The sequence below is a fragment of the Hordeum vulgare genome, chromosome 4H (assembly GCF_904849725.1).
Source record: "Hordeum vulgare subsp. vulgare chromosome 4H, MorexV3_pseudomolecules_assembly, whole genome shotgun sequence".
NCBI classification, from domain to species: Eukaryota; Viridiplantae; Streptophyta; class Magnoliopsida; order Poales; family Poaceae; genus Hordeum; species Hordeum vulgare.
In genome coordinates this window covers 64,712,244-65,000,601 of record NC_058521.1, presented here as the reverse complement: position 1 = coordinate 65,000,601, position 288,358 = coordinate 64,712,244, and the positions used below count along the sequence as shown (strand labels likewise).

The window sequence follows — 288,358 nt, the reverse complement described above, 5'->3', positions numbered from 1 at the left end:
AGGAAGTCCTCCACGCAATCTCAAGCACATGGAAAGTTTCAGAATGGTGCTAGTTGATTATGGCTTGAGAGATTTGGGTTTCAAGGGGGACAAACTCACATGGTGTAATAACATCCACGATGCAAAATAATATATACAAGAGAGACCAGACCAAGTTGTGGCGTCGAGAGAATGGTGCAATCGCTTCCCTTCCTATACTGTCTTAAATGGAGATCCAAGACACTAAGACCATAGGCTAGTCACCATTCAACTTGAAGCAACAATGAAAATTCCTAGAGCAATGAAAGGAAGAAACTTCTTCAGATTTGAAGCTAGATGGGTTGATGAGGAAGAATGTGAAGTATTGTGAATAATGCTTGGAATGACGCAAACGTGCAACATGGAGGTAACATTGCACAAGGGCTACAAAGGGTGGATGCAGATTTGAAGAAATGGGATGAAAATGTGCTCGAAGATTTACATAAGAGGATCAAGCAACTAAAGCAATAGTTAGAGGAGATAACAAGAGGTGGTATAGATCAACAAAGGGTAGACAAAGAACATGTTGAATCGGGAGAGGGGAGTACCTTCAGACCATGGCCTTCCCCGTCTTTCTTCTCTTGTGAGTTGTTTTGTGTGTGTGGTGGATCTCCTAGGAGCTGGATGGCTGGGTGCCTCCCTTCTAGGCTAGTCCCTCTACATGGGCTTGGGCCCTAAGGGAGAGGAGGATGGGCTGGGCCCATACCGGTTCAACACCCCCCCGCAAGATGGATGATAGATATCTATCATTCCCATCTTGTCACAATCCAAGTTACACTCCTTTGTTCCCAGTCCCTTTGTCAAGCAATCTGCAAACTGTTGCCCAGAGCTGACATGAGTAAGGCTAATGATCCCGACATCAAGTTTATCCTTAATGAAGAAGCGATCAATTTTCACATGCTTTTTCCTATCATGTTGAACTGGGTTATTAGCGATAGCTATAGCTGACTGATTGTCACACCACACCTTTAAGGGTCCCTTCCTTAGAAGTTTCAACTCGCTCAGCAGGTACTTCACCCAGAGCATCTCACACAACCCTTGAGATAATGCTCTATACTTAGCTTCTATTGTTGATCTAGACACAACCGGCTGTTTCTTGCTTCTCCATGACACCAAATTTCCTCCCACAAATACGCAGTAGCCAAAAGTTGATCTTCTATCATCTTGACAATTGTCCCAGTCAGAGTCACTATAGCCATCCACCTCAAGATGTCCACTCTTTCCAAACTACAACCCTTTACCCGCAGTCCCCTTTAAGTATCTAAGGATTCTGTGCACAATATCAAGATGCCCACTCCTTGGTTCATGCATGTATCTGCTCACCACTCCCATAGCATACGTAATGTCAGGCCTGGTATGACACAAGTACAACAACCTCCCAACCAATTTCTAATAATGTTCCTTATTCACTAGCTCTCCTGATTATGCTGCCACTTGGTGATTTTGTTCAATCGGAGTAGGGGCAGTACGACATCCCATCATTCCCACGTCGCTCAAGAGATCCAAGGTGTATTTTTGTTGGCACAAAGAGATTCCCTTCTTTGTCTGAGCCACTTCAATTCCAAGAAAGTATTTTAGGTTACCCAAATCCTTTACCTCAAACTCCTTGCTCAAACAAACCTTCAGTCTCTCTATTTCGTCCTTATCATCTCCAGTGATGACAATGTCATCCCAATAAATATTAATAATGGTGATCTTCCAATCAAAGTGCTTGTAGAACATCGTGTGGTCGTTGTTACACTAACCATGCCCCATACGACGGACAACACGTCTGAACCTACCAAACCATGCCCTTGGTGATTGCTTCACCCTGTACAAGGATTTCTTCAACCTACATACCTTTCCCGTAGTCTCTAAAGTACCAAAACCTAGTGGTATCTCCATGTACACTTCTTCCTGCAACTCACCATGCAACAAGGCATTCTTGACATCTAATTGATGCAACTTCCACCCAAAGTTTGCACACAGGAGACCAATATCCTTACTGTGTTCATCTTTTCCACGGGAGCAAACGTTTCATCATAGTCAATTCCATAAGTTTGACTATATCCTCTAGCGACCAATCTGGCCTAATACCGTTCCACCTTCCCTTCAAGATTCTGCTTCACTGTCTAGATCCACTTACAACTCACTGCTTTCTTTTCTGCCGACAATGTGGTTAGCACCCATGTCTTGTTTTTTCTTAGTGCTTCCAACTCTTCTATCATCGCTTCACGCCACTTCGGATCTTTCTTTGCAACCTTCCAATCCTTTGGAATTGACACAGTTTGAAGGGAGTCAACAAACATCTTATATGAGGGTGACAAAGCCTTATAAGACACAAAATTGCCAATATCAAGACCATCACAAGCATCGTCCTTCAGTAGAGCCTTCCTTGCTATTTCACGCTTTCTTGCTGCTTCACGTGTAGCCTTTCGCAATGCAATGGGAAGCTCCATTGTGTCAGATGAGCTTGTCTCACTGTCTTACTGCTCCCCCTGCACTCTTGCCTCACTACCTTTCTGTTCCCCTTGCGCGTGTGGTTGTCGTCGAGAGTACACCAGGGTGTTCGTCTTCCATCGACCCCGAACAGGAAGCTGGAGATTACCAATCTGAATGGAACCCACTGTTGGATGAACCTGGACATGCACATCACCATCAGTGAGAGTACCAACCGAAACTGTACCAACAGTTGGCTGGACTTGAACATGTACATGCTCATCAGTGTTAGTGCCCACGAATCATCCTCAGATGCAACCTTATCCCCCTCTTGACCATCCTACATAGAGTGTAAGTGGTCAAGCTCTGCAAACAACAGACTTAGGTCTGTCAGCCCACTGTAGAATGGCTCAGACTCCCTGAAAGTGACATCCATACTAATAAATAGGTGTTTTTCAGAGGGACACCTACATTTGTACACATGCTGACTCGAAGCATAGCCCAAAAAAAATTTCATGCCCGCGGATCTAGCTTCCCAACCGAAGGCCGGTGGTCACGAACAAAGCAAGTACTGCCAAATAACTTTGGGGGAACAACAAACTTATTTTCTCCAAACAGCAATTCACACGGCGATTTCATGTCGAGTATCCTTGAAGGTGTCCGGTTGATCAGGTATGTGGATGTCGACAAAAACATGGGCACATTCATGGTTAACATCAAGGATCGAGCAACCTCAAGAATACGTCGATTCTTCCTTTCTGCCACTCCATTCCGAGGTGGGGGGGGGCAAACAAGAAGTTTGATGAAGAATCCCTTGGTTAGACAAGAAGGCACCGAAGGTGTTGTTCACATACTTTGTGCCATTGACAGTCCTGATCACCTGCACCTGCACCTTAAACTAGTTCTTTACCAAGGCATGGAAATCCTGAAAACAGGCGAACACCTCATCCTTATGACACATCAAATAAATGCAAGTCATACGAGTATAGCAGCCAATAAAGGAAACAAAGTACTTCATTCCATTCACTCACACAACTGGGCTCTTCCATACAACCGAATGAATGAGCATAAAAGGATATATGCTCCTAAGCCCATTACTCACATATGTAGCTCTTGTGAGTTTTGCATATTCGCTGCATCACATGTCAGTTTGACCTTGCCTATACCACACATAACATCCGGAAATATTCTACTCATTTTATCAAACGAGACATGTCCCATCCAACAGTGATGGATTATTGCCTCCTTCTCCTTGTCCTCCATGGTCGCATCACAAATTAGGTCTGGCTGCACCCCTGGTCCATATACCAGAGCCCCCTACGCTGGTGCCAGCCCCAACCGTCTGCCTCGTCTGTCGATCCTTAATCTCGCAACCGAATTTGTCAAAGATCACATGACAACATATTTGATCAATGAGAGCACTGAAAGAGACCAAATTGACAGGAAAAGCTGACACATGTAAAACTGAGGATAGGGAGATGATCGGAGTGCACTTTACTGTGCCAACTCCAATGACATGCTGTTTTGTGCCATCAATAGTTTGTATAGTGCCCGTGTGAGAAGGATGATGCTTATTGTAAGATTCGAATATGCAGGATTTGCCCACAACATGCCTAAATGCTCCAGAGTCTAGAACCCATTCTAGACCATTCTCATTAGCAGCAAGAGATGCCTTTTTCAGACTATCTTCATCAGTGGAGGTCCACTAAGCACAATCTCTATAGTGATTCAAGCCCGTAGTTTGGAGTCGTGATATGAAAGCATGAAGTTCCTCCAACTCAGCCCTCAACTTAACGGTCTAAGGATCCTTCTCACGTGTCACCCCCTCTGATGTTTCCTTGCCAGCCTGGATTTCCTCCACCTTCCTCTTGAGGCTTTCCAATTCCTCCCCGAGCCTCTCAATCTCTGCTACAGTCATGTTTTATTCCTTCTCTGACCCTGCACTAGCCTTCTCTACACTGTCCTCACCACTCTTCTCTGGCTCCACATCACCCCTTTTCATGTCATCATTCCCAAGAGACTCCTTGACTGCATGGTGAGCACTAGCCCCAGCTATGGTATCACCCATCTCCTCCAGAACAACAACATTATTGGCACTGCCAGCTGCGCCATTGGCCCCTGCAAAACACGCCTCGATGGTCACAAGAGGGCATCCCCTGCCGACCTCCTGCTCCATTAGGAAGAACCTCTCCGTGAGCATGAGGCTCCCCCTCAAGCTCTTCTCCTCTACAATCAGCAGCAGCCGCTCCAACACACAACACCTCGTCCACTTTCAACAACAGCAAAAAAAACCAGCATCTTAGATGCCTAGCAGCAGCTCTAGCGGCAACAACAGCCTTCTCCTCCTTTCTCTCCAAACAGCAGCAGTGAGCAAAACACATCAGTACCAGTCACCACCACACCCTTCTCTAGTAGGACAATAGCAGTCCATCACCTCTCCTCCCTTTACCAATCTGTAGTAATCAGCAACCGAGAGGAGAAGTAGCAGAGTCAGCAGCAGCAACCCTCAGCAACTGCAGCCAACAGCACCTCCTTTGTTTCCTCCCGCGCGGCAATAGTAGCTCGCGCAGCCGCACTGGTCTTCCCGCACCAGCCGAGAATCCTCCTAGCCCTGTCGTCGCCAGCCACCGCACAGCCACGAGAGGGAGAGAGAAGGGGGTAAGGGGAAGAGGGGGAGGAGCCCTCGCCGAGGTGAGCCCCCTCCGGCTCCTAGGTCTGTCGGCGCCGCCGCACTCCCTTCAAGCCCTGTCGTCCTCGCCTAGCTCTGACACCATGTTGAATCAGGAGAGGGGAGTACGTTCAGACCATGGCCTTCCCTGTCTTGCTTCTCTCGTGAGTTATTTTGTGTGTGTGGCGGCTCTGCTGGGAGCTGGATGCCTGGGTGCCTCCTTTCTAGGTTAGTCCCTCTACATAGGCTTGGGCCCTAAGGTAGAGGAGGCTGGGCTGGGCCCATACCGGTTCAACAGAACATTTGCTGAAGTATGAATTGGACAAACTAGAACATCAAATAGATACAAACTGGAAACAAAGAGCTCATGTAAGATGGTTGCTACCCGGTGACAAAAATACGCCCTTTTTCCATGCTTTTTCTTTGGCTACTAGAAAAAATTATGAGGAAATTCTTCAGGAAGTTCAGCCTAGAGTTTCAGCACAAATGAATAACATCCTTTGTTTAGAGTAGACTGAAGAAGAAGTTAAAAATGCTTTAGCAAGCATTGGCGACCTGAAAGCACCAGGACCTGATGGCATGCTGACTGTGTTTTTTATAAGATTCTGGAACATCGTTGATAATCAGGTTACAAATGAAGTACTCAAAGTACTCAATGGAGGAGAAATGCTAGATGGCTGGAACTACACAATGATAGTACTCATCCCGAAAACTACAACACCGACAGAGCTGAAGGATCTGCGACCAATAAGCCTATGCAATGTAGTCTTCAAACTGATTTCCAAGGTAATTACAAATATGCTCAAATTAATCCTTCTTGATATTATCTCGGCAAATCAAAGCGCCTTCGTCCCAGGAAGAATGATATGTGACAATATTCTTCTAGCCTATAAGTTGATACATTTCTTGGAGAGGATAAGAAGTGGAAGGAAAGGATATGCAACAATTAAGTTAGACAGGAGTAAGGCATATGACCGGGTGGAGTGGAAATTCTTGCAAGAAATGATGTTGAGACTGGGTTTCTAAAGAAGATGGATGGAGCTCATAATGAAATTTGTCACTACTATCATATATCAAGTAAAGGTGAATGGAGACACAATAGAGACCATCATTCTAGAGCGCGGGCTTCGCCAAGGTGATCCCTTGTCCCCATACCTTTTCCTAATATGTGCCGAGGGTTTCTCGACCATGTTACATGAAGCTGAATAAAATGGAAGATAAAAAGGAATAAAAATTTGTAATAATGCCCCAAGTGTAAGCCATTTATTATTTGCAGATGACTCACTCCTCCTCATCAAAGCAGATAGAAATAGTGTCAAGGAAGTGAACAAAATATTAAACAATTATGAAGCATGCTCATGTCAAGTTGTAAACAAAGAAAAATCAGCTATCCTGTTTAGCAAAAATACAAAAGTTGAAGATAAAAGTGACCTGATGGAGCAGCTGAACATTGCAAAGGAAGGCTTCTCATGAAAATATTTGGAACTTCCGATCTACATTGTTAAATATAAAGCAAAGGCAGTTGAATACTTGAAGAAGAAAGTGTGGAAGATACTGGAGGGATGGAAAGAGAAATTGCTCTCTAAAGCTGGAAAGGAGATCTTAATCAAGGTGGTTGCGCATGCCATAACCTTTTATGCCATGGCATGTTTTGATCTCACTAAATCATTGTGTGATGAGATCAACTCGATGATAGGAAAATACTGGTGGAGTAATATGGGAAAAGAGAACAAGATACATTTGGTGAGTTGGGAAAATATGACAAGGCTAAATAAAGATGGTGGGGTGGGATTCAAAGATCTGCATTATTTCAACCTCGCCATGCTAGCAAGGCAAGCCTGGAGAATCTTAAAGAGTCCCACATCCCTATGTGCCGAAATTCTGGTAGCTAAATGCTTTCCAGACCAAAATCTCTTAAATGCCAAAGCAAAGAGTGGAATTTTCTATTACTGGAGAAGCATACTGAAAGGTGTTCAAGTGTTGAAAATGGTACTATTTGGAGAGTAGGGGATGGGAAGAACGTCAACATATGGACGGGCCCTTGGATCCCAAGAGATAGATCAAGAATGGTCAAGTCTACGAGACAAAATCATTTACTCACAAGAGTCACCGAATTGATTGACCCAATTTCTCACTCATGGGATGCACAACTTATCGAGCAGACCTTCAGTGAAGAAGATGCAGATACTATAATCACAATCCTAATACAGGAGGGAGCAAAGGATATAATAGCATGGCATTATCATAAAAAGGGGAACTTCTTTGTAAAATCAACATACCAAGTGATTCTTGATAGTCAGGGAAGGGAAGCAGATGAGGCATCAACATCTACAACACACACTCCTGAAGGGAATATTAAGCTACCATGGAAGAAGTTATGGGCTTTACCATTACCAGGTAAATCAAGCATTTATTATGGCGGTTCGCAAATAATTGCCTTCCGCTTAGAATGAAACTGATGAGAAGGGGAATTGAGCTTGACACGAGGTGCCGAGTGTGTTACAGGCTAGATGAAGACACCGGGAACTTTTGTTGAAATGCCAATTAGTGAAGGCTCTTTGGAGGGCTATGGGGTTGGAAGATACATGGCTACTTTTGGTGAACTTTCCCAATGCTAAATGGGTAATGATACAGATCCGCCAACGGAATGAAGAAGCATGTACAAAGGTATGTGGGTTACTATGGACATGGTGGCTAGAAAGGAATAAAGCCAACCAAGAACAGAAAACCAGGAGCCTAAATGAAACTTTATTTTCTTATCAACTCCTTGGTACAGAGTACTAGGAGCAGTTGAAAAGGAGAAAAGAGAAGAGGCAAAATAATATACATGTATGGTCCCCTCGTCCCAAGGATTTCATGAAAATAAACTCAGATGGGGCATACAGAGAATGAACTCATTCCGATGGATGGGGTATTACCATCAAAATGAATTAGGGAGATGTCTGGTGGCAGGAGCAGGAAATCCATCAGTTGTTGCTAGCCCCTTCCACGCAGAAGCAGCAACGATGTTTCATGCAATCCAGGAAGCAACAAGAATGGGATGGCAAAACATCATAATGGAGACTGGCGTCATTGTTCTGAAGCTAGCAATGACTAGCGAGACATATGACAATTCAATACTAGGTGTCATGTTTAAAGACATGAAGTCTGTTATAAGGTACTCATATTAGTGTTGTAAAATAGAGGTTTGTCCTAGAGTCTGTGATATATTAGTGCAGAGTCTTTCCGCATTTGGTGTGGGTCTCGAACTATCAAGTATGGTTTGAACCATCTCCATACTATGTAAAAGACCTTGTGATACGTCCGAAACGTTTCTATAATTTATGTTTGTTCCATGATCTTTTGGGTGACATTGTTATATGTTTTGCTGCAATTTTATACCTTTTCACACATATTTGGACTAACCTACTAACTCAGTGCACCCAGTGCCAGTTTCTGTCTGCTGATGTCTTTTTTGTAGGGACTTTTACCCCAATTTACAAAGTCCCAAAAATCCCGAGAAAAATATATAAAAATCAGGGTGACAGAAGCTTCGAGAGGCATCAAGGTGGGCTGGAGGGGAGCCAGGGCTCGTCCAAGCGGCCTCCTTGCGCGGGTCACCCCGTGGCTGCGCCCACAAGCCGCCTGGGTGGGTCCCATGCCCTCTGGCGCCCTCCTTTGGCCTATATTTACCCCCGTGGAGGAAACCCTGATTCTGGAACCCTTTTCTCCAGAAGCAATTCCGATCTCCGCCGCCATCGCCAACAAGTTTCAGGGGACCAGAATTCCTGTGCTGCACCCTGCCGGAACGGGGAAGTGCCCCCGGATTCATCTCCATCGACGTTGCTTCCTCCCTCCATGAAGCGGGAGTAGTTCCTCCTCGGGGCTGAGGTCTTCTACAGTAGCTATGTGGTTAATTATATCTCCCATGATGTGATCTTGATTGTGATCATAGGCTATGTTAATCTAGGGTGATCCCATGATGTTTCCCCTTCTTCTATGTATTGGATTGATGTACTTACTTGATCTTATCTAGTATAATCCCCGAGACCATGGTGATAGAGGTCTAATGGACATTTATTAGAAGAACTAGCGGGGTTACCCGCGCATTTGTGCGGCTAGAATATATATTGCTATGTTATGTTATGAATTTGTTCCCTTTACGGCGCAAATGTTAAAATCTTTTGTCCCTTGCGCATCATAACTTTCTATTTTTTTGTTCCCATAGTATTTCTTTATCTACCAGTGTCTTCCCTAGCAGCCAATAGTTATGCGATTTGATTGTTACATCAAAGTAGCAATGTTATATATATATAAAACAAATTTTAGAGGAAAACTATATAAATATTTATATTAAGTGCGTTATTGTTGGCAAACTGATATTCTAAGCTGTTTTTATTTAATACTCTGACCTTATATATAAAAGTATGCCATGTTATTTATTGGGAATTCCTATATTATATGAGGAATATATGAAAAAACTCTATAGTAAGTTGGTAACTAATAAGTTAGCTTTGACTAATCCGTGTAATGCGTCGTAGATTTATTTTTCGAGTCATGCTAAAGTCGATCGAGTATGTGTACACGTGCATGATCAGAGGATCATTTTTATGACCACATATCATATGTGGTGAGCTATAAAATTGTTTTTGATATGCATTTGCTTTGATTCCCGATCATTAAAATACACAATTGGCGGATCATATGTTTTGACCTATTTGAAATCTTGTGGAGGTTAGATAGATAGATCCATGTTGATTTTTTTGGTAAATTATCTGTCTTCATATTTATATTTGTGCATCTGTTCTAGCATTTTTGTTTACATACATTTCACTATTTGTATCTTATATTTATTGTGTATTGAACATATATGTCTTCCTGCAAAAGAAAAAAAGCTTATGTATATGCTTTACAATGATATCAATATGTCAAATTTCTCTATGTATTATTTTGTTTTATTATTTCTTCAAAAATATGTCTATTAGTTTTTTGCACAACTATATTATTCATATCTCTTCCTCCACAATATGCTCATCATGGCATAATTGTGTGCCAAGTAAACCCCGACGCAAGTAGCTTTTTTTGGCCAATGAGGAAAAAAAGTTGATGCTTGTTGCCTTTTCTGATGCCAGCAACAAAAGCAATTAGAGTGTTTTGGCTGATGCGTATAAATAAAGAAGCGCTAGATTAAAAAGTGTTGGCATCTACTTTCTTGCTGATGTCGGAATGACAACATCACTTGTGATTGGCTTACAAATTGTGTCCTAAGATAAAAAAACATATAGTATATTATTTTTCCAAAAAAAACTTTGTGCTTGGCCTTCAAATATGGTCTGGCCAGGTAGATAAAAGCAAGTAAAATACTGCAGGAGGCAATACCTTTGGTTAATTGTTATGATGAGTTTACATGAAAAGCATTTATGATGAGTTGTATAATGAAAGACATGTATGTATATATTCTTCAGCTCTGCCACTTGCAAATGAATCCTTCCAATCGTGTAAGCATAGGGAATTGTTTTTTAAAACACATAGGATTAGGAAACATACATGGGTACGTTCTCTTGAACTCGTGCTTTGCTTCTCTGTTGGATTTCAATATTGTATAAGCCTAGCGAATTTTTTTCTTGAAACGCATGGGAATAGAAAACATGCATGCGTACGTTCTTTTTACCTTGTGTTTTGCTTCTCTTACATATTCCTATATTGCAAGGATAGAAAATTGTTTTTTTCTTGAAACGTATATGATTAAAAAACATGCATGCGTACTTGTTTCTTTGCTACAATTCACAACCATTCCTTCAAATTCTTTTTCTATTGTTTTATCTGAGCCGTCCGTTTTCTATCGTTTTAATAATATAATAGATATTTTGATGAGTGATTTCCTCTTTTGTGAATTGATTGAAGATTGACAGTCTCTTGGTGCTTGTCTTTGACTATCATTGAGATACGTTGTGGTGATTGTGGTACTCTCTTTGGATGGCCGCGGTGACATTGGAAAATCCATAGATGAGAACTACGAACTCTGAGGTGTGCTTTTGTAGCCCTACATAATTCTCGTCCTCTCTTGATCACAAAGGAATGACCTCCGAGTACGTCTCCATTGCATGTTTTAGTGGAAATATCATGTGATTAGACTATGTTAATGTTGTTGGGAGTTGCCACTACTGAAAGTATGAAGCCTCAGCCTTCTTTCTCACCATTGTTACACTGTTCATGCTCACTTTGTCACTTGCTACCTTGCTGCCATTTTTATTTCAGATTTACAATACCTTGTTTTACCATCCATATCACTTGCCTTTTAACATCTCTTCGCCGAACTAGTGCACCTATACAACCGACAATTGTATTAGGTGTGTTGGGAACACAAGAGACTTCTTGTATCTTAATTGCAGGGTTGCTTGAGAGAGACCATCTTCAACCTCTACTTCCTTGAGTACAATAACCTTAGGTCATCCACTTGAGGGAAATTACTGTTGTCCTACAAACCTCTGCGCTTGGAGGCCCAACATAGTCTACAAGAATAGAAGCGTGCGTAGACATCACCTTGTTGCTGGCGTATGTCCAGTTCGTGTAAGTTAATGGAACGCACTGGATGTTCCATTCAAAAAAAGCTTCCTTTCTTACCATCTTCCATCTCACGCTTGTATCCCTCGCACCTTGATCCTAGTCATGTGGGCTCCCACATGCTCGCTTATGTCGTCCTCTTTATCGGTCTACTCGCGGCTTGTAGCAGAGGATGTTGGAGTTTTGTATCAGTGGTCGGCATGGTGAAAGGACGTGGATGTATCCTAGAGGGGGGTTGAATAGGCGCTTTAAAATAATTATGGTTTAGGCTTGAACAAATGCAGAATAAAACTAACGTTTAATTTGACAAGCACAAAACCTAAAACAACTAGCCTCACCTATGTGCACAAACAACTTATGCTAAGAAAGATGAACAACTAAGTGATAGCAAGATATATGACAAGAAACAATATGGCTATCACAAAGTAAGGTGCATAAGTAAAGGGTTCGGGTAAGAGATAACCGAGGCACCCAGAGACGACGATGTATCCCCAAGTTCACACCCTTGTGGATGCTAATCTTCGCTTGGAGCGGTGTGGATGCACAATGCTCCCCGAGATGCCACAAAGGCCACCGTAATCTCCTCACTCCCTCGCACAATGCAAGATGCCGTGATTCCACTAAGGGCTTGTTCCGTTAGGCAAGGTTTGAAGAGGTTTGATAGGGATTGAAAGGGATTAAATCCCTTACAAGTCAAAATCCCCATCAAACCTCCCCAATCCCCTTCAATCCCTGTGTTGAGGCGATTAACCGAACATGGCCTAAGGGACCCTTGAGGGCGGTTACCGAACCCATACAAACAAGGTTGGGGCAATCTCACAACTTAATTGGAGGCTCCCAACAACACCACGAACCTTCACCACAATGGCATATGGATTCGAGGTGACCAGAAATGCTCCACGCAATCTGGACAAATTAATTGGAGACCCCGACGCTTGCCCGGAGCTTTACACCACAATGATTGAGCTTTGAGGCACCACCAAGATTCTAGGGGTACCAAGTACCCAAGGGTAATAAGCTTCTCAACTTCTCACTTCCACGTATCACCGTGGAGAACTCAAACTGATGCAGCTAATGCAATTGCAAGAACACACGAAGTGGTCAAGTCCCTCACACTCAAATCCCTCCACAACAACAAAAGCTCTGGAGAAATATGAGAGGAAGAACAAGGATCTCACAAAGAACTCCAAGATCAAGTTCCAAGGGGTTCCCCTCACATAGAGGAGAAAGTGATTGGTGGAGATGTGGATCTAGATCTCCTCTCTCTTTTCCCTCAAGAACTAGCAAGAATCATTGGAGGGATTGAGAGTGAGCAAGCTCTAAGAAGGTCAAGAATGGGGGAAGTACACGAGGTCAACGGATTGATAAAGTCCAATGGGGAAGAAGACCTCCTTTATATAGTGGGGGAAAGAATCCAACCATTACCAATGATATAGAGATGTGAGACTGCTATGAACGATAAAGTCCAATGTTGAGTTCACGACGACAAGAGCTATCCAACAAAGAATGGGAATCTTAAGAACATGCTGTTATGAGAATGCCAATGATATAGTGATGTGAGACCTCTATGAATGAAGAACCGACAAAAATTTCCAACATCGAAAACATCATATAAGATGCATATGGACTCCGTTTTCGAGAACTCGAGCTTGTCATCAAGATGACCATAAGCTCTAAAACTCACAAGGAGAAACACCAAACAAGAACAAAGATATGATGCTAGGATGCAAATGGTTTGAGCTCTCAACGAACGATACGATCAAGCTACTCACTTGAGAACCCCCCTTGACAGTACGACAAACTATCCTACAATAGAAAAACCTATCAAGGGCAAACCTATACCTTGCACCTAGTCCTCTTGAACTAGATGATGATGATCTTGGCTTCCTCAAGATGGACCACCTTTCTTGATTGCTCCCCCATACTCACTATGGGTGATCCACTCTTCAACACATTCTTCACAAGTTCATTGCCACCACAGTGGATGACAAGCTTGAAGGATGATATCTTCGTGATGCTCCACTTGAACTTGCACACCGCAATCTTGATGACGATCACCACTTGATGTCATCCTTCATAGGTTGAATGAGATCTTACTCTTGACTCAAACCCATGGAAACACACCTAACCCCACATAGAACTCTCACGAAGACATGTGTTAGTACACAAAAGCGTTATGGACAATGCTTACCATACCATGGGATCACTTGATCCTTCTCGGTACATCTTGTACGCTATGTGTGTTGGTCATATTGATTTACTCTCTTCTTAGTCTTGATCAACCTTGTGTCTTTATGACCAATCTTTGGATAATACTTTGAATACCACCTTGGTCATCATATAAAATCCTTGAAACCTACAGATGGACTTCAAGAAGTGCCTATGGACAAATGCTTCGAATATAACTTAAGGCAACCATTAGTCCATAGGGATTGTCATCAATTACCAAAACCACATATGGAGAAATATGCTCTAACAATCTCCCCCATTTTTGTAATTGATGATAATCAGTACCAGAGAGTTTATATAAGGAAATAAGCATAACCAAGTGCACACATACAAAGCAATAATGCATGCGTACAAGATGTAAATGCTTAAGCAATAAAAGCAAAATCCTCTAAGCATCACCAATCTAAACTCTCTAAACTTATCCCCCATTGGCATCGATTGCCAAAATGGAAAAAAGTTTAGAAAGCCAATATAGTAGGTGATACTCCAAAGAGTGTGTACTTCTCAACAATAGCACAAATAAATACACAAATACAATGAAAAACGTTGGAGGAAAACAAACTATATCGAGGACCCAAAGATTGCAAGAAGGATTGTATGTCACAAAGACATACAAAAGAGAGAAGCAAGCAATCAAAAGATACCAATAGTAACAAGCAATCATATGGTCCTACGAACCACATGAAAAAAAGATATTATAATAAGGGCAAATGAGTGTTTTATGTAAACTCGAGAAGCTCCCCATGATTTGTGCACTAATTTTTTTTTTAATTTGATACAAGTCCACAAAATAGGATCGTTGCTCCCCCAAAATTAATAAAAACACACAACAAGTGCAAGGAAATAGATGAGACAATAAGCATATCACTTTCACAAACCATATGGTTGAGCAACATGTAAGAGAGGCAATATAATAATAGGCTCAACCAAATTGATGTGTGTGAGTCATGGCAAGGCACTTGAGAAGACTAAGATAAGGATGAGAATTACTCATCAACATAGTCTTTAAGTAATGAGAAATAAAGTGCAAGACATATCCTTCACCCACACACACTACTAGCAAATGGGTTTACAAGCTTACTAGTAAACAAATTGAGAACCACACTTGTGACAACCCATGGTGAAGAAAGGAAATAATAACCTTGTCAAGAGAAGGGATACCAACCAAAATGTCAAAACCCTCGTCAAGACAAGCATGAGGAAAAATAATCTTCACCACCAAAGTGTACATCAAGATGCAAGGATAAAAGATCCGCACTCAAGACAAATCCTTTCACGAAGCCACTAAAAACTAAAAAAGGAAATGCAACGATGGGCGTGAAAGAAAACAGGATATCAACTAGAGATGTAACTTCTCTCATGTGTAAAATATTATAGGTAGAAAACAATCATGATGATATATATCCACAAAGAAGGATGTACACACGAAATGGTTACAAGAAGGAACAAACAAGATATCCAAAATGAAGTCATAAATATGCCAATAAGATCTTTGCTTGAAAGCATAGCACATGGCCTAATACTTTCTTATTGTACAATATGAACTTCCAACTTATGAACATCAAAGACATCCCAAATAGCAATAAGATATCATCGTTCGGATTGAGGAAGGAAACAAGTACCACAAGAACGAATCAAGAAATTGATGCCATGATGCAACCTACGGAAGGTTGAATGCAAGAAATGTACGCATAAAGTAGATACTTGTTACTAAGATAGCATTGGATTGATTTAGTAGATAATGGTTCATCGATCGTCCTAGCTTGGCTCCAATAAGTCCATGTTGTCAACACCTTGTAGGTGAGCCGAGCATCCAATGCATCTCCAATTGATTCTAGAACAACAATACAAACAAATTGGTGCCCAAACTCATTGGGACCAAAGAGTTAGAAAACCAACAATACATAGGACGAACTCCACATAAATAAGTGCACATTGATATGAAATTTAATTTCATGCAAACTTTGGCCAATTTATGACAAGGTGGAATTCCCCTATATATCGGGTCAAGGAAAGAAAGCATGCAAAAAGAAATTATATATATATATATATATATATATATATATATATATATAGTAAATATGCATGCTCGAGGCATTCAAAAATAAAATCAACACATAGTTGATAAGACATCAAAAGACAAGGTATCAAGTGAAAATAAAATACCAAATGAAAAATTATCGCTTGAAGGATACCAATGAAAAGATACATCAAGGAATGAAATCGAGTGACACATGCCAGACAAAAGCAAAAAGATACCAATTGAAGGAAAACAAACACGAGGTATGTAGTTTCCAAAAGAGCGCTAGGTTCCAAACAAACCAAACCCTCGACAAATTTTCATGATGGCACAAAGCATCATAAATAGCAAGACTTACCTCCCATCAACACACACTTGATGGGGATCAAAAGATTTTATGATAGACGTATAAAGAGCATGTTCCAAAGAAAATATGATAGCTTCCCCAAGGGATGTGCATTATATAGAATTTCCATTTGAATACAAAATGCACAAGATGGTATCATCACTTTCTCTATATCTGTAGAAACACAAGACATGTTCAAACCAATTCAGAAGAGGCAAGGAAGACAAACGATACATAAAATCCAATGTAAAGATGATTAGCAATTTCTACCACATGATGGGAATACCAATTGTCATAAGACACGAAGTATTTGGAAACAATTCCCATTGGTAGATTGGAAAAATATCCAACATCATTTTTACTACTAAAACGCAATCAAATGACACTTGTAGAGCCTACATGCCTCCTAGGAACAAGATAATTTACAATATCAACACTAAGTGGCAATACCTCAAATATACACATTTTCTAGGCTTGTAATATGCACATAGCATATTACTCGCCCATAATGTGATAACCCAACATTTATTAGCAAGTGGAAAATGAAAACCAACAAGAGATAATTAATGGACCATTTAGAATTTGAATTTCTCATGAGTAGGACATACCACATACACACTAGATAAACTTATAATATCTATACTAAGTGGTATTACTCATGTATACACATTTATAGGATTGTGAGGTGTGTAGAGCACATCACTCCCCCACAATGGGATAATCCATTAATCCCTCAAAAGAGTCAACATAGATACAAACAGGATGCACAAAGGCTCAACACAAGACCCACATATACATGATGTGCAAACCAATATACACATACTTGTTTACTCAAGATAAGCAAGTTGGAAGCACAACATATACACACACATTCACGATACAAAACCACAACATGCAAATGGGCAAGTAACTAACAATGTAAAAATAGTTTAAGTACAAGTTACCGTAAGGAGACACATTGGATATAAGATAGAAACTCGATAATATAAATGACTTGCTTGAGATAATATGAATGATGGAGACCCCTTAATTCTACATTATGTATCCAAGTCTCCAATGTCCTCCAATATCACCTATTGATCAAGTTTGAGCTTCTTGGTCCCCAACCATGTTGGGTCCTAAGAGGTTAGTCACAATAGTTTTGCTTACCGAAATGCCTCTTTTCTAGACACCACTTTGAGTACCAACAAACTTGGCAAACACATTGCCAACCTTATCCTTCCCAAGAGAATAAATATCATCAATAATGATTGGGTTGGATAAATTACCTCTCGTGCAAGAAGAAGCGAAGTGACCCTTCTCATGACATAAGTAGCAACATCTATCCTTTACTTTCTTCCCAATTGATTTCTCAACTTGAGGAGTGTTCGCTTGAGTATTCTTGGGGAGAGGCCTGTCTTCCACTTGTGGTTGAGTATTTGTTTGAACTTGTGGCTGCTTTTCTTGTTGCTTGTGACTTTGGGGATTCTTCTTTAACGGGCAAGATCTAACATGGAGCCCTTCAATTTTGCACTTGAAGAAAACAATCTTGGCCGAATTCTTTACTTGTTCTTGGCCCTTCTTCTTTAAGCTTTTGGACTTCTTCTTCTTTTTGGAGTTGAATCCAAGTCCATCTTTATCATTTGGGGATTTTTGCCCACACAAGACATTGTTGAGTGTGTACATTCCTTCATAACTCTTTTCCAAGTCTTTCTTCAAAGAAGTGACTTGGGTCTACATTAATTCTCTACATTGTTAGTATCAACACAAGTACTAGAGGAAGTATAAGCTTCACTATTAGAGCAACAAGGCATGGAATGTAATTCATCACAAGATGTAGCAACATTATGAGTAGATGAATTATGAGGACTAACACATGGCAATATAGCATTTTGACTAGAAGTAGTGCTAATGTCCACATTAGGCTCACTTGATGTTACTGATACGTCTCAAACATATCTATAATTTTTGATGGTTTCATGTTGTTATCTTGTCAACTTTGGATGTTTTATATACCTTTTATATCTTTTTTGGGACTAACTTATTAATTCAGTGCCAAGTGCTAGTTCCTGTTTTTTCTGTGTTTTTGACTCTTTTCAGATCTGATTTTGGAAAGGAGTCCAAACGGAATAAAATCCCCGAAATGAATTTTTCCAGAATAGAAGAAGATCGAGGGACTTGAGGGCCAAGGCAGGAGGCCCACAGGGGGCCCACAAGCCCTGTAGCCGCGACCCGGGGGGCGGCTACCAGGCTTGTGCCCCCTCTGGAGCTCCCCTGCCCTAGCTCTTTGGCCTATATATTCCATAAAATCCCAGAAAAAATAAGGGCGTCCACGAAACCACTTTTCCGCCGCCGCAAGCTTCTGTTTCCGCGAGATCTCATCTGGAGACCCTTCCCGGTGCCCATCCGAAGGGGACTTTGGAGCCGGAGGGCTTCTACATCAACATCATTGCCTCTCCAATGACTCGTGAGTAGTCTACTTCAGACCTACGGGTTCGTAGTTAGTAGCTAGATGGCTTCTTCTCTCTCTTGGATCTTCAATACAAAGTTCTCCATGATCTTCATGGAGATCTATCCGATGTAATCCTCTTTGTCGGTGTGTTTGTCGAGATCCGATGAATTGTGGATTTGTGATCAGATTATCTATGAATTGTATTTGAGTCTTCGCTGATTTCTTATATGCATGATTTGATATGCTTGTAAGTCTCTCCGAGTCTTGGGTTTTGTTTGGCCAACTAGATCTATGATTCTTGCAATGGGAGAAGTGCTTGGTTTTGGGTTCATACCGTGCAGTGACCTTTTCGAGTCACAGAAGGGGCAGCAAGGCACGCATCATGTTGTTTCCATCAAGGGTAACAAGATGGGATTTCATCATAGATTTGAGATTGTCCATCTACATCATGTCATCTTGCTTAAGGCGTTACTCTGTTCTTATGAACTCAATACACTAGATGCATGCTGGATAGCGGTCGACGTGTGAAGTAATAGTAGTAGATGCAAAAAGTATCGGTCTACTTGTTTTGACGTGATGCCTATATGTATGATCATTGCCATAGATAACATCATGAGTTTGCGTGGTTCTATCAATTGCTCGATAGTAATTCGTTCATCCACCGTCTACTTGCTTTCATGAGAGAAACCACTAGTGAACACTACAGCCCCCGGATCTACTCACAATTATCATCTCCGCTTTTACTTTTACATTGCTTTGTTTACGTTTTGCTTTCAGTTCTCACTTTGCAAACAATCTATAAGGGATTGACAACCCCTTCATAGCGTTGGGTGCAAGCTCTTTGTGTTTGTGCAGGTACTTGTGACTTGACGCGATCCTCCTACTGGATTGATAGCTTGGTTCTCAAACTGAGGGAAATACTTACCGCCGCTGTGCTACATCACCCGTTCCTCTCCAAGGGAACACTAACGCAAGGCTCCAAGGCCGCGGGCGAATCCTTTGCATACTTTCCAAGGAAATCCCTATAGGCGTAGCCAGCAGCAGAAGGATTTCTGGTGCCGTTGCCGGGGAGACATCAAGTCAAGATCTATCCAAGTAAGTGTCACAAACTCATCTCTTGCATTTACCTTTTTTGCCAGTTGCCTCTCGTTTTCCTCTCCCCCACTTACATTTGCCATTTTCATTTGCCTTTCTTCTTAGCCGTTTTCATTTGCCTTTTGCCGTTTTCCTTTGCCAGTTTTCTTGCTTGCTTGTGTTCTTGTTTGTTTGTTGAAGTCATCATGGCTGAAAACACCAAACTTTGCGACTTCTCGAATACTAATAATAATGATTTTGTTATTACTCCGATTGCTCCCGCCATTAGTGCGGAATCATATGAAATCAACGCTGCCTTGCTGAATCTTGTTACGAAAGAGCAATTTTCTAGCCTTCCTAGTGAAGATGTCGCATCCCATCTTAATACCTTGATTGAACTTTGCGATATGCAAAATAAGGAAGATGTGCATAATGATGTTGTTAAATTGAAGCTTTTTCCGTTCTCTTTCCGAGATCGTGCAAAAACTTGATTTTCTTGTTTGCTTGAAAATAGTATCGATTCTTGGAATAAGTGCAAAGATGCTTACATATCCAAGTATTTTCCGCCGGCTAAGATTATCTCTCTCCGTAACGATATCATGAATTTCAAGCAACTTGATCATGAACACGTTGCACAATCTTGGGAGAGGATGAAATTAATGATTAGAAATTGTCCCGCTCATTGCTTGAGTTTGTGGATGATTATACAAATCTTTTACGCTGGTTTGAATTTTTCTTCTCGAAATATCTTGGACTCTGCCTCAGGTGGAATGTTCATGGAAATCACGTTAGGAGAAGCTACAAAACTCCTAGACAATATCATGACCAACTACTCTCAATGGCACACTGAAAGGTCACCTGCTAGAAAAAAGGTACACGCTATAGAAGAAATTAACTCGCTTAGTGCTAAGATGGACAAGTTGATGAATTTGGTTGCTAGTAGAAATGCTCCTTTAGATCCTAATGACATGCCACTATCTTCGTTGATTGAGAGTAGCAACGCTAGTTTGGATGTTAATTTTGTTGGTAGGAACAATTTTGGCAACAACAATGCTTTTAGAGGAAACTATGTTCCTAGGCCTTTTCCTAGTAACTCCTCTAACAATTATGGCAATTCCTACAACAACACTTATGGAAATCATAACAAATTACCCTCTGATTTAGAGAGTAATATCAAAGAGTTCATCAACTCTCAAAAGATTTTCAATGCGTCCATAGAGGAAAAACTACTAAAAATAGACGATTTGGCTAAGAGCGTTGATAGGATGTCTTGTGATATTGATGCTTTGAAAGTTAGATGTGCTCCTCCCAAGGTTAACTTGGATGAAACATTAAAAGCTATGCGTGTCTCCATGAATGAGAGCAAAGAATGAACCGCCCAAGTTCGCGCTAAGCATGAATGGTTTAAAAGGGTGTGTTCTAGTGATGCAAATCACGAAGATCTTAAAGTGCTTGGTGTGACTCCTCTTGAGTCTTTGTTTTCGCATGTCAAACCTATTGATGAAGGGTCTGGATATGAATCCACTTTGGTTGAAAAATGCCCCAATGATTCGGAGTCCACCTATCTTGATGATAAAGGTGTGGAGAGTGGAGTAGAAGAAACAAAATATTGGGTAGTAATGAAACTCCCACTTTGCATTTCAAGGGATTCAATTATGATAGTTGCTCCTTGTTTGAATGCATTTCCTTGATTCAATCCATTGCAAACTCTCCACATGTTTATAGCCAAAGCAAAGCCTTTACCGCACATATCGTAGATGCTATGATGAAATCTCTTGAAGAGAAACTCGAATTAGAAGTCTCTATAGCTAAAAAACTTCATGATGAGTGGGAACCTACTATCAAACTCAAAATCAAAAACTATGAATGCAATGCTTTGTGTGATTTGGGTGCTAGTGTTTCAGCGATTCCAAAGTCTTTATGTGATATTCTTGGTTTTCATGAGATTGAAGAGTGTTCTCTTAATTTGCATCTTGCGGATTCTACTATCAAGAAACCCATGGGAAGGATCAATGATGTTCTTATTGTTGCAAATAAGAACTATGTACCCGTGGATTTCATTGTACTTGACATAGATTGCAATCCTTCATGTTCCATTATTCTTGGTAGACCTTTCCTAAGGACTATTGGTGCTATCATCGATATGAAGGAAGGGAATATTAGATTTCAATTTCCTCTAAAGAAGGGCATGGAGCATTTTCCTAGAAAGAAAATAAGATTGCCTTATGAATCTATGATGAGGGCTACTTATGGTTTGAGCACCAAATATGACTATACGTGATTCCATCACCTTATGCCTAGCTAAGGGCGTTAAACAATAGCGCTTGTTGGGAGGCAACCCAATGAATCTATCCTTTTTATTTCTGTTTTTTGTTTTCCACACTTTCATAATTCTGTTATGAGTGTGTTTTTTGTGTTTCTTTTGCGTTTGTGGCAAGTAAAACCGTTGTGATTAGTCTTGGGGATGATCGTTTGATCATGCTGGAAAAGACGGAAACTTTCTGCTCATGAAAAGAATTTTCATTTTTTTTCTGTGAGAGCTTTTGAGTTGATTGTTTTTGCTGCTGATTTCTGCGCAAGTTCTTCAAACTGTCGTAATTTTTCAGAATTTTGGAAGTACGAAAAGTATACGAAGTATACAGATTGCTACAGACTTGTCTGCTGTTAACAAATTCTGTTTTTGTTGAGTTGGTTGCTTATTTTGATGAAACTATGGATAGTATCGGGGGGTATTAGCCATGGAAGATTGAAAATACAGTAACCCAACATCAACATAAGTAGAATTTAAGTTTGCTACAGTACCTAAGGAAGTGGTGATTTGCTTTCTTATACAAATGATATCACGAGTTTCTGTTTAAGTTTCGTGTTGTGAAGTTTTCAAGTTTTGGGTGAAGTTCTTATGGACAAAAAGATAAAGAGTGGCAAGATCTCAAGCTTGGGGATGCCCAAGGCACCCCAAGTTGATTCAAGGATGCCGAAAAAGCCTAAGCTTGGTGATACCCCGGGAAGGCATCCCCTCTTTCGTCTTCAATCTATCGGTAACGTTACTTGGGGCTATATTTTTATTCACCACATGTTATGTGTTTTGCTTGGAGCGTCTTGTATCGTAGGAGTCTTTTTTTTTTGTGTCACAATCTTCCTTCCTGCATACCTAGAGAGAGAGAGACATGCACTCACCGTGATTTTGTCGAGCTTCACTTATATCCTTTGGTTAGGCAATTCAGCTCACATGTGTTTCACTTATATCTTTTGAGCTAGTTGATTTTGCTCTATGTGCTTCACTTCTATCTTTAGGAGCACGGCAGTGCGTGGCGTGGTAGTTGTTCTATGCTATGAAAGTAGTCTCAAAATGGGTAGTTATCCAAAGGGATATGAAAACTTCCTCCTTCATGTGCATTGAGTAGTTAGAGAAGTTTGATTCATCTCAATTAGTTTTGAGTTGTGGTTGTGGTAATATTGAAGTTATACTAGTAAGGTGTTGTGGATCTAGAAATACTTGTGTTGAAGTTAGTGATCCCCGTAGCATGCACGTATGGTGAACCGCTATGTGATGAAGTCTTAGCATGATTAGTTTATTGATTGTCATCCTTTGTGTAGCGGTCGGGATCGCGCGATGGTTTATACCTACCAACCCTTCCCCTAGGAGTTTGCGTTGAATGCTTTGTTTCGATTACTACTAAAACTTTTGCAACAAGTATATGAGTTCTTAATGACTAATGTTGAGTCCATGGTTTAGATGCACTTTCACCTTCCACCATCATTATCTTCTTTAGTGTCGTGCAACTTTCGCCGGTGCATAAAACCACCATTAGCCTCCCTCAAAACAGCCACCATACCTACCTACTATGGCTTTTTCAAAGCCATTTAGAGATATATTACCATGCAACTACCACCATGGCATGTGCCACAGCTTCTACATTGCCATTGCATGATCATAAGATAGCTAGCATGATGTTTCCATTGATGTCTATGCCATGCTAGATCATTGTCACGGGACACTACCGAAGGCATTCCATATAGAGTCATCATTGCTCTAAGTTTTGAGTTGTAAGTGTGATGATCATCATTGATGGAGCATTGTCCCATGTGAGGAAATAAAAGAGGCCAGCGAAGCCCATTTACAAAAAGAGGCCAAAGATGCCCACAAAAAAAGAGAGGCCAAAGAGCCTACCAAAAGAATGAGAGAAAAAGAGAGAAGGGACAATGCTACTATCTTTCCACACTTGTGCTTATTAAGCACCATGATCTTCATGATTGAGAGTCTCTCGTTTTTTCACCACCATATAGCTAGTGGGAAATCTTGATTATATAACATGGCTTGTATATTCCAATGATGGGCTTCCTCAAAATTGCCTTAGGTCTTCGTGAGCAAGCAAGTTGGATGCACACCCACTAGTTTTCTTTAAGAGCTTTCACATACTCTTAGCTCTAGTGCATCATTTGTATGGCAATCCCTACTCATTCACATTGATATCTATTTATGAGCATCTCCATAGCTCATTGATATGCCTAGTCAATGTGACCATCTTCTCCTTGTTTGCCTTGCAACCTCCACCACACTCCATTCCACTTATAGTGCTAAAACCATGGCTCACACTCATGTATTGCGTGAGAGTTGAAAAAGTTTGAGAAAATAAAGGTGTGAAAACAATTACTTGGCCAATACCGAGGTTGTGCATGATTTAAATTCATTGTGCAAGGATGATAGAGCATAGCCAGACTATATGATTTTGTAGGGATAACTTTCTTTTGGCCTTGTTATTTTGAAAGTTCATGATTACCTTGCTAGTTTGCTTGAAGTATTATTGTCTCCACGTCAATAGCAAACTATTATTTTGAATCTAATGGATCTGAACATTCATGTCACATAAGAGGAGTTACAAAGGACATCTATGCTAGGTAGCATGAAAGCATCGAAAATTCATTCTTTATCACTTCCCTACTCGAGGACGAGCAGGAGTTAAGCTTGGGGATGCTTGATATGTCTCAAACGTATCTATAATTTTTGATGGTTTCATGCTGTTATCTTGTCAACTTTGGATGTTTTATATACCTTTTATATCTTTTTTGGAACTAACTTATTAATTCACTGCCAAGTGCCAGTTCCTGTTTTTTCTGTGTTTTTGACTCTTTTCAGATCTGATTTTGGAACAGAGTCCAAACGGAATAAAATCCCCGAAATGAATTTTTCCATAACAGAAGAAGATCGGGGGACTTGAGGGCCAAGGCAGGAGGCCCACAGGGGACCCACAAGCCCTATAGCCGCGGCCAGGGGGCCCGCGGCTACCAAGCTTGTGGCCCCCCTGGAGCTCCCCTTCCCTAGCTCTTTGGCATATATATTCCCTAAAATCCCAGAAAAAATAAGGGCGTCCACGAAACCACTTTTCCGCCGCCGCAAGCTTCCGTCTCCGCGAGATCTCATCTGGAGACCCTTCCCGGTGCCCTGCCGGAGGGGACTTTGGAGCTGGAGGGCTTCTACATCAACATCATTGCCTCTCCAATGACTCGTGAGTAGTCTACTTCAGACCTACGGGTCCGTAGTTAGTAGCTAGATGGCTTCTTCTCTCTCTTGGATCTTCAATACAAAGTTCTCCATGATCTTCATGGAGATCTATCCGATGTAATCCTCTTTGGCAGTGTGTTTGTCGAGATCCGATGAATTATGGATTTGTGATCAAATTATCTATGAATTATATTTGAGTCTTTACTGATTTCTTATATGCATGATTTGATATCCTTGTAAGTCTCTCCGAGTCTTGGCTTTTGTTTGGCCAACTAGATCTATGATTCTTGCAATGGGAGAAGTGCTTGGTTTTGGGTTCATACCGTGCGGTGACCTTTCCCAATGACAAAATGGGCAGCAAGGCACGCGTCGTGTTGTTGCCATCAAGGGTAACAAGATGGGCTTTCATCATAGATTTGAGATTGTCCATCTACATCATGTCATCTTGCTTAAGGCGTTACTCTGTTCTTACGAACTCAATACACTAGATGCATGCTGGATAGCGGTCGACATGTGGAGTAATAGTAGTAGATGCAGAAAGTATCGGTCTACTTCTTTTGGACGTGATGCCTATATGTATGATCATTGCCATAGATAACGTCATGACTTTGCGCGGTTCTATCAATTGCTTGACAGTAATTCGTTCACCCACGGTCTACTTGCTTTCATGACAGAAGCCGCTAGTGAACACTACGGCCCCCGGGCCTACTCACAATTATCATCTCCGCTTTTACTTTTACTTTGCTTTGTTTACTTTTTTACTTTTAGTTCTCACTTTGCAAACAATCTATAAGGGATTGACAACCCCTTCATAGCGTTGGGTGCAAGCTCTTTGTGTTTGTGCAGGTACTTGTGACTTGACGCGATCCTCCCACTGGATTGATACCTTGGTTCTCAAACTGAGGGAAATACTTACTGCCGCTGTGCTACATCACCCTTTCCTCTTCAAGGGAACACCAACACAAGGCTCCAAGGCCGCGGGGGAATCCTTTGCATACTTGCCAAGGAAATCCCTATAGGCGTAGCCAGCTGCAGTTACCTTGGTAGTAATAGCCTCATGAGCTAATTTTAGCATATTATGGGATACTAGAAGATCATCATGAGAGCTTGTGAGCATTACATGACTTTCTTCCAATTTCCCATAATTGCTAGATAGCAACTCAAGTTGATCCCTTAGCTCAACATTCTCCTTTAAAATGGATGCTTCACAAGAAATAGAGTTAGTAGCAGAAGCATAATCATTAACAACAAGAGGAGAAGGCAACTTGGCAAGCTATTTAGCATAAGAAGCTTAAAGTTGGGCATGAGACTAGATAAGTTCGATGAGCGAGCTCTTAATAGCCCTTGAGCCCTTTTCGAGGTGCTCATAGTCCTCAAGGAGTTTAGCATGTGCAACTTCAAGCTTATCATTTTTAGTTCTAAAATTATTAGCCACCTCGAGAGCTATATCATGTGATTCCTTTAATCTAGATAATTCTAGAGCAAAGGTCTCCTCAAGAGATTCCTTGGTGGTTTGTTCATTTTTGAGGGCTTGAGATAGCTCAACGATCTCATCGGCGTAATAACTCTCATGACCTTCCATCATCTCAATGGTGGCCTCATGCTCCTCGAGATGAGCTTCCAAATCCTCAGTGCATTTCTTGCCCTCGGTGGCAATGGACATGATTTCCATGAAGTTGGAACAAGCAAGTTTATTCTTATAAAGAGATTAAAAATCATTTCACCCTTAAATTTAAGGATGCAATATATCACTCTCTTCATCATTATCATCATCCTCATCATCATCATCATCATCATCTTCAAGAGATACATTGGGATTCAAGGTCGGAGATACCTTTGAAACCTTAGCCAAAAAGCAAAAGTGAGAAACAATAGATGATGATTTAGGATCCCTTGAAGCATAATTCAAGGCCACATCTTGTTCCATGGAGTGATGGATTTCCTCTACATTGTTAGCAGCATAACTCAAGGAAATAGACACATTTTTATCATGGCAACAAGATATAGAAAGCATATCATCATGAGATGTTGTCAAGCAGTTTTTACATGATATGCAAGGACTATCAACACAAGCATGTAAAACATTTAGAGTGTCGAAGTGTTAACACCCAAAGATGAAGCATTGCAATAATATAGTGATGAAGGATCATCAACAATAAGCCCACTATTATCATTACAATGATCACCACTGCTCACCATCTCATTACCTTGTGGTAATCCACATGTAGGTGAAGTAGATGAAGTTGAGAAGACCACACGACTAGAGGTGGAGGGAGAACAATCATTCCCACAAATATTGGACACACCATATTTATCTTGAAGCTTTTCCCACATCTCATGATCATCCCGGAATGGCATGAGTTGAAATATAACTACATTGCTCAAAGCATCAAAAAGCACATTAGAAGCTTGAGCATTGAGATAATTGTTTTTCTCATCCTCTAAAGATGTATTTTGAGAATCCTTTGGAGGAGAAAAACCCATATCTAAAATTCCTGTAAATTTGGGTCCATGACCCTAAAGAGATTAAGCATGCTAATTACCCAAACATCAAAATTTGTGCCATCAAAACTAAGAGTGTCAGATAATCCTAAAACCCTAGTCGACATCCTTACTCTCTAGGTGGTTAAACCTAATAATGAGAGACCTAGCTCTGATACCAATTGAAAGGACGTGGATGTCGCCTAGAGGGGGGTGAATAGGATCTTTAAAATAATTATGGTTTAGGCTTGAACAAATGCGGAATAAAACTAACGTTTAATTTGAAAAGCACAAAACCTAAAACAACTAGGCTCACCTATGTGCACCAACAACTTATGCTAAGAAAGATGAACAACTAAGTGATAGCAAGATATATGACAAGAAACAATATGGTTATCACAAAGTATGGTGCATAAGTAAAGTGTTCGGGTAGGAGATAACCGAGGCACACGGAGAAGACAATGTATCACGAAGTTCACACCCTTGCGGATGCTAATCTCCGTTTGGAGCAGTGTGGAGGCACAATGCTCCCCAAGATGCCAGTAAGGCCACCGTAATCTCCTCACGCCCTCGCACAATGCAAGATGCCGTGATTCCACTAAGGGACCCTTAAAGGCGGTCACCGAACCCGTACAAACAAGGTTGGGGCAATCTCCACAACTAAATTCGAGGATCCAAACAACACCTCGAAGCTTAACCACATTGGCATATGGCTTCGAGGTGACCACAAATGCTCGGGGCAACCTGCACATCTTAATTGGAGACCCCGACGCTTGACCGGAGCTTTACACCACAATCATTGAGCTTCGGGGCACCACCAAGATTCTAGGGGTACCAAGTACCCAAGGGTAATAAGCTTCTCAACTTCTCACTTCCACATATCACCATGGAGAACTCAAACCGATGCAACTAATGCAATGGCAAGAACACACAAAGTGGTCAAGTCCCTCACACTCAAATCCCTCCACAACAGCTAAAGCTATGGAGAAATATGAGAGGAAGAACAAGGAGCTCACAAAGAACTCCAAGACCAATATCCAAGGGGTTACCCTCACATAGAGGAGAAAATGATTGTTGGAGATGTGGATTTAGATCTCCTCTCTATTTTCCCTCAAGAACTAGCAAGAATCATTGGAGGGATTGAGAGTTAGCAAGCTCTAAGAAGGTCAACAATGGGGGAAGAACACGAGGTCAACGGATAGATAAACTCCAATGGCGAAGAAGACCTCCTTTATATAGTGGGGGAAAGAATCCAACCGTTACCCCACTCACAGCACGACTGGAGTAGTACTACCGCTGCCACGAGGCCCGAGGGAGCGGTACAGCCACCCGGGAGTGGTATTAAAAACTACTACCGCACCAGGAGTGGTACTACCTCTGGCACCAGGAGCGGTACTATCGTCGGATACTGAAACTGCTCTAACTTTCGCATACAAACTCCGAATCGAGCAAACTCAAAGCTTGTTGAATTCACGACGATAAGACCTATCCAACAAAGATATAGAGATGTGAGACCTCTATGAATGAAGAACCGAAAAAAACTTCCAACAACGAAAACATCATAGAAGATGCATATGGACTCCGTTTTTTATGAACTCGAGCTTGTAATAAAGATGACCATAATCTATAAAACTCACAAGGAAAACACCAAACAACAACCGAGATATGATGCAAAGATGCAAATGGTTTGAGCTCTCAACGAACGATACGATCAAGTACTCACTTGAGATCCCCCCTTGACAGTACGACAAACTATCCTACAATAGAAAAACCTATCAAGGGCAAACCTATACCTTGCACCTAGTCCTCTTGAACTAGATGATGATGATATTGGCTTCCTCAAGATGGACCACCTTTCTTGATTGCTCCCCCATACTCACTATGGGTGATCCACTCTTCAACACATTCTTCACAAGTCCATTGCCACCACAATGGACGGGAAGCTTCAAGCATGATATCTTCGTGATGCTCCACTTGAACTTGCACACCGCAATCCTGATGACGATCACCACTTGATGTCATCCTTCATAGGTTGAATGAGATCTTCCTGTTGACGCAAACCCATGGAAACACACCTAACCCAACATAGAACTCTCATGAAGACATGGGTTAGTACACAAAAGCGTTATGGACAATGCTTACCATACCATGGGATCACTTGATCCTTCTCAGTACATCTTGTACGCTTTGTGTGTTGATCATCTTGATTTACTCTGTGCTTAGTCTTGATCAACCTTGTGTCTTTATGACCAATATTTGCATAATACTTTGAATACCACCTTGGTCATCATATAAACTCCTTGAAACCAACAGATGGACTTCAAGAAGTGCCTATGGACAAATCCTTCGAATATAACTTGAGGCAACCATTAGTCCATAGGGATTGTCATCAATTACCAAAACCACATATGGAGAAATATGCTCTAACACATGTTCCCCTGCTTCCATCACCTCACGGTCGTAGATTGTAGATTTTTGGTTCGCTGGTTACAGCTCTACTTCGCCGATTCCAGTAATCAAGGCCACCGGTTTCAGAACCATCGTCGCTCATCGCGCCTAGCCGTCATTGGTTGACGACAGCACCTCCTCTTACGGTCGTAATGTATCAGCCCTACGGTTATTATCTAATGGTCGCAATAACTTCTCTTAGTGGTCCTAGCATCTATGTCCGGTGGTTGCAAAATCTGGCCATGCAGTTCCATCATCTCCGGCGAAGGTTGCAACAAATTATCTTAGTGGTTCCATCATTCCAGGCCTACGATCGCAACATCAGTGACGATGCACGCATCAAGTAGCTAGCCCCACTTTTACACCGTCTCACATCATTTGGCCCAACACCACACTACACTGGTTGCAGCTCCCACTTGAGGCTAGCATACTCATTGGCGACAACACCGCAACTTGTAGCCTCGTCGCTAGCTTTTATGTCATTGGTCCAAGCCACATGCTGCCTTGGTTGTAGCATCAACATTGGTGGTTGCAACTCCCTCCCGGGACTCACAACTTCGTTGATGAAGTTGTCACAACTGACAACCTCGTTGTCGCAATTTTGCACGTAGACAAGTCCCGACAACACATTGCACTGGTTGTAGCATCGCACAGGCCTGTTGCAGCTCCCTCTCAAGCTTGAAAAGAAAATCACTCATAACGGAACCGTGATTCACTTTAATAGCCGTCATGCGAGACAACGTCATGGTTGCTCGCAACTTGTCGCACGTGGGCAACACAGATGATGCGGTGTGCGGTGGTAACCGGCGCCCGTGCAACTATGAGGGGGTGAAGAGAGCTGAGAGGGGCCAGCTATGAGTGGTGGCCCCATTAGGAAATAAGCGAAGTCGAAGAAAGAGAGATGCGGCAGCTGATGGGGTTATAGTCCCAGGGTAGGGTCATAGGCCTGCCCTATAGGTCCTACCCAAGGACTACCCTTCATAAGGGACAAGGCCCTTAGTCAGTTCCGACTGAATTAAGGACTTCCCATCATCCAGTCGGTGACGATTCCTCCATCATCCAGTCGGAGATGAGCATTCGGAACGTATCAAACTTACCGAATGGATTCCACTCTGTACATCGTAACCCCCCTGGAGGGCAATAGTCATACGTTTTCATGTACCATTATTAGCATTTAAGGCATACGTTACCTGTAACGTAGGCATTTATTCGCCACTACACCACCCCTGTGCACCGAACCGTTGTGAAGGGAAGCGCACTCTATATAAGCCGCCCTTTCCCACTGGTGCAGGGGTTAGCATTTCACTGTAATCCATATTCCACTCGACATCAAGCTCCCAAGAGCACTGAGACGTAGGGCTTTTACCTCCACCGTAGAGGGTCCTGAACTCATACAACCTCGCCGTAGCTAAGGCTCTGCCCATCCTTTCGTACCATACACATCTACTGTCAGACTTATACCCACAACAGTTGGCGCCCACCGTGGGGCAGGCATCTAAGCGACTTCCGGCGAGTTTGCGACTACATCTTTTTATCATGTCATCCGGTGGAGATTTGTGCATGGGTCATGAGATCCTCTTCGGCGCTCTCTCCTTCATCGTCGATGATTCGACATGGCTTCGGGATGCCCCTCTCGACGTCGAGGCGCTCCCTAGTCGCGGGGCTACGCACTTCCGTGCGGCGCCTGCGGCATCCTTCTTCTCCAGCAGTCGGCTCCGGTGTCGATCTACGCCCCAGTCACGCGCCGCAACAAGCGGTCTCGCCGTCCGCGGCTCCAGCGTTGGGTGCAACACGCCCAGGCGCGCCAGAACGCGTCTTCACAAGTGGCGGTCCTCGAATCGGTTGTAGTTGCGCCGCCGTCCCAGCGCTCGGACTCAGTTCCGACTGAGTTGCCTTCCGAGTACTTGGGTCGCGGACCTGCAGCCGAAGTGCACATGGCCAATTCCCATGAAAGTCCCCGCCAAACCGGTCGAAACGAGCATGAGGTCGGCGAAACATCCGGCGCTCGCCGTCAGCCCCGCCGTTCTGCCAGTCTGCGCACTCGTTAGAGCAACATGGAGGTGTTCCGCACACCCGTCCTCAACCTCGGTGCCGCCGCCAACATAGCCGATTCCCTCCAGCCGACTGATTCAGAGGCTGGCAGAGGGATCGAGCAGATCCGTGCCCTGTTGCATACGGCGCAGCAGCAGAATTCGGCGGTCTCCCAGTCGCACAACAGGATCCACAACAGTTATGTTCACGCGAACACGCATCGGTCAGTTTTCAGCCCCGATTCTCATCAGCGACACAGAGGAGGCAGCCGTTTCATGAATCCCGAAGATCGTCGCCGTTCACGCACCCCTCCGCGGGGTGGGCCCTACGGGCCCCGACATCATGATGATCGGTGTTCGGTCAGTGACACTTCTGATCCAAGGCCCGACGCAAGAGGATACATCGCCCAGAGGAAGGTCGACAGGAGCCGAGCCCACCGTGATGGTCACGATAGAGACCGTCCGAGTGGAAGCAGGACCATCGTCTCTGGCCCCGAGTGTTTCAGTCGAGCCATCCGTTCGGCTAACATCCCTCCCAACTTCCGATTGGCGACGGGGATTAGCAAGTTTACACGAGAATCCAAGCCAGAAACGTGGCTGGACGATTACCGAGTGGCAGTCCAGATTGGTGGTGGGGACAACCAGGTCGCCATGAAACATCTTCCCCTGATGCTCGACGGCTCGGCACGAGCGTGGCTGAACCAGTTGGCTCCTTCAAGCATCTACAGCTATGCAGATCTGGCCCGAGTCTTCGTCAGGACCTTCGAGGGGACGTGCAAATGCCCGGCTGGTCTCGTGGAGCTCCAGCACTGTATCCAGAAGCAGAATGAGCCCCTGCGCGATTTCATCCAGCGTTGAACAACCCTCTACCACACGGTGGAGAACATCACAGAGCACCAAGCAGTCTGCGCCTTCAAGGCAGGCGTGCAGTACAGAGATCTCTACCTGAAGTTCGGTCGGACAGGCGACATCTCCATGAGCAAGATGATGGAGATAGCGGCATGCTATGCAAATGGCGAAGAAGAGGACCGCATTCGTAGCGGCAAGCATACAGCAGTTGCCGATGGAGATGGGAACAACACTCGAAAGCAGAAGCAGAAAGCACCGTCCACTCCGTAGGCAGAGGCCGCAGCCGTTACCAATGGCAAGTTCAAGGGCAAGGGGAAGTCTCAGTTCACCCCCAAGAAGAAGCAGTTCGGAAACCACATCCTGGACCAGCCATGTCCAATTCACACGAAGATGGATGAAGAAGGCAACGCCATATTTCCGAAGCATACCACTCGGCAATGTCGCCTCCTGATCCAAGGGTTCGGCGAAGGGCAGCCGAGTGAAAAGGACAATGAACAGGATGAGGAGGACAAGGATGATCCGTTCCCCCAAGTCCATGCAACACTGATGATTTTTGTTGACGTGGAAAGCAAGAGTCGACAGAAGCTGGTGAACAGGGAGGTGAACATGGCCACCCCAACCAACCCCACGTTTCTCAAATGGTCTCAGACTGCAATCACCTTTGACCAGTCGGATCATCCAGCACACGTACCCACCCCAGGGAGGCAGGCTCATTATTTCCAAGACCACTCGGTGTCTGTCATTTTTGATGCTCCGTTGTCGGAAATCCTCCACAATCGGGACGCATCGGGCCGAGTGGCGAAGTGGGCAATGGAGATGTTATACTGCGGCATCAAGTTCGAGGCCAAGAAAGCTATAAAGTCTCAAGCTCTGGCTGACTTCATAGCAGAATGGGTAGAACAACAGCAACCGACTCACATCTACTCGGCTCATTGGACAATGTTCTTCGATGGGTCCAAGATGTTGAATGGCTCCGGCGCTGGCGTTGTGATCATATCGCCAAAATGTGACAAACTCAAGTATGTGTTGCAGATACATTTCGATTCCTCCAACAACAAGGCAGAGTATGAAGCTCTCCTTTATGGATTGCGCATGGCCATCGCACTCAGCGTCCATCGCCTGATGGTCTATGGTGATTCAGATTTGGTGGTTAATCAAGTGATGAAGGAGTGGGACGTAAGGAACCCCACCATGACCACATACTGCAATGCGGTGAGGAAGCTCGAGAAAAAGTTTGAAGGTCTCGAACTCCACCATGTTCCGCGACTGAAAAACCAAGGTGCTGATGAATAGGCGAAACTTGGATCCACTCGGAGACCAGTCCCGAGTGACGTCTGCCTCGAGCACCTTCACCTTCCCTCAGTTAAAGAAGATCCTTTCACAGAGGAACCAGTACAACCAAAGAGCTCGACAGATCCGACTGAAGTCGAAGTCCCTGCTGTGGTTGATTTGATCATGGAGATTCTTGCTATCATCCCCGATTGGACTGTGCCGTTCATTGCGTACATCCTGAGGCAAGAATTACCATAAGACGAAGTCCAAGCCAGACAGATCGTCCGCAGGTCGAAGTCGTTCACCGTCATTGATGGCCAGTTGTACAAAGAAAGTGTTTCAGGCGTCCTTCAACGATGCATCTCCCCTGAGGAGGGACAGTTAATCCTGGAAGAAATTCACTCGGGAGCCTGCGGTCATCATGCCTCCTCAAGGGCAATCATCGCCAAAGCATTCAGAGCTGGCTTCTTCTGGTTGCAGGCGAATGAAATGGCGAAGGATATGGTCGACCGATGTGAAGGCTATCAGTTCTACTCGAACAAGTCCCACAAGCCAACATCTGCGTTGAAGACAATCCCTCTTGTTTGGCCGTTTGCAGTGTGGGGATTAGATACAGTCAGTCCATTCAGGACAGGCCAAGGAGGATTCACTCATGTGTTGGTGGCAGTCAACAAGTTCACCAAGTGGATTGAAGCCAAACCCATCAAGAAGCTCGACGCCCTTACGGCCATCAAGTTTGTCAGGGACGTCATCTCCAGATTCGGGGTACCGTACTGCATAATCACTGACAACGGCACAAACTTTGACTCGGACAGATTCAAAGGTTTCTGTACAGGCCAAGGTATCCGAGTGGATTTTGCATCTGTGGCGCATCCCCAAACAAACGGGCAAGCAGAGCGGGCGAATGGACTTATTCTTCAAGGGTTGAAGCCTCGACTCCTGCGAGAAGTGGGACATGCTGCCGGCACATGGGTCACCGAGCTGCCTTCGGTGCTGTGGTATCTCCACACAACCCCAAATAGATCTACAGGGCGATCCCCGTTCTTCCTCGTTTACGGAGCAGAGGCAGTCCTTCCGAGTGACTTGCTTCACAACGCTCCACGAGTCGAACTCTTCTCCGAAGCCAAAGCAGAGCAAGCCAGGCAAGACGGAGTGGATCTTCTAGAAGAAGAGCGCGAGATGGCACTGACTCGCTCAACCATTTATCAACAAGATCTGCGGCGATTTCACGCGCGGCACGTCAGGAGTCGTACATTCCAAGCAGGCGACCTAGTGCTCCGAGTGGATCAGCAACGACCTCACAAGTTGGCTCCCGCCTGGGAAGGACCCTTCATCATCTCCAAGGTGCTGAACAACGGTGCATATCGACTATACAACCTCGACAGGGAAACGGACGAGCCACGAGCATGGAACGGAGATCTCCTGAAGCGCTTCTACATGTGACCGTCGACTGAAGCAATGTAAAGAACAAGTATCGTTGAAGTAATACAAAGCAGATTGAGTTTTTGCAGATTCAAAATTCTTCCGCGTCGGCAGACTCCGGTCTCAAAAAAAAACTTTCTTCGAGTGTGCACTAAACGTCGCACTCGGGGACTTAGCTGCGATCCAGAATCGCCTAAGTACAAACTTTCTCCGAGTGTGTACTAAACGTCGCACTCGGGGACTTAGCTACGATCCAGAATCGCCTAAGTACAAACTTTCTCCGAGTGTGCACTAAACGTCGCACTCGGGGACTTAGCTGTGATCCAGAATCGCCTAAGTACAAACTTTCTCCCAGTGTGCACTAAACGTCGCACTCGAGGACTTAGCTGCGATCCAGAATCGCCTAAGTACAAACTTTCTCCGAGTGTGCACTAAACGTCGCACTCGAGGACTTAGGTGCGATCCAGAATCGCCTAAGTACAAATTTTCTCCGAGTGTGCACTAAACGTCGCACTCGGGGACTTAGCTACGATCCAGAATATCCTACGTACAAACTTACTCCGATTGTGCACTAAACGTCACACTCGGGGACTTAGCTGCGATCTAGAATCGCCTAAGTACAAACTTCTCCGAGTGTGCACTAAACGTCGCACACGGGGAGTTAGCTGCGATCCAGAAACTCCTAAGTACTAACTTTCTCCGAGTGCGGACTAAACGTCGCACTCGGGGATTAGTTGCGATCCAGAATCGCCTAAGTACAAACTTTCTCCGAGTGTGCACTAAACGGCACACTCGGGGACTTAGCTGCGATCCAGAATCGCCTAAGTACAAACTTTCTCCGAGTGTGGACTAAACGTCGAACTCGAGGACTTAGCTGCGATCCAGAATCGCCTAAGTACAAACTTTCTCTGAGTGTGCAGTAAACGTCGCACTCGGGGACTTAGCTGCGATCCAGAATCGCCTAAGTACAAACTTACTCCGAGTGTGCACTAAACGTCGCACTCGGGGACTTTGCTGCGATCCAGAATCACCTAAGTACAAACTTTCTCCGAGTGTGCACTAAACATCGCACTCGGGGACTTAGCCGCAATCCAGAATCGCCGAAGTACTAACTTTGTCCGAGTATGCACTAAAGGTCGCACTCGGGGACTTAGCTGCGATCCAGAATCGCCTAAGTACAAACTTTCTCCAAGTGTGCACTAAAAGTCGCACTCGGGGACTTAGCTGCGATCCAGAGTCGCCTAAGTACAAACTTTCTCCGAGTGTGCACTAAACGTCGCACTCGAGGACTCAGCTGCGATCCAGAATCGCCTAAGTACAAACTTTCTCCGTGTGTGCACTAAACGTCGCACTCGGGGACTTAGCTGCGATCCAGAATCGCCTAAGTACAAACTTTCTCCGAGTGTGCACTAAACGTCGCACTCGAGGACTTAGCTGCGATCCAGAATCGCCTAAGTACAAACTTTCTCCGAGTGTGCACTAAACATTGCACTCGAGGACTTAGCTGCGATCCAGAATCGCCTATGTACAAACTTACTCCGAGTGTGCACTAAACATCGCACTCGGGGACTTAGCTGCGATCCAGAATCGCCTAAGTACAAACTTTCTCCGAGTGTGCACTAAACGTCGCACTCGGGGATTTAGCTGCGATCCAGAATCGCCTAAGTACAAACTTTCTCTGACTATACACTAAACGTCGCACTCGGGGACTTAGCTGCGATCCAGAATCGCCTAAGTACTAATTTTCTCCGAGTGTGCACTAAACGTCGCGCTCGGAGACTTAGCTGCGATCACCAATCGCCTAAGTAAAAAGCTACCTTCGAGTGTATCCTACAGATCCACTCGGAGGCTTAGCAGACCCTCATTGAGGCTCATGTAAATGTGAAGACAACTGACAATTAAATGAGTAGCAACTCGCTCCGAGTGCGACCTTACTGTCGCGCTCGAAGACTTAGCTGCGATCATGAATCGCCTAAGTAAAAAGCTTCCTTGTATCCTAAAGATCCGCTCGGAGGCGTAGCAGACCCTCATTGAGGCTCATGCAGATGTGAAGACAACTGACAACTACATGCTCCGCATGTTTGCCATTGGCTTCACCAAGAAACCAAGAGCCAAAATCGTGGCAAAATGTTTTCGCGAAGGAAGAGTAAAGTATTCGATTCGAATTCAAAGTTGGTTCAACGATGGTCGGCTCGGTGTAGATCAAGCATACCACACCAAACCACGAATGTGACGGCCAACAGCAGTGGCCAAAGTTTGATACAAATACCACTCGGCATACGGACGTAAAGTTTTTTAAGCGTCGTCAGGACTGGCACTGGGACTGGCAGGCTCCACAAACGTGTCAAGGTCGATCACGTCGGCGATGCGAGTGGCGGTCTCAAGGAAGGTCTCCATGAAATCTTCGAATCGAAGCTTCTTGGTGTTGGTGACCTGCAACGCCTTCAGCTTCTCTTCGCGAGCTTCCTTGCAGTGCACTCGGACCAGCGACAGCGCCACGTCCGTACCACAGCGAGCAGTAGACTTCTTCCAGGCCTGCACTCGGTTCGGGACATCCTCCAGCCGAGTCATCAGCCCTTCTATCTCCCGCCGGGACTCGTCTTCGGGCCACAACTCCTTGTCGATTCGGCCTACAACTTCCCTCAGGCGGCTGATGAAAGGTCCCACTCTGCCAAGGCGAATGTGCGCTCGGAGCATGTCTCGATTGGCGTCGTCGCCGAGTGGATCGTTCGGAATAACCGACCGCTCAATGTCAGCTGCTTCAGACTCAGCGTCCATACAAAAATCTGCAAAGACAAGACGAGCAGAAAGTAAGCGTAGAAATACAAAGTCAAGAAGCACTCGAAATTTTTTTACCACCGAGAAGCGCAATCATCTTCCTTGCCCAGTCACTGACGTACTTCTCCTGTGATTTGCACCGACTGTTCATCACCTTCATCTGACCCATCAGCTCGTTCTTTGTTTGCCTATTTTCTCAATTTCGGCCACCAATGCCTTGTTTGCCTCACAGGACTCCTCCAAGGACTTCTATCGTTCAGCAAGAGCACCCTTCACGCCAGCTAAGTCATGCACAGCTGCCCCTAGTTCCGCAACAAGCTGAATCTTTTCAACCTTCAGAGTGTTGTACGCTGCTCCCATCTCGCAAGTCTTCTGCAAATCAGCGCGAAGAGAAGATCAGACAAATTCAACAAGGAAAACAATAAAACCTCAAAGTTCTTCAGACCCCTGCCGACGCAAGCAGTCGACAGCGGTCTCGGGGACTACACCCAGTGGGTTCACTAAGAGAGACTCCACTGGCATGAAGCTCAAACAGGTCCGCCCTATTGAGCTACATAACAAAAAACAAGCCTATGAGGCTACTACTACTACCCGACCTGAGTAAAATTACTCTCGGGGAGTACTTCCAGTAGGTGCACTCGGAGTGCCCCCACTGGCACCATTTGGACAGATTAGTTTTCATCAGATCAAGTTAAAGACAATGTATATAAAGACAACTGCCGGTGCAAGCACTCGACAGAAGTCTCGGGGACTACACCCACTGGGTTCACTCAGAGTGAACCCACTGCAAAATAATCCTACTGTATCCAAGTATATCGCTTAAACCCCCAGTGGGTTACAAGAGAAAAGCAAATACTTACTAGCGCACTTACTCGGATATCGTCCCGGAGCTCCAAGCTTCTCTTGTACAAAGATGCGATGGAGTCGTACGCCCCCTTCGCATCACCCGCCATCAACTCCACCTGCACCATAGCCTCCTTGGTGGCTCCCACTTGATCTTCCGGGAGGTGTCGGGCGTCGTACTGGACAGTCGACGGGCCCGGCACCACAGGAGACTCCTTGGGCATCCCAAGTCCTGCTCCAGTCGGTTCAGCCGCGATGAGCACCATTTCAGTCGATGGCATCGTTTCGGTTGGCGGCGCGTCCATGGCGGGAGCGGTAGCAGATGGAACAACCTCAAGGACAGGCACCGAAGCTTGCCCGGACCTCTTCTGGTCGTCCTCCTCCAGATGAATCACCTCTGAAGGAAGACCGACTGAACGACGTGAGACCACAGAAAAAAGGGCAAGATCAAAGACAGAATTCGCAAAACAATAATGTAAGCTCTCGGAGTCGTCACGACGTACCTTGCTGGGATGTGGCAACGTTGTCTGTATCCATGGGATCGTCTTCCTGGCGGGGCGGAGAAGTGGCGGAGGTAGCAGCTCTGTCGAGTAAAAGCCACTCGACCAATAAGCATGAGTTCAATGAAATACCGAAAGAAGATAGGAGAAAAAGACACTTACGCTGAGGCAACGGGAACGGCGATCTTCATCCGAGGCAAAGCCTTCCGAGGCTTGGATCCACTCGGTTTGGCCATGTTGGAAGGTTGGCCGGCGGACTCAGCAGCAGCGTCCCTGGTCCTCTTTGTGCTCCGAGCACTCGGAACCACGGGAGTTGCTCGCAAGGCGCTCGGAACCACGGGAGGAGCTAGCAGGGCACTCGGGGCCGCTGGAGGAGCCGACGGAGTCACGGGTTCGTGACGGCGCTTAGTTCGAGGCTCTGGTGGTGGAGGTGGCGAGCTCTGCTCCCCATCTTCCCCCTCCTCCTCTTGGGACTCCTCCTCCATCTCCCCATTTTCGAAGACGTACTCGACGCTCTTCACGCTGCCCTCCTGGCTGCCTTCCTCTTCCTCAGCCGGATTCCCGTTCGAGACGGGAGAAAACCAGTTAGTCCACGCCTGCACGAGATACAGTCGACAACATCAGACGTCAGACAGTGATGCAAGAAAAAGCGATAAATCTAAGAGAATTGTAAGCACTCGACAAGATATACACACCTCATTCGGAGGAGGGTTATCAGCGCGGAAGGGCTTCACTCGCCGGGCTCCCCTGGGGTTATCACAGGCGCCTGTGATGTTGTGGACCCACGCTGTCACAACCTCCCCGGTAACGCATTCGGGGTGAGTCAGAGTGGAGTCCTCATGCCCCGTGTAGTGACACATGGCGTGGTGTCGAGCTTGCAAAGTCTGGATGCGCCGACCCAGAAAAATCTCCAGCAGATCCGTGCCGGTGACTCCCTTGCGGACGACATCTATCAGCGCTTCGACCAGAGGCTGAATCTGGATCTTCTCCATCTTCGTGAGCGCAAGCTGCCTGGGCGGAGCCGGTCGGTCTAGGCTAAAAGGTGGCAGTCCAGTCGCGGCATTTGGGCAAGCAACTTCCTGGCAATAGAACCAAGTCGACTGCCAGTTCCTAACGGACTCGGACAACTGGAGAGCGGGATAGCTACTTTCGTTTTTCTTCTGGAAGCCTAAGCCTCCGCAGAGCTGGAGGATATGAGTTTTGTCGTCCGATAGGCTAAGTCTTTTGACGGTTTGGGATCTAGCGGAGAAGATGTACTTAAAGAGCCCCCAATGGGGAGGACAACCGATAAAACACTCGCAAAGCATGACGAAGGAAGAAAGATGAGCTATTGCGTTGGGAGGAAAATGGTGGAGCTGCGCCCCGAAGTGGTTCATGATACCTCTGAAGAAGGGATGAGGAGGCAGAGAGAAGCCTCGGTACACGTGACTGAGCAGCAAGACGCGCTCCCCCTCCTGAGGCGCCGGCTCCATCTCGCCCTCCGCCGGCAGCCTCCACGACTTGTTCTCGATCATACCTTGCTCCACCAGCTCCAGCATGTCGTTCTTCATCACTGTGGAGTGGAGGAAATCCCCCTGGATCCAACCCGCCGGCAGTGCCCTCTGTCGCCGCTGAGCAGGAGCCGCCGCCTTCTTCTTCTTCTGCGCCTCAAGCTTGCTCGTCTGCCCCTTCGTCATGGTGGAGGCTGCAGATCCGCGGGGGAGGAGAGGAAGGAAGAACCTTGGGGTGTGCAGGAAGCCACGGGAGAAGTAGGGCGAGTGCGAGTTATCAGGTGAGCGCAACGAGAAACCCTCACTAGGGAGGTTTAAATAAGATTCCGACTGGGTCACTAGCAGGTGGCCCCGAAATCTTATCCCCGGCCGGCTGCTGCGATATTAGTGCAGGAGATGAAGGCGCGGTAATCGAGGCGGCAGAAACTACTCGATGACGATGTCGTCACCCCCGCTGAGCGCGCGGCAACCGAAATTTGAGGATCCCAGAAAATCCGCCGCTGTCAGTTGACCGGTCACGTCAAAAGATTCCGCGGAAGCACTAGGTCTCTGACGGTTCGTTTCACAGACAAATCCACTCGGATCACTGGTCAAGAGGATAAAATGGATCGAGGCAAGCAACGCCAAAGTTGCATCCATACCAGTCGGATCCGTACTCCAAGCATCGCCTCGTCGTTCCAACCCAGATCCATTCGGGGACTAATGATGGGGTTATAGTCCCAGGGTAGGGTCATAGGCCTGCCCTATAGGTCCCACCCAAGGACTACCCTTCATAAGGGACAAGGCCCTTAGTCAGTTCTGACTGAATTAAGGACTTCCCATCATCCAGTCGGTGACGATTCCTCCATCATCCAATCGGAGATGAGCATTCGGAACGTATCAAACTTACCGACTGGATTCCACTCTGTACATCGTAACCCCCTGGAGGGCAACGGTCATGCGTTTTCATGTACCATTATTAGCATTTAAGGCATACGTTACCTGTAACGTAGGCATTTATTCGCCACTACACCACCCATGTGCACCGAACCATTGTGAAGGGCAGCGCACTCTATATAAGCCGCCCTTTCCCACTGGTGCAGGGGTTAGCATTTCACTGTAATCCATATTCCACTCGACATCAAGCTCCCAAGAGCACTGAGATGTAGGGCTTTTACCTCCACCGTAGAGGGGCCTGAACTCATACAACCTCGCCGTAGCTAAGGCTCTGCCCATCCTTTCGTACCGTACACATCTACTGTCAGACTTATACCCACGGCAGCAGCGAAACAAACAAGAAACATGTGGCCAGCGAGTCACCCAGACCCATAAGAGACAAATGGCATGCATGAGAAAGGGAACACAAGTGTGAAATGTGATGATCCTACGACACTTGTGAGGTCGGCTTGAGCCGTAGCCAATCGTTGAACCAGGAACATTTACCGGATTAAATTGGTGACCAATTTTATGGACAATATATGTTATTTCCCTAGATGAATTGTGTACATATTTTTTAAGAAAATGAAACAAAGAATCTACTTTGGGGAGGCAACACTTTAACAAGCTCGAGCCCACCGTCGAGCGATTCAAATGGCCCAAACCAGCTAACGAGCGGCAACCCATCAAGCCCCCACACCCAAGATCCAGCCAATAGAAACAAGGACTATGTCTCGTACGTACCGATTTCTATTAGGAATCTCCTATGGGTGGACACCCCTCGTGTTGTGTTGGCCGACCCATTCATGTACGTACACTCACAAAAATTTAAAAGTCTAGCATATGCGAGGGAAGGAGAAGAGTCGAACTCTCGTCTCCAGTGGGATCGCGCGCTACGCTAGCCACCCGGTCCGAGTTCATTTTGAGCAAAATATGAGAGGCTCGTCGTACTTAAAGGTACTCGAGGATTTTCTTTGAGATTTTTTCCCTTTTTATTTTATTTTGTTTCTTTTCTTTCTTATTCTCCGTTTTTCTTTCATTATTTTTCATCCATTTTTGCATTTTTCTTCTTCATTTTTTTCTGTTTTATTCTCCATTTTATGTTTAGTTTTCATTTCTTCTACATTATTTGTTTTTTATTGGTTTCATTATTTTTGTTTTTCGTTGTACATTTATATATACATGATCAATATTTTCTTAAATACTTCTTCAACATTTTTATGTACAAGATCGATATTTTGTTTCTTTTTTGTGTTCATTTTTTATTTGCTTATTTTTTCTTTGTTTCATTTTTTTTATTTTGTTTATTTTTTGGTGTTCCATTTTTCCTTTGTTCCTTTTTTCATTCTACATTTTATATACATGATCATCATTTTTTCGAATACTTATTCAACATTTTCTAAATACATGTTTATCATTTCCAAATGCTTGTTTCAATTTTTTTCGAATACTTGTTGAAATTTTTCTAGTACTTATTCAACATTTTATATATACATTATCAACAATTTTTCAAATAGTTGTTCAACATTATTCAAATACTTGTTCCACATTTTTCTATACATGATCATCATTTTTTCAAATACTTGTACAACATTATGCAAATACTTGGTCGACGTTTTTCAAATATATTTCAGCATTTTTAACTATATTTCAAAATTTTCCCAATACACGTTTGACATTTTTATATACATGATCAACAATTTCTCAAATACTTGTTCAACATTTTTCAAATACTTGTTCAACGCTTTTGAATTACATTTTCAACATTTTTAAAAAAATGTTCAATATTTGTTTTCAAATTCTTGATCAAGATTGTTATATACATGATCACTATTTTTTAAATTGTTTCTTCAACATTTTTGAAATAATTGATAAATATTTTTCAAATGTTTCAATAGAGTGTTAGTTTTATAACATATACATTCAGATATTTATAGTATAAACAAAATAAAAAAAGGAAACAGAAAAAATGCAAAAAAAAGAAAAAAGAGGCGGTGACCTCCCGTGCTGGTGGACTCGGCCATCTAGATCCCCCCTTCAATGAGGGTTTCCTCCCTTCTCGCCGAAGACGAGACATAGGAGTGTCTGTCTACGTCGTGTCGCTGCGTTTGGTGGGTTTCTCTATTTTTCGGTAGTTTCCTTAGGTTTTTTTTGCAGTTTTATTTATTTTTCAATGTTGTTGTTTTGTTTTTCTTTTTTCTAGTCATACTTTGGTTTACTTTGAAAAATCGTGCATCTAGTGCCCCTTAGTGATTTTGATGGTTTGAAGACTTATAGGTTAAGTATCTAATGTGTTTATGAGTGTACACATGATCTATAAGTCATTGAGGAGTTTGAGATATTTGAAGAATATCGACACCTAAAAATATATATCTTTGGTTGAAGAAATTGGTCTGAAGCTGAAGAAATGAATCGCGAGGAATCTGCGATGAAATTGATATTCCTCATGAAGATACTGAAATTGAGGAATTCGGTGTGTCCTGAAGAAAATCACTTTGAAGAATTTGAAGCATGAAGACTTACTCTTTCTGTTTTATTTTCTTCGCATTTGAGTAATAGGAACACCGTACTGTTAAAGGGGGTCGAAGTTACACTTTGGAATGAATTTCCTCATGATGCTCAACCCAAACCTAATCCTATCAAAAGCCTCAAGTGAGGAATACGAGTGACATGAGGACTCTCATAGTTGAGGGTTCCGACCGTTTCGATAGGCACGCCAAGTCATTGGTCTTATCCACTCCAACGGTCATATTATTTAAGGGCATTAGTGTCAAATCATGTCGGGATGCTCCCAGGCTATAAATAGCCACCCCCCACAACCATTAGCTGCTTGGCTGCTCCGTTAGAAACTCACACTTGTCATAAGAGCAACCAATTCCTCAGAGTCTTCGAGAGTAATTCATCAGTGAGGAAATACCCCATACACCAAAACCACAAACCAAAACTAGTGATTGAGCATCACTGAAGAAGTTGTTCCTGTGTGGGACTGAAGCCTTTTACCTTTGAGAACTGTGCATCCTCGAGACGGTTAGGCGTCATGGTCTAGAGCTTTCCAACAGTCAATTGTGGATCGCCAGGTGACCAAGTTTGTGAGGGTTTGGAAGTCTGCCCTAAAGACTTACCACGGGTGTTGTGCGAGGAATGTGTGTTCTTAGCCCAAGGAGAACACGGTAGGGACTGTGTGTCCTTCGGTTTCAATACCAAGCCGCTCCAAACCAGATGTACGACTGTCACAATAGTTGGAACTGGGTCATCAACGACTGTCTTCACTGAGAAACGGGTTCTAATTCCTCAACTCCTTACTTTCCTCATATTATGTGTTGATGAATTTCACTGCTACTGTTTGAAGAATTTGCTGAAGACTTTCTCTGAATTTCCTCAACCCCAAATTCTTCACGTCAGTTAATCCTCATCTGTATTCTGCGTGCCCGCTCACTATGCAATCTGTTTTCACATTCCTCACTCTAAAATAAACTGTTGTTGTGAAACTTTGCACTTCTGATCCTTTACTGTTTCCGCTGTGAGTTAGTCATCAGTGATGAATATCCTCAAAAGGAATTTTCTCAGTGATGAAATTCTAAAAATGTCCTATTCACCCCCCTCTAGTCGATTAAACGCACTTTCAATTGGTATCAGAGCCAGGTTCTCCCTTGTTGTGTGTGATTTTGGTTTAACCACCTGGAGTTTTAGTTATGTCGACTCCGGGCATGTTTAAGGTGACTGCAGCATGTCCTACCTTCGAAGGAAAGAACTTTCCCTTCTGGAAGAACAAAATGCAAATGCATCTACAAGCTATTGATAATGATCTCTGGTATATTGTGGAACATGGCGTCCCCATCTTCTCTGCTAGTGTCTCTGCTGCTGATGTGAATAAATTCAAGCAACTCGATTCTCAAGCGAAGAATATCATCTTTGGCCATCTGAGCCCAGGCCAGTTTGGAAGAGTAAGTGCTTTGGGCTCTGCAACACTGATCCGGGAGAGACTGTGCAAAGTAAATGAAGGAGTATCAACCCAGCGTGACTCTCGTGTTGATATTCTTCACAATATCTTCAATCGCTTCAAGAGACATGACAATGAAAGCTGCGAAGATACCTTTGATCCCCTCACTGACATATCAAATGAACTACAAGCACTGGGAGCTCGAGACATCACTGATCACGAAATTGTGAAGAAACTGCTGAGATCTTTGGATTCTTCATTTGATACTTTAGTTCTGATGATTCAAGAAAGACCAGACTACAAGATGCTTGATCCAGCTGATATACTCGACAGGCTAAATACTCATGAATTCCAGCTAGAAGAAAAGAAAGATCTATATGGACCAAGCTATTCCAGACCACGTGCACTGAAGGCTAGAGCAATTTCCTCATCTGAAGAAGAAGACATAGATGACAGCTTTGGTGACCCTGAAGAATTTGGACAGGAGCTTGCAATGCTCGTGAGGAAATTCCAGAGGTTTACACGACATGGAGAGTTTGGTAAATCTTCAAGAAGAGACATGAGGAAATCAGAATCTTCATCTGAGGACTACAAGAAACGAACCTACCACAAGTGCAAGAAATCAGGTCATTACATTGCTGATTGTCCCCGTTGGGGAAAGGAATCAAAAAAGAAGAAATACAAGGATGATAGTTCTGATGACTCGAAGAAGAAGAAGAAATCTTCAAATCCTCATCTTCAAAGCCCTTATCGCACAAGAAGACTAGTTTCAGAAAGGCTCGGGCACTCATTGGCAAGGAAATGGACTCAGAGACAGAATCAGAGGAAGGTGATGAAGAAGAGGGTTCTGATGAAGATTCAGAATCCGGACAGGCTAGTCTTGCACTGGCAACCACTTTCGTCAGCAAGTCAATCTTCAATCTTGGAGAAAATGATTGCACCATCCACACTAATGACTATGCTGATGACTTCACTCCAACCTATTGCTTCATGGCAAAAGGTTCAAAGCTACCAAATAATGCCTCCTCCTCTGATTCAAGTGACTGTGAACCTGATGATTATAAGAAACCTAGTTACAGTAAACTTGTTATCATTGCCACTAAACAACAAACAACCTTGGAAAAGCTTTAGAAACTGCTAGATAAAAGTGATGATCTGTTGAATGATGAAATGGACCTTACCCAAATCCTCACTAAAGGTGTGAAAAGTCTTCAGTCTAGATTTGATAATCTTCAGGATCATTATGATACACTCCTCACTGATCATGAGAAGCTTTCCTATGAATTTCTTCAAAGGAAGCTTGATCTTGAGAAGCTGAGGATGTCTCATGATGATCTTCTTATAGAAAATGATTCATTACTAGCTCAACATATCAGCACTGGTCAAGGTGAATTCATTCCTCCATGTCTTAAATGCATTGAACGCGAAACTGCTAATTCCTCACCAGAATCATCAAATGCTACTATTGCTACAAATTCTTCAACTGCACCTATTGTGTCTATTTCCTCACTTGAGGAAAACACAAATGTTACTAATGAAAATGCAGGGTTGAAGGAATTGTACGTGACAGGCATATACAAAAGCCTCAAAGGACATCAAACCCTTTGTGATGTGCTCAAAAAGCAGATCTTGAATAGGAACCCGAGGAAAGAAGGAATTGCCTTTGAGAGGAAATTAAATGCTGATGGATCTTATTGGAAACCTGAGCAGTATCCCAAAACCTCATGGGTTGCTGCTACTGGGCATCCTTTTGATCCATCTAATCTAACTGGCTTTTCATGTGAATTATCCTATTCCTCAGATGAGTCATTTGACTCCAACTATAAACTGTTCAAAAATCAATCTGGTGAAGTATTTGCTCGATATGTTGGAACTAACTGCAGGAATGGCCCTCCCTTGAGGAAAATCTGGGTTCCCAAAAGCTGTATTGAAAATCTTCAGGTGAATGTCCTCATGACACCACCACTAAAGAATCTGAACCCCAGATCAAATTCCTCAGGAGGACCAAAGTCTTCAAGAGGATCAAAATCCTCAACTGGTCAAAACTATGCTCGTACCCGTGCTAATGCGTCTAACATGCAGGGAAACTACAAGGAATATGAATATGAGCGTTACTCCTCAAATCATTATGTTCATAAATCCTCAAACCAGTTCTCTGCATATTCATATGAGTACTTTAACCCCCCTACTGTTAAGAGAAGTGTATTGGCTTCAATGCCACCTTTCTCATATGGTGCTCGCAGGATGATGAATGCTTTGCCACCGCTTCAGATGTGGGTGGTGAAGAAATCGAACTAATTACTTCTACAGGTCAGGTCTCCAGATGAAAATCATCATCTGAAGAATTTGCTGGAGACCTAAGGAAATGCTTGATAGGACGCAATCTAATGATTGATGAAATAGAAATATTTCACACGTCCTTATATTTTTGTTATGATGAAATTCTTATCTGATGAAATCAATATCATATTCTTCAAATCTGAAGCATATGAGATGGTAAGCTGTACTAATTCATCTACAGGATGACAAACCCAAGAATACTGAGTGGGTTCTTGATAGTGGCTGCACACATCACATGACTGGTGATAAAAGCTTACTGATGAATATGCCACTTACTCCATCACCTGTGAAGCAAATCACATATGCTGACAAAGGTAAAAGCAAGGTATTGGGACTTAGCAAAGTGGCTATTTCCAAGGATAGGCATATGGACAAAGTGATGCTTGTCGAATCCCTTGGTTTTAAACTCATGTTTGTCTCGATGCTTTGTGATCTTGATATGATTGTTATCTTTGGTAGATATAGATGTGTAGTCATCATGGAATCTGACAGATCCAAAGTCTTCGAAGGTGTAAGAAGAGGGGATTTGTACATTGTTGATTTCTCTACAGGTCCTCAACCGCCCACTTGCTTACTAGCAAAAACCTTAGAAGGATGGTTGTGGCACCGAAGACTAGGTCATGCAGGCATGAGGAATTTGCACATGCTCGCGAAGAAGAAGCATGTCATCGGGATCGAATCAGTCAAATTCCTCAAGGATCATCTCTGCGGTGCTTGTGAATCTGGGAAAATGACCAGATCCAAGCATCCCTCGAAGACTATCATGACCACTACACGTCCATTCGAATTGCTTCATATGGATCTATTTGGACCTACTCACTATGCCACACTAACCAATGCAGCATCTTTATATGGCTTCGTCATAGTTGATGATTATTTCAGATATACTTGGGTGCATATCATAGTGTATAAAACTGAAGTGCAGGAAATCTTCAAACAATTTTCTTCAAGGGCCTCGACGAACTTTGGCATCAAGATCAAACATATCAGGAGTGATAATGGAACCGAGTTCAAAAACACTGGTCTTGATGATTATCTTGATGAAGTTGGTATTACTCACGAACTATCTGCTCCTTATACTCCTTAGCAGAATGGTGTCGTCGAAAGGAAGAACAGGACTCTGGTTGAAATGGCAAGAACAATGCTTGAAGAATATCAGACTCCTCGTCACTTTTGGCCTGAAGCAATCAACACTGCATGCCATATCATCAACAGGGTATATCTTCACAAATTCCTCAAGAAAACCTCATATGAACTCCTCACTGACAAGAAACCCACTGTAAGTTATTTCAAAGTCTTCGGTGCAAAATGTTGGATTAGAGATCCTCACCATAGCTCAGAATTTGCACCTAAAGCACATGAACGTTTTATGCTCGGTTATGGAAAGGACTCGCACACTTACAGAGTCTTCAACAACTATCACAACAAAGTTGTTGAGACTGTAGATGTGCGGTTCGATGAAACTAATGGCTCGCAAAGAGAGCAATTGCCTTCTGATCCAGATAAGCTGTCTCCTGAGGAAGCAATAAAGCTCAAACCTACTGAAGACATTGTCCCCACTGAGGAAATTGGTGAAGAAACGATTCCCATCACTGATGAAAATCAAGAAGATGCTCCTGAGGAAATTGCACCTGAACCACTTCCTCAGCCCAGACGAAATCCTCAACCAGCTCATCCGAGGATTGCAAATGAAGTAGAACTTGACAAAATCCTCAACGACATCAACGCGGCAGGTCCTCTCACTCGCTCAAAAGATTCACACTTAGTTAACTTTTGTGGGCATTTTTCCTTTGTATCCATCACAGAACCCTCAAAAGTTGCTGAGGCTTTTCTGGAACCGGAGTGGATCCAAGCTATGCAAGACGAACTTCTTCAATTCAAGCTAAATGACGTATGGGAGCTCGTCAAACGACCAGATCCTCACAAGCACAACATCATCGGCACCAAGTGGATTTTCGGAAAAAAGCAAGATGAGGACGGTCAAGTGGTGAGGAACAAGGCACGACTTGTAGCTCAAGGCTACACCCAGGTTGAAGGAATAGATTTCGATGAAACTTTTTCACCTGTTGCTAGACTTGAATATATTCGAATACTACTTGCTTATGCTAATCATCATAACATCATCTTATATCAAATGGATGTGAAAAGTGCATTCCTCAATGGTAAGCTTGAGGAAGAAGTATATGTTGCTCAGCCCCCAGGTTTTGAGGATCCAAAGAATCCAGACAAAGTCTTCAGACTCAAAAAGGCTCTTTATGCTCTCAAGCAAGCCCCTCGGGCATGGTATGATACATTGAAGGAATTCCTCATGAAGAAAGGCTTCAAACCTGGTTCACTCGATCCAACTCTTTTCACTAAATCCTATGATAATGAGCTATTTGTGTGTCAAATATATGTCGATGATATCATATTTGGCTGTACTGACAAACGATACGGTGATGAATTTGCTTACATGATGAGTGAAGAATATCAGATATCCATGATGGGGGAGCTGAAATTCTTCTTAGGTCTTCAAATTCGTCAACAAAGCAATGGAATCTTCATATCACAGGAGAAATACCTCAAAGATGTTCTGAGGAAATTCGACATGCATGAATGCAAAGGTGCCAAGACTCCAATGCCTACCAACGGCCACCTCGGCACTGATGAAAATGGTAAAGATTTCGATCAACAGGTATATCGTTCTATGATTGGTTCTTTATTGTATCTATGTGCATCTAGGCCAGATATAATGCTTAGTGTTTGCATGTGTGAACGTTTTCAAGCAAAACCGAAGGAATCACACCATAAGGCTGTGAAGCATATTCTTCGATAGTTAGCTCACACACCAACACTAGGATTATGGTATCCCAAGGGCTCAAATCTTCATCTGGTAGGGTATTCTGATTCTGACTATGCTGGTGACCGTGTGGATCGCAAGTCAACCTCTGGCACATGCCATTTCCTCGGAAGATCACTAGTTTGCTGGTCCTCAAAGAAGCAGAACTGCATATCACTCTCCACTGCCAAAGTTGAGTACATTGCTGCTGGTTCATGCTGTGCTCAATTACTATGGATGAAGCAAACCCTCAAGGACTACGGCATCAACATGAAGAATGTGCCTCTCTACTGTGACAATGAGAGTGCAATCAAGATTGCATACAACCCAGTACAGCACTCGAAGACCAAGCACATCCAGATTCGTCATCATTTTCTTCGGGACCATGTCCTCAAGGGCAATATCCTCGTCGACCATGTGAAGACTGATGATCAACTGGCAGATATCTTCACTAAGCCCTTGGATGAGAAAAGGTTTTGCAAGTTGCGGTGTGAGCTAAATATCTTAGAATCTTCAAATGTTTTGTAAAAACATGCACACATCCTAACACTTATGCAAAATTGATGACTTAGATGTGCAACACATGATGAATCGATTTTCTTCAACTGATGAAGAATGTCACTCTGAATGTGAAGAAATCAACGAAGAAATTGATTCTTAGGGCCCTACGACAATTGTACGCGGTGTCTGTAATCAACATTCTTATATGGTGGGTCACGCCACCGCTCAATGTGAAATTCCTCAAGTTGATTTTCTTCAAAAGTTCCATTTCCTCAAAATGTGTTTTTCTTCAAAACAGTTGTTCTTCATTGTGACGATTCATCACAAAATCTTCAAAAACACTTGATGACTTTCATTTGACTAGATAGACTGTGATTTCAAGTCCTCAACTGCATTCACTTATAGCTATTTCTTCAAGTTGATATTTCTGCTAAGTGAATGTGATCGGACCCTACTTTCCCTCTATGCTATAATCATCGAGTCCATTCAATTCTTCATATGCGTTCTACTTGAAACTTTGTTCAAAATCCTTACTGCGCCCTTGTCAGCTGATGATTTTGTAACGAAAATACTTAAATCTTCAAAAATTGTTTCTTTAATGCACAGTAACTGAACCCCACTTCTCACGATTGGATAACCACGATCTCCACTATCTACACGTGTCCTGCGGAGACGTAGAGGCAGGGGCTATTTGGTCCGAAATCTTCGCGCCAACAGTAACTATCTGGCTATAAATATGTCCCTATCCCCCTCGGCAAACTCTTCTTCGCTCCATCACTCTCCTGCTACAGCAAACACCACCGAACCCTAACGCCATCGCTGGTAATCTCGTCGCCGGTGAGGAAGAGCTTCACTGCCTCGACTTCTCCGTAGCCGGAACCACGCCGGAGTCGGACCATCTTCGTCCGCCGCCGCCGTAGACGTCCTCTGTCGCCGGGTTAGGGCGCATTGGACACGCGACCGAAGAGCCTCTCTACACAACTTCTCTGTGTTCTTCGTGTGCTCCTTCAAGGGTAAATAAAAACCCATTTTTACCGCAAGTTAGATCTACAATTTTACATCTTCTATGTGGAATCTGTTTTTCCTTAAAAATCGATAAGCACTTGATTCCTCAAACACTGCCTATCACCACATCATTGATGAACTACACTAAGCATCTAAGATTTTCACGAGATTCCTCAATTGTGTGAATTTTCGGATCTGTACAACTCTGGAACCCAAGAACAGTATGCTTAGGCAAATTCCTCAACCACTGGTTAAATTCCTCAACTGTCAAACTTTTTCATTTTCTTCAAATCTGAGAACGCATATGACCTCTCCAAATTCCTCGCAACTATACTCTGTTCATAGGTACACACATGTCAGCTGATGAATCTCTCGGTTCTCATCACATTAACTCATTTGCAGCGTTTCTGGAAGAAAATCTTCAAGTCTCATCAGAATCCTCAAGAGTTCAATCTCATCAGCAAAATCCTCAGCTGAAGAAAATGGAGGATGACAGAAAACAGAAGGGAGGAAAGAAACTTGAGCAAAACACAGCTGTGGATATCCCTGAGGATATTTACTTGGAATATTGCAAGCCTGATGAAAATGAGACAATGGCAAAGAGAAAGATACGGCTACAGAAGATAGAACGCCGATGGGCAAAGGAATGGAAGGAATACATGTTTGTGACTCCCAAGTATGCGAAGTAATTCGCTCTGAAGCCCCCTGGCAAACAGGCCCCACTTGAGGCTCATCAAGTAGCACATCCCTCAAGCCTCAAGACCCTTGATGACTATCCAGATGAGAAGAAAAAGCATTTGGCTAAGCTCAAGAAGCAAGCAGAAGCTGCAGTGAGGAAATTCAATGAATCATCAGCTGCTGCCTCAGCTGCAGCTACTTCCTCTGCCGCTGAGACCTCTAGTTCAGCAATTCCTCAACCACAGTCTGTGCCGTCAAAGCCAAGGGCTCCAAAGCCTCAAGAGAAGTCTGCTCAGGCATCAGTTAGAAAACCCTCAGCTCCAAAACCCTCAGCGCCAAAACCATCAGCGCCAAAACCCTCAGCGCCAATCTCCTCAGCGCCAAAATCCTCAGCACCACCACCAAAGCCTCAAGAGACACCAGTACAGAAGCAAGTCATGAAGCCTATGACCGCAAGCTCCAGCTCCTCACTCCCAGCTGCAACCAGCTCGGAGACAAAGTCTTCACCACCTCCTGTGAAGACTCAGGTGTCTGCTGAACGAGCAACTCTGCCGAGCCCCAGCAAAATCATCACCGTCCCGTCTGCATCAGAGGGTAGTGATGAATATGATGATCAAACCCTGCAAGCCATCATCAGAAACAAGCAGGAAAGAGTAGCTCAAGCATCAGGCAGTGTCATTCCTCTGGCCATGGACCCCAAGGTCCTCCTTGACTACATCAACATCTGGTATGAGGACCCAAACACTCCTCTTGATGATTTGAAACTTTCCCCTGGCATTAGCCACATGGTGGCCACTTTCATCAATGAAGCCAAGTGGAAAGAACAGCAGGCCAAGTAGGCCAAAGTTGCCAAGCTTAAAGAGGAAAAATTCCTCAAGCAGAATCTCCTCAACTTGACTCCTGATGCACTGGTATCAACACAGGCAGAGCTGAAGAAATTGACTAACAAGTACTCCAAGCTGTCAGATCGTAAGAGCCTCAAGAGCAATTTCATTAAGCTGGCCACTAGAGTTGTTGATGACTACAATAAGAAGGCTGCACCCCCAGCACCAACTTCTCAGCCCTTGATTGAGGAGCCAGCAGACGAATCTCCTCATGATGAGGAAACTCCTCAAGTTGAGGAAGAACACCAAGAAAGCTGTGCGGATGAACCGGCTATTGAAGAAATCATCATGGAAACTCCAGCTGATAAATTTGCTACAGCTGATGAGACTGCCCCTGACCCAGCTGCTTCATCAAAGCAAGGTGATGACTGTGTTCCAACTGGTTCCTCAGTACCAGCTGAAGAATCTGTCGAGAGAACCCCTTCACCAAAAGCTTCAACGGTGAAGAAGATGACTCCATCTGCATCAGACATGAAGAAAACCACGGCTGCTGAGAAGGAAGCCAAAAAGAGAAAGGCCTCCTCAACAGAAGAACCAATAGAGGCCAAGCGCCTCAAAGCACTTGAAGAAACTGCTCCTCTGGACCCAATGCCCCTGAATGTCGCTCCTTCTTATGAAATGGTCATCATTGATGATCCAACGAAAAAGGCAGATGAGGAAATGAAGGATGCCGCCTCTGAGGAACACACTGACGAAGAAATTCGTATTGACGACAGTCCTCAGCCCGTCATTCCTCAGAAAGATACTGCTCAAGGATCAGCTGCACCAGCTAAAGAAACTACCTCTACCACCAAGCCAGCTGAGGAAGAACAAACTAAAAATCCTCAAGCTGATGAAATTCAAAACTCTGAGCAGAATCTCCACGGTGAGGAACAAGCTGACCCTACTCCTCCAACTGAGCAAGAAGAAGCTATTCCTCAGCCTCATGCACAGCCAGAGCAAGCCCCTCAGCCTGACATCCAGCCAGCACCATCTCCTCACCCTGAAGTACCAGCTGCTGACATTCCTCACCCTGAGGAAAATGCTGAGGAAAATGCACCTGACCAAGACAATGCATTCGTCGTGCTCAACCCAGAGACTGCCATTGTTGTCTCCCCTCCTGTTCCTCAGCAAAATCTTCAGCCAGTTCAGCGTCAGCCATTCTCCAAGCGTCCTAAGTTTCAAAAGGAAAATTTCTTTGAAGAACGCATGTACTTCATTGGAGAAAACCCCTATGACAAGCCTCAAATGAGGCATTTGAAGTTCTGGACTAGGACACAGATGAATTACTATGCCTCTGTGCTATGTGGACGAAACAAGATATTCCAGCACAGGCATATTCCTCACGTTGAACTTGAAGCTATACCGTGCCTCGAGCCAGTCCTCAGTGTACTCCATGACGTTGGTGTACTACCAATGTGCTCCGACATCTCTGACTGGAACAGCGAGCTAATTCTTTAGTTCTATGCCACTCTTCACATATCTGGCAACCCTGAAGACATTAACACTTGGGTGTTTGATTGGATGACACAAAACACTCACTACAAGGCTCCTGCTACTGAACTCCTCCGTAAACTGCCTGTACCAATTCCCTCAGATGAGGCTGTGAAGCTTTATGGTGAGCATGAGCTGCTAAATGGGATGATGGAAGTACTCATGAAGCCTTTGACTGAAGGAAAATCTCCGAGAACAACCTTCCTCGTCCACGAGCTCACGTACACACCCAGATCTGTTTACAGAATCCTTTGTAGTGTGCTCGCGTCGATCAAAGGTCATGATGATGAAGAAGATGTCGTAGGCGTCATGAAGAATATCCTTTTCAACATCATTCATGGTATTCCTATCAACATCCATGATTTCTTCTTGAGGACTTTGGCCGACAATGCTATGTGTCCTTTTGATCACAAGATATATGCCCCATGGATCATGAGATTCATGAGGACAAGGACATGCATCAAGTTCCATGCTGATTTCCAAAACCATGTTGGTTATATGCCTCCTATCCGGGTCAACAAGAAGACTTTCGAGCCCATTGAAGGAAAAGGCAAATCCCCTGATTGAAGAAGGCAGTAGGCCCCTTGATGGCCAGTTTAGAGAGCCAGAAGCTTATTCTTCATGGGATGATACTGAGACTCGTCTGGCAAGCCACGTTCCTCCTGGAGTGATGAATACAAGAGAGCTCCTCCTCAGTCTTCACCAGAAGGTGGATCGCAATCACAAGCGGGTCAAACGCCAGTTTGGCGCCATTGTGAAAACCCTCACTGAAACACAGAACTCTGTGAAGCTCAACCATCACTATCTGCATGAGGTTTTTGATCGCACCTGGGCTACACTTGCACATCTGAAGACTCAGACTGAGCTTGAAGAAATGGACTTTGAGCGAGACTTTGACTGGTCGTGGCCTCCCAAGAAGAAGTTCAGGCCCATTCCAGTTCCAGACCTTGAAGACAGCTCATTTTCTTCATTTCGCACTGCTGAAACTGATGAAGAACAACTCGACACTGCTACCGGTCCAAGGAAGAAGACTACTCCCAAGAAGCGTCACGGCTCTTCCTCAACCGCCAAGAAGTGAAGTCTTCTCGGGCGTTAGTCCTCAGTTTGTCCCTTTTTGTCATTTGATGACAAAGGGGGAGAAACTTGAGAGTTAGTCTTCAAGCGGGATATTTTTGGGGCTTATGAACTATATTTAAGTTACAAACTCTTGGCTCTTCTGAAATTTTTATGTAATGAGTTGTAACTTAAGCCCGATGGTACTCTGACGCTTTTGAACGTTTTTCTTCGCATGCTTATTCCTCAAGTTCTAATGCACGCATGCTGGAATTGTCAGATACCATTTGTCATCATGCATTTTCATTTTCTTCATATGATATGTTACATGTATGCATGACTTACAAGACTCCGGGGGAGATCTCCATCATAAAAATCATCAATGTGCATTTGCTGTGAAAAGCAAAATCCTCACGATATGCACATCTTCAGGGGAGTCTCTCTGAATCTTGATTTCAAATTCCTCAAATGAGTATTTACACTTCATATTTTTGATCCCTGTTGAAGACTTAACCTAATTGTCATCAACCACCAAAAAGGGGGAGATTGTAAGTGCATCTAGTGCCCCTTAGTGATTTTGGTGGTTTGAAGACTTATAGGTTAAGTATCTAATGTGTTTATGAGTGTACACAGGATCTATAAGTCATTGAGGAGTTTCAGATATTTGAAGAATATCGACCACTAAAAATATATATCTTTGGTTGAAGAAATTGGTCTGAAGCTGAAGAAATGAATCGCGAGGAATCTGCGATGAAATTGATATTCCTCATGAAGATACTGAAATTGAGGAATTCGGTGTGTCCTGAAGAAAATCACTTTGAAGTACTTGAAGCATGAAGACTTACTCTTTCTGTTTTATTTTCTTCGCATTTGAGTAATAGGAACACCGTACTATAAAAGGGGGTCGAAGTTACACTTTGGAATGAATTTCCTCATGATTCTCAACCTAAGCCAAATCCTACCAAAAGCCTCAAGTGAGGAATATGAGTGACATGAGGACTCTCACAGTTGAGGGTTCCGGCCGTTTCGATAGCCACGCCAAGTCATTGGTCTTATCCACTCCAACGGTCATATTATTTAAGGGCATTTGTGTCAAATCATGTCGGGATGCTCCCAGGCTATAAATTGCCACGCCCCACAACCATTAGCTGGTTGGCTGCTCCGTTAGAAACTGACACTTGTCATAAGAGCAACCCAATTCCTCAGAGTCTTCGAGAGTAATTCATCAGTGAGGAAATACCCCATACACCGAAACCACAAACCAAACCTAGTGATTGAGCATCACTGAAGAAGTTGTTCCTGTGTGGGACTGAAGCCTTTTACCTTTGAGGACTGTGGATCCTCCACACGGTTAGAGCTTTCCAGCAGTCAATTGTGGATCGCCGGGTGACCAAGTTTGTGAGGGTTTGGAAGTCTGCCCTAAAGACTTACCACGAGTGTTGGGCGAGGACTGTGTGTTCTTAGCCCAAGGAGAACACGGTAGGGACTGTGTGTCCTTTGGTTTCAATACCAAGCCGCTCCAAACCAGATGTACGACTGTCACAACAGTTGGAACTCGATCATCAACGACTGTCTTCACTGAGAAATGGGTTCTAATTCCTCAACTCCTTACTTTCCTCGTATTATGTGTTGATGACTTTCACTGCTACTGTTTGAAGAATTTGCTAAAGACTTTCTCTGAATTTCATCAACACCAAATTATTCACGTCAGTTAATCCTCATCTGTATTCTGCGTGCCTGCTCACTCTGCAATCTGTTTTCACATTCCTCACTCTAAAAAAACTGCTGTTGTGAAACTTTGCACTTGTGATCCTTTACTATTTCCGCTGTGAGTTAGTCATTAGTGAGGAATTTCCTCAGTGATGAAATTCTAAAAATCTCCTATTCACCCCCCTCTAGTCGATATAACGCACTTTTAGAGGAGTACGTCTTTCAAAGATCATTTAAGTGCCGCTTGTCGTAACTTGAGAGTTTTTTCTTTTTTCATAGGTTCATATTTTCAAAATGTTTTATCTCCTAAACAGCGCGTTCAAATCTCGAACCATTTCACCGTTTGGAATCTCGCATTGAGATCTTCAAAACTAGATCCCATGTTGATAGGTTTTGACAAACTTTTTTTCACAAAAAAACGAAACTAAAAAACCATGCCTCTCGTCATAGAAAAAACAGAAAACACGTTTTTTCTTTGTTTTTTCCCTTCGTGAGAGGCATAGCCGTGCCTCTCGCGAAGGAAAAACCGTGCCTCTCACGGAAACAAAACTGTGCCTCTCGTGGAAAAAACGTGATTTTCCCCTTTCCGATAGGCACGGGCATGCCTCTCACGAAGGCAAAACCGTGCCTCTCGCGGAAGCAAAACCGTGCCACTCGTGGGAAAAAATAGAAAACACATTTTTTCCCTTTACGAGAGGCACGACCATGCCTCTCGCGAAGACAAAACTGTGCCTCTTGTGGAAGAAAAACCTGTTGGGGAACGTTGCACGGGGAACAAAAAAATTCGTACGCACACGAAAGACCTATCCATGGTGATGACCATCTACGAGAGGGGGGCCCGTGCCTCCCAGGCTTGTGGGATCCCTAGGCCACCTCTGCCCTAGGTCTTTCTCCTGTAAATTCCCTAAAATCCCAGAAAAAATCAGGAGATCATCGAAAGTACTTTTCCGCCGCCGCAAGCTTCAGTCTCCACAAGATCCCATCTGGGGCACGTTCTGGTGCCCTGCCGGAGGGGGGATTCAGACACGGAGGGCTTCTTCATCAACACAATGACCTCTTCGATGATGCGTGAGTAGTTCACCATAGACCTATGGGTCCATAGCTAGTAGCTAGATGGATTCTTCTCTCTCTTGGATCTTCAATACAAAGTTCTCCATAATCTTCATGCAGATCTATCCGATGTAATCTTCTTTTGCGGTGTGTTTGTCGAGATCTGATGAATTGTGGATTTATGATCAGATTATGTATGAATCTTATTTGAGTTTCTTATGATCTCTCTTATTCATGATTTCATATCCTTGTAATTCTCTTCGAGTTGTGGGTTTTGTTTGGCCAGCTTGATCTATGATTCTTGCAATGGGAGAAGTGTTTGGTTTTTGGTTCATACCGTGCGGTGACCTCACCCAGTGACAGAAGGGGTAGCGAGGCACGCATCATGTTGTTGCCATCAAGGGTAAAAAGATGGGGTTTTCATCATTTGTTTGAGTTTATCCCTCTGCATCATGTCATCTTGCTTAAGGCGTTACTCTGTTCGTCAAGAACTCAATACACTAGATGCATGATGGATAGCGGTCGATGTGTGGAGTAATAGTAGTAGATGCAGAAAGTATCGATCTACTTGTCTCGTACGTGATGCCTATATGTATGATCATTGCCTTAGATATCGTCATGACTTTGCGCGGTTCTATCAATGGCTCGACAGTAATTTCTTCACCCACCATAATATTTGCTATTTTGAGAGAAGCCTCTAGTGAACACTATGGCCCCCGGGTCTACTCCACACCATATTTTCAGCCTTACACTTTTTCTTCGTTGCACTTTCCGCCTTCAAATCTCACTTTGCAATCAATCTTGAAGGGATTGACAACCCCTTTATAGAGTTGGGTGCAAGCTCTTTTGTGTTTGCGCAGGTACTCTGGACTTGACAAGATTCTCCTACTGGATATATACCTTGGTTCTCAAACTAAGCGAAATACTTACTGCTCCTATGCTGCATCACCCTTTCCTCATCAAGGGAAAAACCAACTCAAGCAAGTCCCCATCAAGGATCAAATTGTGGCGCTGTTGTTTGAGAAGTAGCAATCCCTACTCCTCACATCATATCTATCATTTGGCTTTCTCTCGCCTATGGTTGTCCTCATTGATGTGAGCCTTTCACACCTTTTTGTCTTCCTTCCCCATCATTATTCTATTTGCCATCCTAAGTGCCAACATATCTTGCATACGCTCATCCATTGCATGAGAGCTCAAAGTCAAAAGGGAGAGTATCATTTTGACTTGTGCCTCACTAATTATCTGGGGATGAGTCAAAATAAGATTCCGAAGGAGACCAAGTGTGAGGTTTAGTAGATTGAGTTCTCAATTAAAAATATATTTTATGCCCTAAACCCATATCCCACTTCTTGCACGCAAACACCATTTGGTTACATTCGAGTCACGGACAGCGAGAGCTCTTGCACCTTTATGTTCTTACTTTGCTAATTTCAATACTAGATATAGTCTCTTGCTTGTTATTGTCTTGACTTGACTTGCATATCTCACTTGCTTTACTTTGAAGTTCTTATATGTGTGTTAGCATGTCACCACAGAAATTATTGTGTTATCATTTACCTACTCGAGGACGAGAAGGAATTAAGCTTGGATGTTTATACGTCCCAAACGTATCTATAATTTATGCTTGTTCCACGATCTTTTGGGTGACATTGTTATATATTTTGCTACACTTTTATATCTTTTACACATATTTGGACTAACCTACTAACTCAGTGCACCCAGTGCCAGTTTCTGTCTGCTGATGTCTTTTTGCAAGAGATTTTACCCAATTTTCCGGAGCCCCAAAAATCCTGAGAAAAATATAAAAAATAAGCGCACCAGAAGCTTCACGAAGCATGAAAGGGGGGCCAGAGGGGGGCAGGGGCCTCCGAGGTGACCTGTGGGCGCGACCCACCCATAGGCCGCGCCAAGAGGCCGCCTGGATGGGGCCCACGCCCTATGATCCCTTGTTTCGCCTTTATTTACCCCTAGTCGAGGAAAACACTAGACGGGATCCAGAATCGCGAATTTCTCCATCGTTCCGCCGCCGCAGCGCTTCCGACATCGGGAGCGTCAGGAGACCTCTTCCCGACACCCTGCTGGAGGGAGGATTGACCTCCGGGAGCTTCTCCACCGCCATGGACGCTTCCCGAATGTGCCGTGAGTAGTCCTCCTTGGACCATGAGTCCATGACTAGTAGCTATGTGATGTCTCGTCTCTAATCTTGTGCTTCCATGATTAGTCCTTGTGAGCTGCCCTACATGATCAAGGCATCTATGTAATTTTCATGCTATTTCTATGCTCGGTTTGATGGGATCTGATGGATTATGAGATTATGTTCAGATTGTTACGAGTTATATATTTGACTATCCTTTTATATTATGTTCTTTGGTGATTCATGCATGTTCTCCGTTGCTTTGTATTGCTTTGGCCGAGTAGTATATTGCAACTCCAAGAGGGAGCGTTATGCATGATTGTGGGTTCATGCCCCCTGATGTCTAGCTTGGGTGATATAAACATGAGACTAGGGGATGTGTTGTTGCCACTAGGGATAAAACAACGGTGATTGTGACCACGGTTGCAAGGATTGTTTACCTTACGCATAGTTCGTTAATGCAGTTGTCCACTGCTTTGAGTTTACACTTTGGGTGGGGCTCGCAACTTAATACCAGCGAGATGTTCTGGATAGATATCTCAAGGTGGATGATTAGTAAGTAGATGCTGATGAATAAACGGTCTACTTGTCTTAGCGTACTATCCATTACTATTTAGCCTCTAACTTTCATGTAGCATAATTAGCATTGCGGTGCGTTCATAATTCTGTCAATTGCCCAGTTGTAGCTTGTTTACCCAAGCATAGTTATTTATCGTCTTTTGGGAGAGAGATATCACTAGTGAACATCATGTGACTGGTCCATATCACTACCATTGCTTACACCTCCATCATTTACTGCTTTATTTACTTTTCCGTTGCAATCACTATTACTATTCCCGCTTGTGTTTTGATCCTTTGCAAACTACAAGGCCAGAGAGATTGGCAACCTATCTGTACTCGTTGGGAGCAAAGTTATTTGTTTATGTGCCGGTCCACGTCTTCTTCTAGCGCTAGGGTGGGAGACACCTACTTGTTGATCCTAGGAGTCCTCCTGGTTCGGTAAACCTTACAGTCTCCGTGTAAGGGAAAACTTGCTGCTGACTACATCTCAACCCTCCACTTGGGGTAACCAACGAGGAGCGAGAAGTATATACATCATCTCGTCATCATGTGGTGAGTGACATGTGCGACATAAACTTCACATACATAAAGGTGAGTCATCTCCTTTAAACATGTTCACTTGACACCTTCGAGGATGGTATACTACTTTACACTCCTCTCGTGTGCATATATAGCTATTGTCGTATCTTCACAGATGACGAGGAGGATTGCAAATGTCAAGGAACAACTACACCATCCACGAGGGAAGCATGAAAGTGATGATGGAAATAGATAGAGCTCCTGAAGCTACATCGACCGAACATCTAGACCCCGTACGGACATACGGTGCGTGTGCAGGAGAGAAGGGCAACACCTTACGGTGCCCAAAGAGCATCAACGTCCCGACATCTAGACCAAGCAAGGACATCCGTCATCGCAACATCAACAGGGCGAACATCCAACCGCCCAACCAAAAATCCTACGAGACGACGCCCGAAATCACCCAAAGGTTGACTCCCGCGTGGCCGGACATCTATCCCAACTGATACGTCCATTTTGCAGCGTGCTTTCATGTTGATATTTATCGCTTTTTGGGCTGTTATTACACTTCGCGGTACAATACTTATGCCTTTTCTCTCTTATTTTGCAAGGTTTACCCGAAGAGGAAGAATGCCGGCAGCTGGAATTCTGGCCTGAAAAAGGAGCAAGTTTGAGGTACCTATTCTGCGCAACTCCAAAAGACGTGAAAATCAACGAGGATTTATTTTGGAATTTATAAAAAATACTGGGCCGAAGAAGTACCAGAGGGGAGCCAGCAGGAGGCCACAAGCCTGCTAGGCGTGGCCCCCCTAGACGCGCCTAGGGTGCTTGTGGGCACCCTGCTGGCCCTCTGGCCCCCCTCTTTTGCTACAAGAAGGGTTTCATTCGAGAAAAAAATCGAGAGGAGGCTTTCGGGAGGAATCGCCGCCGCCACGAGGCAGAACTTGAGCAGAACCAATCTAGAGCTCCGGCAGGGTTGTCCTGTCGGGGAAACTTCCCTCCCAGAGGGGAAAATCGTCGCCATCATCATCACCAACACTCCTCTCGTCGGAGGGGACTCATCACCATCAACATCTTCATCAGCACCATCTCAGGTCCAAAACCTAGTTCATCTCTTGTAACCAATCTCCGTCTCGCGACTCCGATTGGTACTTGTAAGGTTGCTAGTAGTGTTAATTACTCTTCGTAGTTGATGCTAGTTGGATTACTTGGTGGAAGATTATATGTTCAGATCTTTGATGCTACTCACTACCTCTCTGGTCATGAATATGATTATGCTTTGTGAGTAGTTACTTTTGTTCCTGAGGACATGGGATAAGCCATGCTATAAGTAGTCATGTGAATTTGGTATTCGTTAGATATTTTGATGTTTTGTATTTTGTTTTTCCTCTAGTGGTGTTACGTGAACGTCGACTACATAACACTTCACCATTTTTTGGGCCTAGAGGAAGGCATTGGGAAGTAGTAAGTAGATGATGGGTTGCTAGAGTGACAGAAGCTTAAACCCTAGTTTATGCGATGCTTCGTAAGGGTCTGATTTGGATCCACTAGTTTAATGCTATGGTTAGACTTTGTCTTAATTCTTCTTTCGTAGTTGCGGATGCTTGCGAGAGGGGTTAATCATAAGTGGGATGCTTGTCCAAGTAAGGGCAGTTCCCAAGCGCCGGTTCACCCACATATCAAACTATCAAAGTAGCGAACGCGGATCATATGAACATGATGAAAACTAGCTTGACAGAAACTCCCATGTGTCCTCGGGAGCGTTTTACCTCCTATAAGAGTTTGTCCAGACTTGTCCCTTGCTACAAAAGGGATTGGGCCACTTTTCTGCACCTTTGTTACCGTTGTTACTTGCTACTTTCTACGAATCATCTTGTCACATAACTACTTGTTACCGATAATTTCAGTGCTTGCAGAGATTACCTTGCTGAAAACCACTCGTCAGATCCTTCTGCTCTTCATTGGGTTCGACACTCTTACTTATCGAAAGGACTACGATAGATCCCCTATACTTGTGGGTCATCACCAACCTAGAAGTCTGCCGCCTCATGAGAGTTCAGACATGAGGACTCTAGTTAGACATCTAGCGCATGCCTTCTCGCATGGACATGCCCAAAGCCCATGTATCTCCCTCTCACTTACCCCTTCATGGACGAGCCTATATATACTCCCCTCCTCATTTTTTGAGTTAGCAAAGTGATAGCTCATTAGTTGAACTTTTCTCCTTCCTGTACCTTCTCATGGATACCGAGGCCTCCATCGAAGAAGATCCCTTGAGGATGTCAAAGCCGCTTACAAGGGAAGATCCATCTTGGATTCAAGGCCACCCGTCCTAGAGATTTTAATGAACTACCCATGTATCTTTATTTCCATTATTGTTATTGGATCTTGATGCACCTCATGTATTTCTTGTGATTTAAACATGACTTTGTGTGGATCTTGCCCAATAGAGTCTTTTCCCCTTTGATTTCTCCATATTTCCCCCTCGTTTTCTTCCTCGAATCCACCTCTAATTCATGAAGATCGGGCCACCCTCGGCTTTTCCCCGTATCATTTTGGTATCAGAGCATAGGTTTCCATGAATTTGGAGCCCTATCCCCCACTTTTCTTGCTTTAGTTGAAAATTTTCTCTCCAATTGCAAAAATTCCTCACAAAAAGAGCCCCCAAAAGTTTCTTGCATATTGATTATTACTGTGAGTTTTTGTTGATTTTGATCAATGGATCTTGTGTTTGGCAAGTGGATCTACCTCCTTTGGCATCCCCTAGCCTCAGTTTTTCTTTTTGCACTGAAATTTTTCCCTTGCAATCTTGAAATTCCGCCCCAAATCGCGATCTGGATTTGTCGGGACAGATTACTAGTTGGATTGACATCGGTGCCCCAAGACGAACATACGGGTCCCAGCCCAGACATCCGGCTCCTGAAGCGTCACAACTGGTGCGGTACTGGACATTGATGCCTGGATTTCCGGCCAAGCCCTAGATGTAAGAACCCTATAGGTTTCAGCCTCCCGTGTTTCGCCATTTCGGCCATAAGTAATTCACCTGGACTCCGATTTAGGAGTTGTTTAGCTCTTTTGTAGCTATTATCTACGATACACCAAAATTAGTTCCACCACCATTTGTATCCATAATATTTTTCAAATTTTTGCACGTTTTCCTAGGCCCTCCACCATGTCATCTACAATACCAACATAGACTTCTTCAACCTAACCCATTTTGGCTATTATTGTATTTGTGCTTGCTTGAGTTCTGATTTGATCCTCTTAATGTGTTTTGGCTACTTAGGTATAGTTACTTCATCATAAACCACGGACGACTTGTATTGGTCCATCATCTACATCAACCATCGATGATCGGCATCAACAACGATCATCCATCCTTTGAGACCATCTTCAACTTGAAGCAAGGCTGACTTACCCTCACTTAATGAAAGGTTAAGTGTGACAAAGATATCCATTATGTCACAAAATTTTACTTCCTTGCAATTACGCTTTGATAGCCCCACCATCTTTGCGAATACCTTCATACCTATTGAGACTAGCTATTCGAGTATTGTCGGGCTTCGTGAAAACTTGTGCACCATAGTGATACGACATCATTTTGTTGCATCATTTGAAATATCATAAAATGCAATTGCTTGCTCCCGTGCATATATTGTGGTACTTGTCTCATATATTTGGTGGAGGATCAGAAATAATAGTAGAAAGGAAGAGAAGAAAAAAGTAAAAATAAGCTTCTAAGCAAGAAAGAATGATCATAAGCTTATAAGCAAAGAGTTGAGCATGAAAAGAGATATTTGTTCATAAGGATACATAGAATAGTAAACATATTGCTTTCATGAATATGATTGGTGCCAAGTGGTGAATCGTGCCCAAGCATTCGATCAAGCTAGCGTCTCTCGTTGTGTTTTTGCAAAACGGCTATAGTCTTCGTTATGCAATTTTGTATTGCTCAGCCATATAATTTCACAAGACCCATTAGCCCATCACGTGTGTTTATGTATTGCCCCTTCTATATTTTTATCACTTTCTTTGCATTTCGATTCCATTGAATTTATTTCAATATTTACAATATCCTTGACTTCTTTTTGCTTGATATTTTGTGCTACTAACCCCACCGAGCTCCACTATAGGCCATTTGTGTAGGTTGTGCAGATTGGACAAGGTTTTTCACCAAGTACACTCTTTTCCTTGCATACATTGTGTCTTTTGAGATCCATCTACAACTTTGGTAAGAGGTAACTTTGGTATGTTCATTCCATCTTGTCCTCACACCTTCTTGAGTGCTTTTATGGATAGGGACATGACATCTACTTCACTTTACCACCACAACAACGAGTTTGATGCCATGAAGAACATCATCGATGCCAAGATGGATGCTAATATATCCCAAACATATCTATTTTTACAAACACTTTTGCTCTTGTTTAGGACTCTAATTTGCATGATTTGAATGAAACTAATCCAGACTGATGTTGTTTTCACCAAAACTGCTATGGTGTTGTTTTTGTGCAAAAACAAAAGTTCTTGGAATTGGACAGAACTTTTTGGAGATTTTTATGGACAATATAAAAAATATGAGAGCGAAGACCCACCAGAGGGGGCTACCTATTCGTGCCAAGCCAACATGGTGCGACCATCCCCTTGGACGCGCCCAATTGGCTTGGGGACACCTCGTGTCTCCGTCGACCCTAATTCCAATCCTATAAATTCCTAATTCTAGAGAAAAAATAGAGAGAAGTTTTCATCGCATTTTACGTGACAAAACTATCGCCACTTCCCATTTTTTACCGGGAGGGCTGATTTGGAGTCTCTTTAGAGCTCCGAAGAGGGGATTCGTCACTGTCGTCATCACCAACCCTTCTCCATCAACACCATCATGATGCCCAACATAGGGAGTGAGTAAGATTGATGGACGGTGATGGGATTGGATGATATTGATCATGTAATCGATTTATTTTGATAGGGCTTGATCCCTAATATCCACTATGTTCTGAGACTAATGTTGCTATGACTTTGCTATGCTTAATGCTTGTCACTAGGGCCTGAGTGCCATGATTTTCGATCTGAACCTATTATGTTTTTAATAATATGATAGTGATTTGGATCCTATCTTGCAAGTTATATGCATCTATTGTGTGTCAGGATCCACATATCCCAAGGTGACAATAATTGGTATTATTTTTGGTGATTGCCGTAGTTTAAGGAGTTCATGTAATCACTATGTGTTAATGCTTTCTTCCGGTTCTCTATTAAAAGGAGGCCTTAATATCCTTTAGTTTCCTTATGGAACCCTATGCCACGGGAGGGCATGGCAAAATATGTCATGCAAGTTCTTGTTATAAGCATGCATGACTATATACAGAACACATGCCTACATTACATTGGCGAATTGGAGCTAGTTATGTGTCGTCTAGTGTGTAACTGTTACATGATGAAATTCATCTAAATAATTATCCATCATCGATCCATATGCCAATGCTTTTCTTATGCTGAATCTTGCTAAGTTATTGTAGGACCAAAAGTATGTCTAAGGGGGCGTGACAGCCCGAGACCGACGCTCCAGAAGATTCCCTTTTAATTCTGTTGCCGCCATGTGATTTATTGTTTGTTGCATTCATAATGTCATCATGCCATCATGTCATTAATTTTTTTGCAACTCAAATAAATTAATTGCATGGATCTACGATCTATTTTAATTGAGGGATTCATGTGATGATTCTCTTTATAACATATCCTCCCAATATTTCAGGGAGCTACTATAAAATGTTCCATTATCTTGGAATCACACATGAACACACTTACATTTTAATCCCATGATTTTCTACTTGAAGTTAGTCCCCGAACCTTGCGGTCATTCTTGTATCCTTTTCCGAAGCTCCACCTAAATTCTCAACATTTTTGGACTCTTGAAAACCCTGTCCTAATTCAAACCATTGCATTTAATTCAAATGAGTCTGGATCAAAGTCTGGTCTTCATGCAACTTCTATTTTTGGGGGTCAAGCTCATTTTTGTGAGTCCAAGGTAATTATCTCCATGTCTAAATTTTACCCTCACCTTCCTTTCTTCTCATTTTTCATATTTTCTATTTTTTTCTATTTTGGCAATACCACAGAAAAAGAGAGAGGGAGGAGAAGTCTGGCCAATCCATCTAGTTCGGCCCAAGGCCTAGTCGTACCTCGAACCCTAGCCCAATCCCGATCGGACCCAACTCCCGTGTCTCCTTCCTCCTAGTGTCGTCATCAGGGAACGAACCCTTGCGCAGCCACTCCCTAACCCAATCACCTCCACTCTCGATACCTCCTCTTGATCCCCTCCTCGGGACCCCCTTCTCGATCCCCGTCTCCCTTCCTTCGGTTTCCTTTTCCTCCCCTCTTCAATCACCACCACACCCAGTCCCGATTCCCCGTCGCCCCTCTCCCTCTTCACCTCGCTCGCGAACCAGGGAGGAGCTTCCCTGCCCGAGTCGACCGCCGTCGCCCCGCCAACGACCTCGACCCGGCCGCCGCCTAGCGCTTTCGATGAAGTCCACCCGTCGTCTCCGTGTTCCCTGCCGTTACGGGACATCCTGCGCACCCCAAGGCCCAGCCTCCTAGATCTGTCGGCACCTGCCTCTGCTCGTCATGTGGAGATGGACGCCAACGCTGCTCGTGGTCGTTGACCTCGGGTTCACTCACCTGGGAATCATCCCGAGTGCCAAGGCCAGCGCATGCCTCCTCGTACCCATCTGCATCACCCACCACCCCCCGCATTGACCCTTTCCAGGACAGCAGTTCCACCACCACTTCATGTGCATCGCATCGGAGACCTTGTTGTTGTTGACCTTTGCTGCCGCAAGACCGAAGCCAAGACCACCAAGTATTGTTAGTTGCAAAGGCGGTTAAGTCCAGTGAGCACCCTGTGGGAATGTCGCCTTGAGATGATGATGCGCCAAGTACCACTACATCAACGACCGTTGCGGGAACGACAACTTCCATTATGTCCAAGGATACCATCTACATCTACACCGCAATGACTCGATCCACTCTGAATTGCACGCTTCGAAGGTATAACCACCGAGACAATACCCGTGGACCGAATGCATTGTTGTATGAGATGCGATGTTGTCCATTTCGTAGATGCCATGCTAGTGCATGTTGTCCCTCTTTTTCCATGATCCCGACAAATGGGAACCCGGTAACCGGGATCACCCCATCATTCTTGGTATGACACGCATGCGCTCCCTATTCGTTGGCACCGATATCTCCTCTAGTTATCGGGACCGGAACATTGCCGTGGCATCATTTCCGTTTTGCCGCCATGGTTCCCATTGGTTTGCCATGGTGACACATGTGTCATATCCCGCTTGCCAATGTTATCATAAACTTTGCATTCATGTTGCATTCATGGCATAATATCCTGTGTTGCACGTATCTCTTAACCGTAGCTCCGTTCAATGTCCTTTGATGTTAACGGGATAGTAGAATCACAGGCTTCACCCCTTGCCATGTTTAAACAACAATTAATATTGCCGTGTACCTAAACAGGAGTGAACTAAATAATTTGTATGTGGAGTTTCATCAATATGCAACTCGTTGCATATTGAGCATCACTTAATGTGTAGTATCTGTTTGTGTGAATGGCCATGTCGTGTCTTGCATGTTTTGAAACCGATCATGCATCATATGTGTTGTGCATCATATCGTGCATGTGCCGTGGTGATTACTGTGTGTTAATTCTTGTTTCCGGTTTGTTTCGTCTCGATAGATTTCCGCAAAAGTGTCGGAATGTGAGGATCTGTTCGACTACGTAGGTTCGTCTGCTTCACGGAGTCGTTCTTCTTCCAAGCAGGATCACAGGCAAGATGATCATTTCCCTAGATACCATTACTATCATTGACATGCTAGTTGTCTCGTTTCTGTCATTATGTCTTGTTGCCTACCACCTGTTATATGTCAGCCTTTCAACATTGCCATGAAACCTTCAGCCTGTTCACAACCTAGCAAACCATTGATTAGCTATGTTACCGCTTGCTTAACCATGTGTTAGCGTTGCAGGTTGCAGGTGCAGTTTCTTCCATGTGATAACATGGGTTCCTTGTTATATCACCCTATTAATGCTATTTGATTTAATGCACCTATATACTTGGTAAAAGGTGGAAGGCTTGGCTTTCTAGCCTTGTGTTTTGTTCCACCTTAGTTTCGGATACGGTGTTATGTTCCATATATGAGCGCTCCTAACATGCTTGGGGTTCTTATGGGGACCCCCTAGATTCCCGTTTTGGGGTAAAGATCGTCTGGCAAGGCCAAACATTGGTACTATATTTTCCCAACTTAATAATTCTGTTAATACCGAAAACATAGGGAGTTAGCGCTAACCTAGGAGTAATTCTACATAATACAGGGAGGGCCAGTGCTGGTCCAAACTAGAGCTATTTGCGAGGCCAATCCAGTGCAACTCGGGAGATGTCTATCACGCCACCGTACGCTCTGCTGATGCGTTTTGTCCTGTGAACGAGATACTCGTCTCCTATCGGGATCGTCGACACGCCGGGCGGCCTTGCTGTACTTGTTTTACCTTTCCCGATCGTCTTGTGCGAGGGATTCCAAGGATGCTTTGGGTTATCTCGAGGTTGAGGTTTTCCAATAGGAACCCGAGGAGATCACGGGTCTGCCTGATCGAGGTCATTCCGTCGCAGCATGTGGTAGTTTGTGATGGCCTAGTTAGAGCATCCCTACAGGGTTAAATCTTTTGGAAAGCCGTGTCCCCGGTTATATGGCAATGTGGAAACTTTCTTTAACATCCGGTTCTACATAACTTGAAGTAAGCTTAATAAAATCTTGCCAACTGAGTGCATAACCGTGACTGTCTCTTTGGTGAGCTCCTTCTCCGATCAAGGACACGGTGGGTTATGTCTGACGTAAGTAGGTGTTCCGGATCATTCATTTGATCATGCGTAGTTCATGTCCACTGTGCGTAGATCATCCCCCTCTTATTCTTGTACTGGTAAGTTAGTCACCTCAAATAAATGCTTAGTCGCTCGCTACAGCCTCACAACTAAACCATACCTCACCCATTAAGCTTCACTAGTCTTGATACCTGATACGTCTCCAACGTATCTATAATTTTTGATGGTTCCATGCTGTTATCTTGTCAAACTTTGGATGTTTTGTATGCCTTTTATATCTTTTTTGGCACTAACTTATTAACTCAGTGCCAAGTGCCAGTTCCTATTTTTTCCGTGTTTTGACCCTTTTCATAGGAGAATTATAAACGGTGTCCAAACGGAATAACACTTCCGAAAAGATTTTTTCCGGAACAGAAGATACGTAGGGGACGTGAGAACCAAGGCAGAGGCCACTAGGCGAGGCCACTAGCCCCCTAAGCACGGCCAGGTGGGCGCGCCTAGCAGGCTTGTGGGCCCCCCTGTGGCTCGTGTGCCCTACTGCTACCTCAAAAGATCCCCGGCAGCGGGCCGGAAATACTTCTGATTGTTCTGCTATGTATCCCTTGCAACGGCGCCAGGAAGTAGTTGTGTCGATGGCACCAGGAATCCTTCAGCTACGGCTACGCCTTAAGGGACTTCCTAGGCAAGTATGCAAAGGATTTCCCCCGTGGCCTTGGAGCCTTGCGTTGGTGTTCCCTCGAAGCGTAAAGGGTGATGTAGCACAGCGACGGTAAGTATTTCCCTCAGTTTGAGAACCAAGGTATCAATTCACCGGAAGAGTATCTTAAGATCCTGCACAAACACAAAAGCTTGCACGCAACGCTATGAAGGGGTTGTCAATCCCTTATAGATTGTTTGCCAAGTGAGAACTGAAAGCAACAAAGTAACAAAGCAAAGTAAAATCAGAGATGTAAACGATGGATGTGAATAGACCCGGGGGCCGTAGTGTTTACTAGTGGCTTCTCTCATGAAAGCAAGTAGACGGTGGGTGAACAAATTACTGTCGGGCAATTTATAGAACTATGCAGAGTCGTGACGATATCTATGCAATGATTATTTCTATAGGCATCACGTACGAAACAAGTAGACAGATACTCTCTGCATCTACTACTATTACTTCACACGTAGACCACTATCCAGCATGCATCTAGTGTATTAAGTCCATAAGAACAGAGTAACGCCTTAAGCAAGATGACATGATGTAGAGGGATAATCTCAAACCAATGATAAAACCCCCATCATTTTACCCTTGATGGCAACTGCTTGATGTGTGCCTTGCTGCCCCTACTGTCACTGGGAAAGGTCACCACATGGCAGAACCCAAAACCAAGCACTTCTCTCATTGCAAGAATCATAGATCTAGTTGGCCAAACAAAACCCAAGACTCAGAGAGACTTACAAGGATATAAAATCATGCGTATAAGAAATCAGCAAAGACTCAAATATATGTCATAGATAATCTGATCACAAGTCCACAATTCATTGGATCTCGACAAACACACCGCCAAAGAAGATTACATCGGATAGATCTCCATGAAGATCATGGAGAACTTTGTATTGAAGATCCAAGAGAGAGAAGAAGCCATCTAGCTACTAACTACGGACCCGTAGGTCTGAAGTGAACTACTCACGAGTCATTAGAGGAGCGATGATGATGATGAAGAAGCCCTCCACCCCCAAAGTCCCCTCTGGCAGGGTGCCGGGAAGGGTCTCCAGGTGAGATCTCGCGGAGACGGAAGCTTGCGGAGGCGGAAAAGTATTTTCGAGGCTCCCCTGATCTTTTGCGGAATATTTGGGAATATATAGGCGCAAGATCTAGGTCAGGGGGAGGCCAGGGTGGCCACAAGCTGGCCCACTGCCGCCACCCCCTGGTGGCGTGGTGGGAGCTTGTGGGCTCCCTGGGGCCCACCTGGCTTGGCCCAAAGTCTCCCTGATCTTCTTTCGTTCGGGAAAAAATCATTTCGGGGTTTTTATTCCGTTTGGACTCCATTCCAAAATCAAATCTGAAAAGAGTCAAAAACATGGAAAAACAGGAACTAGCACTTGGCACTGAATTAATAAGTTAGTCCCAAAAAGATATAAAAAGGTACATAAAACATACAAAGAAGGCAAAATAACAGCATGAAACCATCAAAAATTATAGATACGTTTGAGACATATCAAGCATCCCCAAGCTTAACTCCGACTCGTCCTCGAGTAGGGAAGTGATAAGAATGAATTTTTGATGCTTTCATGCTACCTAGCACAGGTGTCCTTTGTAATTCCTCTTATGTGACGTGAATGTTCAGATCCATTAGATTCAAAAAAATAGTTTGCTATTGACGTGGAAACAATAATAATTCAAGCAAACTAGCATGGTAATCATGAACTTTCAAAATAACAAGGCCAAAAGAAAGTTATCCCTACAAAAGCATATAGTCTGGCTATGCTCTATCATCATTGCACACCGAATTTAAATCATGCACAACCCCGGTATTGGACAAGTAATTGTTTCACACCTTTACTTTCTCAAACATTTTCAACTCTCACACAATACATGAGCGTGAGCCAAGGTTATAGCACTATAGATGGTGTGGAATGTGGTTGAGGTTGCAAGAAAAAAAGGAGAAGATAGTCACATTAACTAGGCATATCAATGAGCTGTGGAGATTCTCGTCAATAGATATCAATGTGAATGAGTAGGGATTGCCATACAAATGATGCACTAGAGCTACAAGTATGTGAAAGCTCTTAAAGAAAACTAGTGGGTGTGCATCCAACTTGCTTGCTCATGAAGACCTAAGGCAATTTTGAGGAAGCCTATCATTGGAATATACAAGCCAAGTCATATAATGAGAATTCCCACTAGCTATATGGTGGTGACAAAACGAGAGACTCTCAATCATGGAGATCATGCTGCTCAATATGCACAAGTGCGGAAAAAGTGGTAGCATTGTCCCTTCTCTCTTTTTCTCTCATTTTTTTATTTTGGTGGGCTATTTGGCCTATTTTTTATGGGCTTCTTTGGCCACTTTTATTTCCTCACATGGGACAATGCTCCAATAATGACAATCATCACACTTTCAACTCAAAACTTAGAGCAATTATGACTCTATATGGAATGCCTTCGGTAGTGTACCGTGGCAACGATCTAGCATGGCATAGACATCAATGGAAACATCATGCTAGCTACCTTATGATCATGCAAAGGCAATGTAGACGTGGTGGCACATATCATGGTGGTAGTTGCATGGCAATATATCTCGGAATGACTTTGCAAAAGCCATAGTAGGTAGATATGGTGGCTGTTTTGAGGGAGGCTAATGGTGGGTTTTGTGTACCGGCGAAAGTTGCACGGCACTAAGAAGATAGTGATGGTGGAAGGTGAAAGTGCATCTAAACCATGGACTCAACATTAGTCATGAAGAACTCATATACTTGTTGCAAAATTTTATTAGTAATCGAAACAAAGCATTCAACGCATACTCCTAGGGGAAGGGTTGGTAGGTATAAACCATCGCGCGATCCCGACCGCCACGCAAAGGATGACAATCAATATACTAATCATGCTCAGATTTCATCACATAGCGGTTCACCATAAGTGCATGCTACGGGAATCACTAACTTCAACACAAGTATTTCTAGATCCACAACACCTTACTAGCATGACTTCAATATTACCGTAACCACAACTCAAAACTTATTGAGATGAATCAAACTTCTCTAACTATTCAATGCACATGAAGGTGGAAGTTTTCCTATCCCTTTGGATAACTACCCCTTTTGAGACTACTTTCAAAGCATAGATCAACTACCAAGCCATGTACCGCTGCGCTCTAAAAGATATAAGTGAAGCACATAGAGCAAAAGTATCTAGCTCAAAAGATATAAGTGAAGCACATGTGAGCTGAATTGTCTACCAAAAGATATAAGTGAAGCTCGACAAAATCATGGTGTGTGCATGTCTCTCTCTCTAGGTGTGCAGCAAGGATGATTGTGTCACAACAACAATAAAAGACTCCTATGATACAAGACGCTCCAAGCAAAAACACATAACATGTGGTGAATAAAAATATAGCCCCAAGTAACGTTACCGATGGATTGAAGACGAGAGAGGGGATCCTTCCCGGGGCATCCCCAAGCTTAGGATTTTACGGCATCCTTGAATCTCTTGGGGTGCCTTGTGCATCCCCAAGATTGAGCTCTAACCACTCTTTATCTCTTTGTCCATAAGAAATTCACCCAAAACTTGAAAACTTCACAACACGAAACTTAAACAGAAACTCGTGATAACATTAGTACAAGAAAGAAAACCACCACTTCCTTAGGTACTGTAGAAAACATAAATTCTACTTGTGCTGATGTTGGGTTACTGTACTTTCAATCTTCCATGGCTAATACCCCCCGATACTATCCATAGTTTCATCAAAATAAGCAACCAACACAACAAAAAACAGAATCTGTTAATAGCAGACCAGTCTGTAGCAATCTGTATATTTTGTATACCTATGGTACTTCAAAAATTCTGACAAATTACGACAGTCTGAAACATTTGCGTAGAAATCTGAAGCAAAACGAATCAACTCAAAAGCTCTTACAGAAAAATAATGAAAATTCGTTTTGTGAGCAGAAAGTTTCTGTCTTTTCCAGCATGCCCAAACGATCATCCACAAGACTAATCATAACGGTTTTGCTTGGCACAAACACAGAAATAAACACAAAAAACACAATCATAACAGAATTATGAAAGTGTGGAAAACACAGAACAGAAAGAAAAAGGATAGATTCGTTGGGTTGCCTCCCAACAAGCGCTATTGTTTAACGCCCTTAGCTAGGCATTCAATGATGCTCTCACAAAAGACAAGAATTGAAGCAACGAGAGCATCCTAAATTATGTGAAAATGACATCTAAGTCTAACATACTTCCTATGCATAGGCATTTGATAGGAAAACAGATTGTCAATACAACCAATAGTTGCCATATTCAAGGAAGAAGAAAGAGACAATACCAATCTCAACATAACGAGAGGTAATTTGGTAACATGAAAGTTTCTACCAAAATATTTTCCTCTCTCATAGCAATTACATGTGGGATCATATTCAAATTCAACAATATAGCTATCCCATAGGATATTATTTTCATGATCCACATGCATGCAAAGTTGCGCTCTTCAAAAATAGTGGGATTATCATCTAAAGTCATGACTTCTCCAAACCACTTTCAATAATAATGCAAATATCATATTCATCATGAGGTTTGAACAAATTTTCAAGATCATAAGAAAGATCATCACCCCAATCATGATTATTGCAACTAGTAGTGGACAAAGAAAAACTAGCATCCCCAAGCTTAGTGTTTTGCATAATTCTAGCATGATTGTCACTAATAGGATTTATAGTGAAACCATTGCAATCATGCTTTTCATTGAAGGAGCCCTCGTGAATCACTTCATGAATTTCTTCCTCACAATTTTCAGATTCTCGCATCTTATGCAAAACTACAAAGAAATAGTCAATTGCCCTCAACTCACTAGCAGTTTGTTCCACACGAGTGGGTCTCTTAAAGAGACTAGCAAGTGGATGAGGATCCATATCACTAGATTTTCAGCAAGCGAAGATGCAAGCATATTGAAGGCACATGGCACACAAGCGAACAGAAAGCAAGCGAGAGAAAAGGGCGAACGAAAAAGGCAAAGGAGAAACGCAAATGAAAACCGCCAATGTGAAGTGGGGGAGAGGAAAACGAGAGGCAACTGGCAACAAAAGTAAATGCAAGAGAAGAGTTTGTGAGACCTACTTGGATAGATCTTGATTTCTCCTCCCCGGCAACGGCGCCAGAAATAGGCATGTTGACGGGAGATTACTCTTGTCTTGATCTCCTCGGCAAGTGATCTTGATCTCTCCTCCCCGGCAACGGCGCCATAAATAGGCACGTTCTCGGGAGAATATTCTTGACGATCCTCCTCCCCGGCAACGGTGCCAGAAATACTTCTGCTACCTCAAAAAGATCCCCGGCAGCGGGCCGGAAATACTTCTGATTGTTCTGATGTGTATCCCTTGCAATGGCGCCAGGAAGTAGTTGTGTCAACGGCACCAAGAATCCTTCAGCTACGGCTACGCCTTAAGGGACTTCCTAGGCAAGTATGCAAAGGATTTCCCCCGTGGCCTTGGAGCCTTGCGTTGGTGTTCCCTCGAAGCGGAAAGGGTGATGTAGCACACCAACGGTAAGTACTTCCCTCAGTTTGAGATCCAAGGTATCAATCGGGCGGAAGAGTATCTCAAGATCCTGCACAAACACAAAAGCTTGCACCCAACGCTATGAAGGGGTTGTCAATCCCTTATAGATTGTTTGCCAAGTGAGAACTGAAAGCAACAAAGTAACAAAGCAAAGTAAAAGCAGAGATGTAAACGATGGATGTGAATAAACCCGGGGGCCATAGTGTTGACTAGTGGCTTCTCTCATGAAAGCAAGTAGACGGTGGTTGAACAAATTACTGTCGAGCAATTGATAGAACTGTGCAGAGTCGTGACGATATCTATGCAATGATTATTTCTATAGGCATCACGTCCGAAACAAGTAGACCGATACTTTCTGCATCTACTACTATTACTCCACACGTCAACCGCTATCCACCATGCATGTAGTGTATTAAGTCCATAAGAACAGAGTAACGCCTTAAGTAAGATGACATGATGTAGAGGGATAATCTCAAACCAATGATAAAACCCCATCTTTTTACCCTTGATGGCAACTGCTTGATGTGTGCCTTGCTGCCCCTATTGTCACTAGGAAAGGTCACCACATGGCAGAACCCAAAACCAAGCACTTCTCTCATTGCAAGAATCATAGATCTAGTTGGCCAAACAAAACCCAAGACTCGGAGAGACTTACAAGGATATCGAATCATGCATATAAGAAATCAGCAAAGATTCAAATATATATCATACATAATCTCATCACAAGTCCACAATTCATCGGATCTCGACAAACACACCGCCAAAGAAGATTACATTGGATAGATCTCCATGAAGATCATGGAGAACTTTGTATTGAAGATCCAAGAGAGAGAAGAAGCCATCTAGCTACTAACTACGGACCCGTAGGTCTGAAGTGAACTACTCACGAGTCATTGGAGGGGCAAGGATGATGATGAAGAAGCCCTCCACCTCCAAAGTCCCCTCCGGCACGGTGCCGGGAAGGGTCTCCAGATGAGATCTCGCGGAAACGGAAGCTTGCGGCGGCGGAAAAGTATTTTCGAGGCACCCCTGATTTTTTGCGGAATATTTTGGAATATATAGGCGCAAGATCTAGGTCAGGGGGTGGCCAGGGTGGCCACAAGCTTGCCCACCGCCGCCACCCCCTGGTGGCGTGGTGGGAGCTTGTGGGCTCCCTCGGGCCCACCTGGCTTGGCCCAAAGGCACCCTGGTCTTCTTTCGTTCGGGGAAAAAATCATTTCGGGTTTTTTATTCCGTTTGGACTCCGTTCCAAAATCAGATCTGAAAAGAGTCAAAAACACGGAAAAAACAGGAACTCGCACTGGCACTGAATTAATAAGTTAGTCCCAAAAAGATATAAAAAGGTACATAAAACATACAAAGAAGGCAAATAACAACGTGAAACCATCAAAAATTATAGATACGTTTGAGACGTATCACGTACCTCTTCTGCCTATAAATTCCCGAAAAATGCAAAACTGCGCGAGAGATCCACTAAAATACTTTTCCGCCGCCTCAAGCTTCTGTCTCCGCAAGATCCCATATGGGGCACGTTATGGTGCCCTGCCGGAGGGGGGATTCGGATACGGAGGGCTTCTTCATCAACACCATGACCTCTCCGATGATGCGTGAGTAGTTCACCATAAACCTTCAGGTCCATAGCTAGTAGCTAGATGGCTTCTTCTCTCTCTTGGCTCTTCAATACAAAGTTCTCCATGATCTTCATGTAGATCGATCCAATGTAATCTTCTTTTGCGGTGTGTTTGTCGAGATCCGATGAATTGTGGATTTATGATCAGATTATCTATGAATCTTATTTGAGTTTCTTCTGATCTCTTATATGCATGATTTCATATCCTTGTAATTCTCTTCGAGTTGTGGGTTTTGTTTGGCCAACTTGATCTATGATTCTTGCAATGGGAGAAGTGCTTGGTTTTGGGTTCATACTGTGCGGTGACCTCACCCAGTGACAGAAGGGGTAGCGAGGCACGCATCATGTTGTTGCCATCAAGGGTAAAAATATGGGGTTTACATCATTGGTTTGAGTTAATCCCTCTACATCATTTCATCTTGCTTAAGGCGTTACTATGTTCGTCATGAACTCAATACACTAGATGCATGCTGGATAGCGGTCGATGTGTGCAGTAATAGTAGTAGATGCAGAAAGTATCGGTCTACTTGTTTCGGACGTGATGCCTATATGCATGATCATTGCCTTACATATCGTCATGACTTTGCGCGGTTTTATCAATTTCTCGACAGTAATTTGTTCACCCACCGTACTATTTGCTATTTTGAGAGAAGCCTCTAGTGAACACTATGGCCCCCGGGTCTACTTCACATCATATTTTCAGCCTTACACTTTTACTTCGTTGCACTTTCCGCCTTCTGATCTCACTTTGCAATCAATCTTGAAGGGATTGACAACCCCTTTATTGCGTTGGGTGCAAGCTTGTTTGTGTTTGCGCAGGTACACTGGACACTTGGCTTGATTCTCCTACTGGATTGATACCTTGGTTCTCAAACTGAGGGAAATACTTACTACTCCTTTGCTGCATCACCCTTTCCTCTTCGAGGGAAAACCAACGCAAGCTCAAGAGGCAGCAAAAGGATTTCTAGCGCCGTTGCCGGGGAGGATCACGTCAAAGAATAGTCTCCCGTCAACGTGTCAATTTCTGGCACCGGGAATTATTCTAGGTGAAGCTCATCCAAGTAAGTGTCGCAAACTCATCTCTTGCATTTACTTTTTTGCCTCTCGTTTTCCTCTCCCCCACTTCTGAAAAACAAAAAATTACAAAAATATTTGCCTTTTTCGTTCGCCCTTTTCTCTCGCTTGCTTTCTGTTCGCTTGTGTGCTTGTTTGCTTGCTTAAGTCACCATGATTGAAAACACCAAACTTTGTGACTTCTCAAATACTAATAATAATTATTTTATTAGTACTCCGATTCCTCCCGCCACTAGTGCGGAATCATACGAAATCAATGCTGCTTTGCTGAATCTTGTTATGAAAGAGCAATTCTCCGGCCTTCCTAGTGAAGATGCCGCATCCCATCTTAATACCATCATTGAGCTTTGCGATATGCAAAAGAAGAAAGATGTGGATAATGATGTGATTAAATTGAAGCTTTTTACATTCGCGTTGGGAGATCGCGCAAAAACTTGGTTTTCATCTTTGCCCAAAAATAGTATTGATACTTGGAACAAGTGCAAAGGTGCTTATATATCCAAGTATTTTCCGCCAGCTAAGATTATCTCTCTCCGTAATGATATCATGAATTTTAAGCAACTCGATCATGAACATGTTGCACAATCTTGGGAGAGGATGAAAATAATGATTAGAAATTGTCCCGCTCATGGCTTGAGTCTTTGGATGATTATACAAATCTTCTACACTGGATTGAATTTCGCTTCTAGAAATATCTTGGACACCGCCTCAGGTGGAACGTTCATGGAAATCACATTAGGAGAATCCACAAAACTCCGAGACAATATCATGACAAACTACTCTCAGTGGCACACTAAAAGGTCACCTACTAGTAAGAAGGTACACGCTATAGAAGAAATTAACTCATTGAGAGCTAAGATGGATGAGTTAATGAATTTTGTTGCTAGTAGAAGTGCTCCTTTAGATCCTAATGATATGCCCTTGTCTTCCTTGATTGAGAGTAGCAATGCGAGCTTGGACGTTAACTTTGTTGGTAGGAATAATTTTGGCAACAACAATGCTTTTAGAGGAAACTATGTTCCTAGGCCTTTTCTTAGTAACCCCTCTAATAACTTCGGCAAATCCTACAACAATACTCATGGAAATTACAATAAATTACCCTCTGATCTAGAGAGTAATATCAAAGAGTTCATCAACTCGCAAAAGATTTTCAATGCGTCCATAGAGGAAAAACTACTCAAAATTGATGATTTGGCTAGGAGCGTTGATAGAATGTCTATTGATATTGATGCTTTGAAAGTTAGATGTTCTCCTCCCAAGATCAATATGGATGAAACTTTGAAAGCTATGCGTGTTTCCATGAATGAGAGCAAAGAAAGAACCGCCCAAATTCGTGCTAGAAATGAATGGCTTAAAAAGGCGTGTTCTCGTGATAAGAATCACGAAGATCTTAAAGTGCTTGGTGTGACTCCCACTGAATCTTTGTTTTCTTGTGACAAACCTAATGATTATGGGGTTGTATATGAATCCACTTTGGTTGAAAAACGCCCCAATGATTCGGAGTCCATCTATCTTGATGCTAAAAGCATTGAAAGTGGAGTAGCAGATATTAAAACTTTGAGTAGTAGTGAAACTACTACTTTGGATTTCAAGGAATTCAATTATGATAGTTGCTCTTTGATTGAATGCATTTCCTTGATGCAATCCATGCTAAACTCTCCACGCGCTTATAGCCAAAACAAGGCCTTTACCGATCATATCGTCGATGCTATGATAAAATCTCTTGAATAGAAACTTGAGTTGGAAGTTTCTATTCCTAGAAAGCTTCATGATGAGTGGGAACCTACTATAAAAATCAAAATCAAAAACTATGAATGCAATGCTTTGTGTGATTTGGGTGCTAGTGTTTCCGCGATTCCAAAGTATTTATGTGATGTTCTAGGCTTTAATGAGATTGAGGAGCGTTCTCTTAATTTGCATCTTGCGGATTCTACTATCAAGAAACCCATGGGAAGGATTAAGGATGTTCTTATTATTGCAAATAGGAACTATGTACCCGTGGATTTCATTGTGCTTGATATTGATTACAATCCTACATCCCTATCATTCTTGGTAGACCTTTCCTAAGGACTATTGGTGCTATCATCGATATGAAGGAAGGGAATATTAGGTTTCAATTTCCTTTAAAGAAGGGCATGGATAATTTAACTAGAAATAAAATAATATTTCCTTATGAATCCATGACGAGGGCTACTTATGGTTTGAGCACCAAAGACGACGATACGTGATTCTATCGCCTTATGCCTAGCTAAGGGCGTTAAACAATAGCGCTTGTTGGGATGCAACCCAATGAATTTATCTTTTTCTTTCTGTTTTTTCGCGTCCACGCCATCATAATTCTGTTATGATTGTGTCTTTTGTGTTTCTTTTTGTGTTTGAGCCAAGCAAAACCTTTATGACTAGTTTTGGTGTGGGTTGTTTGATCCTGCTGGAAAAAGACACAAACTTTTCGCTCACGAAATTATTTTTCATTTTTATTCAGAAAGAGCTTTTGAGTTGATTCTTTTTGCTGCTGGTTGATATGCCTTTTGCCCAGGCTGTCGTAATGTTTCAGAATTTGTGAGGTACCAGAAGTATACGAAGTATACAGATTGGTACATATTGGTCTGTTTTTGACATATTCTGTTTTTGTTGTGTTGGTTGCTTGTTTTGATGAAAGTATGGATAGTATCGGGGGGGGGGGGGGGGGGGTACTAGCCATGGAAAAGTGAGAATACAGTAATCTAACACCAATATAAATAGAAATCAAGATTACTACAGTACCTAAAGAGGTGGTAGTTTGTTTTCTTGTGCTAATGATATCACGAGTTTTTGTTTAAGTTTTGTGTTGTGAAGTTTTCAAGTTTTGGTTGATGTTCTCATGGACAAAGGGATAAAGAGTGGAAAGAGCTCAAGCTTGGGGGTTCCCAAGGCACCCAAGCCAAATTCAAGGACGCCAAAAAGCCTAAGCTTGGGGATGCCCCGGGAAGGCATCCCCTCTTTCGTCTTCAATCCATCGGTAACATTACTTGGAGCTATATTTTTATTCACCATATGATATGTGTTTTGCTTGGAGCGTCTTGTATCGTAGGAGTCTTTTATTTTTTTGTGTCACAATCATCCTTGCTGCACACCTTTTGAGAGAGACATGCACTCAGCGTGAATTTGCTAGAATACTCATTGTTTTTCACTTATATCTTTTGAGTTAGGCAATTTTGCTCTATGTGCTTCACTTAGATCTTTTAGAGCACAGCGGTGCGTAACTTGGTAGTTGGCTTGTGCTATGAAAGTAGTCCCAATGGTGATAGGTTCCCAAATAGGATACAATAAAACTTCCATCTTCATGTGCATTGATTAGAAATAGAAGTTTGATTCCTCTCAAATAGCTTTGAGACATGGATTTGGTAATATTAAGAGTCATGTTAGTAGGGTGTTGTGAATCTAGAAATACTTGTGTTGAAGTTAGTGATTCCCGTGACATGCATGTATGGTGAACCGCTATGTTAGCAAGTCGGAGCATAATTGATCTATTGATTGTCATCCTTTGTGTTGCGGTCGGGATCGCGTGATGGTTAACACCTACCAACCCTTCCCCTAGGAGTATGCTTTAGCACTTTGCTTCGACTACTAATAAAAACTTTCGCAATAAGTATGTGAGTTCTTCATGATAATGTGAGTCCATGGTATAGATGCACTTTCACCTTCCACCATTGCTAGCCTCCCTAGTGCCACGTAACTTTCGTCGGTGCACAATCCCACCATATGCCTTCCTCAAAACAACCACCATACCTACCTACCATGGCATTTTCATAGCCATTCTGAGAGATATTGCCATGCAACTCCCACCTTTCTGTCTCATGACTTGTGCCGTCACTCTCACATTTCCATTGAATGATCGTAAGATAGCTAGCGAGATGTTTCAACATCATACGCCAAAGTAGATCGTTGCATATCCCGGTACACTGCCAGAGGCATTTCCTATAGATTCATCATCATTCTAAGCTTTGAGCTGTGAGTACATAAAAGTGTGATTATCATCATTATTAGAGCATTGTCCCATGTGAGGAAATAAAAAAAAATAGGGAAAGAGGCCAAAGATCCCAAACAAAAGAAAAGAGAGAGAAAAAGAGAGAAGGGACAATGCTACTATCTCTTTTCACACTTGTGCTTCATAATAACACCATTTCTTCATGATTGAGAGCCTCTTGTTTTGTCACCACCATATACTAGTGGGAATCTTTATTATATAACTTGGCTTGTATATTCCAATGATGGGCTTCCTCAAAATTGCCCTAGATCTTCGTGAGCAAGCAAGTTGGATGCACACCCACTAGTTCTCCTTTTGAGCTTAAACATACTTATAGCTCTAGTCCATCCTTTGTATGGCAATCCCTACTCATTCACATTTATATCTATTAATGCGCATCTACACAGTCCTTTGATACACCGAGTCAATGTGACCATCTCCTCCTTTTTGTCTCACAACCTCCACCACACTCTATTCCACCATAGTGCTATATACATGGCTCACGCTCAAGTATTGCGTGAGAGTTGAAAACGGTTTGAGAAAGTAAGAGTGCGAAAACAATTACTTGGCCAATACCGGGGGTTATGCATGATTTAAATTAGTTGTGTGGCGACGATGGAGCATAGCCAGACTATATGATTTTGTAGGGATAACTTTCTTTGGCCTTGTTATTTCGAAAGTTCATGATTACCTTGCTAGTTTGCTTGAAGTATTATTGTTTTCATGTCAATAGCAAACTATTGTTTTGAATCTTACGGATCTGAACATTCATGTCACATGAAAGAAGTTACAAAGGACAACTATGCTAGGTAGCATTCCACATCAAAAATTCAGTCTTTATCACTTCCCTGCTCGAGGACGAGCAGGAGTTAAGCTTGGGGATGCTTGATACGTCTCCAACGTATCTATAATTTTTGATGGTTCCATGCTATTATCTTGTCAAACTTTGGATGTTTTGTATGCATTTTATATCTTATTTGGGACTAACTTATTAACTCAGTGTCAACTGCCAGTTCCTGTTTTTTCCGTGTTTTTGCCCCTTTTTAGAGGAGAATTTTAAACGGTATCCAAATGGAATAAAACTTCCGAAAAGATTTTTTCCGGAACAGAAGATACGCAGAGGACGTGAGAACCAAGGCAGAGGCCACCAGGGGAGGCCACAAGCCCTCTAGGCGCGGCCAGGGGGCGCGCCTAGCAGGCTTGTGGGCCCCCTGTGGCTCGTCTTCCCTACCTCTTCCCGAAAAATCCAAAACTACGCGAGAGATCCACCGCCGCCGCAACCTTCTGTCTCTGCAAGATCCCATCTAGGGCACGTTCTGGTGCCCTGCCGGAGGGGGGATTCGGATACGGAGGGCTTCTTCATCAACACCATGACCTCTCCGATGATGCGTGAGTAGTTCACAATAGACCTTCGGGTCCATAGCTAGTAGCTAGATGGCTTCTTCTCTCTCTTGGATCTTGAATACAAAGTTCTTCATGATCTTCATGGAGATCTATCCGATGTAATCTTCTTTTGCGATGTGTTTGTCGAGATCCGATGAACTGTGGATTTATGATCAGATTATCTATGAATCTTATTTGAGTTTCTTCTGATCTTTTATATGCATGATTTCATATCCTTGTAATTCTCTTCGAGTTGTGGGTTTTGTTTGGACAACTTGATCTACGATTCTTGCAATGGGAGAAGTGCTTGGTTTTGGGTTCATACCGTGCGGTGACTTCACCCAGTGACAGAAGGGGTAGCGAGGCACGCATCATGTTGTTGCCATCAAGGGTAAAAATATGGGGTTTACATCATTGGTTTGAGTTTATCCCTCTACATCATGTCATCTTGCTTAAGGCGTTACTATGTTCGTCATGAACTCAATACACTAGATGCATGCTGGATAGCGGTCGATGTGTGGAGTAATAGTAGTAGATGCACAAAGTATCGGTCTACTTGTTTCGGACGTGATGCCTATATGCATGATCATTGCCTTAGATATCGTCATGACTTTGCGCGGTTTTATCAATTTCTCGACAGTAATTTGTTCACCCACCGTACTATTTTCTATTTTGAGAGAAGCCTCTAGTGAACACTATGGCCCCCGGGTCTACTTCACATCATATTTTCAGCCTTACACTTTTACTTCGTTGCACTTTCCGCCTTCAGATCTCACTTTGCAATCAATCTTGAAGGGATTGACAACCCTTTATTGCATTGGGTGCAAGCTTGTTTGTGTTTGCGCAGGTACACTGGACACTTGGCTTGATTCTCCTACTGGATTGATACCTTGGTTCTCAGACTGAGGGAAATACTTACTACTCCTCTGCTGCATCACCCTTTCCTCTTCGAGGGAAAACCAACGCAAGCTCAAGAGGCAGCAAAAGGATTTCTAGCGCCGTTGCCGGGGAGGATCACGTCAAAGAATAGTCTCCCGTCAACGTGTCAATTTCTGGCACCGGGAATTATTCTAGGTGAAGCTCATCCAAGTGTCGCAAACTCATCTTTTGCATTTACTTTTTTGCCCTGTGCTGCATCACCCTGTGCTGCATCACCCTTTCCTCTTCAAGGGAAAAAACAACGCAAGGTCAAGAAGCAACAATACCTTCGGAAATGAGATTGTTGAGTCCCGTGTGGCTCACAGATTACTACAACACCAGTTGCAGATACAGGTAAAGCGATACTTTGACATGAGCGCGCTGATTGTGCTATTTGGAGTTTCTTCTTCTTCTTCTTCTTCTTCTTCGATCTAGCATGGGTTCCAGGCCGGCAGCCTAGGATAGCAAGGATGGACGTCGTTCTTTAATCGTTTTTTTCGTCCGTAGACGAACCCTGCTCTTCTTCCTGATGGTTGTATGTATTGTATTGATATAACTCTGATGTAGCTTGTGGAGAGTGTAATCCAACTCCTTATACTCATCTTTTCAGTACATGTACTTGTGACGATATCCATTGTTGCGAAACGAGGAGATGCTCTTCTATCCCTGTCGAGGCCCTCACGCCAAAATAAGGATAGGGTTGCATCTTGGGCGTTACACGGGATGATTAGACTACTTGACCAAATAAAAATTAACATTTTCCCAATTTTATCGGTTGGCAAGTTTTAGCAATTTTATCAAGTCTAGCACACCCTACACATTCAAGTCAACGAGTATAGCATCAAAAAGCTAAGACGTGCAAGTGTAAGTATCGGGTAGGGATAGGAAGACCAAACACAGTAAAGACACGAAGATTTTTGGCGTGGTTCCGGTAGGTGGTGCTATCTTATGTCCATGTTGATGGAGACTTTAACCCATGGAGGGTAAAGACTGAGTGAGGCCATATATGGCTCCACCCACAAAGGGTCCACAAAGAAGCAACCTTGTCTATTCCACCATGGCTTACGTCCACGAAGGACGAGCATCACTCGGGGTAGATCTTCCAGAAGTATGGGATCTTCTTGTCTTTACGAACTTATTGGTTAGACTCCACATGATTTGGAGTATCCCAACTGAGACCTAACTAATCTAGGAGACACTACTCTCAAAAAGGTAATAGATGTGGTATGGATGATGAACTCCTTGCTCTAGTGCTTCAAAAGATAGTCTCCTCAATAATCAAATCACCCTCTCATAGAATTTAGCTTGGTAGAAGAGATTGATTGGGTAGAAAGCAACTTGGGGAGGCTAGAAATTAAGATTCATATGGTTGGAGTGGAAGATCTTGATCTCAACACATGAGTAGATGGTTCTCTCTTAGAAAATGAATGGTTGAAGTGTTTGCTTGTTCAGAGTGCTCTCTATGCAAATGAGCGGGAGGTGGAGGAGTACATATGGCCACCTTGAAAAATCCAATTGTTACAAAATTATTGCAAACTGAGTGGAACCGAAGTAAAAACTCGGTTGCACCGACTAGTGCAAAATGTCCTAACTTTTGGCTTCTCTGTGAGACCGATATATAACATCTAGGTTAGTCCGATTCGGTTGGCCTTGGTAGTTCCTCACTTTGGTGACACTGATTTGTAAAACTCAGAAATTCTGATTTTTAGCAAATGGATACCAGAATCTTGGTCACTGCTCTTCAGTTGTACCGAAGCAAAACCCGGTTGCACCGGTTTGCTAGGGGTTGGCTTGGGATATTTCTAAGGAAAGCTCGGTGTGGCCGATTGATTAGTCTCCAACCCAACTATCATTTTTAATTGTTACATGCTATTATATTATCGTTCTAGGATACTTTTTGAGTAATAATTTACCTATCTATATTATTTTTGAGCACCAACCTATTGACCCATTGCCTAGTGCGAGTTGCTATTTTCTGCATGTTTTTTTACTTTTTAGGTTTACAGTACTACACAAAGTCCAATTGCCCTGAAACTTTTTCATGATTTTTTACTAGACCAAAAGAAAACCTGGAAGCCTCAGGAGAAGACTGTAGGCCACACGAGGGCGGAAAAAGCCAAGAGGGCGTGACCAGGGGGTAGATGCACCCCGATGGCTTGTCCCTCCCTGGTGGCCCTCCTACCACCATTCTATTGCCTATAAATTCACATATATTACAAAAACCCTCAAGGGCATCCCAAAACACCTTTTCCACCGCCGTAAGTCACTGTTCCGGCACGATCTCATCTGAAGCTCCGTTCCGGCACCCTGTCGGAGGGGGGGTCAATCATGTAGGGCCTCTTCATCAACCGTGCCGCCCTCATGATGATGTGTAAGTAGTTCACCATAGACCTACGGGTCCATAGTTAGTACCTAGATGGAAATATCTCTCTCTTTTGATCTTCAATACAATGATAATCACATCTTCGCTTTGATCCATCCGATGTAATACTTTTGTATGGTGCATTTGTTGGGATCCGATGAATTGTGGGTTTATGTCCAGATTATTCATGAAAAGTATTTGAGTCACGTCTGATATTATTGCGATTCTTAATTTCGTGATCATCGTAGCGTCGTAAATCTCTCCAATCTATTTAATTGCTTTGACCAAGTAGATTGATAGTTCTTCAGTGAGAGGGGTGCGTTGTAGTGGGTTCAACCTGACGGGTTTCTATATTCGAGTGACAGAAGGGGATAAGATATGTCTTTGTGTTGTTCCTACTAAGGATAAAATGATGGGGTTTATTCATATTGATTGAGTTTACTTTGTCTACATCATGTCATTGTTCCCCAAGCATTACTCGGTTTGTCATGAACTTAATAATAGTAGAAGCGCTCTTGAAGTGGAGTAATAGTAGTAGGTGCAGGATGGAGTTGGCCTATTTGCTTATGGAAGTGATGCCTATATACAAATGATCATTGTCGTGAACATCGCATAACTATCCGCTTTTCTATCAATTGACCAACAGTAATTTGTTTACCCACCGTGTGCTGCTTTTATGAGACATGCCACTAGGGAACACTATGCCCCCGGGTCTATTCACTTATATATTTACAAAACTCATATTTATCTTGCTTCCATTATTTGTCTTTTATTTTATTTTGCAATTTGCAATTATCTACAATCATCTATACACCTCATTTGCTTGCAAATAACGATATCAAGGGGATTGACAACCCTCTTTCCCATGTTGGGTGCAAGTTGTTTGCTCTTTTGTGTGCAGCTGCTAAAGACGGTTGAGAATTGATATTCCTATTGGTTCGGTAAACCTTGGTTTCTGAACTGAAGGAAATACATACCCATATTGGGATGCAATTACCCGTTCCTCTTCATGGAAAACCAAACGCACATAAAAAGTATCACCAACATGTAGAAACTTGGTGGCACCGAATTTGACTTTGGAGTTTTGGACAAAATATTTTGTGGGAGAAATGTTTAGGCTTTTGGTGTCGAAGCTCCATGCACTTCGAGAAAACAGATCATCATAGGTACCTCATCCTATTTTAATATTAGTGTATTTCCTATCGACTAAAATTTGATTTCTCACATAAATATAAAATGTAGAGTCTTGAAGCTTTTGCCAATTGATGTTCCATGCATCTAGGGAATCTCCTCACAATCCTAGCCAATCCATTCATTGAACTTTTCCTCAAATATACTTGATAGATTCATTAGTACAATGAAATATATGTTGTTATTAATTACCAAAACCACCTAGGGAGTAGTTGTGTTTTCTATCTCCCCCATTTTGGTAACTGATGACAACATATAGATGAAAGCTTTGACAAAAATATAATCAATGTATAGCATTGTCATTTTGAGAAATATGTGATAAGCAAGAGCTCCCCCTATATTTCTGCATTATTTTATATCAAGATTTGAATGCAAATGGACAATCGATTAGGATCATGGGTCGCTCTTCCATGTCACATATATCTCGGTGGTCCGCATAAACGATTTGAATGGATTACAATGCACATAACACCAATCATGAGTGAATGATGATCGTATGAATATCACAAGGATAACAAATAGTTACATCAATCATAAAGCATATGATCAAACACATGAAAGTTTGAGACGAACAAAATATAGGCCACATGTTTTAAAAGTCAAGAGAAGCAACAAAAATACAACGCTCTCTCTCTCTCTCGAAGCCCTATAATTTCTCCCCCTATGGTAACAAGTTACCAAAAAGCTCGAAAGTATAGAGCTAATCATCACTATGGGCATGATCTCCTCCATGAGGCGATGAAGCTGATGTCGTGGTCATGGAAGGAGTCGATATGAGAGCGTTGGCAACTGCTTCTGCAGAAGTCGTCTAGGCTTGTGGAGTGGACACTCGAGTTGCTAAAGGAGGCATGATAGAAAGTTGTAGCAGGGGTATACACTTAATGTCTCAACTCTTGGGCAGCCACACCAGCAGATCTAGCATGAGTCCTAAACTGAGTATGGATAGGCAATGTGGGGCTATCATCATCATCATCATCATCATCATCACATTATCGTGTGAGCTGGGCATAGCTACTGCATCTACCTCTTGCTTCAAAGTGTTGACAATGACGGTCAACTCAGTCACCTTGTTGTCAAGATCATGAAACTTCGTCTCCACTATCCCCTCAAGGCTCTTCTAGTTCTGCAGCAGCTCTCCAATGTTCTTCTCCATCCGTTGGATCGTACTGACTAGATAGGCCATTTGATCACTCTTTGTCTAGATAACTGGAGCACTAGCGCCTCTTGCTGCTTCTGCCTGGGCCTCTGCCTCAATCTCTGCGTTTGCAGCAGATGAAGTGGGATAAGCAGGATCCATCACGAGAACATTATCCTCGAACTCTGGCTGGAGGGGCAGGTGTGGTCAATCAAGTAGATAGAGGCTCTTTCCAGTTTTGGAGTTGACGAGCATCTGAATGTATGGACCAAATCCACATGAACCCTTCTGGTCAGTGATGACCCAGAAGTATAGGGGATTAATTGTAGTTCTTCCTATAAATAAGAGTGTCGAACCCAACGAGGAGCAGAAGGAAATGATAAGCAACTCCAGCAAGGTAATCTCTCCAAGTGTTTTGAGTACTGGTGATAAGTAGTTCTGTAGCAAGATAATCAATAACAAGTGACAAGTAATAATAGTAGCAAGTGTGCAGCAAGATATACCAACCTTTTTATAGCAAGTACATGCCCAAAAGTACTCTCATATGAGGCAAGCGCTCCCGAGGACACATGGGAATTTCTGTCTAGTCATGTTCATCATGTATGAGTTGATTCACATTCATTACTTTGATAATTTGATATGTCGGTGAACCGGTGCTAAGGTGTTGTTCTCACTTGAACAAGCAACCAACTTATGATTACTACCTCTCGCAGGCATCCACAACTACGAAAGAACAATTAAGATAAATCTAATCTGCGATGATGTTATTCATTGTTTATATCCCTATTGAAGCTTTTATCTATATGTTTTCATCAATTACCAAAAAGGGGGATATTGAAAGCACAACTTATGCCTAGGTGGTTTTGGTAATTAATAACAACATATAGTTCATCGGACTAATGGTTCTACTAAGTATATTTCAGGAAAATTTCAATGAATTGATTTGCAAAGGATTGTGAGGAGATTCCCTAGATGCAAGGAACATCAATTGGAAACAAGCTTCAAGATACTTCATTTTTATTTTATGTGAGAAATAACTATTGATTTAATCAAAAAGGAAATAGTGTGAAGAGGGGATAAGATATCTATGATGATCTGGTTTCTCAAATGCTTAGAGTTAGCCACCAAAAACCCTTATTAAAGTCGCCCACAAAATATTGTATATAAAGCGTAACACACAAATTTGGTGCCACCAACTATGCCAAATCGGCCCTACCGAGTTTCATCCTGGATAGATCTAGAGCCAAACCCTATCCTTCTGAATGACAACAAGTTTGATTTCAATGCAACCGAATAACAATGATCAACTGAAAGCACATATGCTCCCTTGGTGGTTTTGATAATTCATGACAACATACATTGTCTCTTGGACTAATACTTTACCTAGTATATTTTAGATATAGCGCACAGAGAAGATTTTCTAAGGATTGTGAGGAGAAACCCCAAGGAAGGAAAGTAATAGGATTTTCCAAGCTTCAAGCTTCAAGACTACATTTTGCATTTTGTGAGAAATCACACTTGAGTCCATAGGAAAGCCAATACTATTAATAGGAGATGAGGTGACTATGATAATCTGGTTGCTCAAGTGCTTAGAGATAGTCACCAAAAATACTCATGAAATTCTACCACAAATATTATGTGAAAATCCACAAAGTCCAAAATTCGGTGCCACCAACTTTTTCCATTCGGTCCTACCAAGTTTTACCTCACACAGATCACATGCCAAACCCTAGCATCTCGCTCATACCAAGTGCCATTTCGGTGCAACCGAAATGAGTTCCCGAGGCTCAGGTAACCAACTTCATAAACTCAGAATTTTTGAGTTTTGAGAATCGATCTCGCCGAGTTGTGGGAACTCACTAGCCCAGCCAAATCGGTACAACCGAGATTCAAATATCGGTCTCATCAAAAAGACAAAACTTGCCACATTTTGCACTAGTCGATGCCACCGAGTTTTACTTCAGTTTCAACAAGTTGGGCAATAATGTTGTAACAGTTGGAGTTTTGGAGATGCCTATATATTGTTGGAAATATGCCCTAGAGGCAATAATAAATTAGTTATTATTATATTTCTTTGTTCATGATAATCATTTATTTTCCATGCTATAATGCTATAATAACATAGACAAAACACTGTCCCTAGTAAGCCTCTAGTTGACTAGCTCGTTGATCAAAGATGGTCAAGGTTTCCTGACCATAGGCAAGTGTTGTCACTTGATAATGGGATCACATCATTAGGAGAATCATGTGAGTGACTAGACCCAAACTAATAGACGTAGCATGTTGATCGTGTCATTTTGTTGCTACTGTTTTCTGCGTGTCAAGTATTCGTTCCTATGACCATGAGATCATATAACTCACTGACACCGGAGGAATGTTTGTGTGTATCAAACGTCGCAACGTAACTGGGTGACTATAAAGATGCTCTACAGGTATCTCCGAAGGTGTTCGTTGAGTTAGTATGGATCGAGACTGGGATTTGTCACTCCGTGTGACGGAGAGGTATCTCGGGGCCCACTCGGTAATACAACATCACACACAAGCCTTGCGGGATCTTGTATTACGGAACGAGTAAAGAGACTTGCCGGTAAACGAGATTGAAATAGGTATGCGGATACTGACGATCAAATCTTGGGCAAGTAACATACCGAAGGACAAAGGGAATGACATACGGGATTATATGAATCCTTGGCACTGAGGTTCAAACGATAAGATCTTCGTAGAATATGTAGGATCCAATATGGGCATCCAGGTCCCGCTATTGGATATTTACCGAGGAGTCACTCGGGTCATGTCTACATAGTTCTCGAACCCGCATGGTCTGCACACTTAAGGTTCGACGTTGTTTTATGCGTATTTGAGTTATATGGTTGGTTACGGAATGTTGTTCGGAGTCCCGGATGAGATCACGGAAGTCATGAGGGTTTCCGGAATGGTTCGGAAACGAATATTGATATATAGGATGACTTCATTTGGTTACCGCAAGGTTTTCGGGCATTACCGGTAATGTACCAGGAATGACGAATGGGTTCCGGATCTTCACCGGGAGGGGGGACCACCCACCCGGGAGGGCCCAAGGACCTTGGGGGTGGCGCACCAAGTAGGTGGGTTCAGCCCAAAGCTGTCTTGCGCAAGAGAGAAAGAAAAACCAAAAGAAGAGAAAGAGAAAAAAAAGGGAAAGGTGGGAAGGAAGAGAAGGAGTCCTCCTTCCAATCCTAGTTGGACTAGGATTGGAGGAGGACTCCAACTCCTCCTTGGTGGCGCAGCCCTTGGGGCTCCTTGAGCCTCAAGGCAAGCCTCCCCTCCCCTCCTCCTATATATATGGATCTATTAGGGCTGATTTGAGACAACTTTTGCCACGGCAGCCCGACCACATACCTCCACGGTTTTTCCTCTAGATCGCGTTTCTGCGGAGCTCGGGCGGAGACCTGCTGAGATTACATCACCACCAACCTCCGGAGCGCCGTCACGCTGCCGGAGAACTCATCTACCTCTCCGTCTCTCTTGCTGGATCAAGAAGGCCAAGATCATCGTCGAGCTGTACGTGTGCTGAACGCGGAGGTGCCGTCCGTTCGGCACTATATCGGAGCGGATCGTGGGACGGATCGCGAGACGGTTCGTGGGATGGTTCGCGGGGCGGATCGAGGGGCGTGAGGACGTTCCACTACATCAACCGCGTTTCTTAACGCTTCTGCTGTGCGATCTACAAGGGTACGTAGATCGGAAATCCCCTCTCGTAGATGGACATCACCATGATAGGACTTCGTGCGCGTAGGAAAATTTTTGTTTCCCATGCGGCGTTCCCCAGCAGTGGCATCATGAGCTAGGTTCATGCGTAGATGTCTTCTCGAGTAGAACACAAAAGTTTTTGTGGGCGGTGATGTGCGTTTTGCTTCCCTCCTTAGTCTTTTCTTGATTCCGCGGTATTGTTGGATCGAAGCGGCTCGGACCGACATTACTCGTACGCTTACGAGAGACTGGTTTCATCGCTACGAGTAACTCCGTTGCTCAAAGATGGCCGGCGAGTGTCGGTTTCTCCAACTTTAGTTGAATCGGATTTGACCGAGGAGGTCCTTGGATGAGGTTAAATAGCAATTCATATATCTCCGTTGTGGTGTTTGCGTAAGTAAGATGCGATCCTACTAGATACTCATGGTCACCACGTAAAACATGCAACAACAATTAGAGGACGTCTAACTTGTTTTTGCAGGGTATGCTTGTGATGTGATATGGCCAACGATGTGATGTGATATATTGGATGTATGAGATGATCATGTTTTAATAGTTAATATCGACTTGCACGTCGATGGTACGGCAACCGGCAGGAGCCATAGGGTTGTCTTTAAACTAATGTTTGTGCTTCCAGATGCGTTTACTATATTGCTAGGACGTAGCATTAGTAGTAATAGCATGAGTAGCACGACAACCCCGATGGCGACACATTGATGGAGATCATGATGATGGAGATCATGGTGTGACGCCGGTGACAAGAAGATCGTGCCGGTGCTTTGGTGATGGAGATCAAGAAGCACATGATGATGGCCATATCATGTCACTTATGAATTGCATGTGATGTTAATCCTTTATGCACCTTATCTTGCTTAGAACGACGGTAGCATTATGAGGTGATCTCTCACTAAAATTTCAAGACGAAATTGTGTTCTCCCCGACTGTGCACCATTGCGACAGTTCTTCGTTTTGAGACACCACGTGATGATCGGGTGTGATAGACTCAACGTTCACATACAACGGGTGCAAAATAGTTGCACACGCGGAACACTTGGGTTAAACTTGACGAGCCTAGCATGTGCAGACATGGCCTCGGAACACATGAGACCGAAAGGTCGAGCATGAATCATATAGTTGATATGATTAGCATAGAGATGCTTACCACTGAAACTATTCTCGACTCACATGATGATCGGACTTGAGATAGTGGATTTGGATCATCTACCACTCAAATGACTAGAGAGATGTACTTTTTGAGTGGGAGTTCTTAAGTAATATGATTAATTGAACTAATTGTCATGAACATAGTCTAATGGTCTTTGCGAATTACGATGTAGCTTGCGCTATAGCTCTACTGTTTTTATATGTTCCTAGAGAAAATTTAGTTAAAAGTTGATAGTAGCGAACTTTGCAGACTGAGTCTGTAAAACCGAGGATTGTCCTCGTTGCTGCGCAGAAGGCTTATGTCCTTAATGCACCACTCGGTGTGCTGCACCTCGAGCGTCGTCTGTATATGTTGTGAACATCCGACATACACGTTTCTGATGACTACACGATAGTTCAGTACAAAATACTTAATGGCTTAGAAGCAAGGCGCCGAAGACGTTTTGAAACGTCACGGAACATAAGAGATGTTCTAAAGAGATGAAATTGTGATTTCATGCTTGTGCCCTTGTTAAGAGGTATGAGACCTCCGACAAGATTCTTTGTCCACAAAGTAAAGGAGAAAATCTCAATCGTTGAGCGTGTGCTCAGATTATCTGAGTACGACAATCGCTTGAATCAAGTGGGAGTTGATCTTCCAGATAAGATAGTGATGGTTCTCCAAAGTCACTGCCACCAAGCTGTGAGAGCTTCGTGATGAACTATAACATATCAAGGATAGATACAATGATCCTTGAGCGATTCGCGGTGTTTGACACTGCGAGAGTAGAAATCAAGAAGGAGCATCAATAGTTGATGGTTAGTAAAACCACTAAGTTTCGAGAAAGGCAAGGGCTAGAAGGGATACTTCGTGAAACCGCAAAGCAGTTGCTGCACTAATGAAGAGACCCCAGATTAAACCCAAGCCCGGGACTAAGTGCTTCTGTTATGAGAGGAACGGTCACTGAGGCGGAGCAACTCTAGATACTTGGTAGATAAGAAGGCTGGCAAAAGTCGAAAGAAGTATATTTGATATACATGATGTTGATGTGTACTTTACTAGTACTCCTAGTAGCACGAGGGTATTGGATACCAGTTCGGTTGCTGAGTGATTAGTAACACAAAATGAAAGCTACGACATAAACGGAGACTAGCTAAAGGCGAGGTGACGATACGTGTTGGAAGTGTTTCCAAGGTTGATATGATCAAACGTCGCACGCTCCCTCTACCATGAGGATTGGTGTTAAACCTAAATAATTGTTATTTGGTGCTTGCGTTAAGCATGAACATGATTGGATCGTGTTTATTGCAATACGATTATTCATTTAAAGAGAATAATGGTTACTCTATTTTCTTGAATAATCACCTTCAATGGTTTATTGAATCTCGATCGTAGTGTTACACATGTTCATGATATTGGTTCCAAAAGATACGAGGTAATGATGATAGTACTACTTACTTGTGGCACTGCCGCTTGAGTCATGTTGGTATAAATTGCATGAAGAGGCTCCATGCTGATGGATCTTTATACTCACTTGATTTTGAATCACTAGTGACATGCAAATCATACCACATGAGCAAAGCCTTGTTTTCATTGAGATGAAACAAGATAGTAACTTGTTGGAAGCGATACATGTTGATGTATGCAGTCCAATGGGTGCTGAGGCACGCAGTGGATATCATTATGTTCTTACTTCAATGACGATTTGAGTAGATACAAGAGTATTTACTTAATGAATCACAAGTCTAAAATATTGAAAAGTTCAATTTTGTTTCAGAGTGAAGTTCGTCGTAACAAGAGGATAAACTGTCTACGATATGACCATAGAAATGAATATCTGAGTTACGAGTTTTCGTACGCAGTTAAGACAATGTGGAAATTGTTTCGCAGTTCATGCCACCTGGAACATCATAGTGTGATGATGTGTCTGAAGTTCATAGCCACGCACTATTTGGTATGATGCATGCTATGATGTCTCTTATCGAATTACCACTATCGTTTATGGGTTATGCATTAGAGACAACCGCATTCACTTTAAATAGGGCACCGCGTATTTCCGTTGAGATGACACAATATAGACTAAGGTTTAGAGAAATCTAAACTGTCGTTTCTTGAAAGTTTGGGGCTTCGACACTTATGTGAAAAAGTTTCAGTCTGATAAGCTCAAACCCAAAGTGGATAAATGCATCTTCATAGGATATCCAAAACAGTTGGGTACATCTCCTATCTCAGATCCGAAAACAAAGTGTTTGTTTCTAGAAACGGATCCTTTCTCGAGGAAAGGTTTCTCTCTAAAGAATTGAGTGGGAGGGTGGTAGAACTTGATGAGGTTATTGAACCATCACTTCAACCAGTGTGTGGCAGGGCGCAGGAAGTTGTTCCTGTGGCTCCTACACCAATTGAAGTGAAAGCTGATGATGGTGATCATCGAGCATCGGATCAAGTTACTACAAACCTCGTAGGTTGACAAGGTCGCATACTACTGCAGAGTGGTACGCTAACCCTGTCTTGGAGGTCATGTTGTTGAGCAACAGTTAACCTACGAGTTATGGAGAAAGAAATGGTGGGCCCGGATTCCGACAAATGGCTGGAGGCCATGAAATCCGAGAGAGGATCCATGTATGAAAAACAAAGTGTAGACTTTGGAAGAACTACTTGATGGTCATAGGACTATTGAGTAAAGATGGATCTTTAAAAAGAAGACAGACGATGATGGTGATAAGTCACTATTAAGAAAAGCTCGACTTGTCGCAAAGATGTTTCCGACAAGTTCAAACAGTTGACTATGATGAGACTTTCTCACTCGTAGCGATGCTGAAAGTCTGTTAGAATTATGTTAGTAGTTGCTGCATTATTTATGAAATATTGCACATAGGATGTCAAAACATTGTTTCCTCGACGGTTTCCTTGAGCAAACATTGTATGTGATACAACCAGGAGGTTTTGTCGATCCTAAAGATACTAACAAGTATGCAAGCTCCAGCGATCCTTCAATGGACTGGTGCAAGCATCTCGGAGTTGGAATATACACTTTGATGAGATGATCAAAGATTTTGGGTTTGTACAAGGTTTATGTGAAACTTGTATTTCCAAAGGAGTGAGTGGGAGCACTATAGAATTTCTGATAAGTATATGTGGTTGACATATTGTGGATCAGAAGTAATGTAGAATTTCTGTAAAACATACAAGGTTTTTTGAAAGGAGTTTTTCAAAGGAATACCTGGATTGCGCTACTTGAACGTTGAGCATCAAAGATCTATGGAGATAGCTCGAAAGCGCTTAATAGAAGTTTCAACAAGATGCATGCCTTGACAAGTTTTTGAAGGAGTTCAAAATAGATCAGCAAAGAAGGAGTTCTTGGTTGCGTTGTAAGGTGTGAATTTGAGTAAGACTCAAAACCCGACCCCGGCAGAATAAAGAGAATAGACGAAGGTCGTCTTCTATGCCTTGGTCGTAGAATCTGAAGTATGCCATGCTGGGTACCGCACCTGATGTGTGCCTTGACGCAAAGTCTGTTGAGAGGTACAGAGAGTGATCCATTATTGAATCACTAGCAGCGGTCAAAATTTATCCTTAGTAACTGATGTACTAAGGATTTTTTTTCTCGATTATGGAGGTGGTTAAAGAGTTCGTCGTAAAGGGTTACGTCGATGCAAGCTTTGACACTAATCCTAATAACTATGAGTACTGAAACGGATTCGTATAGTAAAGTAGATATTTGGAGTATTTCCGAATAGCACATGGTAGCAGCATCTATAAGATGACATAAAGATTTGTAAAGAACACACGGATCTGAAAGTTTCAGAACCGTTGACTAAAACATCTCTCACGAGCAAGACGTGATCAGACCCCATAACTATATGGGTGTTGGATTTGTTGGAATCACATGGTGATGTGAACTAGATTGTTGACTCTAGTGCAAGTGGGAGACTGTTGGAAATATGCCCTAGAGGCAATAATAAATTAGTTATTATTATATTTCTTTGTTCATGATAATCGTTTATTATCCATGCTATAATTGTATTGATTGGAAACACAGTGCATGTGTGGATACATAGACAAAACACTGTCCCTAGTAAGCCTCTAGTTGACTAGCTCGTTGATCAAAGATGGTCAAGGTTTCCTGACCATAGGCAAGTGTTGTCACTTGATAATGGGATCACATCATTAGGAGAATCATGTGATGGACTAGACCCAAACTACTAGACGTAGCATGTTGATCGTGTCATTTTGTTGCTACTGTTTTCTGCGTGTCAAGTATTTGTTCCTATGACCATGAGATCATATAACTCACTGACACCGGAGGAATGCTTTGTGTGTATCAAACGTCGCAACGTAACTGGGTGACTATAAAGATGCTCTACAGGTATCTCCAAAGGTGTTCGTTGAGTTAGTATGGATCGAGACTGGGATTTGTCACTCCGTGTGACGGAGAGGTATCTCGGGGCCCACTCGGTAATACAACATCACACACAAGCCTTGCGGGATCTTGTATTACGGAACGAGTAAAGAGACTGACGTGAGGGACGTGAGGACGTTCCACTACATCAACCGCGTTTCTTAACGCTTCTACTGTGCGATCTACAAGGGTACGTAGATCGGAAATCCCCTCTCGTAGATGGACATCACCATTATAGGACTTCGTGCGCGTAGGAAATTTTTTCTTTCCCATGCGGCGTTCCCCAACATATATACCCCTCCACCACCTCTCATTCATAGAGGAAGCACTCAGAACAACCCAACACTTTCCATATTCATTTTTCTGAGAGAGAGCCACCTACTCATGGGTTGAGATCAAGATATTCTAATCCTACCATTTGAATGTTCGTTTCTTGCTTCCCTAAGTTTCTTTCCACCCTATCAATCTCTTCTACCCAAGCCAAATCTGTGAGAGAGTGATTGAGTGTTGAGGAGACTATCTTTTGAAGCACAAGAGCAAGGAGTTCATCATACTTTCGCATCTATTACCTTTTGGAGAGTGGTGTATTAAAGATTGGTTAGGTGTTTCTTGGAAGCCTCCTACTTCGTGTTGTGGAGTTGAACCAAGAAGTTTCTACGGGCAAGGAGATCCCCTACTTTGTGAAGATCTACCCCGAGTGAGGCTAGTCCTTCGTGGACGTAAGCCATGATGGGATTGGCAAGGTTGCTTCTCCGTGGACCCTTCGTGGGTGGAGAACTCCATGGAATCGCGTGTCTGTTACCCTCCATGGTTGAAGTCTCCATCAACATGGACATACGATAGCACCACCTATCAAAACCACGCCAAAAATCACCATGTCAATCTTTGTATTTGATCTTCCTAAACTCTACTCCTTACTTTGCACGTGCATGTACTTACCTTCCACTGCTATAGTCATAGACTTGCATGTGTAGGATGTGTATGACTTGTTATAAATGCTAAAATCTGCCAACAATTACAATTGGGAAAAGTGTAGGTTTTAATTTGACAATTAGTCTATTCACCCCCCTCTAGACATCCCTTCTAGTGATCCCACACCAACTCCCTAGTGTCCATTTGCTAAAAATTGGAATTTCCTATTTTTGCAAATTGGTTCCATTGAGTTTGGGTAACTGCCTAGGATCGCCAAATCGGACTCATCGAGAATTATATATCGGTCTCACCGAAGTGCCAAAAGTTGCCAAATTTTGCACTAATTGGTGCAACCGACTTTTTTCCTTAGGATTCACCGAGTTGGGCAATACTTTTATATTGGTTGGATTTTTGGAGATGTCTATATATATACCCATCCACCTCCCTCTCATACGTACTGAAAGCACTCAGAACAAGACAACACTTGCCCCATCTATTTGCTGAGAGAGAACCACCTACTCATGTGCTCAGATCAATATATTCAGTCCTACCATATGAATCTTGATCTCTAGCCTCCCCAAGTTGATTTCCACCAAATCAATCTCTTCTACCAAGCCAAATCTGTGAGAGAGTGATTGAGTGTCGGGAGACTACTTTTGTAGCACAAGAGCAAGGAGTTCATCATCCATACCACATCTATTACCGTTTGGAGAGTGGTTTCTCCTAGATTGGTTAGGTGTCACTTGAGAGCATCCGACTTCGTCTGGAGTTGAACCAAGAAGCTTGTAAGGGCAAGGAGATCGCCTACTTCGTGAAGATCTACCCCGAGTGGGGCTAGTCCTTCATAGACGTAAGACGCGATGGAATAGACAAGGGCTTCTTCGTGGACCCCTTGTGGGCGGAAACCTCCGTGGACTCATGCAACCATTACCTTCCGTGGGTTGAAGTCTCCATGAGCGTGGACGTATGATAGCACCACCAAAACCTTCGTGTCCCCATTGTGTTTGATCTTCCTATCCCTTGCTTCTACTTACATGTGCATGTCTTTACTTTCCGCTGCTATATTCTTAGACTTTCATGTGTAGGGTGTGCTTGACTTGCTATAATTGCTAAAACTTTCCCACTATCAAAATTGGAAAAATGATAGGTTTATATTTCATCAAGTAGTCTAATCAACCCTCCTCTAGACACACTTCGGATCCTACACGTAGACACTAATTTCCCATAAAATGAGGTGATCCTGCAGCTCAATGAGTAGAGTGTTCCAGAACTTTGTAAAAGCATGTAAATCAACTTTAATATGATACAAGGTGACGAGACAAAACAAGAGTGATAATACCTCTAGGTCCCACTGAAATAGAGAGGGACGATGCTTAGAAATACAGAGGTTACTTAGAAACTAAAACATAGTTTGAGTTTTTGGAATTATGAAGAGATATACATATTTAGGTTAAGTAGTACCAAAAACAAAATTTGACGAGACAAATGGTGTTAACATCATGTCTTATAACCTCTTCCATTGCTTACTATTGGTGTCGCCCAAGAAATTGGTCCACCAGAAAAGCTGAACTTATTAGTAAAGAATACTTAAGTCCTCCTGGCTTGCAGTTCTTTTCTCGAAAATTGGCTTGCAACTTATAGGTGGCAACATTTATGCAAAAGTTTCCTCCGTGGTGGAAGATGAAAACATAATATCCCTAACCACATGAGCAACCAGTTTCGATATCCAAAAAGGTAAGAGCACGACACAATTAAGTCTAGAATTCCAAGTCTTCTCAGCTTACAATTTTTTTCATTATCTTTGCAAGGTGAGCGAAATTCTCATTTTCTCATGTTAGGCATCCCAGAACTAAGTGAGCCCAAAAAATGTTACATAAGAAACATGGCTCTTCTGATACATACAAAATCTATATTGAGTTTCGGACTAATATCATTTTTCGAATAGGATTTTCGAGTTTATAACCACGGTGGCATCAAGAACATAATTAATGTGATACTAACTTCAAGAGGCACATAATCATTATTGTGCAAGTGAGCTACAAATGTATTGTTTATGTACTAATTTCAAAGAGTGAATAGTGTAAGTGAAAACAATAGAGAATTGCATAAATGTTAAGTTAACCTGATTAGACAACTTGTTCTTGAATTTGTGTCCATGTGATTCCCATTCAATTAAATGCTCAAGACACCGAAGCATCCATTCCCGTGACAACATCAAACTGTCTTTCAACGTTTCTCTATCAAGTTAAATAAAAAGCTATGTTCAACATTTTGAAAAGAGCAAGAGTTAAGAAATCTGAATAAAACTGCGAACAACAAGAGCAACATATCATTAAAAAGATATTATTTAATAAACAACAACAACGATTTTGATGCTCACCTCGAATTATTGGTTAATACGATAGATATTATCAATCAGGTGGATCAACTTGACAAGATATTTTTGCATTACACATGCATGAAGATTTAGTCATTAAGTCAATTAGGAAATTGGTTAGTTCCTAAATGCGTGACACTTATAAGTAAACCATGGAATCATATTTCTGCATTGCACATGCATGCAAGATTATGATGCAGAAATGGATGGTTCAAGGACTGTGAACTTGCCTCAAAGATATGTACTTCTCCTTTAGTAAAAAAATCTTCACAACTTTAGAAAAAGGTGATGGAATCATTCAGGTCGTGAGGAGGACCATGCACCGAGCTAGTCGATGAGGCCGATATTTCTGCATTGCACACACATGCAAGATTATGATGTTTTTAGAAGAACAGGGAGACCTCTCCCCGGTTCCATTTCATAAATGAAACCAACCAAGTTATTACAATCAACCCAGTTAGAGGGGTAGTTCCACAGGAAAGCAGGAAAAGTAAAGTACGAACTAGTTTATTACATCAGCCGAGAGGGCAGGACAACGAGGGGAAAACTATAGAACACATGTATGATGTGGAAGCATTGATTTCACAGTCTTTAGCGGGGGTGCCATCGCAGCTTGCGGCGATCAGCAAGCTCCCAGAGTAGATGTCAGGCTGAGCAACACTAATTTATCTCCAGCATCACGTTTCTTTGGCGTAGAGTAGCCCTCATTAGAGATCTTGAGCTAGCGCCAGGGGTGTCCTGCAACAGCATCACCAGCACACAATTTCAGCCACATTTGATTAACAGCAGGCGTTGGAGTAACCTTGCTAAATGGGCCGAGAAGGCCTCCAGCCTTGTTCTGCTCTGTTCTAACGATAGAACAACCCAGGACTTTACCATTCTTAAGATCAGTCTCAGGACCTTCTTAACATAGATCCAAAGAGTATTGTCAAAGATCATCAAGTTTCTAAATTTCCAAAGCCTCCAGAGAGTGGGAGAAGTAACGGTGTTTAAAGCAGAGTTTTAATTGTTGGAAACCCAGAATCTAGCTACAGATTCAAAGTCCTTTCCTATCTCCACCTGAAACTGTTCTCTAATAATTGTCCACACAGTATTTGCACCCACACAATCAAAGAAAAGATGTGTGATGGATTCATGCTCCTCACAAAAAATACAATCAAGGGGCTTGATAATGTGCCTTTTCCTAAGATTATCACTGGTCATTAACTTGGGGAAATTAACGAGAGGAAAACATGAATCTTGGGGGAAACTTTTAGCTTCCAGACATTGGGAATGAAAACTGGATGCACACCCCTCAAATTAAAGACATGGTACAAAGAACTAGTAGAATATTTACCATTATTTTCAAGCTGCCACATCAAGGAGTCAGACTCAACATTGAGGGTAATGCTACTAGCTACTTTAGTTAGTCGATACCACTGTTCCATCATCTTGGAATCAAAGTGACTTCTAAATGTAAGTTTTAGCTGCTGTCCATCCCACACTTCATTAATACATTTAGTAAGCTCATTACAAATTAGGTAAATAGGCCAGAATTGGACTACTAGTGGGGAGTTACGAAACTAGTGTCCTCCCAAAATCTAACTTTTCTACCAGAACCAACCAACCATCTGCACTCAAATTTCAGAGCTTGAAACATGGATTTCAAGCCTTTCCAGAAAGTGGAGGTGGACTGGTTAGGGCTAAGGGAGAAGAGTTTTGGTTTCCAAGCCGTTTACTCATGATCAACAATCTTTTTCCAAGGCTTCCCTTCTCCATCGTAGTATCTCTTAATCCAGGACCTTAGGAGACAAAGGTTGATATCTTGGAAGTTAGGATTTCCCAAACCTCCAAATTCTATTTTCACACAATAATTTCCAGGTAGCAAGATTATGATGTACAAATGGGTGGTTCAAGCCCTGCTAACTTGCGACACTAAAATGTATTTCACATTTAGTAAAAAATCTTCACAACTTTAGAAAAAGGTGCTGAAAACATTCACGTCACGAGGAGGACCATGCAGCAAGCTGGTCGATCAGGCTGATATTCACTACAAGAAATATGATCAATTATGACTCCTCATTTTGTTCATTGATTCGTCATTGTTGTCGTTTATTGACCTTTTTTGACCAAATTCAAAAGGTTAAGAGTTGGCCGTCAAGAACGAACAAACGTGACCTTTTCTGGATTTTTTGTCATGGCCTCCCATGACCAAAATTTTGTCGTAAAATCTACGGCCAAAATAATGTTCATTACTAATGAGCCTAGACCATATACGATCTGTTGTGGCCAAGCCAATGTGGCAATGACCACATGGCACATGCGATGACATGGTAAAAATGATGATGTGGACGCATGTAGGATCAATCCAAATCAGTTATTTTAACGGGTTGCACCCAATAATTAAGACCACTTTTAGATTTACTGTTAGGTCAAAAGCATGGGGAAAGCCCACAAATCAGCCAGTTAAATTTAGTTCTTGGGGTGAGGCAAGCAGCCCATTTATTTAATCAATCATTAACTGAGCCATCCCTTTTCTCTACCCAACAAAATCATATTGATTTTTTCCCGTAAAAAAATCTATATTGGACCTTGAAACAATCCAGCCAACTAATACAATTTAGTATTTTTAGTGGTGCCCTTATTGAAGGGTGGCCAACAAATAAAAATATCTCAAAAAGGTAATTTCGTTGCACAGTTTGGGAGTCAACCAACATAGGAGAATATAATGATAACAATAATATAATTCTCGAGGATTTCAATAACTTAGGCCCAACAGTATCATTACACCATAGGTTCATAAGATGCACCAAAAATAATAAAACCAGTATCATTAGCCCATGTTCATAAAAAGGAACATGTCCATATTGTGCGCTAGCAAACAATAACATAAGACAACACCAACCAAAATAACACAACCAGTGAACGAATGTCGTGGAGGGACATTCTTTAGTGAGACTGTCAGCAATAACATCACTCTTTGGTTTTCCACCTTCTGGTACCTATTGTTCCATAGCACTTTCCATGTCAGCCTAACATTTAAAGAAAGATGTATACATGAGTAGAGTACTATGTCCATCAACATATTGCAGTTGGTTTTCAATGACTAGGAAAACTAGTCGTCAACCCGTGCGTCCGCACGGGTTAGTCTATTTAACCAAATCTTTGAAATTCTATTAACATTTTTTGTATTGAATATTTGTTTAAAAGATAAATTCAGATATAAGCACAATGCAATTTTAAATAATTCAACTACTAACATGCAACAACAACGCACATCGGTTACCATTTGATGGAAATTGTACAGCTTATCAAAATAATGATGTTTTCCAATTATATTACATTAAAATTGGTTGGTAGATCCTTATCGGACTATTTATAGATAACTAAAACATAATACTACCTCGGTCTGGGTTTACTGGTTCTCCTTTATATTGTTTGCCCAATATGTTGTACATAACACAACTTATATTGTCGGATTCATATGCAAAAGTGGTTTTCAATGATACTATTTTTATGGTATATAAGAAAGTTCATGAATATATCGAAAGTTTTGCCACAAAAATACCAAATATCAAAATTTAACTTGAAATACTAAGGGCACTAATAAACCGGGATGGAGGTACTACACGACAACATTGCAATATTAGCCTTCATTTGTATAAGTCTCTATACTAACTATAATTCTCTAGTGATCCTGTCTTATACATTCAAAAAACAATTTAGTTCGCAATGTACTTACGTCGTGTTACAGGTGATCGTCCACGTGCCTGCGTGGACTGGCTCACTTGGGATGAGGTCCTTGCGGAGGTGCGTCAACGTCTTCTCCAAGCGCAGCAGCTGTCCAAGAAGTACTATGACGCCCATCATCGAGATGCAGAGTTTGCGGTAGGTGATTGGGTGTGGCTGCGCCTTCTCCGCCATACCACTCAGTCTCTTGACCCGCGCGCCAAGCGCAAGCTCGGGCCGCGTTACGCCGGGCCGTTTCCGGTGATCGAGCGCGTCGACAACATCACCTACCGGCTACATTTGCCATCGGGCGCCTGTATCCATGATGTCTTTCATGCGGGGCTGCTAAAGCCTTTCCACGGCAAACCACCAGCATCTTCGCTGGTCCTGCCGCCAGCTGCCAACGGTCGACTAATTCCAGGTGCCCGGAAGGTGTTGAGGGCTCAGCTGAGCCATGGAGTTTGGCGCCTTCTGATTTAGTGGCAAGGCCTGTTGGAAATATGCCCTAGAGGCAATAATAAATTAGTTATTATTATATTTCTTTGTTCATGATAATCGTTTATTATCCATGCTATAATTGTATTGATTGGAAACACAGTGCATGTGTGGATACATAGACAAAACAATGTCCCTAGTAGGCCTCTAGTTGACTAGCTCGTTGATCAAAGATGGTCAAGGTTTCCTGACCATAGGCAAGTGTTGTCACTTGATAACGGGATCACATCATTAGCAGAATCATGTGATGGACTAGACCCAAACTAATAGACGTAGCATGTTGATCGTGTCATTTTGTTGCTACTGTTTTCTGCGTGTCAAGTATTTGTTCCTATGACCATGAGATCATATAACTCACTGACACCGGAGGAATTCTTTGTGTGTATCAAACGTCGCAACGTAACTGGGTGACTATAAAGATTCTCTATAGGTATCTCTAAAGGTGTTCGTTGAGTTAGTATGGATCGAGACTGAGATTTGTCACTCCGTTTGACGGAGAGGTATCTCGGGGCCCACTCGGTAATACAACATCACACACAAGCCTTGCAAGCAATGTGACTCAGTGTAAGTTGCGAGATCTTGTATTACGAAACGAGTAAAGAGACTTGCCGGTAAACGAGATTGAAATAGGTATGCGGATACTGACGATCGAATCTCGGACAAGTAACATACCGAAGGACAAAGGGAATGACATACGGGATTATATGAATCCTTGACACTGAGGTTCAACCGATAAGATCTTCGGAGAATATGTAGGATCCAATATGGGCATCCAGGTCCCGCTATTGGATATTGACCGAGGAGTCACTCGGGTCATGTCTACATAGTTCTCGAACCCGCAGGGTCTGCACACTTAAGGTTCGACGTTGTTTTATGCGTATTTGAGTTATATGGTTGGTTACCGAATGTTGTTCGGAGTCCCGGATGAGATCCAGGACATCACGAGGAGCTCCGGAATGGTCCGGAGGTAAAGATTAATATATAGGAAGTTCTGTTTTGGTCACCGAAAAAGTTTCGGGCTCATCAGTAGTGTACCGGAAGTGCCGGGAGGGGTGCCGGGGACCATCGGGAGGGGTGTCACGCCCCAAGGGGTCTCATGGTCTATGGGAAGAGATAAACCAGCCCCTAGTGGGCTGGAATAAGTTCCCACTAAGGCCCATAAGGTTTGAGAAGGAAAAAACACAAGGTGGAAAGAGTTTCGAAGTGGGAAGGTGGAATCCTACTCCAAGTAGGATTGGAGTAGGACTCCTCCACCTCCAATTTCGGCCAAACCTTGAGGGTTTGAGGCTGCCTCTTCCCTCCCCCTCCCTCCTATATATACTGAGGTATTAGGGCTGATTTGAGACAACTTTGCCACGGCAGCCCGACCACATACCTCCACGGTTTTTCCTCTAGATCGTGTTTCTACGGAGCTCGGGCGGAGCCCTGCTGAGATTAGATCACCACCAACCTCCGGAGCGCCGTCACGCTGCCGGAGAACTCATCTACCTCTCCGTCTCTCTTGCTGGATCAAGAAGGTCGAGATCATCGTCGAGCTGTACGTGTGCTGAACGCGGAGGTGCCGTCCGTTCGGCACTAGATCGAAGCGGATCGTGGGACGGATCGCGGGACGGTTCGTGGGACGGTTCGCGGGGCGGATCGAGGGACGTGAGGACGCTCCACTACATCAACCGCGTTTCTTAACGCTTTTGCTGTGCGATCTACAAGGGTACGTAGATCGGAAATCCCCTCTCGTAGATGGACATCACCATGATAGGTCTTCGTGCGCGTAGGAAATTTTTTGTTTCCCATGCTACGTTCTCCAACAAGGCCATCCTAAGGAGGACGCCACTTGGGAGCAGCTCGAGGAGTTCCGCCAGCAGTTTCCAGACTTCCTCGAGCTGTTTGCACACGCGGGGCTACTTATAGCCGCCGCCGACCCAACTGTAATTAGGGGCTTAGCCCAGTTACCGTAGTTAGGGTCTTAGCCCAGTTATCATATGTGAGATTATATATACTCATGTAAAGACCTATTGTAAGATTAAGAAGAAGCAAACTTATTTGCTCTGCTTTTGCCGGGAAACCCTAAACAGCAAAAATGACAAAATTGGGGTGTGTAAAAAAGTTTTCTATGACAATTTTTCCGTTGGTGTGTTTACCTTACATTAGTACCATGGATTTTATTTTTCTTATGCCAAGTTTAATTGTAAAAATTGAAAACCATTACTCAAGTTTACATTATATGAAGAGAAAAAACTACAGTATTTTGTAAAACACGAATAATGTCAAGGCCCAATCACATGCATTTAAAAAAAATATCTTGCCCAGTATACTCTTGTGGGGGGGAAAAGAACATTATTTTCACATCTTCTACTGATATATAGCAGCCACACAAGACAACAATATATCACTCGTTCCATCGAAGTGTAACCTACACTCTATGGTCTGTGTAGTAACTGATGTTCTGGCATATAAGCTATATTGCTATATCAAATCATACTGTTATTGAGAGAAAGCATCTGCCTGAGAACAAAGATAGCCACCAAAATGGTGAGAATCAGTCTATTGTGCCCAAGTAATGAATTAAAATATTTAATATTGTTGTAAAATAGGTAGCCACCATGCTTTTGTATGACCGGTTTGATTAATTTTTCTGTCTGGTTTTGTAATACATTATGATAAGTGTGGTATTGTAATACATTATATGACCAAGTTCTACAATACATTATGCAACCACCATGCTTTTGTATGACCGGTTTGATTAATTTATATATCAGCTGAAAGAAAAATACATCAAAAATAGCCTATGGCGGTTAAGGCAAACTTCTAACTTCTTATATCAATGGGTATTAACACATTTTACCGTAACTTGTTTTTCTTGCTAGTATTAAACAACTAAGTTATGTTAATTTCATTGCAAGTATGTATGAATTTCACGCAGACTTCCTTATTTTATATCTATCCTAAATAATACTTTTGTAATATCATAGAATTCACCTTATACCATGTATGACTGGTTGTGCATTATATTTGTTAAAAAAAAATTATTTGAGCAAGAAATTATAATTATCCATATTAATTTGAATAATAATTACAATTTCAACAAATTATATTTTGTGAAGTAAGTGGTGTATGCATGAAATTCATTATTCCGAAGGTGAAAATAAAGATCGAAAAGTTTAAAACCTAGTGGAGTCATGTCTTATACACCAACAATTTTTTCCTAGACAGATGAGAAATCTCAATGAACAGCACTCGCAAGATATATATGATTCTCACAGGGCAACATCTTACATCGTACACTTAGAAGATTTGATTGGAATAAAAGTGTACTATCATCCGACATTTACGAAGGCGAATCAAAGTGCCAACACCTGTCTTTTCTTGTCGGCAGATCCTTGATAAATTTACTATCAGATTCAACACAATAGGATATTTCTCCAAGAAATTTAAGCTTCTAGACCAAAACACATGTTATATACAAGGTGTCCTCATGTGTAGTTGTCGCTATGAAAAAATTCCAGGAAGGTTCTACGTTAGTCCAATTGAAAAGGTTGAGGATAATTGTTTTCTGAAAATATACCGGAAACCTGAAGTGCAAACATCTTACAACATACAGTTAGGAATTAGATGGGAAATCGAGTTTACTTACAACACACATATACGAACGCAGGTAATTCTTCTTCCATGTTCAGCTTCTTTTCTGTTCGCTGCTCTTTGATGATATTTGATCTTATATACGACCTAAAGAACAAAATAGCACATATATGGAAGGCGTGCAGTCAAATAGCAATCTGTGGGCGAGCATCTTCCATCGGCTCTCTAATTTTCTTTATTTGATCTCGTATCCTACACATGTAGCCTAGGTGCTAGCTACGATCAAACACAACAGTGGGATTGAAGTGTCACGGAAGCAACTCCACCTCCTCATGAGCACCTAGCATGCAAGCTCTAGTCTATGGCCATAACTACCGGCTGAGGAGAAAATAGAGATGAGACAGTAACACGGCACACGAACACCCGGTATAGGTGACCGCACACGAACAGTTGTGGTAGGAAGAGAAGTCCCCGTTTGCCTCATGATCCATCACACGCCGGTCTCTGTGTCACGTGAATGAACGATGGTGATGGCACCAGCTTCTCCCAACACGGCCTTCAGCGCCTGAGATGCCTTTCACAGTGCACGGGGTGCGATGCAAGCAAATCCACCTCATCACCTTAATATTGTCTCCGTTCTGCTCTTGGTCCATGGCATTCCCTGGGATTACAATCTCCGTCGTCTGATTTTGCAAAACCGGCGTAGGCGGCCAATTATATAATCAGTCTCCTATGTTCATCATTTGCATCTCCATCCCGCTTCTCCCTAAATAAAAGCTACATCAAAGGGCTGGTGGCACCGGGAGGAAGAGGCCAAGACGTATCTGCCTAGGCCTGACGCAAAACGAATCAATCGGTAGACACGCTTAGCTGCCTAATGTAACTGGCCGTCAGCAGATTGATTAAAAGAATCAGGAATATCTGGTGAGAAACGAATAAATTAAGAACCAAAAGAAAAACTGCATGGTAATATACGCCAGCGTTGTTTGCCTCTTACCGTTGCCAATCCTTCTCTGTACAACCAATAGCAGAAGAGCAGGATGGTCGGTCGAGCATGCGGATGGCACCCAAAAGCACGCATGACGGCAGAATCAGGAAGGCAATCCGGCAGGCCCGCTCGGCCTTTTCTTTAGGCGATCTGCAATCCATGGAGATTGTAGTTTTATTTCACGTGATGGAGATTATGTTTTAAGAGATGTTGATCTGTTGAGAATAAAGGACGTGAAGACACCAGCCTCGATGGGACTTTTTATTTCAAGATGCTAACTGGCCTATTAAGATAAAATACACGCATGCAAATTTGATTGAAAAAATAGGATGCGTCCAAGCAAATAACTTGATGGCGAGCTTAAAAAAACTGATGTCATGGCCCTAAAGAAAACTGATGGCATAAGTGGGTAATTTTTCAACTATCTAATCTACACCATTATAACTTGGACCCACCAGATTAACGGCTCATATTTACTAATTAACGTGGTAATTTCTAGGGAGTCTCTAATTAGTATAAGTAAGTATAGATTTATAAGCAAACTATTCAAGAATAGATGTCCTAGTAGCAGCAATTTAGCAAGCTAACATAATAATACTGCACACGACGCACGCAACATTATGAAATAAAGATAGGAAAATCTATACTGTACACAACGCACACCTGACTCTCACGCACGGTTAGCTAGATGGGCTGGACAACACATGTTTTTTATATATCTCTCGAATAGAACATTGATTAAATAATAATCCAGTCTACATGCTACTAATTAAATAGTAGTTATTTGAAAAGTTTGTAGCAGGCAAGTAGAAAAAAATCTTCGTTGGCAATTTTATTTTTTGCAAGTTACTCTTTGCTACATGAAATAAGCATGGCACAAAGTTTACTAAACAGGTAAACATAGAAAACAAACCATTGTTGAAATTTAAATTGGGCACATATCTTAAACGGGAACATCGAGGAGAGAAGAACAAATTACGTTTCACGAGCGCATATTTTGTTTCTTCATTATAGTACATAGTATGAGATAAATCCAACACCGCAAGTCCTAAACATTTCATTCAGATCATATATGAAATGACACGAGTTTCACCGTTGTGAAAGCTGGGAAATTAGATGCTTCAGGCAATCGCTAGATAAATAATCACAGAGCATACAACCCACTCACTTAACTACCACTCCCTCTGTTCCTAAATATACTACATACGGAAAAAATGAGTGAATCTACACTCGAAAATACGTCTATATACATCCGCATGTAGTCCAATAATGGAATCTCTAAACAAGACTTAAATTTAGGAACAGATGGAGTAGTGTCCAATGAATACTGTCGCATTTCCAATGCTAGCTGGATTGCGACGGGAACTAAAATTGCCCGAATATTGTCGCATTTCCAAAAATGAATGTGCAATACGATTAGGGAAGTGAACATAACAGCGATGAAACACAAGGCTGGGACAAACAAACAAATTATAACAAAACATGAATCATATACTGTACTACTTCAAACGAACCATCTATATTAGATCCGTTGAGAAGAAATCATATAATGCAATGAAGTGTAATAAGGATGAGGTAAACAAGCCACGACGACAGACATGGCCACGGACATGGACATTAGCCGCACCCACGACCGCTGGACGCTCTCACCACCAGAGAGGAGGTGCCTTGGATACGAACTCCTCCGGGTCTGCGAGAGCAGAACGAGGTGGGGATCAGTAAGCATCAAGGATGTTGTTGTTCTGTGTCAAGATAAGAAAAAATCAAGGACATACTAGATTCATGTCAAGAAAAGTTAACATCTGTACATCTTGCGCAAACTTTCATCATTTATAAAAAATACAAAACAAAATATGCAAACACCGGTACAATGGTTAAGTGCTCATACTTATATCATATCAAGCAATGACATTTAGCAACACTAATGATCAACTTCACTATTCACATATCGTGAATAATTAATCCTCAAGATGGAGAACATTTATTTATAATAGTTTGGGTTTTAAACTTTTTCATCTTGAAGCATCATAGTAGCAAATGATAGGAAAGATCACAGGAAATAACACTGCCCTGATCAAGTATACTATAAGAATCAAGAAGGTCAAACATGCTCATTATGCATTTTGTTTTTCAGCATGGGACACAATAAGCATAAGTAACCACTAGGAAAATAACTTGGTATCTACAGGACTATCGATGAATATCGAACACATCAATGAAAATAGTACATCAAGGCAATAACCTAACTTCAGTAAGCGAATTAGCTCAATTTAAAGAGCTAGATGACAGCCCAAAACTAACACCAAATCTATAAGGTTTAGTACAACAGAATTCGGGCAGAGATACCCGTGGATGAGGAGGTGGATGATCTCCATGGTGTGCTTCATGATGCGCACATGCATGATCATCTTGCTATTGTTGCATATATGCAGTCGATGGTGGGGTACCAATGCCTCCAGATAGAAAAAATCACCAACATTAACCCATAGCTTCAAGTACAAGCTAAGTATATATCAAGTTTTAGTGAAAACAAGTTGAGAAAAACATTGAAAATAAGGATTTCATGCCATGCAGAGTTCAGATAGAATAAACATGTGCATGATGCCGCTCTGAATCATCCACGGAGGATGCATACTGCTCCGAATCGAACATACACATAAGAACTAGTGTTCTTGAGTTAGTATGGAATTGAATCAAGCTAGTATAGGAGACATGTAGGTACTACTTCTAGCATATATAGAAATCAATAAAGATGCTTGTGCTTGAGGTAACTTGATGGTGGCATATTATAGTAGGGTACGTATGGCTTTCACGCAATACATGAAATTTTTATGAACCAAATAATTATTTAATAGTTTGAAAGGAAGCTCGTTATTTCCCTGTTTTGTCTATCCATGATTTACTTTTTATGAAGAAAGAATCATCAAACAAAACAATCACAATAGAATTGCACATAGAAACTAAACCCATATTTGTTGTTATGTTGTGTCCATAAAAATTGCAGTGATGTCCACTTCCGATCAGATGTGCACTGGGTGGAAAGGGAGGTTGGAGCTCACCACGTGTGTGGGTAGGCGGAGGGGAGGAGGACATCCTGTAGTACCAGTTTCTCCTCATCAGAGCATCAACTTGCACAAAACATAGCCTTTAACATGCCTAGTCCGGGAAAAGAAATAGAGAAATAAATAGAAAGGGAAACTTCCATGGCGTCTTGTACTAGGATCAGCTCCTCTCTCTACTTCCATGGACTTCAATTCCTTTCCTTGACACAATAAGTGCATGCATCAAGAGGGGATGAAGAGAAGTTGTAGAAGGATAATTTGGTAGGAGGGATTCGTACCCTCTAGGGCTTCGGTCGTTGAGAGGGACGATCCATGCATAATGGGGAGAAGGAGCTTCATCTCCATGGGGTAGTGGTAGAGCTACATCTTTCATGGCATCGTGACAATGAAGGAGGAAGCCTTCCCATCCATGGCATCCTAGTGCTCGAGCAAAAACGGCGTGCTGGATCTACGGAGACCAGATGATGTGAGGAAGACAAGGCGGGATGTGACGAGGAGGAGTGGAGGTCTTCTTTATTTGTTAGTCGCAGGCTATGAGATTGATAACCAAATGAAATTGTTTGCGGGCTGATACAAAACACTCGGCGCCAAAGTATGAGTTAGGCTTTGCCTCACTTGTTTTTTCTTTATTATAATTTCTTTTTCTCTTTATTTTCCTCAAAAAAACTACTATTCCAACTATACTTCAAACAAAAAAGAAACAACTTTTCCCAATACATCAAAAGGGAAAAGAAACTTAATTCCTATCACCATAAAAAACCTTCACTTACTCGGCATGCATGCATCTTGGAATGACAAACAATGTTGCTAAAGGGGGTTTTCATTTTTTTGGACAAAAAATTCATTTTCCATTTTTCGAGTGCCCAAAATGAGTTTTTCTGTGAAGGACCTACCATATATTTGTTGTCAAATTGGACCAAACCAATTTTATAAAATACTAGATCATATTTAATGTTCAATTGAAAAAAATTTGGGTGTCAAAAGCTTTGATCCACCTCTCGTGAAAAAGACAAATTTCTACCGATTCAGTTGTAAGAGGGTCAAATTTGAACTACATCGGCCTTATAGTTTGCGCTTTATTTTTTTCCAAAAATCCTTTCTAGGTACATAAGTATCTATTTAATCATATAAACACCAAAAGTTTTCCAAGATTCAACAAGTAGTTAGGAATGGTCATACCCGTCATTTTGACCGCATTTTGAAATGGACATGAAAAATAAAAAAAATAAAAAAAATGAAAACCTTTGCATTGTGTCATTATATGTGACCAAGTAACCAGGAAAATAATAAACTTGGAATATGTCAATCATTTTAAGAAGTGCTCTTACAAAGAAGTTATCATGTGTGAAGATTCATGTCTTTCAATCAAAATGATCAACCTTATGGCCACATTGATGACATAGTTTGTTCAAATGATATAATATTGTGCACAAGGGTGCATCTTGAAATGACAAACAATATTGTTAAAGGGAGTTTTCATTTTCTTTGGACGTAAAATTTATTTTCCATTTTTCGAGTGCCCCCAAATGAGTTTTTTTGTGAATGATCTACCATATATTTGTTGTCAAATTGGACGAAATCAATTTTCTAAAATACAAGGTCATATTTAATGTTCAATTGACAAAATGGTTGGCTCTCAAAAGCTTTGATCCATCTCTCGTGAAAAAGACAAATTTCCGCTCATTTAGTTGGAAGCGGGTCCAATTTGAACTGCGTGTGCCTTATATTTTTCTTTTTTTTTCCAAAATTCATTTCTAGGTACATAAGTATCTATTTAATTAGAGAAACACCAAAAGTTTTCCAAGATTCAACCACTAGCTAGGAAAGATCATGCCCGTCGTTTCGACCGCATTTTGAAATAGACATGAAAATTTTAAAATAAATAAAAAAATGGAAAACCTTTGCATTGTGTCATTATATGTGATCAAGTTACTAGGAAAAATAACAAACTTGGAATACAAAAGTAATTTTTTAAAAGTGCTCTTACAAATGAGCTATCATGTGTGAAGATTCATAGCTTTCAAGCCAAATGATCAATCTTATGGCCATATTCATGACATACTGTGTTCAAATGATATAATATTGCGCACAAGGGTGCATCTTGGAATGGAAAACAATGTTGCTAAAGGGAGTTTTCATTTTCTTTGGACGTAAAATTCATTTTCCATTTTTTGAGTGCCCAAAATGGTATTTCTTTCACAAAGTGGAAATATTACCAGAAACAAAGGTTGAATGGTGGGCTCACATGGATTGTTAGATGGGGCTTAAATCTTGTGGGGACCTATGATATGGTCATATAAAATATATGGAAAAAGTTCAATTCTTTAGGATGTGCCTAGATAGTACTTTCTTCACAAAGCTTTTAGCTGAATAGAAACTTTGGAAATTGGCGAAGGAAGATTTACTAGGAAAATGGAGCTGAATTTTGTCATGAGGCAATGATTTGGATATGGAAGAGTGCGCAATTTTTTTGAGGGCAATCAAGAAAATATAAATAGCACTTCCTTCACAAAGTGTTGTTCTGAATAGAATAGGAAAATGAATATTCCTGAAATATTTTTGAACTAGGGAAGGAAGGTTTTTGATGATATAATTTGGTCATAATGAACTTGAAATAAGCAAGTATGCATCGTTCAAATCTTTATGACCATTCTCTGTAATCAGATAAGAGCCTTTTTGCCCCGAATTCTCATGACATTATAGGGTTTGGACCTATCCACACTCTTCACGACCAATTTATGAATTGGTCATGGATCAATGACCAATTAAACCCCCGTCACTAATTTTGGTCATAATTGACCTGATTTCTTGTAGTGATTTTAGTTTACAATAAAAGAGACAACCATCAGAAGCAGCTAGCAACACTTGTTACAAATCAAAATGCAATGTTGATGTTATTGCATATACGTGTACTACTAGGGTAAATTGTTCGTGTTGAAGAGTTAACTATATTGGCAACCAATGCATGTTTGGAGGATATAATCTGAATACATATATAAATCTCCATTGCTAGACATGAGAAATTCGGAATGAACATAAGAAATGCTCACTGAGTCAGGCATATACCATAATATAATCCTTGAAATTTTCCAATGGGGTCTCCAAAAGCAATAAAAAATCAAAATGCTCATCAGATATAGAATCAATTTTGTAATATACACAAAATAAGTGTAGATGTTCACGTTAGATTACATAGCCATGGCAGCACAAAAGTAATCACACTCGATGGTACCCGGATCACCCGATCCAAATCATAGGGTTTATCCATTACGCCACAAGAGCTTATGTGATGATGACAACAATATCAAGCAACTACATATCCAAGCTACATGAATCTGGTTTACATACAAGAAACGAAATGCATTCGGAAGCTCTGCTTACATCAACAAGGAGGGGTTAATCATAATTGTTGTACATTGGGTTGATGTTTGTTTGGCGAATTAGATTAGGAAAGATGTCGGACCTTGAAACACATATTATCTCCAGGCCCAGCTTTGGCAAGCAGCTCAGCCTTGTTGTTCACCTATTTTGACTGCGCCTTAGTTCGTAAACATCAAACAAGCACAAATAGATCGGGGAAGACGGATTATAATTTCATGGAAGATCGGTTTGGATTTCCTTAGGGTGGAATGGGGGATCTAGGATCCCAAACGAACTTGTAATGTAGCAAAGGAGGACCTTCATGTTCTCCTTGTACTCCTCCATGGTTGTCAGCGGGAGCAATGGATCATGACATGCTGCATAATGGCGACGGAGAGTTTTCAAAGAAAAACTGAGACGATGGTGCGTGAGAGCCAAGGATGAGCTGGAGGGAATGACAACGTTGGTGTGTGGTGATGGGGACGAGGAGAGCAGAGTCTGGCGGCCGCGACACATCTCCTAGGTCGCGCGACACATGTATGCTCGGGAAGCAAGGCGAATGATTTTTTTTTCTTATTTCCTTTGACCTAACTAGTCGGGGTAATTGGGATTACTGAGCAATAAGGCCCAATGCACCACATGCCTTTGATTTGTCCACCGGAGTAGCAGCCCCTTTAGGACAGCTGCCCCAGTTAGGGGCCTGAAGTTGATCTGACGACCAAAGATTTCCAAATACAAGATCTAACAGACAAAATCGCTAATCACGTGAGATGGTTGGGAAATGGCTCGGTTTTAGTGTCCTAAATATCTTGTTTCCATGTCTACCAACTATGCCGCAGAATTTGTTATTTCCGCTCATTTTATACAAAAAGTGTGGGATGAAGCCTATTTAGGACATGCTAATGAAGACTCATATACACATATTATGACCTGATAGTATGATGCTTTATGCGGCACTTCTAAATTGAAAGATACTCCCTCCGTTCGGTAATAAGTGTATTTTTTTCTTTTCTGTCAGCCAAACTAGTTAAACTTTGGCTAACTTTATTGAGAAAAGTGCTAGCATTTATGACATCAAATTAGTATCAATAGATTTGTCTTTACATGAAGTTTCCAAATATATCATTTTCATGCCATATATGTTGCTACTATCTTCTATAAAGTTGGTCAAATTTTAAATATTTTGACTAAGTACAAATCTATATGTGCACTTATTTGTGAACGAAGGGAGTACGCCAAGAGAATTTGTTCTATTGAACTTTTTCTGTGGTCTTCAAAGGATAAAGCTAAGGAATGCTTTGATGGGCTTCCACACCATTGCATAACTAGCTGGAGGGTTGCATTGATAGCTTCATGCAGAAATTCTTTCCTTTTTCCAAGATAGCTCAACTCAGAGAGGATATGGTAGATTTCTCTCAAAAGTTGGGAGAATGCCTATCTGAAGATTGGTATGTGTGTGTGTGGGGGGGGGGGAGGGGATTTTGTAAACTTATAAATCTTTGCCGGAGCGATTTGCTTTGATGTTCACATAACACTACATATATTTTAGTAATTGAATGATGAATCCAAATACGTTCTTAATATTAGTGCAAATGGAGTACCTATGTTCTTAGCGATAGAAAATGTCAACGTCTTATACAAACCATAATGACTACCAGAGACCAATAGTACATTGAAGAATCTCACGAGTTTATTTGAAGAAAAGTATACTACATACATTAAAGACATGGAAGGCCTTAGAGCATGTACAACTGGACTGAACAAATTTGGCCCCTCAAACATTCACGGACGTGCCTGGTAAGTGTCCGGGTATGTCCGTTTTGACTACCTATTTGTCCGTCCACGCAGCCATGTCTCTTGGGTATTTTGTTACTCTTGGGTGTTTGAACACCCTAGACGGAAGACGTCACCTCGGAGCCACAGTCCAATACGATGAAGTTTTGTGGTGGTGTTGGGAGCCTCGAATTAAGTTGTGGAGATTGCTCCAACCTTGTTCGTAAAGTTTCGGTAGCCGCCTTCAAGGGCACCACTAGTGAAATCACGGCATTTCGGATTGTGCGAGGGCGTGAGGAGAAAAAAGGATGCCCCCATTACGTATCGAGAGTGAACTTGCAACTGAAATTTTTTTGGCCAAGCGAGTTGCGTATTGAGCGCAAGCAAGAGTCTATCTCTTTTACAAAGCATGTCTCTTCGACATTGAAATTAAAAGAAAATAGAAATAGGCAACCACAAGCAACACAAATTGTTTCTTCAACTTGTATTGGGCAACAAGGGCGCCAAAAAGAAGGGGTCGACAAAAAGGAGGCCGACAAAGTGGACAGACAATCTTGCAACAATTAACCATATAGTTGATAATTTCTTGTGACATTGATAATTTCTCATTTAGATGACATATCTAATTCTCATGTAGATGATAGATTTGAAAGAAATGTTCATGAGTTGACAAAAATCACGAATGCTTCACAAATTAAGATATCATGAATTTGAAAAAGCGTCTGCATGTACTAAAAATATAATGAATCAAAAATGGGAAAAGAAAGGAGAAGAACAACCAAAACAGAAAAAGAAAAAAGAAGAAGAAATCAATACAAAGTTCTTTTTGGAAAAATAAAGAAAAAAATGATAGTCAAACCGGTGAAGACAAAAAGGATAATAATACAAACAGCTTGTTAGCGTCTTGAGAAAACACAAAACGCTCAAAACATAAATGAAAGAAACAATTTGACTCATCGACGTCCCCACTACTATGTCTCTAAGCACACAAGTCATTCAAAATAAAAAAAGAGAAATAACCTGATATGCAGCCCAATAGACTACGGAAGCACAAATGGCCCATACATAACAAGTAGAGTACTGAGATGGTCGCTCTCGGTATCGACCAAAAATGCAATATTCGCTAAAAAACCAAAAATGCAACAAAGAATGTGGGGACAACGCACGAAGCCAAAAAAAAAGGCACACATCTTGACATATTATATTTGTCGGTTGTGAACTTAGATGTGAGGTAAGTATTTCATGTCTAGATGTGCAACCGTAATTTTGAAATTAAATATGAGTATTTTGTTACAATCATCGTTGACGAGTTTTCCGCTGCTCAGGTGCGGTAATAATTCTACTAGTGGTCTATTTTAGTCTGTCGGTGGAGAAAGTTCAGCAAATGATCTTTTGGTACCATCACCCCCGAAAAAGGAAGAAGAAGCACAAAGGGTCTTTCGGCGAGTGAGACTTGCATGCCTACTGTCTACATGAGGGAGCAGGCGTTTGGGTTGTCCTCGCTGAAGAGCGTGGCGAGGCGCTCCTCCTGGCCGGTGGAGACCGGCATGACCCCTTCCACCTTGCGGACGTGGCCGGCGGGAGCCCGCTTGTCGTACACCGGCGCCATGTAGGGGTTCGTGTAAGGCACGTACGGCCAGAGCTCGACCCACTTCCCCGTGGACTGGACTCTCCTCAGCACACGCTGCGGCTCCACGAACCCCTTCACCGTCACCTTGTGCTGCTTCCGGTTGACCTCCACCGACTGAACACCTGCATGCCAATCATAAGTTCATTAACCAAGCAAGAATGCAACGCAACACGCGGGGTGAATAATGGCGCGATTCGCCAAGTTAGTACGCACCTTTCATGTTGGCGAGGATGTTCCGGATCTTGAGCTCGCAGCCGTCGCAGTCTATCTTCACCTTGAGCTCCACCGTGTTGAACTGCCTCCGCTTCTTGTTGTGCCGCCCATGGCTGTTCCCACCTAGCAGCACATCCGACAGGAACCGCAGGGTGCCTCCCATTGCCTCACCTCGCTCGATCACCTGGCTCTTTTTTTTTTCTAGATTCACAATACGAGAGGAGAAGGAAATATGGTTCAAGTACGAACTCCAAGCGTAGCTAATTAACGGAGGAGATATTCAAGGCGGATGTCTGCTTAATCTGCTTGCTTAATCAGCTAATGGTTCTACATTTATAGATACGTTGCAACGAAGATGGGGAATGTGTGCAGCTATATTTGGTTGTTGAGAAGAACCTTTCTTTCCAAAGATGCCTTATTCGGTTATTCCTTCAAACCTTTAATTTGGCTTTCCTCCCGCTGAGACAGCTCACTCCTCCTATACTCACTCTTTATTTTTTTGAGAAATTCCTCTTATACTCACTCCATCGCCCTTTTCTTGAAAGATTTTACGATACATTATAATACACGACAACACGCGTATTACATAAGCGATCCAACGGATGATATTAATTGGGCCTTATTAAAGTTTAGGGTGGCCCTCTAGCTCGAGCTCGCCACCGGCAGCCTCTTCCCCCTCGTCGGCAACGTACAAGTACGGGTTCCTCTCCACTGGCTGGAAGTTGTAGAAGACGAAGACGTAGAACACGAGGCTGGCGAACTCGACGGAGACGTTGACCACCCACTGGTACCTGTAGCTGAGCACGGCGGCGAAGGCGGAGACGGCGATCCGGGTGAAGTAGAGGTATCCGACGACGACGAGGTAGAACTGCTTGAAGAGGGTGAGCTTCTTGAGATTCCTGGCCGCCTTGCCGTCCGTCTTGGACGCCTCGCGCAGGTTGCGGATGGACCAGATGATGGGAAAGAAGGCGGCGCAGCAGCAGACCATGTCCACCAGCAGGAAGATCTGGTTCCACGCCAGCCAGTCCCGCCCCGCCGGCCCCGTCTCCCCGATCATCGCCGACGTGATGTTCTCGATCACTTGCAGCAGTATGATGATCATTGTTAGACTTAGAGATATATTGTGACATATTGTTTGTAATCTCAACCTACTTCTATCTCTATCTCTCTCTCGCGTAGCTATCCCAAACTCTGTAACCACCTAATCCTATCAAAATCGGTGTGCCTTTTCTTGTAAGCCAAGGCAAGGGTTTTGCCCTGATCAATATAAACACCCGCAGCTTCTTCTCGAGGGAGTAGGAACGCTTCCATTTGACATGGTATACAGAGCCAACCTCTTCCCATCTATCTAGCCAAAACAAAACTCCACCGATCGCCATAACCGATCGCCATGTCTTCTTCGGCTACCGTCGCCCTGAACCTTGGAGCGCCGCCCGCCGAGAAACTCACCAAGGGGAATTTTCTCCTATGGAAAGCCCAAGTGATGTCGGGCCTGCGAGGAGCATAGGCCACCGGCCTACTGGAAGGAACCGATGCAGCGCCCACGGAGACAGTGGAGCAGCAGCAGGCGGACAAGACGGCGATCATGGTGCCTAATCCCCTTTATGCGCCATGGTTGTCCAAAGATCAACAAGTCCTCAGCCATCTCCTCAATTCTGTGTCAAAGGAAATCCTCGCCCAAGTTGTGAGTAAAGAAAACACCTTTGATTTATGGACTGCCATCATCACCATGTTTGCTTCACAGTCCCAATCTCGAATCACGAATTTGAGAATTGCCATCACCACCACCAAGAAGGGCTCCATGTTGAGCACCTCTTACATCGCCCGGATGAAAAATCTGGGAGATGAACTTGCTGCTGTAGGCCGGCCCGTCTCTGATCCAGAGATGGTGGACTATGTCCTTGCCGGTCTAGATCGAGACTATGACTCGGTTGTGGCAGCAATCGGCAGTGTCAAAACGTCCATCACCGTGGACGAGCTTTTTGCTCAAATCTCCGCCTTCGATCAACGGATGGAGATGCTAGGTGACAGACCAGAAGCTGACTACAATACCTCTGCAAATATGGCATACAGGGGCGTGGCGAGTCCCGCGGCAGAGGACGCGGGCGTGGCAGCAGAGGCCGTGGTCGAGGGAGACTCTCACCCTCTTCCCCTTCTCCAAACGGCAGCAACAGGAGAGGTGGCCATCCCCAACAACATCAGCAACAACGCTCACCGCACCGGGACTACCTCGAGTGCCAGATTTGTCTCAAACATGATCGCGGGGGTGCCCGTGAATGTTGGGATCGCTATGAGTAAGATGAGTATGAAGAAAAGGAGGCCAATGTCGCCTCCGACTCCTACGGCATCGACACCAACTGGTATGTCGACTCCGGTGCCACCAATCATATCACAGGGGAGCTTGACAAGCTGACGGTCAGAGATAAATATCATGGTCATGATCAAGTGCACACTGCAAGCGGTTCTAGTATGAAAATTACTCATGTTGGTAGTTCAATTGTTAAAAACCCCATGAAAAATCTACACCTTAAAAAAGTTCTATATGTGCCCACAACATTAATGAACCTTCTTTCTGTTCATAGATTTATTCTTGATAATCGTGTTCTCATTGAGTTCTATCCATATTTCTTTTTGGTAAAGGACTTGGACACGAGGAAAATACTCCTTAGGGGCAAATGCGTGGGAGGTCTCTACCCGCTCGTATCTTCACCAACACCATCCAATAAACAAGCCTTTGTTGCTGTCAAGCCTTCCTGATCAAAGTGGCATAGTAGACTAGGTCATCCTTCTTCAGTTATTGTTAAACTTGTTCTTAGCAAGAACAATCTTCATTATTCTCATGAGTCTAGTATTGAGTCTGTTTGTGATCCATGTCAATAAGCCAAAAGTCGTCAGTTGCCATACCCTATATCTACCAGTATTTCCACTTCACCTTTGCAACTTGTGTTTTCAAATGTGTGGGGGCCAGCCCCCACCTCGGTTGGCAGACATTCATATTATGTAAGTTTCATTGACGACTTTAGCAAATTTACATGGATCTATATCCTCAAGAAACGATCTGAAGTATTTCAAGTCTTTAAGAACTTTCAGAATCTTGTTGAGCGCAAATTAAACACCAAAATCACTGCCATGCAAACAGATTGGGGAGGTGAATACAGAAAGCTGCATCTATTTTTGCCAAGAACTTGGTATTTCACATCATGTTGCATGTCCTCATGCACATCAACAGAATGGCTCAGCCGAAAGGAAGCATCGCCATGTTGTTGAAGTAGGACTAGCTCTACTAGAAAATTCATCTATGCCACCAAAATTTTGGGATGAAGCCATTTTAACCGCCACTTATCTCATCAATTTGCTACCTAGCAAAGTCATCAACTTTGAGACTCCTATCACTCGCCTCTTTGGCAACTCTCCTGACTACAAGTCACTCCGTGTCTTTGGTTGTGCCTGTTGGCCCAACCTTCGGCCATACAACACATGCAAACTTGCGTTTCGTTCAAAAAAAGTGTCTTTCTTGGATATAGTCCCATTCATAAAGGAGTCAAATGCCTAGATGTTTCCACTGGCAGAGTCTATATCTCACATGATGTACTCTTTGATGAATCATTATTTCCCTTCGAAACTCTTCATCCCAATGCCAAAGCACTTCTCAAACAAGCCATTCTTCTACTTCCACCACACCTCCAAACTTCCGATCATGGGGGCGACAATTGTACTAATCCAACTGATAATTGTATTACCAGAGAAGTACCTCCATGTGTGCAGGATCCTATAGCAGCAAATGGCGCAAAAAATGGTGAAGAAAATGATCAAAATTTTGGAGATTTGCAACCTATATTTCATGCAGCACAAGAAGACGAAGCTGGCGCGGAGCACGAGGAAGATCTGGCGTCACCTGAAACTCCTGTGCGTGCGCAGACCCGTACGCCAGTCAGCGCCACCCTCGCTCCGCACCAATCGGCCGCCACCACGTCAGGCGGGAACTCACGCTCTACACCGTGTCCCACGCGCGGGCCGGCGGGAGCAAATTTCGGCGGGGCCCACGTCAGGATCGACCGCATCAGGATCGACAGCTACCGCAGATTCTGCGAGGCCCGCGTCGGGATCCCTGTCCCATGCATGCACGCACGCGGTCGGCAGCGACGGATCTTCTGTGGCGGTTTCTTCTGATACATCAACCACACTGCAGGCCACACAGGTGGTCTCGGGATCTCCTGCGGATAGCGAATCTGAGAGGGTCTCGGGATCTTCTGCACCCGAGACTGTCGTGTTACTTCATGTGCCACAACCAGTGCAAACATGATGAAGCAAACTTCAACCAGCCACAACTTCTCGTGTTACAACTCGGTCACAGAAAGGTATAAAAAATCCAAAGGTTCGAACTGATGGCACTATTCCATATGGCATGTTATGTGTAGCAGGAGAACCAGCAAAATTGGAGGATGCACTTGGAGATCCAAAGTGGAAAAATGCAATGGATGAAGAATATTCAGCGGTCATGAGAAACAAGACTTGGCATCTTGTGCCAGAGAAGAGAGGTAAAAATATCATTGACTGTAAGTGGGTTTACAGAATCAAAAGAAAAGCAGATGGCTCCATTAACATGTATAAAGCTCGTTTAGTTGCAAAAGGTTTTAAGCAACGGTATGGCTTGGACTATGAGGACACCTTTAGTCATGTTGTTAAAGCTGCAACTATTAGACTTGTGTTAGCTATATATGTATCCAGGGGATGGAGTTTGAGACAGCTAGATGTTCAGAATGCGTTTTTACATGGTGTTCTGGAAGAGGAGGTTTACATAAGACAACCACCAGGGTATGTCGACAAGAAGGTACCTCATTATGTATGCAAGCTTGACAAAGCACTCTATGGTTTGAAACAAGCACCAAGGGCATGGTACTCAAGGTTAAGCTCACAGTTGAAACGTTAAGGTTTTGTTGCATCCAAAGCTGACACCTCTTTGTTTATTTACAACAAGGCAAATACAACTATATTTGTATTAGTATATGTTAATGACATCATAGCTGCAAGTTCTTCACAAAGTGCCACTAATGCCCTCTTGCATGATTTGAGTTCAGAATTTGCATTAAAGGATCTTGGTGATCTACACTTCTTCTTGGGCATTGAGGTAAAGAAGATTCAAGATGGCATAGTATTGAATCAAGAAAAATATGCCACTGAACTTCTAGTTCGTATGGGAATGAAGGATTGTAAGCCTTCACCCACACCTTTATCATCTTCAGAGAAACTCTCAGCATTTGAAGGTGAGCCACTGAAGGAAGAAGAGATCACAAAATATAGGAGTGCAGTAGGAGCTCTACAGTACTTGACACGGACAAGACCTAGTATTTCATTTGCTGTCAATAAGGTTTGTCAGTATCTTCATGCACCTACCAGTATACATTGGACTACTATCAAAAGAATTGTACGGTACATAAAGCATTCTGTGAGCTTGGGTCTTCAAGTTAAACACTCTAAATCCACCCTTGTTAGTGCCTTCTGTGTTGCTGACAGGGCAGGATGCAGTGATGATAGAAGGTCAACTGGAGGTTTTGCAGTGTTCTTTGGTTCTAGTCTCATATCTTGGAGTGCCAGAAAACAAGCCACAGTATCCAGGTCAAGTACTGAAGCTGAGTGTAAATCATTAGCAAATGCAACTGCTGAAGTCATTTGGCTTGAATCATTGCTAAATGAACTGGGAGTTAAACAGCATCGTGTGTCATGTTTGTGGTGTGACAATCTAGGAGCCACATATCTTTCTGCAAATCGAGTGTTTCATGGCAGGACAAAGCATATAGAAATTGACTTTCATTTTGTCAGAGAAAGGGTTGCAGAAAAGAAGTTAGACATACGTTTCATTCCTTCCAGAGATCAAGTTGCAGATGGATTCACTAAAGCTTTACCAATCAAGCCATTTGAGGAATTCATGAGGAATCTTAATGTAGGATAGTTGAGATTAAGGGAGGGTGTTAGACTTAGAGATATATTGTGACATATTGTTTGTAATCTCAACCTACTTCTATCTCTATCTCTCTCTCCCATAGCTATCCCAAACTCTGTAACCACCGAATCCTATCAGGATCGGTGTGCCTTTTCTTGTAAGACAAGGCAAGGGTTTTGCCCTGATCAATATAAACACCCGCAACTTCCTCTCGAGGGAGTAGGAACGCTTCCATGTGACAATCATCAACACGTTCTTCTCTCGCTCTTGCATGCATGCATTCTCCATCCATCATGTCCATCGGCCGGGCTGTTACGATGTACTTACGGGAATACACGAATGCGTGACCCTTCATGTCATGCGTTGATCGATTGTAACATGCATGCACTGCACGTATACGTGTACGTAGGTACGAACCTGGAGGTATGGCTTCAGGAAGGACCAGTCGGTGCCGATGAGCACGATGACGGTGAAGAGAGGTTGCCCTTGAAGAAGCCAAAGGCGTAGAAGGCGATGTCCCAGCCGTGTGGCGTGCCGGTGCGCCCCACGTACAACGCGTCCTTGGCGGCACACGTCAGTTTCAGGGCCTTAAACAGCAGCAGCGCGCCCATGACGGCATATGGATCCGCTCGACCGTGGCGCACTGCTTAATGCAGACAAACACCCACGCCGCCAGGAACGTGAAGTACACCGCGGAGGAGGCGGCGAAGATCCCCAGCAGCGGGAGCAGGCTGACGGGCAGGTACTCCCTGTAGCCACCGGGGCGGGGCACGTTATACATCTCCGTGTGCACGTCCATGGTGACCTCGACGTCGTCGTGGCAGCTGCTGAACAACACCGTGTACTGTTCGGCGTCGCCGATGGTCACGTTGCCCCCGCCGTCGTCAAACCAAAAATAGCCTTGAAATTCATACCGAAAATACCCTCGAAATATGTGGGAGGAAAAATCTGATTAGTTCGAAATATTTTTCTCTCCCGAAAATGCCCCTCAGATTCTGATATAATACACGTGACATCAATGTAATGCATCAGATCTGGACCGTCGAATTTGCTTCGACGGGCGGTCCATGTCAACCGGATGCACTGTAAAATGACGCATTTTCTTCTGTTAAACATGTACATACGGTGTATTACTAATAGTATAGAGCTAGGACTTTGTGTGCGTGTGGTTGTTGTAATCTAGGGCAGGTCGTTGCGATTATTTCTCGAGGGGCGCCAACTCCTTCAATCGCTATCTTGGAGATCAATCCATGACCTGCCCCTCCTCTAATCATGTGTCCTTATGCTTTCATAAACACGCACGCGTCCCTGCTGAAAGGCATAGGCTTCTACGCTATTTTTCATATGGTATACATGGCTTTTCTCTTCCAATGCATCTAGGTTATGTCATCCTTCTCCTCCCTCGTCGTCATGGCCGCTCCTTCACTTGCATCGCTCGGCCAAACCATCACGGAGAAACTCACCCGTGAGAACGTTCTGGTGTAATGAGGCACAAGTTCTCCCTCATATATGGGCGGTGATGTCTATTACGCAACTTTATTCTTGTAGACGTTGTTGGGCCTCCAAGTGCAGGGTTTTATAGGACATCAACATTTTTTTCTCAAGTGGATGACCTAAGGTTTATCATTCCGTGGTAGATGTAGGATGAAGATGGTCTGTCTTAAATAACCATGCAATCACATACAAGAAACCTCTTGTGTCCCCAACACACCCAATACAGTGACAAATTGTACAGGTGCACTAATTTGGCGAAGAGATAGTGATACAAGTGTAGTATGGATAGTAGATATAGGTTTTTGTAATCTGAATAAATAAAAACAACGAGGTAAAATTAGTAAACAATGAGCAAAACGGTATATTAATGCATAGAAACAGGGACTAGGGTTTATACTTTCACTAGTGGAATCTCTCAACAATGCTAACATAGTAGAATCATATCGTCATCCGTCAACATGCAACAAAGAATCACTCCAAAGTTCTTATAAGCGGAGAACATAATAAGAAGTTGTTGTAGGAAGCGAACCACCTCAAAGTTATTCTTTCCGATCAATCTTTTGGGCTATTCCTATAGGTGTCATAAACAGCCCTAGAGTTTGTACTAGAATAACACCTATCATACATGTCAATAAACCCTAATGTCACCTAGATATTCCAATGTCACCTCAAGTATCAATGGGTTAATTATTCGACATGCATCAAACAAATTCGGATTCATCATATTCAATCCAACATAAAGAACTTCAAAGAGTACCCCAAGATTTCTATCGAAGAAAGTAGGATGAAATGTGCAATCAACCCCTATGGATAAATCCCCGAGGTCACCGGAATCTGTAAGTTGATGCCATAACATATATCAAGAGAATCAAAAAAATACCCCATTGTGACCACCGCTATCCACATGCAAGACATACATCAAGTGTTCTCAATCCCAAAATATTCAATCCAACATAATGAGATCTCAAAGGGAAAGATTCAATTCATCACAACAAGATAGCAAGGGAAGAACACCATATGATCCAAATATATTAACAAAGCTCGCAATACATTAAGATTAGGCCATCTCAAGAACACGAGAGAGAGAGAGAGAGATTGAACACATAGCTACTGATGCATACCTTCAGCCCCAAGGGTGAACTACTCCCTCCTTGTCATGGCCTCCACTAGGATAATCAAGATAGCCATCGGAAATGATTTCCCCCCTTCGAAAGGGTGCTACAAAGGCTCCAAATGGGTTTTTCTTCGATATAGAGAGCTACGGCGGCGGAGCGCGAGTTCTCTCCTAATTTCTAAGGGTTTTGGTATATATAGGATTTTTCAGCATTGGAAACACGGCAAACGGATCCACGTCGGCCGCACCACACAATAGGGACCGGCTAGGGGGTGGTCGCGCCCTGTTGCCACGTGGACCACACATGGCTCCCCTCTCGTGGTTCTTCGCTCCAATATTTCTCACATGTTCCTGAAAAATCATCAAAAAGTTTTGGGTGATTCCTAGAACTTTCATTACAACACCACGACAATTCCACTAAAAACAATGTCAGTCCGGGTTAGTTCTAATTAAATCAAATAAAGTGCACGAAACCATATAAAAGTATTATAAACATAGGAAAATATGGCGTAAATACTTCATAAATTATCGATACATTGGAGACGTATCAGCATCCCCAAGCTTAGTTGCTACTCGTCCTCGAGTAGGTAAATGATAAAAGAAGTAACTTATGAAGTGTGAATGCTGGCATAGTGTATAAGTTTGATCAATGATAATTTCAGACACTTCTTCTAGCATCATAAACAAAAACTTTTTCTCATGAAACTCATTATGATGGAGTAGCAATCAATGCACATGTCATGGTTCAAACAAGACATTCTCTTGAAACTTAATACCATATGTTCTTAGTTATCAAACAATTTTAATGCATCATCAAGTCTAAGTAAGAACTCCACATACTCAATTATCATGTAGTCTTCTATGATTGATAAAACTCAAAGCATATTTTTAGAACAGACATCTTCCATCGGACACAGATAAATATAGGGGCTTAATGTTTTTCCTCCCAACATACTTATCATGAAGATAATTTCCAAGAAAGATGAATGAGGATCAAATATAGTTGATTGGATATATGTGTTTGGATTTTTGGCCACCACATGGTTCTTGCGAACTAATATACTGAGGTTGCAATAACAAGTTGACTCAACATAAAAAGTACGTAACATAAAAGTAAATAGATTGACCCTTCTTAGAGGGAAGCAGAGATTTGCAGATGTGCCAGGGTGCATTGTTTTAAAAGAGAGATGAATATGTAATTTTGGGTGGTGTGCCTTTCATGTCAATGTTACAACAAGGGGTTTCAATATCTTCCATGTTAATCACATTATTGGTGGTTCCCAGACAGAATTGAAATTTTACTCTCCCTCAACCATTCAAACACTTTCCATGGCTAGTCCTCCAAAGAATCAATTTTCTAGGGGAAGTTCTTGTTTATTTATTTTTGTATTATGCAGACCTAGGAATCCTTTTTACCAGCCTTTCTCGTGCAATGACAAGTGAATAAACAATCATCATGAGATTAACCCTCTTAGCATGGAAGATATTGACCGCCCCGATCGCTCCAAGAGCGGTACGGGCACACAAAACGAATGTTTATTTGAAGGATTTAGAGGTGGCACATGCAAATTTACTTGGAATGGCAGTGAAATACCATATATAGGTAGGTATGTTGGACTCTCATGGAAGAAACTTGTCTCAAGGATTTGGATGCACAAGTAGTATCTCTACTTAGTATGAAGTTTTGGCTAGCAAAAGGTTCTAAACTAGCACCACACATTGGAGGATCCATAACAATATAACTTCTATGCAAATATACCCAAAAACATTACATTGTCTACCATGTACAACTTAAACTATTTGACCAAGTTTGAAAATAATTAAAGGGTATTCACAATCATAAAAGATGTCCAAGATAATATGTTTGTATGTGAAAGTTCTCTTTCTTATACTTAAGTATTCATGAATTACTTGTATGACCAATACTATGATTGTCGAACTTCAATACAGTTTTACTCTCTAAACCAAATGTGAAACTAGTAATAAGCTTAAAGCACATTGATAATTTCAGATTTACTGTATTTCATTCAGTCACAATTAACTTTTAGGATATAAGTGTAGCACAACAGTAAACATCAAACTACTCTCAAAAAGATATAAGTGAAGATCAATGAGTAGCCAAACAATCAATTAGCTATGTGAGGAATATATCTCAATAAGGATTTTCAGATATGAAAAAATTATTTAAAAAGCAAACTAAACAAACATACATTCCAAGAATAGCACATATGATGTGGACAAATAAAAACTTAGGCTCAACATAGGCTAACCGATATTTGTTGACGAAGAGAGGTCGGATACGTAGCATCCCCAAGCTTAGGTGCTTGATACTTCTTGTAATATTTACTTGGGTTGCCTTGGGAATCCCCAAGCTTAAGCTTTTGTACCTCTTTAAATCCTCTCATGTCCCGGTTTCACGTAAGTCTCAAAAACTTCATCCACAAAAAACTTGAAAAGAACTCGTGAGATAGGTTAGTACACATAAGAATAAATCAACACTTCATGTACTTACAAGACAAGTTTCATAATAGTTTTAAAACATTATGTATTGTATACTATCATTTCCACAATTTATACCCACCAATATAAGACATGAAAACTCAAGGATAACTTGATAACAAAACTATGGCAGCAATCTGTCCAAACAGAACAATGTGTAGCAATATATTTAAACAGTGTACTTAGGTAACTCCAAAACTTCTGAAACTTTAGTAAGGGCTAAATAATTAGTATGAAAGTACTGTGTAAAAATTTCAGAAACTTTCCACATTGCAGTAAAATCTCATAATTCAGATACTACAACAAAAGTTTCTGTTTTTATACAACACACATCGCATGTGCAATTCAAGCATTCTAGAGACAATTCCCAGAACTTTTTATTCAAAACAAGATTATAAATAACATATAACATAGGAAAACAAAATAAAATGATGCTCCAACCAAAATACATACCATGTGACGAATAAAAATATAGCTCCAAGTAAGATATACCGATAATATTTGAGACAAAAGAAGGGATGCCTTCCGGAGCATCCCCAAGCATAGACGCTTGAGTCTTCCTTTGGTAATACCTTAGGGTGACCTGGGAATCCCCAAGGTTAGGTTCTTGCTGCTCCTTATTCTCCTTATATAGGTATCTCACACAAAACCTGAAAACATCTATCATACAAAACTTAACGGAACTTCATGAGATGGGTTAATGTAATAAAGATAGATCATTCTCTGAGGTACTGACAATACAAGATTCATAATTTTTCTCACATTATAGCTATTGTATTCTATAATTCACATAATTTATATCACTCAATATTAGCTATGGAAACACTAAAGCAAGCAAATTATGCATGCAAAACAGAATCTGTCACAAAAGAGAACAATCTGTGAAGATATCAATGGACACCATACTTCGCTGACTCTAACAATTATGAACAATTAGGTCAACATATATAATTTGCATGGCAATTGTGTGTAACAGTTTCATAATTTTTTACTTTCCAATAAAATGAAATAATTCAAACAAGTTTGTGTTTTTGCACCGAATCAATCAAACAAGTGCCCACACTATCCCAAAGGCTTTACTTGGCACTTTATTGAAATAAAATACACAAAACATGATTTATACAATATCTTTATCATGTGAACACACAAAAATAGTAGGTATAAGTATTGGGTTGTCCCCGAATAAGCGCTTTTCTTTAATACATTTTAACTAGTCATGATGATTTCAATGATGCTCACCAAAGAATAGTATTTGAAACATGTAAGGGAGCATTATGAACCACATGGAAAAACACATTTCAGTCTAACCTACTTACCATGCACTTGGATTTTGGAAGAAAACAATTTATTGTAGGAAGAATCAACTTGCATAGGAAGGCAAAACAAGTGCAACTTCAAAACTTTGAACACAGAGGGAGGAAACTTGATATTATTGTAATTCCTACAAGCATATGTTCCTCCCTCATAATAATTTTCATTAGCATAATGACGGAATTATACAATATAAATATCACATAAAGCATTCTTTTCATGATGCAGAAGCATAGAAAATTTATTACTATCCCCATAAGCATATTTCTTCTCATTCATAATAGTGGGAGCAAACTCAACAAAATAACTATCATGTGATACTTGAGTGGCATAATCCAATTGAAAACTAAAATCATGATGACAAGTTTCATGGTTTTTATTACTCTTTATAACATACATGTCATCACTATAATCTTCATAGATAGCAACTTTGCTGTCATTATCAATTGAAGTCTCTTCTAAAATAGTGGATTCATCACTAAATAAAGTCATGACCTGTCTGAGGACGAGTTGATGGATATACTTCTCTCCCCTCGTTGGTTACCCCAAGTGGAAGGTGGAGATGAGTCAGCAGCAGATTTCCCTTACACGGAGACTGTAAGGTTTATCGAACCAGGAGGACTCCGAGGATCAACAAGTAGGTGTCCGCTGCTCTGGCGCTAGCAGAAGACGTGGACCTCCACACACAACACATAACTTTGCTCCCAACGAGTACAGAGAGGTTGTCAATCTCTCCAGCCTTGTAGTATGCAAAGGATCAAAACACAAACGAGAATAGTGATAGTGATTGCAACGGAAAAGTAAATGAAAGCAGCAAATGGTCGAGGTGTAAACAATGGTGGTAATATGGACCGGAGTCACATGATGCTCAGTATTGATGTCTCTCTCCCAAAAGACAATAAACAACTATGCATGGGTAAACAGATTAGAGCTGGGAAATTGACATAATTATAAATGCACCACAATGCTAATTATGCTACTTGAAAGTTAGAGGCTCAAAAGTAATGGGCAATACGCCAAGACAAGTAGACCGTTTATTCATGAGCATCTACTTACTAATCATCTACCTTGAGATGTCTATCCAGAACATCTCGCTGGTATTAAGTTGCGAGCGCCACCCAAAGTGTAAAATCAAAGCAACAGACAACTGCATTAACGAACTTTGTGTAAGGTAAACAATCCTTGCAACCGTGGTCACAAGCACCGTTGTTTTCTCACTGGTGCCAACAGCACATCCCCTAGTCTCATGTTTATGTGACTCAAGCTAGATGATGACCCACAAGTATAGGGGATCAATCGTAGTCCTTTCAATAAGTAAGAGTGTCGAACCCAACGAGGAGCAGAAGGATTTGACAAGTGGTTTTCACCAAGGAAATATCTGCAAGCACTGAAATTATCTGTAACATTTGATTGTGTGGTGAGATGATTTGTAGCGAGCAACAATTAACAAAAGTAGCAACGGTGCAGCAAAGTGGCCCAATCCCTTTTGTAGCAAGGGACAAGCCTGGACAAAGTCTTATAGGAGGAAAAACGCTCCCGAGGACACATGGGAATTTCTGTCATGCTAGTTTCATCATGTTCATATGATTCACGTTCGTTACTTTGATAGTTTGATATGTGGGTGGACCGTCGCTTGGGTACTGCCCTTACTTGGACAAGCATCCCACTTATGATTAACCCCTCTCGCAAGCATCCGCAGCTAAGAAAGAAGAATTAAGACAAAGTCTAACCATAGCATTAAACTAGTGGATCCAAATCAGCCCCTTACGAAGTAATGCATAAACTAGGGTTTAAGCTTCTGTCACTCTAGCAACCCATCATCTACTTACTACTTCCCAATCCCTTCCTCTAGGCCCAAATAACGGTGAAGTGTTATGTAGTCGATGTTCACATAACACCACTAGAGGAAAAATAGCATATAACATAACAAAATACCGAACGAATACCAAATTCACATGACTATTATTAGCATGACTTATCCCATGTCCTCAGGAACAAAAGTAACTACTCACAAAGCATAATCATAATCATGATCGGAGGTGGAATGAGTAGCATCAAGGATCTGAACATAAACTCTTCCACCAAGTAATCCAACTAGCATCAACTACAAAGAGTAATCAACACTACTAGCAACCTTACAAGTACCAATCGGAGTAGCGAGACGGAGATTGGTTACAAGAGATGAACTAGGGTTTGGAGATGAGATGGTGCTGATGAAGATGTTGATGGTGACGAGTCCCCTCGGATGAGAGGAGTGTTGGTGATGACGATGGCGACGATTTCCCCCTCTGGGAGGGAAGTTTCCCCGGCAGGATCGTCCTGCCGGAGCTCTAGATTGGTTCTGCTCAAGTTCCAAAACCACGAAAAAGCTCCCGTCTGATTTTTTTCTAGATGAAACCCTCCATAGAGCAAAAGAGGGGGCAAGTGGGCCAGCAGGGTGCCCACAAGGCCCCATGGCGTGTCCTGGGGGGTGGTCGTGCCGTGCAGGCTTGTGGCCACCCCCTGGCGGCGCTTTGGCGCTTCTTCGGCCCAGTATTTTTTATATATTTGGAAAAAATCTCCGTTGATTTTCATGGCGTTTGGAGCTGCGCAGAATAGGTATCTCAACTTTGCTGCACTTTCAGGCCAGAATTCCAGTTGCCGGTATTCTCCCTCTTCGTGTAAACCTTGCAAAATAAGAGAGAAAAGGCATAAGAATAGTACCGTGAAGTGAAATAACAGCAAAAGAAGCGATAAATATGAACATGACAACATGATGCAAAATGGACGTATCAACTCCCCCAAGCTTAGACCTCGCTTGTCCTCAAGCGAAAGCCGAGCTCCATAAATATGTCCACATGTTTAGGGAGAGTGGTGTCGACAAAACAAGATACGAACATGGATGCATCATGATCAAGCTCAGAATAGCAATACCAAGATATAATCTCTCATGCTAAAGTGATAATTCCTTCACAAAGTAAAGCATGGATCAAAAAACCTTACCGAGAAGTAACAACCGATAGCCTTTAGTCATTGAAGCAGTTGCAATTTATCACAACATCGGAAAGAGTCAAGTAAGAGATTGTAAAGCAAATCCACATACTCAATCATTCTTTCGTTCTCTACAATTGCTACAACTCACGTAGTACTCATGAGATCAAAGTTTCAGCTGAACACATAGAAAGATAGGAGCTTATATTTGCCTCCCAACTGCTTACCTCAAGGGTAATGTCAACAATAATGATTCATGGATACCTACCTCCAAGTTGACATATGAATATAGATCTTTCCCAAGCATGTGACGGTAGCCAAGACAAAGGAAAAATAAGGAATTGGTGAAGATCACCATGACTCTTTCAAGGGCAAAAAGTAAAGGTGCAAGATAGGCCCTTCGCAGAGGGAAGCAGAGGTTGTCATGCGCTTTTGAGGTTTGGATGCCTGTCCTCTTAGTGCGGAGGAACGTCACTTTATATTGCCTCCTGTGATAAAGAACTTTATTATGCAGTCTGTCGCTTTTATGTCTTCCTCATCACAGGTTCGTACAAAGCTTATTTCCCACACACTAATAGATCATACATATTAGAGAGCAATTTTTATTGCTTGCACCGATGACAACTTACTTAATGGATCTTACTCAATCCATAGGTAGGTATGGTGGACGCTCATGGCAAAACTGGTTTGAAGGTTTATTGATGCACAAGTAGTATCTCTACTTAGTGTGGGAGTTTTGGCTAACATGAGGTGGAAGCAATCGTACATGCTAAGGGATCTCTAATCATATAACATTGTTCAGAGCCAAGCAAACACAATTCATTACGTTGTCTTCCTTGTCCAACATCTACTTCTAGGAATGCAATAGTTTGGTGAGTGTTCACAATCATAGATGGTGTCAGAGATGATATATTTATATGTGAACCTCTCCTTCTTTATTACTTCCTATTAATTACGACAATGACCAAGGTCTACGTTTTCCTACCCTCAACAAGTTTCAATCCTCATTCTTTTTTTATGTGAAGCCATCACTTCCCATAAGATCATTACATGATCTTTCATGCTTTTGTTCTATTCTCACTCTTTTGATCATGGCAAGAGGCAAAGCCCTTCAACTAAGACACTCTTTATTATATGGCTCACGAGCAAGAATACATCAGGGTGACACAAAGCAAAACTCAAGACTAAAACACTAAGACTTTTAAACTACTAGAGAAAAAGAAAACTGAAAAGGAAAACTAAAACAAAGGTAAAGGCAAAAGATGTGATGGTGATACGATACCGGGGCAACTCCCCCAAGCTTGGCACAAGCCAAGGGGATTGCCCATACCAATGCTCAGCTGTCTTCCTTTGGTGGTGATGGTGGTGGAGTTGTTGCAACATGAGTTTGATCCTCCGTCTTCCAAGGCATAGGTGCTCCACCATGGGAAGATGAACGAGTCTCCGGAATCCTCAAATATGTAGCCAACCTTATTGATTTAAATCTATACTCATACTCACAATTTTGGTTCTGCAGGTCATAGATCTGGCCCTGGAGTTGATCAACCTTGTCATAGAGCCTAGAGAGGTGCTTCCAAATGTCATTGGCATCAATCATGTGCTTGTTGGTGAACTCTGTAATCATCATGTGGTTGGCGTTGAGTCCACGCTCCACCATCCCCTGGAACTTGAAGACTTGTTGCTCCATTGCTTCGAGCCTCGTCTCCACGCTTCCAGTCTTCTTAGGCCCCTCAACATCACGGATGTGCAACATCCCCTCATGCATCTCGATAGATTGAGGGTGTTGCACCACTTCCGTGACGTAGGGATTGATGACCTTCTTGAAGATCTTGTCCTTTGGAGCTTTTGGGGAAGTCATGGGATCTAGATCTGCAACAGAAACAGGCTTGAAACGAAAAACAGAGTAAATCTGCGTGATGCAAGGGTCAGACCAAACAGAAGTATATATAATGATTTTTTCCAGACCAGAAGGAGTACCCTGCACGAAAACGGAGTCTGGGAGGCGCACGAGGTGGCCACAAGCCCGCACGGCGTGGCCAGGGGGTGGGCCCGTGCCGTGCAGGCTTGTCGCCTCCTCGTGCACTTTCCGGACTACTTCCAATTTTTGTATTTTTTCTAATATTCCAAAACGGAGAAAATTTCCTATAGGGAACGTTTTGGACTCTGTTTTCTTAGCGCATCTCATACCTCTTCGTTTTCGGAGTCTGAAACAGGCTAATAAATGTCCCTTAGGTATTTTTCCGGAGTTATGGTATTGATGATATTGCTTTCAACATTTATGGGAGTACCCAAGATATAATGTTTGATTCTCTGCCCATTTACCACTCTCGGACAATTACCTTCCATGTTGTTGATCTTGATAGCACCGGAAGGATATACTTCCTCAACAACATAGGGACCTTCCCATTTAGAGAGAAGCTTGTCTGCAAAGAATCTTAAACGAGAGTTATATAGCAAGACATAATCACCTACATTGAACTCACGCTTTTGTATCCTCTTATCATGCCACCTCTTAACCTTCTCTTTGAAGAGCTTCGCATTCTCATATGCTTGAGTTCTCCACTCATCAAGCGAGCTAATGTCAAATAACCTCTTCTCACCGGCAAGTTTGAAATCGAAGTTGAGCTCTTTGATTGCTAAATAAGCTTTATGCTCTAGCTCAAGAGGTAAGTGACATGCTTTCCCATACACCATTTTGTACGGAGACATGCCCATGGGATTCTTATAGGCAGTTATATAAGCCCAGAGTGCATCATCGAGCTTCTTAGACCAATTCTTTCTAGACCCGTTGGCACTCTTTTGCAGAATCAGTTTAGTCTCTCTGTTGCTTAGCTCTACTTGACCACTGGACTGAGGGTGATAGGGAGATGCAATTCTATGGTTGACATCGTACTTAGCAAGCATTTTACGGAAAGAACCATGAATGAAGTGTGAACCACCGTCGGTCATTAGATATCTAGGGACTCCAAATCTTGGGAAGATAAATTCTTTCAGCATCTTGATAGAGGTGTTGTGATCAGCACTACTAGTGGGGATAACTTCTACCCACTTAGCAACGTAATCCACAACAACTAAGATATGCGTATACCCGTTGGATTTTGGAAAAGGTCCCATATAAACGAAGCCCCAAACATCAAATGGTTCAATGACAAGTGAATAGTTCGTAGGCATTTCCTGACGTTTGGTAATAATACCTATTCTTTGACATTCGTCACAAGACAAGACAAACTTACGGGCATCGTTGAAGAGAGTGGGCCGATAGAAATCTGATTGCAATACCTTGTGTGCAGTTCTATCTCCCGCATGGTGTCCTCCGTAGGCCTTGGAGTGACACTTCTGTAGGATCTGTCCCTGTTCATGTTCAGGTACACAACGTCTAATAACACCATCTACTCCTTCCTTATAAAGGTGAGGATCATCCCAAAAGTAATGTCTCAAGTCAAAGAAGAATTTCTTGTTTTGCTGGTACGTGAAACTAGGTGGTATATATTTGGCAACAATATAGTTTGCATAATCAGCATACCACGGTGCACTACGTGAAGCATTGATGACATTCAATTTCTCATTGGGAAAGCTATCATCAATAGGTTGTGGGTCATCAAGAACGTTCTCGAACCTAGACAAGTTATCTGCTACTGGGTTATCAGCACCCTTTCTGTCGACAACCTGCAAATCAAATTCTTGTAGCAAGAGAACCCATTTTATAAGTCTAGGTTTAGCGTCCTTCTTCTTCATGAGGTACTTAATAGCAGCATGATAAGTGTGAATAGTGACTTTGGAATCAACTATGTAAGACTTGAACTTTTCACATGCAAACACGACTGCTAAAAACTCCTTCTCCGTAGTAGCATAGTTTTTCTGGGCACTGTCTAGAGTTTTACTAGCGTAGTGCATAACATTCAACTTCTTATCAACTCTTTGCCCTAGAACAGCACCAACAGCATAATAGCTAGCATCACACATGATCTCAAAAGGCAAGTTCCAATCAGGTGGTTGAACAATAGGTGCAGTTATCAAAGCCCTCTTAAGTATTTCGAAGGCTTCGTCACAATCATCGTCAAAGAAAAAAGGTATATCCTTTTGCAAGAGATTGGTAGGAGGCCTAGAAATCTTAGAGAAGTCTTTAATGAACCTTCTATAGAAACCAGCATGACCAAGGAAACTTCTTATCCCTTTGATATCTGTGGGGTATGGCATTTTCTTGATTGCATCAACCTTAGCCTTATCGACTTCAATACCTCTTTTGGAGATTTTATGTCCTAAGATGATGCCTTCATTAACCATAAAGTGGCACTTCTCCCAATTCAAGACAACATTGGTGTCTTTACATCTCTGCAAGACTCGATCAAGGTTGCTGAGGCAATCATCAAAGGAAGATCCGTAAACGGAGAAGTCATCCATGAAAACCTCGACAATCTTTTCACAAAAGTCAGAGAATATAGCCATCATACATCTTTGAAAGGTGGCAGGTGCATTACATAAGCCAAAAGGCATACGTCTATAAGCAAAGGTACCGAAAGGGCAGGTGAAAGTGGTTTTCTCCTGATCAGATTGTGCAACTGGTATTTGGGAGAAACCAGAATAACAGTCTAGAAAACAGAATTGTGTGTGTTTGGATAGTCTTTCTAGCATTTGGTTGATAAAAGGCAAAGGGTAATGATCTTTCCTAATGGCCTTATTCAACTTCCTAAAATCAATCAGCATCCTATAGCCAGTAATAATCCTCTGTGGGATCAACTCATCCTTATCATTAGGGACAACAGTAATGCCTCCCTTCTTAGGAACGCAATGCACCGGACTCACCCAATCGCTATGAGCAACAGGATAGATAAGACCCGCTTCCAGGAGCTTTAGTATTTCTTTTCTTACTACTTCTTTCATCTTAGGATTCAACCTCCTTTGATGATCAGCAACTGGTTTGAATTCAGGATCAGTTTTATCTTGTGCTTGCATAGGGTAGGACTAATGCCCTTAAGATCATCAAAAGTATATCCTATAGCAGCACGATGCTTCCTCGGAGTTTTTAGTAACTTCTTTCTTCATGCTCCGCGAGGCTAGCACTAATAATAACTGGATATATCTCCTTTTCAGCAAGATAGGCATACTTAAGAGTATTAGACAACTGTTTAAGCTCGAACACAGGATCACCCTTTGGTGGGGGTGGATACCCAAGCAGTTCAACAGGCAGATTATTCTTAAGGATAGGATATTGTTCTAAGACAAGTCTGTCTATTTCATCCCTTTCATCCATATGCATATCATTTTCATGCTCAAGCAAGTATTGCTCTAAGGGATCAGTAGGAGGCATGGCAATAGAGGCTAAGGCAATAGTTTCATCCCTACTAGTCAACTCCTTTTCATGGGGTTGTCTACCAAACTTAGAGAAATTGAACTCATGTGACACACCTTCAAAGCCAACAGTGACAGTTTGCTTCTCACAGTCAATATGAGCATTGACGGTATCGAGAAAGGGTCTACCAAATATGATGGGACAAAAGCTATCTTGTGCAGTAGCAAGAATGAGGAAATCAGCAGGATACTTCGTTTTACCACACAAAACTTCAACATCCCTAACAATTCCCACAGGGCAGATAGTATCTCTATTGGCAAGCTGAACAGTGACATCTATAGGTTCTATCTCAACAAGTAAAATCCCATCTTCGACTTCATCGTATAAGGATTAGGGTATCGCACTAACAGTAGCACCCAAGTCACATAAGCCATGATAACAATGATCTCCTATCTTAACAGAAACCACAGGCATGCCAACAACAGGCCTATGTTTGTCTCTAGCGTGAGGTTTAGCAATTCTAGCAGCATCTTCACAAAAGTGAATATTATGTCCCTCAACTTCTTCAGACAAAAGATCTTTGATAATAGCAATGCTAGGTTGAACTCAAATTTTCTCAGGGGGTGTAGGTGTTATAATATAGCGTCGACGTATCATAGTTGAAGCTTTAGAATGATCCTTTATCCTAACAGGGAAAGGTGGTTTCTCAATGTAAGCACTGGGAACAACATGATCATTATAGGCAATGACTTTTTCTTCAACTGGAGTGGGTTTAACTACATTGACTTCTAAAGGAGGATGATATTTAAACCACTTCTCTTTGGGGAGATCAATATGAGCAGCAAAGGATTCACACAATGAAGCTACTATCTCAGAGTCAAGTCCATACTTAGCGCTAAAGTCGCAAAAAGTATTTGTCTCAACAAAGGATTTAACACAATCAAAAGTGAAATTCATACCTGACTCCTTACCTTCTTCAAGATCCCAATCTTCAGAGTTTCGTTTAATTCTCTCCAATAAATTCCATTTGAAGTCAATATCTCTCTTCATAAAAGAACTGGTACAAGAAGTGTCAAGCATAGTGCGATCATCATGAGAAAGCCGAGCATAGAATTTCTGAATGATAATTTCTCTCGAGAGCTCATGATTGGGATATGAATATAGCTTTGATTTAAGCCTCCCCCAAGCTTGAGCGATGCTTTCTTTGTCACGAGGCCAAAAATCCTAAATATAATTTCGATCACGATGTACTAAATGCATAGGATAAAACTTTTGATGAAATTCCAATTTCAACCGATTGTAGTCCCTGTTGGGGAACGTCGCATGGGAAACAAAAATTTTCCTACGCGCACGAAAACCTATCATGGTGATGTCCATCTACGAGAGGGGATGAGTGATCTACGTACCCTTGTAGATCGTACAGCAGAAGCGTTAGAGAACGCGGTTGATGTAGTGGAACGTCCTCACGTCCCTCGATCCGCCCCGCGAACAATCCCGCGATCAGTCCCACGATCTAGTACCGAACGGACGGCACCTCCGCGTTCAGCACACGTACAGCTCGACGATGATCTCAGCCTTCTTGATCCAGCAAGAGAGACAGAGAGGTAGAAGAGTTCTCCGGCAGCGTGACAGCGCTCCGGAGGTTGGTGATGATCTCGTCTCAGCAGGGCTCCGCCCGAGCTCCGCAGAAACGCGATCTAGAGGAAAAACTATGGAGGTATGTGGTCGGGCAGCCGTGAGAAAGTCGTCTCAAATCAGCCCTAAAACCTCCGTATATATAGGTGGGAGGGAGGGGAGGAGTCAGCCTCAAAACCTAAAGGTTTGGCCGAAATTGGAGGTGGAGGAGTCCTACTCCAATCCTACTTGGAGTAGGATTCCACCTTCCCACTTGGAAACTCTTTCCACCTTGTGTTTTTTCCTTCTCAAACCTTATGGGCCTTAGTGGGAACTTATTCCAGCCCACTAGGGGCTGGTTCATCTCTTCCCATAGCCCATGAGACCCCTTGGGGCCCCTCCCGATGGTCCCCGGCACCCCTCCCGGCACTCCCGGTACACTACCGATGAGCCCGAAACTTTTCCGGTAATGCACGAAAACCTTCCGGTAACCAAATGAAGTCATCCTATATATCAATCTTCGTTTCCGGACCATTCCGGAAACCCTCGTGACGTCCGTGATCTCATCCGGGACTCCGAACAACATTCGGTAACCAACCATATAACTCAAATACGCATAAAACAACGTCGAACCTTAAGTGTGCAGACCCCGCGGGTTCGAGAACTATGTAGACATGACCCGAGAGACTCCTCGGTCAATATCCAATAGCGGGACCTGGATGCCCATATTGGATCCTACATATTCTACGAAGATCTTATCGTTTGAACCTCAGTGCCAAGGATTCATATAATCCCGTACGTCATTCCCTTTGTCCTTCGGTATGTTACTTGCCCGAGATTCGATCGTTAGTATCCGCATACCTATTTCAATCTCGTTTACCGGCAAGTCTCTTTACTCGTTCCGTAATACAAGATCCCGCAACTTACATTAAGTTACATTGCTTGCAAGGCTTGTGTGTGATGTTGTATTACCGAGTGGGCCCTGAGATACCTCTCCGTCACACGGAGTGACAAATCCCAGTCTCGATCTATACTAACTCAATGAACACCTTCGGAGATACCTGTAGAGCATCTTTATAGTCACCCAGTTACGTTGCGACGTTTGATACACATAAAGCATTCCTCCGGTGTCCGTGAGTTATATGATCTCATGGTCATAGGAACAAATACTTGACACGCAGAAAACAGTAGCAACAAAATGACACGATCAACATGCTACGTCTATTAGTTTGGGTCTAGTCCATCACATGATTCTCCTAATGATGTGATCCCGTTATCAAGTGACAACACTTGCCTATGGCCAGGAAACCTTGACCATCTTTGATCAACGAGCTAGTCAACTAGAGGCTTACTAGGGACAGTGTTTTGTCTATGTATCCACACAAGTATTGTGTTTCCAATCAATACAATTATAGCATGGATAATAAACGATTATCATGAACTAAGAAATATAATAATAACTAATTTATTATTGCCTCTAGGGCATATTTCCAACAGTCCCATGATCCAGTATCATCACATAGCCTATACCATGTCAATGCCTTATCCTTCAAAGATAAAGGAAAGACCTTCTTCTTGACCTCATCCTCGGGCACACGTGCAAGCTTAAATAAACCACAAACTTCATCTACATAGATTAGATGCAAGTCTGGATATGATGTTCCTTCTCCTGTAAAAGGATTAGCCAGCAGTTTCTCAAGCATACCCGAAGGAAATTCAAAGCAAATAGTTTTAGTAGGTGCAGAAACTTGAGAAGCAACTATTTGTGCTTCCATTCGAGGTGAAGATACCCCGAACAAGCCCCTCAAAGGATTAGTATCCATAGTGACAAGTGCCAATAAATTTCAGCACACTATATGAATGTTTCCTTACCAAGTTCCACTTACCAAAGGCACTTCACTCCCCGGCAACGACGCCAGAAAAGAGTCTTGATGACCCACAAGTATAGGGTATCAATCGTAGTCCTTTCGATAAGTAAAAGTGTCGAACCCAACGAGGAGCAGAAGGATCTGAGAAGTGGTTTTCGGCAAGGAAATATCTGCAAGCACTGAAATTATCGGTAACAAGTGATTGCGTGGTGACGTGATTCGTAGCGAGCAACAAGTAACAAATGTAGCAAAGGTGTAGCAAAGTGGCCCAATCCCTTTTGTAGCAAGGGATAAGCCTGGAAAAAGTCTTATAGGAGGAAAACGCTCCCGAGGACACACGGGAATTTCTGTCATGCTAGTTTCATCATGTTCATATGATTTGCGTTCGTTACTTTGATAGTTTGATATGTGGGTGGACCGGTGCTTGGGTACTGCCCTTACTTGGACAAGCATCCCACTTATGATTAACCCCTCTCGCAAGCATCCGCAACTATGAGAGAAGAATTAAGACAAAGTCTAACCATAGCATTAAACTTGTGGATCCAAATCAGTCCCTTACGAAGTAACACATAAACTAGGGTTTAAGCTTCTGTCACTCTAGCAACCCATCATCTACTACTTCCCAATGCCTTCCTCTAGGACCAAATAATGGTGAAGTGTTATGTAGTCGACGTTCACAGAACACCACTAGAGGAAAGACAACATATAACATATCAAAATACCAAACAATACCAAATTCACATGACTATTATTAGCATGACTTATCCCATGTCCTCAGGAACAAAAGTAACTACTCACAAAGCATAATCATAATCATGATCAGAGGTGTAATGAGTAGCATCAAGGATCTGAACATAAACTCTTCTACCAAGTAAGCCAACTAGCATCAACTACAAAGAGTAATCAACACTACTAGCAACCTTACAAGTACCAATCTGAGTCGCGAGACGGAGATTGGTTACAAGAGATGAACTAGGGTTTGGAGATGAGATGGTGCTGATGAAGATGTTGATGGTGACGAATCCCCTCCGATGAGAGGAGTGTTGGTGATGACGATGGCGACGATTTCCCCCTCCGGGAGGGAAGTTTCCCCGGCAGGAACGTCCTGCCGGTGCTCTAGATTGGTTCTGCTCAAGTTCCGCCTCGTGGCGGCGGCGAAACCACGAAAAAGCTCCCGTCTGATTTTTTTCTGGACGAAACCCTCCATATACAAAAGAGGGGGGCAAGTGGGCTAGTAGGGTGCCCACAAGCCCCCATGGTGCGGCCTGGGGGGTGGTCGCGCCATGTAGGCTTGTGGCCACCCCCTAGCGGCCCTCTCGCGCTTCTACGGACCAGTATTTTTTATATATTCAGAAAAAAATCTCTGTTGATTTTCACTGCGTTTGGATCTGTGCAGAATAGGTATCTCAACTTTGCTCCACTTTCAGGCCAGAATTCCAGTTGCTGGTATTCTCCCTCTTCATGTAAACCTTGCAAAATAAGAGAGAAAAGGCATAAGAATAGTACCGTGAAGTGAAATAACAGCAAAAGAAGCGATAAATTTCAACATGAAAACATGAGGCAAAATGGACGTATCACTAGACATCAAGGGGCATGAACCCACAATCATGCATAATGCTCCCTCTTGGAGTTATAATCTACTACTCGGCCAAAGCAATAAAAAGCAACGGAGAACATGCATGAATCAGTAAAGAACATAATATAAAAGGATAATCAAATATATAACACATCACAATCTGAACATAATCTCATAATCCATCGGATCCCAGCAAACCAAGCATAGCAACGGCATGAAAATTACATAGATGCCTTGATCATGTAGGGCAGCTCACAAGGGCTTATCGTTGAAGCACAAGATTGGAGAAAAGACATCACATAGCTACTGGTCATGGACTCATGGTCCAAGGAGGACTACTCACGGCACGTCCTGCGAGCATCCATGGTGGTGGAGAAGCTCCCTAATGTCAATCCTCCCTCCATCAGGGTGACGGGAAGAGGTCTTGTAGCGCTCCCGATCTCGGGAGCGCTACGACGGCGGAACGATGGAGAAATTCGCGATTCAGGATATGATGGAATGGTTTTCGATCGGAGAGGTAAATATAGGCCAAAGGAGGGCGTCATAGGAGGTGGGCCCCACCGAGGCGACCTGTGGGCGCGGCCAGGGGCCAGGCCGCGCAGGGAGGCCGTCTGGGTAGGCCCTGGCTCCCCTGTGGCCCATCTTTGGTGTTGCGGAAGCTTCTTTCACGCTGATTTTTATATATTTTTCTCGGGATTTTTCGGACTATGTAAATTGGCTGCACTGAGTTAGTAGGTTAGTCTAAATATGTGTAAAAAGATATGAAAGTGTAGAAAAACACATAACAATGTCACACAAAATATCATGGAACAAGCAGAAATTATAGATACGTTTGGGACGTATCACTCTCCAAATCCACTTTTGTCATTATGAAAAGATTAAACACCCGCCAAAATAGTGGGATCATTAATACCTAGAGTTGACACTCTTCCAAACCCACTTTTATTAATGTAATCATCATAAATAGGAGGCATACTTTCATCATATTAAATTTTCCTATCAAAACTTGCGTATCATTAGCATCATGGTTATTCAGATAATTCATGTTAACAATATTAGTATCATGTTCATCATTCAAGGTATTCACATTAAGCATTTTTGTAAATTCTTCCTCTAACAATTAAGCACAATTTTGTGAACCGTCATTTTCACGAAAGACATTATAGAGGCGAAGCAATTGAGGCAACCTAAATTCAATTTTTTATAGTTTTCCTTCATAAAACCAGACTAGTGAAAAACAAGAAAGTAAAATATTTAATTGCAAGATCTAAAGATATACGTTCAAGCACTCACCTCGCCGGCAATGGCGCTAGAAAAGAGCTTCATGTCTACTATGCAACTTTATTCTTGTAGACGTTATTGGGCTTCCAAGTGTAGAGTTTTGTAGGACAGAAGAAAATTTCCCTCAAGTGGATGACTGATACGTCTCCAACGTATCTATAATTTTTTATGGTTTCATGCTATTATCTTGTCAAACTTTGGATGTTTGTATGCCTTTTATATCTTTTTTGGGACTAACTTATTAACTCAGTGCCAAGTACCAGTTCCTGTTTTTTCCGTGTTTTTGACCCTTTTCAGTGGAGAATTTTAAACGGTGTCCAAACGGAATAAAACTTCCGAAAAGATTTTTTCCGGAACAGAAGATACGCACCGGACTTGAGAACCAAGGCAGAGGCCACCAGGGGACCCCACAAGCCCCCTAGGCACGGCTAGGGGGGCCCGCGCCTAGGAGGCTTGTGGGCCCCCTGTGGCTCGTCTGCCCTACCTCTTTCGCCTAGAAATTCAGGAAAAATCCAAAACTGCGCGAGAGATCCACATGCAATTGTGTCGCTAGCATTCCAATGACAAAGAACCTGGATCAACATGTCTAGTCATAAACCGAAGTGGCAGTTCCGCACAGGGACATGCATACATGACCTCGCAAAGCAGGTGTCGGTCACCAGCGAATGTAGATGAGTCGTAGCAAGCTACAAGGACTCCATTACATCGCGTGACATTTCCCCAAAGGGGGCAGACACATCAGCTAAGAAGGACACACGCCGGTCAACCAATGTGTCCGGAGCAGTAGCGAACTACCATGGCCCGTTGGATCACAAAGGGGCATTTCCCTGTAAGGAGTGCTACTAAAGTTTACGGCTAGGTAATCGAACTCCATACATATCAAGTACGACACACGTACGCATGGCATACCGATATGTATAGATACATCGATGGCATCACAACATAACCATAAACATACAAGCTTTATTTAAAAGGCTCGGAAGAGCCACACACATAATATTACACAGTAAGGGTCTCACGACCCATCATAGCAGTCATTCAGTTACAAGCCAGCGGAAGTGTTTAAAACTGTCTGAGTACAGACAGGTGAGACTACAAGGCACATGGCCTGACTATACTACAGACCCAACCTAGGGCCAGATCGTAGCTGGGACACCAGCTACTCGTCATCGTCGATGTCTAGGAAGAACCCTCCGTTAGGGTCATTAACAACCTCTGCAACAATTATTAAACAAACATGAGTACGGAGGTACTCAGCAAGACTTTAGGATAACTATCTACTCATGCAATGTATCAATAAGGAATTGTGGGGTTTCATGCGGAAAGCCAACATTTGACTCGTGGCTAGACAACTTACATTTTAAAACAATTTTTGACAACTTGATTCCTCGCACACGAGTCCACTAACACCACAACAATACTCCATCGTGGAATCATTCCGTCTCCATACGGAAATGCCGTCCACAACACTCACGCTTATCTTGACAATTATATGAGTAGCCATTGAAGTTATCTATGAACAACATATGTCTCCAAGTAGTCCATATCCGCGGACGCGGCTATTCGAATAGATCATAACCCTGCAGGGGTGTACTTCGTCACACACGCTCTCGCCACTTATCGCCATGTGCACGTCATGCACCTCGGAAGCCCAGCGAGGGAGTCGGCCACGACCGTTAACCACACTAGTATCTAGTCCAGGTCTATCGCCTATCTGAGGGTAACCCGCACGGAAGTCCGGCCGAGGTTTCCACCATGGCCCCAGACGATGTGCGCAGGGTTCCCAAGCCCACAATCCGGGTGCCACTTGGTACACCGTGCCACTACCTACCGCATCACAGCCCACCTCTCAGGTCAGCACTATGCACGGCCTCCAGCATGACTATAAACACCAGAAACTACTTGCAACTCCTGGACCGAGTACTAAGCAATTAATAAGTCGAGCCGGGTCATATTTCAGGGCCCAGCATGTGGTAGTATCTCATCTTGGATTACATACACGGAACTCAGTTCCTAAGGACGGTTCCAATTAAACAACCCGCCATGTACTCCTACACAGCCTTTCACCGGTACCTTTACCAAATCAGGTTCAACTCACAACCTTTACTTACTGAACACATTATCACAATTTTGTTCATCTCCCAGATGACAGACCATACACAACTCTAAGCATAGCATGCATAGCAGGATAAGGCACATCATGGCTCAAGCAACTACCAGGTATGCTAGGTTGCAAGGTTCAGCTATTTACTGTGACAAGGATAGGTCATGCAAAGGAAGTGGGTTCAACTAACGTGGCAAAAGCATTTGAAGCATTTGATCCTAATGCAATAAGTAAGTGCATGAGCGAGAACATGGGATTTATCGGGATGATCAAAATGGTTGCTTGCCTTGTTGCTCAGAGGAGGGACAATATCCGTCAGTCGGATATTCGGTGGAATCCGGAGGAGCGGAGCCTACCAAAAAGAGTGACAACAATCAATAACAAGCATATGCAACAAGATGATGCATGAGCATGGCATGAGGATGCAAAGTGGTATACTATTATAGCTAACATTTATTAGGTTTGAAGTTGATTTGAATCAAATTCAAATGTCACTTCAAACAAGGTATTCTCGGATACCATTTTTATTGATTCGACCTGATGCTCAGATCAACTTGCTTTTAACATGCATGGAAATGACATGTTAGGTTGCTGGTTTGTGATTTGGATAGTGTTTGATCATATCATTTGAAGTGGAATTTAAATAATTTCCAAATTCCATCTCCAAAGTATTTATAAGAGTTAACTTATTCATTAATCTATATGTTTGGGTTCAGTAACATTTTCAAACATGTTTGAAAATGAAATATTCAGATTCCTTGAATTTTTCTGATACTTTTTCATATATGAATTATTTTCATTGGATAGTGTTTGTGATTTTTAGAAGTTTTAGACATTTCTGGAATTATTTGTATATTAGAAAATCCTTTATTGCGTCACAGTGACGTCTTTGGTCAACAGGGGCTGGGCCAGGTCAAACCTGACCAGTGGGGTCCACTGGTCAATGACCAGGGGCTAATCCCCGAGTTGACCAACCCCTAACTGGGGTTTGACCTACCCTGGGGCCCACTATCAGTGTCTAGGGGGGTGTTTAGTGGGTTAATTAGGCTGACCACGTCGGACCTCACCGGAATCTCGCTGGCGACGACCAAAACAGTGGCGACTTCTCGCCGGAGTTGATCAAACTCGCGTTACAGGCATCGGTTTTGGGCGTGGTTTAGTTCTACGGCTAGCTAGTGAAGCACCGCATCCAAAGGGGAAGGAGTTGGACCCAGTGGTCACCGGAATCCACGCCGGCGACGAGGTCAGCGGCGGCTGCGGCTCGGGCATCGTCGGTAGTGGCGTTGCGGGACACTAGCGAGCTGGGAGAGGGGCTCTACGGCATCTATAGAGCTCCATGAGCTCATTTCTGATCTCGTTCTCGCGAACGGGGTACCACAACGACGGCAACGACATGGCCGGCGACGAGGACCTTCGGGCTCCGGCGGCTAACGGGGTTAGAGGAGGGGAATGGCATCGGGAAGAGGGGGAATGGGATGAGGAGCTCACGACGATTCTTCTGAGGCCGATGGCAGGGTCGGGGAGGACCGGGAGGCGACGAATCGGCGGCGACCGGAGCTTCGGGTAGAGAGAGATCCGAGAGGGGGAGGGGAACGAGAGACAGAGGGGAGGAGATAAGGCAGGGGGAGGAGGAGAAGAAGGCACAGGGCGTCGCGCTGGCGCTCCTGGAGGCCTCCAGTGGCGAGAAGGCAGGCTGGAGGTGGCCGGGGTTGGCCGCCGTGCTCATCTTCCCCTCTTCCTACTGGCAAGAGGAGGAAGATGACCGGGGAGCCCCTCGTGGGCTGGGCCGGCGACAGATAGCAGGTATGCTCTTTTTTTCACTTATTTCTTCCATCTTGTTTCTGTTTTATTTATTGACATTGTTTTTCATTTATTTTGGCTTCACAATCAAACTATAAATAGTTTGAAAAATGTTCGGGTGTTTAGTTGGAATATTTCCAATCACCCATAAAGTTTTCAGCATTTTTGAAATCTATATATCTTTGAATTCAAATTTAAAACTTGAAACCAGTAGTCTTTTGCATTTATTTAAAATGCCAAAAGTATTAAGGAAATGGTTTCCTTCATTGCTTATTTGTTTTCAAGAGTTATCAGAAAAGTTGAACTTTTCTTGAGGCCATTTTGGGTTCATTGATTTGAATAAGTTTATAATTCCTTTGAATTTGAGAAGTGGCTAGGGTTTTTGAGTTTTCCTTCACCACTTAATTTGATCTTGTTGCCATTTTCTTGGAAGCAATGCAAAGAATATATGAGCACAATGCTAAACCTTGGTTAGGGTTCCAGGGATGTGACAATAAGAATCCGAAAGAAACTTCAACTAAAACTAGGAGTCTTCTACTACATCAAACACTAAATAGTTTTTTTGTTCTAACTGAAAATAAAACATTAAATAACAGACAACTAAGATATAAATTTAACCAAGATAAAATAGAGTATTTTTCATAAAACTATTTGAAAGTATTTCCAAACGGGAGTTGAAAGAGTAAAGAAATCAATTGCAAGTTATTAGAGAACTAGAATTGATTTCATGATAACAATTAAAAATAAAATTTTGTTTTTGTTGAAAACCTACTGTTATATAACATAAAACAAAATATAAACTTTCTCAAATATAAAATAAACTAATTTAAAAAGAAATATAGAAAAAGAAATAGCTATAATCCTAAAAGAACTAAAACAGAATCTGTTTTGGTAAAAACACAAGTCAAAATATTTAAAAAAAATTGAAACTTAAACTACTGAAATATATGATCAATAGGAAACAGTAGCAAAAAGAGTTAATTTAAAAGCTATTTTTAAACTCCCGGTATAAGCAAAACAAGATTTAAATCAAATCTGATCTAATTCAAATTTTATTAATCCAAACATAGACAAATTATATATTTTCGGAAAGTACAAGAAATTTGTGATCTAATGCAAAAAGAATCACCTAATTCGGAGTTATAGGTTAATAGATTTAAATTTTCTAATATTGCAATTTTCTGAAGAAACTGCAATACGGGATTTCGTGAAGGAGTATTTATAGGGGCTCGGGGTGCTCGGAGAAGGAAGGAGCAAGGAGATCGGGAAGGTGGAGATTCCTCTCACCATGGCTATGGAAGTTTCCTGTGACGTGAGGAAGGAGAACGTGAGGAGGAAGATGATCCTGTCAGGCTAGATTTGGAGAGTGTTAATGGGCCACCGATCTATTTCCAATTAAAAGATATCTCTTTCCTATTTTGAAAAACCGGAAAGTAAATAATAAAAGGGAAACCAAATAAATTCGGAATATAGAGTTTCTATATACTAAAATTATCAGAAAAATAAAATATAAATGATGGACATTTTTCCACGGCCAAAATAAAAACTTTTAAAAAAAATGTTTTTTTTCAGAAAATCCCTAAAAGTTTTATTTCTTTTTGCAAATATGTTCTCAATTAAATTTTGGTTTTCTTGGATCAAAATATTTCAATAAATGCCCCTGGTTTTGGAGGGTCATGTTCCTCCTCTCTTTCTTTCTTGGCTAGGATTATTTTCGGGGTATTTCTCGGGGAAGAAAAATATAGAAGCAAGGGCAAATATTTGAAAGAATTCAAATGCAAAACTCCGTTCAAATTCTTTATAGTTGAAGAGGTCATGTCATCTTCTCTCATTGCTTTTAATTGGATGAATTTGAATTTACCGGAGAAGGGGAAAGTCATTTTATTCCCTCTCATTCAAAACTTTTTGAAAAGTTTCAAACTCCACTCAAGTTTCAATTAGTCAATAAAACAAACAAACAATCTAATAATAATTTTTAACATTCCAAAATTTGGGATGCTACATATATGCACTCTCACCTCCACATATTTGCTAGCCTCTTTGGTATTGTGCATTGCCCATTCTCACCTCGAGGAACGGTGCAAGTTTCGTCGGTGCATCCAAATCTGGTGACATGATATGCTCTGTTGCACATAAGCCTAATTACATCTTCCTCAAAACAGCCACTATACCTACGTATCATGGCATTTTCATAGCCATTATAAGGTATATTGCCATGCAACTTCCACCGTCACATCATATGACTTATACTTCCATTATCATATTGCTTTGCATGATGATATAACGTGACATATTATTTATGGCAAAGCCACCGTTAATCGTTTTCTATACATGTTATGCTTGATCATTGCGCATCCTAGTACACTACCAGAGGCATTCATATAGAGTCATGTCATCCTATCAGTTTTTTATATCGAGTTCTAAGTAAATAAAAGTGTGATGATCATCATTATTTAGGGCACTGTCTTAGTGAGGAAAGGATGATGGAGACAATGATTCGCCCACTAGTCGGGAAGAGACTCCGGACAAAAAAAGAAAAAAAGAAAAAAAGGAAGAGAAAAGAGAACACAAGAGTGAAGGGAGAGTGATACTACCTCTTATTCCAAACTGTTGCATGTAAGTGCATCTAGTGCCCCTTAGTGATTTTGGTGGGTTGAAGACTTATAGGTTAAGAGACTCGTATGTTTGTGAGTGTACATAGGCTCTATATGTCCCTGAGGAGTTTGAGTTATTCGATGAATATTCACCCCTAAAAATGTATGTCATCGGGTGAAGATTTTGGTCATTCCTTGAAGACTTTGATTGCAAAGGAATTGCAAAGAAATTGATATTCTTCATGAATACATTGAAGATGAGGAATTCGGTGTGTCCCGAATAAAATGCTCTAAAGACTTTGAAGGTTGAAGATTTACTCTTTCTATTTCATTTTCTTCATTCTTGAGTCATAGGAACACCATATTGTTAAAGAGGGTCGAGATACAACTATGGAAAGAACTTCCTCATGATGCTCAACTCAAAGTGAGGAATATGAGAGACATGAGGACTTTCATAGTGGAAAGTTCTGACTGTTGCCACACTGCGCGCCACCTGTCCCCAATCTTATCCACCCACCGGTCATATCATTAAGGGCAATAATGTCATATCATGCCGGGATGCTCCTAGGCTATAAATGGACACCCACTAGAACCACTAGTTGGTTGGCTGCTGCAAGAGAATCTGACACCTCTCACTTGGAACAACCCAATTCCTCGAGGACTTTGAGCAAAAATCATCAAGTGAGGAAAAACTCCAAACACGGAAACCAAACCCAAATCCCAAAGTGATTGAGCATCACTTAGGAGATTGTTCTTATGTGGAACCAACGCTTGTTACCTTTGAGGATTGTCCATCCTCGAGATAGTTATGTGTCATGGTCTAGAGCATCCAGCACTCAATTGTAGATCGTCGCATGATCGACATTGTGAGGGTTTGGAAGTATGCCGTCAAAACTTACCACGAGTGTGGGAGAGGACTGTGTGTCCTTAGCTCAAGGAGAATACGGTAGGGACTATGTGTCCAGGGACTGTGTGTCCTTTGGTTTCAATACCAAGCCGCTCCAAACCAGACATATAACTGTCACAACAGTTGGAACTGGGTCATCAACCACTATCTTCATCGAGCTACGGGTTCTATTTCTTCAACCCTTTTCATTTCCTCAATTTCATGTTGAAGACTTTTATTTGTACTGTTTGAAGAATTTCACTGAATATTTTCTCCAAATTCCTCACCTCAAAATCTTCACCTGAGTTGTTCATCACCTGATTATCCTGTATACGTGACAAGTACTTTGCTGTAGTCACTTTTGCACATCTGTCTTCGTACTATTTCTGTTGCACCTAGTTCATGACTGAGGACTTTCCTCAGTAGGAATTTCCTGAGTGATAAATTTGTAAAAATCGCCTATTCATCCCGCTCTAGTTGATGTAACGCACTTTCAATTGTTATCAGAGCAAGGTAGTCCCTTATTCTGTGTGATTTTGGTTTAACCACCTGGAGTTTTTGTTATGTCGACTGCAGGTATGATCAAGGTTACTGTACGCTGTCCTACCTTCGAAGAAAAGGATTTCCTCTACTGGAAGAACAAGATGCAAATGCATCTTCAAGCAATTGACAATGATCTCTGGTACATCATGGGAAATGTTGTTCCCTCTCTCACTTAACCTATCACTGCGTTGATGTGAAGAAATTCAAGAACTCGACTCACAAGCGAGAATATAATCTGTGGCCATCTGAGCAAAGGTCAGTATGGCAGAGTGAGTGCTTTGGGCTCTGCGAAGCTAATCTAGGAAAGGTTGTCCAAAGTCAATGAGGGAGTCTCCACACAACGTGACTCTCGAGTTGATGTTCTTTGCAATCTCTTCAACCGCTTCAAGAGAATGTATAATGAAAGCTGCCAAGATACCTTTGATAGCCTCACTGACATCTCCAATGAGCTTCGGGCTCTTGGAGCCAGAGACATCATAGACCATGAAGTCGTGACGAAATTACTATGATCTCTTGATCCATCATTTCACACACTGGTTCTGATGATCCAAGAATGAAGAGACTACAAGATGCTTGATCCTGCTGATATACTTGAGAGACTCAATACTCATGAATTCCAACAATAAGAAAAGAGAGATATGTATGGACCAAGCTACTCAAGACCTCGTGCAATGAAGGCTAAGGCTATTTCCTCATCTGAAGAAGAAGACTCGAATTGCAGTCTTGGTGATCTTGAAGAACTTGGACAGGAACTTGCAATGCTCGTGAGGAAATTCCAGATGTCCACTAAACGTGGCCAGTTCGGAAAATCTTCAAGAAAATATATGAGGAAATCAGAATCTTCATCTGAGGACTACAATAAAAGAACCTGTCATAAATGCATGAAATTTGGTCAGTACATTGCTGATTGTCCTCACTGTTGGGGAACGTTGCATGGGAAGCAAAAAAATTCCTATGCACACGAAGACCTATCATGGTGATGTCCATCTACGAGTGGAGATTAGATCTACGTACCCTTGTAGATCAAGTAGCGGTAAGCGTTAAGAAACGCGGTTGACATAGTGCTACAGCTTAGTGATTCAAATCACCGTTGTCCCACGATCCTTCCCACGAACGATTCCGATCTAGCGCCGAACGGACGACACCTCTGCGTTCAGCACACGTACAGCTCGACGATGATCTCGACCTTCTTGATCCAGCAAGCAAGACGGAGAAGTAGACGAGTTCTCCGGCAGTGTGATGGCGCTCCGGTGGTGGTGACGATCTACTCCTGCAGGGCTCCGCCCGAGCTCTGCAGAAATCCGATCTAGAGGTAAAACTATGTGGAATAGCCCTGAGTTGCACGTGGCAAAGTTATGTCTCAAAAATCCCTAAAGCACCACTATTTATAGGAGGAGGGGAGGGGCAATCCTTGAGGCACAAGGGCCTTGATGTCAACTGTTCTTCCCTTTGCAACGGCACCAGAAGAATGCTACTAGCACTCTCCGGCAATCGAAACTAGAAGAATGTTGTTGACGGCCCACCAGCGCGTGGGATCGTAGCAGTTTTCGAGGGTAGAGTATTCGACCCAATTTGTTGATACGCCTATAGGAGTTGAGAGGATACTCTCAAGTATTAGCAGCTGAATATGTCAGATTCAACCACACCTGAAAGATTAGTATCTGCAAGCAAAGTATCAGTAGCAAAGTCGTATGATAACAACGACGTTAGAAATGAACTGTTGACGGCAGACTATTCCTAACGATTGTATCAATGGCGCCAAGTTGCCTCGTTGACGGAAATTGTCAGTTCCCGTCAACGTCCAGCGAACCAAAATTGTAACAGGTAGCAGTAGTGTAACGAGCAATAACAGTGGCAAGGAACAGCAGTAGTGACAGCAGTAGCAAGTCACATCAGTAGCAAGCGACAATAGTAGTAACAACAGAGCAAGACAAGTAACAGCAGCAACAACAGTAGTAACAGCAGCAGAGCAAGACAAGTAACAGCAGCAGTAGGAAAAAATCTTAGGCAATGGGTCGGTGATTTGTGTGGATGATATTCCTTATGCAACAGTTATAACACGGAGAGATATGTGGCTAGCTCCCGTTCGTCAATGTGATGTAGGCATGCATTCCGTGTGTCGTGATACGTTCTTAGGGACAAGAACTTGCATGACATCTATTGTCCATCCCTCCCGTGGCAGCGGGGTCCAAAAGGAAACTACAGGATATTAAGGCTCTCCTTTTAATAAAGAACCGGCCAATGCATTAGCACTTGGTGAATACATGAACTCCTCAAACTATGGTCATCACTGGGAGTGGTTCCGGTTATTGTCACTCCGGGGTTGCCGGATCATAACACATAGTACATAACTACAACTTGCAAGATAGGATCTAAAACACACATATATTAGTGACAACATAATAATTTCAGATGTGAAATCATGGCACTCGGGCCCTAGTGACAAGCATTTAGCATGGCAAAGTAGTAGCAACATCAATCTCAGAACATAGTGGATACTAGGGATCAATCCCCATCAAAACTAACTCGATTACATGATAGATCTCATCCTACTCATCACCGCCCAGCGAGCCTACGAATAGATTACTCACGAACGACGAATAGCTTCATGGAATTGGAGAGGGAAGAAGGTTGATAATGACGATGGCGACGATTTCCCCTCTCCGGAGCCCAAGACGGACTCCAGATCTGCCCTCCAGATGAAGAACAGGTGGTGGCGGCGCCTCCGTATCGCAAACGCGACGAAAACTTCTCTTTTTATTTTTTTCTGGGACGAAAGGGAACTTATAGAACTGAGGTTGGGGGTGACAGAGCCGTGTGGGCCCCACAAGCCTGCCCACCGCCACCAGGGGGTGGCAGAGCCAGGGCTTGTGGCCCACTGGCCCACCCCCTCAGGTGGAACTTCGTGCAGATATTTTTCATATTTTCCAAAAATGCTCCCCGTAAATTTTCAGGACGTTTGGAGAACTTTGATTTCTGCACAAAAATAACACCAAGGCAATTCTGCTTAAAACAGCGTCAGTCGAGGTTAGTTCCATTCAAATCATGCAAATTAGAGTCCAAAACAAGGGAAAAAGAGTTTGGAAAAGTAGATATGATGGAGACGTATCAACTCCCCCAAGCTTAAAACCTTGCTTGTCCTCAAGCAACTCAGTTGACAAACTGAGAGAGAAAGAAAAACTTTGACAAAGTCTGTTTGATCGTGTTGTTGCAACTATGTCTAACTCATAACCAGAACTTCAGCAATATCACAAGTTAACCACATAAGCAAATGACAGAAAGGTCTCACGGTAAACAAATATCAATGGCATAATCAGCTAACGAGCAAATAATAATGAGTTTCAAATACCAACACTTCAATCAAAACAAGCATGAAGCAATATGAATTGGTGGTATCTCGCTAGCTTATTCTGAGACCGCAAAACATAAATGCAGAGCACTTTCAAAGATCAAGGGCTCACTAAACATTGTAATTCATAGCAATGAAGATCCAGTCATAGTCACACTCAATATCAATCAAAAGCAAAGCATAAAAATGACAGAGGTGCTCTCTAATTGGTGCTTATATAACAGGAGGATGACTCAACAGGAAAATAAATAGACAGACCCTTCGCAGAGGGAAGCATTGATTTGCAGAGGTGCCGGAGCTCAAGCTTTGAAAATAGAGATAATAATTTTGGGTGGCATGCTTTCATTGTCAACGCAATGACCAAGAGTTCTCAATATCTTCCATGCTACTCATGCTATAGGCGGTTCCCAAACAAAAAATTAAAGTTTTAAATCCCCCACCACCAATCAATCACACTCCACGGCTAGCCGAATCCTCGGGTACCGTCCATACTAACATCAATCCGGGGGGAGTCTTGTTTTACAGTTATGTCTTCGATTTAAGCGTGGAACTGGGCATTCCAATTACCGGCCCCTTTCTCATGAATGTCAGTGAATAAACACATGTCGAGGATAACACTCCTAGCATGGAAGATACCAATAGCCCCCTGTCACCACATGAGCGGTTCTGGCATGAAAAAGAGATTATTTCTTGAAGGTTTAGAGAGTGGCACATGCAAATTTACTTGGAACGGCAGGTAGATACCGCAAATAGGTAGGTATGGTGGACTCTTATGGAAAAACTTTTGGGTTTATGGAAGTGGATACACAAGTAGTATTCCGCTTAGTACAAGTGAAGGCTAGCAAAAGACTGGGAAGCGACCAACTAGAGAGAGACAACAGTCATCAAGATGCAATGAGTTTGACTAACATTGAATGCAAGCATGAACAGGATATAAATCACCATGAACATGAACATCATAGAGGCTATTCTGATTTTGTTTCAACTACATGCATGAACATGTAACAAGTCAAGCCACTTGAAACATTCAAAGGAGAATACCATCCTATCATACTACATCATAGTCATCTCAAAATCTATGTTGGCATTCAAGACAAACCATTATAAGCTCTCAGCTAAATAAGCATGGCATCAGAAACTATGATCTCTAAGTTGTCATTGCAAACATGGTTCTCTCACAACAAAGCTAAATTTGGGTCGACAAGCTAGTCATATTTACAAATACAAAATAGATAGAGTTCATACCAGCTTTTCAGTCTCAGTCACTTCATCATATATGATCATTATTGCCTTCCACTTGCACGATCGAATGATGTGAACAATAATAAGCGCATTGGACTAAGCTGAATCTGCAGGCAAACACAAAGGAGAAGACAAAGTAATATGGCTCTTTGAAAGTTAAACAGGTAAGCATACAAGAACCAATAAACATTGTAACCAATATCTTCTACCTTGACACAAAGAAAAAGAAAGCTATTTACACGGGAAAGCTCCCAACAAGCAAAAGAAAAAAAATCTTTTTGGGTTTTCTCAAAAGGACACAAAACAAGAAAATGAAAATAAACTAGCATGGATAATACAGTGGCAAAGTGTAAACACCGGCTAACAAAGCGAAAGCATAATCATTAATGTAAAGTCGGTGAGAACACGTATTCCCCCAAGCTTAGGCTTCTGGCCTAGCTTGATCTACTCCCATGGATGGTCCTCTCGAAACCCAAAGTCATAATGGGTGTTATACGGGAGTGCTGCAGCCACTGCCTGAATAGCTGCCTCACGAAGTCGAGCAGCAGTCGCCTTCCTCACGAAGCGCATAGGTGACAATGTGCACCCTTGCCGTTAATGCACCTACCTATGAAGAGGGCAAGGTAGGGCAAGGCAGGGAAATGGATGCTTCCTATGGTGGCTTGCGTGATATCTCTGGTTTCTCCAACAGTTATACTAGAGACAAAGTCTCTGACCGAAGACTTAGAAGGATCACTAATACTACTCCCATCGGGTATCTTGCAAATCCTATTGAAATCCTCCAAATCCATGGCATAGGATTTATCGTATAGATCAAACAGTATGGATGAGTCACGGCCAACTGAAAATTTAAATCTACGCACGAAAGAGGCAGTGAGCATAGCATGCTGTTCACATTTATCTGAGAGGAATTCTTCTAACCCGGCATTGCGGATAAGTGTATCAAACTCATCCTTGAAACCTGCTTCGATCATGAACTCATCGGAAGGCCATTCACATGGTTGTACCGGTGCGTCCCTTAGTTGAAAAGGTTCGGGCTCCGTAAAAGAAATACGAGGACCCTTCTTACTTTAGGAACCACCATGAAACTTCCTCCCAAACATAATTTCATTTTGCTGAAATTTTTGAAGTTCAAGAGAAAAGTGAATGAAGACCCACCACACCTTGTAGCAACTACTCCTACTAGTGCCTAGAGACCGTATCACGCGCTAAAACTACTTGGGACCAGCTAAAATCAACATTTCTAGCTCAACAACAGGGTCACCAAGGTAGCAAGAATACACGAAGGATAAATCACTAGAGCAAAAACTAATTGGACCAATGGAGGAGTCACTTACCAAGGAGTAATTTCCCCAAAACAGTTCGGATAATGGTGTTTTGAGCAAGGAGATCGAAAAATCACAGCCAAATGAGCAAGAACACGGGTTTGAGCTGCGAAACAATTTTTTCTGGAGGTGGAAGAAGAGGCTGGGAGCTGGAATGAGTGGAGGGGGTCCCTGTGGGCCCCACAAGCTTGCACTCCGCCACCAGGGGGTGGGTGGTGGTTGGAGGGCTTGTGGCCCATTGGTCTGGCCCCCAGGCCAGCACTCAGGCCCAGTAATTTTCAAAAATTCCAAAAAAATCATACTAGATTTTCAGGACCATCGGAGAACTTTTATTTTCGAGGTATTTTTCTCCGGGACACTAAAACAGAAAATAGGAAAAGCTAAACTAATTCTATCATTTTTCTTCCAAGCAAAGGAAAATGAAAGCTTAAAACAAAGGTATGTGACTCTTTGATTCATCCGTTTCATGGTCATCGAAAGAAATCCATCAATGGGGTTGATCAAGTCCTCATGACAAAACCTTCTCGAATCGCAAGAGAGAACGGAGAATTTTTGAATAGCCAATAAGTCACCTCAATGGGGATATGAATCTCCCCAACAAGCAAATCATACTTCATCTTGACACGAGGAATAGGGCATTCAAAGCTCCCAATGAGAATCGATGAAGTCTTTTCGATAGCATTGATGCAATGTACTTGATATCGTTTCTTCGGAAAGTGCAGTCTGTGCTCATTACCGTTGACATGGAAAGTGACATTGCCTATGTTGCAATCTATAACAGCCCCTGCAGTGTTTAAAAAGGGTCTTCCGAGGATAACAGCCATGGCATCGTCGTCCGTAATATCCAAGATAACAAAGTCTGTTAAGATAGTGGTGTTAGCAACCACAACAGGGACATCCTCGCAAATGCCGATAGGGAAAGCAGTTGATGTGTCGGCCATCTGCAGAGAAATTTCAGTGGGTGTCAACTTATCCAATTCAAGCCTACGATAAAGAGAGAGCGGCATAACACTAACACCGGCTCCAAGGTCACATAAGGCAGTTCTTACGTAGTTTCCTTTAATGGAGCAAGGTATAGTGGGAACTCCGGGATCACCAAGTTTCTTAGGAGTTCCACCTTTGAAAGTGTAATTGCCAAGCATGGTGGAGATCTCAAGATCTGGTATCTTCCGTTTATTAGTCACGATATCTTTCATGTACTTGGCATATGGAGACATCTTGAGCATATCAGTTAACCGCATCTGCAGAAAGATGGGTCTTATCATCTCAACGAAACGCTCAAAATCCTCATCATCCCTTTTCTTGGATGGCTTAGGAGGGAAGGGCATAGGTCTCTGAACCCATGGCTCCCTTTCTTTACCATGCTTCCTAGCAGTGAAGTCATTCTTATCGTATTTCTTAGGTTGTGGGTTATCAGGATTAACCGTAGGTTCAATCTCCACATCCTTATCATTGCTAGGTTGAGCATTATTATGAACATCACTGTCCATATTGTCAACAGGTTCATGTTCATCACCAGATTGTGTTTCAGCATCAGACGCAGAAATATCATTAGGTTCTTCAGGTGTGACAATATTTGATGAACTGGCATGTAGGTTTCTATCATCCTTCTTCTTCTCCTTAGGATGACTGGGTGTATCAGCATTGATTCCTTGAGAATCTTGATCAATTCTCTTAGGATGACCTTCAGGATACAAAGGTTCCTGAGTCATTTTGCCTCCTCTAGAAATGACCCTCACAGAGTTGTCATTTAATTCATTGAGCAAGTCATTCTGATCTTTAAGTACTTGTTCTACCTGAGTAGTAATCATAGAGGCATGTTTACTCAGAAGCTTCAAATCATTGACATTTCTGTCTACACAAGCCCTTAAATGGCTAAGCATACGAGTACATTGTTCCAAATGTCTGCTAACATAATCATTGAAACTCTGTTGTTTGGCAACAAAGTTGTCAAATTCATCAAAGCATAGGCTAGCAGGTTTGTCAAAAGGAATATCACTCTCATCAAACCTACGCCGAAAATTCACTTCTACTACCCGTATCGGGTTATCGAGGCCATGGATCTCTTCGATAGGTGGTAGATTTTTGACATCTTCAGATCTAATGCCTTTCTCTTCCATAGATTTCTTGGCTTCTTGCATATCTTCGGTACTGAGGAATAGAATACCTCTTTTCTTCGGAGTTGGCTTAGGAGGTGGTTCGTGAATAGTCCAAGCATTATCGTTGATCAAGATGTTATTCAGTAGAGTCTCAGCTTGTTCTACAGTTCGTTCCCTAAAAACACAACCGGCACAACTATCTAGGTGGTCTCTAGAGGCATCGGTAAGTCCGTTATAGAGGATATCAAGTATCTCGTTCTTCTTAAGAGGCTGATCATGCAAAGCATACTGTAGCTGGACGAGCCTCCCCCAAGCTTGTGGGATACTCTCTTCTTCGAGTTGAGCAAAGTTGTATATTTCCTGCAAGGCAGCTTGCTTCTTATGGGCAGGGAAATATTTCTCATAGAAGTAATAGCCCATTTCCTCAGGACTACTCACACATCCAGTTGCAAGAGAGGTGAACCAGGCTTTAGCATCATCCTTTAGAGAGAAAGGAAACAGCTTAAGGATATAATAGTGACGGATCTTCTCCTCATTAGTGAAAAGGGTGGCTATATCGTGTAGTTCGGCAAGATGGGCTACGACCGTCTCAGACTCATAACCGTGAAAAGGATCAGATTCGACTAGAGAGATTATCTCAGGATCGACAGAGAATTCATAATCCCTATCGGTGATAAAGATAGGTGAAGTGGCAAACTTAGGGTCGTATTTCATCTTAGCTTTCACAGATTTTTTCCTTCCACTTGACAAGTAATTTCTCAGCATCATAGGCATCCTTACACGCAAGAAAATCATCAGCTATCTCTCCCTCCATAATGTAACCCTCAGGTATATCAGGCAATTCATATCTAGGAGAGCTAGATCTAGCAGGAGCAAAAGCAGGTTCTATCTCAATAGTATCGGCAGTTTCAGAAGCATCACGAGCATTGGCAGTAACTCTAGCAATATGAGCATCAAGGAACACCCCTAGTAGAACATCAGGCAAAGTAGCATCTCTAGCAGTATCAAGCATAGCATCTCTAGCAATATCAGGCAAAGCATCATCAGGCATAGTATCTCTAGCAGTATCAAGCATAGCATCATCAGGCATAGTATCAAGCATAGCATCTCTAGCAGTAGCATCATAAGCATCATCAAGCACACGCGATATATCAAGATTTCTAGCCGGAGGTGATGTCGCAAACTTACTCATAACTGAACGTGAATCAAGTGCAGAGCTAGATGGCAATTCCTTACCTCCCCTCGTAGTTGAGGGAAACACTTTGGTCTTCAGATCCTTCAGATTCTTCATAGTGATGAGCAGATATAAATCCAAAGTGACTCAGAGAATATAGCAATACCTCCCCGGCAACGGCACTAGAAAAATGCTTGATGTCAACTGTTCTTCCCTTTGCAACGGCACCAGAAGAATGCTGCTAGCACTCTGCGGCAAACAAAACTAGAAGAATGTTGTCGACGGCCCACCAACACGTGGGATGGTAGCAGTTTTCGAGGATAGAGTATTCGACCCAATTTGTTGATACGCCTATAGGAGGTGAGAGGATACTCTCAAATATTAGCAGCTGAATATGTCAAATTCAACCACACCTGAAAGATTAGTATCTGCCAGCAAAGTATCAGTAGCAAAGTAGTATGATAACAACAGTGTTAGAAATGATCTGCTGACGGCAGACTATTCCTAACGATTGTATCAATGGCGCCAAGTTGCCTCGTTGACAGAAATTGTCAGTTCCCATCAACATCCAGCGAACCAAAATTGTAACAGGTAGCAGTAGTGTAACGAGCAATAACAGTGGCAAGGAACAGCAGTAGAAAGTAGCAGCAGTAGCAAGCGACAGTAGTAGCAACAGCAGAGCAAGACAAGTAACAGCAGCAACAACAGTAGTAATAGCAGCAGAGCAAGACAAGTAACAGCAGCAATAGGACAAACTCGTAGGCAATGGGTCGGTGATTTGTTTGGATGATATTCATCATGCAACAGTTATAACACGGAGAGATATGTGGCTAGCTCCCGTTCGTCAATGTGATGTAGGCATGCATTCCGTGTGTCGTCATATGTGCTTAGGGAAAAGAACTTGCATGACATCTATTGTCCATCCCTCCCGTGGCAGCAGAGTCCAAAAGGAAACTACGAGATATTAAGGTTCTCCTTTTAATAAAGAACCGGACCAACGCATTAGCACTTGGTGAACACATGAACTGCTCAAACTATGGTCATCACCGGGAGTGGTTCCGGTTATTGTCACTCCGGGGTTGCCGGATCATAACACATAGTAGGTAACTACAACTTGCAAGATCGGATCTAAAACACACATATATTGGTGACAACATAATAATTTCAGATCTGAAATCATGGCACTCAGGCCCTAGTGACAAGCATTAAGCATGGCAAAGTAGTAGCAACATCAATCTCAGAACATAGTGGATACTAGGGATCAATCCCCATCAAAACTAACTCGATTACATGATAGATCTCATCCTACTCATCACCGCCCAGCGAGCCTACGAATAGTTTACTCACGAACGACGAAGAGCATCATGGAATTGGAGAGGGAAGAAGGTTGATGATGACGATGGCGACGATTTCCCCTCTCCGGAGCCCAAGACGGACTCCAGATCTGCCCTCCAGATGAAGAACAGGTGTTGGCGGCGCCTCCGTATCGCAAACGCGACGAAAACTTCTCTTTTTATTTTTTCTGGGATGAAAGGGAACTTATAGACCTGAGGTTGGGGGCGGCAGAGCCGTGTGGGCCCCACAAACCTGCCCACCGCCACAGGAGGTGGCGGAGCCAGGGCTTGTGGCCCACTGGCCCACCCCCTCAGGTGGAACTTGGCGCAGATATTTTTCATATTTTCCAAAAATGCTCCCCGTAAATTTTGAGGACGTTTGGAGAACTTTGATTTCTGCACAAAAATAACACCAAGGCAATTCTGCTGAAAACAGCGTCAGTCCAGGTTAGTTCCATTCAAATCATGCAAATTAGAGTCCAAAACAAGGGCAAAAGAGTTTGGAAAAGTAGATACGATGGAGACGTATCAGGCAATTCTTTCCTTTTTTTTCTTCTTTACATTTGGTATTTTCTTATGTGGCGCCATAGACCTCTTGGGCTAACTCCACTAGACCAATAAGGACATTGCGCGCCACCCTAGGGCCTTGGGATCACTCCCGGGTGGGTGGGCCCCTCCCGGTAAACACCCGGAACCCATTCGTCACTCCCGGTACAGTGCCGGAATTGCCTGAAACTTCCCGGTGACGAAATGAAACCATCCTATATATCAATCTTCGTTTCCAGACCATTCTGGAAACCCTCGTGACATCCGTGATCTCATCCGGGACTCCGAACAACATTCAGTAACCACACATATAACTCAACTATACTAAAACATCATCGAACCTTAAGTGTGCACACCCTACGGGTTCGAGAACTATGTAGACATGACCCGAGGCACTCCTCGGTCAATATCCAATAGCGGGACCTGGATGTCCATATTGGATCCTACGTATTCTCCGAAGATCTTATTGGTTGAACCTCATTGTCAAGGATTCATATAATCCCATATGTCATTCCCTTTGTCCTTCGGTATGTTACTTGCCCGAGATTTGATCATCGGTATCCGCATACCTATTTCAATCTCGTAACCGGAAAGTCTCTTTACTTGTTCCGTAATACAAGATCCCTTTACTTACTGATGACCCACAAGTATAGGGGATCAATAGTAGTCCTTTCGATAAGTACGAGTGTCGAACCCAACGAGGAGCAGAAGGATCTGACAAGTGGTTTTCAGCAAGGAAATATCTGCAAGCACTGAAATTATCGGTAACAATTGATTGTGTGGTGAGATGATTCGTAGCGAGCAACAAGTAACAAAAGTAGCAACGATGCAGCAACGTGGCCCAATCCCTTTTGTAGCAAGGGACAAGCCTGGACAAAGTTTTATAACAGGAAAAACGCTCCCGAGGACATACGGGAATTTCTGTCATGCTAGTTTCATCATGTTCATATGATTCGCGTTCGTTACTTTGATAGTTTGATATGCGGGTGGACCAGTGCTTGGGTACTTGTAACATCCCAAAATTATAAATTTTGGAATGTTAATATAATTATTATTAGATTGTTTGTTGGTTGCCTGAGTGATTGAAACTTGTGTGAAATTTGAAACTTTTCGAAACTTTTGAATGAGAGGGAATAAAATGACTTTCCCATTCCGGTGAATTCAAATTCAACCTTTTGAAAGCAAAGAGAGAAGATGACAAGACTTCTTCAACTATAAAGAATTTGAACGGAGATATTCGCATTGAATTCTTTTGCATTTCCATTTGTTTTCTTCGTGCCAGAAATGCCGGGAAATACTTTCTGTCAAACAGAAAAGAGAGGAGGAACATGACCCTCAAATACCCGGGCATTTTGAATGTTATTTGCATCCTAAAACTTAGAGGGTCATTTGAAAATTATTTGCAAAAGAAAATAAAAACCTTTTAGGCAATTTTGTGAAAATAATTTTTTCTGAAGTTTTTATTTTTGCCGTGGAAAAATGCCCATCGTTTATATTTTATTTTTCTGATAATTTTAGTATATAAAAACTCTTTATTCCGAATTGATTTGATTTCCTTTTTAACGTTTTAGTTTCCTAGTTTTGAAAATAGGAATAGAATCACTTTTCTTAGGAAATAGGAGCTGGCCCAATTAAGACCCTTCCCTATTTTGGCCCAGGAAGATCATCTCCTACCTCCATCTCTCCCACACGTCACAGAAGAAACTTGCCTTCCATGGACAGAGGATCCCCACCTCCGGGATTCGCGACGCACATTCCTTCCCAGCGCCTCCCGTCGCCTCTATAAGAACCCCCTGCGCCTCCTCGTTCCATTCCCGTTGAAAACTTCACCTCTCCTCGCCTCTAACTCGCGCACCCCTCGCCGAAGTCGTCACCGGAAAACTCACTGGAACTCTCCTCGTCGGCCACCTGCACCCGCCCCTCCCTGCCGAGCCCTCTCCACCTCGCTGCACCCCTCCACCACTTCGGCCACCACCTCGCTGCACCCCTCCACCGCCCCCTGCTGCCCCATCCCCATCCCCATCGCCATTGCCAGCGAGCAGCAACACCACCAGCAGTTTTTCCCATGTCGGCCTCCCCCTGCAGACCCCCTCCACCTCGCCTCCCTCCCCCCAGGAACCCCCTTCGCCCCCCCCCCCCCCTCCACTACTCCTCCCGCCGGAGTGCCCCTTCCCCACCGGCGACCCACCCCACCAGAACTCCACCACCATCGGCCATTACAGCCACGGGGGCAACTCCCCAGCCACGGTAAGGCCTTCTTCCTTTTCTTTTTTTTCTTGTTTTGTTTTTTTTAGTTTACCCTTAGATCATTATTAGATGGTGTAGATTAGATCCTTAGAATACCCTTTCGGTTTAGAGTAGAAAACCGGCGCTTTTATTTCACTTAGTCATTTAGCAAGCAAGTTTTGTTAGCCTCGGCCGTTTGCTCCTAACCTTGCAACAAACATCTCCCGCAGCCTATGGTAGCATGCCACGTGGACCCCTGTCCACAAATCAGTTTTTTTCCCTTTTCTGTTTTAATTCCAAAACAGCAAAGTTCCAATCTTGTTTAGCCTCTAACTTTTGATTCCGAAGTCCAATGATAGTGATTCTTTTTCCAGTAGCTCACAAATTTCCTGTAGTTTTTAAAAACATATAATTTGTCTATGTTTGAAAGTTTCAAATATAAGTTAGATCAGATTTAGTTTAAACCTTGTTTTGCCTTTTCCAGGAGTTTAAAAATAGCTTTTAATTTGATTCTTTTTTCTACTGATCACTAGTGATCTTATGTATCAGTGGTAAAAATTGCAGATTTGTTTCAGTATTTTAGCTCACTGTTTCATGTGAAACAATTTCTGTTTCACCTCTTTTAGGATTTCGGCTAATTCCTTTTCTATTTTTGTTTTAAAATATTTACTTTATTATTTCAGAAACATTATTGTTTTGTTTATGTTAGTTAACAGTAGTTTTTCAACAAGTGTTGATTTTATTTTTATTTGTTTTCATGAAATCAATTCTAGGTCCTTAGTAACTCTCAATTGTTTTCACCATTGTTTCAAATCCCGTTTGGGAATACTTTCAAAAGGTTTTGTGAAAAATACTTTATTTTATCTTAGTTAAACTTGTATCTTAGTTCCTTGTTATTATTTTCTGTTAGACAAAAAATATTTAGTGTTTGACGTAGTAGAAGACTCCCTAGTCCTATTTGAAGTTTCTTTCGGTTTCTTATTCGCTCTCTCTTTTGTTTTGATTGTTAGAATGATTGCTAGTATGAGTGCTTATGTGAATGATATGTTTGTTATATAGATTTCATCGGAGAGTGACGAGTAGTCTATCAAGTTATTTTCTCGAGAAATTATTCTTCGTCAACATCACCAGGCAAGTCACTTTGATCATACTATCACCTATGTTTTATGCATCGTAGTTCTACCATCCTATGCCCAATTGCATGCTGAGTACGTACTTGGAAATTCTAGTATAGATTGTAGTATCATGTGGTAGGCACACAACAACCCCGATACTTGGCCCCGGGACGAAAAATTTCATATTGCTATGCTTGATTAGACGGGATTTCGGTTGAGTGCATAACACGAGTGATGCGAGGTTGATTAAATAATCAAGACCGGTTAAGACAAGATTTTCAAGACCTCAGACGCAATGCAACTCTGGGTGAAGGACGGTTGATCGGCTCCCTGGGGAACCCAGTGGATGCCCGGGATGTTGGGGACGGCCATGACATCCTGCGGAAAGCTTCACCCAGGCTCAAAGAGACGGACGGATATTTTCAAGACCCAAGGCTTACCTGCACAGCCACAAGTCATTATGGGATCTGGCTTGGTTGGACAACGCGGCGACTCTGGACAGGCGGTGCTAGCAGAGGTAGACGAACGATAGGAATGGATGGGCACCGACAGGGATTCAGAGGGACCCGTTGAAAGACCATGTTTTGATCATCCGGTCTTCAAACACCCTGAAGTGCGAGGACATACTCGGAGGAGATAAAATCTTGTGGGGAACGTGTGCAAACTCTGCACAGTACTCAAACCTAATCGATTAGCCGTGTCCACGGTCATGGACAACTTGAGCCAAAGGAACTGAAGTTATCTGGATTTCTCAACACCATTAAATATATTTGATGAGGGTAATTATTGACAACATGGGTACGAGAATTGGTTGGTGGAACCATCTCGTTAACAACCAACAATGTAGTAACATTTTGCTTTTAGCCCTCTCTTTATGTAGGAGAAAACTTGCTTTTCCTAAAAACTTATAGCCCCACCCACCATATATGCATATAGTATAGATGATTACTTTTCACCCCTCTCTTATGTGACTTGCCGGCATATTCAATATGCTGACCTACACGGCTGCAACGTCTTATGTTGCAGATATTTTTCTTCGACGAGTAAGAATACGATTCAGGGTTACGGTCTACACTCAACTTGCCGTTGGTGTTTATTGGGACTCCACTCCCTTGACTGCTTCCGCTGAAATAATTAAGGTATATATAAGTTTTACGCTATTTACATGTGATTGCACTTTGATATATACATTGATGTATTGTGTGTGCCAGCATACTGATCCAGGGATGGCACAGAAACACAGAGGCTTGACTCATCTTGAGTCGGGTCGCTACAGTACTGCCCTTACTTGCACAAGCATCCCACTTATGATTAACCCCTCTCACAAGCATTCGCAACTACGAAAGTAGAATTAAGACAAAGTCTAACCATAGCATTAAACTAGTGGATCCAAATCAGCCCCTTACGAAGCAACGCATAAACTAGGGTTTAAGCTTCTGTCACTCTAGCAACCCATCATCTACTAACTACTTCCCAATGCCTTCCTCTAGGCCCAAATAATGGTGAAGTGCTATGTAGTCGACGTGCACATAACACCACTAGAGGAAAAACAACATACAACACATCACAATATCGAACGAATACCAAATTCACATGACTACTGTTAGCATGACTTATCCCATGTCCTCAGGAACAAAAGTAACTACTCACAAAGCATAATCATATTCATGACCAGATAGGTAATGAGTAGCATCAAGGATCTGAACATAAACTCTTCCACCAAATAATCCAACTAGCATCAACTACAAAGAGTAATCAACACTACTAGCAACCTTACGAGTACCAATCGGAGTCGCGAGACGGAGATTGGTTACAAGTGATGAACTGGGGTTTGGAGATGAGATGGTGTTGATGAAGATATTGATGTTGACGAGTCCCCTCCGATGAGAGGAGTGTTGGTGATGATGATGGCAACGATTTCCCCCTCCAGAAGGGAAGTTTCCCTGGCAGGATCGTCCTGCCGGAGCTCTACATTGGTTCTGCTCAAGTTCTGCCTCGTGACTGCGGCGAATCCACGAAAAAGCTCCTGCCTGATTTTTTTTAGACGAAACCCTTCATATAGCAAAAGAGGGGGGCCAGTGGGCCAGCAGGCTGCCCACAAGCCCCCTTGGCGCGGCCTGGGGGGTGGTCGTGCCGTGCAGGCTTGTGGCCACCTGCTGGCACCTCTGTGGCGCTTCTTCGGCCCAGTATTTTTTATAAATCCGGAAAAAAATCCTCGTTGATTTTTACGGCGTTTGGAGTTGCGCAGAATAGGTATCTCAACTTTGCTCCTCTTTCAGGCCAGAATTCCAGCTGCCGGCATTCTCCCTCTTCATGTAAACCTTGCAAAATAAGAGAGAAAAGGCATAAGTATTGTACCGTGAAGTGAAATAGCAGCCCAAGAAGCGATAAATATCAACATGAAAACATGATGCAAAATGGACGTATCAACTCCCCCAAGCTTAGACCTCGCTTGTCCTCAAGCGAAAGCCTTGCTCAATAAATATGTCCACATGTTTAGGGAGAGAGGTGTCGAGAAAACAAGATACGAACATGCATGCATCATGATCATGATCAGAACAGCCATACCAACATATAATCTCTCATGCTAAAGTGATAATTCCTTCACAAAGTAAAGCATGGATCAAGGACCTTACCGAGAAGTAACAACCGATAGCCTTTAGTCATTGAAGCAATTGCTATTTATAACAACATCAGAAAGAGTCAAATAAGAGCTTGTAAAGCAAATCCACATACTTAATCATTCTTTCGTTCTCTACAATTGCTACAACTCACGTGGTACTCATGAGATCAAAGTTTCAGCTGAACACAGAGAAAGATAGGGGCTTATAGTTTTGCCTCCCAACTTCTTACCTCAAGGGTAATGTCAACAATAATAATTCATGAATACTTACCTCGAAGTTGACATATGAATATAGATCTTTCCCAAGCATATGACGTTAGCCAAGATAAAGGCGAAACAAGGAATTGGTGAAGATCACCATGACAGTTTCAAGGGCAAAAGGTAAAGGTACAAGATAGGCCCTTCGCAGAGGGAAGCAGAGGTTGTCATGCGCTTTTTGAGATTTGGATGCGTGTCCTCTTAGTGCGGAGGAACGTCACTTTATATGGCCTCCTGTGATACAGAACTTTATTATGTAGTCTGTCGCTTTTATGTCTTCCTCATCACAGGTTCGTACAAAGCTTATTTTACACACACTAATAGATCATACATATTAGAGAGCAATTTGTATTGCTTGCACCGATGACAACTTACTTGAGGGATCTTATTCAATCCATAGGTAGGTATGGTGGACACTCATGGCAAAACTGGTTTGAAGGTTTATGGATGCACAAGTAGTATCTCTACTTGGTGTGAGAGTTTTGGCTAATATGAGGTGGAAGCAATCGTCACATGCTAAGGGGTCTCTAATCATATAACATTGTTCGGAACCAAGCAAACACAATTCATTATGTTGTCTTCCTTGTCCAACATCTACTTCTAGGCATGTAATAGTTTAGTGAGTATTGACAATCATAGATGGTGTCAGAGATGATATATTTATATGTGAACCTCTCCTTATTTATCACTTCCTATTAATTGCAACAATGACCAAGGTCTACGTTTGTCAACCCTCAACAAGTTTCAATCAACATTCTTTTTATATGTGAAGCCATCACTTCCCATAAGATCATTACATGATCTTTCATGCTTTTGTTCTTTTTTCACTCTTTTGATCATGGCAAGAGGCAAAACCCTTCAACTAAGACACTCTTTATTATATGGCTCACAAGCTCGAATACATAGGGCGTGACACAAAGAAAAACTCAAGACTAAAACACTAAGACTTTTAAAATACTAGAGAAAAAGAAAACTGAAAAGGAACAAACTAAAACAAAGGTAAAGGCAAAAGATGTGATGGTGATACGATACCAGGGCAACTCCAACAAGCTTGGCAAAAGCCAAGGGGATTGCCCATACCCATGTTTAGTTGTCTTCCTTTGGTGGTGATGGTGGAGTTGCTGCAGAGGTCTTGAGCTTGTTTAGTTTCCACTTGAGCATAAATTCTGCTCCCTCAGATCATCATTTTCCTCTTCAAGCTTCAACACCCTTTGGCATAATTCCTGCTTACTCTCCTACAAGAAATGAGAAGGGATAAACAAAGTTTTGGACTTCTTCCTTGACTCAGGGAGGCTCGACTTCTTGAACTCCTCATGCGTGTGTCCAGGTTGAGGTAGCGGAGCCTACTCTTCATCGGAACTTGTTTGTTCCTTCCCCTTCGGATCATAATCTTCTTCCTCATCAGTGGTCCAGCCATAAGGATCCAAGTCCCCATAGACTTTGGGGTCAGCAAGGTAATCTGCCACATAGCTTTCCCCCTCTGAATCTTGAGAAGACATCTGCGGCAGGAAACAGGCTCGAAACGAAAAACACAGGAAATCTGTGTGATGCAGGGATCAGACCAAATGGAAGAATATATAATGATTTTTTCCAGACCAGAAGGAGTACTCCGCATGAAAACGGAGTCCGGGAGGCGCACGAGGTGGCCACAAGCCCTCCCGGCGCGTCCAGGGGGTGGGCCCGCGCCCGGCAGGCTTGTGGCCTCCTCGCGCACTTTCTGGACTACTTCCAATTTTTGTATTTTTTTCAAATATTCCTAAACGGAGAAAAATTCCTACTCGGAAAGTTTTGGGCGCTATTTTCTTACCGAATCACATACCTCCTCGCTTTCGGCGTCTGAAACAGGCTGGTAAATGTCCCTTAGGTATTCTTCCAGAGTTATGGTATTGATGATATTGCTTTCAACATTTATGGGAGTACCTGAGATACAATGCTTGATTCTCTGCCCATTTACAACTCTTGGACAATTACCTTCCGTGTTGTTGATCTTGATAGCACCGGAACGATATACTTCCTCAACAACATAGGGACCTTCCCATTTAGAGAGAAGCTTGCCTGCAAAGAATCTTAAATGAGAGTTATATAGCAAGACATAATCACCTACATTGAACTCACGCTTTTGTATCCTCTTATCATGCCACCTCTTAACCTTCTCTTTGAACAACTTGGCATTCTCATATGCCTGAGTTCTCCACTCATCTAGCGAGCTAATGTCAAATAACCTCTTCTCACCGGCAAGCTTGAAATCAAAGTTGAGCTCTTTGATTGCCCAATAAGCTTTATGTTCTAGCTCAAGAGGTAATTGACATGCTTTACCGTACACCATTTTGTACGGAGACATGCCCATGGGATTCTTATAGGCAGTTTTATAAGCCCATAGTGCATCATCGAGCTTCTTAGACCAATTCTTTCTAGACATGTTGACAATCTTTTGTAGAATTAGTTTAATCTCTCTGTTGCTTAGCTCTACTTGACCACCGGACTGAGGGTGATAGGGAGACGCAATTCTATGGTTGACATCGTACTTCGCAAGCGTTTTACGGAAAGCACCATGAATGAAATGTGAACCACCATCGGTCATTAGATATCTAGGGACTCCAAATCTAGGGAAAATAACTTCTTTAAGCATCCTGATAGAAGTGTTGTGATCAGCACTACTAGTGGGGATAGCTTCTACCCACTTAGTGATGTAATCAACAACAACTAGGATATAGTATACCCGTTGGATTTTGGAAAAGGTCCCATATAATCAAAGCCCCAAACATCAAATGGTTCAATGACAAGTGAATAGTTCATAGGCATTTCCTGACGTTTACCGATATTGCCTACACTTTGACATTCGTCACAAGACAAGAGAAACTTACGGGCATCCTTGAAGAGAGTGGGCCAATAGAAACCTGATTGCAATACCTTGTGTGCAGTTCTATCTCCCGCATGGTGTCCTCCGTAGGCCTTGGAGTGACACTTCTGTAGGATCTGTCACTGTTCATGTTCAAGTACACAACGTCTAATAACACCATCTACTCCTTCCTTATAAAGGTGAGGATCATCCCAGAAGTGATGTCTCAAGTCAAAGAAGAATTTCTTCTTTTGCTGGTATGTGAAACTAGGTGGTATATATTTGGCAACGATATAGTTTGCATAATCAGCATACCATGGTGCACTACGTGAAGCATTGATGACATTCAGTTGCTCATCGGGAAAGCTGTCATCAATAGGTTGTGGGTCATCAAGAACGTTCTCCAACCTAGATAAGTTATCTGCTACAGGGTTATCAACACCCTTCCTGTCGACAACGTGCAAATCAAATTCTTGTACCAAGAGAACCCATCTGATAAGTCTAGGTTTAGCATCCTTCTTCTCCATGAGGTACTTAATAGCAGCGTGATCGGTGTGAATAGTGACTTTGGAATCAACTATGTAAGACCTGAACTTTTCACATGCAAACACGACAGCTAAAAATTCCTTCTCCGTAGTAGCATAGTTTCTTTGGGCACTGTCTAGGGTTTTTGTAGCATAGTGAATAACATTCAACTTCTTGTCAACTCTTTGCCCTAGGACAACACCAACAGCATAATCGCTAGCATCACACATGATTTAAAAAGGTAAGTTCCGATCAAGTGGTTGAACAATAGGTGCAATTATCGAAGCCCTCTTAAGTATTTCGAAGGCTTCCTCACAATCTTCGTCAAAGATAAAAGGAATATCCTTTTGCAAGAGATTGGTAAGAGGCCTAGAAATCTTAGAGAAGTCTTTAATGAACCTTCTATAGAAACCAGCATGACCAAGGAAACTTCTTATCCCTTTGATATCTGTGGGGTATGGCATTTTCTCGATTGCATCAACCTTAGCCTTATCGACTTCAATACTTCTTTCAGAAATTTGATGTCCTAAGATGATGCCTTCATTAACCATAAAGTGGCACTTCTCCCAATTCAAGACAAGATTGGTGTCTTTACATCTCTGTAAGACTCGATCAAGGTTGCTGAGGCAATCATCAAAAGAAGACTCGTAAACAGAAAAGTCATCCATGAAAACCTCGACAATCTTTTCACAAAAGTCAGAGAATATAGCCATCATACATCTTTGAAAGGTGGCAGGTGCATTACATAAGCCAAAAGGCATACGTCTATAAGCAAAGGTACTGAAAGGGCAGGTGAAAGTGGTCTTCTCCTGATCAGATTGTGCAACTGGTATTTGGGAGAAACCAGAATAACCGTCTAGAAAGCAAAAGTGTGTGTGTGTTTAGACAGTCTTTCTAGCATTTGGTCGATAAAAGGAAGAGGGTAATGATCTTTCCTAGTGGCTTTATTCAATTTCCTAAAATCGATCACCATCCTATAGTCAGTAATAATCCTCTGTGGGATCAATTCATCCTTATCATTAGGGACAACGATAATGCCTCCCTTCTTAGGGATGCAATGCACCGGACTCACCCAATCGCTGTGAGCAACAGGATAGATAATACCTGCTTCCAGGAGCTTTAGTATTTCTTTTCTTACTACTTCTTTCATCTTAGGATTCAATCTCCTTTGATGATTAGCAACTGGTTTGAAATCAGGATCAGTTTTAATCTTGTGCTGGCATAGAGTGGGACTAATGCCCTTAAGATCATCAAGAGTATATCCAATAGCAGCACGATGCTTCCTCAGAGTTTTTAGTAACTTATTTTCTTCATGCTCTGAGAAGCTAGCACTAATAATGACAGGACATATCTCTTTTTCATCAAGATAAGCATACTTAAAAGTATCAGGCAACTGTTTATGCTCGAACACAGGATCACCCTTTGGTGGGGGTGGATCCCCAAGCAGTTCAACAGGCAAGTTATTCTTAAGGATAGGATATTGTTCTAAGACAACTCTATCTATCTCATCCCTTTCATCCATATGCATATCATTTTCATGCTCAAGCAAGTATGGCTCTAAGGGACCAGTAAGAGGCACGGCAATAGAAGCTAAGGCAATAGTTTCATCCCTACTAGGCAATTCTTTTTCATGAGGTTGTCTACCAAACTTGGAGAAATTGAACTCATGTGACACACCTTCAAAGCCAACAGTGACAGTTTGCTTCTCACAATCAATATGAGCATTGACAGTATTGAGAAAAGGTCTACCAATATGATAGGAAAAAAGCTATCTTGTGCGGTAGCAAGAACGAGGAAATCAGCAGGATACTTTGTTTTACCACACAAGACTTCAACATCCCTAACAATTCCCACAGGGCAGATAGTATCTCTATTGGCAAGCTGAATAGTGACATCAATAGGCTCAATCTCAACAGGTGCAATCACGTATCCGATTTCATCATATAAGGATTGGGGTATTGCACTAACACTAGCACCCACGTCACATAAGCCATGATAACAATGATCTCCTATCTTAACAGAAACAACAGGCATGCCAACAACAGGCCTATGTTTGTCTCTAGCATGAGGTTTAGCGATTCTAACAGCATCTTCACATAAGTGAATATTATGTTTCTCAACATCGTTGGACAGAAGATCTTTGATGATAGCAATGCTAGGTTCAACTCTAATTTGCTCAGGGGGTGTAGGTGTTCTAATGTAGCCTCTACGTATCACAGTTGAAGCTTTAGAATGATCCTTTATCCTAACAGGGAAAGATGGTTTCTCAATGTAAGCACTCGGAACCAGAGGATCATTATAGGCAATGACTTTCTCTTCAACTGGAGTGGGTTTAACTACATTGACTTCTAAAGGAGGATGATATTTAAACCACTTCTCTTTGGGGAGATCAATATGAGCAGCAAAAGATTCACACAATGAAGCTACTATCTCAGAGTCAAGTCCATACTTAGCGCTAAAGTCACTGAAGGTATTTGTCTCAACAAAGGATTTAACGCAATCAAACGTGAAATTCATACCTGACTCCTTACCTTCTTCAAGCTCCCAATCTTCAGAGTTTCGTTTAATTTTCTCTAATAAATTCCATTTGAAGTCAATATCTCTCTTCATAAAAGAACCGGTACAAGAAGTGTCAAACATGGTGCGATCATCATGAGAAAGCCGAGCATAGAAGTTCTCAATGATAATTTCTCTCGAGAGCTCATGATTTGGGCATGAATATAACATTGATTTAAGCCTCCCCCAAGCTTAAGCGATGCTTTCTCTGTCACGAGGCCAAAAATTATAAATATAATTCTGATCACGATGTACTAAATGCATAGGATAAAACTTTTGATGAAATTCCAATTTCAACCGATTGTAGTCCCATGATCCAGTATCATCACATAGCCTATACCATGTCAATGCCTTATCCTTCAAAGATAAAGAAAAGACCTTCTTATTGACCTCATCCTCGGGAAAACCTGCAAGCTCAAATAAACCACAAACTTCATCTACATAGATTAGATGCAAGTCTGGATGTGATGTTTCATCTCCTGTAAAAGGATTAGCCAGCAGTTTCTCAAGCATACCTGAAGGAAATTCAAAGCAAATATTTTCAGTAGGTGCAGCAGGTTGAGGAGCAACTATTTGTGCTTCCGTTCGACGTGAAGATACCCCAAACAAGCCCCTCAAAGGATTAGTATCCATAGTGACAAGTGCTGGTGCAACAAAAAACCTTCCAACGGCGCCAGAAACAAGCGTGCTGACGGGAGACTATTCTTGTCTTGATACTACTCAGCAACGGCACCCTAAATCCTTCTGATACGGCTACGCCTTTGGGACTTCCTTGGAAAATAAGCAAAGGATTCCCCCATGTCCTTGGAGCCTTGCGTTGGTCTTCCCTCGAAGTGGAAAGGGTGATGTAGCTCAGCGGTGGTAAGTATTTCCCTCAGTTTTTACAACCAAGGTATCGATCCAGTGAAGGAATACCACAAGTACCTGCACAAACACAAAGAACTTGCACCCAACGCTATGAAGGGGTTGTCAATCCCTTATAGATTGTTTGCCAAGTGAGAACTGAAAGCAACAAAGTAACAAAGTAAAGTAAAAGCAAAGGTGGAAACGATAGATGTGAATAGACCCGGGGGTCGTAGTGTTCACTAGTGGCTTCTCTCATGAAAGCAAGTAGACGGTGGGTGAACGAATTACTGTCGAGCAATTGATAGAACCACGCAAAGTCGTGACGTCATCTATGGCAATGATTATATCTATAGGCATCACGTCCAAAACAAGTAGACCGATACTTTCTGCATCTACTACTATTACTCCACACGTCGACACCTATCTAGCATGCATCTAGTGTATTAAGTCCAAAAGAACAGAGTAACGCCTTAAGCAAGATGATATTATGTAGATGGACAATCTCATATCTACGATAAAATACCATCTTTTTACCCTTGATGGAAACAACACGATGCGTGCCTTGCTGCCCTTTCTGTCACTGGGAAAGGTCACCACACGGTATGAACCCAAAACCAAGCACTTCTCCCATTGCAAGAATCATAGATCTAGTTGGCCAAACAAAACCCAAGACTCGGAGAGACTTACAAGGATATCAAATCATGCATATAAGAAATTAGCAAAGACTCAAATATATATCATAGATAATCTGATCACAAATCCATAATTCATCGGATCTCGACAAACACACCGCCAAAGAGGATTACATCGGATAGATTTCCATGAAGATCATGGAGAACTTTGTATTGAAGATCCAAGAGAGAGAAGAAGCCATCTAGCTACTAACTACGGCCCCGTAGGTCTGAAGTGAAGTACTCACGAGTCATTGGAGGGGCGATGATGATGATGAAGAAGCCCTCCAACTCCAAAGTCTCCTCCGACAGGGCACCGGGAAGGGTCTCCAGATGAGATCTCGAGGAAACGGAAGCTTCTGGCGGCGGAAAAGTGTTTCCGTGGATGCCCTCATTTTTTCTAGATTTTTAGGGAATTTATAGGCCAAAGACCTAGGTCAGGGGAGCGCCAGGGCGGCCACAAACTTAGTTGCCGCGGCCTCCCCCCCGGCCGCGGCAACAGGGCTTGTGGGCTCCCTGTGGGCCCACTTGCTTGGCCCTCAAGCCTCCCGATCTTCTTCCGTTTTGGAAAATTTTATTTCGGGGATTTTATTCCGTTTGGACTTCGTTCCAAAATCAGATCTGAAAAGAGTCAAAAACACAGAAAAAAAACAGGGACTGGCACTTGGCACTGAGTTAATAAGTTAGTCCCAAAAAAGATATAAAAGGTAAACAAAACATCCAAAGTTGACAAGATAACAGCGTGAAACCATCAAAAATTATAGATACGTTTGAGACGTATCAAGCATCCCCAAGCTTAATTCCTGCTCGTCCACGAGTACGGAAGTGATAAATAAATAATTTTTGATGCTTTCATGCTACCTAACATAGATGTCCTTTGTAACTCCTCTTATGTGACGTGAATGTTCAGATCCATTAGATTCAAAACAATAGTTTTCTATTGACGTGGAAACAATAATAATTCAAGCAAACTAGCAAAGTAATCATGAACTTTCAAAATAACAAGGCCAAAAGAAAGTTATCCCTACAAAATCATATAGTTTGTCTATGCTCTATCATCATTGCACAACGAATTTAAATCATGCACAACCCCGGTATTGGCCAATTAATTGTTTTCACACCTTTACTTTCTCAAACCTTTTCAACTCTCACGCAATACATGAGCGTGAGCCATGGTTTTAGCACTATAAGTGGTGTGGAGTGTGGTGGAGGTTGCAAGACAAACAAGGAGAAGATGGTCACATTGACTAGGCATATCAATGAGCTATGGAGATGCTCATCAATAGATATCAACGTGAATGAGTAGGGATTTCCATACAAATGATGCACTAGAGCTAAGAGTATGTGAAAGCTCTTAAAGAAAACTAGTGGGTGTGCATCCAACTTGCTTGCTCACGAAGACATAAGGCAATTTTGAGGAAGCCTATCATTGGAATATACAAGCCAAGTTATATAATGAAAATTTCCCACTAGCTATATGTTGGTGACAAAACGAGAGACTCTCAATCATGAAGATCATGGTGCTTAATATGCACAAGTGTGGAAAGATAGTAGCATTGTCCCTTCTCTCTTTTTCTCTCTCTTTTTTTGGATGGGCTCTTTGGCCTTTTTTTGGTGGGGATCCTTGGCCTCTTTTATTTCCTCACATGGGACAATGCTCCATCGATGATGATCATCACACTTACAACTCAAAACTTAGAGCAATAATGACTCTATATGGAATGCCTTCGGTAGTGTACCATGACAATGATCTAGCATGGCATAGACATTAATGGAAACATCATGCTAGCTATCTTACGATCATGCAATGGTAATGTAGAAGTTGTGGCACATGTCATGGTGGTAGTTGCATGGCAATATATCTCGGAATGACTTTGAAAATGCCATAGTAGGTAGGTATGGTGGCTGTTTTGAGGGAGGCTAATGGTGTGTTTTGTGCACCGGCGAAAGTTGCACGGCACTAAAGAAGATAGTGATGGTGGAAGGTGAAAGTGCATCTAAATCATGGACTCAACATTAGTCATGAAGAACTCATATACTTGTTGCAAAAGTTTTATTAGTAATCGAAACGAAGCATTCAACGCATACTCCTAGGGGAAGGGTTGGTAGGTATAAACCATCGCGTGATCCCGACCGCCACACAAAGGATGACAATCAATAGACTAATCATGCTCAGACTTCATGACATAGCGGTTCACCATACGTGCATGCTACGGGAATCACTAACTTCAACAAAAGTATTTCTAGATCCACAACACCTTACTAATATAACTTCAATATTACCATAACCACAACTCAAAACTAGTTGAGATGAATCAAACTTCTCTAACTATTCAATGCACATGAAGGTGGAAGTTTTTGTATCCCTTTGGATAACTACCCCTTTTGAGACTACTTTCATAGCATAGATCAACTACCAAGCCACGCACCTCCATGCTCTAAAAGATATAAGTGAAGCACATAGAGCAAAAAGCAACTAGCTCAAAAGATATAAATGAAGCACATGTGAGCTGAATTGTCTAACCAAAGGATATAAGTGAAGCTCGACAAAATCACGGTGAGTGCATGTCTCTCTCTCTAGGTGTGCAGCAAGGATGATTGTGACACAACAAAAATAAAAGACTCCTACGATACAAGACGCTCCAAGCAAAACACATAACATGTGGTGAATAAAAATATAGCCCCAAGTAACGTTACCGATGGATTGAAGACGAAAGAGGGGATGCCTTCATGGGGCATAACCAAGCTTAGGCTTTTACGGCATCCTTGAATCATCTTGGGGTGCCTTGGGAATCCCCAAGCTTGAGCTCATGCTACTCTTTATCTTTTTGTCCATAAGAACTTCACCCAAAACTTGAAAACTTCACAGCACGAAACTTAAACAGAAACTCGTGATAACATTAGTATAAGAAAGCAAACCACCACTTCCTTAGGTACTATAGCAAACTTAAATTCTACTTATGTTAATGTTGGGTTACTGTATTTTCAATCTTCCATGGCTAATACCCCTGATACTATCCATAGTTTCATCAAAATAAGCAACCAACACAACAAAAACAGAATCTGTTAACAGCAGACCAGTCTGTAGCAATCTGTATACTTCGTATACTTCTGGTACTTAAAAAATTCTGAAAAATTACGACAGTCTGAAGGATTTGCGTAGAAATCAGCAGAAAAAAGAATCAACTCAAAAGCTCTTACAGACAAAATATGAAAAAACAAATCGTGACCAGAAAGTTTCTGTCTATTCCAGCATGACCAAACGATCATCCCCAAGACTAATCATAACGGTTTTGCTTGGCACAAACGCAAAAAGAAACACAAAAAAAAACAATCATAACAGAATTATGAAAGTGTGGAAAACACAAAACATAAAGAAAAAGGATAGATTCGTTGGGTTGCCTCCCAACAAGCGCTATTGTTTAACGCCCTTAGCTAGTCATTCAATGATGCTCTCACAAAAGACAAGAATTAAAGCACAACGAGAGCATTATAAAGCATGTGAAAATCACATCTAAGTCTAACATACTTCCTATGCATAGGCATTTTATAGGAAAACAAATTGGCAAGAGAACCAATAGTTACCAAGTGCAAGGAAGAAGAAAGAGGCAATAGCAATCTCAACATAACAAGAGGTAATTTGGTAACTTGAAAGTTTCTACCACAATATTTTCCTCTATCATAGCAATTACATGTGGGATCATATTCAAATTCAACAATATAGCTATCCCAAAAGATATTCTTTTCATGATCCACATGCATGCAAAGTTGACACTTTTCAAAAATAGTGGGATTATCATCTAAAGTCATGACTTCTCCAAACCCACTTTCAATATTATTGCAAATATCATATTTATCATGAGGCTTAAACAAATTTTCAAGATCATAGGAAAGATCATCACCCCAATCACGATCATTGCAACATGTAGTGGACATAGCAAAACTAGCATCCCCAAGCTTAGGGTTTTGCATATTTTTAGCGTGATTGTCACTAATAGAATTTATAGTGAAACCATTGCAATCATGCTTTTCATCCAAGGAGCCCTCGTGAATCACTTCATGAATTTCTTCATCACGATTTTCAGATTCACGCATCTCAAGCAAAACTCCATAGAGAAAGTCAAGTGCACCCAACTCACTAGCAATTGGTTCCACATAAGTGGATCTCTTAAAGAGATTAGCTAGTGGATGAGGATCCATATCAATAGATTTTCAGCAAGCAAAGATGCAAGCATATTGAAGGCACAAAGCACACAAGCGAACAGAAAGCAAGCGAGAGAAAACGGCGAATGAAAAAGGAAAACGAAAAAAAGGCAAAAGAAAATGGCAAATGTGAAGTGGGGGAGAGGAAAACGAAAGGCAACTAGCAAAAAAGTAAATGCAAGAGATGAGTTTGTGAGACATACTTGGATAGATCTCTCCTTCCCCGGCAACGGCGCCAGAAATACTTCTGCTGGTGCAACAAAAGACCTTCCAATGGCGCCAGAAACAAGCGTGCTGACGGGAGACTATTCTTGTCTTGATACTCCTCAGCAATGGCACCAGGAATCCTTCTGCTACGGCTACGCCTTTAGGACTTCCTTGGCAAATATGCACCGTGGCCTTGGAGCCTTGTGTTGGTGTTCCCTCGAAGCGGAAAGGGTCATGTAGCACAGCGGTGGTAAGTATTTCCCTCAGTTTTGAGAACCAAGGTATCGATCCAGTGAAGGAATATCACAAGTACGTGCACAAATACAAAGAACTTGCACCCAACGCTATGAAGGGGTTGTCAATAACTTATAGATTGTTTGCCAAGTGAGAACTGAAAGCAACAAAGTAGCAAAGCAAAGTAAAAGCGAAGGTGGAAACGATAGATGTGAATAGACCCGGGGGCCGTAGTGTTCACTACTGGCTTCTCTCATGAAAGCATGTAGACGGTGGGTGAATGAATTACTGTCGAGCAATAGATAGAACCGCGCAAAGTTGTGACGTCATCTATGGCAATGATTATATCTATAGGCATCACGTCCAAAACAAATAGACCGATACTTTCTGCATCTACTACTATTACTCCGCACGTCGACCGCTATCCAGCATGCATCTAGTGTATTAATTCCAAAAGAACAGAGTAACGCCTTAAGCAAGATGACATGATGTAGATGGACAATCTCATATCTACGATACAAGCCCATCTTGTTACCCTTGATGGCAACAACACGATGCGTGCCTTGCTGCCCTTTCTGTCACTGGGAAAGGTCACCACACGGTATGAACCCAAAACCAAGCACTTCTCCCATTGCAAGAATCATAGATCTAGTTGCCCAAACAAAACCCAAGACTCGGAGAGACTTACAAGGATATCAAATCATGCATATGAGAAATCAGCAAAGACTCAGATATATATCATAGATAATCTGATCACAAATCCACAATTCATCGGATCTCGACAAAGACACCGCCAAAGAGGATTACATCGGATAGATCTCCCAGAAGATCATGGAGAACTTTGTATTGAAGATCCAAGAGAGAGAAGAAGCCATCTAGCTACTAACTACGGACCCATAGGTCTGAAGTGAAGTACTCACGAGTCATTGGAGGGGCGATGATGATGATGAAGAAGCCCTCCAACTCCAAAGTACCCTCCGGCGGGCACCGGGAAGGGTCTCTAGATGAGATCTCGCGGAAACGGAAGCTTGCGGCGGCGGAAAAGTGTTTTCGTGGATGCCCTAATTTTTTCTGGATTTTTAGGGAATTTATAGGCCAAAGACCTAGGGCAGGGGAGCGCCAGGGGGGCCACAAGCTTGGTTGCCGCGACCTCCCCCCCTGGCCGCAGCAACAGGTCTTGTGGGCTCCCTGTGGGCCCACTTGCTTGGCCCTCAAGCCTCCCAATCTTCTTCCATTCTGGAAAAATTTATTTATGGGATTTTATTCCGTTTGGACTCCCTTCCAAAATCAGATCTAAAAAGAGTCAAAAACACAGAAAAAACAGGAACTGGCACTTGGCACTGAGTTAATAAGTTAGTCCCAAAAAATATAAAAAAGGTAAACAAAAATCTATAGTTGAAAAGACAACAGCGTGAAACCATCAAAAATTATAGATACGTTTGAGACGTATCAACAAGTGACAATAAATTTCAGCACACTATATGAATGTTTCCTTACCAAGTTCCACTTACCAAAGGCGCTTCACTCCCCGGCAACGGCGCCAGAAAAGAGTCTTGATGACCCACAAGTATAGGGGATCAATCGTAGTCCTTTCGGTAAGTAAGACTGTCGAACACAACGAGGAGCAGAAGGATCTGACAAGTGGTTTTCAGCAAGGAAATATCTGCAAGCACTGAAATTATCGGTAACAAGTGATTGTGTGGTGAGATGATTCGTAGGGAGCAACAAGTAACAAAAGTAGCAACGGTGCAGCTAACTGGCCCAATCACTTTTGTAGCAAGGGACAAGCCTGGAGAAAGTCTTATTAGAGGAAAAATGCTCCCGAGGACACACGGGAATTTCTGTTATGCTAGTGTCATCATGTTCATATGATTCGCGTTCGTTACTTTGATAGTTTGATATGTGGGTGGACCGGTGCTTGGGTACTGCCCTTACTTGGACAAGCATCCCACTTATGATTAACCCCTCTCGCAAGCATCCAAAACTACGAAAGAAGAATTAAGACAAAGTCTAACCATAACATTAAACTAGTGGATCCAAATCAGCCCCTTACGAAGCAACGCATAAACTAGGGTTTAAGCTTCTGTCGCTCTAGCAACCCATCATCTACTTAGTACTTCCCAATGCCTTCCTCTAGGCCCAAATAATGGTGAAGTGTTATGTAGTCGACCTTCACATAACACCACTAGAGGAAAAACAACATACAACACATCAAAATATCAAACGAATACCAAATTCACATGACTACTATTAGAATGACTTATCCTATGTCCTCAGGAACAAAAGTAACTACTCACAAAGCATAATCATATTCATGACTAGAGAGGTAATGAGTAGCATCAAGGATCTGAACATAAACTCTTTGACCAAATAATCCAACTAGCATCAACTACAAAGAGTAATCAACACTATTAGCAACCTTACAAGTACCAATCGGAGTCGCGAGACGGAGATTGGTTACAAGTGATGAACTAGGGTTTGGAGATGAGATGGTGCTGATGAAAATGTTGATATTGCCGAGTCCCCTCCGATGAGAGGAGTGTTGGTGATGACGATGGCGACAATTTCCCCCTCTGGGAGGGAAGTTTCCCCGGCAGGATCGTCCTACCGGAGCTCTAGATTGGTTCTGCTCAAGTTCCGCCTCGTGACGGCGGCAAATCCAGGAAAAAGCTCCTCCCTGATTTTTTTTTCCACACGAAACCCTTCATATAGCAGAAGAGGGGGGCCAGCGGGCCAGCAGGCTGCCCACAAGCCCCCTTGGCGCGGCCTGGGAGGTGGGGGTGGCCGCGCCGTGCACGCTTGTGGCACCTGCTGGCGCCCCTCTGGCGCTTCTTCGACCCAGTATTTTTTATACATCCGTAAAAAAACTCCTCGTTGATTTTTACGATGTTTGAAGTTGCGCATAATAGGTATCTCAACTTTGCTCCTCTTTCTGGCCAGAATTCCAGCTGCCGGCATTCTCCCTCTTCATGTAAACCTTGCAAAATAAGAGAGAAAAGGCATAAGTATTGTACCGTGAAGTGAAAAAACAGCCCAAGAAGCGATAAATATCAACATAAAAACATGATGCAAAATGGACGTATCACTTACACTTAGTCAAATTGCTTGCAAGGCTTGTGTGTGATGTTGTATTACCGAGTGGGCCCCAAGATACCTCTCGATCACACAGAGTGACAAATCCTAGTCTTGATCCATACTAACTCAACAGACACCTTCGGAGATACCTGTAGAGCACCTTTATAGTCACCCAGTTAAGTTGCGATGTTTGATGCACACAAGGTATTCCTCCGGTGCTAGTGAGTTACATGATCTCATGGTCATAGGAACAAATACTTGACACGTAGAAAACAATAGCAATAAAACGACACGATTAATATGATACGTTCATAGTTTGGGTCTAGTCCATCACATGATACTCCTAATGATGTGATCGAGTTATCAAGTGATAACACATGCATATAGTCAGAAAACCTTGACTATCGTTGGTCAACTGGCTAGCCAACTAGAGCCTTGCTAGGGACATTGTTTTGTCTATGTACCCACACATGTATCTATGTTTTCATTCAATACAATCATAGCATGGATAATAAACAATTATCTTTAAACATGAAATATAATAATAACAATTCATCATTGCCTCTAGGGCATATTTCCAACAGTCTCCCACTTGCACTAGAGTCAATAATCTAGTCCTCACATCGCCATGTGATTTACATTGTAATAAATCTAACACCCATACAGTTCTCGTGTTGATCATGTTTTGCCCGTGGAAGAGGTTTAGTCAGCGGGTCTGCTACATTCAGATCCGTGTGCACTTTGCAAATATTCACGTCCTCTCCTTCGACGTAGTCGCGGATGAGGTTGAAGCGTCGTTTGATGTGCCTGGTCTTCTTGTGAAACCTTGGTTCCTTTGCTAGAGCAATGGCACCAGTGTTGTCACAAAACAGAGTTATTGGATTTAGTGCGCTCGGCACAACTCCAAGATCCCTCATGAACTGCTTCATCCAGAAACCCACCTTTGCTGCCTTCGAGGCAGCCATGTACTCCACTTCACATGTAGAATCTGCTACGACGGTTTGCTTAAAACTGCACCAGCTTACCGCACCCTCATTAAGAATAAATACGTATCCGGTTTGTGACTTAGAGTCATCCGGATCGGTATCAAAGCTTGTGTCGACGTAACCCTTTACGACGAGCTCTTCGTAACCTCCATAAACGATAAACATTTCCTTAGTCCTTTTCAGGTACTTTAGAATATTCTTGACCACCGTCCAGTGATCCACTCCTGGATTACTCTGAAACCTGCTTGTCATACTTATGGCCAAGCTGACGTCTGGTCTAGTGCACAGCATTGCATACATGATAGAACCTACGGCTGAGGCATAGGGGACGGAACTCATTTTGTTCTCTATCTTCCACAGTTGCTGGGCATTGAGTCTTACTCAATTCTATAACTTGTAATACTGGCAAGAACTCTTTCTTGGATTGTTCCATTTTGAACTTCTTCAAAACTTTATCAAGGTACGTCCTTTGTGAAAGTCCTATCAGGCATCTCAATCTATCCCTATAGATCTTAATGCCTAGAATGTAAGCAGCTTCTCCTAGGTCCTTCATAGAGAAACTTTTATTCAAGTAATCCTTTACGCTCTCCAAAAACTCCACGTTGTTTCCAATCAGCAATATGTCATCCACATATAATATTAGAAATGCCACAGAGCTCCCACTCACTTTCTCGTAAATAAAAGATTCTCCAACCACTTGTATAAACCCAAATGCTTTGATCACCTCATCAAAGAGCTTATTCCAACTCCGAGATGCTTGCACCGATCCATAAATGGATCGATGGAGCTTGCACACTTTGTTAACATTCTTTGGATCGACAAAACCTTCTGGTTGCATCATATACAACTCTTCCTTAAGAAAACCGTTAAGGAACGTCGTTTTGACATCCATCTACCAGATTTCATAGTCGAAAAATGCAGCTATTGCTAACATTATTCAGACGGACTTAAGCATCGCTACTGGTGAGCACGTGTCATCGTAGTCAACTCCGTGAACTTGTGAAAAACCCTTTGACAAAAGTTGAGCTTTATAAATGGTCACATTACCGTCTGCGTCCGTCTTCCTCTTAAAGATCCATTTGTTCTGAATAGCCTTGCGGCCTTCAGGTAGTACTTCCAAAGTCCACACTTTGTTTTCGTACATAGATCCTATCTCGGACTTCATGACCTCCAGCCATTTGTTGGAATCCGGGCCCACCATTGCTTCTTCATAATTCGCAGGTTCATTGTTGTCTTACAACATAATTGATAAGATGGGATCATCGTACCACTCAGGAGTAGTACGTGATCTTGTCAACCTGCGAGGTCCAATAGGAACTTGATTAAAAGTTTCATGATCATCATCATCAACTTCCTCCTCAACCGGCGTTGCAATGACAGTGGTTTCCCCTTGCCCTATGCCACCATCTAGAGGGACTAGAGGTTCAACAACCTCATCAAGTTCTATCTTCCTCCCACTCAATTCTTTCGAGAGAAACTCCTTCTCAAGAAAAGCTCCGTTTTTAGCGACAAACACTTTGCCCTCGGTTTTGAGATAGAAGGAGTACCCAACTGTCTCTTTTGGGTAACCTATGAAGACGCACTTTTCCGCTTTGGGTTCCAGCTTTTCAGGCTGAAGCTTTTTGACATAAGCATCAAATCCCCAAACTTTAAGAAACGACAACTTCGGTCTTTTGCCATACCACAGTTCGTATGGTGTCGTCTCAACAGATTTTGATGGTGCCCTATTTAAAGTGAATGCAGCTGTCTCTAATGCACAACCCCAAAATGATAACGACAAATCGGTAAGAGACATCATAGATCACACCATCTCTAAGAAAGTAAGAGTACGACGTTCGTACACACCATTACGTTGTGGTGTTCCAGGAGGTGTCAACTGTGAAACAATTCCACATTGTCTTAAGTGAGCAACAAACTCGAAACTCAGATATTCACCCCACGATCAGTCCATAGGAACTTGATCTTCTTGTTACGATCATTTTCAACTTCACTCTGAAATTGCTTGAACTTATCAAACGTTTCAGGCTTGTGCTTCATCAAGTAGATATATCCATACCTACTCAAATCGTCAGTGAAGGTGAAGAAATAACGATATCCGCCGCGCGCCTCCACACTCATCGGACCTCACACATCGGTATGTATGATTTCCAAGAAGTCACTTGCACTCCATTGTTCCGGAAAACGTAGTCTTAGTCATCTTTCCCATGAGGCATGGTTCGCACGTGTCAAGTGATTCAAAGTCAAGTGACTCCAAAAGTCAATTAGAATGGAGTTTCTTCATCCGCTTTACACCAATATGACCTAAGCGGCAGTGCCATAAAAACATGGCGCTATCATTGTTAACTCTACATCTTTTGGTCTCAATGTTATGCATATGTATATCATCGCTATCAAGATTCAATATGAACAATCCTCTCACATTGGGTGCATGACCATAAAAGATATTACTCATAGAAATAGAACAACCATTATTCTCTGAGTTAAATGAGTAACCGTCTCGCAATAAACAAGATCCAGATATAATGTTCATGCTTAACGCACGCACTAAATAACAATTATTTAAGTTCATAACTAATCCTGATGGTAACTGAAGTGAAACTGTGCCGACGGCGATTGCATCAACCTTGGAACCATTTCCCATGCGCATCACTTCATCTTTCGCCAGCCTTCATTTATTCCGCAGTTCCTGTTTCGAGTTGCAAATATGAGCAACATAGCCGGTATCGAATACCCACGCACTACTACGAGAATTGGTTAAGTACACATCAATAAAATGTATATCGAATATACCTGATTTTTCCTTGGCCGCCTTCTTATCACCCAAATAATTGGGCCAGTTGCGCTTCCAGTGACCCAGTCCCTTGCAATAATAACACTTTGTTTCAGGCTTAGGTCCAGCCTTGGGTTTCTTTGTCGGATTGGCAACAGGCTTGCCGCTCTTCTTGGAGTTACACTTCTTGAGTTTGCTGCTTCTCTTGAAACTAGTGGTCTTATTGACCATCAACACTTGATGTTCTTTCCGGAGTTCTGACTCTGCGACTTTCAGCATTGCGAATAACTCACCGGGTGACTTGTTCATCCCTTGCATGTTATAGTTCAACATAAAGATCTTGTAGCTTGGTGGCAGTGATTGAAGAATTCTGTCAGTGATAGCCTCTTGCGGGAGTTCAATCCCCAGCTCAGCTAGACGGTTTGAGTACCCCAAACATTTTGAGCACATGTTCAGTGACACACGAACTCTCCTCCATCTTGCAAGCATAGAATTTAGCGGAGGTCTCATACCTCTCGATCCGGGCGTTCTTCTAAAAGATAAACTTCAACTCCTGGAACATCTCATATGCTCCATGACACTCAAAGCGACATTGAAGTCCCGGCTCTAATCCATACAAGATACTGCACATTGAACTATTGAGTACTCCTCCTTACGTGTTAACCAAGCGTTCTTAACATCTTGGTCGGCCGTAGCGGGTGGTTCATATCCTAGTGCAACATTAAGGACATAATCCTTCTTCCCAGCTTGCAGGAGCAACTTAAGATTACGAGCCCAATCTACAAAGTTGCTTCCATCATTATTCAACTTAGCTTTCTCTAGGAACGTATTAAAATTCAGGGTGACTGTTGCGTGAGCCATTGATCTACAACACAAATACTGCAAAGTGGACTTAGACTACGTTCGAGATAATTAGACTTTAATTAATCAAATTACTATTAAACTCCCACTCAAAAAGTACATCTCTCTAGTCATTTGAGTGGTACATGATCCAAATTCACGAACTCTATGCTAATTGTATCAACTATACGACTCATGCTCGACCTTTCGGTCTCATGTGTTTGAGGCCATGTCTGCACATGCTAGGCTCATCAAGTTTAAGCCGAGTGTTCTGCGTGTGCAATTGTTTTGCACCCGTTGTATGTGAACGTTGAGTCTATCACACCCGATCGTCACGTGGTGTCTCGAAACGACAAACTGTCGCAACGGTGCACAGTCGGGGGGAACACAATTTCGTCTTGAAATTCTAGTGAGAGATCACTTTATAATGCTACCGTCGTTCTAAGCAAAATAAGGTGCATAAAAGGATTAACATCACATGCAATTCATAAGTGACATGATATGGCCATCATCATGTGCTTCTTGATCTCCATCACCAAAGCACTAGCGTGATGTTCTTGTCACCGGCGCCACACCATGATCTCGATCATCTTGATCTCCGTCAACGTGTCGCCATCGAGGTTGTTGTGTTATCTATGTTGTTACTACTAAATCTACGACCTAGCAGTATAGTAAACGCATCTGCAAATACAAATGTTAGTTTAAAGACAACCCTATGGCTCCTGTCGGTTGCCATAGCATCGACGTGCAAGTCGATATTAACTATTACAACATGATCATCTCATACATCCAATATATCACATCATGTCATTGGCCATATCATATCACGAACATACCCTGCAAAAACAAGTTAGACGTCCTCTAATTTGTTGTTGCATGTTTTACGTGGCTGCTATGGGTATCTAGTATGATCGCATCTTAATTACGCAAAAACCACAACGAAGATGTGCAAATTGTTATTTAACCTCTATAAGGACCGCCTTGGTCAAAACCAATCCAACTAAAGTTGAAGAAACCGACACCCGCCAGTCATCTTTATGCAACGAGGTTGCATGTCAATCCATGAAACCAGTCTCTCGTAAGCGTACGAGTTATATCGGTCCGGGCCGCTTCAATACAACAATACCGCCGAATCGAGAAAAGACTAAGGAGGGCAGGAAATCGAACATCACCATCCACAAAACCTTTTGTGTTCTACTAAAGATAACATCTACGCATGAACCTAGCTCTAATACCACTATTGGGGAATGTTGCATGGGAAACAAAAATTCTCCTACGCACACGAAGACCTATCATGGTGATGTCCATCTACGAGTGGAGATTAGGTCTACGTACCCTTGTAGATTGCACAATGGTAAGCGTTAAGAAACACGGTTGACGTAGTGGTACAACTTCGTGATTCAAATCACCGTCGTCCCATGATCCGTCCCACGAACGGTTCCGATCTAGCGTCGAACGGACAACACCTCCGCGTACAGCACACGTACAGCTCGATGATGATCTCGGCCTTCTTGATCCAGCAAGCAAGATGGAGATGTAGATGACTTCTCCGGCAGCGTGACAGCGCTCTGGTGGTGGTGACGATGTACTCCTGCAGGGCTCCGCCCGAGCTCCGTAGAAATCCGATCTAGAGGTAAAACTATGTGGAATAGCCCTGAGTTGCATGTGGTAAAGTTATGTCTCAAAAAGCCCTAAACCACCACTATATATAGGAGGAGGGGAGGGGCAAGCCTTGAGGCACAAGGGCCTCAAGGTGCGCCGGCCACCAGGAGGAGGAGGACTCCTCGTCCAATTCGGTTTGGGAAGGAGAAGTCCTCTTGTTCCTTCCCACCTCCCTCTTTCCTTTTTTTCTTCTTTTCTTTTGTTGTTTTCTTATGTGGCGCCATATCCCTCTTGGGCTGACTCCACCAGCCCAATAAGGACATGGTGAGCCACCCTAGGGCCTTGGGCTCACTCCCGGGTGGGTGGGCCCCTTCCGGTAAACACCTGGAACCCATTCGTCACTCACGGTACACTGTCGGAATTGCCCGAAACTTTCTGGTGACCAAATGAAACCATCCTATATATCAATCTTTGTTTTCGGACCATTCCGGAAACCCTCGTGACGTCTGTGATCTCATCTGGGACTCCGAACAACATTCGGTAACCACACATATAACTCAACTATACTAAAAACATCATCGAACCTTAAGTGTGCAGACCCTACGGGTTCGAGAACTATGTAGACATGACCCGAGGCACTCCATGGTCAATATACAATAGAGGGACCTGGATGCCCATATTGGATGCTACATATTCTCCGAAGATCTTATCGATTGAACCTCAGTGTCAAGGACTCATATAATCTCGTATGTCGTTCCCTTTGTCCTTCGGTATGATACTTGCTCGAGATTTGATCGTCGGTATCCGCATACCTATTTCAATCTCGTTGCCGGCAAGTCTCTTTACACGTTCTGTAATACAAGATCCTGTGACTTACACTTAATCACATTGCTTGCAAGGCTTGTGTGTGATGTTGTATTACCGAGTGGGCCCCGAGATACCTCTCCATCACATGGAGTGACAAATCCTAGTCTTGATCCATACTAACTCAACAGACACCCTCGGAGATACCTGTAGAGCACCTTTATAGTCACCCAGTTACGTTCGACGTTTGATGCACACAAGGTATTCCTCCGGTGCCAGTGAGTTATATGATCTCATGGTCATAGGAACAAATACTTGACACGCAGAAAACAATAGCAATTAAACAACACGATCAATATGCTACGTTCATAGTTTGGGTCTAGTCCATCACATGATTCTTCTAATGATGTGATCCAGTTATCAAGTGACAACACTTGCATATAGTCAGGAAACCTTGACTATCATTGATCAACTGGCTAGCCAACTAGAGTCTTGCGAGGGACATTGTTTTGTCTATGTACCCACAGATGTATCTATGTTTTCATTCAATACAATTATAGCATGGATAATAAAAAATTATCTTTAAACAAAAAATATAATAATAACTATTTATCATTGCCTCTAGGACATATTTCCAACACTCACTGGGTGAAGGAATCAAGGAAGAAGAAGTACAAGGATGAAAGTTCTGAAGAATCGAAGAAAAATAAGAAATCCTCAAAGTCTTCATCTTCAAAGTCCTCATCGCACAAGAATACCAGTTTCAGAATGGCTCGGGGACTCATTGGCAAGGAAATGGATTCTGAAGAAAAAATTGAGGAATGTGAGGAAGAGGAAGGTTCGGAAGTGGAGTCAGAGTCTCGTGTGGCAAGTCTTGCACTGGCTACCACATTCGTGAGCAAATCCATCTTCAACCTTGAAGAAAATAAAAACATCAACAACACTGATGACTGTGATGATGATTTCGCTCCCACCTATTGCTTCGTAGAAAAAGGTTCAAAGGTACCAAGCCACACATCCTCTTGTGATTCTAGTAAGTATGAAGCTGATGATTATCAAAAACCCAGTTACTATAAACTTGCCAACATTGCCACTAAGCAACAAACTGCTATTGAAAAGCTTCAGAAACTGCTAGACAAAAGTGATGATCTGTTGAATGATGAAATGAATCATACTCAAATCCTCACTAATGATGCTCAAAGTCTTCAATCTAAATTTGATAGTCTTAAAGATCGTATGGTACACTCTTGGCTGATCATGAGAAGCTTTCCTATGAATTTGTTCAAAGGAAGCTTGAACTTGGGAAGTTGAGAATGTCCTATGATGATCTTCGAATGGAAAATGATTCATTGCTTCCTCAACAGATCAGTACCGCTCAGGAAGAATTCATTCCACCATGTCTGAAATGCATAGAACGTGATACTCCTAATTCTTCACCTGAAACCTCAAATGCTTCTATCGCTACAAATTATTCAACTGTTCCTCTCGTATCAAATTCTTCACTTGAGGAAACCACAAATGCTTCTAACGAAAATGCAGGATTGAAGGAATTGTATGTGACAGGCATATACAACAGTCTCAAAGGGCATCAAACCCTTTGCGATGTGCTCAAAAAGTAGATTCTAAACAGGAACTCAAGGAAAGAAGGCATTGCCTTTGAGAGGAAATTGAACGTTGATGGGACATAATGGAAACCTGAGCAGTACCCCAAAACCTCATGGGTTGCTACAAAAGGACCTCCCATTGATCCATCCACTCTAACAGGCTTTGCATGTGAAACGTCTTATTCCTTTGATGAGTCATTAGACTCCTACTATAAATTGTTCAAAAATCAAGCTCGTGAAGTATTTGCTCGATATGTTGGAACTAACTACAGGAATGGACCACCCCTGAGGAAAATCTGGGTTCCCAAAAGCTGCTTGGAAAGTCTTCAGGTGAATGTCCTCATGACACCACCGGTAAAGAACAAGAACCCCAGATAAAATTCCTCAGGTGGACCAAAGTCCTCACGAGGATCAAATTCCTCAAATGGTCAAAACTATGCTCGTACTCGCACTAATGCTTCTGATATGCACGGAAACTACAAGGGAAATGAATATGTGCACTATTCCTCAAACCACTATGTTCATAAGTCTTCAAAGAATTTCTGTGCCTATTCATTTGAGTACTCTAACCCCCCTACTATGAAAAGAAGTGCATTAGCTTCAATGCCTCCATTCTCATATGGTGCTCATAGGATGATGAGCTCTTTACCACCCCTTCAGATGTGGATGGTGAAGAAATCAAACTAATCACTTATCTAGGTCAGGTCTCGAGATGAAAGTCATCATGTGAAGAATTTCCGAGAGACCTGTGGAAATTTCTTGATAGGACGCAAGCTAAATCTTGATGAAATGATCTATCATTTCACACGTCCTCATAATGTCCTCAAATTTATTTTTGTGATGAAATTCAAGTCTGATGAAATTGAGATCATATTATTCAATCTAAAGCATATGAGATGGTAAGCAGTACTAATTCATCTCAAGGATGATCAACCCAAGAACAAAGAGTGGGTTCTTGACAGTGGATGTACAAATCACATGACTCGTGGTAAAAGCTTATTGATGAATATCCCACTGACTCCATCTCCACTGAAGCATATCACCTACGCTGACAAAGGTAAAAGCAAGGTATTGGTACTTGGTAAAGTGGCTATCTCTAAGGATCGGCACATGGACAATGTCATGCTTGTCGAATCCATTGGGTCTAACCTCATGTGAGTCCCAATGCTTTGTGATCTTGATATTATTGTCATCTTTGGAAAATATAGATGTGTAGTCATCATGGAATCTGACAAATCCAAAGTCTTTGAAGGCTTTAGGAGAGGAGACTTGTACATTGTTGACTTCTCTACAGGTCTTCAACCAGCCACATGTCTACTAGAAAAACCTCAGAAGGATGGCTATGGCATCGACGACTTGGTCATGCAGGCATGAGCAATTTTCACACACTGGTAAAGAAGAAGCATGTCATTCGCATCAGAACCGTCAAATTCCTCAAGGACCATCTCTGTGGTGCCTGTGGGTCTGGAAAGATGACCAGATCCAAACACCCCCGAGGACTATCATGACTACTACTCATCTGTTTGAATTGCTTCATATGGATCTATTTGGACCTACTCATTATGCTATTCTAACAATTGCCTCATCTCTATATGGCTTTGTCATCGTAGATGATTATTCTCGATATACTTGGGTTCATATCATTCTGTATAAAACTGAAGTGCTGGAAGTCTTCAAACGATTTTCTTCAAGGGCCTCGATGAACTTTGGTGTCAAGATCAAACACATCAGGAGTGACAATGGGACAGAATTCAAGAATACTGGCCTTGATGAACTTGGTATTACTCATGAATTGTTTGCTCCTTATACTCCTCATCAAAATGGCGTCGCTGCGCACAAGAACAGGACTCTAGTTGAAATGGCACGAACTATGCTTGAGGAATATCATACTCCTCATCACTTTTGGCCTGAGGCAATCAACACTGCTTGCCACATCATCAATAGGGTATATCTTCACAAATTCCTCAAGAAAACGTCATACGAACTCCTCACTGACAAGAAACCCAATGTAAGTTATTTCAAAGTCTTCGGTGCAAGATACTAGATTAGAGATCCTCTCCATAGCTCAAAATTTGCACCTAAAGAACATGAAGGTTTTATGCTCAGTTACGGAAAGGACTCGCAGACCTACAAAGGTTTCAACACCTATCACAACAAGGTTGTTGAAACTGTAGATGTGCGGTTCGATGAAACTAATGGCTCGCAAAGAGAGCAACTGCCTCGTGTGTCAGATAAATTGACTCCTCGGGAAGCTATGAAGCACAAGGCTACTGAAGATATCATTCCTACTGAGGAACAATCTCTTGTTGAAGAAGAAGTCCCAAACAATGATGAAATACAAACGGGTGTAACTGAAGAAAATGCTCCAGATCAAATTCCTCATCCCAACCATAATCTTCAACCAACACACCCGAGTATTGCAAATGAAGTAGAAATTGACAAAATCCTCGATGACATAAATGCGCCACGTCCCCTCACTCGCTCAAAAGCTTCACATTTAGTTAACTTTTGTGGGCATTTCTCCTTTGTGTCTATCATAGAACCCTCCAAAGTTGTTGAAGCGTTCATGGAACCTGAGTAGATTCAAGCCATGCAAGATGAACTTCTTTAGTTCAAGCTAAATGACGTGTGGGAACTGGTCAAAAGACATGATCCTCGCGAGCACAATATCATCGGCACCAAGTGGATCTACCTAAAAAAGCAAGATGAGGATGGCAGGTTGTGAGGAATAAGGCACGACTTGTAGGTCAAGGCTACACACAGGTTGAAGGACTAAACTTTGATGAAACTTTTGCACGTGTTGCTAGACTTGAAGCTATTCGTTTATTGCTGGCTTATGCTAACCATCACAATATTACACTATGTCAAATGGATGTGAAAAGTGCATTCCTCAATGGTAAGCTTGAGGAAAAAGTATATGTTGCTTAGCCCCTCGGTTTTAAAGACCCGAGGCATCCAGACAAAGTCTTGAGACTCAAAAAGGCACTCTATGGCCTCAAGCAAGCCCCTCGAGCGTGGTATCATACATTGAAGGAATTCCTTGTGAAGAAACGCTTCTAACCCGGTTCACTCAATCGCACTCTTTTTAGAAAATCCTATGATAATGAAATGTTTGTATGCCAAATATATGTGGATGATATTATCTTTGGTTGTACTGATAAACATTACAGTGATGAATTTGCCTACATGATGGGTGAAGAATATCAAATGTCTATGATGGGGGAGCTGAAATTCTTCCTAGGTATTCAAATTCGTCAACAACGCAATGACATATTCATCTCTCAGGATAAATACTTCAAGGATGTCCTCAAAAAATTCGTCATGAATGAATGCAAAGCCGTCAAAATTCCTATGCCTACGAACGGTCACCTCTCCACTGACGAAAATGGGTATAGATTTCGATCAGCACGTATATCGCTCTATGATTGGCTCTTTATTGTACCTTTGTGCATCTAGGCCAGACATTATACTTAGTGCTTGCATGTGTGCACATTTCCAAACAAAACTGAAGGAATCACACCATAAGGTTGTGAAACATATTCTTCGATATCTAGCTCACACACCAACGCTTGGATTATGGTACCCCAAGGGCTCAAATCTTCACCTCGTTGGATATTCCGATTCTAATTATGTTGGAGACCATGTGGATCTCAAGTCAACGTCAGGCACATGTCATTTCCTCGAACGATCCTTAGTCTGCTGGTCCTCAAAGAAGCAGAACTGCGTATCACTCTCCACTTTTGAAGCTAAATACATTGCTGTTGGATCTTATCGTTCTCAACTGCTGTGGATGAAGCAAACCCTCAAGGACTACGGCATCAACATGAAGAATGTGCCCCTCTACTGCGACAATGAGAGTGCAATCAATATCACCTACAACCCAGTACAATACTCGAAGAACAAGCACATCCAGATTCGTCATCGTTTTCTTCGTGGTCATGTACTCAAGGGCAACATCATCATCGACCATGTGAAGACTGATGGCCGGCTAGCGGATATCTTCACTAAGCCCTTGGATGAGAAAAGATTTTGCAAGTCGCGGTGTGAGCTAAATATCCTAGAATCATCGAATGTTCTATAAAAGTGCACACATCCTAACACTTATGCAAAATTGATGACTTAGATGCGCAACACACGAGGTAACGTTTTTCTTGAATCAATGAAGAATAACACTCTAAGTGTGAAGAATTTGATTATCACGGCCCTAAGACAATTGTACGCGGCGCTTGAAATCGTCATTCTTATACGGTGGGTCACGCCACCACCAAACTTTGAAACTCTTCAAATTCGAAATTCTTCAAATTCGAAATTATTCAAAGTTGAAATTCATCAAAACTGAGACTTTTTACAAATTCCCCACAAATTTTCAAAGTCAGCAAAATTTACATGTCTTCAAAAATTTCCTGATTGTCTTCACTGGCTATATATGAGCTTTCAGTGTCCTCAACAACATTCACTTATTGTTGAGTTGTCAAGTTGGATTTTCATCTAAGTGAATGTGATCGGACCCGACTCCCCTCTATGCTAAGCTCAACCCAAACTATTCTCAATTCTTCATATGCATTCTAATTGACACTTGTTCAAAGTCCTCGCTGAGTCCTTGTCAGCTGAAGACTTTGCTACAAAATTCTAAAAAAATTCAAACTAAAATTTTTCTGTCGTTACAGCCGCTCTAACTGCACCCACTACTCACGATAGGATAACCACGATCTCCACTATCTCCATCGCTTCGTGCGTGGGTAACACATGTCATGTGCAAAGGAAAGGGCAGGGGCAGTTCGGTCCGAAAGTTTTGCTCCGGGCCGTTTTCACCTGAGCTATAAATAGCCCCTTACTCCCTCGAGTGAAATCTCTTCCTATCGCTTTCATTTCCCCCGCTCGAGCTCTACCCTAGCGCTGCCACTCGAAATCTTCATCGTCGGTGAGGAACAGCTGTCCTGCCTCGACTTCATCGTCGCCGGACTCACGTCGACTGCGGTTCATCTCCCTCCGTCGTCGCCGTAGCTGTCATCAGTCGGCGAGTTAGGGAACTGGAGGTCTGAACTGACGAGCTTCAGTTTTCACTTCCTTAGTTCGTCGTGTTCTTCACACAGGGTAATTAAAATCTAATTTTACTGCCCCTATTGATCCATTTATTTTCCTTAGATCTGTGAAATATGTTATTCCTGAGAAAATCCTTCAGATGAACACACCCATGTCTAGAACACCTCATGAATTTCTTTAAGTTACTAAATTCTTCACGAGATTCTCAATTGTGTAAATTTCTGAATCTGCACAACTCTCGAACCCAATATCAGAATGCTTAGCGAAATTCTTCAACACTGTATTGGTCAAATTCCTCACCATGAATCATTTTTCAAATTCCTCAAATCTGAGTGCATATGACTTCTCCAAACTCTTCGTACCTATACTCTGTTCACACGTACAAAATGTCAGCTGATGAATCACTAGGTTCTCATCAACTTAACTCATTTACAACGTTACTTGAAGAACATATACCTGTGTCATCAGATTCCTCCATAGTACAAATTCCTCAGCAAAGTCCTCAACTAAAGAAAATGGAGGAAGACAAGCAAGAGAAGGGTGGCAAGAAGCTAGAAAATAACATAGCCTTTAATATTCCCGATGACATCTATGCTGACTATTGCATGCCTGATGAATAATTCTATGGGAAAGAAACATCTAGGAAACACAAGATCAGGCTTTAAAAGATTGAAAGGAGATGGTCTGAGGAGTGGAAGAGATACAGGTATGTCACTCCTAAGTATGCCAAGAATTTTGCCATCAAGCCTCCTTGCACCAGACCTCCTCTAAAACATCAACAAACTGCCCATCCCTCAAGCATGGATTGAAGAAAATCCTGATGAGAAGGCCGAGTATTTGGCGAAAATTAGGAGAAAGGCCAAAGAACATGTGAACAAGTTCAATGAGGACTCTATTGTTACAGCTGCTGTTACCTCCTCCACTGCTGCTCAGGCTTCTGCCACAGAATGACCTCCCAAGAAGGTACTGGTGAACAAATCTTGTGTCAAACCAAAGTCCTCAACAATATTGTCCAAATACCAAATACCTCATACGGAATCAACCGTGGCTGCAAAGTCCTCAACGGCTGCAAAGTCCCCAACTGAAGCAAAGTCTTCACCTCCTCTGTAGCCCCAGTCCAGTCAGCAACCAACAGGGACCTTAATTCCCTCAAAACCATCAACTTCTCGTAGTGCGCACAAATCCAGAAGTGGCATACTGAACACAAAGACTGTAGCAACCCGACTCAATACGAGTCAAGCCTCTCGTGTTTCCGTACCATCCCAAGATCATGTTGGTACACATTCAGTACATCAATGTATATATCAAGAGTTCAATCACACATCTTTATTAATCGAAATCTCATAACGAGTACTTTATTACAATAATGAATTACAATAAAGTGGTTGAAGGCCATCTCATGAGATATCTAACGAAGACTAGCGGAAGCATCAGGTAGACGAGTCCATCCGACTCCAGGGCATGTCGTTGAGCGTAGATCGTAGCCTCACTCCTGGTCGGAAAAGTACTCTGCAACATGATATGTTGCAGCCGTGTAGATCAGCATATGGAATATGCCGGCAAGTCATCAAAGAGAGGGGAAAAATAATAACCAACTATCTCTACATGCATATTTGGCAGGTGGGGCTATAAGTTTTGCATAAAGCCAATTTTCTCCTACAACAAGAGAGTGCTGAAAGTAAAACATTACTACATTTTTTTGTTGTTAACGAGATGGTTCCGCCAACCAATTCTCGTACCCGAGTTGTTTATAATTCCCACATCATTATTTAAGTTGTGTCGAGAGTTCAGGGAAATTTCAATGCCTTCGGCTCAAGTTGTCCATGACCGTGGACACGGCTAATCGATTAGGTTTGGGCACTCTACAGAGTTTTGCACACGTTCCCCACAAGATTTGATCGCCTCCGAGTATGTCCTTGCACTTCAGGGTGTTTGAAGACCGGATGATCAAAACATGGTCTTTCAACGGGTCCTTCTGAATCCCTGTCGGTGCCCATCCATTCCTACCGTTCTTCTACATTTGCTAGCACCGCCTGTCCAGAGTCGCCACGTTGTACAACCAAGCCAGAGCCCATAATGACTTGTGGCTGTGCAGGTAAGCCTTGGGTCTTGAAGCCTTCGTCCATCTCTTCGAGCCTGGGTGAAGCTTTCTGCAAGATGTCATGGCCGTCTCTAGCATCCCGGGGTCGTCCACTGGTTTCTCCAGGGAGCCCGTCAAACCGTCCTTCAACCAGAATTGCATTTCTTCACGGGGTCTTGAAAATCTTGTCTTAACCGGTCTTGGTTATTTAATCATCCTCGCATCACTCGTGTTATGCACTCAACCAAAATCCCGTCTACTCAAGCATAGCAATATGACATTGTCGTCCCGGGCCAAGTATCGGGGTTGTTGTGTGCCTACCACATGATACTACAACCTATACTGAAATTTCCAAGTACCTACGCAGCATGCAAATGGGCAAAGAAAGGTGAAACTACCATGCATAGAAAAACATAGGAGATAGTATGATCAAAATGACTTGCCTTGATGATAGTTGTCTTGATCGAGCGCTTCTAAGTAACAAGCTTCGCACTCCGGGTGATCTACCGATACAAACAAATACACACCATAAGCACTACAATCATCAACAAGTAAAATAACATCACAAGTATAAAGTAGCTATGGCCTAAGTGAAAGAATTCACTTCACCTCACTAAGGCGGAAATTGTTTCTGTTAAATCCCCAAGTAAAAATATTTCAAAAAAAATTAAACTTATACCACAGTAAGATATAATCACTAGGAAGCAGTAGCAAAAAGAATCAAATAAAAATCATTTTTGAAACTCCTGTAATAAGCAAAACAAGGTTTAAACTAAATTTGATCTAATTCAAATTTGAATATTTTAAACATAGACAAATTATATGTTTTTACAAACTACAGAAAAATTGTGATCTACCGGAAAAAGAATCAACCTCATTGGATCTCTAGATCAAAAGTTATGAGCCAAACACAATTAGAACTCTCTTTGTTTTTGAATTAAAACTGAAAAACAGAATAAGCTAACTAGTGAACGGGAGGGGGTACGTGTCAGCTCCTGATTCGCTAAGGGGTGTGTGTTGCGGGGATAACCAGCAAACGGCCGGTATGTAAGCAAAAGCGCCGGCTAACTAATAAGTAAATAAAAACAGTTTTGGTTTTTGATTAAAAACCGAAGGGGTATCTCATCATCTAATCTCGCCCGTACAACTACGATTCGGACGGCTACGGAGAGGGGGGGAACTCACAGGGGGGCTGGCTCAACTCCGACGAGGTCCGAGGCGGGGTGGAGTCGGGGTCGTCGCTCCGGCGGGTCTCGGCGGTGTCCAAGGGATGGAGGAGACGGCGGCGCGTCTCCCGCGTCCTGAGGTGGCGTCGACGAGGTGAGTCGTGGCCGGGGAGAGCAGCAGGGGAGCCCGGGGCTTCGGCGAGGAGCCGAACTCCGGCGAGGTGGTTGCGGTGGTGTGGGGCGAGGGGCTTCGGGTCGGGGGAGGGGAACGGGGTGCGGAGGGGCAGGGGGGTTTATATAGGGGCCGGGGTGGTGCAAAGGAGGAAAGGAATCAGAGATCGGGGCGGCGCCGACGAGGTATGGTAGGTGCGGGCCGGGGAAGGAAAGAGAGGGAGAGAGGTAGGGGGCGACCGGGGAAGGGGAGGGCTCGGCCAGGTGGGCCCCAGCGGTAGCGAGAGAGAGGGGAGGGGCGCGGGATCGGTGGCCGATCCGTAGCGGGATCGGATCCCGGGCCTCACGGGATCTGGCCCAGATCTGGTTATAAAGCGCGTGAGCGCTTTCCAATAAAAAAAGATTCCGTTTTTTCTATTTTTTAAAAAACAGAAAGTAAAATAAATGAAAAGGGAATAAAATAAATTCCAAATATAGGGGTATTATATACCAAAATTTTCAGAAAAAAAGTCCTACTCGTTTAACATTTTTCCAAGACCAAAATAAAAACTTTTTAAAAATGTTTTTTCAGAAAAACCTCTAAAGGCTTTATTTTCTTTTTTCAATTATTTTCTCCATAAAACTCTGGTTTTTCTTGGCTCAAATATTTTCAAAAGTGCCCCTGATTTTCGAGGTTCATATTCCTCCTCACTTTCTTGCTTGCAAGAATTATTCCCCGGCATTTCTCGTGTGAAGAAAAAATAGAAATGCAAAAGCAAAAATTGAAAGAATTCAAATGCAAACTTTATTTCAATCAATATGCATAGATGCTTAGCTACAATGTAAATCATTCCAAATTAGGAAATTTGGGATGTTACAAACCTACCCACCTTAAGATGAATCTCGCCCTCGAGATTCGGGTTGGCTAGAAAATAGGTGCGGGTGGTCTCGACGAAGATCCTCTTCTCGTTCCCAGGTGGCTTCTTCCTCGGTGTGGTGGCTCCACAACACCTTGCAGAACTTGATGATCTTGCTGCGGGTAACTCTGTTGGCAGTCTCGAGAATCATGACGGGTTTCTCCTCATACGTCAGATCACTGTCAAGCTGTATGGCCTCTAGGGGCACTGTATCTCTCAACGGAACATCAGCCATCTCAGCGTGGCATTTCTTCAACTGAGAAACATGGAAGACATCATGAAATCCGGACAATCCTTCCGGCAGTTCCAGTTTATAAGCAACTTCGCCTCTACGTTCAAGAATTTTGTAGGGGCCAATGAATCGGGGTGCTAACTTTCCTTTCACACCAAATCTCTTGATTCCTCGAAGCGGAGACACCCGAAGGTATGCTCGGCCTCCTACTTCGTATGTTACTTCCTTGCGTTTGCTGTCGGCATAACTTTTCTGCCTGGACTGAGCTATCTTGAGTCGGTCACGAATCAGCTTGACCTTCTCTTCAGAATCTCGGATAAGGCCGGGACCAAAAAGTTGTCGGACTCCAACTCCATCCCACATCAACGGTGTTCTGCACCTCCTTCCGTATAGAGCTTCGAAAGGGGCCATCTTCAGACTGGTCTGATAGCTGTTGTTGTATGAGAACTCGGCATAAGGCAAATTGTCATCCCAACTAGACCCATAGTCTAGTGTGCAAGCTCTCAACATGTCCTCCAGAATCTGATTGACTCTCTCGGTCTGTCCATCTGTCTGTGGGTGAAAAGTTGTACTGAACTCCAATCTCGCTCCCAAGGTTTCATGCAGTTGGTGCCAAAATTTTGATGTGAACTGAGTCCCTCTATCTGACACAATACTCTTTCGTACTCCATGCAGACATACGATCCTGGTGATATATATCTTGGCCAGCTTGGCACTCGTGTAAGTAGTCTTCACAGGAATGAAGTGAGCTACCTTGGTCAAACGATCGACCACAACCCAAATAGAATCATAGCCAGAACGGGTCCTGGGTAATCCTGTGATGAAGTCCATACCAAGCTTCTCCCATTTCCACTCGGGAATCGGCAGAGGTTGAAGCAAACCTGCTGGCTTCTGATGCTCGGCTTTTAATCGCTAACAAACATCGCATATTGCTACAAACTCGGCAATGTCTTTCTTCATTCCTGTCCACCGAAAACTTTCTTTCAGATCCAGATACATCTTGGTGTTGCCGGGGTGTATCGAGTACGGGGAATCATGGGCCTCCTGAAGTATCAACTTCCTGAGTTCGGGATCATTGGGCACATAAATGCGATCCTCAAACCATAAAGTTCCGTGTTCATCCTCACGAAAACCTTTAGCCTTCCCGTCTTTCATTTTCTGCTTAATCTCAGCTATCTCCTTGTCTGATTTCTGTGCTTCGTGGATCTTTTCTGTCAAAGTGGACTGAATTTCCAGTGTGTCTACAAATCCTCTTGGAACTATTTCCAATTTGAGCTCTCGGAGATCTTCGGCTAACTCCTGGGGTAATCCTCCTGCTATGAGTGTGTTCACATAACTCTTGCGGCTCAACGCATCGGCTACAACATTTGCCTTGCCTGGGTGATAATGCAATCTGATGTCATAGTCCTTGATCAATTCTAGCCATCGCCTCTGTCTGAGGTTCAACTCCTTCTGCGTGAAGGTATATTTCAGGCTCTTGTGATCAGTGTAAACATCACAACTATTTCCGATCAGGAAATGTCTCCAGGTCTTGAGAGCGTGCACTATGGCTGCTAGCTCCAAGTCATGCGTGGCATAATTCAACTCATGGGGTCTGAGCTGTCGGGATGCATAGGCTACAACTTTACCTTCTTGCATGAGCACTCCTCCGAGTCCTTGTCGAGAAGCGTCACAGTAAACCTGGAAATCCTTCCGAATGTTCGACAATATCAGCATTGGGGCTGTAACCAGACGTTTCTTCAACTCTTGAAAACTGGATTCACATTCCTCAGTCCAAACATACTTGGACTCCTTCTTCAACAACTCTGTCATGGGCTTGGCGATGTTTGAGAAATTCTCAATGAACCTCCGGTAATATCCGGCAAGTCCGAGGAAACTGCGGATCTCCTTAACTGAAGTGGGTGCTACCCATTCGGTGACTGCTGCGAACTTGGCAGGGTCCACTGCTATTCCTTCTCCTGAAATGACGTGTCCGAGGAATCCGACTTCCTTCAACCAAAATTCACATTTGCTAAACTTCGCATACAGCTGATGCTCTCGAAGTTTCTCCAGAACTAGACACAGATGTTCCTTGTGTTCCTCCTTGTTCTTGGAGAATATCAGTATGTCATCGATGAACACCACGACAAACTTGTCCAAGTATTCCATAAATACCTTGTTCATCAGATTCATAAAATTTGCCGGAGCATTGGTCAGTCCAAATGACATGACCGTGTACTCGTACAAGCCGTACCGAGTGGTAAAGGCTGTCTTGGGTATATCCTGTTCACGAATCTTCAGCTGATGATACCCGGATCGAAGATCGATCTTGGAGAATAGGGCTCCAACTAACTGATCAAACAGATCATTGATCATCGGCAAGGGGTACTTGTTCTTGATGGTCACCTCGTTCAATGCACGATAATCGACAACCATTCTCAAGGACTTATCCTTCTTTTCAACCAAGAGCACTGGGGCTCCCCAAGGTGAAGAACTTGGGCGAATATACCCTTTGTCCAACAACTCCTTAATTTGCTTCTTGATTTCTACCAAGTCATTTGCGGGCATCCGATAGTGTCTCTTGGATATCGGGGCTGTTCCGGGTAATAGCTCAATCAGGAACTCAATCTCTCTATCAGGTGGCATGCCCGGCAATTCCTCCGGAAATACATCTCGGTATTCATGTACAATCGGTACTTCCTCCCGGACTACTCCCGTGAGAGAGTTTACTCATTTACTCCGTGTCGGGCGCTGAGACACGTACATAATCCGCTTTTTCTCGGAGGTGGTGAGCAAATAGACTTAAGGGCACAATCAATATTCCCTTCATACTTGGCCAACCAATCCATGCCTAGGATTACATCCAATCCGTGGGACTCTAATACGATGAGGTCGGTGGGAAAATTATGGTTCCTTATGTTGAGACTCAAAGCATGGCATCCTATCCCGGTTGTCATCATGCCTCCTGGGGAACTGACCTTAATAGGTTGGCTGAGGGTTCTAGTTGGCAAACTATACTTTTCCACAACTACCCTTGATATGAATGAATGCGTTGCACCGGAATCAAAATGTACCAATACTGGACGTGAATTTAGCAAAAACTTACCAACCACAGTATCGGGGTGATCATAGACCTCTTCAACATCAATGTGATTCACCTGAGCTCGAGGAAAAGGATTGGGCTTCTTTGCTGTAGAGTTGTCGTTGCCGTTTCCATTTCCCTGCTTGTTCTCGGGACATTCAGTGGCATAGTGTCCCGTCTTCTGAAACTTGAAGCAGGTGATGTGATTCAGATCCTTCTGAGCTGGAGCTGAATGATGTTGAGTGCCAGTACCGCCATTCTTGAAGTTGCTGTTGTTGCGGTGGTTCCCATTTCCTCCATGGTTGTGGCCTCCATGGTTGTGCACTAGGTGGTTATGCTGGACATGTCCTCCAAACTTACCGGATCCAGTCCCGGTATTCCCTGAATAGGGGGTGTAGCGAGGATTCTGCTGAGTGCCGGAGTTGAACTTTCCATTGCCATACTTCCGCTTGCGGTTCTCCATCTGCTGATGTTTCCCCTCCAAGATGAGGGCTTTATCTACCAGCTCCTGGTAGTTGTTGACGTTGGCTACGGTCAGCTGAATGCTCAGCTCATCATTGAGTCCCTCCAAGAACTTTTCCTGCTTGGCCGCATCATCGGCCACATCTCCAGGTGCATAACGGGCGAGCATGCTGAATTCATCGACATACTAAGCCATAGAGCGATTTCCCTCGCATAAGTTGTGAAACTCACGCTTCTTCAGACTCATTGCACCAGCTGAGGCATGTGCGGTGCGGAAGGCTTGCTTGAACTGCTCCCAAGTGACTCCAGCAATGGGGTATGTGGTGGTGTAGTTATCCCACCATGCAGCTGCAGGGCCTTCAAGTTGATGTGCGGAAAAGCGCACCTTCTCAGCTTCAGTACAACCAGCAGTGATAAGTTTCCGCTCCATCTTGCGGAGCCAATAATCTGCCACAATGGGCTCAATGCTGCTGGAGAAAGTCGGAGGGTTCAACCTCAGGAAACGGGTGAGATTGTCGGCCTAGGGTGGATGATGGTTGTTGTTATTGTTCTGGTTCTGGATGATCAGCTGCATCAGGGTATTCTGTTGCTGAATCAACTGGGTGAGTTTCGGCGGAAAGTTGGAAGCAGGGGCACGTCTCGGAGGCATCTGATGTTTGTAGAGGGGTGAGATTAGCATAGAACAATGGTCTAAAGAGTAATTACACTACCCATATGAAATGCAACAAACAAGTATCACACCACACATTTTATTCAATACCATCACAAAAGGTTCACACACGGGGATACAAAATTCGATAACCTAAACATCGGCCTAAGCGTTTAACGATAAGATAAATTTGGTGGTCTAGTCTAAGTGTCCTCCTCAGAAAAGCATGGTGGTGGGTCCTTCGGTGGAGCTTTCTTCATAGTCCTCCTCATTGCTGATCAAGGGGGCTACGTCTCCTTCGGGATGAAGGTTCTCACCCATGTCCAGTTCCTCCTCCAGGTATGCAACTCGAGTCTTCAGCTTCTCGATCCTCTCCAGAAAGTCCTTCACCTCCAATTCGTGCTCATAGTGGGCTTCCCGGGCTGCTTCTTCGAGTTCGAGTTCACGAAGCGACAGTTGCTTGATCTTCCTGGCGTCCTTGATCACACGATGCTCCAGAGTCCCGCTGTGCTTCTCCAAGGTCTGGGCATAGGACAGGAGAGCGTCCTTGGTCTTGCTTGAGATGATTTTTCCATCTTCTCCTCTCCAGGATACCGTGAATAGGTCCGGTGAAATAGGGCAGCCTCTGTACACTTCCTTGATACGTCTGAGTGCACAATGGACCGCCATGTCCCTTCCGAGAATCCAGTTGGGTGCGATGAACTTGAAGTCCACAGGCTTAGTGCGCGGCTCGAATGTCCTTCCGGGAACGTGCACCTCAATCCTGTAGCATGAATCCTCCGGGTAAGACGAAGTAGGCTTCCCTGTGATAGTCGGCAGAGCAATCCTCAAGTCCTTGGTGATCTGTATCAGCTCCTTTCTGAAAGGCATAGTGGCGTCGGGCTGGCAATACTCCATGAACTTAACGGGGATGAAGGTGGCCATCCAAAACATTGAAAAATCGGAGAGAAGTCAAAAATGATCAGAAGAGGAAATAGAGGATTTATAGACATAACAAAATAGTTTTCTTCCTAAGGCTTTTCCATTCCTAGAGGTTACGTCCTACGGTCAGCGTGTGCTCTGATACCATTTCTGTAGCGACCCGACTCAATACGAGTCAAGCCTCTGGTGTTTCCGTACCATCCCAAGATCATGCTGGTACACACTCATTACATCAATGTATATATCAAGAGTTCAATCACACAGCTTTATTAATCGAACTCTCATAACGAGTACTTTATTACAATAATGAATTACAATAAAGTGGCTGAAGGCCATCTCATGAGGTATCTAACGAAGACTAGTGGAAGCATCAGGTAGACGAGTCCATCCGACTCCAGGGCATGTCGTTGAGCGTAGATCGTAGCCTCACTCCTGGTCGAAAAAGTACTCTGCAACATGATACGTTGCAGTCGTGTAGGTCAGCATATGAAATATGCCGGCAAGTCATCAGAGAGAGGGAAAAAAATAATAACCAACTATCTCTACATGCATATTTGGCAGGTAGGGCTATAAGTTTTTCATAAAGCCAATTTTCTCCTACAACAAGAGAGGGCTGAAAGCAAAATATTACTACATTTTTTTGTTGTTAACGAGATGGTTCCGCCAACCAATTCTCGTACCCGAGTTGTTGATAATTCCCACATCATTATTTAAGTTGTGTCGAGAGTTCAGGGAAATTTCAATGCCTTCGGCTCAAGTTGTCCATGACCGTGGACACGGCTAATCGATTAGGTTTGGGCACTCTGCAGAGTTTTGCACACGTTCCCCACAAGATTTGATCGCATCCGAGTATGTCCTCGCACTTCAGGGTATTTGAAGACCGGATGATCAAAACATGGTATTTCAATGGGTCCTTCAGAATCCCTGTCAGTGCCCATCCATTCCTACCGTTCTTCTACATCTACTAGCACCGCCTGTCCAGAGTCGCCACGTTGTCCAACCAAGCCAGAGCCCATAATGGCTTGTGGCTGTGCAGGTAAGCCTTGGGTCTTGAAGCCTCCGTCCGTCTCTTCGAGCCTCAGTGAAGCTTTCCGCAAGATGTCATGGCCATCTCCAGCATGCCGGGGTCGTCCACTGGTTTCTCCAGGGAGCCCGTCAAACCGTCCTTCACCCAGAGTTGCATTTCTTCACGGGGTCTTGAAAATCTTGTCTTAACCGGCCTTGGTTATTTAATCATCCTGGCATCACTCGTGTTATGCACTCGGCCAAAATCCCATCTACTCAAGCATAGAAATATGACATTGTCGTCCCGGGCCAAGTATCGGGGTTTTTGTGTGCCTACCACATGATACTACAACCTATACTAAAATTTCGAAGTACCTACACAGCATGCAAATGGGCAAAGAAAGGTGAAACTACCATGCATAGAAAAACATAGGAGATAGTATGATCAAAATGACTTGCCTTGATGATAGTTGTCTTGATCGAGCGCTTCTAAGTAACAAGATTCACACTCCGGGTGATCTACCGATACAAACAAATACACACCATAAGCACTACAATCATCAACAAGTAAAATAACATCACAAGTATAAAGTAGCTATGGCCTAAGTGAAAGAATTCACTTCACCTCACTAAGGCAGAAATTGTTTCTGCTAAAACCCCACGTAAAAATATTTAAAAAAAACTTGAAACTTATACCACAGTAAGATATAATCACTAGGAAGCAGTAGCAAAAAGAATCAAATAAAAATCATTTTTGAAACTCCTGTAATAAGCAAAACAAGGTTTAAACTAAATTTGATCTAATTCAAATTTCAATATTTCAAACATAGACAAATTATATGTTTTTAAAAACTACAGAAACATTGTGATCTACCGGAAAAAGAATCAACCTCATTGGATCTCTAGATCAAAAGTTATGAGCCAAACACAATTAGAACTCTCTTTGTTTTTGAATTAAAACTGAAAAACAGAATAAGCTAACTAGTGAACGGGAGGGGGTACGTGTCAGCTCCTGATTCGCTAAGGGGTGTGTGTTGCGGGGATAACCAGCAAACGGCCGGTATGTAAGCAAAAGCGCCGGCTAACTAATAAGTAAATAAAAACAGTTTCGGTTTTTGATTAAAAACCGAAGGGGTATCTCATCATCTAATCTCGCCCGTACAACTACGATTCGGACGGCTACGGAGAGGGGGGGAACTCACAGGGGGGCTGGCTCAACTCCGACGAGGTCCGAGGCGGGGTGGAGTCGGGGTCGTCGCTCCGGCGGGTCTCGGCGGCGTCCGAGGGATGGAGGAGACGGCGGCGCGTCTCCCGCGTCCAGAGGTGGCGTCGAGGAGGTGAGTCGTGGCCGGGGAGAGCAGCAGGGGAGCTCGGGGCTTCGGCGAGGAGCCGAACTCCGGCGAGGTGGTTGCGGTGGCGTGGGGCGAGGGGCTTCGGGTCGGGGGAGGGGAACGGGGTGCGGAGGGGCAGGGGGGTTTATATAGGGGCCGGGGTGGTGCAAAGGAGGAAAGGAATCGGAGATCGGGGCGGTAGGGGGCGACCGGGGAAGGGGAGGGCTCGGCCAAGTGGGCCCCAGCGCCAGCGAGAGAGAGGGGAGGGGCGCAGGATCGGTGGCCGATCCGTAGCGGGATCGGATCCCGGGCCTCAGGGGATCTGGCCCAGATCTGGTTATAAAGCGCCTGAGCGCTTTCCAATAAAAAAAAAGATTCCGTTTTTTCTATTTTTTGAAAAACAGAAAGTAAAAAAATGAAAAGGGAAAAAAATAAATTCCAAATATAGGGGTATTATATACCAAAATTTACAGACAAAAAAATTCCAACTCGTTTATCATTTTTCCAAGACCTAAATAAAAACTTTTTAAAAATGTTTTTTCAGAAAAACCTCTAAATGCTTTATTTTCTTTTTGCAATTATTTTCTCCATAAAACTCTGGTTTTTCTTGGCTCAAATATTTTCAAAAGTGCCCCTGATTTTGGAGGGTCATATTCCTCCTCTCTTTCTTGCTTGCAAGAATTATTCCCCCGCATTTCTCGTGTGAAGAAAAAATAGAAATGCAAAAGCAAAAATCAAAAGAATTCAAATGCAAACTTTATTTCAATCAATATGCATAGATGCTTAGCTACAATGTAAAACATTCCAAATTAGGAAATTTGGGATGTTACAAAGTCAACTGTTGTGCGAGGAATTAGGCCCAGTCCTAACAGAGTAGTCCTCAATGTCCCCTCTGCTTTAGAGGAAAGTGTTGATTATGATGATGAAACCCTTCAAGCCATCATCAGAAACAAGCAAGAAAGGGTTGCACAAGCTAAGGGTTCCACCATTCCCCTCGAACTGGATGCAAAGGTGATACTGAATTTCATCGATCTATGGTACAAATATCCCAACACACCCATTGATGACTTACACCTTCCACCTGGACCCAGTCACATGGTGACCTCATTCGTCAACGAAGAAAAGTGGAAGGCTCGGCAAGCCAAGCAAGCTCAGAGAGCAAAGGTTCGAAAGGAGAAGTTTTTGCAACAAAATCTTCTAACCTTGACGCCAGAGCAAGTTGTCTCCACTCAAGCTGAGCTGAAAACCCTCACTGACTTATACACAAGTCTTCAAGCTGAAAGTAAGGGCGTCAAAGTGAGGTTTGTCAAGGCTACTACTGACGCAGTTGATGAGTACAACAACAGAGTTGCAGTCCCAGTGCAACCATCATTTCCTGAGGCCAGATACACTGTAGACCTGGTTGATGAAGATGAGGAACCTGTTGTTGATTTACCCGTCGTTGATGAAACTGCATCTGATGAAACTGCTGAAGAATCTTCCAGGCCTGCAACTGCTATGCAATGCCTGAAGAAAATGCACCTTCACCAAAGTCTTCAAAGGTGAAGAAAGTCCCACTTCCTTCTGCATCAGAAGTGAAGAAAACCAAAGCAGCTGAGAAAGAAGATAAGAAGAGAAAGGCATCAACACCTTCAAAGTCTTTACAGGCAAAACGGCTGAAGACTTTGCCTACTTCATCATTTCCTCCAATTGATGCAACACCTCTCAGTGTTGCACCGTCATACATGATCGTACCCTTTGGTGAAGATCATGTCATTCAAGAAAGGGATGAGGAAATGGAAGAAAATCGGTCTGCTGCATCCACACCCATAGATGACGAAATTCAAGTTGATGACATTCCTCAAGCCTCAAATCATCCTCCTCAAAACCCTGAGATGACTGCTAAAGAAAAAGAGGACGTTGTGGACATTGCTTGCAACACACCAGTGATCCTTGATGACTTTGGGGAACAAACTCATTGAAATTAACAATTGGTCCCTCCAATTCCTCAAATCCCTGAATCCCCTGCTACCACTAAAGTTTTGACTGGCTCTGAAGAAAACAATACTCCAGCCAAGTTTGCACCTGCTATGGAATCAGCTGCATCAGCTCATGAAAATAAAAATGTTGAAGGAACTATTGTGCCTGCAACTAATAAACTGACCCAACAAATTACTCATACTGGAGAACATGTGCCTGAAGACTATGCTCCGGCTTAAAATGAAGAATCTGGTGATGAACCAAATGTTGCAAATCCTTAGACAGTAGTTGTGGTGGCTCAAATTCCTCATGGGGGACATAGACGAAGACTTGGAAGCAGCTTCAAGCCAAATATTGAGCCGAAGGGTATCAAACCCTACAAAGGAAAAAGGCCAAAGTTTGACAAGGCTCAATTCTTTGATGAACATCTTTACTTCGTTGGCCACAGTCCATATGAATCTCCTCTGTAAAGATGCAATAGATTTTGGACTCAAAGTCAAATGAACTACTACAGTGTTGTGCTCTTTGACAGAGAAAGGGATTTTGCTCACATGCATATTCCTCACCGACATATGAAGGAAATTCCCTCATATGAGCCAGTCCTGTGAGTTCTTCATGATTCTGGCCTGCTGCAATTCTGCACAGAAATCTGTGACTAGAATGAGGAAATAATTCTTCAGTTCTATGCTACACTGCACGTGTCAGGAGATCCTCAAGATGTCAACACATGCATTATGGACTGGATGACACACAATAGACACTTCAAAGCCCCTGCAACTGAATTGCTTCAGGCTCTTCCTGTGCCATTACCCTCGGATGGAGCCAGAAGCGTATATGATGAACCTGAACTAGGAGATCACTATATGCAAGTCCTCATGTAGCCATTGGCACCTGGTCAGCCACCAAGAACCAAATTCCTCACAAAGTAATTAATCTATGTGCCGAGGATAGTCTATAGCATTCTGGCCAAGACCTTTTATCCAATCAAGGGTCATGATTCAAATGATGAAGAAATAGTGGGCATCATGAAGAATTTGCTCTTTAACATCATACATGGAATCCCCATAAATCTTCATGATTTCTTCCTGAGGACTTTGTCCTACTCTGCTCTCTCACCACTGGATTTTAAAGCCTTCCGCTCCCTGGATCATGAAATTCATCAGAAAGAGGTCACGTATTCCGTACAAAGCTGACATTCAAAATCATCAAACTTATCTGTCTCCAATTGGAGTCGTCAAGAGCTCCTTTGATGAAATTGAAGGCAAAGGCGAATCAGTGATTGATGAAGATACCAGGCCCCTTGATGGACAATTTCGCAAACGAGTGTCATATTCTACCAATGATGACACTATATCCCATGAACCACCAAGCCCCACTGCACCACGCATGATGAATGGTCGTGAGCTACTGCTACGTTTTCATCAAAAGGTTGATCGCAACCACAAATGGGTCAAGCACCAGGTTGGAGAAATTGTGAAAGACCTCAATGCAACCAGGAATGCAGTGAAGAAAAATCACTACTACCTGCGTGAGAATTTTGATCGCACATGCGATATTCCGTCTCACCACAAGACTCCCGAGGAACTCACAGAGATGGAGTTCCAGCAAGACTTTGACTGGTTGTGGCCTTCGAAGAAGAAGTTCAAGAAGATCCATGTTCCTCAACTCGTGGCCAACTCAATTTCTTCAACCTGCACAACCAATGAAGTTGAAGCTGTTGAAGACACTGGTGCAATGGCCGACCCCAATGCACCTCCTCCGACTCAAAACTGAATTTCTTCAAGGGTGTTAGTCCTGAGTATTTTGTCCCTTTTCGTCACTTGATGACAAAGGGGGAGAAATCTGAGTTAGTCTTCAAGCGGGTCTACTTATGGGCTATTATAAACTTTGTTAAGTTACAAACTCTCGTTCTTCTAAAGTTTTTGATGTAATGTGTTGTAACTTAAGCCTCGTGGTGGTCTGACGTTTTTAAACGCTTTTTAATGTTTTTCCTCGCATGTTTATTCCTCAAGTTGTTTAATTGTATACATGTTGAATTTGTCAGACACCATTTTTCATCATACATTTCTACTTCCTCATACTATATGTTAAACACATGCATGAATTACAATACATAGGGGGAGATCTCCATGATATAAATAATCAATGTGCATTTGTATTCCAAAGCTAATTCCTCATATATGCACATCTTCAGGGGGAGTTTCTCTATATCTTGCAATCAAATTTCTCAAAATTTGTACTTACACTTCATATCTTTATTCCCGTTGAAAACTTAACCTGTTTGTCATCAACCACCAAAAAGGGAGAGATTGTAAGTGCATCTAGTGCCCCTTAGTGACTTTGGTGGGTTGAGGACTTATAGGTTAAGAGAATGATATTGTGAGTGTACACAAGCTCTATAAGTCGCTGAGGAGTTTGAGTTATTCGATGAATATTGACCCCTAAAAATGTATATCTTCAGGTGAAGACTTTGATCATTCCTTGAAGACTTTGATCTCAAAGGAATTGCGAGGAAATTGATATTCCTCATGAAGACATTAAAGATGAGGAATTTGGTGAGTCCCAAAGAAAATGCTCTTAAGACTTTGAAGCTTGAAGATTTACTCTTTCTGTTTCATTTTCTTCATTCTTGAGTCGTAGGAACACCGTATTGTTAAAGGGGGTTGAGGTAAAACTATGGAAAGAATTTCCTCACGATGCTCAACTCAAAACTACACCTACCAGATGCTCAAAGTGAGGAACATGAGAGACATGAGGACTTTCACAGTTGAAGGTTCCGACTGTTGCCGTGCCGCGCGCCACCTGTCCCCAACCTTATCCACCCAACGGTCATATCATTAAGGGAAATAATGTCATATCATGTTGGGATGATCCCAGGATATAAATAGACGCCACCTACAACCACTAGCTGGTTGTCTCCTCCAAGAGAATCTGATATGTGTCATTTAGAGCAGCCCAATTCCTCGAGGACTTTGAGCGAAAATCATCAAGTGAGGAAAAACCCAAACATACAAACTAAACCCAAAACCCAAAGTGATTGAGCATCACTGAAGAGATTGTTCCCGTGTGAAACCGAAGCTTGTTACCTTTGAGGATTGTGCATCCTCCAGACGGTTAGGTGTCATGGTCTAGAGCATCCAGCAGTCAATTGTGGATCGTCGGGTGACCGAGTTTGTGAGGGTTTGGAAGTCTTCCCTGAAGACTTACCACGAGTGTTGGGCGAGGATTGTGTGTGTCCTTAGCTCAAGGAGAATACAGTAGGGACCCGGTGTCTCGGGACTGTGTGTCCTTTGGTTTCAATACCAAGCCGCTCCAAACCAGACTTACAACTGTCACAACAGTTGGAACTGGGTCAATAACCACTGTCTTCATCGAGCTACTGGTTCTATTTCTTCAACCCTTTTCATTTCCTCAATTGCATGTTGAAGACTTTCATCTGTATTGTTTGAAGAATTTGATTGAAGACTTTCCCCAAATTCCTCACCTCAGATTCTTCACCTGAGTTATTCATCACCTGCTTATCCTGTATATGTGACCTGTGCAAACCAAACCTATCGATTCACTCTGAATACTTTGTTCTAGTCACTTTTGCACATCTGCCTTAGTACTGTTTCTGCTGCACTCAGTTCATGACTGGGGACTTTCCTCACTAGGAATTTCCTCAGTGATGAATTTCTAAAAATCACCTATTCACCCCTGATAACCCACAAGTGTAGGGGATCGCAACAGTTTTCGAGGGTAGAGTATTCAACCAAAATTGTTGGTTCGCCAAAGGGGAAGCGAAAGAATATTCTAAGGTATTAGCAGCTGAGTTTGTCAGATTTAACCACACTTGAAAGATTAGTTTTTGCAAGCAAAGTATCAGTAGCAAAGTAGTATGATAGCAACGGTGCCAGAAACGATCTGTTGATGGCAGACTGTTCCTAACTGTTGTATCAATGGCGCCAGTAGGTTGCATGTGGGCGAGTAACTACTCTTCCCCGACAACAGTGTCGGAAAAGATCTTGCAACAAGTAACAACGAAGTAGCAAGGAACAGCAATAGCAGCAGCAGCAGAGTAACAGCATTAGCAACAGTAGCAGCAAAGTGGCCCAATCCTTTTTGTAGCAAGGGACAAGCCTGGACAAAGTAGCATAGCAAGGACCAGTAGTAAAAGACTCATAGGCAGTGGATCGGTGATGGATGAGTATGATGGATGTGATTCATCATGTAACAGCTATAACACGGAGAGATATGTAACTAGCTCCCGTTCGTCAATCTAATGTAGGCATGTATTCCGTATGTAGTCATACGTGCTTAGGGAAAAGAACTTGCATGACATCTATTGTCCATCCCTCCCGTGGCAGCGGGGTCCTAATGGAAACTACGGGATATTACGGTTCTCCTTTTAATAAAGAACCGGACCAACGCATTAACACTTGGTGAATACATGAACTCCTCATACTATGATCATCTCTGGGAGTGGTTCCGGCTATTGTCACTCCGGGGTTGCCGGGTGATACGTCTCCAACGTATCTATAATTTTTCATGGTTCCATGGTATTATCTTGTCAACTTTGGATGTTTTAGATGCATGAATATGCTATTTTATATCTTTTTTGGGACTAACCTATTAACTCAGTGCCAAGTGCGAGTTTCTGTTTTTCCGTGTTTTTGGCCCATTTTCAGACGAAGTCCAAATGGAATGAAACTTTACGATGATTTTTTTGGACCAAAAGAGACCCCCGAAGCTTTGGAAGAAGGCCAGAAGAGCAACGAGGGAGTCACAAGCCCTGACGCCGCCACCACCACCCCCCCCCCCGATGGTGGCGACTAGGCTTGTGACCTCCTCGTGGGCCCAACTGACGCAATTCCACCGCCATAAATTCCTATAAATTCAGAAACCCCCAAAAAGAAACCTAGATCAGGAGTTCCGCCGCCGCAACCCTCTGTAGCCACAAAAAAACAATCTGGAGCCCGTTCTGGCACCCTGCCGGAGGGGGAATCCATCTCCGATAGCCATCTTCATCATCCCGGCGATCTCCATCACGAGGAGGGAGTAGTTCTCCCTCGGGGCTGAGGGTATGTACCAGTAGCTATGTTTTTGATCTCTCTCTCTCGTGTTCTTGAGATGTCTTGATCTCAATGTACCATGGGCTTTTCTACTATAGTTGGATCTTATGATGTTCTTCCCCCTCTCCTTCTTGTAATGAATTGAGTTTCCCCTTTGGAGTTATCTTATCGGATTGAGTCTTTGAGAACACTTGATGTATGTCTTGCACGTGTCTATCTGCTGTGATCAACTTGCGGGTTTGTGACAATTGGGAACATATGCATATGGGTTGGCACACATGGATTCATGTGAGTACTTGATGTATGTTTTGGTGATCAACTTGCGGGTTCGTGACATTGGGAACCTATGCACAGGGGTTGGCACACGTTTTGACCCTCTGGTAGAAACTTTGGGGCACTCTTTGAAGTTCTATGTGTTGGTTGAATAGATGATTCTGAGATTATGTGATGCATATCATATAATCATACCCATGGATACTTGAGGTGACAATGGAGTATATAGGTGACATTAGGGTCTTGGTTGATAACTATCTTAAGGTGTTATTCTAGTACGAACTCTATGATGGATCGAACGGAAAGAATAGCTTCGTGTTATTTTACTACGGACTCTTCAATAGATCGATCAGAAAGAATAACTTTGTGGTGGTTTCGTACCCGACAATAATCTCGTCGTTTGTTCCCCGCTATTAGTGACTTTGGAGTGACTCTTTGTTGCATGTTGAGGGCTAGTTATATGATCCAATTATGTTATCATTGTTGAGAGAACTTCACTAGTGAAAGTATGAACCCTAGGCCTTGTTTCCACGCATTGCAATACCGTTCGTGCTCACTTTTACCATTTGTTACCTTGCTGTTTTTGTAATTTCAGATTACAAAAACCTATATCTACCATCCATATTGCACTTGTATCACCATCTCTTCGCCGAACTAGTGCACCTATACAATTTACCATTGTATTAGGTGTGTTGGGGACACAAGAGACTCTTTGTTATTTGGTTACAGGGTTGCTTGAGAGAGACCATCTTCATCCTATGCCTCCTGCGGATTGATAAACCTTAGGTCACCCACTTGAGGGAAAATTGCTACTGTCCTACAAACCTTTGCAATTGGAGGCCCAACAACGTCTACAAGGAGAAGGTTGCGTAGTAGACATCAAGCTCTTTTCGGGCGCCGTTGCCGGGGAGGTTAGCGCTTGAAGGTATATTTTTAGATCTTGCAATCGAATCTTTTTGTTTCTTGTTCTTTTGCTAGAAAACTACAAAAAAAATGGAATTGAGGATGCCTGATATGCTCCATCCTTTCAATGTCTTTCGTGAGCATGATGGGAAGGAAAATTGTGCTCAAGTGCTGAAAGAAGAATTACATAGAATGCTTGTATAGAATATGTGAATGATGAGCATGATTGCAATGTTGTTAGCATGAATTCTATGAATACCCATGATGCTAACGATATGCAAAGCCACAAGCTTGGGGATGATATATTTCATGAAGATGATCTTTTTAGTTCTTCCACTTTGAATGATAAATTTTTCTTTGCTTTTTTTCTTCCTGTTTTTTTCTCCACACCATCATAATTCTGTTATGATTGTGTCTTTTGTGTTTCTTTTTGTGTTTGTGCCAAGCAAAACGATTATGATTAGTCTTGGTGATGATTGTTTGATCATGCTGGAAAAAGAAAGAAACTTTCTGCTCACGACACGAATTTTCATTTTTATTCTGTAAGAGATTTTGAGTTGATTCTTTTTGCTGCTGATTTCTACGCAAATTATTAAGACTGTCGGAATTTGTCAGAATTTTAAAGTAACATAGGTATACGAAATATACAGATTTCTACAGAACAGTCTGCTGTTAACAGATTCAGTTTTTATTGTGTTGGTTGCTTATTTTGATGAAACTATGGATAGTATCGGGGGGTATTAGCCATGAAAGATTGAAAATACAGTAACCCAACATCATCATAAGTAGAATTTAAGTTTGCTACAGTAGCTAAGGAAGTGGTGGTTTTCTTTCTCATACTAATGTTATCACGAGTTTCTGTTTAAATTTCGTGTTGTGAAATTTTCAAGTTTTGGGTGAAGTTCTTATGGACAAAGAGATAAAGAGTGGCAAGAGCTCAAGATTGGGGATGCCCAAGGCACCCCAAGAGATCCAAGGATGCCGTAAAATCCTAAGCTTGGGGATGCCCCGGGAAGGCATCCCCTCTCTCATCTTAAATCCATCGGTAACTTTACTTGGGGCTATATTTTTATTCACCACATGTTATGTGTTTTGCTTGGAGCGTCTTGTATCGTAGGAGTATTTTATTTTTTGTTGTGTCACAATCATCCTTGCTTCACACCTATAGAGAGAGACATGCACTCACCGTGATTTTGTCGAGCTTCACTTATATCCTTTGGTAGACAATTCAGCTCACATGTGCTTCACTTATATCTTTTGAACTAAGATACTTTTGCTCTATGTGCTTCACCTATATCTTTTAGAGCACAGCGGTGCGTGGCTTGGTAGTTGATCTATGCTTTGAAAGTAGTCTCAAAAGGGGTAGTTATCCAAAGGGATACGAAAACTTCCACCTTCATGTGCATTGAATAGTTAGGATAAGTTTGATTCATCTCAATTAGTTTTGAGTTGTGGTTTTGGTAATATTGAAGTCATGCTCGTAAGGTGTTGTGGATCTAGAAATACTTGTGTTGAAGTTAGTAATTCCCGTAGCATGCACGTATGGTGAACCTCTATGTGATGAAGTCTGAGCATGATTAGTCTATTGATTGTCATCCTTTGTGTGGCGGTCGGGATCGTGCGATGGTTTATACCTACCAACCCTTCCCCTAGGAGTATGCGTTGAATGCTTTGTTTCGATTACTGATAAAACTTTTGCAACAAGTATATGAGTTCTTCATGACTAATGTTGAGTCCATGGTTTAGATGCACTTTCACCTTCCACCATCACTATCTTCTTAGTGTCGTGCAACTTTGGCCGGTGCACAAAACCCACCATTAGCCTCCCTCAAAACAGCCACCATACCTACCTACTATGGTTTTTTCAAAGTCATTCCGAGATATATTGCCATGCAACTACCACCATGGCATGTGCCACCACGTCTACATTGCCATTGCATGATCGTAAGATAGCTAGCATGATGTTTCCATTAATGTCTATGCCATGCTAGATCATTGTCACGGTACACTACCGAAGGCATTCCATATAGAGTCATCGTTGCTCTATGTTTTGAGTTGAAAGTGTGATGATCATCATTGATGGAGCATTGTCCCATGTGAGGAAATAAAAGAGGCCAAAGATGCCCACACAAAAAAAGGCCAAAGATCCCACCAAAAAAATATTAGAGAAAAAGAGAGAAGGGACAATGCTACCACTTTTCCACACTTGTGCATATTAAGCACCAATGTCTTCATGATTGAGAGTCTCTCGTTTTGTCACCACCATATAGCTAGTGGGAAATTTTCATTATATAACTTGGCTTTTATATTCCAATGATAGGCTTCCTCAAAATTGCCTTAGGTCTTCGTGAGCAAGCAAGTTGGATGCACACCCACTAGTTTTCTTTAAGAGCTTTCACATACTCTTAGCTCTAGTGCATCATTTGTATGGCAATCCCTACTCATTCACATTGATATCTATTGATGAGCATCTCCACGGCTCATTGATATTCCTAGTTAATGTGATTATCTTCTCCTTTTTTGTCTTGCAACCTCCACCACACTCCACACCATCTATAGTGCTAAAACCATGGCTCACGCTCATGTATTGCGTGAGAGTTGAAAAGGTTTGAGAAAGTAAAGGTGTGAAACAATTACTTGGCCAATACCGAGGTTGTGCATGATTTAAATTCGTTGTGCAATGATGATAGAGCATAGCCAGACTATATGCTTTTGTAGGGATAACTTTCTTTTGGCCTTGTTATTTTGAAAGTTCATGATTACCTTGCTAGTTTGCTTGAATTATTATTGTTTCCACGTCAATAGCAAACTATTGTTTTGAATCTAACGGATCTGAACATTCATGTCACGTGAGAGAAGTTACAAAGGACAACTATGCTAGGTAGCATGCAACATAAAAAATTCATTCTTTATCACTTCCCTACTTGAGGACGAGTAGGAGTTAAGCTTGGGGATGCTTGATACGTCTCCAACGTATCTATAATTTTTTATGATTCCATGCTATTATCTTGTCAACTTTGGATGTTTTATATGCATGAATATGCTATTTTATATCTTTTTGGGACTAACCTATTAACTCAATGCCAAGTGCCAGTTTCTGTTTTTTCCGTGTTTTTGGCCCATTTTCAGACGGAGTCCAAATGGAATGAAACTTTACGATGATTTTTTTGGACCACAAGAGACCCCTGAAGCTTTGGAAGAAGGCCAGAAGAGCCACGAGGGAGTCACAAGCCCTGACGCCGCCACCCCCCCCCCCCCTCGGTGGTGGCGACCAGGCTTGTGACCTCCGTGTGGGCCCAACTGACGGAATTCCACCGCCATAAATTCCTATAAATTCAGAAACCCCCAAAAAGAAACCTAGATTGGGAGTTCCGCCGCCGCAAGCCTCTGTAGCCACCAAAAACCAATCTGGAGCCCGTTTTGGCACCCTGGCGTAGGAGGAATCCATCTCCGGTGGCCATCTTCATCATCCCGACGATCTCCATGATGAGGAGGGAATAGTTCTCCCTCGGGGCTGAGGGTATGTACAAGTAGCTATGTGTTTGATCTCTCTCTCGTGTTCTTGAGATGTCTTGATCTCGATGTACCATGGGCTTTGCTACTATAGTTGGATCTTATGATGTTCGTCCCCTCACCTTCTTGTAATGAATTGAGTTTCCCCTTTGGAATTATCTTATCGGATTGAGTCTTTGAGAACACTTGATGTATGTCTTGCACGTGTCTATCGGTTGTGATCAACTTGCGGGTTTGTGACAATTGGGAACCTATGCATATGGGTTGGCACACGTGGATTCATGTGAGTACTTGATGTATGTTTGGTGATCAACTTGCGGGTTCGTGACATTGGGAACCTATGCACAGGGATTGGCACACGTTTTGACTCTATGGTAGAAACTTTGGGGCACTCTTTGAAGTTCTATGTGTTGGTTGAATAGATGATTCTGAGATTATGTGATGCATATCGTATAATCATACCCACGGATACTTGAGGTGACAATGGAGTATCTAGGTGACATTAGGGTCTTGGTTGATAACTATCTTAAGGTGTTATTCTAGTACGAACTCTATGATGGATCGAATGGAAAGAATAGCTTCGTGTTATTTTACTACGGACTCTTGAATAGATCGATCAGAAAGAATAACTTTGTGGTGGTTTCGTACCCGACAATAATCTCTTCGTTTGTTCCCCGCTATTAGTGACTTTGGAGTGACTCTTTGTTGCATGTTGAGGGCTAGTTATATGATCCAATTATGTTATCATTGTTGAGAGAACTTCACTAGTGAAAAAGTATGAACCCTAGGCCTTGTTTCCACGCATTGCAATACCGTTCGTGCTCACTTTTACCATTTGTTACCTTGCTGTTTTTGTAATTTCAGATTACAAAAATCTATATCTACCATCCATATTGCACTTGTATCACCATCTCTTCGCCGAACTAGTGCACCTATACAATTTACCATTCTATTAGGTGTGTTGGGGACACAAGGGACTCTTTGTTATTTGGTTGCAGGGTTGCTTGAGGGAGACCATCTTCATCCTACGCCTCCCGTGGATAAATTAACCTTAGGTCACCCACTTGAGGGAAAATTTCTACTGTCCTACAAACCTCTGCACTTGGAGGGCCAACAACGTCTACAAGGATAAGGTTGCGTAGTAGACATCACCGGGTCATAACACATAGTAGGTGACTACAACTTGCAAGATAGGATCTAAAACACACATATATTGGCGACAACATAATAGGTTCAGATCTAAAATCATGGCACTCGGGCCCTAGTGACAAGCATTAAGCATAGCCAAGTAGTACAACATAAATCTAGAACATAGTGGATACTAGGGATCAATCGTCGTCAAAAACTAACTCGATTAAATGATAGATCTCATCCAACTCATCACCGTCCAGCAAGCCTACGATGAGATTACTCACGAACGATGAGAGCATCATGGAATTGTCGATGGAGGAAGGTTGATGATGACGATGGCGACGATTTCCCTTCTCCGGAGCCCCGAACGGGCTCCAGATCTGCCGTCCAGATGAAGAACAGGAGGTGGCGGCGCCTCCGTATCGTAAAACGCGATGAAACCTTCTCTCTGATTTTTTTTCCGGGCGAGACGGAAGATATAGAGCTGAGTTTGGGGGCGATGGTGCCACGTGGGCCCCACAAGCCCTCACTACGCGGCCTAGGGGGGTGGTCGCGGCCTGTGGGCTTGTGGCCCACTAGCACGCCCCCTCCGGTGGATCTTTGCGCAGGTATTTTTCTTTTATTCCAGAAAAAATCTCCGTAAATTTTCAGGACATTCCGAGAACTTTTATTTCTGCACAAAAACAACACCATGGCAATTCTGTTGAAAACAGCGTTAGTCCGGATTAGTTCCATTCAAATCATGCAAATTAGAGTCCAAAACAAGGGCAAAAGAGTTCGTAAAAGTAGATACGATGGAGACGTATCAACCCCCCCTCTAGTCGACATAACACACTTTCAGTGCCTCAAAGTGGCACCATGTTCTTCATATAGAGAGTCTCTTGTTTTGCCACTTCCATGTTCTAGTGAGAATTTTTTATTATAGAACTTGGCTTGTATATGTCGTTGATGGGCTTCCTCAAATGCCCGAGGTCTTCATGAGCAAGCAAGTTAGATGCACACCAACTTAGCTTAAGTTGAGCTTTCATACACTTATATCTCTAGTCCTTGCATTCACATCTATTGATGGGCATCTCCATAGCCCGTTGATACGTCTAGTTGATGCGTGACTCTCTTCTCCACTTTAACCCCTTTGGAACCTACCACCATATTCTATTCCACCTTTATGATATATCCATGGTTCGCGCTCATATATTGGTCAAGTAATAAAAATCTCAAGCACGTTAAAAGTACGATCAAATTGCCTGACTTGGCACTATGGTGCTTAACATGTGTATTTATGTAGAGAGGATGGAGCCATGCTATACTTATATGATAAAATGAATAGGGGATGAACATTCTTTAAGGATCGTATGTTTTTAAAATTGATGATTATGCTAGTTATTTTTGTTAGCATTGCTACATTGATTTTTTGTTAATTCATCGTTTCTCAATGATCAAACCTGTAATAGATTACATGTTGGGTAGCATGTCACATCAAAAATTCTGTTTTTGTCATTTACCTACTCGAGGACAAGCAAGAATTAAGCTTGGGGATGCTGATACGTCTCCAACGTATGTATAATTTTTTATTGTTCCATGCTATTATATTATCATTCTAGGATACTTTTTGGTAGTTTATTTACCAATTAATATTATTTTTGAGCACTAACCTATTGACCCAGTGCCTACTGTGAGTTGCTATTTTCTGCATGTTTTTGGCTTTTCAGGTTTACACTACCAAATGAAGTCCAATTGCAATTAAACCTTTTCGTGATTTTTTCTGGATCAAAAGAACACGTGGAAGCTTCGGGAGGCACGAGACAACAGGGTGCGACCAAGGCGGTAGGGCATGTCCTGTTGCCTCATGCTCCCCTCGGCTGCCTCCTGGAATACCTCTTCATCCTATAAATTCACAAATATGCCAAAAACCGTAGAGAGCCATCCTAAACACAATTTTCAGCAATGCAAGTCTCTATTCCATCGTGTGCACATTTGCAACCCTTTTTCGGGGCCCTACCGAAGGGGGCCAGATCACGGAGGACCTCTACATCATCCTTGCTGCTCCCATGGTGATGTGTGAGTAGTTCACCACAGACCTACAGGTTCGTAGTTAGTACCTTGATGGCTATCTCTCTCTATTGATCTTCAATACAATGATCATCACATCTTCTCTTTGTTCTATCCGATGTAATTCTTTTGTGGGACTCGTTTGTTGGGATCCAATGAATTATTATGTTCAGATTATTCATGATAAATATTTGAGTCTTCTTCGAATTCTAAATATGGTTCTTATGTGCATGATTATTATAGCTTCGTAAATCTCTCTGATCTATTTATTTGCTTTGGCCAAGTAGATTGATCTTTCTTAAGTGAGAGGGGTGCGTTGTAGTGGGTTCAATCTAACAAATTTATATATCCGAGTGACAGCAAGGGGACAAGATACGTCCTTGTATTGTTGTCATTAAGGATAAAACGATGGGGTGAGTTCATCATGTCAATGTTTTCCAAGTATTACTGTGTTTTACTTAATACGCTAGATGCATGCTAGATTGCGGTCGATGGGTGGAGTAATAGTAATAGGTGCAGGCAGGAGTCGGCCTATTTGCTTATTGCCGGGAATATCACATAACTATGCACTTTTCTATCAATTTCCCAACAATAATTTCTTTACCCACCATATGCTTATTTTCATGAGAGATGCCACTATGGAAAACTATGGCCCCCGGGTCTATTCAGTTATAAGTTACAAATCTACAATTCCTTGATGCATTTATTTAATTTTCATTTTGCAACTTCCAACCACACTACTTACTTGCTTTCAAATAACGAGACAAGGGGATTGACAACCCTCTTGCCTACGATGGGTGCAATTGTTTGCTTCTCTTATGTGAAGTCGCTGAAGATGGGGGTTGGTTGTTACTCCTATTAACTCGATAAACCTTGGTTCTCTACTGAGGGAAATACTTACCTACATTGTACTGCATCATCCGTTCCTCTTCACAGAAAATCCAATGCAAATCACAAGCATCAAAATACCGCGGCCTTGTGCCTTTATAAACATGCATGCATCCCTGCTAAAAGGCATACACTTCTACACTATTTTCCACATCTTCCATCTTGGATCAAATCAAGCACTAGTTCTTTTTTTGTGGGTAATCCCTAGGTCTTTTAGAGTATCTACGACCAGGATTCTAAAATGCCTTCTATACGTCTGAATGGATGACTCGATTTAGTGTTCGGTTATAGAATCATGACTCGGTCAGTCCCCTCAAACTGACCCTATTTGTATCGGCCGACTAATAACTCTTATATCAAGCCCATATACATGGAAAATATAGTGAGGTCGAGATGTGTCTGCCATGTCGGACCACACAAATTGGACCACCCTAAAACGGCTTGTTCTTTCCCCTTTGGGCGCCGTATATGGCTTATTGTTTTGCCCGATTTAGTTTGTATCCGTGTGAACATTGAGACATAATAAAGGTTTTTACAGACCCTGAAAAATGGATTTGTGCTTCTTCCTTCCCATCAAGTATTTTGCAGAAACAACCATTGTAGTTTCGATTAATGAACCCACATACCTATTTTAAAACAATTTTTTGTTTTCTTAGGAAGCCCCGTGTAGTTACCTTAATCAATCCGTGGTCCGTATCAATTTTTTTTTAAATATCCATATTTTCTGAATTCTAATCCAAATTTAACATTTTATATTTGCAATTTTATTAAAAAATGTGAAGAATGTGAATATGATGTTATTTTGCCTGTTAAATTTTTTGAAATACTATTAGGATGCAATCTTAATCAATTGTGCATGATTTGTCTTTCTTTCGTGTCGGTGCTGAGCTGGATTGGAATTGAACACCTAAACAAAATCAGATTGGAGATGCATGCACGCCTCACCAGAATCTCATAGATTTTTTTTCATCTTATGCTAAGATAGAGAGAGAGAGATTCCTTAGGATTAACCACATTCAAATGCATTGTGATTGCATGAGCACTAAGGCCACTGTCGGCGAGGGTGGGAAGACGACAAGAGGCGACACACATGGGATGTCATGTGATGAAATAAAGGATGTGAACCTATGAGGACCTTGAGTCATGGTTATTGAGTTTGGGATGTGTGGTATTTTTTTCTCATGTTACAACGCACAAGCTCCTTTGCTAGTTTCACCAAATTGACAAAATCCACCAAATCGATCGCCCTCCTGCCACGTTTGTTCTTCATTTCCCCATGTGTGAGCCATCGACGTACTCCGTCCTCACTATCGCGCGCGTCCGCTGTCGTAGATATCATTGTCGAGTACCTGCCCCCACAGCGATCATGGATGACGCCTCGACGGAGTAGAACATATTTTGTACCTAGATCTGCCACTTATGCACATGAAGAGTACCTTAGTATATGAGATAAATCTATGCTTCACACTTGTTGCATAGATAATATGAGCAGTGATGACTCTCGAAACCAAGAGAACAATTTACTACTCAAGCATCCCCCATACTAACTTAGTACCTTTTTAATTCATGTTTTACCTTTCCGTTTGTTGTCTAGATAAATCCATTTAATTCCATTTTCCTAGCACATTATATAGTAAGTTATTTCCAAACTCTGGTTTGGGTGTGTATGGCGTCACTGCCAACGTAGTTATGTGGTTAGTATTGCTTTACTTTTGGCTCTATGTGGATTTGATACTTTACTTATCATGCAAGTGCTACAACAGCATGTGCTCTTGCAGGATATCAAGACGGCGGGTTGGACTACGGTGCGCGAGCGTTTGCTTGATTCCTGTCGGTCGGCTGAGCACGAGCATAAGTCGTTTGATGCGAGTGTCAGCCAACACATGGGGAGGTTACACGTGCCAACTTCCAACGCCGATGGGTCCAGGGAGTAATGGTGGCTCCCCATCGTCTTCAGACATGGTGGAGTCCCTCAAGCTAGTTCACACCAAGGATGTCGGGCAGCCACCCTGTGTCGTGGTGTTCATGCAGGAGGATTCGTGTTGGTGTGGACTGGAAGTGGATAGATCCACGTCACGGCATGGGTGGTCCCCAATGGTCGGGGCGATTGTCTAAGGTGGGACATCTCACCCATTCACTAGCGCCATTACGGCGTGGCATGGAGTACATGCTAGCACGACTAATAGAAGATCATCAAGATGGTGAGTGGAGCACCAGTTCAATTTTGGGGATGAATACTCTTGTTCTTGTCTTTCTAAGTAGGACTCAACAGTGACGAACTTACGTCGTTACCTTGATGAATTGGCGGCTCTCATTGATTGGTCTCAGCAATCTCAATGAAAGTCCTTGTCCGAGTCATCTTTGGCCTCGGGTGATGGAAGTGGTGCGAGGTCGATGAAAGTCCTTGTTGTTGCACAACAACTTCACGTAGTCGTAGTTGTTAATTTCATACCTAAACAGTCCTTGTTGTTTTGCATCAATTTTAATAAATATGACTGTATGCATCCACTGGCGTAGTCAAGCCCCACACAATTAAGGCGTTGGCCTGGGCAGTGATAATTAAATTATTTCTTAACTGTAATCATATTTACATTATTTGGCACTATTGAGAACTATAGCACCACACTTGGCCCGGGCGTGACTTCTGGTTGGCTACCCAACAGTATCACAATGATGCAAAGACAGAAGGCTTTAACCTCATTTTCAAAACAAAACTTCTAAAATGTTTTAAAAATTTCAGGAGAAATAGAGGAAGACGAGAGAGCTAGCAGTTCAAACAGCTGAAAGAAAGGAGAGCTCTTTGGTTGGGAAGATGAAAAACGTGATAGTTTGACCTGTTCTTTTTTTGCTAATATAGTATTTGCATTCCTGAAGCAATTTTGAGAAAAATGACACTTTGGGATGTCAGTGAGCACTTTATTTTGAATGGTTCTAATATTATATTTTGAATTTCAATAAAATTGTAAAACAATTTGTACATGGTACTATGTGTGTGTAATACACGCATGGTTTGATGATGAAATAAGTTGGGGTGTGAGCTACACAAAAAGGATAAATGCTTGGATTACATCATCAAAATTATGATTTCAAAATAATGATTTTTTTATGTAGCTCACATGTTTGTTTATTTCATCATCAAACTTTACATATGTGTAGTATAGTTCCATATTACCAATTACTAGTATTTTTTGAAACTTTTAAAATATGATTTTTGAACTGCGTACTAAAATAAAGTGCTCGCGGGCACCCTGTTCGCGGAAGGACCTACTACCTAACGTGGAACATGTACCGTCCAGTTATGCTTTTTAAAAGTTGTAAACTCTGTTTAAAAGCATTTTCCTTAGTGAACATGTGCACTTGTTATTGTCTAAACACGGCATTATTGGAATCCCTGCTATCCTAAAAAGACTCCGCGACTTTCTGATCGAGGAATTGGATACTGTGCTTTCGGAAAGATATGACATAGACTGGCACATGTTCAGGCCCCTCCTGACCGTCCAATATAAGGTCCCAGTGGCTGAGATCTGGAAGACAAATACTGTAACTACATTATTTCTTAAAGCATGGCAAAAAAATATACCACATTCTCCAAATAATGGCAAAAAACTATACTAAGTTCTCCAATGCTTATTTCTTAAAACAAGCTGGGGTGCACGTTCATAGTCCACAACCCTAAATTGTGTGGTGCAATCATGTGTGGCCATAAGAGCAACTCTAGCAGACCTTGCATTCGTCGGGCCCGCAAAACGTGTTTGCAGTTCGCATAAAAACGTCTACGCAGGCCAGCGCGCACGGACGCGGATGCAGACCCCGCATAACGGACCCGTAAAAGAGCATATTCGCCGAATATGTTTTGGTGGGCGAAAGCGCGGGCTTAAATGTCCCCCCACCAACCGCTTTCGTACATATGCATGGCACCGCATCGGCGAGGTGGAAACCCGCGAATACGCGGGTTGGGGCCGAGATTTTGCCGTGTCCCGCAAAAAAAATTGCGGGTCGGAGCGGGATGAGGGGTCTGATCGTGCAGGTTTTTCCGCCCCGACCCGCATTTTGACAGTTATTTGCCGGGTCGGGACGGGATGCGGGGTGTGCTAGAGTTGCTCTAAGCTGGGGCCCACTGGGCGACAACCCAACCGTCCACAATCGCCACCACACGAACTTTACTCCTCTTTCTCCTTTCCCCACCGTGCAATCTTCCCCAGATCTTTCCTCCAAATCATGTGATGGGCATCTTCAATAGCATACATACCCATATTTTGAGTACCTTTTTTTAGCGGTAAATTCATTATGAGTAGAGTAGAGAGAAGATATGGGTAGCTGAAAGAAATCCAGTTTTAAAATATAATCATGTTCGAATACCTATATTTCAGTTTGTACTTTTAGCACACATATTGGTGCATATGCAATGCCCTAAGTTTTTGTTTAGGCAAACTCCTGACACTCTTTATTATGCCTTGGCACTAGTAGAAAAAGGGGCTTCCATCCCAGCTCAATTTACACATTAGTCCCGGTTTCATTACGAACCGGGACTAATGTTAGCATTAGTCCCGGTTCGAACGGCAAGGGCGCCGGTCGGTCATTAGTCCCGGTTCAAAAGGGACCTTTAGTCCCGGTTCATGTCTCGAACCGGGACTAAAGGGTTTGGAGGCTTTAGTCCTGGTTCGTGTCTTGAACCGGGACTAAAGGGTAGACCTTTAGTCCCGGTTCGAGACACGAACCGGGACTAAAGGGTTTTTAAATTTTATTTCTGTTTGTAGTTTCTGTTTTAAATTGCTTATATCTTTTAGGATATTTAATTTTTTTGAGTGATTCTTTTTGCATTAGATTCAAAATTTTGTCTAGTTTGTGTTTGTGCAATTAGTTTTTAAATTTGAATGGTTTAAATTTGAATTTGTTCAAATTTGCTTCAAACCCAAATTGTGAATAACTTGAGTTTACAAATAGTTTTTAATTTAATTCTTTTTTCTCCTAGTCATCTGTTAGATTGTTATCACAGTAAGATTTATTTGGTTATTTTTAGAATAATTTAAATTTGGATTTTAATTAAAACAATATTGTTTTTCTTATATAGTTGTTTCAGTCATTTAATTGTTGTTTTTTATTATTTTTATTTAGTACTTTCTATAGATTTTAACATGTTATAGTATGGTGCATATTGAATGCATAAAAAGTCTGGAATTAAAATCATTTTAATAAAATGCCTTTGTGGCAGATGGGTTTTCGTTTGAAACCTTGATACTTCGAAGGATGATCCAGTTTGTACACGAAGTGCATCCAGTTTTTATCGTAACTCTCTCAACTTTTTAGCACATGCCTTGTGGGTGAAACTATGATACCATGACAACTTTCAACCTTTTCAGAGTTCATTTGTAGTGCTTTTCAATTTCAGGGTCAATTAGCTCAAAAAGGTAAGTAAATGCATGAAAAATACAAAATGAAGTCAGAAAATATTGAAAATTTATGATGTGGCTTTAAATGGTGTATTTTAAACACACAAAAAGTATGGAGTTCAAATAAGTTCAAAAAAATGAAATCCCTTTTGCAATAGATGAGTTTTCGTTCGAAACCCTGATACTTCGAAAGAGATTGTTCATTTTGTGCAAGAAATGCATCCAGTTTTTGACGTAACCCTCTCAACTTTTTAGCATATGCTATGTGGGAGAAATGATGATACGATGTCAAGTTTCAACCTTTTCAGAGTTCATTTGTCGGGCTTTTCAATTTCAAGGTCATTTAGGTCAAAAAATCATTAAATGCATGAAAAATAGCAAATGAAGTTATAAAGGGTCGAAATTTAGGATGTGGTTTTTAATGGTTTATATTGAATGCACAAAATGCAGAAAATGTGTGAAGTTGAAATAAGTAAAAAAATAAAATATCTTTCTAGCAGATGGGTTTTCGTCCGAAACCGTGATACTTCGAAGGAGATGGTCCAGTTTGTACACGAAATGCATCCAGTTTTTGTCGTAACCGTCTCAACTTTTTAGCACAAGCTATGTGGATGAAATGATGATACCATGCCAAGTTTCAACATTTTCAGAGTTCATTATAGTTTTTTTCAATTTCAGGGTCATTTAGCTCAACATAGCAAATAAAGTTAGAAAGGGTTAACTCTAGCTTGGTTAACCTTAGTTGTGATTCTGGCGGGGACGGTGCTAGCAAATGTAGTCGACGGGTATGATTGGACTCTTGGCCAAAGGGGGATTCTGAAATTTTCAAACTCTACCCTCCCTGGACCGTCTTTTTTAGTTTTGTAGAAAATAAACAAAAATGCTAAAATCTTTAAAAAATAAAATCCTTTGAGATGTAGTTAGGTTTTAGTGCCTAGTTGGTATACAAATTTTGAGATATGAATTTTGACCGTTTTTTCAAAAAAGGGAAAAATGTAAAACGGCCATAACTTTTGCATACGACGTCAAAAAAAAGTTTAATATATCAAAACAAACTAGAGGAAATTGGGAATCGATTTCACCGGGGCTTGCCCGATGAAGTTTTCTCAGATGCTCAAAATTCCAAATGTAAAAAAAGTTATGGCAAAAAGAAGTTTTTTCCACAAAAATAAGAAAAAATAATTTTATTTAAAATCTTTAGGTTGTTTTCATTGAAATTCACTATTATTATTACTTATTTTGTTTATTTTTATAATTGTTTGAATTCAAAAAATTAAATCATGTGACATGACATCAAACCCTAGGTTGTTTAGGATTGATAGCTTACTATTGTCAGGAGAACAACAAGTGCAGATTTGGCAACTAGGGGTGATAGAACCAGGAAGTTAAGCGTGCTCGGGCTGAAGCAGTGAAAGGATGGGTGACCGGCCGAGAAGTTATACAATTTGAAATGAGTAATCTACGCTAGAGCAGTGAGGATGGGTGATTAGAGATTAAATTGTCAAATAAATCAAAGATTTAAAAATTGAAATAAAACATAAAAAAATCAAAGAATATTCAAAAATAAAATTTGAAAAATAAATAAATAAGGTACCTTTTTAGGTCAAACAAACAAAATAAACAGACGGATCCTTTAGTACCGGTCCGTGTTAAGACCAGTGACTAAAGGGCCTGCCCCTGTGGGCGCTCCAAGACGCTCACGTGGAGCACCTTTGGTCCCGGCTTGAAACAGGACCGGGACTAAAGGTTAGGCCTTTAGTCCCGCCTCTTTGGTTCCAGTTGATGAACCTGGACTAAAGCCCCTTACGGGCCGGGACTATAGGCCCTGTCCCCACTAGTGTGGACGAAAGAAAAACCGTTGGGCCGATCTAACCAAACATAGCATACACCTACTAGAGATAATGCATGCTTCATGAGTTTGTAAGCCTTGATATTCAAAGTCCTAAATTCATGAATAATACTACATGTGATGAAAGTAGATTTCCCGTGCATGATTTCATGCAAGATAGCTCCATAGGGCGGTGCACTCTTCTGCTTGACATCATCAATGATGACCTTGCAATCCGAAAGAAAGATTCAAGTAAGTCATATTCTACTTCCGAGCTCAAATGCTCCTTCATAAACAGTAAAATTAAAAAGTAGTAAAATAACGCAAAACATTTTAAACTTTTTTTTGTGGTAAACGTTGACAAATGTTTTACATGCGTATCAAAATTCAGCACGAAATAACATTCCTAGAAGTCGCAACGAAAAAAAATCAACAGTCCAAAATGTATCCAAAACTAGCATATTTGGAGCAGCGATTTTGTTTTTTCACCACGACTTCCAGAAATGCTATTTGGAGCTGAAATTTTGTAAGCGTGTAAAACTTTTGTTAAAGTTTACCAATAAAAAATTCAATTTATTTTAAATATTATTATTATCTTTTTTGATTTTACTATTTATGAGGAAGCATATGAGCTCGCAAGAAAATCTCCATGTCCGACTCCAGGTCCCAACTGGAAGCTCTTCACTAAACGTGCCTATATTGACCGGCTCAAAATATCTAGCAAAGGAAATGGAGTATTTAATGTGTACAGTTTTGCATATAACCGATAATACTGGCTCTGACCTAAAAAAGATCAAATCCGTACAATCGTCGGATTTTTACAGTTTACCTCAGTTTAAGATATCTGTTAGGGCATCTTCAATGATCGTATGATCATCGTTGGTAAAATTGTCACGTAGATAATTTTAATGACATGACGTATAATAAAAGAAGAAAGAGAATGACATCGTATGAACTAAGCAACAGTTAACGCACAAGCTCTGAGGCTATCATGATTATTTCTTCAATATTTAATGAACCCACTTAGTTATTTTATATACGATTAACATACACTACATTGAAAAGCTTGTATGATGTGTTGTTGGTTGTTGATCTGGACACTTATACCAAAGATTAAACATACGGACTGTTTGAGATGGTTTTACAGATGCTCTTAGCGCTGCAATGCCTCACCTGTAATCGATCACAGCTTGCAAAACAGCCGCACTTCCGCACAACGCATACGCGCTGCACGCACCCTTAAAAAAATACATATACGCTGCACTCGCAAAGGAGCACATGCACACCTGGTTATTTTTTCTTTTTGTTTCTATTTTTTGTTTTTTTTCCTTTAGTTGTATATATTCTCTAAAAATAGTGTTTTATTTTTATGTCTTATTCGTTTTGAAAAAAATAAACTAAAAGAGGGAAAAGAAACATTTCAAAGGTATTGCCACACTGTTCATCGCATATTAGAAACAATTTTGATCGTGTATTTGAAAAAAAAGTTTCTTTTGTATTTAAATAATCACTGAATATTCAAAACATGTCTGCCACATATTCAGAAAGAAGATGTTTGTTGCATATTTGAAATTTGTTCGTAGCGTATTTAGAAAATGTTCATCAGCTATTCAAAAAATATTCACAAATTTTTAAAAAGACTGCATGTATTTAAAAGATGTTCACCGTGTATTGGAAAAATATCCAGCGTGTATGTGAAAAACTTCATTGCATACTGAAAAAAAAGTCTGTCATGTATTTGGAAAATGTTCGACACACACACACATATATATAGGTAAATTGTTTGGGGCACCTAGGTGTCTGGGCACCTTGTTCTGATCTAACCCGTTAATGCATTTGGTTGCAGGCAGTTTTTATAATTGTTGATTTGTTTCCTTATAAATTTGCATGCAAGACTGTCCTTATATAATGTTAAGTATTTGTAATTGTATGAAAGATAACATCAAACATGCGTAATTTAAAGACAATTCCCACGCATGCAAAGCTGAAATATGTCTCATGCACATGTACATATTGGTAGGTATTATACCTACTAAAAATATGTACGTGTTGATGATATACCAATGAAAATATACGCAAATCCGAGGTATTATACCTAAGAAAAACATACACGTACCATGTAAATTATAGATAATGAAAATATACATATAATTGGATATTATATATAACTAAAACTTGAGAGTATTAAATATATAAGTTCATAAGCACGATATTTGTAGATAAAATGTTTGGGACACCTAGGTGCCTGGGCACCTAACATTTGATAGTTTGCATGTCAATTCATTGCCATTTATTTAGTGACATTGGCCATATATCTAACCCCTGATGGGGAACTATCCAGTGCACGTGTTCTGAAGCTTTGTGAATTTTTGTGGAGATGGAAAGCTAAAGTTGGATTGTAAAAATATATAAATCATGTTGAACGAGCTGGTATTTTGGTCACTCAACGTTAGCCCCTTTTGAACTTGATGGAATTACTATTGGTGTGACGGTGGGCTATGGGAGGATTCAAGTATAAGAGCATCTCTAGCACACTGCGTAAGCGTCCGACCCGTAAAAATTTTCTAGAGCGCGGCAAAAGTTCGCCCTTAATCTTTAAATTCACGGGGTGATAGGCCGATCCGAGCTCGCCCCCTATCCACAGCCAGATTTGGCGCGAGGAAAATTTCCACGCGGCCGTTCCTGCTCCCCCCTTCTCGGCAGCTATTACCCAGCCACCACGCGCTCCGGACCATCTTCCCCGCCATTCTTTGCTGCCATGGAAGCCTCCCAACCGCACCCGCCAACATGGAGGTCGCGCACGCGTAATCCCCTCCAGCGGATCTCGTCACCGGTCATGTCGTCCCACCGTCGCCCAAGGCACAAACGCCCGTGCCCGCAAGCGGCAGAGCAACGTTGTCATGCACGGCAGCAATCCGGCTGGCCCCGCCGTAAAGGCACGCGCGCCGGGCGCCGCCGCCGCTGCGCGTTCTACCCCTCCACCGGCGGAGAAGATGAGCAAGGTTTCGGGCGTGAAGCGGAAGAAGGTTCCTACGAAAAGGTCGGCGCCTTCGTCCACTCCCCCCGCCCCAAGTTATGTTTGAAAGTCTGTTATTTTGACTAGAGGGGAGCGAATAGGCGATTTTTAGAATTTCATCACTGAGGAAATTCCTTGTGAGGAAAGTCCTCAGTTATGAACTTAGAGCAGCGGAAATAGTAAAGGATCAGGAGTGCAAAAATGACTACAGCAAAGTACTCGATGAAATTTAACAGATTCGGTTTGCACAGTTCGCAAGTACAGAGTAAGCAGGTGGAGATTAACTCAAATGAAGAATTTGAGGATGAGGAAATTCAGAGAAAGTCTTCAGACAAATTCTTCAAACATCACAGATGAAAGTCTTTAACATACAATCGAGGAAATGAAAGAGTTGAAAAATATAACCCGTAGCTCAATGAAGACAGTTGTTGATGACCCAGTTCCAATTGTTGTGACAGTTATACGTCTGGTTCGGAGCACCTTGGTATTAAAACCAAAAGGACACACAATCCCGGGACACACAGTCCCTACCGTATTCTCCTTGAGCTAAGGACACACAGTCCTCACCCGACACTCGTGGTAAGTCTTCAGGGCAGACTTCCAAACCCTCACAAACTCGGTCACCCAGCGATCCACAATTGACTGTTGGATGCTCTAGACCATGACGCCTAACCGTCTGGAGGATGCACAGTCCTCAAAGGTAAAAAGCATCGGCTCCACACAGGAACAAGTTCTTCAATGATGCTCAATCACTTGGGTTTTGGTTTGGGTTTGGTGTTTGGGGTATTTCCTCCGTTAATGATTTTCTCTCAAAGACACTAGGAATTTGGGTTGTTCTAAATGAAAAATGTCAGTTTCTCTCGGAGAAGCCGACCAGCTAGTGGTTGTGGGGGCGGCTATTTATAGCCTGGGAGCATACCGACATGATTTCACATAAATGCCCTTAAATAGTATGACCGTTGGGTGGACAAGATCAGTGAGGTGGCGCGTGGCGCGGCAACGGTCGGAACTTTCAACTGTGAAAGTCCTCGTGTCTCTCATACTCCTCAGTTTGAGGTTTTGGTAGATTTAGGCTTGGGTTGAGCATCATGAGGAAAATCATTCTGTAGTTTTACCTCAACCTCCTTTAACAGTACGGTGTTCCTATGACTCAGGTATGAAGAAAATGAAACAGAAAATAGTAAATCTTCACGCTTCAAAATCTTCAGAGTGTTTTCTTTAGGACACACCGAATTTCTCATCTTCAATATCTTCATGAGGAATATCAATTTCTTCGCAATCTCTTCACGATTAAAGTCTTCAAGGAAGGACCAAAGTCTTCACCCGAAGACATACATTTTTAGGGGTCGATATTCATCGGATAAGTCAAACTTCTCAGCGACTTATAGAGCATGTGTACACTCACAAACATATCAGTCTCTTAACCTATAAGTCTTCAAACCACCAAAATCACTAAGGGGCACTGGATGCCCTTACAATCTCCCCCTTTTTGGTGGTTGATGACAATTAGGTTAAGTTTTCAACGGGGATAATAATATGGAATGTAAGTACAGGGTTTGAGGAATTTGAAATCAAGATACACAGAAACTCCCCCTGAAGATGTGCATATTTTGAGGAATCTGCTTTGAACAACAAATGCACATTGATGATTTATATCATGGAGATCTCCCCTTGTATTTTACAATTAATGCATGCATTTGACATATAGTATGAGGAATTAGATATGCATGATGAAAAATGGTGTTTGACGAATTTCAGCATGCGTGCATTAATAAACTTTGAGGAATAAGCATGCGAGGAAAAATATTCAAAAGAGTCAGAACACCATCGGTCTTAAGTTACAACTCATTACATCAAAAACTTCACAAGAACTAAGAGTTTGTAACTTAATAAAGTTTATAAGCCCATAAAGTATCTCGCTTGAAGACTAACTCTCATATTTCTCCCCATTTGTCATCAAGTGACGAAAAGGGACAAAACTGAGGACTAACGCCTTTGAAGAAATTCAATTCTTTGTTGATGTAGATGCGTAAGCATCCTTGGAGACACGCTTCTTTCTTGGACCAGTTGCAGTGTCCTCTGGTTCTTCATCTGATTCTGCATTGCGAAATGAAGAAAAAGATCTGTCCTCCAAGTCAGGAACAGGAATTGGCTTGAATTTATTCTTTGGAGGCCACGACCAGTCAAAGTCTTGAGTAAATTCCATTTCCTCAAGTTCCTCAGGAGTCTTCAAGTGAGCCAAAGTATCCCAAATGCGATCAAAAACCTCATGAAGATAATAGTGATTTTTCTTCACTGCATTTTGAGTCTCATTGAGGGTTTTCACAATGGCACCAAACTGGCGTTTCACCCACTTGTGATTGCGATCGACTTTCTGGTGAAGACTGAGGAGAAGTTCTCTATTAGTCATCACCCGAGGAGCAGTTGGACTTGGAGGTTCTTGAGTAGGAGTATCATCATATGAAGAATATGAATCAGCCTTGCGAAATTGGCCGTCTAGGGGCCGATTTCCTTCATCAATCACGGACTTGCCTTTGCCTTCAACAGGTTCAAAAGATTGCTTGATGACTTTGATAGGCGGCAGATATTCGAGGTGATTCCGAAAGTCAGCTTGATAATTGATGCCCGATCTGTTCCTGATGAACCTGATAATCCACGATGCATAAATCTTCCGCTCATATGGTGTTCATCAAAGAATGCTTCCTTCTGAAACTATGGCCTCTTGGAGAAAGGTTGATTAGGATTTGGCTGAAGATTGTGCTGCTGTGCATCTTGAGGAGTTGTGGCCACTGATACGTCTCCAACTTATCTATAATTTTTGATGGTTCCATGCTATTATCTTGTCAAACTTTGGATGTTTTGTATGCCTTTTATATTTTTTTTGGGACTAACTTATTAACTCAGTGCCAAGTGTTAGTTCCTGTTTTTTCCGTGTTTTTTACCCTTTTCAGAGGAGGATTTTAAACGGTGTCCAAACGGAATAAAACTTCCGGAAAAAAAATCCAGAACAGAAGATACGCACGAGACTTGAGGAGAAGGGACAATGCTACTATCTTTTCCACACTTGTGCTTGATAAACCATGTTCTTCATGATTGAGAGCCTCTTGTTTTGTCACCACCATATACTAGTGGGAATCTTCATTATATAACTTGGCTTGTATATTCCAATGATGGGCTTCCTCAAAATTGCCCTAGGTCTTCGTGAGCAAGCAAGTTGGATGCACACCCACTAGTTCTCCTTTTGAGCTTTCACATACTTATAGCTCTAGTGCATCCTTTGTATGGCAATCCCTACTCATTCACATTGATATCTATTAATGGGCATCTCCATAGCCATTTGATACGCCGAGTCAATGTGACCATCTCCTCCTTTTTTGTCCCACAACCACCACCACACTCTATTCCACCATAGTGCTATATCCATGGCTCATGCTCATGTATTGTGTGAGATTTGAAAAAGGTTTGAGAAAGTAAGAGTGCGGAAACAATTACTTGGCCAATACCGGGGTTGTGCATGATTTAAATTAGTTGTGTGGGGATGATGGAGCATAGCCAGACTATATGATTTTGTAGGGATAACTTTCTTTGGCCTTGTTATTTCGAAAGTTCATGATCAACTTGCTAGTTTGCTTGAAGTATTATTGTTTTCATTTCAATAGCAAACTATAGTTTTGAATCTTACGGATCTGAACATTCATGTCACATGAAAGAAGTTACAAAGGACAACTATGCTAGGTAGCATTCCACATCAAAAATTATGTCTTTACCACTTCCCTACTCGAGGACGAGTAGGAGTTAAGCTTGGGGATGCTTGATGCGTCTCCAACGTATTTATAACTTTTTATGGTTCCAAGCTATTATCGTGTCAAACTTTGGATGTTTTGTATGTCTTTTATATCTTTTTTGGGACTAACTTATTAACTCAGTACCAAGTTTCAGTTCCTGTTTTTTCCGTGTTTTTGACCCTTTTGAGAGGAGGATTTTAAACGGTGTCCAAACGGAATAAAACTTTCTAAAAGATTTTTTCCGGAACAAAAGATATGCACGAGACTTGAGAACCAAGGCAGGGGACCCCACAAGCCCCCTAGGCGCGGACAGGGGGGGCCGCGCCTAGTAGGCTTGTGGGCCCCGTGTGGCTCGTCTGCCCTACCTCTTCCGCCTATAAATTCTGGAAAAATCCAAAACTGTGCGAGAGATCCACGAAAATACTTTTCCGCCGTCGTAAGCTTCTGTCTCCGCAACATCCCATCTGGGGCACGTTCTCGTGCCCTACCGAAGGGGGGATTCGGATAAGGAGGGTTTCTTCATCAACACCATGACCTCTCCGATGATGCGTGAGTAGTTCACCATAGACCTTCGGGTCCATAGCTAGTAGATGGATGGCTTCTTCTCTCTATTGGATCTTCAATACAAAGTTCTCCATGATCTTCATGGAGATCTATCCGATGTAATCTTCTTTTGCGGTGTGTTTGTCGAGATCCGATGAATTGTGGATTTATGACCAGATTATCTATGAATCTTATTTGAGTTTCTTCTGATCTCTTATATGCATGATTTCATATCCTTGTAATTCTCTTCGAGTTGTGGGTTTTGTTTGGCCAACTTGATCTATGATTCTTGCAATTGGAGAAGTGCTTGGTTTTGGGTTCATACCGTGCGGTGACCTCTCCCAGTGACAAATGGGGCAGCGAGACACGCATCGTGTTGTTGCCATCAAGGGTAAAAAGATGGGGTTTTCATCATTGGTTTGAGTTTATCCTCTACATCATGTCATCTTGATTAAGGTGATACTCTGTTCGTCATGAACTCAATACACTAGATGCATGCTAGATAGCGGTCGATGTGTGGAGTAATAGTAGTAGATGCAGAAAGTATCGGTCTACTTGTCTCGGACGTGATGCCTATATGTATGATCATTGCCTTAGATATCGTCATGACTTTGCGCGGTTCTATCAATTTCTTGACAGTAATTTATTCACCCACCGTGTTATTTGCTATTTTGAGAGAAGCCTCTAGTGAACACTATGGCCCCTGGGTCTACTTCACATCATATTTTCAGCCTTACACTTTTACTCCGTTGCACTTTCCGTCTTCAGATCTCACTTCGCAATCAATCTTGAAGGGATTGACAACCCCTTTATAGCGTTGGGTGCAAGCTCGTTTGTGTTTGCGCAGGTACTCTGGACTTGGCGCGATTCTCCTACTGGATTGATACCTTGATTCTCAAACTAAGGGAAATACTTATTGCTCCTGTGCTGCATCACCCTTTCCTCTTCAAGGGAAAAACCAACGCAAGCTCAAGAGGCAGCAGCCACCACAATGGAAGTTTCAAGATTCACCACAACAACTGCAGTTTCAGCATTTGGGGCACAAGCATTTTCTTAAGTTTGCGCATTTTATTCAACTTGAAGATTTTCTTCAGCTTGAGGAAGTAGTTGCAGTTTTTGATGCTGCATTTTCTTTAGCTGATGCAGTTGATTCGCGGTCTTGTGCTGATTCCTCATGTATGCTCTTTTCATCAAAGCCAGTTAGAATCTCAGTGTCATCCGGAGTTTGAGGAATTTAGGCTATTCTTGGTGAGTAAGGGTGAGCTTGTTCCCAGAACTCATCATGGATCATAGGTGTGCTGCATCCAATTTCTTCATCACCCTCCTTTTCTTCAGTTGTCATTGTAGGTGTGGTGGTTTGAGGAATATCATCAATTTGAATTTCCTCATCCATCGGTGCGGATGCACGAGAGCGAGTGTCTTCCATTTCTTCATCCTCTTCGGGAATGACGTATTCCTCACTGAATGGAACCATCATATACGATGGTGCTACATTTAGAGGAGTAGCATCCAACGGGGCTGATGAAGATTCTAAAGGCATAATCTTCAGACGTTTTGCTTCTAAGGATTCTGAAGCCATTGAAGCTTTTCTATTTTTAGCTTCTTTTTCAGCCGCTTTGGTTTTCTTCATGTCTGCTTCAGATGAAGTTACTTTATTCACCTTTGAGGATTTAGGTGAAGGAGCAATTTCATCAGGCACTGTTTTATTAGAGTCAGGCGTGGCAGATTCTTCAGCTGGAATATTTTCAGGAATTTCTTCAGCAGCTGGTTCTTCATTTTCATCTTCCTCACACAATTCAACAGTGTATGTTGGTTGAGGGTTTGTCTGCCGCTTTGGAGCGGCCATTCTGCTATTGTATTCATCAATTGCAGCAGTTGCAGCTTTGACGAATTGCACTTTGACCCCCTTACGATCAGCGTGAAGACTTGTATACTTGTCCGTGAGGGTTTTGAGTTCATAATGAGTTGAAATGAGTTTTTCAGGCGACATGTTGAGGAGATTCTGCATCAGAAATTTCTCCTTTTTAAGTTTAGCAGCCATGGCTTGTTTGGCTTGTTGTTCCTTCCATTTGGCTTCATTGATGAAAGTGGCAACCATGTGGCTTACACCAGGAGGAAGCTTCAAATCATCAATCGGAGTGTTTGGATCTTCATACCCGAGATCTATGAATTATAGCAATACCTTCGGAACCATTGCAAGAGGAATGGAACTGCCAGTGGCTTGTGCAACTCTTTCTTGTTTGTTTTTTACAATGGCTTGAAGTGCTTCATCATCAAATTCTTCACTTCCTTCTGATGTAGAAGGAACGTTGACAATTTTGCTTGGACTTGGTCTGCTACCTGTACCAGCATTCATCTTAGTCTTCAACACACTTGGTGAAGATTTTTGAAGCACAGCCAGTAGCAGATGGCACAAAGGAACTAGGGTGTTCAGATTCAATCTTACTGAGCTGCTTTTGCGGAGGGGGTGAAGACTTTGCTGCAGTTGAAGATTTTGCAGTCGTCGTAACTTTCTGAGGAAACTTCTCTTTTAACGATGTTTTTGAGGCTTTTGGTTTCTTCGGCAGAGCCTTCTTCTGAGGAATTTCAGTGGCAGAGGCCTCAGCAGCTGAAGAAGTGGCAGTGATGGTGCAGCAGTATAGTCCTCATTGAATTTCGTCACAGCGGCTTTAGCCTTTTCCTGCAATTTAGACAAGTATTTGTCTTTTTCATCAGGGTAATCCTCAATAGTGGCTACACTTGAGGGAGGCTTGAGGGCAAACTTCTTGGCATATTTTGGAGTCACATATCTCTACTCTTTCCACTCTTTTGCCCACCTGCGTTCTATCTTTTGAAGCCTCATATTGCGCTTCACCATGGTCCCTTTACCATGAATTTCCTCATCAGGTGTACAATAGTCAGCATAGATTTCTTCAGGGATCTCAAAGGCAGTATTCCGTTCCAGCTTCTTGCCACCTTTCTATTTCCGATCTTCTTCCATTTTCTTCAGCAGAGGTTTTTACTGAGGAATTTGAATTCTTGTTGATTCTGGAGACACACGTAAGGTTTCTTCTAAAATGATGCAAATGAGTTAAGTTCATGAGAACCTAGTGATTCATCAGCTGACATTTTGTACATGTGAAAAGAGTATAGGTGCAAAGAATTTGGAAAGGTCATACGCGTTCTCAAATTTGAGGAAACTCGAAATTTTCAAATGTTGAGCAATTTGACTAGTCAGTTGAGGAATTTGACTAAGCATTGTGATCTTGGGTTCCAGAGTTGTGCAGATTCAAAAATTTACATCTCATGAAGAATTTTAGTGACTTAGTGAAATTCATCAAGTGTTCTAGACATGAGTGTGCACAGCTGAGGGAATTTCTGTGGAAAAACAGATTCTGCGAACCTAAAGAGAATTAAGAAATCAACATGGGAAGTAAAATAGGATTTTATTTACCCTGTGCGAAGAACACGATGAACTGGAGCAGTAAAAAGAAATTCTTCGGTTCAGATCTTCAGTGCCCTAACTTGGCGATTGAAGACAGCTACGACGGCGGCGAAGGAAGATATTCCGCCGTTGGCGTGAGTTCGGCAACGGCGAGGGCGAGGCAGTGAATCTTTTCCTCACTGGCGACGAAGATGCTAGCGGTGGCGCTAGGGTTTGAGCTCGACTGAAGAAGACGAGAGGGAGATAAGAGTTTTGACTGAGGGGGGTAAGGGGGCTAGTTATAGCTCAGGTGAAAATGGTCCGAGCCAAAACTTTCGGACTGAACTGTTCTTGCCTCCTCGTCTCCGCGTGACACGTGATGCCCACGATCGAAGCGGTGGAGATCGTTGTTATCCGAACATGAGTAGTGGGTTCGGTTACTATAGTAACGTAAAAAAAATTGAATTTTGAGGATTTCATTGCAAAGTCCTCAGCTGACAAGGACTCAATGAGGATTTTGAACAAGTGTCAAATAGAACGCATATAAATAATTGAGAATAGACTCGGTTGAGCTTAGCATAGAGGGGAGTCGGGTCCGATCACATTCACTTAGAGGAAATATCAAATTGAAGACTGAGCGATAAGTGAATGTTGTTGAGGACATTGAAAGCTCATTATATTCAAATGAATATTATCAACAAGTTTCGAAGATTTTGAAAATTTGGAGGACTTAAAAAAAATTACGAGTTTTTGAAAAAGTCTCAAATTGAAGAATTTCAACTTTGAAGAATAATCAGCTTGAAGAATTTCAAAGTTGGGTGGTGGCGTGACCCACCATATAAGAATGATGATTTCAGGCGCCGCGTACAATTGTTGTATGGCCCTGAGAACCAAATTCTTCATTGATTTCTTCACACTTACAGTGATTTTCTTCATTGGTTGAAGAAAATCGGTAGTTTGTGTGTTGCACATCTAAGTCATCAATTTTTTGTAAGTGTTAGGATGTGTGCATGTTTATAAGACATTCGAAGATTCTAGGATATTTAGCTCACACCGCAACTTGCAAAACCTTCTCTCATCCAAGGGTTTTGTGAAAATATTTGCTAGTTGATCATCAGTCTTCACATGGTCGATGATGATATTGCCCTTGAGGACATGGGCACGAAGAAAATGATGACGAATCTGGATGTGCTTGGTCTTCGAGTGTTGTACTAGGTTGTAAGCGATCTTGATTGAACTCTCATTGTCGCAGTAGAGGGGCACATTCTTCATGTTGATACCGTAGTCTTTGAGGGTTTGCTTCATCCATAGCAGTTGAGCACAGCAAGATCCAGCAGCAATGTACTCAGCTTCGGCAGTGGAGAGTGATACACAGTTCTGCTTCTTTGAGGACCAGCAGACTAATGACCTTCCGAGGAAATGGCATGTGCCAGATGTTGACTTGCGATCCACACGGTCACCAGCATAATCAGAATCAGAGTATCCAACGAGGTGAAGATTTGAGCCCTTGGGATATGATACGTCTCCAACGTATCTATAATTTTTGATGGTTCCATGCTATTATCTTGTCAACTTTGGATGTTTCGTATGCATGAATATGCTATTTTATATCCTTTTGGGGACTAACCTATTAACTTAGTGCCAAATGCCAGTTTCTGTTTTTTCCGTGTTTTTGACCTTTTTCAGAGAAGAATATTAAACGGAATCCAAACAGAATAAAACCCGTGGAATGATCTTTTTCGATAACAAAAGTGAGATAAAATCATAGCATTGAGATAAGAGTTTTTCTCATCCTCTAAAGATATACTTTGAGAATCCTTTGGAGGAGAAAAACCCATATCTACAATTCGCTCTAAATTTGGGTCCATGACCCTAAAGTGATTAAGCATGCGAATTACCCAAACATCAAAATTTGTGCCATCGAAACTAAGAGTGTCAGTGAATCCTAAACCCCTAGTCGACATCCTTACTCTCTAGGTGGTTAAACCTGATAAAGAGAGACCTAGCTCTGATACCAATTGAAAAGGACGTGGATGTCGCCTAGAGGAGGGGGTGAATAGGTGCTTTAAAACAGTTAAGGTTTAGGCTTGAACAAATGCGGAATAAAACTAACGTTTAATATGTCAAGCACAAAACCTACAAACAACTAGGCTCACCTATGTGCACCAACAACTTGTGCTAAGCAAGATAAACAACTAAGTGATAGCAAGATATATTACAATAAACAATATGTCTATCACAAAGTAACGTGCATAAGTAAAGGGTTCGGGTAAGAGATAACCGAGGCACGGGGAGACGATGATGTATCCCGAAGTTCACACCCTTGCGGATGCTAATCTCCGTTAGAGCGGTGTGGAGGCACAATGCTCCCCAAGATGCCACTAAGGCCACCGTAATCTCCTCACGCCCTCGCACAATGCAAGATGCCGTGATTCCACTAAGGGACCCTTGAGGGCGGTCACCGAACCCGTACAAATGGCAACCCTTGGGGGCGGTCACCGAACCCGTACACGTGGCAACCCTTGGGGGCGGTTACCGGTACCCGTACAAATTGCTCGGGGCAATCTCCACAACCTAATTGGAGACCCCGACGCTTCCCGGAGCTTCACACCACAATGATTGAGCTCCGAGACACCACCAAGCTTCTAGGACGCCAAAGCATCCACGAAGAACAATATCAAGGGTACTAAGTACCAAAGGTAGTAAGCTTCTCAACTTCTCACTTCCACGTATCACCGTGGAGAACTCAAACCGATGCAACTAATGCAATGGCACGAACACACGAAGTGGTCAAGTCCCTCACACTCAAATCCCTCCACAACAACAAAAGCTATGGAGAAATATGAGAGGAAGAACAAGGAGCTCACAAAGAACTCCAAGATCAAGATCCAAGGGGTTCCCCTCACATAGAGGAGAAAGTGATTGGTGGAGATGTGGATCTAGATCTCCTCTCTCTTTTCCCTCAAGAACAAGCAAGAATCATTGGAGGGATTGAGAGTAATCAAGCTCTAAGAATGTCAACAATGGAGGTAGAACAAGAGCTCAACGGATAGATAAGACCAAGGGGGAAGAAGACCCCCTTTATATAGTGGGGGAAGGAATGAGACCGTTACCCCCACTTTCTGCCCGAGCTCCAGCGGTACTACCGCTGGCTGCAGCGGTACTACCGCTGGCACTCCAGCGGTACTACCGCCAGCTAGCGGTACTACCGCTAGCTGCAGCGGTACTACCGCTGGACCCATGGTAGTGCAACGGCACTACCACCGCCAAGAAAGTCTTCGCAAAAAGGTCCGTCCACGAACAACCGCTAGGCAGGCGGTACTAAGCTCCTGGAGCGGTACTACCGCTGACCAGGGGCGGTACTACCGCCAGTCAGCGGTACTACCGCTAGGGCCAGCGGTACTACCGCCAACTCCAGCGGTACTACCGCTCGCCACTGAAACAGCCATAACTTTCGCAGACGAGCTCCGAATCGAGCAAACCCAAGCTTGTTGGATTCAGGACGACAAGGGCTATTGGAAATCTTAAGACCATGCGGTTATGAATATGCCAATGATATAAAGATGTGAGATCTCTATGAATGAAGAACCGGCAAAAACTCCAACATCGAAGACATCATAGTAGTTGCATATGGACTCCGTTTTCGATGAACTCGAGCTTGTCATGAAGATGACCATAAGCTCTAAAACTCACAAAGAGAAACACCAAATAAGAACCAAGAAGTATGATGCAAGGATGCAAATGGTTTGAGCTCTCAACGAACGATACGATCAAGCTACTCACTTGAGAGCCCCCTTGATAGTACAGCAATCTATCCTAAACAGAAAACCTATCAAGGGCAAACCTATACCTTGCACCTCGTCCTCTTGAGCTAGATGACGATGATCTTGGCTTCCTCAAGATGGACCACCTTTCTTGATTGTGTTGGCTTGATGAAGACTAGTTGATTGCTCCCCCATACTCACTATGGGTGAGCCACTCTTCAGCACATCTTCACAAGTCCATTGCCACCACAATGGACGGCAAGCTTCAAGCATGATATCTTCGTGTTGATCCACTTGAACTTGCACATCGCAATCTTGATGACGATCACAACTTGACGTCATACTCCATGGGTTGTATGAGATCTTCCCTTTGACGCAAGCCCATGGAAACACACCTAACCCCCACATAGAACTCTCACGAAGACCATGGGTTAGTACACAAACACGTAATGGACAATGCTTACCATACCATGCGATCACTTGATCTCTCTCGATACATCTTGTACGCTTTGTGTGTTGATCATCTTGATTTACTCTTTGTCTGAGATCTTGATCAACCATTGATGATGATCACAACTTGACGTCATACTCCATGGGTTGTATGAGATCTTCCCTTTGACGCAAGCCCATGGAAACACACCTAACCCCCACATAGAACTCTCACGAAGACCATGGGTTAGTACACAAACACGTAATGGACAATGCTTACCATACCATGGGATCACTTGATCCGTCTCGGTACATCTTGTACGCTTTGTGTGTTGATCATCTTGATTTACTCTTTGTCTGAGATCTTGATCAACCATGTGTTTCTATGACCATTCTTTGGATAATACCTTGAATACCATCTTGGTCATCATATAAACTCCTTGAACCCAACTGATGGACTTCAAGAAGTGCCTATGGACAAATCCATACCATGGGATCACTTGATCCCTCTTGGTACATCTTGTACGCTTTGTGTGTTGATCATCTTGATTTACTCTTTGTCTGAGATCTTGATCAACCATGTGTCTCTATGACCATTCTTTGGATAATACCTTGAATACCATCTTGGTCATCATATAAACTCCTTGAACCCAATAGATGGACTTCAAGAAGTGCCTATGGACAAATCCTATAAATGTAACTTAAGGCAACCATTAGTCCATAGGAATTGTCATCAAGTACCAAAACCACATATGGAGATATATGCTCCAACAAAAAGATACGCACGGAACTTGAGAACCAGGGCAAAGGACCCCGGGGGAGGTCACAAGCCGCCTAGCCGCAGTCTGGGGGGCGCGTCTAGCAGACTTGTGGGCCCGCCGTCGCTCCTTTCCCTACTTCGTCCGCCTATAAATTCTCTAAAAATCCAAAACTCCTAGAGAGAGCCACGAAAATACTTTTCCGCCGCCGCAAGCTTCTGTCTCCGCAAGATCCCATCTGGGGCACGTTCTGGTGCCCTGCCGGAGGGGGGATTCGGACACGGAGGGCTTCTTCATCAACAGCATTGCCTCTCCGATGATGCGTGAGTAGTTCACCATAGACCTTCGGGTTCATAGCTAGTAGCTAGATGGCTTCTTCTCTCTCTTGGATCTTCAATACAAAGTTCTCCATGATCTTCATGGAGATCTATCCGATGTGATCTTCTTTTGTGGTGTGTTTGTCGAGATCCGATGAATTGTGGATTTATGATCAGATTATCTATGAATATTATTTAAGTCTCCTATGATCTCTTATATGCATGATTTTGTATCCTTTTAATTCTCTTCGAGTTGTTGGTTTTGTTTGGCCAACTTGATCTATAATTCTTGCAATGGGAGAAGTGCTTGGTTTTGGGTTCATACCGTGCGGTGTCCTCACCCAGTGACAGAAGGGGTAGCGAGGCACGCATCATGTTGTTGCCATCAAGGGTAAAAATATGGGGTTTATATCTATTGCATGAATTTATCCCACTACATCATGTCATCTTGCTTAAGGCGTTACTCTGTTTGTTATGAACTCAATACACTAGATGCATGCTGGATAGCGGTCGATGTGTGGAGTAATAGTAGTAGATGCAGACAGTATCAGTCTACTTGTCTCGGACGTGATGCCTATATGTATGATCATTGCCTTAGATATCATCATGACTTTGCGCGATTCTATCAATTGCTCGACAGTAATTCGTTCACCCACCGTAATACTTGCTATCATGAGCGAAGCCTCTAGTGAACACTATGGCCCCCAGGTCTACTTGACATCATATTTTCAGCTCTACACTTTTACTTTGTTGCACTTTCCACCTTCAGATATCACCTTGCAAATAATCGTGAAGGGATTGACAACCCCTTTATAGCGTTGGGTGCAAGTTTGTTTGTTTTTGCGCAGGTACATTGGTGCCTCATCTTGATACTCCTACTGGATTGATACCTTGGTTCTCAAACTGAGGGAAATACTTACTGCTACTGTGCTGCATCACCCTTTCCTCTTCAAGGGAAAAACCAACGCAAGCTCAAGAGGTAGCAGGATACCATAATCCCACTGTTGGTGTGTGAGCTAGATATCGAAGAATATGTTTCACAGCCTTATGGTGTGTTTCCTTCGGTTTTTCTTGAAAACGAGCACACATGCAAACACTAAGCATAATATTTGGCCTAGATGCACATAGGTACAATAAATAGCCAATCATAGAACGATATACCTGCTGATCAAAATCTTTACTATTTTCGTTAGTGCAGAGGTGGCCGTCGGTAGGCATAGGAATCTTGATGCCTTTGCACTCATGCATGCTGAACTTCCTCAGAACGTCCTTGAGGTATTTCTCCTGAGATATGAATATGCCATTGCGTTGTTGACGAATTTGCTGGCCTAAGAAGAATTTCAGCTCCCCCATCATAGACATTTGATATTCTTTACTCATCATGTAGGCAAATTCATCACTCTAACGTTTGTCAGTACAACCAAAAATAATGTCGTCGACATATATTTGGCACACAAATAGTTCATTGTCATAGGATTTTGTGAAAAGAGTAGGATCAAGTGAACCATGTTTGAAGCCTTTCTTCATGAGGAATTCCTTCAATGTATCATACCATGCGTGAGGGGCTTGCTTGAGGCCATAGAGTGCCTTTTGAGTCTGAAGACTTTGTGCGGATGTTTCGGGTCTTCAAAACCTGGGGGTTGAGCAACATATACTTCTTCCTCAAGCTTACCATTGTGGAATGCACTTTTCACATCCATTTGATATAGAGTTATATTGTGATGATTAGCATAAGCAAGTAATATTCAAATAGCTTCAAGTCTAGAAATAGGTGAAAAGTTTCATCGAAGTCAATTCCTTCAACCTGTGTTTAGCCTTGGGCTAAAAGTCATGCCTTGTTCCTCACAACCTGACCATCCTCATCTTGATTGTTTTGGTAGATCCACTTGGTGCCGATGATATTTTTCTTGCGAGGATATGTTATTTTGACGAGTTCCCACACGTCATTTAGCTTGAACTAAAGAAGTTCATATTGCATGGCTTGAATCCACTCAGGTTCCATGAAGGCTTCAACAACTTTTGACGGTTCTGTGATAGACACGAACGAGGAATGCCCACAGAAGTTAACCAAATGTGAAGCTTTTGAGCGAGTGAGAGGACCTGGTGCATTGATGTCATCGAGGATTTTGTCAAGTTTTACTTCATTTGCAATCCTCGGATGAGCTGATTGAAGACTTTGGTTGGGATGAGGAATTCGTTCTGTAGCATTTTCTTCAGGTGCACCCGTATGAATTTCCTCAGTGTTGGGCACGACTTATTCAACAAAGGGTTGTTCCTCAGTAGGAATGATATCTTCAGTAGCCTTGAGCTTGATGGCTTCCACAGGAGATAGTTTATCTGGCACAAGAGGTAGTTGCTATCTTTGCGAGCTATTAGTTTCATTGAACCGCAGATCTACGGTTTCAACAACCTTGTTGTGATAGGTGTTGAAGACTCCGTAGGTGTGCGAGTCCTTCCCGTAACCAAGCATAAAACCCTCATGTGCTTTAGGTGCAAACTTTGAGCTATGGTGAGGATCGTCTCTAATCCAGCATCTTGCACCGAAGACTTTGAAATAACTTACATTTGGTTTCTTGTCAGTGAGGATTCATATGAGGTTTTCTTGAGGAATTTGTGAAGATATACTCGGTTGATGATGTGGGAAGCAGTGTTGATTGCTTCAGGCCAGAAACGACGAGGAGTCTGATATTCTTCAAGCATAGTCCTTGCCATTTCAACCAGAGTCTTGTTCTTGCGTTCGACGACGCCATTCTGTTGAGGAGTATAAGGAGCAGACGGTTCGTGAGTAATACAAAGTTCATCAAGGTAATCATCAAGACCAGTATTCTTGAATTCTGTCCCATTATCACTCCTGATGTGTTTGATCTTGACGCACAAGTTCGTCGAGGCCCTTGAGGAAAATCGTTTGAAGACTTCATGCACTTGAGTTTTATACAGAATGATGTGTACCCAAGTATATCGAGAATAGTCATCAATGATGAAAAAGCCATATAAAGATGCTGCATTGGTTAGAGTAGCACAATGAGTAGATCCAAACATATCCATGTGAAGCAATTCAAACGGACGAGTAGTAGTCATGATATTCTTCGAGGGGTGTTTGGATCTGGTAATATTTCTAGATTCATAAACACCATAGGGATGGTCCTTGAGGAACTTGACGGATTCGATGCCAATGACATGCTTCTTCTTCGCTACTGTATGCAAATTCCTCATACCTGCATGACCAAGTCGTCGATGCCATAGCCAGCCTTTTGAGGTTTTTGCTAGTAAGCATGTGCCTGGTTGAGGACCTCTGGAAAAATCAACAATGTACAAGTCTCCTCTCCTAAAGCCTTCGAAGACTTTGGATTTGTAAGATTCCATGATGACTACACATCTATATTTTCCAAAGATGACAATCATATCAAGATCACAAAGCATTGAGACTGACATGAGGTTAAATCCAAGGGATTTGACAAGCATGACTTTGTCCATGTGCCTGTCCTTGGAGATAGCCACTTTGCCAAGTCTCAATACCTTACTTTTACCTTTGTCAGCGTAAGTGATTTGCTTCAGTGGTGATGGAGTCAGTGGCATATTCATCAACAAGCTTTTATCACCAGTCATGTGATTAGTGCAACCATTGTCACGAACCCATTATGTATTCTTGGGTTTGTCATCCTTTGGATCTTTTGCCATGAAGGAATAGGTTGGGGCGAAGTCATTAGCATATTCATCAGTGTAGATAGTGTTTTCATTTTCTTCAAGGTTGAAGATTGACTTGCTGACGAATGTGGTAGCCAGTGCAAGACTTGCCACACCAGACACTGAATCCTCTTCAGAACCTTCCTCTTCATCACATTCCTCAGATTCTTCTTCAGAATCCATTTCCTTGCCAATGAGTGCCCGAGCCTTTCTGAAACTAGTCTTCTTGTGCAATGAGGACTTTGAAGATGAGGATTTTGAATATTTCTTCTTTTTCTTTGAGTCATCAGAACTTTCATCCTTGTATTTCTTTTTCATTGATTCCTTCACCCAGCAAGGACAGTCAGCAATGTAGTGACCAGATTTCTTGCATTTGTGGCAGGTTCTTTTCTTGTGGTCCTTAGATGAAGATTTTGATTTCCTCATATCTCTTGTTGAAGATTCACCAAATTGGCCACGCTTTGTGAACTTCTGAAATTTCCTCACGAGCATTGCAAGTTCCCGTCCAAGTTCTTTAGGATCACCAACACTGGAATCCGAGTCTTGTTCTTCAGATGAGGAAATAGCCTTAGCCTTCAGCGCACGAGGTCTTGAGTAGCTTGGTCCATACATATCTCTCTTTTCTTCTTGTTGAAATTCATGAGTATTGAGTCTCTCAAGTATATCGGCAGGATTAAGCATTTTGTAGTCTCTTCGTTCTTGAATCATCAGAATGAGTGTGTCAAATGATGGATCAAGAGATTTTAGCAGTTTCTTCACAACTTCATGGTCAGTGATGTCTCTAGCTCCCAGTGCTTGCAGTTCATTTGAGATGTCAGTGAGGCGATCAAAGGTATCTTGGCAGCTTTCATTGTCAAGCCTCTTGAAGCGATTGCGAAGAACATCGACACGGGAGTCACGTTGTGTTCATACTCCCTCATTGACTTTGGATAGCCTATCCCGTATAAGCTTAGATGTGCCCAAAGCACTCACTCTGCCATACTGACCTTTGCTCAGATGACCCACAGATGATATTCTTCGCTTGGGAGTCAAGTTTCTTGAACTTCTTCACATTAGCGGCAGAGATGGTAGCAGTGATGGAGGGAATACCATATTCCAGAATGTACGAGAGATCATTGTCAATAGCTTGAAGATGCATTTGCATCTTGGTATTCTAGTAGGGAAAGTCCTTTCCTTCGAAGGTAGGACATCCTGTAGTAACCTTGATCATACATGCGGTCGACATAACTAAAACTCCAGGTGTTTAAACCAAAATCACACAGAACAAGGGAGTACCTTGCTCTCATACCAATTGAAAGTGCGTTATATCGACTAGAGGGGGTGAATAGGAGATTTTTAGAATTTCATCACCGAGGAAATTCCTTGTGAGGGAAGTCCTCATTTATGAACTTAGTGCAGCGGAAGTAGTACAACGTCACGAGTGCAAAACCGACTACGACAAAGTACTCGATGAAATTTAAGAGATTCGGTTTGCACAGTTCGAAAGTACAGAGTAAGCAGGTGAAGATTAACTCAAGTGAAGAATTTGAGGTTGAGTAAATTCGCAGAAAGTCTTCAGACAAATTCTTCAAACATCAGAAATGAAAGTATTCAACATACAGTTGAGGAAATGAAAGAGTTGAAGAAATAGAACCCGTAGCTCGATGAAGACAGTTGTTGATGACCCAGTTCCAACTGTTGTGACAGTTGTATGTCTGGTTCGGAGCGGCTTGGTATTGAAACCAAAAGGACACACAGACACGGGACACACAGTCCCTATCGTATTCTCCTGGAGCTAAGGACACATAGTCCTCGCCCAACACTCGTGGTAAGTCTTCAGGGCAGACTTCCAAACCCTCTCAAACTCGGTCACCCGGCGATCCACAATTGACTGCTGGATGCTCTAGACGATGACGCCTCACTGTCTGGAGGATGCACGGTCCTCAAAGGTAAAAAGCATCGGCTCCACACAGGAACAACTTCTTCAGTGATGCTCAATCACTTGGGTTTTGGTTTGGGTTTGGTGTTTGGGGTATTTCCTCACTTGATGATTTTCTCTCGAAGACACTGAGGAATTTGGGTTTCTCTAAATGACAAGTGTCAGTTTCTCTCGGAGCAGCCGACCAGCTAGTGGTTGTGGGGGTGGCTATTTATAGCGTGGGAGCATCTCGACATGATTTGACATAAATGCCCTTAAATAATATGACCGTTGGGTGGATAAGATCAGTGAGGTGGCGCATGGCGCGGCAACGGACAGAACTTTTAACTGTGAAAGTCCTCATGTCTCTTATATTCCTCACTTGGAGGCTTTGGTAGATTCAAGCTTGGGTTCACCATCATGAGGAAAATCATTCCGTAGTTTTACCTCGACCCCCTTTAACAGTACGGTGTTCCTATGACTCAAGTATGAAGAAATTGAAATAGAAAGAGTAAATCTTCATGCTTCAATGTCTTCAGAGTGTTTTTTTCAGGACACACCGAATTCCTCATCTTTAATATCTTTATGAGGAATATCAATTTCTTCGCAATTTCTTCGTGATTAAAGTCTTCAAGGAAGGACCAAAGTCTTCACCCGCAGACATACATTTTTAGGGGTCGATATTCATCGGATAACTCAAACTCCTCAGCGACTTATAGAGCCTGTGTACACTCACAAACATTTCTGTCTCTTAACCTATAAGTCTTCAAACCACCAAAATCACTAAGGGGCACTAGATGCACTTACAATGTTCCCCGACGATGCCTTTCAACGGTGCTGCTTCCACCGCAGGCGGGGTGTTCGATGAAATGGCCGGAAGGTATGCATCTTCAATCCCTTGTTCTTGCTCCAATTTTCGCCATTGTGGTAGCTCGTGACTTGATGTCCCTCAATGTAGCAGTGGTTCGAACAATGCCGCTTCCGAGTTCGTGAACTTGTTAGACACCAACACCGTCGACATCGATCAAGCCCCGTTCGTTGATTTCGATTACAATGAAATGGAGGGTGGCATGGATGATCACGGTGGTGAAGATGAAGTGGAGGAGGTAGATGAGGGGGCATATCAACAAGCGCAAGCAAAAAAAAGCATGAGATGAAAGAACTACACAATCTTGGAAGATCAAATCTTGATCAAGGCTTGGAGTTTGGTGGCTATGGATGGTTGCACGGGTACGTCTCAAACCCCCAAGAGATATTGGCAAAGAATAGAAGATTGACACTTCCGCATGATGGCCAAGCATCTCAATAGGACACCACGGACCTTTCGGTCGCTCCAAGGTCGTTGGGACATGATCAAGCCGATTTGTAGACGTTGGGAAGCTTGCTTGGAACAAGTTCGCAATGCACCTCCAAGTGGAACCGTGCAAGCCGACTATGTGAATTCGTTTTTGGGTCCCAAGTTGTGCACATCATTTGCATCATTTGAAGTGATTGCATCATTTGAAGTGATTGCATCATTTGAGTTTGTTTTAATTGTGTAGGACAAAATTGCCCAACAACGGTACAAAGACATGGAAGCTTCCGAAGGCAAAAAAATTTAAACTAGAGCATTGTTGGGATATGCTCAAAGACTGCGACAAGTGGAAGTTGGTTGACAAAGAATCCCCACCGAAGAGAGGTTCACTTACGAACATGGATGAAGATGAAGATGATGATGGTACAAGAAACTTGAACAAGCCCGATGGTGACAAGAAGACAAATGAAAAGATCAGGAGGGAACACGAAGCATCGAGCTTGTGGGACAAGATAGATGCCATGGTGCAATCAAATGAGTTGATGCTAGCGAAGACATTGGAGACAAAGAAAGAGTTGACCGAGAAGAAAGCATGAGAGAAGCAAGAGAGGTGGCAATTGCTCAAGGTCAAGGGTTGCAAAAGGCGACCATTGAGAGAAGAGCACGTGCCGCTGAGAACAAAGCCATGTCCAGGCTTCTTGCTGAAGAGAATAGGATCATGACATTGAACCGCAATGACATGGACGGCATCAACAAAGAATGGCATGAAATGGCAAGGAGAGACATCTCGAAGAGGAGGATGCTTGCGTTGGCCGGTGTGTGTTACAGTGACGACGATGTTTTCTCATCGGGATTTGGAACCAATGTCGCCAATGATTTCGGTGCCGGATTTGGAACAAGTGTCGGCAATGGATTCGGTGACGACGATGACCTCGATGGAGGTGATCCAGAGTGAGAGCGACCAAGATGATGATGGACATGGTCGTCGCTTTTGCATGAAGTCCTTTTGCGTTTGTCCTATAAAACTATGATTTTATTTACGCGTGAACTATGTTTTATTGTTTGAATTTTAACTCATTTGTCAGGATCGTTGTCAAATTCGCTTATTGGGGGTTTTCGGTTTGCGGGTCGACGCGGCGGAGCTCGAGCAGACCCCCCGTAGCCGACCCATAAAAGAGCATCTTCTGTAAATATCTTTTTTACGGGTCCGTTTTGCGGGGTCTGACTCTGCCCTCGCCCGCGCCGGCTCGCAAAGCCGTTTTTCTGCAAACTGTAAACGTGTTTTGCGTTTTGCGAATCGACGTTATACGGGGTCTGTTAAAGATGCTCTAAGTACGTTATCTCATTCCTTTCCCAAACGTTATTTTATATTCTGTTTGTGTTCGAGAGCAAAACCCTAGCTATCTTTATGAAAACAGGGATGTGAAACAACAATCGTAACGAATATGATACATGAGTGTGGCATGTATGCACGCATCTTTATCTGGCACTGCCCACACATAATATTATTCAACTGGTTACAATGCGAACCTAGAACTAGGCTTTCACATATGTTCTCTGGATCGTACTTGTGGTCATCATTCCATAACCCCAAGAACATTTTACTACTCAAGCGCCACTCCTTCTACTTTAGTACCTTCGTATTTTTTGTTTTTACCTTTTTGTTCGTACCTAGTTAAATTGTCTTTTCATTCGTTATCCTATCAACCAAATAAAGTAGACTATTTCTAACCTTCGATTTGGATGCGTACGGAACTGCGTATTGACACCATAGTTGCGGGGTTAGTAATGTCTTCCTATTCAATTCCCGGGGGATTGATAAACCTTACTTCTTATGAAATTGCTACAAAGACTTTTGCACTTGTAGGACATCAAGCATTTCATGGCGCCATTGTCGGGGAGCATAGGGCTTGATTATTACCTACCCATTCGCATATAATTTATTAATGTTCATTAGACTTATCTTATTATTTTCTGTAACCCAAAAATACCAAAAATATATATCTTGATTTGAGATGTCAACTATAGGGAACATGCATAATAATGACATTATTTACTCACAGAAGTAGAAAAATAGTAGCACAAGTTCGTTGGCTTGATGGCTGATTAACATGCATGGTCACCGACATGAAGCGTGGTATCAAAAGAGGTTATTCCCGAGGATCAGTAGTGTTGAGTTGAGTACCACATCGGTTGTGGGAGGAGACAACACACGATTATAAGGGCGAGGGTGTCCCCTCTTAACAGGCTAGTCTTTTGAGGGAGAGGATCCAACACCTCTCATAAGTCGTTTTTGCTCTCCGGTTGGGACTGGTTGACACATGTGGGTCAAAAACGCTTGTGGTAGCGGACCCAGAATTGCATAATAAGTGTTATTAGAGCCCTTATGCTTGGAATAAATCTTGGTGGACTCACGGGTGGTCGGTCATTGTTGGTGGGCTGGAAACTCTGGTTTTAGCGGTCCCATGATGACCGGTGCTATAACGACCAAGATGCGGTCCTTTCCGATCTGGGGGTCGAGGCCCCCGAATAGGAAAGAAGCGCATCTAAGCGTTTCGCAAGCGAGTAACATAGCACGAATAATAATAAAATTAGAAAATTCGGGATTCAACTGTCTTCTCATTAATAACTCAGAGTACATCACAAATACAATCAAGGTAGTTTCGCTACGGACTACAAAACATGGAAATGCTATGCTACCCGGCCTGCAAGCCCACGATCACGACCACGCCTCAGTCCTCTAGATAGTTCACGTAGAGGTGGTCTGTCTCCTCGTCGTACTGTCACGTCAGCTGAGTGCCGTCGGGATCATCTGTCTCTGGGGTACCTGTACCTGTTGGGAGTTTCGGAGGAATCCGTGAGCCACGGGGACTCAGCAATCTAAGACCTTGGTGCCAGAACTAGCCATGTTATTAGGTAGGGTAAGGGTGTAGTGTCTAAGGCTGCAGCATCCTAAGCTTGATTAAGTGGCTAACTTACGTAACGTAATTGTGAAGGTGGTCTACACTAGCGGTCGGGATTACTTGATCACTAAGTGATCCTGAACACCTACCTACGGCATTCATAATCCCCACCGTGTTCCCGATCGAAGAGAGATCTTCGAGGGGACAGTCACAGTTACGCACACAGTTGGCAATTTTTATTAACTTATGTTTAAGTTCTCTAATACAGGATGTTAACAAAATATTCCAAGTTGCCACATAACCGTGGGCACGGCTTTCCGAAAGATTAAACCCGGCAGGGGTGCTCCAACTAGTCCATCACAAACGTACACAGGCCGCAAAGGCATCCTCTATCACGAATCTCGTGATCTCGTCGGATTCCTTAGAGGAAAACCTCAACTCTGGGGGAAACCAAAGCTTCACTGGGATTCCTATACGCAAGATATACCGCTAAGGTAAGGCAAGGCTAGCAGGACTTCCCGACGTGTCGACGACCCTAATAAGAGCCGCGTATCTCAGTCTCAGGACACGCCGGATGAGTCACACTACAGGTATACCAAACCTCAGGTTGCCCTGTGGTGGCCCCATAGTCTGCCCAGTTTGGACCAACACTCATGAGGAGCACTGGCCCGGGTTGTTGTTTAAAATCCTCGGGGTAGTTATTCCCTATGCAGTTTATTATTAAGTGATTAGCAAATTAACACCAATGTTGGGTCCTGTCGGACAAGCCTTAGCACTACCCGATTTATCAAGGGGGTCCCCATAACAACTCCGAACGTGTTAGGAGCGGTCATTATAGAATCAAACACCGGTAACCGGTAACTAAGGCGGCAATAATGGAACAAAGCACCCGGCAAAAGGCTAGGCCTCCCGTCATTTACCAAGTATATAGGTGCATTAATTAAATAACAGAATATAAGATAATGATATCAAGCTCATGTTATCACATGAGTCAAAGCACCTGCAACTAGCAATGCTAACATTAGTAGCTGAGCAAAGCCTACTTAGCCAGTCAAGTTTTGCTAGGAAGGGGAATAGTGTTTGGGCTCATGGCACATGAAGAGGCAATTTAATTTCAGTGGTAGGCAGCGAGCAATATGACATGGAAACGAAACTAGCATAACAAGTCTAGAGATGGAATCAAGGTCATATCATCTTGCCTATGATATCCTCAGCTTGGAATGGTTCTGGTTCGTCCTGCACGTACTCTCCTGACTCCATGTATTCGTTCTCCGAACCTGGTGCTACCCAACATAAGAATAACATCCAATGAACAGAAGCACCACAAGATGCAACAATCACATGATGCATGAGATGAAATATGAGCATGCATCACTATTTCTATCACTAGCACAAGCAAAAGAAACTACTACAAGTTTCTGTACAGAACTGTACACTAAGCTATTTTGACATGCATTAGGGTGGCATGAACAGATGCGGCTCGTGAAAACGAAGCAAAACCATATAAAGAACATTGCCAACGGAGCTACGGATCAACGGGAATCAACAAAACAAGATATGAAGCTCTAGGCAGAAGAATCAACACCACACCCACATTTGGCACAAATCTGGTATTCCCAGGTTGCCAAGACATGTAACAACCCAACATGAATGGACTGGAGCAAGGGAGAACAACACAACATCAACTAAGCACACACAATGATCAAAATGACTATACTACTCAATCTGCCATAATCTGCATCTTAGCTCTTTGTGAGCTACATGCAACATGGCTACAGGCCTCCAAATATGACAAATGATATATGTGGCTGTAGCCAACCAAGAACACTACAAGCACCAGCAAGAATCAAAGCAAAAGGAATTAAACTCTAGAAGATACAAGGCCACAAACTTTCCCAAAACCAACAGATCTCAGGGACTTGGTGAAAATTCCTGCAGCTGAATTTCTGTCTTTGTTCTGAAGCTTTTTTACAGCAATCAAAAAACAACCTACTGGACTCCAAATGATATGAAATTTGACAGGGAGATTCACAAACATATCAGGTCCAAAATCCTAGCACTGAACTTAGGCTAGTTCTCAACACAATAACCAGCACATCCTCATCTATAGGAGAAGAAAATGTTTCCATAATTCCAGACTTGGTGAAATTCCAGATTTCACTAAGCTGGACTTTTTCAGCCACATGCCCACTTTGTCTAGGCATAGTTTGCATGCAAATAACACCAAGTGATAAATGACACCACTATGGTGTAGAGCAAAACCCCTACTATCACACAAAAACACATGCCCTTGGGCTCCACCTATTCCATGGAAACCAAGATCAAACTTGCAACAAATCTGAATATGTCCACTCCATAAAGTATCCCAATGGAAAAAGTAACTTCACCACTGGATTCCTTGGGAGTTTCTACCCTAATATCATATATAAAATGTGGGCATCTACTTGGAACAAATGACCACAAATTAAGGGAGAGAGAACTACTCCGAATCATGCCTGGGGAATGGGCATCATTTCATGTAGTTCCTACTAAAACATCAACTACAAAGGTTGAGCTCATGTGCACAATGACAAAGTGACATGGGGGTTTGAACCCCATGTTTGTGTCATGCACATCAACTTCACAACCCCTACTATCAAGCTTCTCACACAAATATCATGCCATGCCCTCTCACATATGGACATGTGGAGGTGCAAGGCGTGCTTACCAAGGTGGGATGCTACTCACACACACTCCTAGTCCACATCACCCACAAGCACAACATACTCAAGGTCAACACCACCACTTACACATATTATATTAGCAACCAACTAGAACAAGGTCCACTCCATATATAAACACACAACCTAGTGCATCAACAAATGATAGTACCTACAATAAAGAAGAAGCTACACAAGCTACCACTTCACTTGCTAGCTTCACCTAGGATAAACTACTAGGAAACACCACCATGCACACACAACATGTAAAGCTAACTCCATATTTGTATGGCCTCACACACACATGCAACTCTCACAAGCCATCCACACACACTACATCACCTAACATAGTTTTAACAACAAGAAAATAAAATAGAAACAAGATGCCATGACCACCTATGATTGTAACATGAACAACAATAGCAAAGATAAAATAAAATTGCAGCAAAAGAGAAAAACAAAAAGGGGGGCTTCCTGGGATTCGAACCCAGTACCCTTTGATGCCACAAACTACCCCCTACCACTCTGCTACTGTCAACTATCGACAGAACAGGGAGTTCAGGCAAGGTAAGGCATCCCCTGCAGTTTACTGTGCCGAGAAATCAAAGAAACAAAAAGGTGCCGCGGGGGGGGGATCGAACCCAGCACCTGCATCAGGCACAACAAGAAACAAACCACTGGGCTACGCTACGGTGTATGATCTAACACACGCAACAAAACATCTGAAGGAGCTTCCTCTGCTGATCTACTGCCGGCGGTCGACCGAAACAGGGGAAGGCCCTTGCCGGTGACGTGGTGCAAATCGAGCAACGGCTCATGGGGGGAGTAAGCCCACACACGCACGGGTCCATTTCATGTGCTAGCTGCTACCGAGGGGCTCTACTACGGCGCAGCGACGGCGAGCGGCGACGCCGGCGACAGAGAGTATGTCGGCGTCCAACTACGCGATCCCTATGCCAGATCGAAGACAGGGAAGGGGGAAGGATGATCTGCTCACCCCACAGCCGAAGGACTCGAGCCGACCGGAGAGGAAGCAGAGGACGGCGAGGAAGGAGCCGCGTCGGAGGAGCTTGCTGGAGCGGAAGGAGACGTCGATGAAGTAGGGGAAGAAGAGGTGGACGCCGCGATCTAGCTGCAGGAATGGATCCCCACGAGTTCCCGCGAGCGCGCCGTCGCCTTGGAGAGGAAGAAGTGGCGCAGCAGCAACGGCGGCGAGCACCTTCACAATCCGACCATGGCGGACTCGCCCTCCTCTTACCTGAGGCCGTCGACAGAGAAGAGAGGCAAATGGGAGGAAGTGGCGGCGGGGAAGAGGAACCCTAGCCTTGGCACGGACGCCAAGGAGGGATTAAATAGAGGGAAGGAGAGGTGAGGAACGCGGCGCGGCCATGTACGTGCGGGGAGCTTCGGTGGAAAGCAGAGAGGAGCGAGGTGAGAGGCTGACATGTGGGGCCGCCTGCCTCGCTGGAAAGGGAGGAGGACGACGCCCGCGCGCGTGAGCTGGGAAGGAGTGGGTTGGGCCGCGCTGGTTGCTTGCCACTGGCGTCAGATAGTGGAGGGGGGCTGAGAGGGGTTTGAACTTTTTAAATAAACACAGCAAGGATTTAAAGCCACTGGCAGTTCTGTTGGGGTAAAAATCAAAGCAAAAATGCCCCTGGTCATAAGGAATTATGACCTATTTGAATAAAATAGAAAAACAATATTTGGAGCAATTTGGAATAAATGCAAAACAGTAATTAATTTACTGTTTTGGATTTATTTGCACCCTTAAAACCAAGATACAAATCAGCAAATACACACATTGGCATCCTCCACAAAATACACTAAATCCTAGGCATTTTTGAAACAAGGTTGGGACAAGTGAATTTTTGAATTGGGGAATTAAAAGAGAGAGAGAGGTTGCAACAAGACAAGCTCACTACATTTGGGACCATCATCACATGGCATCATAGAACACCTCAACATCACAAAGGAACTATACCCAAGACCACCACATCACATGAAATGCTAAGATCATATGGCAACAACATAAGACAAGGGCATGCAATGATATGCTATGCATGCATGCATGGGAAGGAAGGGAAAAGAAACAAGGGACACCACATGAGGTCATGGCACAATTGCTATCATCAGTACACTGACAAGGTGGACCCACATGCAATAGGTTCCAAATAAGGCAAGGTTACACCTGGGGCACTACAGGTGTGTGAGGGGGAGATTGTTGGTTTTAGTCCAAAATCGGTTTTGGGAGGAGATAGAACACGACTTATAAGGGTGGGGGTTTCCCCTCCTAACGTATTAGTCTTTTTGGGCGAGAGGGTCCAAGGCCTATCATAAGTTGATATTGCTCTTCGGTTGGGACTAGTGGACGCATGTGGGTCGAAAATATTGGTGTTAATGGATCCGGAATTACGTAACAAGTAGGAGGTGGTATGGTTTCAAGGTCGTAGTTGTGTCTATAGTCAAATTGGTTTTCGTCATCCTTTGCACCATGTATTCGCTCCTCCACTCGGGCAACAATAAGATCGGGATCCTCCCTTGTCGGCATGTGGGGTTACGGGTGACTGGGAGGTGGATGGTTGTGACCATAATGAGTAAGGAGGAGACCGAAAACTGACGTCTGAATGTGCAAGGCTGGGAGGCAACGATAAGCACCACATCTTGATATGTGTGATGGAGGAGCGACACCACGGGTGGGGGTTTGTGACTACCATCGTAGAGGACGAGGCGTGATGGAGTGGAGGGGATCGACAACTGGGATGTGGAGTGGAGCACTCAAAAAACAGGTGGAAGGGAGTGCATGGAGTGGACAGGTGAAGACGGATAGAGAGAGTGCCCACCCTTTTCTAGTTCAAATCAAGAGAGGTTGAGAGTGATAAGGAATAGGGTTACTCAAGTGTGATCACCTTATATATTTCTCACACACAATGCACACGATTTAAATGGGCCCCACCAATTGCAATGATAAATAGGTCGTCAATGTAGCTTTAGTAAATAAACACTGACATTGCACACACGCTTTCATGGACAACTGTGTGCCATGTGTTCCACCGGGAGTGGTGTCCTTTTGGTCCTAGCTCTTCGTAAATGCTCTGTTTCCGTCCACCTTGCGTGATAGTTGTTCCGGGAATGTTTATGGGCAAACAATGTGGTATGAGGAGTCTTGTTTGAAAAGAAATCTCTACTAGTGCATATTGATGTTACTCTTTTGAGGACCCTTCTTGCAATCCTCATCTAGTTGGCAGTCTTGTGTATCTCACTAAGACCCAATGTCACATTTGCTCATTCTCTTCACATTTCAAGATAGTTTGTTAGTGTTGTGTCTTGGTTCACTATACTCACTTCCTTTGTGTTCCTCTTGTGCTTGAGGGGTACGTTATCACATTATCTCGCCAATTGTTTTATCCATGCTCTAGTCAGATTCAGATTCATGCTTACTATGACTCCACTTGGGTGAGTGATCCTATTGGTCATAACTATATCACTAGCCACTGTCTTTCTCATAACTTCTCTTATTGCTTGAAAGTCCAAAAAACAAACTGCAATGTTCCATTCTAGTCCTAAGGCTGAACTTCCAGCCCATGCCATTGCCACATCATAGATTGTATGGCTTCAATGGCTCTTGACTGAATTTGGTGCTCCATGTGATGCTCACACATCTCTCTCTAGTGATAACAATGCTCGTATTCCGATCGTCAACAATATTGTTAAGCTTGAGCTAACGAAACATATGGATGTGGATTCATTGTTTATGCGCTCTTAGTGAACTATTCATTTCATTTGAGCGTGCATCAGATAATTCAAACTTCACTAGTGGGGACGGGGCCTTTAGCCCCGGCCCGTAAGGGGCTTTAATCCCGGTTCACCAACCGGGACTAAAGTGGCGGGACTAAAGGCCTAACCTTTAGTCCCGGCCCTGTTACAAGTCAGGTCTAAAGGTGCTCCATGTCGGCGCCTCGTAGCGCCCCAGGGGCAGGACCTTTAGTCCCGGTTCGTTACACGGGCCGGGACTAAAGAGTTTCAGATTTTGCTTATTTTTGGGTTTTTTTAATGAAATTATTTTTGGGTTTTAGGGTTTTAGGGTTTAGGTGTTCGGGAGATTAACGTGATGCCTCGTTTGGTGTTCGGGAATTAGTTTTCATATAATTTAAATAGAAATAATTATGCATATATATATATAAGGTTAACTTATCTTACAAGCGAGCATATATATACAATTATATGGAGATCTGAATTATCGGGACTAGAGCCCGTCTATTCGATTACATGGACGAACATCAGTAATGGCCCCTAGCTACACTAAATCGTCCTTTGTCATCTATAGCTTCCGTCCTCAGAAAGGTCGCAAGCTCCTCTACAACAGCAATCCCGCGTTGCTCTGGTAGGACCTTCGTCGTCATGGCCGTGTGCTATATAAGAAGAGGAGATGAATATGAATATCAATCATGATAACAAAGAATGACGGGTAAAAATAGAGGTGTGAATGTTCATTGCTTACGTCGAATCTGTGATCCTTGTGCTCAGAGGTAAACGTGCGAATGGTCTCGCAAACATAGTATCCGCATAGATGCGTTCCCCATGGCTGCTGGTCGCACTTTACGAGAATAGAATATATATAATCAAAATAATAATCTAGCATCATAAATGTATTGAAAATAGAAGTATATCATACTACTACTTACCTGAGCCGCTCTAAAGGTCAGCTTCTCATGCTCGATACCGGGAGTCACGCACTTGAACCGCTTCCAAACCCTGCCCAACAAGGATAATGATTTGCTAAGTTTTTCATTAATTGATATATCAGAAAATCATCGAAAGAGACTGATAGAGCGCAAGAATGATTGAAATTACCCTTGGAGCATGTCCTGCAGGCTTTGGAACTGTTCCAAGGGTCTCGATAATGGGTCGAAGGCATCAACTCTTCCCTTATCAATTTGAATGTCCAACAGAATCCAATGGAAGCTGCACATGTATATATATATATATGTGTGTGTGTGTGTGTCAGTAACTTATCAGTTACACATATAAGTGAATGGACACAACAGAGTAAAGACCCTCACCAGAAGTTGTATGGAAACAGTATGTGGTCACAGAAATTTTGATCTGTTAGAAACCTTAGAAGGTTTTCCTCCGTCTCCTTGGGATAATCAGTTAGCGTCCCTATATGTATTTATCTGGGTCAATAAACCCAATATTTAGGATGCTCTTACTTTTACAATCCAGAATCTTCATTCTGCATAATAGAGTACAAGTTATATATAGACAATGAATTGAAATAACTAAACAAGTTATATGTAGACAACGAATTGAAAAACTTACAGACAATAGCAACTCATAAGCGATTTGTCGAGGGCGTCACCATTGTACATCTGGAAGAGTTCATCAAAGTCGATATGGATTTGTTCGGGGCGGCCGTAGTACTCGTGTGAAACACTCAGCACGATCATCGTTCTCCCATTCTTTGATTCACTTAAGTACCATTGATGCAAGTAACGCATATTTGTTGGGAGATCATCTTTGCTGACCAAAGGCTCACCCATGACAAACTGTGGCTTAGGGGCTACCACGGCCTTGGGTATCCTGTTGTCTTGGGAAGCGAGCAAATCTTCAACAGAGACACCACATTCAGCCGCCAACTCCTTTGCTATTTCAAAAGCTAGCCCCTGCACCGGAGGGGGAACATTCTCGGTTAACACCTTGAGGGGTGGGATCGACTGTTTGGCATGTTGTCCAAGCTGAGGAACGTCTGATTTTTTCTTGCTTGTAGTTGAACTTGATTTGCTCCCACTTGCACTTGCACGTGATCTGCTCTTTTTCACTTCCTTCTGCAATGTGCGTGTATAGCCATCAGGCTTATGGTGTAAGTCATACTTTGATGGAAGGGTCGTGAAGTATTTTGCAAATGCTATTTGCTTCTCGGTGTATTCCGGGCGGGGCTCGGGTTCCTTCTTTTTCATCTGCGCATCATGATGTTCCTTTGCTATCCTGGCGTTTTCCTCGGGGGTACGATCATAAGGTCTGATAGGAAGATTAGCATGACATACCTTTGGGAGGGGCGACCGTTTGCGCTTTGGGGGGCTCCGTGGCTTAGGAATCGTCGGCGGAGCGTTCTTGGTGGCACGCTCCCGCTTTGTATCCGGAGCGGGCGGCGGCGGAGACGGACGACCCAAGTCCGGCGGCGGTGATCGAGATGGACTCGTGTTGTGCTGGCCGACGTCATGTGGAGGGCTTGGAGGTAATGGAGGTGTAGGTGACCTGCGACGACTCGGAGGCGGTGTTGTCCTTGGGGCCGAGCCTGGAAGCTTGATGTAGTTCTTGTCCCATAGGATGACTCCACCCAGTACTTCTCCGAGTGTCCTCTCATCTTTGGGTCCAGCTATGTCGAGCTCCATATCACGAAACCCCCTCAGGATTTCATCCACCCCGACTTTAGCAAAGCCAGCTGGAATCTCACGGCCATGCCAGCGTGCATCAGGGCCAGAAGGTAAAGCTTGTCCGACGGCCACCTTCATGGATATGTTCTTGAATTTCTGATGAAGTTCACATGATGTTGACTCCTTGATTCCATCCACGGGGTAGCCGGGACCGCCCTCTATCATTCTTCATGCATCGTCGGGCGGGGCCTCAGATTCAGCCACGCTGCTTTTCCGCTTAGATGGGGCGCCGATAATATCAAGTGCAGGATCTTCCTGGCACGGTACTCCTCTAAGCTCATCAATCTGCTTTTGTTGCTCGTTAATCCTGGCAAGCAACTGGTTGAACTTGTCATTCTCCTCATCCTGCTACTGCTTCTTTGCTCTCTCTCGGCTTCTGTAAGTGTCTTGGTCTCTGGCAAACCCAAGCCACCACGGGTAAAAAGGACCGAAGCCTCGCGTTCGTCCTCCATGTTCGTCATTGCCGAGGACCAGTGTGAGCAAATCTTTATCTCTATCTGCAGTGGACTTTCTTTTTCCCTCCTTAATTTCTTTCACTATCCTTTTCCAATTCTCCCTGGGTATCCTAAGACCGTCATTGCAGATGAGGTCCCCTGTTTTTTCGTCGTACGACCCACCATGCGCAAGGAACCAATTTCTTGCTCTCAATTCCCACTCATCACGGAGTGGTTCAGGTACGATGCCTTTATCTAGCAGATCTTGCTCTTTCTTATCCCACTTTGGGATGGCAGTCTCATAGCCCCCTGGCCCCAGCTTGTGGTGATATTTCTTCTTGTCGGCATTTATCTTGTTCTTTTCTGATAATGCCTAGGCATCTTCTGACTCCTTGTACTCTTGAAATTCCTTCCAGTGATTCGCCTGCTTGGCTAGATACCCCTCGAATACTGGCACTTTCTTTGTCTTCAGATAGTTTTTCCATAGCTTCTTCTTCCAGCTACGGAACAGTTCGGCCATCTTCTTTAGAGTCCACTGCTTGACTTTGGCCCTCAGTTTGTCTGCGGCGTCTTCATTCTCACATTCTGGCAGGTTGAAATGTGACATGAGATCATTCCAAAGATTATCTTTGTACCTTTCGGCGACATAGTCACTATCGGCTGCCCCTTTGCGCTTGTTCCACTCCCGAACGCTGATCGGGACGTGATCCCTAACGAGAACTCCGCATTGCTTCTTGAATGTGTCAGCAGCATTCTTAGGAAGCTTGGGTTCGCCCGTAGGCATTATCACCTCAAAGGTGTAATGCGTCCGTGCATCCAACTTTCTAGTCGGGCCTCGTTTTGTAGAATTGCTCGATGTGGAGGTCTAAGAGGGAGAAACATTCGTCAAATGAATGTATATGTATACAATATAGAGCTATCTCCAATATTTTTCACATATTACAAGTGATTGTCGAACTTCATGTGTATACCTCGCCAGACTTTATTATTTCTTCACCGGCTTCTCCACCGGCTTCTCCATCAGTGGAGCTATCACCTTATCCGTCATTGGACCTATCTCCTGCCCCATCGGCTTCATCTTCGTGTCGCTCGACCTCCATTCCATATCCGGAGTCGTTTAGATATGACGACGGAGATTCAGCTGGTTCAACGTCGGGGCCGTCTTTGATTATATCTTCGAGAAGTTCTTCCTCTTCGAGGTTCCTGATATGTGGATCCATAGTTCTGCAAAAACGGGCATTTGATTAGCTAATAAACTAACAAACTATATAAGAGGGGTTGGAAACTTCGAAGTGTCGTTTTATATAGGAGGACCTTTAGTCCCGGGTCTTGGCTAGAACCTAAACTCTAAAATACCAGCCGGGCGGACCCCAGTCCCGGGCACTTAAGCATATACAATATTAAAATTAAACTAGTTCTATTAATTTTCTTGCTAAAAATAAACTATTAACACTTAAGCATATACAATAGCAAAATTAAACTATTAACACTTAAGCATATACAATAGCAAAATTAAGCAATAATCTAAGAAACACTATTAAGACTTAAGCATATACACTATACAATAGCAAAATTAAATGACAAAAAAATATTTCTTCTTCTTGTAACCCTAAACTAATTTTTCCTCTTCTTCTATTTCTCATCTTCTTCTACTTCTTCTTCTACTTCTACTTCTCCTCTTCTTCTACTACTTCTCATCTCCTCTTCTTCTATTTTTCCTCTTCTTCTCCTCTCCTCCTCTTCTTATTCTCCTTTTTCTTCTTTTCTTCTCCTCCTCTTCTTATTTTCCTTTTTCCTAATTCTACATATTACTAACCCTAATAATCTAGCACAAACCTAATAACAATAGGAATTAAATGATAAAAAAATCTTTTTCTTCTTTTCTTCCCTTTTTCTTCCTTTCTTCTCCTTTTTCTTCCTTTCTTCCCTTTTCTTCTTTTCTTCTCTTTTTTCTTCTTTTATTCTCCTTTTTCTTCTTTTCTTCTCCTTCCCTTTTTCTTCCTTTCTTCTCCTTTTTCTTCCTTTCTTCTCCTTTTTCTTCCTTTCTTCTCCTTTTTCTTCTTTTCTTCTACTGGCCGGAGTGTTGGGGAGGAGGGGGCGGGGGGCTTACCGGCCGGAGGTGTCGACGGCGCGCGGCGAGGAGGACGGCGGCGCGCGGTGAGGAGGGCGGCGCGCGGCGAGGAGGACGGCGGCGACGAGCAGGACGACGGCGACGGCGAGGAGGACGGCAGGCGGCGGCGAGCAGGACGGCGGGCAGCCTGATGGCGTCGTCGAGTTCGTCGTTGTGCCGCGTCGGGAAGGAGAACGAGAGGAAGAAGAAGAGAAATGGACGATTTGGGTTCGAAATTTTCTAACTCCCGCTTATACAGGTGGATCTTTAGTCCCGGTTCGGGGCTCGACCGGGACTAAAGACCCCTTTAGTCCCGGGTCGTGGCTCCACCCGGGACTAAAGACCCTTTTTCGGCAAACCAAAAGGCGGGAAGCAGGGGCCTTTAGTCCCGGGGCATGGCTCGAACCGGGACTAAAGACACCCTTTAGTCCCGGGTGGAGCCACGACCCGGGACTAAAGGCCCTTTTTCGGCAGACCAGAAGGCGGGAAGAAGGGCCTTTAGTCCCGGGCGTGGCAAGAACCGGGACTAAAGTGTTGCCTATATAAACCCTCGCCCCTCCCCCACCATATCCCCTGTTTTTTGGTTGTTGAAGTGTGACCATGCCATGCTCTTGCCACTCTAGTTCATGCACATGACGTGTTCGATGAAATGCCCGAGCCACTCTACTTAGCTTTCTCCTCTCCAAGCTCGACCTCCAAGCTCCATTTTCCTTAATATTTGTCTAGGTTTGGCCGTGCACCAACTGCACAAGTGTTTTAAAATGTTAGCTACTTCATCCTTTCATTTGTCACTGCTAGTGTAGCTCATTTCAAATGCTCAAATTAACTTCTCAGAGTCTGCACATGCGTAGGGTGTCGTCCCGTGCCCGTCCTCACCATTGCCGATCGCCCCGTGCCGATCTCGTCGCGAGCACCACCGTGGTGAGCCTCTTATTCTTATCTTCTTTTTAAAAGAAAAAAATCTTACTTGTATGATTTAGATACATACTTGTATAAATTACTCAATTTCTTTTTTTGTTATTATATAGTGCGATGGTTTTGGTATCCGCCTCCGTCGGCCCTCGTCCAGTCTATGATTCGGATGTGGTATATATTATCTTTTATGGCTATTTGTTTTATTTAGTGTTTGTGACAATTATGACGACCAACGTGACATATATTTTTTTAATCTAGGAGGTATGTGAACCGGAAATTCCAACCCACATAAAAATTCTTGTCGAGAAGTTAATTTTGGTTGAAAAAGAAAACAAATACTTGAAGAAAAAATTGAAAATAATTGAGGATAAGAATATGGAACTGGAGTTGCATGTCGCCGATGTCATCGATGATCGCAAGATGAAGATCGATGCGATGTGGTTGAAGATGGATGCAATGCGCTTGAAGATGGATGAAATGCGCTTGAAGATTAGGAATATTAGAAAATATGCCATTGATAAAGAGGCTTGGTATCATTATGTTGTTGTGTCAATTGTTACCTTAGTTGCGATTTTGATCGCGTTTGTTGTTGCATTTAAATGTTTTACATAGTTGTATGTTGTTTTATGAGAGAACTTTATGTATTTATTTTTTGCAATAATAACATTTGATCACTACTGTTCTTTGGCTTTAATGTGATGATGAACTTGTATTAATTTGGTCATATGTTCTGCAATGGTTTTTTGATATATTTAATTTCATAATAAAGATGAATCGCCAATGATAATATTTAATTTCATAATATGGTTTTTTGAACTCCATACTTTTTGACTTCATTTGGTATATTTCGTGGATTTACTTATTTTTTTGAGCTAGTTGACCCTGAAATTGAAAAGCACTACAAATGAACTCTGAAAATGTTGAAAGTTGGCATGCTATCATCATTTCACCCACATAGCATGTGTTAAAAAGTTGAGAGGGCTACGACAAAAACTGGATGCACTTCGTGTATAAAACGAACAATCTCTCTCGAAGTATCAGGGTTTCGAACGAGAACTCATCTCTTACAAAGGGATTTCATTTTTTTGAACTTATTTGAACTCCATACTTTTTGTGTGTTCAAAATGCACCATTCAAAGGCACATCACAAAATTTCAACAATTTCTGACTTCATTTGGTATATTTCGTGCATTTACTTTTTTTTGAGCTAGTTGACCCTGAAATTGAAAAGCACTACAAATGAACTCTGGAAATGTTGAAAGTTGGCATGCTATCATAATTTCACCCACATAGCATGTGTTAAAAAGTTGAGAGGTCTACGACAAAAACTGGATGCACTTCGTGTACAAAACGGACAATCTCTCTCAAAGTATCAGGGTTTCGAACGAGAACTCATCTCTTACAAAGGGATTTCATTTTTTTGAACTTATTTGAACTCCATACTTTTTGTGTGTTCAAAATGCACCATTCAAAGGCACATCACAAAATTTCAACAATTTTTGACTTCATTTGGTATATTTCGTGGATTTACTTATTCTTTTTGAGCTAGTTGACCCTGAAATTGAAAAGCACTACAAATGAACTCTGAAAATGTTGAAAGTTGGCATGCTATCATCATTTCACCCACATAGCATGTGTTAAAAAGTTGAGAGGGCTACGACAAAAACTGGATGCACTTCGTGTACAAAACGGACAATCTCTCTCGAAGTATCAGGGTTTCGAACGAGAACTCATCTCTTACAAAGGGATTTCATTTTTTTGAACTTATTTGAACTCCATACTTTTTGTGTGTTCAAAATGCACCATTCAAAGGCACATCACAAAATTTCAACAATTTCTGACTTCATTTGGTATATTTCGTGCATTTACTTATTTTTTTGAGCTAGTTGACCCTGAAATTGAAAAGCACTACAAATGAACTCTGAAAATGTTGAAAGTTGGCATGCTATCATATTTCACCCACATGGCATGTGTTAAAAAGTTGAGAGGGCTACGACAAAAACTGGATGCACTTCGTGTACAAAACGCACAATCTCTCTCGAAGTATCAGGGTTTCGAACGAGAACTCATCTCTTACATGGGTACTATGAAAATGAAAAGTGTTTGAAATTTAGTACATTCCATACATGCATTACATAAAAGGTTTAATACATTATTACATTATTGCACCAACATTCCTATCTATTATTTCTGTTTTCTTCTGGGTCGTAGCCATGGAGAATCTTCATCATTCAGTAGGATGCTTGGGTCAGTTTTCACTTTGAAGGGCGGAATTTCATGAAACTTATTATAATCTTCTGACATGTCTGTCTTTTCATCTACTCCCACGATGTTTCTTTTCCATGAAAGAACTATGTGGCGTTTTGGCTCATCGGACGATATCTTCTTTTGCTGATTTCTTTTTCTCGTTTTTGTAGACATGTCCTTCACATAGAAAACCTGAGCGACATCATTGGCTAGGACAAATGGTTCGTCCATGTACGCAAGATTGTTGAGATCCACTGTTGGCATGCCGTACTTTTGGTCTACAACTACCCCGCCTCCTGTCAGCTTCACCCATTTGCACCGGAACAAAGGGATCTTAAAAGTAGGTCCATAGTCAAGTTCCCATATCTCCTCTATGTACCCGTAATATGTTTCCAAACAGTGCCCATTCTCGTCTGTTGCATCAAAGCGGACACCACTATTTTGGTTGGTGCTCTTTTTATCTTGGGCAACCGTGTAAAATGTATTCCCATTTATCTCATACCCTTGGAAAGTACATATAGTCGAAGATGGTGGCCTGGCCAAACAGTACAGCTCATCTCCAACGGTGTCGTCATTCATGAGATGTGTCTGCAACCAACTGCCGAAAGTCTTCTCGTGTTCCCCTTTAATCCAAGAGTGAGCCTTCCCCGGGTTTTCTGAGCGTAGAATATTCTTGTCTCTCACGATATACGGAGCCACCACGGTGGAATTGTGTAGAACTGTGTAGTGTGCTTGAGAGAAAGAATGCCCGTCCATACATACTTTTGCTTTCCTTCCTAGTGTGCCTTTTCCTGTCAGCCTACCCTCATACCGAGATTCAGGAACACCAATCGGCTTAAGGTCAGGAAGAAAGTCCACACAAAACTCAATGACCTCCTCTGTTCCATAGCCCTTGGAGATGCTTCCTTCTGGCCTAGCACGGTTACAAACATTTTCTTTAAGACTCCCATGAACCTCTCGAAGGGGAACATATTGTGTAGAAACACAGGACCGAGAATTCTAATCTCTTCGACTAGGTGAACTAGGAGATGTGTCATTATATTGAAGAAGGATGGCGGGAACAACAACTCAAAGCTGACCAGACATTGGACCACATCAATCTGTAACCCTGATAGACATTCTCAATCGATTACCTTCTGAGAAATTGCATTGAGGAATGCACATACCTTCACAATTGCCAGGCGAACATTTTCCGGTAGAATTCCCCTCAATGCAACCGGAAGCAATTGCGTCATAAGCACGTGGCAGTCATGAGACTTTAGGTTTTGGAATTTTTTGTCTTTCATATATACGATTCCCTTTATATTCGACGAGAAGCCAGTCGGGACCTTGATACTGAAAAGGACTTCAAAGAAGATTTCCTTCTCTTCCTTAGTAAGAGCGTAGCTGGCACGCCCTTGAAACTGCCCTGGATGCATGCCATCTCTTCCTTTATGACGTTCCTGGTCCTTCCGTGCTTCCGGTGTATCTTTTGACTTCCCATACAAGCCCAGGAAGCCTAGAATATTCACGCAGAGATTCTTCGTCAGGTGCATCACGTCGATTGCCAAGCGGACCTCATGGACTTCCCAGTAGGGTAGCTTCCAAAATATAGATTTCTTCTTCCACATGGGTACGCGCTTATCAGGGCCGTTAGGAACAGGTTGGCTGCCAGGACCCTTTCCAAAGATTACTTTTAAATCTTTGACCATATCAAATACTTCAGCACCCGTACGGAAGACAGGCTTCCCCCGGGGTTCTGCCTTGCCATTGAAATGCTTGCCTTTTTTTCTTTAAGGGATGCTTGGGCGGAAGAAAATGACGATTGTACGGCTACACATTCTTCCTACATTTGTTGAGATATATACTTTATGTCTGATCCAAACAGTGCGTGCATGCATTGTATCCCTTGTTTGACTGTCCTGAAATGTTACTAAGAGCGGGCCAATCATTGATGGTTACGAAAAGCAACGCTCGAAGGTCAAATTCCTCTTGTTTGTGCTCGTCCCACACACGTACACCTGGTTCGGCCCACAGCTATAAAAGTTCATCAACTAATGGCCTTAGGTACACATCAATATCGTTGCCAGGTTGCTTTGGACCTTGTATAAGCACTGGCATCATAATGGACTTCCGCTTCATGCACAACCAAGGAGGAAGGTTGTAGATACATAGAGTAACGGGCCAGGTGCTGTGACTGCAACTCTGCTCCCCAAAAGGATTCATGCCATCTGTACTCAGACCTAACCATAAATTCCTTGCGTCAGCTGCAAATCTTGGGAACTCTCTCTCGATTTTTCTCCACTGCCGACCATCAGCGGTGTGCCTCAACTTATCGTCTTTCATACGATCTTCCATGTGCCATCGCAACAACTTCGCATGATCTTTATTTCTGAACAGACGTTTCAACCGTGGTATTATAGGAGCATACCACATCACCTTGGCAGGAACCCTCTTCCTGGGTGGCTCGCCCTCAATATCACCAGGGTCATCTTTTCTGATCTTATACCGCAATGCAGTGCATACCGGGCATTTATCCATATTCTCGTACTTCTCACCGCGGTAGAGGATGCAGTCATTAGGGCATGCATGTATCTTCTGCACGTCTAATCCTAGAGGGCAGACAAGCTTCTTTGCTTCGTACGTGCTGGCGGGCAATTCGTTCTTTCTTGGAAGCATCTTCTTCATCAGTAGCAGCAACTTTTTGAATGACGAGTCAGTCACACCGGTCTCTGCCTTCCACTTCAGCAATTCCAGTGTGCTACCCAGCTTCTTCTGGCCATCTTCACAAGTTGGGTACAACAATTTGTTGTGGTCCTGTAACATCTGCTCGAACTACAACCTCTCCTTTTCTGTGTCGCAACCTCGCCGTGCATCAGAAATGACCCGGCCAAGATCATCAGCGGGCTCATCTGGTTCCCGTTCTTCATCCTGATCTTCTTCTTCATTGTCTTCCATTGCGGTATCAGCATACTCAGGGAACATAGATCGGTAGTTGCCATCATCGTTCTCTTCTTCTTCATCGTCGTCTTCCATCATAACCCCTCTTTCTCCGTGCTTGGTCCAAACATTATAGCCCGACATAAAACCGGACCTTAGCAGGTGGCTCTGAATGACTCTTGAGGAAGTGTAATCCTTCTCATTCCGACATTCAACACATGGACAAAACATATAGCCACCACCATGCTTGTTCGCATCGGCTGCATCTCGAAAAGAATGCACGCCTTCTCTGTAAGCGGTTGTGCGTCGATCACCGTACATCCATGGATGGCTCATCTATGTTATACGACAGTATATCAAATACAATCACGATCCTAAAAATTAGTACCACACGGTCTAAACGAGGAAATATAGTTGCTAACCTTTTAGAATAAGTAGAAATAAATAGGAAGAGGTTTAAGCATGGCTCAGGCATCTCATATCGTAGTTGTGTTCGGTGAACTGAAGCGGCATCGCTCTAACACACATTTCAACAAACACCTCTAGTGCATCAAAAAAAGTGGAGAGCTAGCACCCACCCACAATCCTCCATCCAAGAAAAATGCAAGGAAGAGGGGAGAGGGGGGCTGTGCTATATATAGGCAGAGGACTTTAGTCCCGGTTTGAGACACAAACCGGAACTAAAGGTGGCGCACATGCGGGCTTCCCACCGCGTAGCCCTTTATTCCCGGTTTGGGACACGAACCGGGACTAAAGGCTCCTTACGGGCCGGGACTAAAGCCTCGAGGGAGGCATTGGGAATTGGGGCGACGTGGTCAGGCCTTTAGTCCCGGCCCAGAGGCAGGCCGGGACTAAAGGGTCCCGGCCAAAGGCCCGTTTTCCACTAGTGCTTTAAATGTATACTTGCATCATCCAAACACCAAACTGTTAGGATGTACAAGTTTTCAGGAAGTTTTTTGCCAAATTAAAATCATGTGATTGAGAATATGTAGAATAACACTTAGTCTTTGGAATGTAAAATGTTTTTGCATGGATTCTCATCAGCATCAAGTCGTTAGAGGTTGTCATTACACATACATCCCATCTATTCTTGAGATTGCAATATCCTTTTACTTGGTATCCATGATTGCAAAGAGGTGGTCAAGGAACAACATAACTAAGGCGAACCAACATGTGGTTGGATGGTTAGAGGGACAATGGTATCCCCAGCCCACCAGGGTTCAAGTCGTGGTGCTCGCATTATTTTAGGATTACCGGCGATACGCATTTAGTGGGAGGAGACGTTCCCATCGACGACGAGGCACCTACGATGACTTTGTAAATCTCAAGATGATATGTCGGCTCAATCTGTCGGAGGTGCCCATATGGAAATGATGTGCTTGTATGTGTTTATGGGGGTGAGTGTATGTGCGTATATATGAGCGCTTGTGTCTATACTCTATTAAAGAAAACATAACTAAGCAGAATGATCCCCGCTTCGGTATATCACCTTACTAAACCTATAAAGAATAATATAGACTCTTGACAAATGTATCTATTTTTGCATACATACGTCCTATAGTAGCATAGGCCATGTCCTGGGCACCCCTTTTGCATTATTTTTCTTTTTTTAAGCTTCAAAAAATATTACATTGCTTGAGTTTCGAACTCAATACCACCCAGTTTACTACTAACCACAATTGTCCGCTCATATCTCCACTATTAAAGGGAAATCAACCGTCTTCGTCGTCATCCTCGTCATGATGGTTCAACCAGCCATCGTCCTCCCCTTCCTCACACGAAAAAAAAACCCATCTCACAAGCACTACAAAATGCGGAAAACCATGCGCATGCTCCCACCCATCACCGAAAAAACTGCCGCCACACGCGCACACACACGTAGCATGCCCCCATCTCTCCCCACCTGGCTCCCGATGTAATATCTCACGAAGAAAAATCATAGCTGCTTGTGCTCTCCATCCATTCCTTGCGATGCATTGCAACCGTCGTCCCGTGCCTTCTGGATCTAGGGAAGGGGATGCCTTTGATCCCGTCCCTCCGACCTGCCGTGGAAGCGGGATATGAGAGAGAGGAAGGAGCGCATCAAAGGTCCTGGCTTTGCGCCACACAGGAAGAGCAGCGGTGGGATGACATTGTTGTTGGGACAACTGGGCTCCTAGTGTGAAGACCGACAAGGATCAACGGTGTGAAGCTCATCTTCCCATCTGGGTCTCCTTCCACACGGACTCCTCCACGTCGATACACTTCCCATCCACCTCTTATTTTTTCTTCCCCTGTGACTAGGCATGTGCCTAATTACCTATGCCATTGACCACTCATCGACGGAGGTGTGCGAGGGGTCCGTCCCGGAGAAACACGTGGATGTTTCGTCCCTGTTGCTGCTCAACACCGACCTCGAGACAGGAGATCCCTTTTTTATTAAGGTCTTCTACTACTGATCCGCAGCGTCAGGTTCTTTCTCTTCGGCTAGATCGGGAGCGCAACCACCCAGTAAGATACTCCTCTTATCTCTCTCTCTCTCTCTCTCTCTCTCTCTCTCTCTCTCTCTCTCTCTCTCTCTCTCTTAAATTTTCTAGGGTTCTTAGTATGGATCTGGAAAGAGAGCTCGATCTCGGTCTTGATTTATTGGTTATGTCTTGTACTGCTATTTTTATTGATACAGATTGTTGTTGCAAAGTTTTCTTGGATAGGAAGTAAGTTGTTTTTTCAGTTTTGAGCCCAGAGAGGGCCTTGTGATTCTTTATTAATGGTGTTCAACTACAACAACGTCTTGTACACATTCTAGTGGTATATGCAACCATGCTTTAAAGAACTTATTACCACAAGCCTCTTTCGCTAGGATATGTGCCGCTCTATTTGACATACATAATGTCCAGCAAACTTTTTGCTCCTTCATGGTATTCAACATCTCTTTGATGAATTCAGTCAATCTACCATGGACTGATCTCTTCAAACCAACATCATCCTAGCAATTTGTTACACGTGCTAAAAGTAAGCTCCCTGACTGCAGGTTGTATGTCGTGCTTTGGTTACTCATGAATCCTTTGTTGTATTCAAAAATTAATCCATATCAATGATTTTGCAATTTAAGACATTCATATGAAATTTTCCTGGCATTTTTCATTGAAGGAATAGTATATGTGTTGTCTATATCAATAGGAAAAAGTAGTAAGGCTTTTATGTACACGAAAAAGTAAATTTTCCTGCAATTGCAACCACACAATTAATCTATAGTTCGTTTGTTTCTTTAAATAATATGCAATTATATTTCCTTTGTGGTTCTAACTTTTAATTTAAGAGTGGTCACTTGATAAATATATGATAAGGCATTTTCATATTTGATACTCTGTGTCCTTTTTGTGATTTTCATATTGTTTAGCAATGAGTAGTAACGTTATGTTGCTATATGCATATCACAAATAAGATCTATAATATTTATCTTGAAGATATAAATAATTTTAGATACCTCCAGTTTCAGTATGATCACATATTGTAGGTGCAAGTTGACTCTGTACTTCTGTCGGCATGGAATTGATTTTCCTCTTGATACATTTCTAGCTCGGTGAATTTCTCTTCATGTTGCTACAGAAGCATGTTGTTTTCTTGGGTAAATTAGTATTGATATCCATGGTTTCTCTGTAATAATATGTATACCAAGATCTATGTATTAGGACTGATTCTTTCATTACTTCTTGGATAATTGAGTATTCCAATCGTAATCATGCTGACTTTCTATGTAGCTCACTTGCACGGGACGGTTATGCCAGCAGGATATGTTCTCAAACCAAAGCGTCAAATCACGTTGCTACCTACATCTCATGTTAATGTTATAAAAAACTCTAAAAATAACTACATGTATCAATTCACAGCAAAAAATGATGATGCTATAAGGATTGGGAATTGGTAATCTTAGATTGATAGGACATACATGACTTGATTTTTCTGGGAAGTACACGAAACTTATTAAGATAAATAAGATCCATCGTTTTCATTCGGTAGTAATTTGTTCTCCCAAACACCGAATAGTCTAAATTATAAGCATTTTTTGCTACTGCATAATGTGTGCTTGCAGAACAACGCTTAGGTTGTCTCGAAATTCATCATACCATGTTATGAGAGCGTACTAGTTGTGTTCTTTTCATTAACATTATCCCTCATTGTAGAGATGTTCCATTTCTTAGTAACTACCAGTTCAGGTTTTAATAAATCACTATTATTATCTTCTATTATTAAAACTGAAAGTAGAACCATGACTTGTTTCACAACAAGTGGTAGATAGGTTGATAGTGTTGTTCTTTCTCCTTGATTTAGCAATGATTCCTCTAATCTGAGTTCTTGCTGTGAAGTTGGTTTATGATGTGCTATGGCTACAACTAGAAATCAATTTATATAGTGTGCATAATATGTCTATGTTCCAGGAAACAATTATCTTACGAGAAAAATACACAAGATGGCATCAAATCAGTATTTAAACCATATCCACTTGCCTTGCTCCTTTGTAATTAGGAATATTGTTTTTTGTTACGCATTACTTTTTTGGTTAGAAGAATTTATAGGTAAAATTTAGCTGCGTTTTCCATCTTTTGCACATAATGTATTTTTGATTCATGCTGCTCATAATGATCGTATTTACTGAGGCATGTCTTCCACAGTTGAAAACTTGTTTTACTACAATATGTACTTATAATACTTCTCCAGTTGCCGGTGATAATTTATATATGATATATCCTTAGTAAAATAGGTATACTATTATGTGTATGCCATGACAGATAAGTGAAGACTTTGAGGCCATTCAAGGGAGCATCACTATTGAAATTTATCAAGCTAAAATACAGCACTTCCAGTGTTTAGTTGTATTACCTTTTTGAGATGATGATGTATATTTCTTGTATTTTCATGGTCAAGTTTGTGTGAAACATGAATCGACATTTTTTCTTGTTTGATGCTCCATTTGAATATTTGTGGAAATTAACGAGGATATTTTCAATTCTAGAAAGCAGTCAAGGACTAAAGGAAGTAAGGCTTGCAATGAGTCGTTATGTAGTGTGAAAAAAGATAAATCTGTAGTTGTGCTCATGTTGGATGAAAAATGATAGGTATATTATGTTTTCGATTTTCAATTATTTAACACATCATATGTACGAACCATGTTTCTATCTCTGCCATCAATTTTCGTTATCATTCTTCAATATTTGGTTATCCTTTGATCATTGTCCTCCTTACTCATTTGGCATCACGAAAATATGTATTCTTCCTAGTGTAGGATACTTTTACGAGGTTGTAGGAGTATGAAAAAACTAGACCGGTTCACTTGAAGCACAACCAACATGTGACCCACATATCCGATTCACATCTAGACAACAAGCACAACCTGGCGTCATGGCTCAAAAATAAATGGGAGATGAAGGAGACGGTTAAAGATGATATCAAGCTCAACATGACGGGTGGCTCAAAAAACGGTTCCAGGAAAACATGAGGGAATGAAACCACAAAATTTTGGAAGGCGGAAGGATGATATGGTGCTCGACAAGATTAGACAGAAGGGGGTGAAGGAGACGGTTAAAGATGATATCAAGCTCTAACATGACGGGTGCTAAAAAATGGGGTGGTGCAAGTGCTCGAGGGTGACCAGCAACCATGTAGCTTTGGTAGCCAGGCCTAGAAAAGAGCACGGATGACGGTGCTAAAGAGATGAAGATAGCAAAATAAACA

At 42.6% G+C, this 288,358-nt stretch overlaps 1 protein-coding gene and 1 pseudogene across 1 annotated transcript; both read right to left on the bottom strand.

Annotated features, from left to right (window-relative positions):
* Positions 1 to 122,565: 122,565 nt before the first annotated feature.
* On the bottom strand, positions 122,566 to 123,487 carry LOC123451211 (heavy metal-associated isoprenylated plant protein 23-like). Its single transcript, XM_045128220.1, has 2 exons — positions 123,156 to 123,487; positions 122,566 to 123,064 (listed from the first exon to the last, which is right to left on the bottom strand). Exons 1-2 carry the CDS (start codon positions 123,316 to 123,318, stop codon positions 122,781 to 122,783), a joined length of 447 nt encoding a protein of 148 aa, XP_044984155.1. The 5' UTR covers positions 123,319 to 123,487; the 3' UTR covers positions 122,566 to 122,780.
* A 290-nt stretch (positions 123,488 to 123,777) lies between these two features.
* On the bottom strand, positions 123,778 to 241,933 carry LOC123450271 (annotated as a pseudogene).
* Positions 241,934 to 288,358: the final 46,425 nt, after the last annotated feature.

Bases quoted from the DNA above. Each gene is read 5' to 3' on its own strand.
- LOC123451211 (XM_045128220.1), bottom strand. From the start codon at position 123,318: ATGGGAGGCACCCTGCGGTTCCTGTCGGATGTGCTGCTAGGTGGGAAC. The intron at 123,065-123,155 runs GTGCGTACTAAC...ATTGGCATGCAG, and splicing joins CATCCTCGCCAACATGAAAG to GTGTTCAGTCGGTGGAGGTC.